Source organism: Myotis daubentonii, chromosome 9 (assembly GCF_963259705.1).
Source record: "Myotis daubentonii chromosome 9, mMyoDau2.1, whole genome shotgun sequence".
NCBI classification, from domain to species: domain Eukaryota; kingdom Metazoa; phylum Chordata; class Mammalia; order Chiroptera; family Vespertilionidae; genus Myotis; species Myotis daubentonii.
This window is the reverse complement of record NC_081848.1, coordinates 47,300,070-47,560,439: the sequence shown is the minus strand read 5'-3', so window position 1 is coordinate 47,560,439 and position 260,370 is coordinate 47,300,070. Positions and strand designations below refer to the sequence as shown.

Genomic DNA, 260,370 nt, shown 5'->3' with positions numbered 1-260,370 from the left:
CTGGCTCCACCCCTACTTCCTGCTATCACTGGCCAGGGCAGAAAAGGCACCTGATTCTCCAATCATAGCTGGGGGGCAGGGCAAAGGCGGCCTTGGGGCCGCCTTTGCCCTGCCCCCCAGCTCTTAGCTCCCCCCTGGGTTTCCGATCACTGTCAGTGGCAGGGGGCTTCTCCCTGCTTTCCCTTTCGCCTCCCTGCATTGTGCCTACATATGCAAATTAACCGCCATCTTGTTGGCAGTTAACTGCCAATCTTAGTTGGCAGTTAACTGCCAATCTTAGTTGGCAGTTAATTTGCATATAGCCCTGATTAGCCAATGAAAAGGGTATCATCGTACGCCAATTACCATTTTTCTCTTTTATTAGATAGGATATTCTGTCTATATAAAGTAACAAATCAGTTACAAAAGGTTAACTAGAAAATACCCATATATTTGGAAATAGACTAAGTCACCGATAGGTCAAAGAAAATTATATAGAAATTAAAAAACAACTGAATGATACATATAAAAACAGACTCATACGGGGAGAAACTGGACTGTCTGGCATTGGTTGGAACTCGAGAGCGGCTTTCTCTCAGAGGTGCTTGCAGCGATTACCAGGACACTGAGACGCGGGGCCTCTTAGGGTAGGACTGAGGAGCTCTAGATACATAAATTCTTTGAGGGAAAATTATACTAGAAATACCAAAAATAAAAATTCCTAAAATTAACAACATTTACATCAATTTTTAATAGGTAGAAAAATCTACACTAATAAAAGAGAAAAATGGTAATTGGCGTATGATGATACCCTTTTCATTGGCTAATCAGGGCTATATGCAAATTAACTGCCAACTATGATTGGCAGTTAACTGCCAACAAGATGGCGGTTAATTTGCATATGTAGGCACAATGCAGGGAGGCGAAAGGGAAAGCAGGAAGAAGCCCCCTGCCACTGACAGTGATCGGAAACCCAGGGGGGAGCTAAGAGCTGGGGGGCAGGGCAAAGGCGGCTCTGGGGCCACCTTTGCCCTGCCCCCCAGCCATGATTGGAGAATCAGGCGCCTTTGCCGCCCTGGCCAGTGATAGCAGGAAGTAGGGGTGGAGCCAGCGATGGGAGCTGGGCACGGTCGAAGCTGGCAGTCCCGGGAGCTAGGGGTCACTTGCCTGGGCCTAAAGCGGAGCCCACGATCGTGGGGCCGCTGCAGCTGTGGGTCCCCGCTGCCCGGGCCGGACGCCTAGGCCAGAGGCGTTAGGCCTGGGCAGGGGCGGAGCCTGCAACCGCGGGGAGCTGGGGGTCCCCTGCCCAGGCCTGACACCTCTGCCGGAGGCCTCAGGCCTGGTCAAGGGGCCGATCCAGTGATTGGTGATCGGAGGGTGATGAGGGTCAACTCCTCTGGCCGAGGCATCAGGCCTGGGCGGGGGGCTGAGCCGGGGATTGGGGGGATATGATGGTCCCCTTGCCCAGGCCTGAAGCCTGGGTCAGAGGCGTCAGGCTTGGGCGGGGGCCGGAGCCAGTGATCGGGGGGAGATGGGGGTCCCCTGTCCAAGCCTGACACCTCTGTCGGAGGCCTCAGGGCTGGTCAAGGGGCCGATCCAGTGAATGGTGATTGGAGGGTGATGAGGGTCAACTCCTCTGGCCGAGGCATCAGGCCTGGGCGTGGGGCTGAGCCGGGGATTGGGGGGATATGATGGTCCCCTTGCCCAGGCCTGAAGCCTGGGTCAGAGGCGTCAGGCTTGGGCGGTGGCTGGAGCCAGTGATCAGGGGGAGATGGGGGTCCCCTGTCCAAGCCTGACACCTCTGGCGGAGGCGTCAGGCCTGGGCAAGGGGCCGATCAGGTGATCAGAGGGTGATGGGGGTCTACGCCTCTGACTGAGGCATCAGGCCTGGGCAAGGGGCAGAGCCAGCAATCGGAGGGGTCTGGGGGTCCCCTGCCCAGGCCTGATGCCTTGGCCAGAGGCATCAGGCCTGGGATGGGGGCAGAACCAGTGATGGGGGGTAATGAGGGTCCCTTGCCCAGGCCTGACGCCTCTGTTACAGGCGTCAGGCCTGGGCAAGGGGCCGATCCTGCGATTGGAGGGTAATGGGGGTCAATGCCTGAGGGCTCCCAGTATGTGAGAGGGGGCAGGCTGGGCTGAGGGACACTCCCCCCGCACACACACCCAGTGTACGAATTTCGTGCACCGGGCCCCTAGTAGTAATATAAAATGCAGGGTTGAAGAAAAAAATTATAAAATTAATAGAAGAAATTAATATAACAAAAATCTAACATATGATGAAGGGGACCAACAATGTCAAAGATTTGTCTTTTTACTGATTTTTACTGAATGTATAATGAAAAATGTTTTTAAAGGAAAGTACAAATAACCAACATAAGAAAGGTAAAGGAAGATGTAATACAGATTTGTGGATATTGATACAACTATAAGAGTAATTATAAATCCCAAAGCAAGTAGGCAAGAAAAGGAAATGAAAGGCACCCAAACCAGAAAGAAACAAGTTGAGCTCTCTCTATTTGCAGATGACATATAATATAAAGAAAACTGAAAGACTCCACCAAAAAAACCCGTTGGTACTGATAAACAAATTCAATAAAGTTGCAAGATACAAAATCAATAAATAAAAGTGAGTTGCATTTGTATACGCTAACAATGAACTAGCAGAAAAAGAAATTTAAAAAACAATTCATGAGTTTGTTTAAGAAACCAAGATGGCGGCATAGGTAAACACCGGAAATTGCTGCCGCTCACAACCAATTCAAAAATACAACTAAAAGACAAAACGGTCATCATCCAGAACCACAGGAAGGTTGGCTGAGTGGAAATTCTACAACTAGGAGGAAAGAGAAAAGCACACTGAGACTCAGAGGAGGTGCGGAAGTAAAGTGCAAAGGTATGGAGGCTCATGTGGAAAGGGGTGGCAACTGAGGACACGGTTGTCTTTTTCAATTGGGAGGGAGTATCAAGCTCCCGACTGCTCTGAACTCCAGTTCCGGGCGAGTCTCTGGAGACCCAGACTCATATGGGGAGAAACTGGACTGTCTGGCATCGGGTGGAACTCGAGGGCGGCTTTCTCTCAGAGGTGCTTGCAGCAATTACCAGGACACTGAGACGCGGGGCCTCTTAGGGTAGGACTGAGGAGCAGCCATAGCTGTTTGCTCTGCTCTGTTGATTCCCTGAGACCCCACCCCACCCAAACTGTGCGCAGAGGCTTTTGCATATGAAAGGCCTGGCCCTTTGCAATCTGAAAATAACCTAACAAACTGCAGCTGGGTCAGAGGGACCCAGAACTTCCAAAAGAAGGCACAAGGCTCCACAGCAGCTTGCATTGCTTCACAGCTGGGCTTCATCTAGGCACCTCCAAACCCCAAACAAAGAAGAGGAATCTGCAGATCTTTCCATAGCTCCTGCAGGGAAGCCTCAGGCAGAGGCTAAATTAGCACCTCCTTAGAGAGCAAAGTGCCAGTGTACCCAGTGGTCAGAGTGGGACCATCCAGATTACAACTCCTCAGATCCATAAGGGACACACTCAGGGGGCAGACTCAATGAGCACCAAAGCCCCACTGAAGCAAGTCTTGCCCCAGAAGGGTGTCTCCAGCAAAGAAGTTTTCCCACTGCAGACACAGCTGATTCTCACAGCCAATTGGCCTGGAGGTCAATTCCTCCCAGTGATACCTACAACAATCAAGGCTTAACTACAACAGGACTGTGCACAAAGCCCATGAAGGGGTGCACCAAGAGTGTCCACCTCAGGTAATTGGGGAGGCTGAGCCACTGGGCCCTATAGGTCACCAAGCACAGAAAGACACTCTATTAACACAGGAAAGCATAAAAAATGTGGAGACAAAGAAACAGGTCACAAATGACAGAAATGGAGGAAAGCAAACTACAGGATATAGAGTTCAAAACCACACTTATAAGGTTTTTCAAGAATTTTCTAGAAACCGCTGACAAATTTAGTGAGACCCTCAAGAAATCTAATGAGACCCTCGAGGATATGAAAAAGGACCAACTAGAAATTAAGCATACACTGACTGAAATAAAGAATATTATACAGAGTTCCAATAGCAGACTAGAGGATCGCAAGAATCAAGTCAAAGAGTTGAAATACAAAGAAGCAAAAAACACCCAACCGGAAAAACAAAAAGAAAAAAGAATCCAAAAATATGAAGATAGTGTAATGAGCCTCTGGGACAACTTCAAGTGTACCAACATCCGAATTATGGGGGTGCCAGAAGAAGAGAGAGAGCAAGATATTGAAAACCTAGTTGAAGAAATAACGACAGAAAACTTCCCCTGCCTGGTGAAAGAAATAGACTTACAAGTCCAGAAAGCGCAGAAAACCCCAAACAAAAGGAATCCAGAGAGGACCACACCAAGACACATCATAATTAAAATGCCAAGAGCAAAAGACAAAGAGAGAATCTTAAAAGCAGCAAGAGAAAGTAACTCAGTTACCTACAAGGGAGTACCCATACAACTGTCAGCTGATTTCTCAACAGAAACTATGCAGGCCAGAAGGGAGTGGCAAGAAATATTCAAAGTGATGAATGCCAAGAACCTACAACCAAGATTACTTTACCCAGCAAAGCTATCATTCAGAACAGAAGGTCAGATAAAGAGCTTCACAGATAAGGAAAAGCTAAAGGAGTTCATCACCACCAAACCAGTATTATATGAAATGCTGAAAGGTATCCTTTAAGAAGAGGAAGAGCTGAAACCGGTTTGGCTCAGTGGATAGAGCATCGGCCTGCGGACTGAAAGGTCCCAGGTTCGATTCCGGTCAAGGGCATGTACATGGGTTGCGGGCACATCCCCAGTGGGGAGTGTGCAGGAGGCAGCTGGTCGATGTTTCTCTCTCATCGATGTTTCTAACTCTCTATCTCTCTCCTTTCCTCTCTGTAAAAACTCAATAAAATATATTTAAAAAAAAAAAAGAAGAGGAAGAAGAAGAAAAAGGTAAAGATACAAATTATGAACAACAAATACACATCTATCAACAGGTGAATCTAAAAATCAAGTGAATAAATAATCCGATGAACAGAATAAACTGGTGATTATAATAGAATCAGGGGCATAGAAAAAGAATGGACTGACTATTCTTGCGGGGGGTGGGGTGGGGAAAGGAGTGTGGGGTGTGCAGGAAGAGACTGGACAAAAATCGTACAGCTATGGATGAGGACAGTCGGGGCCGGGGGCGGGGGGGTAAAGGCAGAGGGTGGAGTGGGAACCGGGTGGAGGGGAGATATGGAGGGAAAAATGAGGAACAACTGTAATAATATGAACAATAAAGATTTAATTTAAAAAGAAAAAAAACAATTCATTTACAATTGCATCAAAAAGAATACAATACCTGGAAATAAATTTAGCCAATTATGGGAAGGATCTACGCTAAAAGCGATGACACTGTTGAAAAAAATTGAAGAAGATACAAATAAATGGAAAGATATTCCATGCGCATGGACTGGAAGAATATTGTTAAACTGTCTGTACATGCAAAACAATCTACAAATTTAATGAAATCCCTATCAAAATTCCAATGGCATTTTTTCACAGTAATAGTACAAACTATCCTAAAACTGTATGAAACCACAAAAGACCCCAAATAGCCAAAGCAATCTTGAGAAAGAAGAAGAAAATTGGAAGTATCATACTTACTGACTTTTAACTATAATATAAAGCTATAGTAAACAGTATGGTATTGACATAAAAACAGACACATAGATAAATGGAACAGAAAAGAGAGTAAAAAATAAACCCATGTATATATGGTCAATTAATTTATGACAAAGGAGGCAAGAATATTCAATGTGGAAAGGACAGTCTCTTTAATAAATGGTGTTGGGAAAATTGGGCAGCCACAGAAAGAATGAAAATAGACCACTATTTTACACCATACACAAAATTAACTAAAAACTTGAAATGTAAAACCTGAAAACACAAAAATCCTATAAGAAACATAGGCAGTTGGCTATTTGACATTGGTCTTGGCAACGATTTTTGAGAGATATGACTCTAAAAGCAAAGGTGACAGAAGAAGAAATAAACAAGTGGGAGTATATCGAACTAAAAAGTTTCTGCACAGCAAAGGAGATTATCAACAAAAGGAAAAGACAACCTAATGAATGGGAGAATATATTTGCAAATAATATATTTGATAAGGGGTTAATGCTCAAAAAGTATAAAAATTCATACAATTCAATAACAAAAACAACTCAGTAACAATTAAGAAATGGGCAGAGGCTCTAAACAGACATTTCCACAAAGAAGACATATAGATGACTAATATGCACATGAAAAGATGCTCAATATCACTGATCATGAGGGAAATGTAAATCAAAACTAAATGAGATATTACCTCAAACCTATTAGAGTGGCTATCATTAAAAAGTCAAGAATTAAAAAGTGTTGGTGAAGATGTGGAGAAAAGGGAACCCTCGTGCACTGTTGGTGAGATTGTAAATTAATGCAGCTACTATGGAAAACATTATAGAGATTCCTTAAAAAAAAAAAAAGGAACTATTCTGTAATTCAGCAATTCCACTTTTGGGTGTTTATCTAAAGAAAACAAAAACACTATTTTAAAATGATATATGAATGCTCAATGCAGCATTATTTACAATAGCCAAGACAAGGAAGCAACTTAAGTGTTCATTAATAGACTAATGATGGATAAGGAAGATGTGGTACCTATACATAATGGAGTATTACTCAGCCATAAAAAATGAAATATTGCCATTATGCAAAAACATGTATGAACCTTGAGGGTATTAAGTCAAATAAGTCAGAGAATGATACATGGTTTCACTTATTTGTGGAATCTGAAAAGCAAAACAAAGGAAAAAAACGACCCCCCCCCAAAAAAAAAAAATCCACCCACAATCCACTCATAGATACATAGAATATTCGTTGGTGGTTTCCAGGGATGAGGAGGGTTGGAAGAGTGAACAAAATAGTGATGGGGCTCCAGAGGTACAGATTTCCAGATATAAAATAAATAAGGCATGAGGATATAATATCTCACAAAGTTCTTGATGAATACCAGCTTGGACAGTGCTGGTACTGAACTCTCAACTTAGAATGGGTGAGAAACAGGCCAATAAAACTATCTATATATATAAAACCCTAATATGCAAATAGACTGAACAGTGGAACAACCAAACAACCGGTCGCTATGATGTGCGCTGACCACCAGGGGGCACGCGTGGAACATGGCAGGTGTCGGCAGCAGGTGGCAGAGCGTGGAATATGGTAGGCATTGGCCGTAGCAGGATGGTGGAGCAGATGAGCGGGGGCACCAGACCAAGGTGGGGCGCCAGTTGCTGTCATCAGGGCAAGCCCCTGGTGGTTACTGAAAATTCTTTGCTCCCGTGCACTGCAGTCCCACCACCAGCCCCAATCACTCAGTGCCATCAGTGGGTGCAAGTGGCGGCTGCTGGCCCTGATTGCCCCTGAGAGCTTCTCCACCTCTCCCGGCTCCCTGAGGGACGATCCGGGGCAGCAGCTGCTGGTCGCATCAACTGATGGTACCGGCCCCGCTTGCATCCGCTGCTGGCACCAACCCCAATCGCTCCACACCGTCAGTGGGTGCGAGCGGGGCCGGTGCCATCAGTGCGTGGAGTGGGGCTGCTGGCAGACAGGGGATGGAGGCCATGGTGGGAGGGGCCCAGTGGGAGTGTGGAGGATGGACAAGACCCGCCCCTGTGCCCACCGCAGCCTCGTGGCCCACAGTTCCTTTCAATGTTCATGAATTCATGCACTGAGCCCCTAGTATAGCTATAAAATGGGATTTTACACCCCTGTAAAAGGAAGGGTGATTAAGAGGATTGAAATATAAGCTCAGAAGGCAGAGCCAAGAGCCACAGAAACGTAATAACAGGAAGCAGAACTAGATCCTGATTTAAAAAAACATGGCAGCATGTGTCTATTTGGATTTTGCGATTTCCATGGGCCAGTGCTGCTAGGTGACTCCCATATTCCTCCTTCATGAAAAGAAGTATTTACTGCAGTTTTTCAACACCTGTATCAATAGTACCTGGTAGATGTGTAGGAGTCATATTCATATGTCTTGTCACATTAGTTCCTAGGTCTTCAAATCAAAGGGAGTTGTGCACAAGGAACCTCACCCTTGCCTGATCTAGATCTCATGATGATAAACTCAATGCCAATGCTGTAATGGCATAAAGTTTTGAGGAAATGTAGGAGGGGATAAATGTATTTTGATATGTGGGAAGTAAATAAGTAATTGTGGTCAGAGGGACTATGATAAATTGGAGATGGTTCCAAAGTCTTTGCTATTCATATGTCACTGAAAGATGTGATCTAATTTCCTTCCCCTTATATCTGGACTGGCTTTAGTAATTTATTTTATTATTATTATTATTATCATTATTATTATTAATTATTATTGCCAATAGAAGACAATGGAAATGATGCTCTGGGTCTCCTCAGGTTAGGTCATAGGAAACAATCCTTTTTATCCTCTTGGGACACTTGCTATTGGAGTGTGAGCCACCAGGTGAGAAATTCAACTACTCTGCTGGTAAGACCTATGGAAAGACTCTAAGACTACGTGGAGAAGGAGAGGATTTCAAGCCATCCTTGCCAAGATGCCAGGCTTCTGAGTATACCTGAATATCACTAATTGACTCCTGTTAATTTCTTGTGGAGGAGAAATGCTGAGACAAGCCCAACCTGAATTTCTGACTCACAAAATAATGGAATACAAAAGAATAATTTTGTTTTAAGCCATAAGTTTTGAGTGACTTGTTATGCAGCAATAGCTAACTGGAAAAATCACTTTTCCTTAACTAATTAATGACATCGCATTCACATCCACTTAGAATAATCAAAGCTAGAAATTTCTGAGGTTTCCTCAAGTTATTAAAAAAATTTTTAACCTCCCATACTAATCCATCAGCAAATCCTTTTGGTCTTTTACTTAAACTATATCTTGAATAGGTTAATTTCTAACTACACTACAACTGACCAGCCCAATGTACCATCATGTCAGATCTTCTTTTTTAAAATATGTTTTTATTGATTTCAGAAAGAGGAAGGGAGAAAGAAAAATGAAACATCAATGATGAGAGAGAATCACTGATTGGCTGCCTCTCTCTCTATATATAGGTATATATATTAGGATATCTATCTATCTGTTTATCTAAACATATATGAAAATTAATGTATGTCACTGGTCTTTGACTCAAATTATTTTCCAATTAGCAAAGCTCAAATTCTCTAGAACAGTAATAGCTGAAATTAGACTGCTCATGGCATCACAGTATAGGTTAAGTGCATGGAACAAGAGGACCTGATTTCTCTAGAATCTCTCAGACAATCTACTGGATCTCCCTAAAACTCAGCATTCTAACCTGTGAATTGAAGAAAATTTATAATACCAGCATCTTGGGATTGCTGTGAAAACAAAATGGAAAAAGTATAGTGGTTTTGAACCCAGACTTTCTGGATTTAAACACTGGATGCACAACCTCCTAGCTGCATGATTTTGGGCAATCTACTTAATGTCTCTATGCCCCAAATGATTTACATGTAAAATAGAAATAATAGTACTACTTCATGTGGTTTTTGTGAAAAATAAACCAATTAATATATGTAATGTGCTTAGAATAGGGCGTGACATACAGTAAATGCAAATTATTGTTTGCTAAATAAATTAAGAAAAAGCACTTGACACCTACAGGTGTTAATAATAGTGATAATTACAGCTACAATAACTGATTTATAAGTGTATAAAATGAGAGTTAGAAGAAGTATGAATTTAAGCAATCGGATAGGCAGTATTTGGTAGATCCTAAGTGCGATACAGGTAAACACAAACATTACAGATCATTTGACAAGGTAAGAATGGGTCCTAAGAACACAATCTGACAGTTGTCTTTCTCAGGGCCTCCTTCACATCTCTGTTCCTCAGACTGTAGATAAGAGGGTTTAACATGGGGATCACCACTGTGTAGAACAGAGACACCACTTTGTTCTGGTCAGTTGAGTAGCTGGATTTGGGCAGGACATAAATGAAGGTAATAGTTCCATAGTAGAGAGTAACTGCGGTGAGGTGGGAGGTACAGGTGGAGAAGGCCTTGTGTCGCCCTTCAGCAGAACGCATCTTCAGGATGGTGATGAGGATACAGATGTAAGAGAGAGATATCACCAACACTGTGACCACAATAATGGACCCAGAAGAGATGGAAGGAATAATTTCAATAATGGAGATATCAGAGCAGGAAATTTTTAACAAAGGGGAGAAATCACAGAAAAAGTGATCTACCTGATTTGGTCCACAGAAAGACACACTCAATAAACAGCCAGTAAATGTCCAAGCATTCACACATCCACCCAAGTAGCACATCCCCACTAAGAGAATGCAGATTCTGGGGGACATGTGGGTAGAGTAGAGCAGTGGGGAGCAGATGGCCACATAGCGGTCATAGGCCATGACAGCCAGCAGAAAGCACTCAGTCGTCCCAAACTTGACCATAGCACAGAGTTGAGCCACACAGCCAGCTACAGAGAGAGAGATTCTTTTCCTCAGGAAGCCCATGAGCATGACAGGTGTGACTGAGGAGGATAACCATATGTCAACAAAGGCCAAATGGCAGAGGAAAAGGTACATTGGGGTATGAAGCTGGGGACTGCTACTGATTAACATGATTATGCTGACATTGCCCATTAAGGTGACAGCATAGATTCCTAGGAATATCACAAAGAAGATGACACTAAGTGTAGATTCTTCCGTTAACCCCAAAAGGATGAACTCTGTCACACTGGTGTGGTTTCCAACCTCCATGTCCTCTGTGAATTATTCCTGTTGAGGGAAATGTGAATATTCATTTTTTTATGCTTCTCCATGTTTTGTCATTGTGTTGTGACAAAGGCAAAGTTCCTCTGTTTGGAGACAGTCCTGCAAAAGCAGGGTTAATGATGAATAATAAGAGAAGACAGTAGTGTAAGACAATCATTTCAGGGCATACTAAACATTCAGTGAAAATTAGAAAAGAAAGATATGCTTATCAGAATGAGAAAATAGAAGTGTGAAAATAATTTTACGGGCCCTGGCTGGTGTGGCTGTTTTGGGAGTGTTATCCCATACACCAAAAGGTGGCAGGTTCAAGTCCTGGTCAGGGCACATACCCAGTGAGGGCTCTATCCTTGGTTGGGGCACATACTGTAGGTAACTGATGGATATTTTTCTCTCACATCAATGTTTCCCTCTCTCTTTTTATCCCCTCCTTCCTCTCTCCTTCTCTCCCTCCCTTCCTCTCTCTAAAATAAATCAATTAATAAAAATGATGATAATTTAAAATATTATAAAATAATTTAATTGGGACTCACTTTATTTACTTGAAAATTTCACTATTTATGCACATCTTATCTTTCCATTAACTTCAGCTAAATAAAAATCCTTGCAGATACATTCTACAGATTTATAAATCCTTTTTGCATACATTTCCCCCCCTCTTCTAATTAACAACTAAAGAAAAAGACTCACCTACAAATCTTTAACAATGCCTCACAATCCATTTGATTTATTATACTTTGGGGGCATAAGTAACCAGTATTTATATATTTGTACTCATATAATAGATTCCATTTTCATGATTTACAATTTCAGTCAATATTATCAATAAAATATAAATTCCAGTTTCCTAAGGAATTTCCATATCTGAAATGCTGGATGGAAAATATGTCAAATGCCTTAGCCTGGTATTCATGAAGCTTAATCTATCTCTGATTACATTTCTAAATGTATCTTCCTATATATGCTTCCTTGCAATTTTTGTGCTTTTGAGGGTCATGAAACTGAGATTTTCTACTCAGTTTGTTGGTTCCAATTTTTAAAGAAACACAATTTTCTGCTAACAACATTATTTCCATTCTTAAAATTCTAAATTCATAAATGGCAAATATAACTACCAGATATCATAAAAATGTCTTATTTCTGAATAAGAAAGCATTTAGTATTTCCAATAATGGGACTTAGTTCTTTGAATGAAGGAATGGTAAGGTTTAATGAACTAATATTTGAGAATCTACAGTTCATTAAAAATGTGTTCTATCTCTTCTTTGACTTCATTAAGTGCATTTAAATTACTCTAGTGACCGTTTGCTGCCATTACTGTTAGCTCTAGCATTAAAATCTGTTTTTCATCTATCAGTCATCTCCTGGAGCTTAATTATACAAACCACCTCTTTCTATAGAAAAACTCTGACATATCTGAATACAGCTAGCTCGCCCCCACTGCCTTTCCTTTCTTAAATTCAAGCATCTATCGTTCCTTTGCCATTTCCACACATTTAAGGTCCCACAGAATGCTCCTTGTCAGGCTCTGAACATACACTGGTCTGAGCAAGGGGCCAAGCACTGAGCAGCATTTGTGGGCCACCCTTGCATCACAGAGCACACGGTGTGAGCCTCAGTCTGTGCTGGCAGAGTCATGGAGATGAAGGCAAAAGAGTTCCTAGGCCGCCCACTGGCCAGCTGTTTTAACTTGCACATGCTAATCTCTGTGACTCTCAGTTTTTTCTTGGGTAAAATGGGAATAATTGTTTCTGTAATGCAGCTTTGTTGTGAGATTAAATGACATATTTATAAAGTTCCCAAAGGTGTTTGGTCATACTGCAGGGCTATTTTTATTAGGTAAAAATGAAGTGTTGGTGGATTTTCTTTGTTAATTTTTTTGATGAGAAAAACTACATAGTTTTTCTTTCAACACATGGCAGGAGATTTTCATCACAAATCAAAATTAAGACAGGAAGTACAATATCCGATGCCTTCATACTTCTGGACTATGCCATTGAGATGCATAATAAGACATCTGATTGCTGCTATTCCTTCTTCTCCACTGGCCACCCAGGGTTCTTTCTTGAGCTCTTCACTTTGCCATCCATTCATGCTCGCCCACCTCGGGTAGGGACTCTAACTCTCAACTACCCCTTCACTCAATGCATGGGCACTAGAAGGCATAGGACTGTGAGTCTCCAACCTGAGTATCTGGTGGTTTCTTCACGATTTCCTTTCAGAGTTTGTCACATAAGCATAGTAGTGGCTCTGGCTGCTGCAGACCATCCACACTGCCCTGCGACACCTGGTTTTGGTGTCCAGAGTAACCAATCTGCTGTGCATCCCTTACTGAGGCAATAGTCTCCACAGAGGTCAAGAGCTAAGCTGATTAGACAGTTTCTTTCATTTTAAATTTCTCATTGAACAAATAAAAATTAAAACAAATTCCACTCACCTTCAGAGCCAGAATGCTTGAGGCTGAGCTCCAAAGAGAATTTTTTATAAGGCAGAAGTTTTACACTTAATTTTATAGGTTGAAGACTAGACCATGTAGACCACTGAAAACTCCCCTTGATCCAGGACCATCGTTACACACATGCTATGAGGATGAGGGTGGTTATCTATGCGTGGGTGGTGGGAGGAAAAGGAAGACTCTAATAGAACATAACAAATCTCCTAGGGCTGTTTTTGCTTGCCCCATTGAGAAAAAAGGTTCTCGTACAGAAAACCTTGTAGAGCCTATTGACTCATTAAGGCCAGGCTGCCCTTCCCAAAGGAGCATCAATACGTCATGGTGTCCTTGGAATTCCTTTTTCCTTAATTAATGAAAGTGAAGGAGAGAGTTCTTGGTCTCCCAGAGCATGGGAAACGTGCAGAACAATAAGCTTACTACTTTGTTAGGGTTAGTAGAATGACGTCAGCGTACTTTCCAATAAAATAACCTTTGGGTCACTATGAAAAGGAACATTATAATTGAAGTAGGGAATAGTAAGGAAGAAAACTATTACTTTGACTTAGTGACTATTTAGCTGTAGAAAAAAATATTAAGACGGTTCTTCCTGAATTTCAGGATACCCAGGATGGTCCCCTATTTAAATGTCTTGGAACTCTTTTCTTCTCACCCCTCAACAGAATAATCCCAGGAACTGTTCTGAGTTACCTAAGCACCCACATTCCCCTGAGCCAGCTGGCAACAGCAGGTACATTAGGTACCCCACCTTCCTTTATATGTCTCTAAAGGTTACCATTAAGATCCATTATTTCTAAGCTCTTTTCACACCAGAGTGGATTGCAAAACCACAAGAAGAAGGAGCAGGTCCCAAATCTTCAAAATGGTGGTTGCCAGTAGATCAGCATCTTACTCAATCCTTCTTGTGCATTAAATTAAATTATTCATCTTTTTGGACAGTGGCAATGGCCAGTACTCCATAAGCCCCAAGAAGTTGAGAGCAAACCATCATTCACTTAATCACTAATGTATTAGTAATCAACCAATCATCCAAGTCAAATTGAGGCCCTGCTATCCAAAACACAAGACAATCAAACAAATGTCAACCCAGATGGAATTTATCACACAGTGTCAGCAGTGGTACAATGAAATCATATAGAAGCTGCTTCAGAAATATAGGAGAAAGAATAATTTACTTTGCATCTAAGGGGCTGGTCAGGGAAGGTGGCATAACTAGGTTAGGTGCTAATGAAGATTAATTTTCAAGGATCCTGATGGAAGCTTTGTCCAGAGACTCGTACAAAGAATTGCTGGAATAGAAATTTGGCTGGAGAGATGGAGACGAGTCGTTCCCACCAGGGCTCTAATTCCATCGCTGTAGACCAAACAGTCCCTTTGCCCTGGCTGGCGTGGCTCAGTTGGTTCATTGTCCTCTCATGCACTGAAAGGATGCCGGTTTGATTCCCGGTCAGCACATGCCCGGGTTGTGGGCTCAATCCCAGTATGGGGTATGCAGGAGGCAGTCAATTGATGGTTCTCTTTCATTCTCTCTCATCGAAGTTTCTCTTTTTCTCCTTCTCCCTTTCTCTCTCTCTAAAATCAATAAAAACATTAAAAAATTATTTATCCATGGATGCTTGGAGGAAAATTGTTCTTCATTTAAACAGTTTGAAAAACTTAGGTGTGACCTTTTAAACCAGGAGACAAGGGTTCGGTTTGAGGTGTATGAGCTCAGGAAAACTGTTTAACCTCTTGGAGACTCAATTTTTGATTTCTAAAATGGGGTTAAATGATTTCTATCTAATAGGCTGGTCAGAAGATTTAAATGGGATAGCATAAACATATAGAAAAGTGAACTGAAGTTATCAATGTGTGTCAAAAATGTGATAAATAGAAGAAAATGCTCAAATGTTTTGAGTTAGATAGATAGCACTCATCAGAATTGGATGAAGCCTATTATCTTTTGCAAATTACTCTATTTCTTCCTCAATGCCACACACTTCCTCCTATGAGATCCATGACACTGCAACTACGGCACCTTCTGTCTGCCAGGCCACATTGATCTCCCTGCCATACCTCATTCCTTGAGGACTTTAGCACCTGCACTAAAATTTTCCTCTCCATCTCTATCTTTGTCATCAGCAAGGACAACTTCTAGCTACTTGCATATCACAACTGATAACCTAACTTAAAATTCCTCCACATTCTTGACTCTACTAGCTTTTATTCATCCATACTCTAACTATGAAACCCTCTATCAGATTCATATCCTAAATATCATAATTTTCAGTTCTGTGCCACTCAATAAATATGTAAAACTGAAAATAAGGTGTTAAAGCCTAACCAACCACAGGCCACCAGAGACAAACATACAATCTTGCTTATTGGAGCAAAAAACAATTCTTTAATTGTAAAATCCATCTGGATTTGGGGGACAATATATGGAATATAGTCTTCCCTTAATGCAGTGCTTCTTATGACTGTAAACGAAATGCTTGCAGGAACCCTGAAACTATATCTGAAGGTTATAAGATATATTGGTCCTAATTATGGTCATAAGACTTCTAAGATAGGGTGGTGCCTCTACCTGTGCTTATGCTGTCTCTTGGGGTCCAGTGTAAAAGCCTGAGCGGATTATGCTCCCCGAAAAGAGATGGCTGGTATAACTGCTGGTATGGTGATATTTTCAGTTATAAAGTTCTATATGGGTGTTTTGCATGCTATTAGGCATTATTTTGTTTTCTGGTACTGTTTCCATTTAAAGTTTTACCTTCATAGCACCAACCTTTCCCAAAGATAATCAGTGTCTACCTCAAACTCAGAGCTCGGACTAGGAAGAGTGCCGAAGTGTACTGTCAGCATGGCCAGCGATTCCTCACATTTCTACTTCCCTTCCTGTACCCACTAGGCTGTCACTGGCTCCTCTGTTGGTAGAGCTGGGGAAGGAACTGGAGGTAACTGACAGCAAAGGCTGTACTTGACCAGAGATGCATCTTTTCAATGTTAATTTTTTTCAGGCATGAGCCAGACACCATTCCCTCACATTCCAGGGCTTACATGCCAAACTCTGAGTGATTCTTAGACACCTTCTTAACTCTCTTGCGATTGGGGATGGGGCATTTATGTCTTAGTTTGAGTTTACTGGAGGCTGAGGCTGAGACAGGCTTTTGCTTCAGGGATTTTATTCAGGAGGTGATCCAAGGAAGCAGGAGTAAGGAGATAGGGAGGGTTAGCAGGCATGTTGGAAAAGCCAATACAAGGTCACTGCTGTAACAACAGTGGCTTGACTCCAATGGGACTTGTGAAAAGTCCAGAGATCGCATGCCAGAACTTTTCAACTGAGGAAGAAGAAGGATGTTTATGCATTGGATTCCATCCTGTGTTGACTGGGGTTTCGCCTGGGGTTTTAACTACTCCTCGGACCTGGACAAAGCAGGTTGCCAGAGACTCCCCAGAAGGTCTTAGGCTTCAGAGAAAGACTCAGACATTAAATGGAGACATTAGTGGTTATCTCTGGAAGCAGGAAACTGGCAATGTAAGTTACAACCACCCACCACATACAATCTTAAAATCATAACTGGGGCAAGAATAAGTGATGTAGGTATCAAAAGTATGCGCTACAATCCTTTGCCCACACCACTTGACCCCACGGCGAGAGAAGGGAAAATGCCACTCCAAGACTTCACTGTATAAATAATTCCATTCTAGAAGTTGTTTTTGGCACTCCCCTAAAGAAATGCCCTAATATGCCCTTGAATTGCATAATTACTTAAATGTTCTTTTTTTATTAATTAAATCTTTATTGTTCAGATTATTACATTTGTTCCTCTTTTTCCCCCCCATAAGTCCCCTCCACCCAGTTTCCACCCCACCCTCCCCTCTCACTTCCCATCCACTGTCCTCATCTATAGGTGCACGATTTTTGTCCAGTCTCTTCCCAATCCCCCTCACCCCTTTTTCCCCCAAGAATAGCCAGTCCACTCCCTTTCTATGCCCGTAATTCTATTATAATCACCAGTTCATTCTGTTCATCAGATTATTCACTTGATTTTCAGATTCACTTGTTGATAGATGTGTATTTGTTGTTCATAATTTGTATTTTTACCTGTTTCTTCTTCTTCCTCTTCTTAAAGGATACCTTTCAGCATTTCATATAATACTGGTTTGGTGGTGATGAACTCCTTTAGCTTTTTCTTATCTGTGAAGCTCTTTATCTGACCTTCAATTCTGAATGATAGCTTTGCTGGGTAAAGTAATCTTGGTTGTAGGTTCTTGGCATTCATCACTTTGAATATTTCTTGCCACTCCCTTCTGGCCTGCATAGTTTCTGTTGAGAAATCAGCTGACAGTTGTATGGGTACTCCCTTGTAGGTAACTGAGTTACTTTCTCTTGCTGCTTTTAAGATTCTCTCTTTGTCTTTTGCTCTTGGCATTTGAATTATGATGTGTCTTGGTGTGGTCCTCTTTAGATTCCTTTTGTTTGGGGTTCTCTGTGCTTCCTGGACTTGTAAGTCGATTTCTTTCACCAGGCAGGGGAAGTTTTCTGTCGTTATTTCTTCAAATAGGTTTTCAATATCTTGCTCTCTCTCTTCTTCTGGCACCCCTATAATTCGGATGTTGGTACACTTGAAGCTGTCCCAGAGGCTCCTTACACTATCTTCATATTCTTTTTTCATTTTGCTTTCTGGTTGGGTGTTTTTTGCTTCTTCATATTTTAAATCATTGACTTGATTCTTGCAATCCTCTAGTCTGCTGTTGGGAGTCTGTATAATATTCTTTATTTCAGTCAGTGTATGCTTAATTTCTAGTTGGTCCTTTATCACAACCTCAAGGGTCTCAGATTTCTTGTAGATCTCATTAAGTTTATCAGCAGTTTCTAGAAAATTCTTGAAAAACCTTAAAAGTGTGGTTTTGAACTCTATATCCAGTAGTTTGCTTTCCTCCATTTCTGTCATTTGTGTCCTTTTTCTTTGTTTCCGCATTTTTTATGCTTCCCTGTGTTGATACAGTGGTTTTCTGTGCTAAGTGTCCTCTAGGGCCCAGTGGTTCAGCCTCCCCAATTACCTGAGGACACTCTTGGTGCACCCCCTTGTGGTCTTTGTGCACAGTCTTGTTGTAGTTAAGTCTTGATTGTTGTAGGTATCACTGGGAGGAATTGACCTGCAGGCCAATTGGCTGTGAGAATCAGCTGTGTCTGCAGTGGGAGAACTTCTGTGCTGGAGACACCCCTCTGGGGCAAGACTTGCTTCAATGGGGCTTTGGTGCTCACTGAGTCTGCCCCCTGAGTGTGTCCTTTATGGTTCCACGGAGCTGCAAACTGGATGGTCCCACTCTATAATTACTTAAATGTTCTTGGACCAATTTTTGATTTTGTCATTTTTGGAGGGTGGTTATGGGTGAAGTCACACTTAGCAAAATTCTGATTTTTGGTCATCTTGGGTTATCAATGTTATCTTAGGTTAGTTTCCCTGGAAGGATATCCTGAGAAGAGGGTTTGTTTTAAAGTGATTTATGTAGAAGCTGCTCCCAGGAGAAACTAGGAAAAGAGTCAGGGAAGCAGGACAGCAAAAAAGAAGAAAAGCAAAGAAGGGTGCAATCTCAAGCCCTGGTTCTCCAGGGAATATAATGTATATAGGCATAATAGCACAATCCTTTAATATTTTGTAGTCAGCATATGAAATTTATAAAAATTTATTCTAATTACAGAACACAGTATCAAGGTAATGTGATTAAAATAAGAACTCAGTGCTGGAAAGATAGTTGAAGAGAAGAATAGATGGGAAGATATCTTTATAATCATAAAATAGGGGTCATTAGATATCTTCTATAGTTGAAGTAAAATAAATGTGAAATGTATATTACATAGAGTTCTAAGGTTTAAAAGAATAGAAAATAAAAAAAAACAATTATTGAAAGCAGTGGAAGTTATATGAGTGTTTGAGTGTACTGACTGATGTGAGCGATGGAGCTGTACACAATGTCAATAAATGAACATATAAAAATTCTAGATGAATTAAAAATGGTATAATCTTTGGAAACACACATTTTATGCTCCAGGTTATTTAATTCAGCTTTGATTAAAATTTAAGTTACAACCAGATGATTATTATAATAGCTAGAAACTTAAAATATGAAAAAACTGATTTTTTTAGGCAATGTAGAATTTGAGATGACAATGAACTAAGCTAGTCATTACACCTTGTTATATAGATATGAATAAAATATTGAAAATAATATATATGATCATTAAAGAAATTGAAAACATGCTATTTTGGGGAGTAAGATTTATTTTATTCTCTACTTAACTTTAATAAATTGGAGTTTATAATACCCTAGCCCAGCGGTTCTCAACCTGTGGGTCGCGACCCCTTTGGGGGTCGAACGACCCTTTCACAGGGGTTGCCTAAATATATCCTGCATGTCAGATATTTACATTAAGATTCATAACAGTAGCAAAATTGCAGTTATGAGGTAGCAACGAAAATAATTTTATGGTTGGGGGTCACCACAACATGAGGAACTGTACTAAAGGGTCGCGGCATTAGGAAGGTTGAGAACCACTGCTAGCCGATAAGATTCTACTTTAGCTCTATGTGTTGAATGCTGTATATCTTTCAAAACATGATACCATCACATTCTAGTTCTTTTTAGCTGTGAGAAATGATTCATTTTTATTTAATCTTTGCAATAGAATATTGAAATAAAATTTATTTTCTTTTTTGATATTTAACATTGATTATTATGACCTTGTTATAATAAAATAAACAAATAATATCGGTAATGATTCTCTAGACTTGGAAAAACTAAGGGTTTCTCCTTGTAGCAATTATGTTCCCAATAAATAAAAAGGAAAACTAGTAGGAGCACAGATAGAAATTCTAAGTTTTCTTTAGTAAAGCATATTATTAATAGATACTGAGTAATCTCAATCATAAAAAAGTTCAAAGAGTCAAGAGTGGCTACCTGTGGGGATTTAAAAGTATATATATATGTTTTTATTGATTTCAGAGAAAGGAAGAGGGAGAGAGAGAAATCAATGATGAGAATCACTGATTGGCTGCCTCCTACTGGGGAATCGAGCCCACAACCCAGGCATGTGCCCTTAACCAGAATCAAACCTGGGACCCTTCAGTCCACAGGCCAACACTCTATCCACCTAGCCAAACCAGCTAGGGCACCTGTGGGGACTTTTAAAGGAAGAGATGATGGACAATTGTTATCTCTTTTGAGCCATTTAAACCAAGTGCATGTAATTGATAGCATTAAAAAAAAGTAATGTTAAATTATTTTAATAAATAACTCACTCGGGCTGTTCTGTGGAAGACCAAATGTACATGTAGGAAAATCAAGTATACCACTTTGCAGAGCTGAGATAAAGTGGCCACATGAAGGAATTGGGAGGTAAGATGAACAGGAGTTGGTCATGGGTAAGCACATCAGAATATGTTCGGATTCTGAGTACTGACCTGGCACTCAAAGCTACAGTGTAGGCCTAGCCAGTTATAGGGAGTTAGGCAGAGTGTTGAGGGTGGGAAGCAAAAACTGTGTAGTGTAGAGGTCAGGAATAGTTGGGAACCAGTGGTCATAACTGACGCACTTAAGTTTTAAAGTTGACAAGATGATAGTAGTGGTGGCGCTCTGCATCTCCTGGCTCTTGTGCTTGGCGCTCACCAAGACCAATACCCTCCCCTCGGCCCCCACAGCCTATGGGTACCTGGCCTGCACAGACACCAAAGGCAAAATCCTGAGCCAAGCACCTTGGTTTCGCTTCCCTTACCCAGGTAATGAGAAGATGGGACCCTTCTGGCTTGGGACACGCTTCCCAGGGCTGCCCGTGGGACCCAGGGCACGAGTATACATGCTAGCATCAGTCTAAGTTGAATTTTAAACCTAGATTGAATTATACCAGTTGATTATACTGGACTAGTATCTTTATGCCTCAGTTCACTTTCTGTAAAATTAGGATATGGGAATACTTAGCTCACCAAATTATTGTGAGGATTACATGAGAGTAAGTAAACATAATGTTAAGCACAGTGTTTGGCAAATATCAGTGGAATTTCCATTGAGTGCTGCATCAGCAGGGTGAGATAGGACTTTCTAAAATAAGGATTAGCAAGAGAATAAGCTTGAATCTTCAGGTTGAAGATAGTTGTTTCTACCATCATCCATCTAGTCAAATAAGCCATTAATCAGTAGTCATCCGTTTGAGGCATGTGAATTAATTCTGATGTGGAAGTCTTCAAGAACTCTTTTTACTTCACAGTTCTTTATAACTTTAAAAATATACATTGTACATGTTTTGCTAGAAAAAAACCAAACACGTTTGAAATAATTGTGTTATTTAAAATTCAACTTTAGGTGGCATTCCACCCAAGGCATCTAAAGGAGTATCATACATATATCATGATAAAACACTTATAAAATACACATTCAACACATGTTGAATGAATGAAACTAAGGTAACCATTTTATAGCTGAAGTTTAATATTACTTAACCTGAAATATCAAAGCACACTTAGAAACAATATTTAGCTATGAAACAATTTATTATTTATACTCCCAATAAATAAAGTGCACCAAAATCTAGACATTAAGAAAAATACTACATATGTAATACCCTTTGTAATACTTTAAGCAATAAAACAAAATAAAATACAATAAAATAAAAATCTCAAGGAAAAGAAAAAGAAAAATACTGATTAGTTCAAAATTGACAGACCTCTTGAAAATTATTTGTATTTGTATTTGTGTTAAGTGAACTGCTCAATACTCACTTGAGAGTGTGATAATGATCCCTAGTGCTTTTGAATTCACATTTGAACTTCTAGATTCTTCAGAGGTTTATTCCCAAAGGCAAACAATAATAAAAACATGCCTACTATATAACAATAATGATTTTGAATTTACTGCTGTAAGAGAATGAATTCCTGTATCAACAGGTAAGATTTTAGCTTTTGTGAAGATCTATGATTTCCATTTATTCTCTAAAGTTGCACTCACAAGGCCTGGTGGAGAAACAAGGCAGATGTAATCCAGCAGTCAGCTAGCAAGTAACCTTAGCTGAATTAACCCAAGTTTCTACAGTCTATTTAGTGGGTATAAACAAATATAATTCAGGGTACCAGGACTCCTCGTTTATCCACCCATAAGACCAGAAATTCACATGATCTTTCCCACTATCTAAACTTGGCACTCAACCAAAATACTAATTAATTCATTGGCTTGAGATGCTTTGGAGACTTACTGTTTGTAAATATTCTGTGGAAAATATCCCTTTGTTCATTTTTTCTCAATTCTTTACCTTATAGGCAACCAGATACTTTTGACCAAGTTGAGAATAAACAGACAAAAACTTGGAGACGGGATTCAGTCTGGCCATGAGCTGGGTGAAACTGGGTAAACTTCTGAACATTTCAGGCTGTAACTTTATTCAGCTGCTTATTATGTTAAAACTAGGTTTATTTCATTCTATAATACTCCAATTATAAAACATTGTTATATCAGGAAGTGATTTGATGTATTTAAATACATTTATACAGTATTGAGGCTCATATTTCAAACTACTTGATATAACAATATTTTAATTGTAAATGTTAAATTTAAATTTATACTAGGTGTCTTTATTTGTAATCTCAATTTGAATTTCTTTCTTATTTATCCTGTTAAGAAAACTGTAATTCTCCATTTTAAACAATATTTTTATTGATTTCAGAGAGGAAGGGAGAGGGAAAGAGAGATAGAAATATAAATGATGAAAAAGAATCATAGATTGGCTGCCTCCTGTACGCCCCACACTGGGGATGGAGCCCACAACCCAGGCATGTACCGATTGGGAATCAAACCATGACCTCCTGGTTCATAGGTTGATGCTCAACCACCAAGCCACACCAGCTGGGTCTGTAATTCTCCTTTTAAAAAGTCTTGTTTTAGTTTTAGGAACTATAAACTTTCTGATTAACTATGCACCTCTTTTATACATTAGCTGTAAAAAGGGTAATTTGTTACCCACACATTTCTGAGAGACTCAAAAGGATAACTTGTTACCCACACACTTCTTCATCATGAGTATTAATTTCACTTATAGTGTAATTACAAAAAAATGGACTGGCTTCAAACTGCCTGAAATTCACAACTTGATTCCACCACTTGCTATGTAAACTTGGTGAGTCATTTTATAATGTCAAATCAGTTTCTTCATCCATAAATGTAAGTCCTCATTATTTCATGAAAATTAAGATAGAACTATATATCTAAAATGTTCACACTGTACCTACCATTTAGTAAACTTTCAATAACTGTTAGCTATTACTCATGTCTTCATTATACATTTATCTTTTCTGTTATGCTGATCATTCCTATTTGCTATTATTACTTAGTATTGTTTTTAATGTTTAAATTCAAAGCCACTTTAAGTATATTTTATAAATTGATAATATAAATAGAAAAAGACCTACATTGTTTGAAGTGGGTTTTCTAGTTGTGGTAAATGTTTCCCTCCACGTCCCATGTGGTTCAGGGTTCAGGATCTGGAAGAGGAGCCGCACAAAATGAAAGAGAAGAGACAAGAGATAATTGGAAATACTGGGGGGCCAGGCGGGCAAGTCCAACTCAAGGGGAAGGACTTCCACTGGTGCTCAGGCCTCACCAAGCTTTTATTGATCTGGGATACACCCATAACATAGCCCTAAGGCAGACAATTTCCAGTAATACACAGACTAGCCCATCAGCAGGCAATTTCCAGTAATAGGCAGACCATCTTATCAATAAGGATTTACATGACTATCTGGTGGGGAAGTTGCTTCAGCTACCATTGTCTGGACTAACTGGGTGCACAGCTCTGACCTTTGCTAGGGCTTCAAGGGTCACCAGCTTTCCCGGATCCTTGTCTATGCTTCTCAGCTAGTGAAGACAATAAGCAGTTTCCCACATCTAGTGTTTCTGCTAAAAACAATTTTTAAAATACACAAGATTCACTGCACATAGCTGTGGACTCTCAAAAAAAGTCTAAACTTAGCTTTAATAATTATTTTGTTTACAATAACTCCTATTTGTTTGAAGAACATAAACCATTGAATTCAAACTTCTTTAACATACTCTTTCATCACTGGTTCCTTTGGTAGCAGCAACATTATCTCATGGATTCCCTGTGGGATGCAAACCACACGGCAGTGACAGGCTTCATTCTACTGGGCTTAACTGATGACCCCATCCTTAAAGTCATCCTCTTCATGATCATCCTGTGTATCTACCTGGTGACTGTATCTGGCAACCTCGGCACAATCATTCTTATCAGAATCTCTTCTCAGCTCCATCATCCTATGTATTTTTTTCTGAGCCACCTGGCTTCTGCAGACATAGCTATTTCAACTACTGTCACACCCAATATGCTTGAAAACTTCCTGGTGGAGGGAATTCCCATCTCCTATCATGGATGTTGCACCCAGCTTGGTTCAGCTGCATTCTTTGGGACAGTGGAGTGCTTCCTTCTAGCTATCATGGCATATGATCGCTTTGTGGCAATCTGCAGCCCACTGCTTTATTCAACCAAAATGACCACACAAGTCTGTGTTCAGTTCCTCATAGTGGCTTACATAGCTGGTTTTGTCAATGCTTGCTCTTTCACTATTTCCGTCTACTTTTTATTCTTCTGTGGACCAAATCGAGTCAATCATTTTTTCTGTGATTTTGCTCCTCTAGTTGAACTCTCCTGTTCTGAGAGCAGTATCCCTGCAGTTGTCCCCTCATTTACATGTGGCTCCGTCATTGTGTTCACAGTGTTTGTCATAATTGTCTCCTACATGTACATCCTCATCACCATTCTGAAGATGCGTTCCAAAGAGGGGCGCCGCAAGGCCTTCTCCACCTGCTCATCCCACCTCACAGCCGTCACCCTGTTCTATGGGACCCTCACATTCACATATGTGATGCCCAAGTCCATTTACTCAACTGAACAGAACAAGGTGGTATCTGTGTTCTACACGGTGGTGATCCCTATGCTGAACCCCATCATCTACAGCCTACGGAACAATGACATTAAGGAGGCTCTGAAGAGAGTGCTTCACAAGATAATATTTTCTTAGTGAAGTCTGTTATTTTATGAGCTTAGATATGATAATATACCATAAATATAATAAAAGGAAATTGAGTGTCTGTAGTAAAAATATATTAATTCGTATGTAATTAGCCACTGTGGAGTTCTTTTTATGAAAATGGGGTGGGGTGTATTTTCTGATATCAAAAAGTATCTGAGGCCCATAGTCAGTCACCTCTAATAAAATTGACCTAAATTTATATTTATAAACACAGCTTTCTTAACATAAAAATACTTCATATACTTAAAATCCCCTCAAATATAATTCATTTTTACAAATACCCTAAAATAAAGGTGGTAATTATAGTTATAACTGAGTACACCTGTCATCCCTCTGTAGAGCCCTACATATTTTCTTCAGAATATTCTGTGCACTTGTAATTGAATATTCAATATTCGTTTTCTCCACAATGTTGGAAGCTTTGTAGAAACAGCAAAAATGTCTTTTTCTCTCCCTATGCATCTATTTTCATAGAAGCATAAATGCCTAGTTGAAATGAATGAAACAATTAATGCATGAATGGATGGCTGAATGAAGCTTTTGCTGTGTCATGAACCACCGGTTCTGCTGGCTTTGAATCCTGGCCACTGATATGTTGAATGTTTACTGTGATTCAAGTGATTGAATGTTTGTGTCAGATCTTGCTACAACTGTGACAGGCCATCACACAAACTCATGCTCATCATAATTAAGACCTTGCCTCCACACTGATTAACTCAGATTGGCAATTAGAACCCCAGCATAGTTATTAAAATATTTGTAAACATGTTATGTTAAAAATGTCTTTTTCATATATTTGCATGGTTAGAGAGTTTGAAAATCTAGAAGTCAAATAGTAAGGGTAGTAGTGGCAGCATTAAGAGTATTAGCAAGAGAAGCTAACAATATGAGATTGTTTACTACATTCCAGGTACTGCTCTCAGAGATCTACAGGTTAAAGCAATTAATTATCAGAATACCACTATGAAGCTTGTTTTTACTGTATTTTATAGAGGATGTAACTGTAACACATAAAGGTTAAACAAAACTCCAAATCACAAATATCCTCTTAATAATTTGTCTTCCTTTAGGTATAGTCTGTCAAGGGACAATATGAGAACCCCTTTGAGAATAAAATAAGACCCATACATATGCTGCCTACAAGAGACCCACTTCAGATTGAAGGACACACACAGACAAAGTAAAGGGATGAAAAAAGCTATTTCATGCAAATGGAAGCAGAAAGAAACTGGGGTACCAATACTTTTTATCAGACAAAATAGACTTTAAAACAAAGGCTATAATAAGATACAAAGAAGGACATTACAATAATGATATATGGAGCAATCCAACAAGATGATATAACCCTTATAAACATTTATGCACCCAATACAGGAGCACCTATATATACATAAAGCAATTTTTGACAGACCTAAAGAGAGAGATCAACAGTAGGAGACTTTAACACCATTGGCATCATTGGGTATATCATCCATACAGGAAAATCAACAAGGAAACAGCAGTCTTAAAAGTCATATTAGTCCAGATGAATTTAATTGACAATTTTAGAACATTTCACCCCAAAGAAGCAGACTATACATTCTTCTCCAGTGCATATAGTATATTCCAGGATAGATCATATGTTAGGCTACAAAACGAGTTTCAATAAATTTAAGGTTAAACTCATAGCATGCACCTTCTTGAATCACAGTGGCATAAAACTAGAAATCAACTTATAAGAAGAAACCTGAAAAATATTCACACAGGTGGAGGATAAGTAACATGCCACTAAACAATGAATGGGTTAACAGTGAGATCAAGGAAGAAATAAAGAAATACCTCGAGGCAAATGAAAATGAAACCTCAATGACCCAAATATCTATGAGACACCTGCAAAGCAATTCTGAGAGGGAAAGTCATAGCAATACAGGTCTGCCTCAAGAAAGAAAAATGTTAAATAAACAATCTAAACTAACATCTAAAGAAACTACAAAAACAACAACAAAGCCCAGATTGAGTGGGAGGAAGGAAATAATAAAGATCAGAGGAAAAAATTTAAAAAATTGGGTTTAAAATAACAATAGAAAAAAATTATTGGAACCAGGAGCTACTTTTCTGGAGAAGTAAAATTGATTTACTTTTAGACAGATTCTTCAACAAAAAGAGAGGCAGGGTCCAAATAAATAAAATCAGATATGACAGAGAAGTGATGACCAACAGATACCATAGAAACACAAAGATTACAAAAAAATACTTCGAACAATTATATCCCCACAAATTGGACAACCTGGAGGAAATGGAGGAAATCCTAGAAACATATAATCCACCAAGGCTGAATCACATAGAACAGTGGTTCTCAACCTTCCTAATGCCACGACCCTTTAATACAGTTCCTCATGTTGTGGTGACCCCCAATCATAAAATTATTTTCACTGCTACTTCATAACTGTAATTTTGCTTCTGTTATGAATCGTAATGTAAATATCTGATATTCAGGATATATTTTCATTGTTACAAATTGAACATAATTAAAGCATAGTGATTAATCACAAAAACAATATGTAATTATATATGTGTTTTCCGATGTTCTTAGGCGACCCATGTGAAAGGGTCGTTCGACCCCCGAAGGGGTCGCGACCCACAGGTTGAGAACCGCTGACATAGAACAATAAAATCTGAAAAGACAAATATCTACTAATAATATCAAATCAGTAATTTAAAAATTCTCAACAAAGGAAATACAAAGAAAAGTCCTAAACCAGATGGCTTCACAGGTACATTTTACCAAACATCCAAAGAAGCATTAATACCTATGCTTTTCAAAGTGTTCCAAAAATTGAAGAGGGTGGATGGCTCCCAAACACATTTTATGAGGCCAGCATTACCCTGATACCAAAATCAGATGAATACATTACATCATAAATAAGCATAATCTCAAGATTAAAACCTTAAATGTAAGTCTCAAAACCATAAATATCCTAGAAAAAAATGTAGACAGTAAGATCTTGGAGATTTCTTATAGCAACATTTTTTTCTGATATATCTCCCCAAGCAAGGTAAACAAAAGAAAAAATAAACAAATGGGAGTGCATCACACTAAAAAGCTTTTGCACAGCAAAGGAATCCATCAACAAAATGAAAAGACAACCCACTGAATGGAAAACATATTTGCCAATGATACATCTGATAGGGGGTTAATATACAAAATTTATAAAGAACTTATACAACTCAACACACACATACACACAAAAAACAAACCAAAAGAAAAAAAAACCCCACACCAAACAATCCAATGAAAAAATGGGCAAAGATATTGAAAACTTATTTGAAGAAATAATGCGAAAATTTCCCCTACCTGGTAAAAGAAATAGACTTATAAATCTAGGAAGCACAGAAAGTCCCAAACAAGATGAACGCAAAGAGGCCTACACCAAGACATATCATAATTACAATACAAAAGGTTAAAGACAGAGAGAGAGAATCTTAAAAGCAGCAAGAGAAAAGCAGTTAGTTACCTCCAACAGAGCACCCATACAACTGTCAGCTGATTTCTCAACAGAAACTTTGCAGGCCAGAAGGAAGTGGCAAGAAATATTCAAAGTGATGACTAGCAAGGAACTATAACTAAGATTACTCTACCCAGCAAAGTTATCATTTAGAATTGGTCAGACAAAGAGCTTTGCAGACAAGAAAAAGCTAAAGGAGTTCATCACCACCAAACCAGTACTACATGAAATGTTGAAGGGTACTCTTTAAGAAGAAAAAAAGAAGAAAAAAAATAAGATTAAAAAATATGAACAATAAAATGGCACTCCATACATACCTATCAACAATTGAATCTAAAAATCCAAATAAATGAACAAGGAATCTAATGAACAAAATAAACTGATGAACAAAATAGGACCAGAAGCATGGAAACATGGAATAGACTGACGAATCTCAGAGAGGGTTGGGGGTGGGAAGAGATTAGCCAAAGAACATGCATACATGCATTACCTATGGACACAAACAATAGGGTGGTGAAGGCCTAGGGTGGGTTGGGAACTGGGTGGGAGGGGAGAGGTAATGGGGGGAAAAATCAGGACATCTGTAATACTCTCGATAATACAGACATATTTTAAAAGACTAGTTTGCAAATACCAAGGGATTAACCAATAACAAATAGAGGAAGTAAACAAAAAATGGGGAAAGGACCTGTATAGACTCTTCTCTAAAGAGGACATATAAAGGTGACTTCAGACATATGAAAAGATGCTCAATGTCACTAATCATCAGAGAAATGCAAATTAAAACCACAACAATATATCACCTTACACTTATCAGAATGACTATCATCCATAAATGAACAAACAATAAATGTTGGTGAGGATGTGGACAAAGGAGAACCCTCAAGCACTGTTGGTGGGAATGAAGGTTAGTGCAGCCACTGTGGAAAACTGACAGACCCATTAAAGAATAGTTGTGCTTGTGTGAAGTGAACTGCTCAATACTCACTTGAGAATGTGATAATGATGCCTGGTGCTTTTGAATTCACATTTGAATCTCCAGAATCTTCAGAGGTTTATTCCCAAAGGCAAACAATAATAAAAACATGCCTACTATATAACATCAGTGAGTTTAATTTATTTCTGTAAGATGAATGAATTCCTATGTCAACAGGTAAGATTTGGCTTTTGTGAGGAATCTATGATTGCCATTTATTCTCTAAAGTTGCACTCACAAGGCCTGGTGGAAAAACAAGGCAGATGTAATCCAGCAGTCAGCTAGCAAGTAGCCTTAGCTGAATTAACCCAAGTTTCTACAGTCTACTTAGTGTAGTGGTTCTCAACCTTCCTAATGCCACGACCCTTTAATACAGTTCCTCATGTTGTGGTGACCCCCAACCATAAAATTATTTTCATTGCTACTTCATAACTGTAATTTTGCTACTGTTATGAATCGTAATGTAAATATCTGATATGCAGGATGTATTTTCATTGTTAAAAATTGAACATAATTAAAGCATAGTGATTAATCACAAAAACAATATGTAATTATATATGTGTTTTCCGATGGTCTTAGATGACTCCTGTGAAAGGGGTCGCGACCCACAGGTTGAGAACCGCTGACTTAGTGGGTATAAAGAAATATAATTTAGGATACTATGACTCCTCATTTATCCACCCATAAGACCAGAAATTCACATGATCTTTCCCACTATCTAAACTTGGCACTCAACCATAATGCTAATTAATTCACTGGCTTTGAGATGCTTTGGAGTCTTAATGTTTGTAAATATCCAAAATCTCCCTTTGTTCATTGTTCTGAATGCTTTAGCTTACAGGCAACCTGATACTTTTGACCAAGTTGAGAATTAACAGACAAAAACTTGGAGAAAGGGTTCAATCTGGCCATGAGCTGGGTGACACTGGGTAAACTTCTGAACATTTTAGGCTGTAACTTTATTCAGCTGCTTACTATTTTGAAACTAAATTTATTTCATTTTGTAATACTCTAATTATAAAACATTGTTATATTAGGAAATGATTTGATTTACTTAAGTAAATTTATACAATATTTAGGTTAATATATTTTTTATTGATTCAGAGAGTAAGGGAGAGGGAGAGAGAGAGATAGAAACATCAATGATAAGAGAGAATCATTGACTGGCTGCCTCCTGCATGTCCCCTACTGGGGATCGAGCCCACAACCAGGCATATGCCCTTGACCAGAATTGAACCCAGGACCCTTCAGTCCACAGGCTGACGCTTTATCCACTGAGCCAAACCAGGTAGGGCTAGGTTGATATTTTAAACTACTTGATATAATAATAGTTTAATTGTAAATGTTAGATATAATAAATTTATAATAGGTATCTTCATTTGTAATCTCATGTGAAATTTCTTTCTATTTCTTCATTGCCCTATTAAAAATTATAATTCTCATTTTAAAAAATGATCTTGTTTTATTGACAGAAACTGTAATCTTTCTGATTAACTCTGCACCTCTTTTACACAGTAGCTGTAAAAAGGGTAATTTGTTACCCACCCATTTCTGAGAGACTCAACTTCATTATGAGTATTAATTTCATTTACAGTGTAGTTATAAAAGAAATGGACTGACTTCAAACTGCCTGAGATTCACAACTTGATTCCATCACTTGCTATATAACTTACTGAGTCACTTTACAATATCAAATCAGTTTCTTCATCTATAAATGTAAGTCCTCAATATTATTTCATGAAAATTAATATAGAACTATATATCTAAAATTTTCACACTGCTTACCATTCAGTAAACCTTCAAAAACAGCTATTATGTTTCCATTATATAAACCTACATTTATATACTTCTCTTTTATACTGACAATTCCTATTTGCTATTCTCATAAGTCTTATGTTTTTAATGTTTAAATTTAAAGCCATTTTAAGTACATTTTATAAACTGATAATATAAAAAGATCTACATTATTTGAAGTGGGTTCTTTAATGCTTCTGCTAAAAACAATCTTAAAAATATGCAAGATTCACTGCACGTAGCTCTGGACTCTTAAAAAACCTCCTAACTTAGCATGGATAATTATTTTGTATCTAATAACTCCCATGTGTATTAATGAAAATATAAACCACTGAATTCAAACTTCTTTAACATACTCTTTCATCACTGGTTCCTTTGGTAGCAGCAACATTATCTCATGGATTCCCTGTGGGATGCAAACCACACGGCAGTGACAGGCTTCATTCTACTGGGCTTAACTGATGACCCCATCCTTAAAGTCATCCTCTTCATGATCATCCTGTGTATCTACCTGGTGACTGTATCTGGCAACCTCGGCACAATCATTCTTATCAGAATCTCTTCTCAGCTCCATCATCCTATGTATTTTTTTCTGAGCCACCTGGCTTTTGCTGACATATGCTTTTCAACTTCTGTCACACCCAATATGCTTGTCAATTTCCTGGTGGAGAGAAATCCCATCTCCTATCATGGATGTTGCACCCAGCTTGGTTCAACTGCATTCTTTGGGACAGTGGAGTGCTTCCTTCTAGCTATCATGGCATATGATCGCTTTGTGGCAATCTGCAGCCCACTGCTTTATTCAACCAAAATGACCACACAAGTCTGTGTCCAGTTCCTCATAGTGGCTTATGTGGGTGGTTTTCTCAATGCTTCCTCCTTTGCTATTTGCTACTATTTTTTATTCTTCTGTGGACCAAATCGAGTCAATCATTTTTTCTGTGATTTTGCTCCGTTAGTTGAACTCTCCTGTTCTGAGAGCAGTATCCCTGCAGTTGTCCCCTCATTTACATCTGGTTCCATCATTGTGTTCACAGTGTTTGTCATAATTGTCTCCTACATGTACATCCTCATCACCATTCTGAAGATGCGCTCCAATGAGGGGCGCCACAAGGCCTTCTCCACCTGCTCATCCCACCTCACAGCCGTCACCTTGTTCTATGGGACCATCACATTCATATATGTGATGCCCAAGTCCATTTACTCAACTGAACAGAACAAGGTGGTATCTGTGTTCTACACGGTGGTGATCCCCATGCTAAATCCCATCATCTACAGCCTCCGGAACAATGACATTAAGGGGGCTCTGAAGAGAGTGCTTCACAAGATAATATTTTCTTAGTGAAGCCTGCTATTTTGTGGCATTTGATATGATAATATGTCATAAATATAATAAAAGGAAGTTGAGTGTCTGTGGTCAAGATATATTCATCCACATGTCATTAGCCAGTGTGGAGCTATTGTGTGAAGACAGGGGGTAGATTTTCTGATATCAAATAGTATTAGAGGCCCATTATCAGTTACTTCTAACAAAATTAGCCTAAATTTATAATTATGAACACAAATTTTTTAACATAAAAATACTTTATACTTAAAATCCTCTTAAATATTATTCATTTTTTCAAAAGTTGTTTTCTGTCGTGATTATTGTACCTCCAAACCTTTAAGACTGTGTCTACTTTCTACAGAAGCTTATCCTAAAATAAACATGATAATTATAGTTATAACTGAGTACATTATGAGTAGAAAAGACCAAGTGCAACCAGACAGTAAAGTTACTGATGACATTCTTCTTGGATGAAGGTTATCAGCTGGGGAAGTGCTCTGTGGAGTCATAAATTGTGACCTGTGTTCCTGATCTCTGGCTCCAGCGTAGTTACAGGGGACCTCATTATAGAACAGGATGAGATGCCCCTGACTACCCTGTGAATTCTTCTGTCAGGTCAAAACAGTGATTCTCTGTGGGAAGGAGCAGGGATCCTGATATTTTCATAGACTGAGTGAACAAAATCCTGGAGTGATTTGTTCATGATTAGATTTGCATCCTGTTAAGGAAGCTTGAGGGAACGCCATTGTATTTTCTGTGAAGCTTAATTTACCTCTATATACGAAATGACTACCACAGGTATTTCTCTTTCCCTGGCTTCTACTCAGTATTTTAGATAAAAGTATTTTTGTCTATTGAATCCTTAGCATTAACTGTCTAAAATCATGTAATTATCTCTTTCCATCCCAACTTATTTTCCTCCAGTGTTTCATATTATCCAATCAATTTACTGATTCTGAAACCTGAGAGTAATTTCTTTCATTCTGAGCCGAATATTTATTTACTATTTCTCTTCATTTTCATTGTCAGCACTTCTACTCCAAGCTACCAGCTTATGCATTTATTTCACAACTAGAGGCAAGGTGCACGAAATTCATGCAGGCTCGGGTCCCTAGGTCTGGCCTCCCCACCTCCTCCTTCCCTCACTCCCTCAGCGTGCCAGCCGCCGCCACCACTGCTGCCTCTGCCAGTGCTGCTGGTTGCCCGCCATGTTCCGAACCACCCCCTGGTGGTCAGTGCCCGTCATAATGAGCGATCAAACTCTTGCTCTCCCAGTCGAACTCCCAAAGCGGACAATCTGCATATTAGCCATATATATATATATATATATATATATATATATATATATATATATATAGTACCCATAGGATAGCTAATTTTATGTGTGAAGTTGGATTTGGCGGGGCTCTGGTGACCAGTTTATTCAAACACCAGTGTAGATTTTGCTGAGTAGGTATTTTGTAGATGTGATTGACATTTAAATCAGTAGACTTTGAATAAAGGAGGCTAATCTCCATAATATGGGTGGCCTTCATCCAATCAGTTGATATGCCAAATACAAACAAACAAACAAACAAACAAAATAACAACAACACAAACAAGGTCCCTGAAAAGGATGGGTTCTGTCTCTCGGTTGCCTTAAAACTCAACACTGCGACATCAATTCTTTCTGAAATTTTATCTGCAGGACTGCCTTTGGATTTTGGAACTGCCAGTTCCACAACTGTCTATGCCAATTCCTTAAAATGTCTATCTCTCAATGGCTCGCTCTATCTATCTATCTATCTATCTATCTATCTATCTATCTATCTATCTCCTATAGGTTTTATTTCTCTAGAGAATACTAATACAAACCTAATTACTTTTTTTCCTTACAGCTCTTATTCTCTTCCCATCATTCCCCATACATCAATTATAACCATAAATCTAAGTAAATTAATTTCTTTGTTTATATCCCCTAAAGATGTTAGAATAAAGACAACAACTCTGAACATGGCCTACAAAGTCTTGAACATGGCCCATGTTTCTTTTTCCCCTCTTAACGCTCTTCCCTTGATCTCCAAACACATATTAGTAAACTCTAGTAATCAACCATTGGCTTCCTGTCAATAATCATGTCTATGTTCTTTACCACATCAGGACCAACTCATATGCAGTCGCTCTATGTGAAATACATTTTTCTCTTCACCTTGTTAATGCCTAATAATGCTATATCATAAGTACCAACCTAAATACTGCTTTCTATCCTTTGGAAACTCTTCTTGAGGTTTCAGTCCACCTGTAAATTAAGTAAACCTGTTATCCCTCTGTAGAACCCTGCATATTTTCTTCAGAATATTCTGTGCACTTGTAATTGAATATTCAATATTCGTTTTCTCCACAATGTTGGAAGCATCATATAGATAGCAAAAATGTCTTTTTCTCTTCCTATGCATCTATTTTCATAGCAGCATAAATGCCTAGTTGAAATGAATGAAGCAATTAATGCATGAGTGGATGGCTGAATGAAGCTTTTGCTGTGTCATGAACCACTGGTTCTGCTGTCTTTGAATCCTGGCCACTGATGTGTTGAATGTTTCACTGTAATTCTGTTTGTGTTAGATCTTGCTACAACTGTGACAGGCCATTACACAAACTCATGCTCACCATAATTAAGACCTTGCATCCACACTGATTAACTCAGATTAGCAATTAGAATCCCAGCATAGTTATTAAAAGATTTGTAAACATGTTATGTTAAATAATGTCTTTCTCATATATTTGCATGGTTAGAGAGTTCGAAAATCTGGGGGTCAAATATTAGTAAGGGTAGTAGTGGCAACATTAAGAGTATTAGCAAGAGAAGCTAACAATGTGAGATTGTTTACTACATTCCAGGTACTGCTGTCAGAGATCTACAAGTATTAAGCCAATTAATTATCAAAATACCACTATGAAGTTTGTTTTTATCTGTATTTTACAGAGGATGTAACTGGGGCACATAAAGGTTAAGCAAAAAATCAGTCACAAATGTCTTCTTAATACTTTTTCTTCTTTTAGATACATAGTCTGTCAAGGGATAGAATGAGGAATTCTCTGAGAATAAAACAAGACCCATACATATGCTGCCTATAAGAGAGTCACTTCAGATCAAAGGGCACACACAAACTTAAAGAGATGAAAAAAGATATTACAAGCAAATGTAACTAACAAAGAAATTGGGGTACCAATACTTATATCAGACAAAATAGACTAAAAAATGCTATAATAAGATACAAAGAAGGTCATTACATAATGATAGATGCAGCAATCCAACAAGATGATATAACCCTTATAAACATTTATGCACCTAATACAGGAGCACTTAAATATATAAAGCAAATTTTGTCGGACATAAAGGGAGAGATCAACAGTAATAACATCACAGTAGGAGACTTTAATACCATTGGCATCAGTGAGCATGTCATCCAGACAGGAAAATCAACAAGGAAACAGCAGTCTTAAATGACACATTAGACTAGATGAATTTAATTGACATTTTTAGAACATTTCACACCAAAGCAGCAGAATATACATTCTTTTCCAGTGCACATGGTATATTTTCTAGGATAGAACATATATGTTAGGCTACAAAATAAGTTTCAATAAATTTAAGATTAAAATCATATCATGCACCTTCTCCAATCACATTGGTATGAAACTAGAAACCACTTACAAGAAGAAACCTGAAAAGTATTCACACAGGTGGAGGATAAGCAACAAGCCACTACCCAATGATGGGTTAACAGTGAGATCAAGGAAGAAATAAAGAAATACCTTGAGACAAGTGAAAATGAAACCACAATGACCCAAACATCTATGAGACACAGGCAAAATAATTCTAAGAAAGAAATTCATAGCAATACAGGTCTACCTCAAGAAAGAAAAAATATTAAATAAACAACCTAAACTTACACTTAAAGGAACTAGAAAAACAACCACAAACAAGACCCAGATTGAGTAGAGGGAAAGAAATAATAAAAGAATAAAAATAAAAAATTTGAATCTGAAATAACAACAGAAACAAGTTACTGTAATCAAGAGCTACTTTTCTGGATAAAATTGCTAAACCTTTTGCCCAGTGGTTCTCAACCTTCTGGACCTTTAAATACAGTTCCTTATGTTGTGACCCAACCATAAAATAATTTTCGTTGCTACTTCATAACTGTAATGTTGCTACTGTTATGAATCGTCATGTAAATATCTGATATGCAGGATGGTCTTAGGCGACCCTTGTGAAAGGATCGTTCGACCGCCAAAGGGGTCGCGGCCCACAGGTTGAGAACCGCTGCTTTAGCCAGACTCTTTCTTCAATAACAAGAGAGACAGGACCCAAATAAATAAAATCAGAAATGACAGAAAAGTGACCGACACCACAGAAACATCCTATATAATAAAGAGGTAATATGCAAATTGACCATCGTGCCTCATACAAGATGGCCACCCCACATGGTCAAAGATGGCCACCCCCATGTGGTCACAAGATAGCCACCACAAGATGGCCGGCAGGGGAGGGCAGTTGGGGGACGGTCAGGCCAGCAGAGGAGGACAGTTAGGGGTGACCTGGCCAGCAGGGGAGGGCAGCTGGGGGTGATCGGGCCAGCAGGAGAGGGCAGTTGGGGGCAATTGGGCCTGCAGGGGAGCAGTTTGGTGTATATCAGGCTGGCAGGGGAGTGGTTAGGGGGTGATCAGGTAGGCAGGCAGGCAAGTGGTTGGGAGCCAGAAGTCCCAGATTGTGAGAGGGATGTCCGACTGCTGGTTTAGGCAGGATCGGGCCTAAACCGGCAGTCGGACATCCCCCTAGGGGTCTCAGATTGGAGAGGGTGCAGGCTGGGCTGAGGGATCCCCCCTCTAATGCACGAATTTTGTGCACCAGGCTTCTAGTACAGATTATATAAAAAAAATACATTGAACAATGATATCCCAACAAATTACACAACCTGGAGAAAATGAAGGAAATCCTAGAAATATATAATTATCCAAGGCTGAATCAGATAGAAAAATAAAATCTGAAAGGACAAATATCAACTAATAATATCAAATCAGTTATTTAAAAATTCCCAACCAACAAAAGACAAAGAAAAGTCCTAAACCAGATGGCTTCACAGGTACATTTTACCAAACATCCAAAGAAGCATTAATACCTATGCTTTTCAAAGTGTTCCAAAAATTGAAGAGGGTGGATGGCTCCCAAGCTCATTTTATGAAGCTAGCTTTACCTTGATACCAAAATCAGACAAATACATTATAAAACATGAAAATAATAGGCCAATATCTTTGATGAATATAGAGACAAAAATCCTCAACAAAATATCTGCATATCAAACTACACTACAAGGCCACAGTAGTGAAAACAGCATGATACTGGCATAAAAACAGGCATACATGGCCCTTTTGGCTCAGTGGATAGAGCATCGGCCTGTGGACTGAAGTGTCTCAGGTGACTCCAGTCAAGGGCATATGCCTGGGTTGTGGGCTGAATCCCTAGTGTTTGTGTGGGGGTGTGTGTGTGTGCAGGAGGCAGCCAATCAATGATTCTCTATCATTGTTGATGTTTCTCCTCTCTCCCTCTCCCTTCTTCTCTGAAATCAATGAAAATACATTTTTTAAAAAGGCATTATACATCAATGGAACAGAATATAGAGTCCAGAAATAAACCCATACCTTTATGGTCAATTAATATTTAACAAAAAAAGACAAGAACATATGATGGGGTAAAGACAATCTATTCAATAAATGGTGTTGGGAAAATTGGAGAGATGCATGCAAAAAATTGAAACTAGACCACCTCCTTATAGCATAAACAAACATAATCTCAAAATGGGTTAAAAACTTAAATTTAAGTCTCTAAATCATAAATATCCTAGAAGAAAATGTAGGCAGTAAGATCGCAGAGATTTCTTGTAGCAATATTTTTTCTGATATATCTCCTTGAGCAAGAAAAACAAATAAAAAATAAACAAATGGGACTACATCACACTAGAAAGCTTTTGCAATGCAAAGGAATCCATCAACAAAATGAAAAGACAACCCACTGAATGGGAGAACATATTCACCAATGATACATCTAATAGGGGGTTAATATCCAAAATTTATAACAAACTTATACAACTCAACACCAAACAATCCAATTAAAAATTTGGCTAAGATACTGAAAACCTATTTGAAGAAATAATGACAGAAAATTTTCCCTACCTGGTGAAACAAATAGACTTACAAGTCCAGGAAGCAAAGAGAGTCCCAAACAAGATGAACCCAAAGAGGCCTACACCAAGACACATCATAATTAAAATGCCAAAGGTTAAAGACAGAGAGAGAATCTTAAAAGCAGCAAGAGAAAAGCAGTTAGTTACCGCCAACGGAGCACCCATACAACTGTCAGCTGATTTCTCAACAGAAACTTTGCAAGGCAAAAGGGAGTAGCAAGAAATATTCAAAGTGATGACTAGCAAGGACCTACAACCAAGATTACTCTACCCAGCAAAGCTATCATTTAGAATTGAAGGTCAGATAAAGAGCTTCACAGACAAGAAAAAGCTAAAGGAGTTCATCACCACCAAACCAGTGCTACATGAATTGTTGAAGGGTACTCTTAAGAAGAAGAAAAAGAAGGGGGAAAAAATCTCTCTATATAAAAGGCTAATATGTAAATTGTCTGCTCTGGAGTTTGACTTCTTGCTATGACGTGCACTGACCACCAGGGGGCGGATTGGAACATGGCGGGCGAACAGCGGTGGCGGCAGGGCACTGAGGGAGCTAGGGAAAGAGGAGGTGGGGAGGCCAGGCCTAGGGACCCTACCCTGAATGAACTTCGTGCACCAGGCCTCTAGTAAGATAATAAAATGGCGGGAGGAAACTAAGATGGCAGCATAGATAAACACTGGGAAATTGCTGCCTCCCACAACAACTTCAAAAAAAACAACATAAAGACAAACGGACATCATCCAGAACTACAGGAAGGCTGGCTGAGTGGAAATTCTACAACTAGAAGGAAAGAAAAGCACGCTGAGAGCCAGAGGAGCTGTGGAAGTAAAGTGCAGAGGTACGGAGGCTCGCGTGCCGGGGTCCAGCCCCAGCAGGTCCAGGGGTTCCCAAAGGCGTAGACGGAGTCGGCGAAGAAGGAAGGGCATGGAGACAGTGTTCAGTTGATCAGCAGCCTATCCAGGATCTCTAGCCAGGATCTCCAGCCAAGTTCTGGTCTGGATCTCCAGAGAGGTTCTGCTTCGGGTCTCCAGCCAGGCTCTGTGTCCATGCTCTCCTGCTAGGCTCTACAGCCAGGCTCTGTAGCCATGATCCCTCGCTAGGTTCTCCAGCCAGGTTCTGTCTGAGATCTCCAGCCAGGTTCAGTCACCAGGTTCTAGTCAGGCTCTCTTGCCAACCTCTGCAGTTAGGTTCAGTCCAGGATCCCTTGCCATGTTCTCTCCAGCGAAGCTCCTCCATCTCCAGGTTCCACGTAGGTTCTGTCTTCTGAATTCTGTCTCCTGAGTTGTTTCTTGTTGTCTTGTTACATCTGTATTTATACCAGTTGATTCAATCCTATCAATCTCTATTACAAAGGTTAGGGCGTTTCTTATCTCCATTCCAGGGAGTAAAGATTATGTAGCTTAAGCATGATTGTTCATAGTTAAAGTGATTAATTACCCGCCTGGCACTTAGTTGAGGGGTTTTATTCCCTCCCTAACTTCAGGGGAAAATCCCTACCTGGGGATTCAACCTTTCTCGGAGAGGTGACCTTGGTTAAAACACAGCGCCAAGAAGGTGAGCAAACATATTAAGAACCGTATGCCATATATGCCAGGTCCCTTGAAACAGCAAGGATGGACCGGCTCCCGGCACTCGCGCACACAGAAAGGCGCTGGCACCTGAGGACGTGGCTGTCTTTTTTAATCAGGAGGGAGTCACAAGCTCCTGACTGCTCTGAACTCCAGTTCCGGGAAGTCTCTGGGGACCCAGGACTCATACGGGGAGAAACTGGACTGTCTGGCAGCGGGCAGAACTCGGAACTTGAGGTCGGCTTTCCCTCAGAGGTGCTTGCAGCAATTACCCGGACACTGAGACGCGGGGCCCCTTAGGGCAGGGCTGAGAATCCGCCATAGCGGCTTGCTCCGCCCTTTGATTCCCTGAGACCCCGCCCCACCCAGGCTGCAGCAGAGGCTTTTGCATATGAATGCCCCGGCCCTTTGCAACCTGAAAATTACCTAACTGCAGCTGGGCCAGACAGACCCAGAACTTCCAAGAGAAGGCCCAAGGCCCCACAGTGGCTTGCATTGCTTCACAGCTGGGCCTCATCAGGGTACCTCCAAACTCCAAAAAAGGAAGGGGGATCTGCAGTTCTCTTTGTAGCTCCTGCTGTGTAACCTCAGGCAGAGGCTAAATTAGCACCTCCTTAGATCCAAGAGCCAGTGTACCCAGTGGTCAGAGGGGAACCATCCAGATTACAACTCCTCAGATCCATAAGGGACACACTCAGGGTGCAGACTCAGTGAGCACCAAAACCCCACTGAAGCAAGTCTTGCCCCAGAAGGGTGTCTTCAGCACAGAAGTTCTCCCACTGCAGACACAGCTGATTCTCACTGCCAATTGGCCTGGAGGTCAATTCCTCCCAGTGATCCTACAACAATCAAGGCATAACTACAATAAGACTGTGCACAAAGCCCACAAGGGGGTGCACCATGAGTGTCCACCTCAGGTAACTGGGGAGGCTGAGCCACTGGGCCCTACAGGACACCTAGCACACAAAACCACTCTACCAACACACAGAAGCATAAAAAATGCGGAGACAAAGAAACAGGTCACAAATGACAGAAATGGAGGAAAGCGAACAACTGGATATAGAGTTCAAGGCCACATTTATAAGGTTTTTCAAGAATTTTATGGAAACCGCCAATAAATTTAGTGAGATCCTCGATAAATCTAGTGAGACTCTTGAGGATATGAAAAAGGACCAACTAGAAATTAAGCATACACTGACTGAAATAAAGAATAATATACAGATTTCCAACAGCAGAAAAGAGGATCTCAAGAATCAAGTCAAAGATTTGAAATACAAAGAAACAAAAAAGACCCAACCGAAAAAGAAAAAAGAAAAAAGATTCCAAAAATATGAAGATAGTGTAAGGAGCCTCTAGGACAACTTCAAGCGTACCAACATCAGAATTATAGGGGTACCAGAAGAAGAGAGAGAGCAAGATATTGAAAACCTTTTTGAAGAAATAATGACAGAAAACTTCCCCTACCTGGTGAAAGAAATGGACTTACAAGTCCAAGAAGCGCAGAGAACCCCAAACAAAAGGAATCCAAAGAGGACCACACCAAGACACATCATAATTAAAATGCCAAGAGCAAAAGATAAAGAGAGAATCTTAAAAGCAGCAAGAGAAAGACAGTCAGTTACCTACAAGGGAGTACCCATACGACTGTCAGCTGATTTCTCAACAGAAACCATGCAAGCCAGAAGAGAGTGGCAAGAAATATTCAAAGTGATGAATACCAAGAACCTACAACCAAGATTACTTTATCCAGCAAAGCTATCATTCAGAATAGAAGGTCAGATAAAGAGCTTCACAGATAAGAAAACGCTAAAGGAGTTCATCACCACCAAACCAGCATTATATGAAATGCTGAAAGGTATTCTTTAAGAAGAGGAAGAAGAAAAAGGAACTCTTACCATTTGTCACAGCATGGATGGAACTGGAGAGCGGATAAATACCACAGGATCTCACTCATTTGTGGAATATAATGAACAACATAAACTGATGAACAAGGACTGATCCAGAGACGGAGAGGCATTGATTGGACTGTCGGGCCTTGGAGGGAAGGTAGGGGAGGGTGGGGGTATGGGGGAAAGACCAACCAAAGGACTTATATGCAAGCATATAGGCCTAACCAATGGACACAGACAACAGGGAGCCGGGGGGGGGGGGGGGTGAGGGCATGAGCGGGGGGTGGGGGGGGGTAGAGGGTAACGTGGGGATAAGGACACATATGTAATATCTTAATCAATAAAAAATATATATATATAAAAAGATAATAAAATGGCAATAAATACATATTTATCAACAATTGAATATAAAAATCCAAATAAATGAAAAAGGAATTTAATGAACAAAACAAACATAAATAAAATAGAACCACAGGCATGAAAACATGTAAAGACTGATGAATCTCAGAGGGAAGTGGGGAGGGAGAGGGGGCGGGAAGAGATTAACCAAAGACCATATGCATATATGCATTGCTTATGGACACAAACAATAGGGTGGTGAAGGCCTGGGGTGGCGTAGGAACTGGGTGGAGGTGGGTAGCGGGGAGAACTGGGGACATCTGTAATACTTTCAACAGTAAAGATTTTTAAAAAAAGATTAAACAGTTTGCAAACACCAAGATGTTAACCAATAAAAACTAGTGGAAGTAAAAAAAAAAAAAAATGGGGAAAGGAGCAGGATAGACACTTCTCCAAAGAGGATATGCAGGTGGCCAACAAATATATGAAAAGATGCTCAATGTCACTAATCATCAGAGAAATGCAAATTAAAACCACAATGAGATATCACCTCACACTTGTCAGAATGACTGTCATCTATAAATGAACAAACGAGTGTTGGTGAGGATGTGGAAAAAAGGGAACCCTCAAGCACTGTTGGTGGGAATGAAGGTTGGTGCAGTGACTGTGGAAAATTGGCAGACCCATTAAGATTACTTGTGTGTGTGTGAAGGGAACTGCTCAATACTCACTTGAGAATGTGATAATGATGCCTGGTGCTTTTGAATTCACATTTGAATCTCCAGAATCTTCAGAGGTTTATTCCCAAAGGCAAACAATAATAAAAACATGCCTACTATATAACATCAGTGAGATTAATTTATTTCTGTAAGATGAATGAATTCCTAAGTCAACAGGTAAGATTTGGCTTTTGTGAGGAATCTATGATTGCCATTTATTCTCTAAAATTGCACTCACAGGGCCTGGTGGAGAAACAAGGCAGATGTAATTCAGCAGTCAGCTAGCAAGTAACCTTAGCTGAATGAATCCAAGTTTCTACAGTCTTTTCAGTGGATATAAACAAATATAATTCAGGGTACCAGGACTCCTCGTTTATCCACCCATAAAACCAGAAATTCACATGATCTTTCCCTCTCTCTAAACTTGACACTCAACCATAATGCTAATTAATTCACTGGCTTTGAGATGCTTTGGAGACTTACTGTTTGTAAATATCCAAAATTTCCATTTATCCATTGTTCTGAATGCTTTAGCTTACAGGCAACTAGAAACTTTTTTTTTTTTTTTGTAGAAGAATGGCTTTAAAGTGTCCATTTAGAGGCCGGGGACCCAAGCCCTGCTCCAATTTCTTGGGGAAGCATCAAGCCCTGTGGCTAGAGTCATCTTGGGCAAGCATGAGGCCCCATTTTTCTCTGCTCAAAGATAAACTTGGAACTTGGTATCAGAAGCCTCAAGCCACTCAATTAAAATGATATGATTGTTTTCTTATCTGATAAGTGCCTTTGTAACCCTAGGAGATAAAAAATGTATAGAAATTATTAATTAAATCAAATATATACTAAAGGTTTAAGGTTACATCTAGGAACCTTTTTGTGTAAATTAATATTCAAGTCCATAAATGTTTAAGAGAATTTGCATATTAAAGTATCCAACAAATTAGACTTGTGAATCTAATATAAAATGTGTTACTTTTAGGCTTATGATTTTAAGTTGAAAATACTTAGATGGAGAAACCAAGATGGCAGCATAGGTAAACACCAGAGTTAGCTGCCTCGAACAACCACTTCAAAAATACAACTAAAAGACAGAACGGACATCACCCAGAACCACAGGAAGACTGGCTGAGGGGAAATTCTTCAACTAGAAGGAAAGAGAACAGCATACTGAGACTAAGAGGAGGTGCAGTGCGGAAAATACAAAGGTGCGGAGGTACGCGTGGAGCGGGCTGGTAGCTGAGGGCGCCGTTGTCGTTTTCAATCGGGAGGGAGTCTCAGATTCTGAGCTCCAGTTCTGGGCGAGTCCCTAGGGACCCAGACTCAAACGGGATAAGCGGGACTGTCTGGCATTGGTTGGAACTCGAGGGCAGCTTTCTCTCTGAGGTTTGCAGCGGTTGTTGGGACTCTGAGAGGCAGCCTCTGGGGATGGGACTGAGAGCAGCCATAACTGCTCCCTCCACCCGCTCTGTTGATCCCGTGCGACCTGCCCCACCCAAGCCCTGCCCAGAGCCATTTGCCGGATAGCCTCAGGCGAACGCTAGATTAGCACCTCCCTAGAGGACAGAAGTTTTCCCACTGCAGACATAGCTGATTCTCACAGCCAATTGGCCTGGAGGTCAAATCCCCCTAGTATTAACTACAACAATCAAGGCTTAACTACAACAAGACTGCGCACAAAGACCACTAGGGGGTGCACCACGAAAGCATAAAAAATGCGGAGACAAAGAAACAGGACAAAACTGTCAATGGAGGATATTGAGTTCAGAACCACACTTTTAAGGTCTCTCAAGAACTGTCTAGAAGCCGCCGATAAAGTTATTGAGATCTACAAGAAATCTAATGAGACCCTCGATGTTATGATAAAGAACCAACTAGAAATTAAGCATGCATAGACTGAAATAATGAATATTATACAGACTCCCAACAGCAGACCAGAGGAGCGCAAGAATCAAGACAAAGATTTGAAATGCGAAGAAGCAAAAAACACCCAACCAGAAAAGCAAAATGAAAAAAGAATCCGAAAATATGAAGATAGTGTAAGGAGCCTCTGGGACAGCTTCAAGCGTACCAACATCAGAATTATAGGGGTGCCAGAAGATGAGAGAGAGCAAGATATTGAAAACCTATTTGAAGAAATAATGACAGAAAACTTCCCCTACCTAGTGAAAGAAATAGACTTACAACTCCAGGAAGCGCAGAGAACCCCAAACAAAAGGAATCCAAAGAGGACCACACCAAGACACATCATAATTAAAATGCCAAGAGCAAAAGATAAAGAGAGAATCTTAAAAGCAGCAAGAGAAAGAAACTCAGTTACTTACAAGGGAATACCCACACGACTGTCAGCGGATTTCTCAACAGAAACTTTGCAGGCCAGAAGGGAGTGGCAAGAAATATTCAAAGTGATGAATGCCAAGAACCTACAACCAAGATTACTTTATCCAGCAAAGCTATCATTCAGAATTGAAGGTCAGATAAAGAGCTTCACAGATAAGGAAAAGCTAAAGGAGTTCATCACCACCAAACCAGTATTATAGGAAATGCTGAAAGGTATCCTTTAAGAGGAAGAAGAAGAAAAAGGTAAAAATACAAATTATGAACAACAAATATGCATCTATCGACAAGTGAATCTAAGAATCAAGTGAATAAATAATCTGATGAACAGAATGAACTGGTGATTATAATAGAATCAGGGACATAGAAAGGGAATGGACTGACTATTCTTGGGGGGGGGAAGGGTTGTGGGAGATGCGGGAAGAGACTGGACAAAAATCGTGCACCTATGGATGAGGACAGTAGGTGGGGAGTGAGGGCGGAGGGAGGGGGGTGGGAACTGGAAGGAGGGGAGTTATGGGGGGGAAAAAGAGGAACAAATGTAATAATCTGAACAATAAAGATTTAATTAAAAAAAAAAAGAGTCTTTCCATATGGTCTTAAAAGCAGAGTAGTTGAATTGCACACAAGGTAGCTCACACTCCAATAGCATCTATTACAAGATATTAAAAAGGAAGCTGCTTTGGTCATCCCTCACTAACGTCCCCTGCCGGCCTGGTCGTAGGCAGCCATCTTGTTAGGGCTGAGGGTTAATTTGCATATCACCTCTTTATTATACAGGATTATTTATAGTTGAAAGTATTAAAAAAGGAAGTGTTTCCTATGATCTAGCCTTAGGAGACCCAGAACATCATTTGCACTGTCTTCTCTTGGTAAACAAATCACTAAAGCCCATTCAGATTCAAAGCAAGGGGAGGGAAATTAGATCACAACTTTCTGTGTGAGAGAGAAGTAGGAAAGACTTTGCAACCATCCCCTTACCATAATCCCTCTGACCACAATTATTTATATACAGGCATACCTTATTTTACTGTGTTTTACCAATTCTATTTTTTACAAATTTAATTATCTGTGGCAATTCTGTGTTGATCACATCTATTGGCACCATTTTCCCAATAGCACTTGCTCACTTCATGTGTGTGTGTGACATTTTGGCAATTCTCACATTTCAAACTGTCTTATTATTAGTATATGATATGGTGATCAGTGGTTTGTGATCTTTGATGTTACTACTGTAATTATTATAGAGCACCATGAACCATGACAATATAAAATGGTGAATTTAATTGATAAATGTGTGTGTTCTACTGATCAGCTTTAAAATCATACTCAGTGGTGAAAATCTTGAAGTTTTCTCTCTAAGATCAGGAACAAGTCAAAGATGCTCACTCTTGCCAACTCTATTTATTTATTTTTCCCTTTTATAAAAAAACTAGAGGCCTGGTGCACGAAATTTGTGCACGGGTGGGGCGATCTTCTCAGCCCAGCCTGCACCCTCTCCAATCCAGGACCCCTCGGGGGATGTCTGACTGGATCGGGCCTAAACCGGCAGTCAGACATTCCTCTCACAATCCTGGACCACTGGCTCCTAATCACTCACCTGCCTGCCTGCCTGGTTGCCCCTAACTGCCCCCCCCACACACACACCAGCCTGATTGCCCCTCACTGCCTCTGCGTGCTGGCCTGATTGCCCCTAACTGCTCCCCCTAACAGCCTGGTCGCCTCTAACTGTCCCCCGCTGCCGGCTAGGTCTCCCCCAACTGCCCCCTCCCTGCCAGCCTGGTCGCTCCTAACTGCCCGTCCCCACTGGCCTTGGTCACCCCTTACTTACTGCCCTCCCGCTGGCCTGGTCACCCCCAACTGCCCCCCTGCCAGACTAATCGCCCCCAACTGACCCCCTGCTGGCCTGGTCACCCCCACTGCACCTCTCACTGGCCTGGTTGCCCCTAACTGCCCCCCCCTGCCGGCCTGGTCACCCCCAACTGCCCCCTCTGCTGGCCTGGTTGCCCCCAACTGCCCCTCCTGCCGGCCTGGTCACCCCTCATGGTCCCCCCGCTGGCCTGGTGGCCACATGCAGCCTGCTTGTTCAGTCATTTGGTCGTCCCTCAATAACCCCCCTGCCAGCCTGGTCACTCCACGCAGCCTGCTTGTTCAGTTGTTTGGTCGTCCCTCACTAACCCCTCCTGCCGGCCTGGTTGTAGGCAGCCATCTTGTGAGGGATGAGGGTTAATTTGCATATCACCTCTTTATTATACAGGATTATTTATAGTTGAAAGTATTATAGATGTCCCCTTCCTCATCCTCTTTATCCCCCTCCTGCCCCTCCCCAGGTCTTCATTGCACTATTGTCTGTGTCCATGGGTCATGCATATATGTATTTGGTTAATTTCTTCCTACCTCCCACCCCTGCCTCCCTCTGAGATTCCTCAGTCTGTTCAATGCTTCTATGTCTCTGGATCTCTTTTGTTCATCAATTCATTTTATCCATTAGATTCCACATATGAATGAGATAATGTGATAGTTATTTTTCTTTGACTGCCTTATTTTGCTTAGCATAATACTCTCCAGTCCTCCCATGCTGTCTCAAAGGGTAAGAGATCCTCTTTTTTTTTTCTTTTTTTTTTTTATTGCTTAAAGTATTACAAAGGATATTACATATGTGTCTTCCCCCCACCCCCCGCCCTTGACGATCCTCCTTTTTTATAGCTGCATAGTAATCCATGGTGTAAATGTACCACAGCTTTTTTTATCCACACATCTGATGATGGGCACTTGGGCTGTTTCCAGACTTTAGCAGTTCTAAATTGTGTTGCTATGAACATAGAAGTGCATATATTCATTCTTATTGGTGTTTCAAGCTTCTTAGGATATATTCCTAAAAGTGGAGTCACTGGTCAAATGGAAGTTCTGTATTTAATTTTTTGGGGAAACTCCACACTATTTTCCATAGTGGTTGTACCAGTCTGCAGTCCCACCAACAGTGTACTACAGTTCCTTTTTCTCCACATGCTCGTCACCACTTGCTGTTTGTTAATTTATTGATAGTAGCCACTCTGGCAGGTATGAGGTGGTACCTCATTGTATTTTAATCTCTCTGATGATCAGTGACTTTGAGCATTTTTTCATATGTCTCTTGGCCATCTATATGTCCTCTTTGGAGAAGTATCTATTCAGGTCCTCTGCCCATTTTTTAATTGGATTATTTGTCTTCCTTTTGTTGAGCTGTATGAGTGCTTTATACATTTTGGAAATTAACCCCTAATCAGATGTATCACTGGCAAATGTTCTCCCATATAGTGGGTTCTCTTTTCATTTTGATGCTGGTTTCTTTTTCTGTGCAGAAGCTTTTTAGTTTGATATAGTCCCATTTGTTTATTTTTTTCTTTTATTTCTTTTGCCATAGGTGAAAATTCTGCTATGTGAGATGTCTGAGATTTTTCTACCTATGTTTTCTTCTAAGATTTTTATGGTTTCACAACTTACATTTAAGTCTTTCATCCATTTTTAGTTTATTTTTGTGTATGGTGTAAGCTGGTGGAATAATTTCAATTTTTTTGTATAATTTTCCCTACATCATTTATTGAAGAGACTGCCTTTATGCTTTAAACTTTTCTTGAAATACTAGAAAAAAATTTTGAGTGTAACTACAGTAAATGGTGACCTCCTCAGGTGACCTGGGGAGGGGCAGGAGGGGGATAAAGAGGATGAAGATTACAGCAGATTTTCCTGTTTAGCAAAAAGAAGAGTCTCTTCATGAGAAAGCAGCCACAACAATCATGACTACATATGTGTTCATATACTTTTCTACTTTTCTTCTGGAAGATTCCCTGGGCAACACCCAGTAGGACAGGCCCTCTCCCTAGCTCTGTATATAAGACAGAAGACCTGTGGGGCATGGCAAATTTTCAGAACTATAAAAAAAAAAAGTATTGAGTAGGAAATAAAATATACCAGAGGGAATCATCCACATTTCAAAATGTACTTGAACAAGTTGAGTTTCAATTACTTGGTTTGTCTTTTCAGACAAATAAGAACAAACTTCACTGAATAATTATGATACTACATCAGAATAAAACAATGTTTTGTGGAGACCACAATGAGTTCTAAGTCCACAGAGGACAATCTTCTTGGTATCTAATGGAGAGGAAGAAGCTCCAAGTGGTGCCAAGGGTAATGGTCTCAGGTGACAAAATTCTCAGTGGAACTCATAGGAAACTTGGCTCCAGACATAAGGAATAGAAAAGATTCTATCCTATCATTATAAGGAACTTTGTAATCTCAGACATAGACTGAGCATATCACAAGGATTCAAGGGGGAAATGGCTTAAAACTCACCCCCAAATAATATTGCAGAAAGAACTGTAGAAAATGGTGCATGAGCAATGAGTTCCTTATGTAAATTAATGTTTTGTCTTTTTAAGAGATTCTCCTTGACATAAAATGGAATTTTATTTTATATTTCTATTTACCATGAACATTGTGCTCCATCCACTAATAACCAAGTTGCTGTGGGTGTTAATCGACAGTTAAAATGTATTGAAAATACCAAGAGTACAGTTAGACTGGAGATAAATGCTATTGTTTCCCTATTCCTGGCATAATTAGCACACAGACAATAGCAACGTGAGGAGGTTAGAAATCTGCAAACTGAGGATAGGACTGCAAACTCTCGACCAAAGCAAAGTGTGCCAAGAGGGGTCGACTTCACAGAGCTGACTAAGCAGAAGAGCTCATACAGTGTTCCAGGCAACTGTGAGCAGGTAAGTACTGCTGGGCACCCATAGGAAAAGTCTATAAACCATGTGAGGTTTTAGCAAATGGGAATAAAACTAGCAGGTTCTGAGCACTTAATATCTGACAGGTCTGTATGCACAGCACTGTAACCTTGCAAGAAAGTATATGTAGAGCCATGTTACACAGGAGAAAAGTGGTTATTATGGAGATTAAATCACTGTATGTAATTTGTATGTAATAGAAGCAGAGCTTGGATTTGAACACAGGCCCCTCTAATGCTGCTCAATTCCCTATTCCATTACAAAATCATTCCTGGTCTAATCTCAAGGTTAATTAAGTGGCTGCATTGTATCACAAGAATTAAGCAGGGAGGAGTAAAGAAAAACATGTATAAAATCCTGCTGCAATTTCCATATTTCACTCATTATTTAATTGTAAAGTTCACTGTAAAATATGAACAGTTTGATTATTTGTGTCCCCTCCACCTGCGTTTTTCCTTTGACCACTCACTATGATTTCAAAATCATGCATCTGTGGTTTATAAAATAACGAGTATTCCTTTGGCGATGGATCTAATATAGCCTCACTGTAAGAACTAAGGAAATAAGTTTATACATATATATGAACTTAGAAATCCATGTATAATCAGAAAAAATATGAGCCTCATAAACCTCTAATATACATATTGTTAATTTTTCTATCAAAATTCATACCTATAACTCAATAAAACATAGTCCTTTATTTTCCCACCCTGTATCAACTGTGATCTGAAAATATTAAGTGGAAAATTCAATATATATAAAATTATTAATAAATTGTGGGCCATTCCGAGTTGCATGATGAAGTCTTGCACTGTCCTACTCTGTCCAGTCCAGGATGTGAAGCATACCCACGCTGTATATGCGCTACTCCTCACCCCAGTTAGTCACTGAGTAGCTGTTTTAGTTATCAATTTGACTGGCACAGTATCACAGTGCTTGTGTTCAAGTAACCCACATATTATTTAATAATGGCCCCAAAGCACAAAATAGTGATGTTAGCAATCTGAATATGCTAAAGAGAAGTCATAAAGCACTTCCTTTATATGAAAAAGTATGTATGTAGAGGGAAAAAACACAATATATACAGGCTTGAGTATTATCCGCAGTTTCAGGCATCCACTAGGGGTCTTGGTACATAATCCCATGGATAAAGGAAGACTACTGTAGCTTCTCTGAAAATTGTAGAAAAGCTGACTCAAAGCTGATGTTCATTCTGATTGGGTTGAAAGAAAGCTGAATGCACTTTTCCAAACACTTGGTGATAAATATTCCCCATTGCTCCACCTTCGAACATTGCTCCATGCCCTGAAATTAAGTGTAGCTGCCAGAAAAAACCCTCCAGTTCAGTCTGGTGGGGAATGATGAATGGCATGATGGTCCCAGGGGTCCCCAGGCTGGCCATGGTTTTGATGTGTCTCCTGGAAGGTAGATTGGTTTACAGTGTCCACTGTTCAGGGTTCTGATGTGGTGACTGGACAAAAGAGTCTGCAAGGTGGCGTAGTATCAAGAAGCAGCCTCAAATTCCTGTAGGTCTCCACTGATATCTCAAAGAAATCAGGCATACTAAGTCCCTAGATCTCTCGGCAAGGGTGGGGCATGACTGAACTGAGTAACAGGGTTGTCAGGGAAAGAAATCAATTACTGACCCTTTCAGTCAACAGAAGTGTATATCCCAATGAGGGTGAATTTATCACAAAATGCTGGGCCAGAAAACATCTCCCTCAAACTCTGTCCCTCAGAAGCAATGGGAATGATGCCATATTAACATATTCTCAATCACTTGTTCCCTTGAGCATTATGAGGAAAGTCGTATTTATTATCAGTACAAATGAAAAAAGGAAGTAACAGAATCACAGTGAGAGTTTCTAAACATGCCGATTTCTCCTGAAGTTTTTCTTTTCTCTTCTTTGAAAGATTAGCCTTGTAATGAGAATATATAACTCTCAAGAAGACTGCCCTGGTGATCCCAATGCGCTCCTTAGTGTAGGAGCAGTTATGGCAACCAGGTAACATTTTATGCTACAGGAAATGTAGCTTATTGTTTAGATCAGAAAATACTAGTTTTGTTTGCTTTGTTCCAAGTATACCACTCTGAGAGTTTACACATTATTCATTAAATTAGTATGTATTAAATGTCAATATGTAGTTATCATATTGGTAGTTGATGTGACTATATCTTAATGGGTATTGAAATGTATTGAAGGAGACAGCTAATAACCTCTAGCACCTGTCTAAGTTAGGTAAAGGCTAAAGAGAGAAAACAACAGAGTTGGGAAGAATTAGTCAGTGCATCTAAGAAAAAACCCAGTGAGGCTTCCTGGGGAAGATGGCATCCCATTTATTTGTTGAACTCTCATGACACAAATGCTTGTATTTACCAGGTTATGCTGCAAGTACATGGACAAACTGGTAAAATAGCCTTCTACTTTGACTAGTAAAGAAGTCAGATGCTAAAAATGTCATCATAATGCAATCAAATATGAACACAGAATTTATCAACAAACTATGACCTTCACAAAATAAGTTCCTAAGCCATCGTTCCCTTATCTCAAGCATGGGCACAATAGTACTATTTCTCTCACAGGGTGTTTAAGATGACACATGAGACAGGTGTTCTGGATACACTGATTGTCTTCATATCCCTTGAACAGGTCAAGCTCATTCCCACTGTGAGATCTTTGCACTAGCTATTTCTTGTGTGTTGTTTCCCCCCTAGGTCTTTCAAAGGTGGGCTGCTTACTGCATTTCAATCACAAAGTAAGGGTAGGTTCCTTAGAAAGGGCTTTCCTGATTCTACAGTTCAAAATAGCCATTTAGTCCCTCACTGTCATATAACGTTCATTTAATTCTCTTGATGGCATTTTTCTCTATCTGAGATAGGAGAGGTTATATGTCTTATCCCATGTTACATTTCCCACACATGTGATTGACTAACACACCATAGACATTAAATAAATATTTGTGGAATTAATGCACTGGCTTTGGGTAGTTAATTAAGTAACCTGTACCCAAGTGTCCATTTCTGTAACATCAGGTTTGAAATGCTTATTATGCAGAGTTTCTGGGAGAAATTTAGCGAGAACATTCTATCAAACACACAGTATATTGACAAGCACATGTCAGATATTGAGTAAACACTGGTTACCTGCCATGCCTCTTTGTGTAAATTTTTCCCAGTAATTCATAAAGAACACACTAACTTTTCAGCTAAAGGTATATTTTCTTTAAGCTTTGTAGATCTTACAAAATACTTCCCAGTGTGTCTCTACCATTTTTTCCTCAACCGTTAACTCCATGCCCATGTCCTCTCACTGTTTTCCTTTCCTTCCTTGACAATAGTGCCTGAAACCAAACCACATATTGTTGGGAAAATCCCTGTCCTTCGTGCTGTCATCTCACTCACAGCAGAATGGATGAACTCATGAAAATGACCAGAGGAACTTAAGCTCTAATAAGAGCTGCACTACAAAGCAGCCCTTCCCACTAATATATCAGTTAGAAAACATCCTGGCAATTCTCCTGAGAGTTCAAGAATTAATCCTGACATCATGAACACAAATGAACCATCTAGGATGGGGATGGTCTCTCCATACCATTTTGCCTTCAAGATCTGCATGAATGAGAGACAGTTATTGAACACCTCTAGCCTTAACTTATTGTCATGGAGAGAAAACCAGTACAAATTTCAACAGTAAATTCATTTATTAGGTCTGTTCATGATGGCCTCCTTGTTAGCCAAGCTGCCACTGCCTCCTGGGGAGCACCTCTGAGGGTAGCACTACTTTCCAAGAATGTTTGGAAGCCATTCAAAAACATTTCCTTACTTCTTAAACTTGCATTGAGTCAACATTGTCAGGTACTTCTGTGTGCCAGGCTATAAAATCACATGCAAACATTTTACACCTGCTACCCCTCTTGTAGGGAGAAAAACAAGTATTTTTCATCTTTCCCTCTTTTGTGCAGATTTTGACTGCAGAGGAGATAAAAGGAGAGATAAATGAGGGGGTTCCCAGGAAAAATTCAGGCATACTTTATGACATTTATACAGAATCTCCTACGAGAATCTTTCTCATCAGTCTGAGGCCTGACCTTGAATTCAGCAAGGAGTATTTAATTCCCATTTCTCAGGATCTCTCATTGAGAGATGTCTTGCCTTTGCCCAGGGATCCTTGATTAAAGTCCAGATGATATCAGTGCTCTTTATGATCTCATCAGAGTCTTGACTCAAGAATATCTGCCTCTGCGGGAGAAAGTTACGGAGCCTCCTAGATGATGGGCAATCGAACCACAGTGAGCACATTCGTCCTGCGGGGGTTTTCCAGTCTCCCAGACCTGCAGGATCTCCTCTTTGTGCTGATCTTCTTCTCCCACATGACTATCCTCGCTGCAAATGTGTCCGTAATGGTGGCCATCAAGCTCAGTCACAACCTTCACACCCCCATGTACTTTTTCCTCTCTGGCCTGTCCTTTTCAGAAACCTGTACCACCATGGTCATCCTCCCCCGAATGCTGGTGGACCTGCTCTCAGACAGCAAGACCATCTCTCTTCCTGAGTGCGCCACACAGATGTTCTTCTTCTTTGGCTTAGCGGGCAATAACTGCTTCATCATGGCCGCCATGTCCTATGACCGTTACACTGCCATTCACAGCCCACTGCACTACCCCATCCTCATGACCCACAGGATCTGCTTGCAGCTCATGATGGCCTCTTCTGTCACTGGGATTGTGGTGTCATTGTGCATTGTCCTCATAGTATTCAACTTGTCTTTTTGTGACGCCAGCACCATCCAGCACTTCTTTTGTGACATCGCACCTGTAGTCTCCCTCGCCTGTGATTACACGTTTTTTCAGAAAACGATCCTTCTTGCGTTCACTGCCTCTGTGTTGGTGGGCAGCTTCATTTTAATTATGATTTCCTATGTCTTCATTGTGTCCACCGTGGTGAAGATGCCTTCTGCAAAGGGGAGGTATAAGGCCTTTTATACTTGCTCCTCTCACCTCACCGTAGTGTGCATACACTATGGATTTGCTGGCTTTGTCTATTTGAGACCCAAGGACAGTGATTCATTTCGTGAAGATATGCTAATGGCAGTGACATATACAGTGCTGACTCCTCTGCTTAATCCCATAGTTTACAGTCTAAGAAATAAAGAAATGCAAATAGCTCTAAGGAAAGTACTAGACAATGTCTGCAGGTTTTTCTCACAGATGGTAAGTAAAAGAATGCTGAACACTTCTTAAAACATTTACAGAGCACTGATAAATAAAAATGGAGAAAGTAGAGTACCTTTAATAAATATCGGCACTTTATGTACAAAGCAATTAAAGTGTGTTCTAATTGCCTGATATGCCCCAATCTTATTCCTTTCCTACTATAAACAGGATGTAGTTTTTAAATACTGTAAAATGTTATTATACATATATGTATATATGTACATATATATGCATATACACATGCACATATGTATGTAGCAAAAATATCTAAGATGCTTTGGAACACTGTATTTTCATAATTTTGGTTGCCTTTGGAGGAGGAGGAAAATTATTCTAAAAAGAAAAAGAAGAATGAAAGAGGTGGACACAGGCTGAGAGAGAAAGAAGGAAAGATCACTAATTCACTGGAAGAAGGAGAAAGCAGAAACACAAATTTAGAGTTGCAATGAGTGAAAGACCACAATACAGAGAAATTTCAAAGAATTTTAAGAAATTATGTTTTTCAACTCTATTCAAAGAAAATTAGAAACTAGATGGGAATGGATGAATATCTGGAAATATAAACTGGTGAAAGTTACTGCAAAAGAAATAGGCATGTCTACGGCCATACCACCCTGAACGCGCCCGATCTCCTCTGATCTCGGAAGAAATAGGCATTTCTAACATAACAAATTCCAAGAAAAATATAGGCCAGTCTGCCAAAGAGCTGCCAAAGGAATAGGCTAGATGGTTTCATAATTAGCTTCTTCAAGACCTCAAAAGGTAATAATTGAAATGCTATTTAAGTTAGAGCATAAAGACAAACAGCTTCTAATTTATGAAAACCACAGAGGTGGAAGGTGCCGTATACAATTGAATCTATTTGAGCGATTGTAGTCAAGTTCACATATGGATTGTGGAAGATAGTCTAGGCACTTGGAGATCACATTGTCTAATGGTAACATCCACACTGTGAAGTTACCATGACCGAGGTGTTGAAATAGTTAAAGAATCAAGAAGCCAGTGGCACAGTCTTTAACAAATGAGGAAAAGAAACTGGGTGGCCAGTAAAGGACTCTGAAACAATAGCATGTTGTTTCATAGCTGGGTAACACTGGTGCCAGTGAGTAAACTGTTTTACCATGAAGACTGCAAACCAACGATTCAGAAATATGGTAAAGAGCTAGGAGAATGTCAACACAATAGTGTCTTAGGAGAGGGGAGTAGGCAACTTCTCTTCAACAGAGCTGAGAAGCATATGTACCCTTCCCAGGCAATCAGGTTTAGTTAAGATAAAGAGATAGAGAATGTACACTGTGGAAAGTTGATGAATGGAAGAGAGAAGATTCCAAAGTGAAAGTAAGACATATTAGGAGAAACCCCAGCAAAGAAAGATGATTCCAAAGACAAGAAGTACAGCATTGTGCGGAGGTGAATCTAGGTGAGGACATCTGCCGCAGGGCCTGCAACTAAGATTCTTATCAGCTTCATTGATTATAGTGGTCAGATCCTACTGAGTCTCCAGGTCCCATTTTTTGTTTAACATTGAATTAAAATTTGACTAGAGGTTCTCTGACCATCCATTCCACAATCTTCACCATTCCATTTTCACAAATATCCCCTGCATAGTGTGAAATTCTCTACCTTCTCATATAATTATCATAAGCTGTTTCATTTCATTAATTAAATCAAAATTGTGATCAAATGGGATTTATCCCTGGGATACATGGTTAGTTTAACATATGCAAATCACTCTATGTGATATACTACATTAACAGAATGAAAGATAAAAATTACATGATCATGGTATATGTACACAATGGAATATTGTCCAGCCATTAAGAAAGATCGAAATCTTGTCATTTGTGACAACATGGATATTTCTGGAGACATTATACTAAGGGAAATAAGTCAGACACAGAAATATACTGTAGGATCTCACTTATATGTGGAATCTAAGACAGTCAAATTCATAGAAGCAGAAAGTAGAATAGTGGTTACCAGGGTTAGGGAGGTAAGGGGAACAGGGAGATGTTGGTCAAAGGGTACAAAGTTGCTGTTTTGTAGGATGATTAAGTTCTAGAGAGCTAATGTACAGCATGATAACTGTAGTTAATAATGTTGTATTTTATACTGAATATTTGCTAAGAAAATAAATTTCAGGTGTTCTCACAATACCATCTCCCTCAAAAAAAGGTAGCTATGAAAAGAGATGGGCCCTAGCCCGTTTGGCTCAATGGATAGAGCGTCGGCCTGTGAACTGAAAGGTCCCAGGTTCAATTCCAGTCAAGGGCACATGCCCAGGTTGTGGGCTTGATCCCCAGTGGGGGATTTGAAAGAGGCAACCAAGCCATGATTCTCTCTCATCACTGATGTTTCTATCTCTCTCTCTCTCCCTCTTCCTTCCTCTCTGAAATCAATAAAAAGAAAAGAGATGGATATGTTAATTAGGGTGATTATATTAATCACTTTACTATATACAGGTGTGTCAAAACATCAACTTGTATGCCTTAAATATATACAGTTTTTGTTAAAAATAAAACATTAATTTTAAAAAAATTTTTTAAAAATTCGGCAACTAGCACTTTATTCATGCCAGCTGAATGGGAACCATTTTTAAAGAAACATTCCTTTGATTATTTTTAACTTCTTGAAAGAAAAGCACATAATATATTAAATTTTGTTTCCTCAGTTAATAACCTAGTGCTAAGAATAAAGGAGACACTAAATAAATATTCATTGAATTAGAGTTAATATTTAACACAAAGATATTTGTTAAATGCTTGTTCTGTACCAGACACAGTACTTTGGTTAAGGATCATTAGTTCAACCTCCCACATCACTACTTTCACCCACCCACCGAAGTTTCTGCAACTGCATTTCCAGCTCTCAGTGACCACTGCACTCCTATTTTCCTCTATGTCTCCATTTAAATGTCATTTCCCCAGTAAACCTTCCTTATGCCTCAAAAATAAATGCATTTGCCAAATGATTTCATGAGGAATAGAGATTGAGCAAAAAGATACAGCGTAAGGCTTTTGGCAGTGTGGTAGGTGAGTACATAGAAGTCTGAGGTCAAAGAAGCCAAGGCAGCTAAGACTTATGAGGCCAAGATCCTGGAAAAGAATAAAACTGTAGCAATACGAGCCTGAAATTCCATGTGTAATTTCTCATTAAGTTACACATGGGCTGGTGAGATATCAAAACGCCGGTGGAAATCAGCCTGTGGGAGGCTGAAGATCTTAGCAGAGACTTGGGGCGTTTTCCGGTTCTGGTTTGATAGAGTTTGTTAGATAGGCCATTTGAGGTAAAGGGGACCCATAATACCCTAGGCTTTTATTTGAGAGTCGTGAGGGACTACAGCCTTGGAGTAATCACTATATCCTAGAAATAAGGTCAAATAACACACAAAGAAATGGGAAGATATGCCGTGTTCAATGATTGGAAGAATTAACATTGCTAAAGTGGCCATATTACATAACTGATATACACATTTGATGCAATCCCCATTAATGTTATTTTTCAGACTTAGAACAAAAATCTTCAAATTTGTATGAAACCATAAAAGTCCTCAAATAGTCAAAGGAAAACTGAGGGGGGAAAAAAAGGTGGAGGTATCACACTCCTTGACTTCAAATTATTCTACAAAGCTACAATAATCAAAACAGTATGATTGGCAGAAAAACAGTCACAGAGACCAATGAAACAGAATTGAGAGCCCAGAAGTAACGAATTTTCAACAAAGGAGCCAAAAACATACAATGGAGAAAGGAAAGCCTCTTCAGTAAATAGTGCTGGGAATATTGGAAAGCCACATGCAAAAGAATGAAACTAGACTATCTGACACTATATAGCAAAAGAAATCATCAAGAAAACAAAATGACAACTAACCAAATGGGAGAAGATATTTGCAATTGGTACTTCTGATAAAGGGCTAATATCCAAAATATATAAAGAACTCATACAACTTAACAACAATAATGGGATACTACCTCACACCTGTTAGAATGGCCATTATCAGTAATATAAGAATTAACAAGTGTTAAAAAGGATGTGGGAAAAAGGAATCCTTGTACTCTGCTAGTGGGAATGTAAATTGGACTAAGTTATATTATCCTGGTGAGCAGTTTCAGAGAACCCTTAAATATGTTTTGCACTTATCATGTCCTCAATTATATAGTTACTGCTGTAAATAATTGCTTACCGTCTTGTTTGTTTGTTTGTTTTGCCTGTGTATGTGTTACATGGCATTGAGTTGGCTCTGACTTTGTTTTAATGATTTAAAATTTTCTATTGGGCAATTTTTAAAATTAAATTTATTGAGGTAAAACTGATTAATAATATATAAGTTTCAGGTGTACAGCATTTGAATTCCATATCTGTATACTCTATTGTGTGCTCACCACCCGAAGTCTAGCTTCCTTTTGTTAACTTTGTTGCCTACTGTCCTTCACCTTCCATGAGGGAGGAATCATGTCTGCCTTGTTCAACACTTAATTCTTAGGGTACTGCAGAGTGCCTAATTCATAGCAGTACCAAACAAATGAATGACTGAGTGAATAAATGACCTACTTTTTTAAAAGTTTGTTTTACTGTGGTAAGAACACTCAGCATTAGCATGAGACTTATCCTCTTAACAAGTTTTTAAGTACGTATATACAATACAGTGCTGTTAACTATAGGTACAGTGTTCTGCAGCAGATCTCTAGAACTTCCTCATCCTGCTTAATTAAAGTTTATGTATATTGATTAGCAACTCCCCATGTCACTCTAACCCCAGCCCCTGGCTACCTTTATTCCATTCTTAAGTTTATGAATTTAACTACTGTAGATGCCTCATAAAGTAGAATCATGCATATTATTCCTGGTACTGGGTTATTTCACTTAGCATAATGTCCTCTAGGTCTATCTGTGTTGTTGCATATTGCAAAATTTCCTTCTTTTTTAAGACTGAGTAATATTCCAATGTATGTATATACCAAATTTTCTTTATCCATTTATCTGTCAATGGACATTTAGATTACTTTCATATTTGGCTCTTGTGAATAGTGCTGCAATGAACATGGGAGTGCTAATTATCTCTTTGAGGTACTGACTTAATTCTTTTAGAGAAAAATACAGAGGTGAAATTACTGAAACATATGGTAGCTGTTTTTAACTACTTGAGGAACCTCTATACCAGTGATGACGAAGCTATGACACGCATGTCAGAGGTGACACGTGAACTCATTTTTTTGGTTGATTTTTCTTTGTTAAATGGCATTTAAATATATAAAATAAATATTAAAAATGTCTTTGTTTTATTATGGTTGCAAATATCAAAAAATTTCTATATGTGACACGGCACCAGAGTTAAGTTAGGGTTTTTCAAAATGCTGACACCCCGAGCTCAAAAGGTTCACCACCACTGCTCTATACTGTTTTCCAAAGCAGCGGTAGGATTGTGCATTCCCAGCAACGATGTATAAGAGTTTCCCTTTTCTCCATATCCTCACCTACACTTATCTCCTGTTTCTTTGAAAACAGCCATCCTGACAAGTGTGAGGTGGTATCTCACTGTAGTTTTGATTTGCATTTATTTCATGATTAGTGATGTTGAGCATATTTTCAGTACCTGTTGGCCATTTTTATGTCTTCTTTGGAGAAGTGTCTACTAATATGTTTAGTCCATTTTTTTAACTGAGTTGTATATTTTGGAAATTAACCCCTTATTAGATATATTTTCTCCAATTTTGTAGTTGCCTATTCACTCGGTTGATTGTTTCCATTGCTGCACTGAGGCTTTTTAGTTTGATGTATTCTCACTTCTCTGTTTTTGTTTTTGTTGCCTATACTTTTGATGTCATATTAAAGAAATTATTGCCAAGACCAACAGCATGAAGCTTTCCCCATATGTTTTAATCTTGGGATTTTTTTCTTACAGTTTTAGGTCTTACATTTAAGTCTTTAATCCATTTTGAGTTGATTTTTGTGAAAGGTGAGTGGCAGTTAGGGCACATGCCTGGGTTGTGGGCTCAATCTCCAGTAGGCGGTGTGAACAAGGCAGCTGCTTAATGATGTTTCTCTCTCAATGATGTTTCTATCTCTCTACTCCTCTCCTTTCCTCTCCAAAAATCAATGAAATCATATATTTTTTAAAACTACATGAAAGTTGATGATAATCAGCAAAATAAGCCGAAGCAAACTGAAAGTGTCTGGAGACAGTTCCAGTCTCCACAACAAAGGGCCTTGTGCTTTAAGAGCTGTGCAGCATTGCAGAGAAGGGTTTGGGACCATGCACGTTGCATGGCTAATTTTAAATTGGTCAGGAGAAACCTCTCTGTGGAGGGCATTTCCAATAAAGCATAAGCGACACCAACCAACCAACCATGCTAAGGTAGAGGGAAGAACATTCTGCAAGCAACCAGTGCAAGGGCCCTGAGAAGTGATGGCTTTGTGCATTTGAAGAAAAGCAAACCAATGTGGATGGATAGAGCAAAAGGAGATTAAGTCAAGAGCTAGGAAGAAGCCATGATGGGAGTATCCTAAGTGCAATGGGAAGACAATGCAAAGTTGTAAACAATGACACAATCTAAATTATATAAAATAGATCTGGCTTTTTACTCTAAGGGGACAAAATTGTAGAGAAGTAAGACAATTAACAGAAAGATGTTAGACTGTTGTAGAGTTTAATCCTGCAATATGGCGCTGGCTTGCATGGCAGTAATAAAGGTTGAGAATAGTGGACAGATTAAGAAAGCATTTGATGTGTTAGAGGGGAATTTGTAGCTGAGTTAAGAGAAATGTGATGACAATATCAACATAAGAGTTTAAAAAAGAGAAGCTCAACTAAACCGCAACAACACATACTTTTGAGGTCAACCCAGAATCTCAGTAAGAGAGAAGCCAGGCCACTGAAAAAGCAAGTACCAAACAATGAAAAGAATCAGTACCATTAAATTAAAAAATATGATCAAATCAAATAATACTTTGGAAATACTGCTATCAAATATCATAAGCCTGCTACTTGAGAGAGAAGAAACGCCATTGTTTTTTAAAGGAATGGCCTCAACTACCTGTGGACTCTGTACTGCCCAATGGAATGTTTGCAACTTTTTAAAGAATGTCAACATTAAAAATGTTTTTACAATATGTACAGGTAAATTACTATCAGAACCGTATCATTCATCACTTTCATTATGAAAAATATTTAGTGGTCATTAAACCAGTGCATTTAATCAGTTGCTGGCTTCATTAATTAGTCCCTAGAATTGCATCAGAGGTTAAAAGACAGAAATCTAGAATAGATCTTGTATTTTTATAAGAAAATATCTACATGAAAGACTCCAATTCAAAATATGATATGAATGCCAGTGTGATTTGAAAAGCACACATACAGTGCTGTAACAAAAGTAAAATAAGATTTCAGACCCCAAAGCTCTGGGGGATAAATTCCACATCTGCCACTTGATAGCTGGGTGATCTAGAAAAGTTACATAACACTCTGAGACTCAGTTTCCTTATTTTAAAAAACAATATAATAATAACATTTACCTTTCAAGGTCACTGTTAAATGAGATGTTATGTTAGAACACCTACTATGGATGTCAATAAATGAATAATCCATAACTGAGAATATACTTCAAATAAGCATCTACATACGCAAAGGACATTCAAAAATCAATAACAAATCCTACCTGCTGGTCAAATGCTATAAGGGGACAGACTCTAGGAATCATCTCTATAAAACAGGGCTTATTTGTGCTGGACCTAGCACCATTTGGAATACAAGACTTTATGTACCTCAGCATCAGATATGCACAGGTTTGCTAACATTCCACTGAAAATCCAATGAGACTGAGAAAATTAGGTGTCTTTACATGTACCTATACCAGTATGCTGCCTGATATACTAATTAAAGTCTCAGGGGCTTCATTTATTCTCTTCATTATTTACATATAAGCACTGCAATGCATAGATATAATTAGTTTTGAGACTTTATTTGGATCAACATAATTAGTGGGGCTATGCTTTGATCATCTGTGTTATTTCTGAGAAGCAGCTATGACCTAGAACAACCATCCTGTGGTTCATATTTAGTCGTTCCTTAGGGAGCTGCAGGAAAACCCATGATGCTGTTGTCTGTCAAAGTGACCCACAATTTAACTCCTTCAGCCTTGGCATTTCCTGCTTTTCATACCTATTCCTACATGGTCATAGATAGCACTGGCCAATCCACTGCTGCTATGTGGTCAATCCACATTGACCATGTGTCACAAACTCAGCCAGGGAAGAAGACTTGCACATAATCAGAGCCACCTCCCATGCCACATCAACTGCATCAGCTGCCAAGGGTAGAAGTGAAGGAGACTTCGTGTTTGCCTCCTGTAAATACAAACAATAGTGAGAGAATGCAGATTCACAAATGCCCCAGTAGACAGTACCCAAAATGAGCCCCGTCACCTGACTTCCTGACTGTGCCACCAAATTATCTTTCCTCTCCTTTTCTAACACATGCTTATAACTATTCATTTGTACTTGGAGAATAAGAGAAAGAAAAATGGCTTAGCATATTCTCATGGGTTGTGTGCAGGGGTGTAGTCCAGTCTATCTTTGCAAACAAGGACAACTTTGATGTCCAACCCTCTTGTAGAAAGCGGTAACTTGTACTAAGAAATAAGTAATGTTTGCAAACCATTACTTAGATACCAACCACTTGGCTAGCCAGATACGCTCTGGGAAGCAACAAGTTGACGCGAATGTAATGGGACATGTAATACTGCTTGAACAAGACCATGCTCTGTGGTTGACTCCCACATCTTACAAAGATCTTTGCAAGAAACCACATTCAGAAACATCATCTGGACATGGTTGAATGCCTCAAGTCTTGGTTAATGAATAACCTCCTTTTAAATGGGCTTACTGCGCGTCTCACAAGGTTTTCTATTTTGATTTTCTCTGGACTCTTTAAAATTTCAGGAAAAAACTCTGAATCTCAAAATGCCTATGAGTAAGAATAAACTGTTTTTACTACTGGGAATGATCTGTTTGCAACAAGGTAAATCTGCAACTCTCTCTCTTTCCAAAGGTAAGTTTCAAAGAAACTATAGTTATCCTTGTCTGAAGGAATAACCTTTACTGTCAATGAGCATCATAACTCCACTCCAGATTCCTTTGGGAAAACCAGAGAAGCAAATATATTTTGGAGCCCTAACTGTCTTTCATGTAATTATTTTGAACTTTTCTCCTGAAATCAGCATATAAAACTGGGAAAAACGTTTATGGAATACAACTTTGACAAGTTGCATTGATCTGGATTGTTCACTTATTTGGTCATGTTACACAACCCCATCCTCATTCATGGAACAAATTCTGGAAATCAGCATAAATTTTGAAGCATCTGTAATTTTTTGTAAAACTGTCTTGCTGGGAAATATGAAGCATGCTCACTGAGAATAGTTCTTGGCCGGCTTCTCCACAGTCAGATTCGTGCCAATCCTGAGAATCATGATGTTTTCTCTCTTTGCTCCAATGAGTTCAGACTATAATACATTTTATTTCTAAGGTACTGATGCTTCATTCAGTTGAAACAGTTAGAAAATAAGCTTCTGATCCAATTTCACGGCTGCAGTGGGTTCGGAATCAAAAGGCTTAGTGTTATATCCATGCTTTGTCATTAATTAGCTGTGCATCTTTTTGATTCGTTGTTTTCCCATCTGTAAAAGGGGTAACAGCACTTGATTCATAGGCATAGAATGGAGGGTTAAATGAGAAGCTATTTGAATGAACTTTGTATATTTTAACATATTAACCTAAATAGCTGTGCTCTGAAGGATACGTTCTCTAGGAAAACCGTATGTTCATCCACCCAACTTTTCTAAGTGTCTACTCTGTGCTAGGAATTGTGCTAAACCTTAGAAATGCAGAGGTGAATAAAGACATAGAGTGTTGTTTTTTTCCTCAAGTAGTTCAGACTCCAATGAGGGAGAGACAAACAATTCACTATCACAATGTTGCATGGCAAAACTACAAAAGGGTAAAGAAAAGAGTGCTACAGAGTAAAGAAGAGAGACACTTAAAACACATCTCGAGGAAATCAAGGAAGACTTCTCAGTTGAGGTGACCTCCAGGCTGAAGATAAGTCTTAGAGGACTCAGCTAGCCAAAGAAGTGTGGTGATTGTGAGGCGGGGCTTTCCAGGCCTTCCTAGAAAACACAGAAAAGAATGATCTGCCATCCCTGGCAGCTGCAAACATCTTTAATCTAATGCCTCTCTTCACTGACAAGTCAAAAAAAATTGAGGCTAATAAGTAAATGCAATGTTTTCAGGGTCAAAATCTTTTCCATAAAGACAAAAAAGTTATTTCTTCCATTATCTGGCAACCCTTCTATCCTAACACCAGTCTGGTGTGTGAATCACGACACAGTCTTCTCCACTCTCCTTGAACAATCTGCTACTTTCTACCCTCAGAGAGAATTAAATCTAATATCGAACTGTGTACCAGGTACCACAACTATGGTCTCACACTCAGTCCCCTGTGAGGGGGAAAAGATGAACACACAATTACAATCAAAGACAGACTATGGCATCATCCACCTACTGAAGGAATTAACTGAGCAACTTTTATATATCAGGAACTGTGTTAGATAATGTTGGATATAGATATCTCTAAGATTAAGTTCATATCTTTGAGGAGCTCACTGTCTAGTTAGCTTGAAAGTCAGACATAACCAGCCCAGCCAGCGTGGCTCAGTGGTTGAGCACTGACCTATGAACCAGGAGGTCAGGGTTCAATCCCTGTCCAGGGCACATGCCCAGGTTGGGGACTCGATCCCCAGTGGGGGTGGGGGGGTGGGGGTGGGGCTGCAAGAGGCAACCGATCAATGATTCTCTCTTATAATTGATGTTTCTATCTCTCTCTCTCCTCCCTTCCTTTCCAATATATATATAATGTAATTTTAAAGTCATAAATAACCATAATGTATGTAATTAATATCATAGAAGTACAGAGTGCTGTGAAGAGCCTCTAAGGCAGGGGTGGGGAACGTCAGGCCCGTGGTCTGGCCCTGCCAAGGCATTAGGGGTGAGTTAATAAATGTTTGATAAAATGCAGCAGGCAAATTTTTAAGTTGATAGTTTTGCATGGCCCACAAATGATGTTATGAATACCCAAATGGCCCCTGGCAGAACAAAGGTTCCCCACCCCTGCTCTAGGGGTCCAGATTACTCATAAGCAAAAAGGGGCTGCATTCCTGCTAACTCAGTGAAGATCTATTTCGAAGGCCCTTAATCTTCATAGAAAATATTTTTTCATGCTACCTATGTTCTATGTGACAAAAGCTGAATAACCCTTCGTACTGCAAACCACAGCAAACCCCACAACTAACTTAAAGCCATTTTGTAGTCTTTCTACATGATCCAGGCCTATAGTTTTTCTTGCTCATAAGACTTTGCTGTGTCTCTCAATCTCAGAAGCTATCTAATAATTTTTTTTGGTCTTTTCATTTCTCCAGCTTCCACTTGTGGGCAGAGTCAAGTGAAGGCACAGCCCTGGAATTACCTGAATGGTTTTAGTCGCATTGTTGGGGGAAGCCAAGTGGTAAAGGGCTCTTACCCATGGCAGGTGAGTCTCAGAGAACATTATCTGGTGGGTAGACTATGAGCTGTTTTGGGATTTGATACTTCAAAATCACCTGCTACTCACCAGTGCACTCCATTCGGCCTAGCTCGTCATCAGAGATCTCATGAGTCTGTACAAGGGTTCAAGTCCCTCATGCCGTAAGACCAGTTATATTACAGAAAAGGTGTGTCCAGAATAGCTACATGCACTATTGGCTTGTTTCCAAAATTGAAAAAGACATCCCAAACTTTCAACTCCTAAAACAAAAATCCCACTTTAAGATGAAAAACTTTTAAATTTACAATTTAAAAAATAATTTTCTGATTCAATGCATAGATTTAAAATATACTTATCTCATTATAGTTAAAGATGACCAGGGAAATCAAAGGTGTCATATCCACAAGTCTACTTTATGTCTGAGGTTTAAGATTTGTACCTATTCCATATGACCTCTCAGGGAATAAACAAGCCTACTATCTTCTTAGTAGCTAATGTCTGAAGAATTCTGTCTCAATCTAATTTCCTGGTCCTCCCCTGTCATAGAAATGTCTTTGTGCTTCTGCCCTTGGCCAATGGTGTTCACATTTATTCTCCTTACAAGTCCCCCACCTTTATGTTTTACCCTGGGAGCCACACTATATTATTGTCATTTACTTTTGCAAGTAGAGTAATAGCTCTTTATTTTTACTTCTCTTAAGCCAGTCATATGAACTTTTAGTCCAGTGGATATTTAGAATGGTTGGTTGATTGAGTTTGTACTCACTAGGTTGATGAATTAACTTGGTTGAAGAGCTGATGGATCAGTTGCTTACTTGGCATTTGGTTAGCTAGTAAATTTAGAAGTCCATATTCAAATCATAGTCAGGGATGAATCACTGACTTTTACTTACTTGCTGTTTATTATATTCTTAGCCTTTTCTCTGTATTAAATATTTTTTTTCAATGGTTCATTGAATAATATTTGGTCAAAAAGGGAACAATTCTAATAAATTGCTTACTTTCTTATTCCAACAATGGAATTAAAAGTATTACTTGTACCCTGTAAGTCATTTTAGAGTCAAATCAAATATCATGAACAAGATAAACCAAAGATGGAGGCAGAGTAAAAAATAGGCTTGAAGAAGTGGTAGAGGTCAAACAGTTAAGAGTCCCAGAAAATTGTAGGTCCAGACTATCTCTCCAAGAGGCTTGGAGGACTTGGAGCACATGTTGTAAGACTCTTTAGCCCTCCCCAATGGCCTTTCTCTCAGACCTGCTCATCTGGATTCTGCTGTATCTTTCTACTCTTTTTCTTTCTCTTCATTTACAGATATTGTTTATATTGTTAGAGTAACAGTATGAATATTATTATAAAAATTAATAAATGCTATCAATGCATAAAAATAAATACTATAGCCAATGATCTGAGATTAACCACCTGGGAACCAGGCTGGCAAGGTTCTGGTTCCAGCACTTCTCTTTTTTCTGAGCTGCAGTGAAATGGGTTTTATACCTTCACAGTCCATGATTGCTAATAGTTATGAAGAGTTTATCTAGGTCTATTTTTCAGAATATGCTCAGTCTCCAGGTTTTGGGGATACCAGGGCATTAACTTGCTCTTATTTAAGGTCTTTGCAATTCAGGTGTCTCTGAAACGAAGGCAGAAACATATCTGTGGTGGAACCATCATCTCTCCACAGTGGGTGATTACGGCTGCTCACTGCATTGCAAACAGGTAGGGGAGGGCCCAGCACATGTATAAAGGGCAGATGACCTCTCTCTTCCCTTAGAATCAGCAACAACAACTCTTTAAAACAGGAACTGTGTGATGTATGCTTTAGTGAGGGAACATCTTAACTGCATAACACAAATGGGGCTCAGTGATGTTGTCAGAGGGTACTCAATCTGGTAGAAAACATAATCTCTTGCAGAAGTAGTTAAATATGAATGGACATTAATAAAGAATAATATCCAAGTGAGAAAAAGCATCACAAAGATATATTTGTGAAAGTTCTCTCCTGGTTTTCCTAAATTTCAGTGAAAAAGAATCATGCAGTTCATTATGCATCTTAAGACGTGTATAAAAGAGAACAAGTAGAGGCCAGTAAAACATAACGAAGGCTCCCACATCTTCTTTCATATTGATCCCGCCTCTATGAGCTTCAATCTAACAACTTCCATCCTTAATCCACTTTCCTGTGTGTTTCAAATGTTCTATTGTTGCCAGTGCTCTCGATGTTCATTAGGCTGAAATCAAGATCATGTCCCCATATTTATCCTATTTCAAATCTGCAAAGATGAGTAAGGCATAATTCCTGCCCCCAGAGAGTTGACAGTCTAAAGAAGAATCACTTAACAATTCCCCTAATGTGTCAGGTGCCCAGGTTAGGGAGTTGCTATGTGTTAGGTTAGGTACTTAATATAGCCAAGAGCCAGGAAAATATATCAAGAGAAAAGTAAGGCCTTTCTGTTTTTGTTTTTGTTTTTAATAAAATCTGGGAGCAAAGGGTCCCAAAAGATGGCAAGCCCAAAGCTCTTAATCCATCTCAATTTATCCCATCCCGTTCCTTTCAGATAAGTTTGCTTCAGGAAGGGAAATAGAATGGTCTTTCCCAGGCCATGCCAGGTCTCTAAACTATAAACATAAAGGAAGTAGGAAGATCCCCACCTCCCATTGTTGTAATCAGTCCGAAGCCCTGAGAGGGCATGCTCTCTGGGACAGCGGAGTTATGGTGCTGTTGTGCCGTTCACAATGTACATTCTGCAGTAGCTCTCTGACAGTAAAGCAACATACTTAGTGGGATCACAAGACACTTGCTGATACTGAGGCCAGGCCAACCACTAGGGTAGCTAAATGAAGTCCACTACAGCTTTAGTCCCCTGAATTACAAAGTATCTACAGCTTTAGACATTTTATAAATGAAATTGCAGAGCACTCGATTTATTACATCATTGACTCCTGAGGCCATTCATTACTACTCCCGAATCAAATTGAAAACCTCTGCATTTTTAGCAAGAATGTGGGAATCATTCTCACCTTCTCTGTCCGGCAGCCTCCTACACCCCTCCCCCCTCATTATCCATCCATGCCATTTTGAAGAGGCGACTTTGTCAACCATTACAATTGTACTCAGAGGCTCAATGAAATCAATTCATTCTACTACTTCCTCTTTAATAGAAATACTGCATCGACTTTGAATGTTACTGCTGGAAAACATGACTTGAGCCATAAAGAGCCAGGAGAGCAAACCCTCACCATTGAAAGCATCATTATACACCCCCAATTCTCCACCAAAAAACCAATGGATTATGACATTGCTCTTTTGAAGATGGCTGGCACCTTCCATTTTGGTAAACATTTCAGGCTCACTCTGAATTATCTATCCCCTGTTCTCCATAAATTCTGTTCTATAGCACATTCCTTATAGTACATGATATGCCCAGCAATTCTGGGTCATGGACTTAGAGACAGGGGTTAGGGGTGGAGGGTCCCCTACCTGAAACATTTTTGCTTATAGCTTCAGATATAGGATTATGTAGAGTGTCTTTCTTTGTCTGACAAGTGACACCTGAAAGTGTCGAGGAGAAACATCACAACTCTTACAAGATCTTGGGGGGGGGGGGGACCACCTAGATGCCAGTGGGTGAGTGCATCTGGTGACCTCCATGCCCTGTCCTTGCTCTTTTTTCAGGCCCGTCTGTGGGGCCCATGTGTCTTCCAGAGCCAGGAGAACAATTTAAGGCTGGATTGATTTGCACGACTGCAGGCTGGGGCCGCCTGACTGAAAGTAAGAACTTCTATGCCTCTACTCTTAATCAGGTGTCAGAACTTTCTGTTGGGCAATCCCAAAATAGAATTTTTAATCTGTTATTTTTTAAGAAAACAATTGTGCAAACACGTTTTAAAAGAGGAAATATAAAAATGTACTTAGAAGTTCAGGTCTTTTCAAAAGACACAAACCTGACTGGAGCAGGCATCTTCGACTCAGAAAGGGTAGAAGGGTGGCCTGCTGGGGCTCGCGTCTCTGTGTGTTCTAGACGGCATCCTCCCGCAAGTCTTGCAAGAAGTGAACCTGCCCATCTTGACCCAGGAAGAGTGTGTGGCAGCTCTGCTAACCCTAAATAAACCCATCAGGGGGCAGACCTTTCTCTGCGCAGGCTTCCTTGATGGAGGCAGAGATGCATGTCAGGTAGGTGGGAGCAGCTAGGCTGATGGGTCCCAGGCAGGGCTTCCCTCAGCTGTAAGAATGGACTCTGAAAAGAAGTGTCGAGAGTGGCAGGAGGGGTTTGAGTCAAAATAAAGAGATAGTCTGAATAACCTGTTTATAGCAGGGAGTGTGAATTCAGAAGAGGTTTTCCACTTTTTCCAAAAGACTAAGTCACAGATAATGCCAATGATGAGCTCAGGGTTCTCCACCTCTGAAGAATGGCTGGCTCTTTCCTATCCAGAAGTTTCAGGTTTATGTATAACAGGAACCTTCCTTTCCTTCCGTCCCTCCTGCTGAGCAAGACCTGCGGTTATTTTTAGTATGGGGCAAGACTTCTTTGAGCCTGCAAGATGAGACGGGAACAGGAAGACAGCCTGATTGTGTGATGAAAGCGTAGGATGCAGAGAAGGAGGTGGAGCTGATAGGCTCTGATGATACCCAAGGGTCTAATGTGAGCTGTGCTTGCCTGTTCTCCCAGGCCCGAGTCCAAATTATTAGAAGCGAAGAAATGTCATTCATCCTCATCTAGCATCTTTATGGGGGGGGGGGGGCGTGAGCACTTTGGGGCGTAGACACTGACCATGATGGTAACAGAGGCTTTTCCCCCTCCAGGGAGATTCAGGAGGTTCCCTCATGTGCCGGAATAAGAAAGGGACTTGGACTCTTGCTGGTGTGACTTCCTGGGGTTCGGGCTGTGGTCGAGGCTGGAGGAACAATGTGCAGAAAGACGATCAAGGATCCCCTGGGATCTTCACAGATCTTAGTAAAGTGCTTCCCTGGATCCGCAAACACATCCACATTGGTAATAAAGCTAGCACCTAAGGTCAAGAAGCTAGGGCCAGAGAGGGCCTCTGCAGAGTCCAGGCAAGTCAGGGCCACTGTGCAGACAGACTCTGCTTCTGTTCTTAGGGCAACACATCAGGACTGTGGTGTTTCTAAGGCTAAAACAAGAGGAAAACATGGTGCGTGGTATAGCATACAAACAGTAATGAAACATGAATGCATCCATCCTAGCCTTTTCAAATTTGCCTTTAATTTAAACTATGTCAGCTGGTGATATCTACTCACCACTTCTCAACTGTGCTAGCAAGATTCAGCATGCAATAGTATATATCAGTGGTCATCGAGCACAGGGGACAATGTCTGGAGACATTTTTGGTTGTCACAACTAGGGGAAGGGGAGGGAGTGACATTAGCATCTAGTGGATAGAGGCCATGGATGCTGCTAAACCTCCTACAATGAACAGGACAGGCCCCGGAAAAAAAGAATAATGCAGACCCAAATGTTAGCAATGACCTGGTTGAAAAGGCCTTATACAGATCTAGGCACCGTAAGTCTGAAAAGGCCTGGGTCTACATATACCTTCTACTAGCCTGACCAGTGAGTTAACTGAAACTTCATTTCTGCCTCCAAATCACCCTTAATTGTTTTCTTAACTGGTGGCTTCCAGCCCCAATAGGGCTTCTGTTTTTCCCCAAAGGGATTAATTCAAATTGATTCAGTAAGAACTTGGTTTTGTTTTCATGTATATGGTCTGGTGGCAGGTACCTGCACTCTCAGTTCAGGTTATACCTATACGGACAATTCTTTTGTGGTTGTGGTGAGTTATTCCATCTCGAGCTTCCCTTCTTATGTAAAACAAGAGGGGTGGGCCAGATGACCTCTTCTTGCTCTGTGTAACATCCAAGCTAATCTGGGCCTGTCTCTTCGTTCCCCTGTTTAATAAACAGAGTGACATCATCTCCTTAAAGCAAAAAGGCCACTTTCTGCTTTTTCAACTTTTCCCTTCTGTTCTTTCCATAGATTACATTCTCATTAGCTGCATATTGACTTGAAAATCTCTGCACTTTTAAGCCAGGGAGTTGCTAACTTCTTGAAATGTTAGGATACCACATTTGTTTAGGATACCACAAACCTTGAATTGCATCTTTCCTTTTCTTCCCTAGGGAAACGGAGAAAGAGCTCCAGAGGTGGGTATTTCTCCAGTCCGCTCCCCCAAAAGCATGACTTATATGTCAGTTCGCTTTATAATCAAACGTCTTCCTCAGCAAGAGCTGTCCTCGCACACTAGGTACAGAGCCACCACTTCGAAATCCCTGCCGGTCAGGTCCCTCACCCAGCTGGAGCCCCAGATTCCCTCCCATTTCCCATCCTGTACATCCAGAGCTCCCTCTCAATTCAGCAAACATTTGCCAGATCCTTGCTTTGCATCAGAGACTTGAAGGAGGAGGATAAGGTGGCGCAGATGTGGTCAAGAAGCAACACACCTTGGCCTGAAAGTGCCTTTACTTATCCAGGGGACTCACCCCGGTGTTACACTGCAACACGGCAATGAATTCACTCTGTGACTTGGGGAAGCTCCTTCCTATTTCTGGACCTAAGTTTCTTCATTCATAAAGAAAAGAGTTTGGACCAGATGGTTTCTAAGGCATCTTGAGCTCAAATCTCTGGTGGTTCTGTGAGTCTGTGGAGCTACCTACAGAGAGCAATGTGAGGAAGAGTACCCTGAGAGCGCAGAGGAGTAAGTGGCTCTTCTGGCAGGGGAAAAAAAAAGGCAGGGAGGCTTTGAAACACAGACATCTTCTCTTCTAAGTTGAATCTTAAAGGACAAAGGTTGAGAAGAATTTTGTCAGGTGGCAATGGGATTCAGGTAAAGAAAAATATTCCAGCTGCCATCCTGGATGGGTACTAAAGGACAGAGATAGGAAAACGTAGGTGGTAATGGAGACCAGTCATCTCAAAGCAGCTGAACTGCAGGATAGGTGACAGGTTAATGAGGGAGATTAGAAAGATAATGTGAGACCACCTTATGGAAATTTGAATGCCAGTCAAAACAGGAAGTTGATTAAATGGATTAGAGCTATAGTTCAGTGGTATAAGAGCTGCACATAGGGAATATATCTATAGGTCAGAGGGGAAAACAATTTGAGGTGGGTTTATGAGATTATACATTAGTTCAAGAGACAAGAAATACAAGCTTGACCTACAGCCGTGGTCAGCAAACTGTAGCTCGTGAGCCACATGCAGCTCTTTGGCCACCTTGTGTGTGGCTCTTTCTAAGCCTTAGGAGTACCCTAATTAAGTTAATAACAATGTACCTACTTATATAGTTTAAGTTTAAAAACTTTGGCTCTCGAAAGAAATTTCAATCGTTGTACTGTTGATATTTGGCTCTGTTGACTAATGAGTTTGCCGACCACTGACCTAGGGCAAGGGCCAGAGGATGAGGAGGGAACAGAAACAAGAAGAATTAGGACTTGTTGGTCACTGAGATGAAGGGTGGAGAGGGGGGAATCAAGGATGCTACCGAAGTTTTAGGCAGGACAGACTAAGAAAGGGGCCGATAAAAATAATCAAAGCCGACGTGGAAGCACTCTTGCATACCCAGACAAATTTCGTTTGTAGCATGTTAAGTTTTAGGGGCGATACCTAGGAGACAATTGAAAAATCAGGTCTAAAGTTTAGAAATGTAGACACGATAGTTGAAACTGAGGGTATGAATGAGACTGGTCAGAGGGCCCAGGCCGAAAGAGATGAAAATTAATGACAGAACTTGGGAACTACCTGTATTTATAGAATGGAGTATGGGGTCAGAGAAAGAAGAGGGAAGGGGAAAATAATCATAGAATCTCAAGGTTAAGCAGGACCTAAAAGGAACAAAAATAAATAAAAGGCATCTGGAACCAAGGCAGGAAAAGGTTTCGTGAAAAAAGGAAGCGTGCATAACGAAGACCCAGGAGGTCCCAGCGTCTGTCTGGGGTCCTGGAAAGGGAGGGCTGCTGTGACTAGCCGTCGTTGTTAGCCTGATCTGTGGCTTCCCTCCCAGCCGCCTGCAGGGAGAAGGATCGTGTGGTCAGGGAGTCGGAGGGGGAGCTGCACTTCCCAGAGAGCCCCTACCTCTATTATGACAGCAAGCAGTGAGTAGCCCGCTCTGCCACTCCTCCCCCAACTCCCACCTCCGGCCTGACTGTGCCCAGTAACCGGGACAGCCACTTTCTGTCTAGAAATAACACCCGCCCGACGTATCTGCCTGCAGACTTTGTGTCTGGACGCTGTTGGTACCCAAGGACATGCATGTGTTACTCAGCTTTTCCCACTTGGATGCAGAGTCTTGTGACCACAATTACCTGTCAATGCATTCTTTAGAAGACAGACTTCTTGGTGAGTGGATTTCCACATTGTCAAATGGACAACAGTGCTCAGAGGGCTTCGTGGGGCCTGGATACAGTATGTCTGGCACTGAGCCATCTGTACCCACCACATTTCCTGTCTCCAACTTTTGAGACTCAGCATGGATGGTGGAAAGGAACTAAATCTGGGGCTGTGTGATTGCTGGGAGGCCACAGTGCATTTTACTCGCTGCATCAGCTCCCCATGGAACCAGGCTTCCGAGCTTGTTTCCGACCTGGAGCCCATCAGGAGTAAAATGTAGGCACCCTGCAGGGCCCCTGCCTCCCAGGCAACATGGGGCTTTTCTAGGCATGAAACCATCTTTCCCTGTCTCGTTCAGCTAAAAGTAAAAATGGATACTCATGAGTAGGAGAGAAAAGTTGCTTATATAAAACACAGAAGTGAAGAGGCGTTTCTGTGGCTCTTAACTGGAGGTGATTTTGCCTCCCAGGAGACGGTTGGCAGTGTCTTAGAAGCTTTTTTGGTGTCACAGCTGCAGGGAGAAGTACGGGCATCTAGAGGTCAGAGGCCAGGAATGTGCAAAACACCCTACAATGCACAGGAGCCTGAACACAAAGAACGTTCCAGTTCAAAATGTCAGTAGTGCCAAGGTTGAGAAACCCCGGGTTAGACGATCCTGCACTATCATGACAAGTTCAGGTCTCCTTCAGTCTTTGAATGGGTGCTGTTTTCTAGACTCTGAACAGAGAATCTTCTTATGTTGCAGGGAAATTCTGTGGAGAAAGCCTCGCTTCATCAGTTCTTGTTGCTTCCAACTCTTTGAGGCTGAAGTTCGTCTCTGATGCCACAGATTACGCCGTTGGTTTTAATCTCACCTACAAAGCTCTTAAGCCAAACTACCTTCCGGGTAAAACCATTTTTCTTTTATCACACACTATCCAGGCCTTTTGTAAAAGCTGAGGCCCCATAGGACTTGGGTGAGGGGCAGGGAGCCCCCTCCCAAGGCCCCCTTGGCTCCAAGGTGGAGAGGAGCACAGGCCTGTGAATCAGCATAGAGCAGGTACAGGGGTGCTGGTGTGAGACGCCAGGCACAGCGCTCCTATGGTGCTGCGATTGCACACCTAAGTGAGCTGAGCATGTCCAGTGAGTTCTGGAAAATCAGTGCATGAACCTCTTCCTTCTTGCTGGCTCAGCCTGCAGATTCAGGTCACGCATCATTTGTGGGAGACAAGAGGAAAAACAAAGGGGTTCCTCTTTGCTTGGCTGATGCCACTGTTTGCATGTTTTCCCTTGTGTTTCAGATTCCGGCTGCAGTTCCTTGGCTGTCCTTTTTGAAGAAGGCCTCATACAGAGTCTTCATTATCCTGAAGATTACACTGACATGGCCAACTGTAACTGGGTATTTCAAGCCCCCAAACACTACCTAATTAAGGTACTGACACTGGCTCCCCTTCCTTTGCCATGGTGCCTCCACAGAATAGCTAACAGAAGCACCACAGGGCAGCTTTTTATCTGATCTATTCACTGCTGTAACCCAAGTCCCTAGTATCTGGCATACAAAGCTCTCAACAAATACTTGTAGAATAACAGACTAGCCTATTTCTCCCTGTAACTGCTCACATTCACCACCAGATGGCAACTGCACACTTTACTTTTCGTTGAAGTGCTGCCTTAGTCTTTGTACCTGGTAAATTGTTTTATCATTCCCTAGTCCCTTCTAGAAACACTCTGTAAGTGATGGTTAACAAAAGGTGATGACAGTGAGGCCCAAATCATCCCTCTTGTGCAGAGGGGACAGGGCAAGCACAGAGGAACCAGCATCGAGCAGGTACATGTGCACTGGTGTGAGCGTCATGACACGTACTGGAAGGTGAAGCTCAGGTCAATGTATGGAGAACCTTGAATGCCTGGATACAGTGTTTACTCAGCACTCGATTAGTGGTGTTTGTGCCCATTTGTTTGTTCATTAAACACTAGTGAGCCATCTGCACAGAGATGCCGCCGTTGGTTGAAGGTGAGACTGCATTCACAGTGAGGTGGAACTAGGCATTTGTTTAGAAGTCTTTCTCTTAAAATGATAATTGAAAGCAAGAGAACATGAAGTTGAGAAAGCAGAGTAGAAAATAAAGGGGGAAGAATAGGGTGAACAATACCGCAAAGTTCTCAGATGTTCAAGAGGCGAAAAGTGATCTGAAACCCAGGAGAAACAAATCAGTGTGATGTTATAACTAGAGAATGGAGCCTTTAACTTAGAACATAAAACAAAATAAACAAAATGATGTGGGCAACACTTTGAATTTACTACACAAAGTCAGAATTTAAAGAGAAGGAGGCCTGAGCACTCATTGTCCAGTCCCCACCTCAGCACCCAATAAAAAGGTAGAATAAATGGACTGGACAACTGAACAACAGAGAGGAGGCAAAAGTGTCTGAAATACCAAATTAAGTCCAGTCTCAGGAGCAGAAACAAGGTCACACAGGTCTTACCAATCAGTGGGAGAAGAAGACACAGAGGAGGTGAGCATAGATCTTTTCCTAAAAGTTCCTGAAACCCAAACACAGGCAGGGCAGGTGTTTCAGGAGGAAGAAGTATTAAGGGGAGATATGTTATTAGTGATGGAGGATAAAAGTTTAAGAATGAGCATTTTCTGGAAGGAGGATGAAGACACATTTAGTTGAAAATCTGAACGTGCCAGAGCCAGAAGTGATTTAAAAACATCTATTCAATAAAAGCCCATGGAGTGCCGAGCATCCATGAAATGAGGCTCTCACACCCCCAGTGACAGGATCACCCCAGGCCTCAGCCAAGACAGTAATTTGGAAATTAGCATGGCAAGTCATAACTGTGTGCTTACCATGACTCAGAGAGAAAAGGGTTTACTTCAAGAAAGCATCCCAGTAAGGGTTTAAGAAATGTTTGAATGAACCCTGTGTCTGACTCGGCTCCTTCTCCCCATGCCTACATTCACCATTAACGACCATTTGCCTCCGCTTTTGTCCTATCCATGCAGTCCTGTGTCTCCGGCTGAGTGTGCAGACTCCATTGAACCCTATCATCTGTATGTTTACAATGTGAACTCCTGCTTCATCAGCCCTTCATCCCACTGCTCTTCTCTTCGCACTCCGCTGGCCAGTGCTATCAAACTGCTCAAATATTGTTCTTTGCTCCTCCTAGGAAAGAGCAAGGGAGCTTAAATATTTGCATATTTTCCCACCCGTACATTTGGATTATATTTGGTCACTTATATGTTTCAGCAGGTTTTGGGAGCCTATGGTATAGCATAGGAAACTAAGTAACTTAACCCACTCATGAACATTCCACTAACTTTCTCGTCTAAGGTGGAACTCCAGAGCAAGTTGCACAATCCACACTTCTCTACCTAATCAAAATCAGGTAATCCGTCCCTATTATTTCCTCTGGATGTAATGTTGAGTCTTCTCAGCTTTCCTTTCAGAATCTGGAAATAGAGGAGAGTGGAGACTGCACTTCCGACTACGTGACAGTGCACAGGGATGTAGAAAGGAAGAAGGAAATAGGTGTGTGTTCCTGGAGCTCAGCTGCCCTGGTTTGTGTTTGGACCCAGTCCTTTTGGGGAATAAAAAGGATCTGGGTCAATGGTCCCTCATTCTCCCCCATTCCTCCCTACGCTCTCACCACCACCCCTTCCTCCTCTCCTACATCAGGGGCAGGAAAAGCAAGAGGGAGAATCACAGGACCGTTTGAACAGAAAATACGGAGAGCCCACATGAGCAAAGGGTCAGAAAGGGAAAGTGCTATGGAAATAGGAGTGTTTGAGAGTTAAACAGAATAGAAATGTTGATGAGATTAAAAACATATTAAAAAGAAGCCAACTAGTGACATCCACCAGGAAAGTTTATTTCCTAACAGTTACCTAAAGGACAATTATTTTTTTTCTTTAATGCAATGTCACGTCTATTTGCTGGCCCTTGGCCGTGACTCGCCTGGGCTTGGCTTGACCCAGCTCGGTTGTGTGGTTTTGCTGCCCCGGCCCCTGTGCTGAGCTCCTCTGGTGTGATGCTCATCAGCTTCCAGTCAGATGAAAATGTGACCTTCAGAGGCTTTCAGGCTACAGTCTCCTTCATCCCTGAATCAGGTAAGAAGGAAGAGGCATCAGGTCCAAATTCTCATCCTCATAACGTGTTAATCAAGTCTCATCATTTGCAGCAGTTCTGTTCTAGAAAGTCGCCATAAACACTGAAATTAGTGAATACTGAACCAGTGCTCCTAGGGAAGATGAGGGGTTAGGCTCCTCTGAGCCTCTGGTTTGATGTCTATTTCTGTTGAACGTCACCTTATTTAATATATATTGTTGATTCATTAACACTGAACTCACAGCCAATACCCTGTAACTCAAACCTGAACAAAGCTTATCTATCACAGGCATCTCCAAAGGCAGTATAGCCTCCTTGCACTTAGGAACACCAGATGGCACTTCAGCACGAAGCTCAGGGCCATTTTAAATAGCAAAATCACCAACAAAACACACAAAAATGCAACCACAACAAAAAACACACCCCACAACAAAACATGGCACTGAAGAGACCATGGCAAGAACACTTAACTGATAGAATGAGAGCTGAAACAAGAAGGCAGAGTGTCACCTCCTTAGGCCTCAGTGAGGGACACCTGCATGTGGTGACTCAAATTCTTCACAAATGTCCACGAATGACCTTGGAAATGACCTTGGAAACACCAGGAATGCTAGCTTTGAGTTACACATAAATGTTAGTGAGTAGGTAAGTTTGCAAATACAGAATCCTCAAAGGATGAGGATCGACTGCATATCTGAATCTTGGCCTATGCTTACTAGATCTGTGACCTCAGAGTCATCTAAGGTTCATTTACTTCAACCTTACAACCGGTGACTAACACATGCCCAGTAAGAATGTAGTGAGGATTAAATCAGATAAGGAATGCTTGGCCAAGAGCAGGTGCGTGACACGTAACAGGGGCTCCAAAATGTGAAATATCTTCACCAACCCCCAGTCTCTAGACACCTGAATTACACAGTTTCCTTCCAAGCCCTCACACCCATGAACACTTTGTCCAAACCTCACAAAGCTTCTCAAGTTGTTCATTCTTGTTAGGGGGTAAGCCGCTAGTTATGGCAAAGCCAGGTTACAGTTAAGATACTACACTTTTTAGTTAAAATACCCGGAGTTCAGCTAACTGAGATGCCCCATAATTACAACAATAATAATGTTCTGCTGCATCCCAAGCACTGGCCTGGTTTGTGTGACCTGAGCATTATATTATGCTTACACCCAGATTTAAACATCTCCAGATCAGAGGATGAATCAATGTTTCTGGAGACATGGAATGTCCTTCCTGAAGAATACAATGAGTCCGGTAAGCTGGTATTTTGTGTGTGTTTCTTTAATCCTCACTGAGGAGTGAGGATATTTTTTCCATTGATTTTTAGAGAGAGTGGAAAGGAAGAGGTAGAAGGGAGGGGGGGAGAAAGAGAGAGAGAGAAACATTGACGTGAAAGAGACACATTGATTGGCTGCCTCTGGCTTGTGCTCTGACCAGAGCCAGGGATTAAACCTGAAACTGAGGTATGTGCCCTTGACTGAGAATTAAACCCAAGACCCTTTGGTCCATGAGTTGGTGCTTTAACCACTGAGCAACCGGCCAGGGCCAGTAAGCTGTTTTGAGAAATGTGACCAAGAGATACACATAGAGAGTTTCAGCCAGCGTTCAATCAGAGAACCCCAAAAGACATGTCAGAGTCCTTACCTCCAGTACCCCAGAAGGTGACCTTATTGGGAGAATCTTTCGAGAGGTAATCAAGTTAAAGTGAGGTCACGTGTGGGGACCCCAATCCAATATGACTGATGTCCTCATAACAGGGGAAATCTGGATGCAGAGAGAGACACACGCACACAGGGAGGACGTCACATGAACACGAAGGCAGACACTGGGGTGATGCAGTGTCTTTAAGCCAAGGAACAAGGAAGTTTGCCACAAACCACCAGAAGCTAGGGGAGAGGCATGGAACAGCGTCTCTCTCACAGCCCTTGGAAGGAACCAACCCTTCCAGCACCTTTATCTCGGACTTCTAGTCTCCAGAACTGTGACACAATAAATTTCTGTTTTCCTAAGACACCAGTTTGTGATGTTTTGTTGCAGCAGGTCTGGCAAGCTAATACACCTGGAACTGGCTTACATGACTGTGGGGCGGACTAAGCAAGTCAGTCCAGAGGTCAGTCATAAGGGAAGCTCACACACAGGACACTGGCATGCACAGGCATGGCTGAAGCCGTTCTCCACAGGCGGAATGTCTCCTCTCCTCTGGGCAAGCCTCAGCTCTGCTTTTAAGGCCTTTCCAACTAATGAAGTCAGGCCCACCCAGCTAGGCCAGGATGCCCTTCCTTCCACAGTCACCTGATTAGGGACTTCCAGAACCTCTGCAAAATCCCTTCCCACGACATCTCACTTACGTTTGATTGAATAACTGGGGGCTGTAGCCTAACCAAGCTGACACCTCAAAAAATCCATCACACAGAGCTCTTTGGGCTGTGGTCATTGTCCCTTTTGCTCAAAGCAACACAAATGACCCAATCACAGACCTTCCTCCAAAAGCATCTCTTAGCTTCAGCTTTGTCAGCTGAAAAATGGAGTGCTTCTTTAAATCTGAAGTCAGGAACTTTTAAGCTTGTGTGACATGACAAATAAAATGTTGTTGTTTTTGTAATGCACTGAGTGTAGCACAGAGTGTCGGGGTTCAGGGGAAGAACATGAGGCTGGATTCAGAAACGTGGGCTTGCGCTGCAGCTTTGCTATTTTCAAGCCATGTGATCACAGACAAGGCACGGACTCTCTCTGAAGTTCTTTCTCCAAAATAAAGTGGTTGTAAAAAGATCACAACAATTTCAGAAGGATATGCTCCATTATGGGAAATGTTTTGTAAACTCTGCAGTTCTATGAAAATAAACCTTTTACAATAATTCTTAGAATGGAGGCGTTAGCCCAGTTTGCTCTATCTTAACTTGTTCACAATTTTAAAAACAGACACTAATTGTCCCCACAAACAAAACTCTGTTTGAAAACCTTCTGCTTTTGTCCCTATAAGAGACAAGGAAGCAGAGGCTGGGCAAGTTAGTGAACAACCAAATTCCTGGTTGTGTTCAAGTAGGAGGGGGGGCCAACTTCCTTCTTGTCCTTCTGTTGGACGCTTTCCCCTTCTCCCTTTCCTGAAGGCTGGCCTTCCTCCTGTTGCAGGTCTGAGGCTCCCGGCCCAGGCTGGCAGCCATTCCCCTGGAAACTGCATGTGCTGCCCCACTTACTTCCTGTTGTCTCCACAGCCCAAGCTGTGAACTCACATTTACCACCTTCTGGAGGCTCTACCCCAGCCCCTGCCATAACAGATGCTGTCTGGGAAGAGTTGAAGCAACTGCTATAAATATTGGTCGGGAGCTACACCAGTGGGTGTAGCTCTGCAGACACAGCTGCTCAGGAAAGATCCTCGGGCTATGGGTGTGGGAGTGATGGCGGGAACAGGACTCTACAAACTGTTCTTCTGACTTTTCTCCAACACAATTTCTGGCAAATTCTGGTCATTCCCAGTGTCTCAAGCCTCTTGCCTTTATACAGTCTTACTCCATCAGGCCCCAGTAAGCCTCCCATTGCCAGGAGCGTGCAAGGTTTTCCACACCATGTTTCTGCTATCCAAGTTGAGGTTGAAGACATTCCAGAAAGGAAAGTGTTACCTTTGCTGTATGACCATCTACAGTGCTGGGGGGCTGGGGGGATCCTGACCAGGTGGCATCAACATACTTTAATTTAAAATCCTTGAAGAGGAAAACCAAGGGACCTCCAATTCAAGAAACAGTCCGCACTGGTCATGGTGTTGGGTGCTTGGAGTGGGTAAGGTGCTCCATCAGTATTGTCTCATAAAGCTCACCCCAGTCAACTAGATTTATCTGCTGACATCCTTTTCTCAGGATGACATTTTTGCACAATGCACAAAGGACAGGCCAGAGCCAGGATGAAGAGGAAGGGATGGAGTGGGTGGCCACTTGTGTGGCCTGGCAGAGACAACAAGCTAAAGACATGACCAGGCAGCAGGACGCTGCTGAGGGAGGCTGTGCACATGAGAAAAGAAACCCATAATTATAGCAATAAGAGCAGAAGAATTAGAGGGCAGGGGCTCCTCCTGGCTCCTCTGGTCCCAATCGCAGGAAATGTTTTTTTTAATAAATCCAAGTAAAAACAAATAACCCTAAGAGACAAAAACAGTCATTCACTTAGTGTACTAGTTACCCATTGCTGCTGTAACAAATTAGCCCACATGTACTGCCTTTAAAAAGCACAAATTTATTCTCTTCCAGTGCTGGAAGCCAGAAGTATAAAATCAGTTTCAATGGGCTAACAAGGGGCTGGTTCCTTCTAAAGGCTCTTAGGGGAAATCTTTTTCTTTGCCTTTTTCAGCTTCTGGTGGCCACTGGCATTCCTTGGCTTGCAGCCCCTTCCTCCAACTTCAAAGTTCATTGCTCCAATTTCTGCTTCTGTCATCACATTGCCTTCTTCTCTGTCTCCTCCTGCATCCCTCTTATAAAGGATATTATGATGTTGGGCCCACCAGACAATCTAAGATAGTCTCCCCATCTCAAGCACTTTAACTTAATCCCAGCTATAAAGTCCCTTTTGCCATGCAAGGTAGCATTCACAGGTTTCTGGGATTAGAATGTGGGTAAATTTAGAGAGCCATTCATTATACCACAATTTAGGCTAAACAGCTAACACCTAGGAGGTGGTCATGTGTTGAGGGGGTAAAATGGAAATAAATACTTTTCAAGGTCAAAAAGCTAATAAAAAGTCCATAACAGCCTGAAAATTGTTTAGAGAGCAAAGGTTCATTAAGCATCAACTTGGTCAGGGTGTCAGTTCCCCCAGGGGAGTTCAGCAGTGAGGGAGACCTGGTACTGCACAGGAGACGCTGTCTTGTGGGGCAGAGTCTCTACATACTTAAACAGGGACAACAGATGGTCCTTCTTTCTTTTTTTCAGCAAGCACTTGCGGAAGGCCTGTTCTTTGCCAGGCCCTATTACCAATCTGGGCATTTAGAGAGTGAGAGGTACTCATGGCAAATTTCAGGGGATTAGTAGAAGAGAAGCTGAAATCCAGGCAGCAGGAGAGCAAGTGAAGGACCCATATGAAAAGTGTGTGTAGGAGTGCTGAGGAGAGGAGGGACTCTCTGCCCTGTCAAAATTACTGGGAGTCCAGATAAGGGCCTGCCTTTTATCCTGCTGTAAGATTGATAAAGGAGGATGTGCCGTCTGCCTCTCTGGTAACATGAAGGACTGTGCAGGGAAAATGAGAAGGGAGAATGGAGGGAAGAGGCAAACTACTAAGAAAGCCACAGGTAAAGGAGAGGCGACTTTTAATTCCAAATGCAAAAATGCTTTTGATTGATCAAAAAAAAAATGACGTTCGTTCTTTCATTCATGTAATAAATATTGATTGAGCATCTACCAATTGCCAGACACTACTCTACCTGGGATACAGCAGGAGCTGAAACAGACAAAGCAAGTCTTGGCCTCATGGAGCTTCCATTATAGTGGAGAAAGGCAGTAAACAAGTAGGTAAGATATGTGTAAGATATGGTGGTAAGTCTTACGGGCCGAGTTAATCAAGGAAGCAACATAGAGTTGTGATGGAAAGGACTGTTCCTTCCTTTAGTATTTATGGAGCATCTACCATGTGCGGGGCAGTGTGCTAAATGCTGCAGGGCAGAGATGAATTTATTCATTCCTGACAGTCACAGTGCTAAACCCTGGGGAAGCCAGGTTTCTGCCCGATAATAGAATTTCCAGGCAAATGTGAGAATCAATTCTTTATCAATTGAATATTCAAGATGTATAATTATAAACTGAAGTAAAAGCTATGACTAGAATGTAATGTATACATCTAATTAAATTGGGGAACAGGAGCAGGCATATCTGAGGAAGTGATAATTGAGCTGAGAACCAATGAACATATGAGTGGATGATATAAATACTTGTTATAAACTATTATAATTAGAACAGGGGTGGGGCAACTAGCTCAATGTAAGAAAATAAAGAAGCTAGAACTAGACTTGTACATATATTAAAAATTATATATGACAGCGATGGCATTGCAGGTTAGTGGCCAGGTACAAGCAATTCAATAAATGTTACCAAGACAACACGTTATCCACATGGCAAAAATTAAATTGGATCCCTGCTTCAAACCATACACAGAAATCAGTTTCAGGTGGTTGAGAGACTTAAATGTAGAAGAAAAACCTTTACATTTTATCAGAGAAAATATAAAATCTCTTTAGAATCTTGGATATAATTAGGCAAGTCACAAAAAGCACTGACCATAAAGACTGAAGATCAAAACATTTAACTACATTGCAATCACCAACTTCTATTCATCAAAATACATCCAGGGAGTGAGAGAAGAGGGAAGAGAGAAGAGAAGAAAAAGAAAGGTAAAATAAGTTGCAAACTGGGAGAAAACATTTGCAAATCATATAACTAACAAATAAGTAGTCTCAATAATATATGACTCCTAAAAACCAGGAAGAAAACATGCTACAACTCAATAGAAAAATGGGTACAAAGCATGAACACAGATTTTCCCCAGAAAAAGAAATTCTGTGGGAAATAAGCACATGAAAGATATTCAACCTCCATAGGCAATGATATTAGGTTCACAGGCCATCACTTTACACTGATTAGATTGCAAAAAAAAAAAAAAAAGTTAAGATATCTGACAATAATATCCTGGCACCTGCAGGTGTTAGGGGAGGTGTCCATTACAAATAGGCCTGTGGTGTGTGTTTGGGGCTAAGGGTAGGTTAATGGGATGGGAATCTATTGCTTGGCTTCTGTCTCATTCATGTCCAGGAGGCAGGAATTTATCTTTGCCACTGGGACAGGTGAACCATGCGGGAGGAGAGTGAGCAAGATTCTCAAATACACTGTGAAGAAACCCCCATAACCGACATGCCTGCCATTCTGCTTCCCATTTATGACTGGGTACCTGTCACCTCTCTCCCCCCAGTAATAAATGAATGAATGAGCACCTTGAACAATGTCTTTTTTAACTGGATCACACGCCTACCTCACCCTTACAAACACCTCGCCCTGGACCAGGCTCAGAGTAGGATGACTGCTAGATAGATGCCCTTAGAATTGCCCTAAATTCCCAGCTCCGTTACCAGCATCCCTTCCCGCCCACTCAGACGCCCACCCTCCCTCCAGCCTCGCCCCAAGTAAACCTGCAGAGGCCAGGGAGCTCCCATCAGGGCAGCTCAGAGCGTGCAGGGGGAGGACCAGGCTGGAGAGGGCGCGTCAGGGATGTTTCACTAGGAACGAGGAAGCCCCTGGATGCCGCCTGGCCCCGGCGCAGGGCAGGTGCGGAGCCCGAGTCACGCGAGAAAGAACCTTCCAACGCCGCGCCTCGGGCCGGGGGCAGGGGTGGGGGGTCACCTGGGAGGGCGCCCGCCGCGAGCCGCCGCCGGTCAGGGCACGCGTTGCCCGGCCCGCCCGCCCCGCCCCTCCCGCCGGCGTCCCTACCTGCCCGCGAGGCTCGGCCGTCGGTCCGGCGGAGCTGCAGGTCGGCGGCCCCCAGTCAGCGGGCCCGCGGGGTGGGGACCGCGCACCAGCCCCACTTCATCATGTTCGGCGACTCATTCCGGGTGGGCTCCCGGGGCAGGGCGGCCGGGCCGGCGGGAGAGGCCGCGGACCGGAGGCGGGCGGGGGCCCGGGAAAGCCCGACGGCGTCACCGGGGTCTTGCGGGGGGACGCGGAGAGGTCGGGCGGCGGACGGCGGCCGCGGGCGGGACGGAGGGGAAGCGGGCGGAGGGGGCGCGCCGCGCTGGACCCAGCGGAGCCGGCGAGGGCGCGGAGCGTGCGGGGCGGGGCATCGGGGCGCCGGCGTGAGAAGTGGGCCGGATCGCCGGGTCTGCACAGAAGCAGGCGGGCTGGGCGGGCCGGGGAGGGGCGGGGCGGGTGGAGTTGGAGGCAGGGCGGAGGTTGGCGGGCTTGGACGGGGGAGTGCTCAGTCTCCTCCTCCCGCCTTGGAGGTGTTGGGGTGACCCGAAAAACTAAGATCTCCCAGCACCCCCGCTCCCAGCCTAAACTGGATGCAGCGAGGGAGGCGAGCCCTCCCCTGCCTACCTCTCAGCCAAGATCACCTCTGGAGGACGCCACACCCAGTCTCCCTCTCCAGTTCTGTCCTTGGGGGCTGTGGCCTTCAGTCCAAATTGTATGTTAGAAGCAATGCCAGCAACCACGCCACCTCCAGGAGGGGACTCCCAGTGATGGCACCCTTGGCTGTAGCGAGGATGGAGGAAGATGGGCAGGGAGGGCCTGGCAACAGTAGCGCTCGCAGGCCATCTGCTTGGCGTGGTTCAGGCAGCCTGAAACATGCCACCGCGTCTGACCTGCAGCTGACCCCGTCCCCACTGGGTGCCCCTAGACTCGGCCTGCTTTCTCTTTTAGGGCCTTCCCCTCTGCCCAGTTTCTTTCAGGCACACCCCAGCGTTTATGCCTCGGGTGTGGAGAAGGCTCCTGTGTGCCTGAGAACGGTCCTGCCAAGGGCAGGCAGGACCTGAGGTGCCCTGCTCGCATTGTGTCTGGCTAGGACCCGTCCCTGCTCCTTGCCGTCGCCGTCATTGGGCTCACGGTGCTTCTGTTGGCCCTGAAGAACATGAACTCAAGGAGGAAACAGCTTGCCGTCACCTTACAGAACCCTGAGACCAAGTATCCGCTGCCCCTGATTGAGAAAGAGGTAATGGGTCAGCCCACGGTCAGCAGGTAAACGAGAGGGGGGTAGAGGGGTGGGGAAGGTGCTGAACTGGGAAGGCGGGGTCCTGGGGCAGACTTACAAGGCTTCCCCACTGCCACTGTGTGTGTGTGTGTGTGTGTGTGTGTGTGCGCACCTGGGAAAGCACCAACTGGGGCTCCTTTCCCAGGCATCTGGCCTCCCCAGCACCCCTTCGAGGAAGCTGACAGAGCCTGCCTTTGTTTTCTGTTTTATCAGCAAATCACCCACAACACCAGGAGGTTCCGCTTTGCACTGCCCTCAACAGAACATGTTTTGGGGCTTCCTATCGGTGAGTGGTGTTTGGTTTCAGGCCTCCTCAAAGATTTTGGTTTATGTTCCTGAAGGTACTGGAAGGACTGGCCCCTCGACGCCCCTTCCCTCCTTTCCCTCCTCCTCCTCCTCCTCCTCCTCCTCCTCCTCCTCCTCCTCCTCCTCCTCATCCCCCTCCTCTCTGTCTCTCTCCCGGTCTCTACCTCTGTCTACATATCCACTCCCTTTCCTGTGTATAGTTTCTACTCCCTCAGACACCCTGGCACAGAGCTGCCTCTGGCTTCTGTCTCTGAGCATCTCTATTGCCACCTCTGCCTTCACCGCTAGTTGCTGAAGCCTCCCTGTTAGATCCAACAGAAATCGGAACAGCCCAGCCCATCATGTGGCCTGGGGTGGAGTTAGGATCCATAGGTCTCTGGCCGCAGCTGGTCCCTTCAGTTCCACCCTGGAGGGGCAGGATTACATGGTTCAAACCTTCACTGCTGCCCCTCAGCAGAAGCCATTGCCCAGGAAGACACAGTGCTCTTTCTAGAACTTCTGGTCCGCGGGTGTCCAAATTCTGGGGCTTCGCATGCCTGTGAGCCCACGCGTTCTCTGTGCCGGGCAACAGGTTACAGCTGAGGGGGCTGCGATTCATTCACTGACCCCAGTAATGCCTCCGGTTTAGGAAATAACTTTGTGATGGCAATGTGTCTTGCTTTAAAAGAGGCACACCCCTTTCTGTAATGTTTAATACTCAGCCTCCAACAATGAGCTCCTCCTGCTCATTTGACACCGTGAGCCCACACTAGCAACAGGTTTCCTGTGAGTGAAGCTGACAACGACACTATGGTGGAGGAGGGCAGGAATATGGTCCCCATTCACAGAGATGCTCAGAGAGATGAAGTGACTTGCCCGGGGTGGCACACGGAGTGACAAGGGCAGGCCTAGCCTTCACACATCTGCATGGGGGCTCCTTCCCTGCTTGGCCCTCCTCCTGAGCACCCTGCCCCACTATGCACCCACCTCCCTGAGGCTCAGTCCTTTAGGGGAGCTCTGAGTCCTACTTAGGCTGGCCACGCCGACTTGCCGTTTGATGCCTTTTTGTAGGTAACTATGTCCATCTCTTGGCCAACATTGATGGTGTCCTGGTGATCAGGGCATACACACCTGTGTCCAGTGATGATGACCAAGGCTTTGTGGACTTCATTATAAAGGTAAACGATGCCCCCCATGTGTAGGTGCCTCACCCTCACACGCCTATTAGGGTGGACAGTGTCATTTAACAGTGAGGCCGTTGACCTGGTGAAATCTCCGGGTTGCTTAGAGCAGTCGTGAGTGCAGGGCATGTTCTGCATGGCTTCCAACAGCAAATGCATAAGTTGCGTGCGGTGGTGGCCTCGGGTCTGAGGCTGTGACAGCCATGCTGCCTTCTTTTTCAGATCTACTTCAAAAATGTGCACCCGAATTATCCAGAGGGAGGGAAGATGTCTCAGTACTTGGACAACATGAAAATTGGGGACACCATTCTTTTTCGAGGGCCAACCGGGCGCCTGTTCTATCATGGGCCAGGTACTGGGGGTTCACCCTGGGCCTCCCATGGGGAGGAAGAAGATTCCTGTGGTAGTTGCATTGTTCTAGAAAACTCTTCATATTTGAGTCACATGGATTTGTTCTTAAAGTCATCACACATTCATTCACTACCATTTCACAAGACTGTAGGCACCATCCACCCAGGGAGTGGTTGGGTGTTTCCTCATCACTGTATCTTCGGCACAACACCTTATGCATAAAAGGTAACCTATTACTATTAAAAACGGATGGATGGAGTCCACACTCGTTCATTTACTCCATATTCATCACTCACTTGCTTGCTGCTGTGGGTGGGAGTGCTGTGTGAGGCTCCTTGCCCACTATCTAGTGGAACCACCCTCCTTCCTCAGAAGAAAAGATCCAGGGATTCCCCGCAGAGGCCAGGACTCTATTCCCACTCTGTGCACGGGTGCACCGGCTGGCCACGGAGGTCGCCCTGGCTTCCTCTCTGGCTTAAAAGGGTGCAGCCACTTCCTCAGGTGGACGTGCCCCTGGGAAATCCCAAGAAAAGGCAGTGCTGTTTTGCAGACTCTCAGGCAAGGACTCCAGAAGTGAGCAGTATCCTCTGTGTTTGCAGGGAGGTTTTCCGTCAAAGCATACAAAACGAGTAAGCCTGAAGAAAAACGAGCCAGTCACCTGGGAATGATCGCTGGGGGCACAGGTAAGAGGCTTCTGAGGGCTTCATCCTAGGTGAGCCCTGAGCCATTTCTGACCTTGAAGTCCTTGGATCCTAGAAGGGAGATGTGAGTGATTCCTTCCCTGGCTGTTTCAGACGGGAATGCGGGTCAGTGATAGGCCCTGGCCCTGACCCTGTGCACCCTGCTCCCCGTCACCAGCACAGCGGGGGAGGCCCAGGAGCCCCAGGGGAGCCTCTAAGGTCAGGCTGGGAACAGGGAAGAGGCTGAGGACCAGGCCAGGCAGGCCCACACATGGTCCCCCAAGGACTCCTAGCTCCAGTTCAAGCCTCACCCCCATCTTTGAAATGAATTTCTGAAAGAAAGGAACAAACATCTAAGGAGACTTACAACTTGCCAGGCACCATCATAGGCACTTTTAAAACTATTCCATTTACTCATCGTGAATTCTGTTTCACAAACGAGGACCCTGAATGGCTCAGACAGGTACTTGAATCACCCTGGTCAGATAGCAAGAGAACTGGGCATGGAACCCAGTTCCCCAACCAAAGCCAATGCTCCTTCCATCTTCCATACGGAAATGAGAAGGGGAAAACCAAAATGAAGGGCAGTTCGTCACTGTGAGTTTTGGGGACCAAAGTGAGAAAAGTAGACCTGGGGTCCAGCTGCTACAAACCAGACACTGTGGGCGGCCGCGAGGGCAAGCTGGCCTGCCCGCAAACTGTGTTCCAGGGATCACGCCCATGCTGCAGCTCATTCGCCACATCACCAAGAACCCCCGTGACAAGACCAGGATATCCCTCATCTTTGCCAACCAGGTCAGTTTTGCTGAGTCAGCCCTGGGCTCGCAGGGGTAGGATGGATGGAATGTTTGCTGAACAGGGCTCTGCATTCTCCCCGCCCCACAGTGAGCCCAGGCCTCTTGGTGCCTGAGCTGTGGGCGGGCCAGTGTGGGCTGCTGGCGGTGGAGAAGCTGAATCCTGGCCTGTTTTCCCATTTGTTGCTCTTTTAAAACTCTTGTCTCCCCAACCAACCTAAGCACTATGCTTTCCTTCCTTTCTTAGTACTTAGTTCTACGTTTATCTGAGTATAAAATCATAGCAGTGCTCCATGCAAATTTTGGAATATACAGAAACATAAATATTTGACTTATTTTTGTCTTTTTTTCTCTACATACTATATATGTATTTACAGTTCCATATATAGAGTTTTGTTTTTTTAGTCAACATTACCATACAGGCATCTTCTTCTCATGAAAGCTCTTTGTAAATATTTTCATTATGGTCTATATCAAGTTGCACCATCATTTACTAAATCTTCTACATTCAGATTGTTTTCAGTTATAAATGATGGTGATGAATAATTGTACCTCCCCTTGGTCACTTTTGGATTATTTTCTTAAACAGAATCTCAGAGGTGGAATTATGAGGACCAGAATGATAACGAGTTTTAGGATTCCAGGTCTCTGTGCAGCATCTCTGAGCCTGTGACAAGTTTCTTTAGGCTTGGGCTCGCTTTTTCCCACATGAGGCTCTAGCCTTTGTTTTGCTCTCCTTTAGCTCTCCAGTGTTGTTATATTATATTATATTATTATATTATATTATATGTATTATATTTATTATATTAATTATATTATACTAGAGGCCCGATGCATGGAATTTGTGTAAGGGACTCGGCCTTTCCAACCACGACAGCTGCCCTCGGCCCCCTGGCTTTGTCTGGAAGATCGTTTGGCTGTCCAGTCTAATTAGCATATTATGCTATTATTATTATATATTATATTATATTAATTATATTAATTATATTTTTATATTATATTAATTACTAGATTATATATTGCTGCCTTAGCCCCTTCCATTCCCTGCAGAAGATCCTGGGCCCACACTAAGCTCGTTTCAGCCGGGTTTGCTGAGCCTGGTGCTCAGTGTGGTTGTGGGAGGTGGGGCTGGGCCTCTGAGGGAAGCCACCCCACTGCTGTGGAGCCACGGCCTTGCAGCTGGAGGCAGTCACCCAACCTCCCAACTCCTGCCCTCACAAGGGAGGGTTTGTTGTGCAGGAGCAGGGTCTGTGGGGAGCACTCCAGCTAGAGTTGCGGCAGCCGGGACAGGAACATGCTAACCCATGGGCTCCATCGGAGGGATAAGCAGGAAGTCCCTGGAGGGGCCGTGCTCAGGCTGCTTCCTTTCTAGACAGAGGACGACATCCTGATGAGAAGTGAGCTCGAAGAAGTTGCCACAACTCACTCGGAGCAGTTCAGCCTGTGGTACACCCTGGACAGGCCTCCTTTTGGTACGAACCCCATTCTCCCCACTGTGGGCCATTGACCCACCTCAGGGCTGAGTCCCTGAGGGTGTGTGTGTGTTTATTAGGACTGGGCTTGGGGGTTGAGGACTTGGGCTCTACCTCCCACGGAAAATTCAGGAATTTGAAGAAGGGAGGGAGGATTTGGGACGACCTGCTTGCAAAGGCAGTCAAGGGAAGGCGTCCGATATCTCAGCAGAACGTCACACATTGCACTGAATATCAGGAGGGACACTGAGGCACTGGGCCACCCTGAACACCTACCTCACCTTGCATTCCACACACATCCCATGGAGGCATCAGATACACTGCCTCTAGTACGGCCTCTGACCCCTTCATCCCTCACTACTCACCTCACAGAAGTCCTCACCTGCTGAGCCCCAGACAGCACCCCGCCACCACTGTACACCCCGCGGCCCACTAGGCCACCACTCCCTGTAGGCTGCCTCTCCCACACTGCAGTCTGTGTCTGCCTTATCATATAGCTCACTGCCCAGCAGAGGGAGCCACCCAACTGAGCCAGTCCACAAACCCCACAACACTGCAACTACAAAGCTCCAGCTTCGGTTCCTGCCACAGCTTGGCACATCCCCCCTCACTGTCCCCTTCTCCGTCCTCAGCAGTGCTCATGGCAGGCAGACTCCAGCCAGAGGCCTCAGAGCCTGGGATCTGGAGTAAACTGAGGCCTGCCTGGGGGCCCCATGTCCTCTACTTCTCTGCTTTCTGCAGAGAACAGTAGTACAAACTTCTGAGTCTTGGGGAGCAGCCTGGCCTCCCTCTCCCTGGCTCTAGGGAGGGACAGCAAGAGGCCTGGGGCCAGGGCCTCTCCCTAGAGCCTCCCCAGCTCTCCTCTGCTTACCCTCAGGCTGGACGTACAGCTCGGGCTTCGTCACCGCCGACATGATCCAGGAGCACCTCCCTGCTCCCGGCAAGTCCACGTTCATCCTGGTGTGCGGCCCACCACCCCTGATCCAGACAGCCGCTCACCCGAACCTGGAGAAGCTGGGCTATACCAAGGACATGATCTTCACCTACTAACACCTCCCTTGCTCTTAGCAAACGCCCCTGGCCCCTTCCATCTGACTCACAGTGAGTTGAGCGTCACCATGTTCAGAAGTGCCTCAGGGCACCCTCGGGCTCACTGGAGCCCCCCTCTTTGGGGTGGGCCTATGCAGGGAGTAAGGGGCTGGAGACAAAGTGGCCTCTGGAGCCTCCTTGCCTGGGGAGGGTCGGAGGGACTGCACCCCGGGACCTTTCCCCTTGGCTCAGGGAAATAAACTTCAGGACAAAGCAGATGGCCCATGGAGTGTGGCTCTGTGGGGGACCCGCGGGGCACTTAGAAGGCCCTGGCCTGCCCTCCACGTACATTGACTGGGTGTCCATGGGAGGGCAGAATTTCGGAAGAATCCAAGTGTGGTCATTTCAACTCCCAGGAATCTGTTTTGATCCCCACCATCCCCACCCACACACACGTTTGTTTTTTATAATCCTTACTCGAGGATATTTTTTCATTGATTTTTAGGGAGAGTGGAAGAGAGAGGGAAAGAGAGAGAAATATCGATGTGAGAGAAATACACTGATTGGTTGCCTCCTGCACGCGCCCTGACCAGGGGAGGAGCCTGCAACCGAGGTACATGCCCTTGACTGGAATCGAACCTGGGACCCTTCGGTCCACAGACCGATGCTCTATTCACTGAGGCAAACTGGCTAGGGCCACAGTGTTTTTTTTTTAAGGTCAGACCTACGACAGGGCTCAGGCACCCTCCATGAGCATTCGCCCTTCTCCTGCGGGAGACCCTTGAAGGAGGAATGGTGTTAAGAACACACATGCCAGGGCAGTAGGTGGGCCCGCAGGGTAGGAGGGCTCCAGGAATCCTAGACTCCCTGCACTTTGCACAACACATGGAGGTAAGGGATGCATTTTCGCTCGTGTCCTCTGAATGCCAGGCCCTGTTCTGGTGCAGTGGGTAGGGGTGGTCACAGACAGAAGCTTCCGAACTTGTAAACAAAAAGAGGTTCCAGAAGCTATTTCTTAAATCCTTCATATCACTAACCCCAAAGGCTACGAGGGCCCACTCTTGCCATCCGATGCTTGTGGCCAGGAGGACATGCTCCTGCTCTGTTGCCTGTGAGGGGGTGGAACTTGATTTTGTATAATTCTCATAACAAGGCACAGAGTCCATGGGGATTTTGTTCTTCAAGTTATAGATGAAAAGGAAACTGAGCCTCAGAGACGTTACTTTCCCCAGGTCATTCAGCCAGTAGGTGGCAGAGCTGGGCTTCAAACCTGGGTCTGCTTAATTCCAAGTCACTCCTCCCTCCCCTTCTCACAAACACTGGAGTAGTAGCAGCATTGCCAGACCTTGGTGTTGCTGGACTTCTTATTCAACACGTATGTGGGTAAGTGACGGGGAGGGGGGCGGGCTACAGGAGAGAGGGGGACACCGCTCTAGGGAACAGCTTTGCAGCACCCACAGGGTGGCCCCACACAGCGTACCTCCGGGCGGGCTGGTGGGAGGCAGCCAGCCCCATTCCTCTGCGTGGTCAGCGTGTCCTCAGTGAATCCCCTCCTCAGAGAGAGGTACTCTGCCGAGCACTGCATGATGAGTAGATCCGACGCTGGGATATTTTTCTTAAGCACAAATGTTACCTTGCTTGTCTCCTGCTTTAACCTCTTACTCGTCCCCACCTGGCCACCTGGGTCTCCAGGATAAATTCCAGGGCCTGGCTTACAAGGCCTTTCCTGATCTGGCTCTAACCGGCTCACCAGATTTCTCTTTCCCTGGGCCCCCACTCTGACCCCCTTCTCTGGCTCAGCGGTTCTCAGCTGGAGGGGAATCTATGCCCCCCCACCCCCACCCCAGGGACCATTTGGCCAGCTTGGGAGACAGTTTTGGCTGTCACAGCGGGAGAAGAGTTGCTATTGGCACCCAGAGGGAAGCCAAGGGCGCGGCTAAACATCCTAGAGCACACAGGACAGACCCCGTGACAGTACCCAGCCCCAAACGCAGCAGTGCGGGGCTGAGACACCTGTCTTCACACGACTGCCCAGCATGTGCTGAGATGCTCAGGTCCGTCTGCCTGGCGTGCCTGTCCCCTTGGCACGGTTGGGGAACCGGCTTCATCTTTCAGAACTCAGTGATCACCTCTTCCTTGGAGCCTTTTTGGTCCGGGCCCCAGCCCGGTCCTCCATTTAAAATGGTAACTTGCTGTTGGGGCTGTAGGAACTGCTCCTGGAGCCCCTGCAGTGTCAGCGCCCTCCTGTTTGAGACTGACCTGTGTGCCCTCTCGGGACCGTCTGCACCCTTAGGCAGGACCTTGGCGTTCATGCCTGTGCCTTTAACCTTCCTCGGTGCAGGACGAAAGGCACTTAGCCTGCACACACGAAAGTGTGTGTGTGGGTAGGGTGGGGGAGGGGGATTAGCAGCATGGATCTCCTGTGCCCTGTGAGGACCAGGGTCGGGCCTCACAATGGGCGCGGAGCCCACCCACAGCAGGTGCGCGGTGAGTTTGTGTTGAGGGCAGGTATGGTAAGGGATAAACACCTGTGAAGGCTTCCTGCAGGAGGCGTGTCTTCAGGGTCTCAGCAGGCAGGATTTGGCCTTGTGACGACGGGGACTGGGAGAAAAATACATCCCACAGTGAGGGGAGAGTGAGACAGTAGCGCAGGCGTGGGCACGGGGTCCTGAAGGCTGGAGATTCCACAGGGCTGGGGCTCTGACAAAGGCTTTTGAGCTCCCATCTGTGGTAATTCTGGAACTGAGGAGTCCTTAGTGCTGTGGGAAGGTCACTGGGGAAGGGGTAGAGGAAGTCTAAAGGGGGCCAAGTAGGAGACCGGCTGTGGAGATCAGATGAGAGGTGGGGCCTGAGCTGGAGCCATCACAGGGGTGTTAGGGGGCCGGTCACCAAGGGCGGAGCCTGGCTGGGAGGAGACTGTGGGGCAGGGGCACGGGCTCTCTCCTGAAGTGGGAGCCCCCTGAGGTTCATGGGCTTCTCTGGCAGATGGAGTTGCTTTGGAAAGGATTTGAGATTCCCAAGGTTCTTCCACTGGGGGGAGCTGTTTGATCAGACAGTTGCATTGGAGGCTGGTGAGGGAAAGGCTGGAGGCTGGGGGGCGGGGGGGGGGGGGGGCGAGGGGCGAGGGAGAGGGTGTGTGCGTGCTCTGCTTGCCCAGCTTCACCCACAACCTGAGACAGGCTTGCTTTGCAGTTGAGGGTAGGTGAGGGCAGCCAGGGCTGGGAGGGAGTCTCGCTGCTCCTTTCCTCTTCTTACCTGGATCCCTCATGGGACCAGATTCCTGTGAGTGGGAACACTGCCTCTGTCTGGCAGCAGCCCAGGGAGGGGCCCTGTTATCCCCGGCCCGGCTCAGTCACCACAGCGCACTCAGAGGGTGGTCTCAGCAGTTTCCCAGCAGAGCCTTTATGCACGCTCGGCCCCGCCCCTTTGGTAGAAGAGCCTCCCGCTGTCACCAGGAACAGCTGCGTCTGCACCCACATCTCACTGCCTCCACACAAAAGTGGTCACAGCCACGTATAAAAGTACAAAAGGTATAAAAGCTGTGGCAAAGGGCACAGCACTGTTGAAAATGTGGGGCGCTGGGGCCACCTCTGGACATCTGTCCCAGCCCCAGTGCCGCCAGCACCCACGTCCGTCCGAGGTGCCCTGCCTGCCTCAGCCTGGCTCTGCTGGCTGTGTGCCAGGTCCCCCCCCCCCCCCCCCCCCGGCAGCAGAGCCCGGGGTCCACACGCGCCTCTCGGGCTCTCCGCCACGAAGTCATCTCCAGTCCTCGGAGTTGGGAGTGGCCGGGTGAGAGTCGTTCAGCATCTGGTCCTGGCTCAGCATGGTCTGAAAGGTCACAGCCGAAGGCGTGGTTGGACGGGGTTTGGGTCAAGGCCACTCTACTGCAGCTATGTGGGAAGCAGGGGGCACTGGGGGTGGTCCCACCTGACACTGTAAGTTCATGGTGTCCCAGGGACCCTGCTGTTGGGTCAGATCAGACAGCATGATCAAGATGGTAAATTGCTCATACCTTAGAGGTAAAGTTGCTATTTTCAAGGCCACCAGAAACCTATTAGAGGTGAGAAGGGCAGAGCTGGGTGGAGTCATTTAGGTGTGTGATCCAAGAAAAAAAAAATTGAATAAAAATGATCCTACTTGGATTCAGGGAGATACCCTCCTCCCCAATCATGCCCTTGAATACAGCCTTCTTAACCTGTCTCTATGGTAACCAACAGGACCTAAAATATATGGGCCCCCCAAAATGTGAACTGGGCTAGCCTTTTCCTGCCTCTTCTAATCTGCCTGTGCACCTTGCAAGGAGGCCAGCTTTAGCCCTGCTTCACAGAAACAGAACCAGGGCTCAGAGAGAGAATGACTTGCCCGACATCCCAGCAGGGGCATGAACCAGGCTAGCCTTGCTCCCGGGGTACTCCTCTCCCCGAGACCAGGCTGCCTGCTGGGCACATCAGTACGTGCTCACATGACTTGATATTCAGGATGTCAGAGGCATGATGGGAAATATGTGGGTCTCATGGGCAAAGAAGGTAGAATAGTGTCCACCAGGCCAGAGGTGAGGCTGGGCATTGGGCTGACTGGGCAGGTGACCATCTCAGTTTCCTCACCAGCTCTGAGCCTGGGAAGAGAGGCCTGGCATGCTTTAGCTGGTTTTTGCTCGAGGTCCAGAACCCTCCCCAGGGCCCAGCAGCAGGCCCGTGGAGAAGGCACGTGCACTCCCTGCTGCCTAAGGGCTGGCTCAGGCTCTGGCCCCAGCAGCCAGCGCCCTCCTTTGTTCTCTCTGCACCCCCACCTCCACCCCACCTCAGAGCTGCTGCTGACACAGGCTCTGGAGTGGGGACAGGGCTGTCCCAGGTCTTGTGCACCACCTCACCAATCTCACAGGGCCGCCCAGCACCTGTCCTCCTGTGGAGAGAGTCAGGGTCCTACCGTGAGGCGGTGAATGTCTTGGGAGAGGAGCCCTATCTGCGTCACTGTGCCTTCCGAAGGTGCCATCTGTAAAATGGGCAGCGGCCCGGTCAGCACACGTGGACTCCCCTCGTGACTCACAGCAATGGCATGCACATCTTCTCCAGCTCGGGCATGCTTCCTCAGGATGCACACAGGAGTGGGCCAGGCCCTGAGAGCACATGCCACCTCTGTCCCTGGGGAAGCAGGGAGCCTCCAGCGCCCCACACTGCCATGCACATGCTCTTCTGGGTCCCTATCCGGCAATGGTTCCAAAGGTAATCCAAGCAGGGCACAGACAGGGCCTGCCAGCAACAGCCCTTTCCTATATGCTCAAGGCTCTATTTCCAGAGCAGAGAGGAAGGCCTGTAGGGTGCTGAATACACTGGCACCCATAGGACGCCAGACCCCGATGCCCGGTACAGGCACAAGGGAGCATCCTTCCTCCTCTGGTAATGCTGGCCCACTCCTCCTCCCTGAAACCTATTTGACCCTGTAAATTTGGAAGCACCCTCTGAGGGCATCACGTCTGACCCCTCATTTCACAGGTGGGAAAATGGGGGCCCACATCGGGATACAGGCCTTGCTTGAGCCCACACAGAGAATTAGTGACGTAATTCCATGCAGTTTGAAAACAGACACATGCAGGGATACCCGCCCCGGGATGTGAAAAGAAATAAGGGATAGCCCAGCTGGTGTGGCTCAGTGGTTGAGCATCAACCCATGAACCAAGAGGTCATGGTTTGATTCCCGGTCAGGGCACGTGCCTGGGGTGTCGGCTTGATCCCCAGTAGCGGGTGTGCAGGAGACAGCTGATCAATGATTCTCTCTCATCATTGATATCTCTATCTCTCCCTCTCCCTTCCTCTCTGAAATTAAAAGAAAAAAGAAAAAGAAAGACATAAGGGTCAAAGCCTGCCCTGAGTATGGTTCTACAACTGTGATACCCAGGGACCAACCTTGAGAAGCACCTGCCACACAAAGTCCCAGGCACGGGCATCAAACAGCAGCCATGCCGGCTGGTGAGCTTGTCCATCTCTCATTGGCCGGAAGTGAGGGGAGACCAGACAGAGGCCATGGCCTGAAGTTACAAGTAGTTTAAGAAGCAAATCTGAGCACTGGCTCCATCTGGGACAGAAAAAGAGTGTCCTCAATGGGGTCATGAGGCCCCAGGACACCAGACGGTCACAATGAGGCTGTTAGGCTTCTGCAGATGAGGCCCCAGGGGACCCAGCAGAGCCAAAAGCTGCCCGGGGCAAGCTAGAATCTCCTGGGCGGGAGCCCAGGCGTGTCTCTCAGGCAGTCCTTGGCCAGACAAAGCCAGTCTGGAAGACCCATTATCAGTTAGTCAGCCTCTAAATCAGGAAGCAGGTCTTTGCAGCCCTGCCAGCACAGGCGGACCAACCCCCACAGTGGCTAGGGGCCCAGCCGGGCCCATAACAGAGAAGCTGGCAAAGCACATGAAAGAGCAGAAAGTCCTTCCAGCAAGGCCGCCTTCTTGTCTCCCCACCACCACCTTCACTGGGTGGCCCACGCCACTGAAACAGAAACCAACTGTGGGGTCTGCACGTGAGATGTGGCCTACAGTCAGGACGTGTGTGAGACATGAGGGGGGTGGAGCCTGAGGCTACAGGGCCACAGGCCTCCTCTGAAGGATGTGGGGTGGGGGTGGGGGTGGGGGTCCTTCCTTGCTCCTCCCCCTCGTCCATGACACTTGGCAGATCCAGAGTGTGCGCAGCGGGGACCCGTCTCCCGTCTGGGTGCCGCTGGCTCTCACGCTGTGCAGGGGGCAGGACTCATCTCCAGATGTGCTCGGCTCTCTTCCCCACCAAGACTAAAGACGTGCTGTACAGTTTGCTTTCCACATAAATATCGTTTTATTACCAGGAGGACGTGACCACCTCTGTAGTAAGGCACAGCACAGTGACACTGTCATGGCGGCAAAAACCCCTGCTGCTGTCCCTTGGATCACAGCCGAGATGGTGGCACAGGCCTAAGGCACTTGAGATTGCCCCTCAACTGAAGCACAGTGGACGGGCCTGAGAGTGAGCCCCTGGCGATGGTCCAAGGTCTCGGGACCTGTGTCCAAGCTTGTATATTTCCATGGGTGCTGAAGATGGGACACTGAGAAGTACCAAAAATGTACAGGCATCTTTTAGTGTCTTTCCCCCTGAGTGAGAGCACCTTTGGCAACCGTTCCCAAAGTCTGGCCCCTCAGCAAAGGTGCGACTCCATGCCCTGGCCACCCTTGGGGTTCGAGAGACAGGCCCAGGGGAACACGATGGCTGAGTGTTCTCGCAAACCATGCACACGCACGGGGGTGAGAGGCAGTTATGTGCTGACACACACGGTGTTACTGTGAGTTCTCAGGGTGCACAGAGAGGACAGGTGACAGGGGCATCAGCTAGTCTGTCCCACCTGGTCCAGCCCATCCACTTCGGGGCCATCGAGTGGGCCGAGGCCCCGGTAGCCGCTGTAGACCCTGTCACCGACACTGTCACTGGGCTCCATCGGGCAGATGTAGTCCGTCGATTCGTCAAACTTCTTTTTCCTTATGTTTCCAAAATGTGAGAATCCCAGTTTCCTTGGCTAAAACACAGCAAATGCAAGATTATGAGATCATCAAGCTGGTGTGCAGGTGTGACTGACAATACCTTACACAGCAGGCCTCTGAGGAAGATGCAAGGCAAACTGCATCTGGAAAAACTCTTAACCAAACAGAGCTCATGTAAGCAATATCCATGCTGGGGAAAGACCAACAGGTAAATGATCTTACGTGGAGTGCTGCTCCCCCAAGACTCGGCTCCTGAGATGCATGCCTGTTGTCCCAGCAGTGATGCTGGCATGGCCTGGGGACAGGGATGCCTAGAGGCCCTGCCTCACCACAGCTGCTGGTGCCACACAGGGGAGCGGCCTGGGTGGCCCTCCTTCCCCTCTCCAGCTACGCTCAGCAGCGTTTCTGCTGCTCCCCCGGACACACTTCCTGTCTTGCTCCCTTGGGGAAGGAGGTCTGGGAAGGACCTGGTCTGAGGACCATGTGGCTCAGGCAGGTCAGATGGGAGTGGTTTTATTCTGAGAGCCCCGGTGAGTGGTGCTGGGACTGGGACAACCTCGGGACTTCTGGATAACTATGTGCCAGCTGCCAAGGGGAACACTCCTGTGGCACAAAACTGGGTTTGACTGCAAGGAACCCAGGCCCGGGAAAGTGAGTCAAGGTAGAGGACAAGCTCCTAGCCTCCCAAGAATAACTGCTTCCTGCAGGCGACGTCCATGTAAAGCAACCTGCACTCTGTGCCTTGGACTCAACAGAGGCCGGGAACTAACACGCTAACAGTGAGACCACAGCAGAGCTGAGAGAGCTCCTCGTCCAGGTGCACGCACTGGGTTGGCTGGGTCACTGCTGTACAGCATGAGGGCAGGAGGAGGGCCGCTGGACCTCCGCAGAAAGTGTCCGCCACTCACCCGGACTTTGGCTGTGGTGGTCAGTGGTGTGTAAGCTGGTGAGGTCATTTTCTCCCGCTTCTCCTGTTCAGCCTCAGGACCAATCAGAGCATTGAATTTGGTAGTTAGGTGGCGTCTGAGGAGCGTCTTTTGTGGGGGAATATTGAGAAGCATAGCCAGGGTGTCCCCAGTGAAGCGTGGCTCCAGGATCTAAAAAGAAACCAGACAAGCCACCCAGTGGTGAGGAAGGGGCTCCAGGTGATGACTAAGAAAGGCGCTTTCTCCACCCACTGCGGGCCTGGGTGCGCCTCCAGGGAAGAGCTGAAGCTCGCACTTGACCTGTGTCCCACGCCCCTCTCTACCTGGCCCAGAGCCTGGCTTTGAGCAGACACTAGCACAACTGCTGACTGATCATCTCCTTTTCACAGACCAGCAGAGAACTGTGACCTCTTAAATAAGGACATCTCCCAGGCTCCACTCTGGTTGACATCCAAGCCACCCCTTCCTCATTTCCCTGCTGGCTTTGCCACTTGACAGATCTGAGTGACGAGAAGGACTGTATCACGGCAAGCAGGAAGCTACATTTTGGTGGCCTCTCAATCCCTTTCCTGGCCCCCATGTTCCTATAGGAGGAGGTAGAGCTGAGGGCTGATTCTCACACAGCCCCTTTCCCTGGAACCCTCTGGCCTGTGGCTAGGGAAGTCCTTCCAGGGGCCGTCTTGCTTCTATGAGGTATATTAATTCTCAACCACAAATTATCAAAACACTTTGAGACTTCAACTTATATAAGGATTTCAGGTGAAATATCAAATATTTTTACTAGGACTTATGTCCAGCCCTTAAGAAAGCAATTTCTGAGTAGCCCAGTGTTCACCGAGGCAGGTGGGCAAGTCCAAAGAGCCACTCACAATGAGACCTCCATGGACGCCGCTCCCACGAAGGTTGGGTGCATACTCCGCCAGGTCCACGGACCGCAGCCACTCCATCACCCTGTGGTTGGACCACTGCACAACTTCTGAAGGAGAAAGGTTACCCTGTGAGGGAGAAGAAGAACGACGAGATTAGGTCTAACAGACCCCACCATGGCGCTCTGTGGAGCAGCCCCTGGGAATGAGCCCACCCCAGCTGCCTCGCCAGCAGACAAGTCCCACACCCCAGTGACTCAGGCGGCAAGACCAGCTGCCCGAGAGCGTTTCCAGTTTCTGAGAAATGGAGCTCTCATGGTATCTTGCAGGATATTCTACACTGAGATATCTGATTCCAGAATCCTGTTATTCCCTAATTCTCTGGTTAACTTTGGAAACAATAGTCTCCAAAGGCATAGAGTCTCAGTGATTCAACATAACTTTAAAGAGGACTGTCAATTATGAGCTGAGTGTTTTATAGACAAAAACATCTCCCTGGTGTGGCCAAATGTTTTAGGAGAGCACACGTTAAGATACTTGTGTCTAAGTGTCTTGTCTCTAGCGTCCTTCTCCCCCCCACCCCCCCACCCCCAAAAAAGATACTTTTGCCTAAGTGCCCTCCAGTGGCAACGGGTCTTTGAAATACCCAGCATGTGCCTGGTATATAGAAAACATATTTGCTGAACAGGGAAAGACTAGGTGATGGAGGGTAGGGGTAGGCGAGTTAATCTTAGAGCAGTTAGACTTAGTTCCCAGGAACATGGAGGACGGGGTGTAGTCACACCCCGTTAGCTTCAGGGCCCACCAGGAACTCTGAGGTTCATGGAACATTATCAAGGACTTCTCCAGAATTTGGGTTGCTGTGTTTAACTACACAATTTCTTCTCTAGAAAAAACCTGCTCACGGATCCCCGGTGCACCTGGGACTGGAGGTCAGTTAATTTCATATCTACTAATAGGGGGATCTAGTCCAAATTGTCTGGTTCCTATGGGCTCCTCGTCTCCTCTCCTCTGCCTCCTTTGACACCCATCTTTCTGTTTTGCCTCGTCCCTCTCTCTCCTTTCACATTTCCTTATCGCTTTTCATTATTATGAGGGCTGTGAAAGACTCGCCGCTCCCGCCCTCTGGCCCACAGCGTGTGTCTCCCCAAGGGAAGGTGGGAACTTGACGATCTGGTGGCTCCTGAGGGGGACGAAGCATGGACCATGGAGTATCTGGGGCACCACAGAGCACTAGCAAAGGAAAGAACCCCCAGCCAGTTCATGATGATGTTACTCTTGCTTTCTTATACCCAATCTTACAGCTGTCCTGGCTCCGAGCTACCCAGACAGGTACCGTCCCACCCTCACCTCATCAGCCGGCCGCCGGTGCAGGCAGTGGGGGTTGAACTTGTTGACGTGCAGCACGTGAATGGCACATTTGATGCTGAGATGATGTAGTTGGCTGGTGACTTTTAAGAAGAGTAGATCATTCTGGAAGAGGAAAGTTTTAGTTGATGAACCAGAGTTTCCAAAGTGACAAAAGACCCCCGAGGTTCCTTCTCAGACCAAACACAGACAAGCCAACCACATCTTGGCAGGTGCACGTGGATACACTAACAGCTTTTCTTAGCACAATGGTTTGGACTTGGCGACTTGGCACCTCTTATGTGACAAACAACATGATTTTCAGACCTTAAGAATGTGAGGGAGGTGGTGGAATCAAGTTTAAAATAGCCACCCCGGGGACACCTGAGCTGAGAGCTCACAGGGACGAGTGAAATATTGAAAGGGAAAACCCTCACCACAGTCAGGTACTGCAGCATGCGTCCATCAACTCTGGATTCATGAAACTGGTCTTTGTACTGGGGTAAGCCAATATCATCAAGCCAACCTGCAGACACAGGAGGAAACAGATGAGGTAGAATTCGAGAGGATGGGAGAATGTGGGTGCCACAGGAAAGGGGGCAGCAGATGCTCGTTTTGGAGTTCTGGCTGGACTCCCCATAAGGTTTAGTAATCCATCTGCCTTCCTCAAAAAGACAGCCGTCTTTGAGACACACATTCCCAGGGAAACCGTCTTCCCAGAGGAGCTGGCAAAAACATAATGCACATAAGCCGGTCCTTACGTGTCACCCAGATGTGGTCTAGGAGTGCAGACTTCTCCTCCTGCTTGGTGTTGATGGCTTTTACTGCTAAAACCAGCTTCTTCCTGTGAAGAGGGTGCTTAATTCCTAGCTCCTGAAATTGAAAGATGAAGACAGATGTGAATTTTCAGCGGGCAGCTAAACCTTCAGAGGACGCTGTGTCTGGGTGGAGATATTCCACCTGGGTGGCAGCAGAATCCTGCACAGCGACAAGGGATCCATTTGCAGCAACAGAGGGAGTCTGGGCCTGCTCTGTCCACTCTGCTGTGTGTGGAGTGGGGAGTGGAAGAGTGGGGGTGCAGGACGATTGGGGAACCTCACCTCCCATGCATCGGTTTGGGGAAAGATGGGAATCTCCTTGCCCAGAGGCTCAGCTCTTACCTTTTCCATGTCCTGAGGGGTAGCGGTCAGTAAAGTGTGGCCAGAAGTCACCCACTGTCTGGCAAAGATCACGTACTGAGCCAGGCCGAAGTCCTCCAGCCACAAGCACACGCGCTCCGTAGGCCACTGGGCGAAGGGGGCATTGGGGTCACTGGGAAGCAGGAAGACAGCATTGCCTGTGAGCGGGGGGCCTGAGGCTCCATCTGTACGTAACTGAGCCTCACAAAGAGGGGGACTATGTTTTAACAAACACTCCCCACCATGGGATCTAGTTGAAAAAAAAACTCCACACACTCATCTGAGGTGGTCTCTAGTTTCCGGTGGCAGCTGGTATGAATTAAAGTCTATAGCTGCTGAGAGCATGGGGCTGTTACACGATCCTTGTGAGGCGTGTTTATATGTGCCATGGTTCAGGCACATGTGCACACGTGCCTCAAGACTAGAGTCCTGCCCCATTAGGATGAAGAGCCACACTGAAGCATGTTTTCCACAGGGTTCAACACCACTTTTAGGAAAAGACTCAGAAAACTAGAAAAAAGGGTCAGTTCTCTAACATTAAAAAACAAACAAACATAAACACTCCAATCAACAACAGCTAATACCTAATGAAATACTAGGGGCATTCACATGGAAGCCAATAAAAAAGCAAGCCCAGCCAGCTTGGTTTAGTGGCTGAGTGTTGACCTATGAACCAAGAGGTCACAGTTCAACTCCAGAGTTGCAGGCTCGATCCCCAGTGTGGGATGTACAGGAGGCAGCCAATAACTGATTCTCTCTCATCATTGATGTTTCTCTCTCTCTCTCTCTCTCTCCCCCCCCTTCATCTCTGAAATCAATAAAAATATATATACATATATTTTTAAAAAGTAATACTTTTTACCAGTGCTAATATCAGCACTAATAACTGAGACCTGTAGACAGTATAGGAAGAGATGAGATAAAGATAAGAAGTATAGCCATTAGAAAGGTAAAAATAAAAGAAAGCCACTCCTTTTAGAAGACTGTCCACCTTGAAAACCCTAGAGAATCAGTAAGGTGGCTAGTTATAAAATACACACACATGTAATATTTGTGACATGCATCAATCCACAATTTTCTATATACCATCAGTGCACAGACACTAACATGTTTTGTTAAAATAATTTAAAAATCCCACTCATAGCAACCAAAATGATAAAATGTCTAGGAGCTGCCTTTTCAAAGAATGTGTGGGTCCTGAGTCACCGCCTGCGGGGATGGGGGGAGGGAGTAATTGTAACATCCAACTGAGCAGCATAAAAAGACATGAATAAATGAAGAGCCAGATCGTGTTTCTAGACAGGATGCCTGGGTATTACAAAGCCGTCAATTCTTAGCGACATAAATTTTTCATGTAAAGTGTGAATATTAATGGCACACTTAAAATCTCCATAGAGTCTTCTTTGGGAGGAGGTGAGAGGAAAGAAATTGACAAAGCAACTTTATATTCATTTTTAAAAATAAATGGTGATTTATGGAATATATAGAAGGCTAGATATTTCAAAAGGTTTCTTCCAAGAAAGTACCCCTAACATGCTGGTTAAAAAAACATTTTTTTTAAATGCCTGGTTGAGTTGTTAAAAAGGAGTGATTTCTTTGAAGGGCCAGAATGACAAAAACAAAAACAAAAACACACAAAAAAACAAAACACAACACCAAACAAAAAACACTCTTGCTTCTTCCTCCATGTGCCTGTGAGCATGAGTGAGGTCCACTCGCATCCAACGGGGAAAGGTTGGGGAGCTCTGCCTTCCACCCCTGGATTCCCTGGGACGTCCGGCCCCGGCCCCGGCCCCGCTCCACCCTGGCCAGGATTTCACACAGTTCTTTGTAGATGGACTAGAGGGAGCCTTACCTTTTCTGACCCTTGGGGTCTCTTGTCCTAGAGAGCCTTGGCCCTGCGGTCGCCCGGAGCCCACCTCGCCGAAACTCCGCCATCCCCGGTACGTCGGTGTTGAAATTTCCTGACTGAGTTCTTCGGATTCTGTGTGAAGAGCATCCATGGAGACTGTCAGGGACAGCCTGGAAGCGTGGCCTTGGCGCACCCCCTCCTACGCAGGCCCACACAAGCCAGGCCCAGGACTCAATGGCACTGCTTCCCGGTGCCTCCCCAGAGGCCAAGGATCATGACCTGTGATAGCTCCTTGGCCAGACCCAAGCCTCAATTCTAACCCTGCCTCTGGGATTTGGGCCCCTCCCTTTGCGAGTAAAAGTGGAGGTTGGTGCTGGTTTCTGCCTCATTTCACAGACTGGGTCAGTTGGGCCAGCAAGTAGTCAGCTTCCTACCTTCAAAGATGTCTTAAGACACAGACTGACCTCTAAAAAGGAAGCAAGTGGTATCATACATGTGTCTCTCCCAAAGCACATGTGGCTGAGCTGCAGAGAATGTGCTCAGGGTGTGTGGAATGGGTGGGCGCCGAGAATGAATAGCATGTAAAATAACTGGCTATATTTAATGGATGTCTTTCACAGTTCTCTTTCTCTGGGCCCTAAAAGAAGTCATTCGAATTCTTGGAGCACTCTATTTTCACTGCTTTTCTAATATTTAATTGCACAGGGGTTTATGTAGACTCTTTGCCCAGTCAAGAAGAATATTAATCCCAAGCAATATAATTGCAATCACCACCAACTTACTTTCCCCAGAATTTCTTGATGCCTTTGGGACTCCGTTTACCATCTGGTGTCAGGGGAGACTGGGGACCCGACTCAGTACCAGATGACGTGGATGAGAAGTCGTTGGCCATAACAGTATCATCCCAACCGCTTTCTGTGTCTCCTGAGATTGAAAGAATGTGATGATGTGTGAATGAGAGGAAGGGCCATGACCTTCAGAAACTTCTCCCCCAGGCCTGGACATCCTCCCGTGGGCCGTGGGCATTGGGAAGAGTCTGCCCAGCTCTGCCTTCAGGGCAGAACTTTACACCAAGACCTCCGTAGGGGGCTCGAGCACACTCCAGGTTTCTCTCGAACGACTTGGGTGTAGGATTCAAATCTGGGTGAGCTAATGCCTTCAAATTCTAAGGGTTTGGGGTCCAAATACTTGCAGGCAACTCCAACAAGGAGGGTGCTTTCTTTTTCCCAAGGGAGATTGGGGAATGCAGGCAGGAGGGGCACCTGGCTGCATGCTCAGAGGGACGGTTAGGGTAGGGAAGCAGGGCATGTCACGCTCCACCTCACCTGGAAGGGTACAGTACCTAATACGGGGGCACTGACACTCCGGCCACGATCTCCAGCCAACCAAGAAGCAGAGAAGCCACATGAGGAAGCAACAGAGGCCCAAGTCCAGCCCACCAGAGTTATAGGGAAGCAAAGAAATAAACAAAAGTCATCGAGCAAGAGAGAAAAACTCAAACAGGAAGAAAAATAATCCCAACGAGGAAGGAAGGGGAGGAATGGTGACTAAGTTCGGCACACAGGGCCAGTGCAGTGAGAGGAGGCTTCAGGCGAGGGGACTGGACACCCCTGGAGCCACTTCCTGGCAGGTGAGGTATCCACAGGTAGGGAGAGGGAGGAAGGGCGGCAGGGCTGAATACACCGGGCCCCACAACACTTGTGCAGGTGCCAGGACTCTGTCAGACTAGAATGTCCGAAGCCACCGCAAGTCCAAGTCTGAGTGTCACCAGGACATACTCACTCAAGGGCTTATCTGGAGCTCCTGCAGCCAGAGGCAGAACTGGCCAAGGACAGACGCCAGTACAAGGGCCGGCACAGGGAATAGCCAGGGATGAGGAGTCAGGGGTGGAGAGCTCGGCCAGGACCTGAATACTCCCTCCCGGGCCCCATGGATATGCAGTGCTGTAGGGGAAAGATGGCCTCTTCTGCATGAAAAGCAGCAGAGACCTCCACGGTTTCGGGTCCTAAGCATCCAACGGATATCTGCACAGTGGCATCCTTGCCCACTGGCCTCTGATTCCATTTCTCTAAGGAAATGCTCTCCCTCGGGAGAGCCCATAATACCATCCTACTGGAAATAGAGAGGCTGCAGAGAGGAAGGAGAGACAGGAAAGGGGAGATCAGGGGGACAGAGGAGGCAGAGCAGGGACAGGAAGGGTGGAGTAGGGAATCTCAGAAGGAGGGAGAGGAGGAATAATGGGAAGGGCAGGGAGGGGTTCAAGAGAGGAGGAATGGGAGAGATAGGGCTGGAGTAATTACAGCTGGAAAGAAAGGGTGGGTGCACACCCTGGTTTTCTGGGCTCTAAGATGTTTACTGAAGGAAACGTTGTGCCCAGACAGGGAGCCAGAGTCTCTGGAAGTGGTCTGACTCGTCCCATTTGCCCACCCGCCTCATTCTCCAGCTGCGGGCTGCTGTGGTGGCATAGGATCTCGTGCACTGACTGGAGGTGCCGAAGCCTGGACACTCACTCAGCCTCCGCAGGTTGTTGCCTGTGGGGTCAAGCTTGGGGGTGGTGGGAGTAGATTTGGTAGCGTCTCCATTGGGCATGGCTCCTGGAAGCTTCCCAGGTAACGTGGGGTATTTGTGCTCTGCCAGGAAAGTGCTGTCCTATTGGAAGGAGAGAGATGTTGAATTAGCCGTTAGTCTCAGACTCAGACCCCACTAGGAAACCCCGGGCTGCAGGGACAACACCCTATTCTCCAGGAGTCAACTTCACTCCAGCGGACTCAGAGACCCCTCAGAGGTCAATCAGTGCAGGCCAGGAGAGGAGACCAGAGTTCCGAGGCCACACAGTGGGACAGGCAGGAGGAAAGCCCAAATGCAGGGCTGACTGAACTGACTAAGCAGGAAGCAGAGGAGAGATGCAAAGGAGGCCTTTCCATTTGGTGTAGTGCTCAGAGGCTCAATGAATTAACAGCTATAAATTACCCTTTGAGCCCTTTGAATAAATAAATCAGAATTATATTAAAAGCTGTTGCTTTATTATATAATAACTAATATATATTACACCTAGTATGATAATATATTACCCCTATATTATATGTTAATATTCTATATTATGAAAATATTAATTTTGAAAATACCAGATTAAGGCAAAGAGAGAAGGTACACGGCACTCAGGGGAGATGACCACAGAAAATGAGCAAGAGGGCTACATGCCAACACAGAGTCCCCTAGGAACTCCGGATCATGGTCTGCATGAGGTTTAGCCCCAGTGCAATGGGCCTGGCCATAGGAAGTGTCCCAAAGAAACAGCTGATTAGGAGGGAAAGAAAAATTGGACTTATTTGGTCAAGAAAGATATAATGGCCCCTAAATTCATAAACATGAGGGAAACATAGTGCAATGCATTTGAGTGAGAATAAAAGAAAAAGAAAAGTTGAAGCAACATGACCAAGGGAGTCAACTGTGAATCACTTAGACTCAGAAGAAAAGTAACATGAAAGACAAAATCGATTTCAAAACGGACGAGTCAGATAAGCAATGGGAAACTTCTGGACTGAGATATCTTTTGAAGTTTCATTTAGTTAACAGCCAAGTGCTCAATACATGTCTGAATTCAGTTTGCTTATAAATCCATGTCCTAGAAATTGTTTGAAATCCAATTCATTCTTTGGACACTGAATACTAATACCCTATAAAGAAGCTCAGAAAGGAGAACTATGAGAAAAGTAAGTGAAATTCTCAAATAATTCTGAAAGAATGGCTGGTGAGGTCAAAATCATCAGAACCTTGAGAGATGGAGACCATGTGGTTTTTAAGTTCACAGTGACCCGTAGGTAGAGCCTGGGCCTGAAAGGAAAGACATGTGCTCAAGCCCAACAGTGTCCAAACGCTGGTCCATGGACTGGCTGCCTCCCCATCACCTGGGGCACGTGTAAAAAACATATAAATCCCCACGTTGCAACCTGGTCCCATGAATCAGCCCCCCTGGGACTGTACCCTGGAAGTCTGTATTTTTTTCTGACTGTGGGAAAGGCAGAATTCAACCAATTTAGAAAACTGAAGCGCCCGACTCCAAGTTCCATAATATACAGGAAATATGGGAGTGGAGGGGGCGGGGGAGTACTCAAAACAGACTTCTGGTTGCGTCAACACTCATGCCCTCCTAAGAAGGGCAGAGGCAACCGAGGCCATTGACGTGGGCTGCTCTAGGAGCTTGCTGAGGAGCTGAGATGTAAAGAGCGCATGGATCTAACCCAAGGGATGGGCTTCCAAGGTGGCCCAGATGAGTGAGAAAGAGCTGAAGGCGATAGAAAGGGCCCTTAGCTCTGTTTAGCCAAGAAAAGCTGGGAAGGAAGGACTCACTGCGAGTGAAGGTTGTGCAAGGTCAGGATGGGACGCAGGGGGAACAGAAATGCTTGAATCGGGTAGCTTCCCTGGTCTCCAAGAAGAATAAGCCTGGTTATGGGGGAATGAACTCCCAGCCAGGGAGCAGCATGTAACTGACTGCCCAGCACAGAGGCAGCACATTGAGTGGGAGGAGCCTGGGTGTTGAGTCAGACCAACCTAGGCAGAGACCTTTCTCTTAGCCTCTCAGAACCTTTGATCATTTCTAAATAGAGAAGAACAGTTCCCGCCTCAGAGCCCGTAAACAGAGGCACTGAAAAGGTCGTGTGCCAGGGCCTGGAGTGACAGCAGTACTACCAGAGCAGTCCCTGGATGGGAGGACATAGGACAGACCCCATGAGGAATGTCATGCTCAGGTGTGGTCCAGGGCACAGCTGGGGGAGACACTGAGGAAACAGTGCTGATCCCAGGAGACTGAACAGGGATGCCAAAGGTTTGTGCTCTGTGCACATGAGAAGAGGATGTTTAGCTCAGAGAGGGCCCGAGGGGCTTATATTCTAGAGCTGTCAGGAGCAGGGCTCCAGAGGGAGAGCCGGGATCAGCGATGGCATTCCAGGGAAGCCCAGCAGACGTATGTCAGAGACAGAGCTAGAAAAGAATACAGTGTGTCTTACAGTGTAATGAGCGCTCAGTCACCAACGTTAGATGCCGCTGTGGCTGAACGGACGCCTGGGTGTTTAACCATGGCATATCAGCACAGAAAGAGTGAAAGCTGTCACCCTCCTCTAGTTGTGTGCTGAGACCATATCCCCTTTCCAGTAATCGCATCTCCGCTGCCTGGTTGAAGATGAATTTCTCTGAGCCTATAAAATGGAGAAGATATAGGAAACCCTACCCCACAGATAATGGAGGTGAAAGCACACAAGGCAGCGGGGTGTAAGTACAAAGAAAATGGGAAATGTTGTCTTTTCTCTCATCCTCTCACCCTTTAGAGTTGACATATTTTAAGGTTACAAAAGCTGTAACTTGCTAAATGAAAACACTCTAGCAAGCAATACAACCACATTCAGGTGAGAGGGACATGCATTTAACGTACCTTGGGTTCTCCCACCAGGGACAGTTTGTTCCCGTTGACACACTATGGAATGACAAGGAGGATTTCAATTACGTGGAGAAAAAGAGACCTGTGTTAGTCACAGATAACTCAGGACCGGCTTGCATCTGCAAGGCTCATCCCCTCCCTCCCTATTGTTATGCCAGGTAACCATCCTCCATGGCAGGAAACAGGAATCACTGACCAACCACATAGACAGATGTCCTGGGCAGCTGCCAACATCTGACCAGGAGAAGCAAGAGGCAGAGGATCATGGGAGCAAAGCTACTGAGTGGGCCTGAGCCTCCTGCCACCTTTACCCTCTATGGTTTTCCACGGCATCACCAGGGAGGCTGGTGCACTGCGGGAGACCACAGGATCCTGGGTGGCGGGGCTCAGGGAAGCTGCTCTATCAGGGTGGGGCCCCTTGGTCTCCAATGTCCTCACTGTGACACTCTCCTCCAGTTCAGGGTTTACCCACACGGTCAAGGGCTACCCTCATAAAGGGCCACAGAGCCCTCCTCATCTTCTCAGACTCTTACAAACACTTTCTCTACAATCTTCTAAATGATCCTGTAGCTCACTCCTGGGGAGTGTCTCCTTTATCCAGATCACTTCATTTAGAATCTCTGCAATACACAGGGTGCCCTGAGGATACCGGGCCAGTAATTCAAGGTCTTCTGGGGTTTGATATACTCCCCATTTCCCAAAACCTGCCTCTGCCCACCTCGGTAATCTTTTCTCATCAACTCCGGGCAGCATTTCCTGGCTTACCTGGCCGCTAGGATGCCTTGGACCACACCTGACTGGTTTTCTCAAGATATTCCCATAATTCCTGCCACCCCATTAACTTTATAAAAGGCCCTACAAGGCGGGGACCTGGACCTCGCCTGTGTCCCAGCACTGTGCTGGGCACAGAGAAGTAGCTCAGGAGTCTTATGGAGAGTCTGATGGCCTCACCTTATCCACAGGTTCACTTCTCAAGTCTTCTAGACTACAGGAGAGTTTTTTCTGAGCCCTGGAAAAACAGGTAAGAAAGAGTTGCTGGAGAAGGAGGTACATAGTATCATTCATGCAGAGAACATTCCAAATGTTTAACCAGTAGTCTGTCTTGGGCTTAGGGTCAAAGTCAGGAAAAAGCCACTCTCTCATCGTAATGATTGCATATAAGATGAGACTGGTCCCATCAGGGATAGTCTGGTGGGACAATGTGTTGGTGAAGGCATGAAAGCATCGCTTAAATCCAAATCAAAAGTCCTTGGCATTCCTCAAAAACATTCCATTCTGTTGTTTCATTGTGAGCTGACTGTTTTGTGGTCATAAAAGACCAAAGTCAACAGACTCAAAGAGAGGGAAGGTGCCAATACTGCCCTGTCTGAGCCTAAGAGTAACCCGGGGGGAAGAATTACTTTAGAGTAGAGATAAGCAAATCAGCCATCCCCACGTCCAAAGCATGATCTGCTAGAGTTTTCCAGTCTGCTCAGAAGAATTTGCTTTTACAGGGGCTACTTTACAGAGAAGGGCACCAATTGGAGAGAGAAGAAGCAACACCACTGTGGTCACCAGGGTTACCTGTGACAAGTCTCTCCCTGGCAGTAGTATTTCTCAGTTCGTATGAAGAAGTCAGCATCTCTTGTACATTGGTCTCTTGTGAGTCTGGTCAGTGTGAGTTACTTTCTCCCGAGTGAACTCATAAACCAAATTTCTTATTCTACTAAACTAAGGACTGGCTGGTTACCCTCTTTGACACCACTGTTTGTTCTGGGGCTAAGAGGCTCAGGGGGAATGGAAAGTGGGTTTCTGAGAGTACAAGCTCTGGAGACTCAGTGCCCATCTGGGGAAGCTTCTATCATGCTTGTGGCCATTGTCTCCAGACACCTTGGCTGACAGACAGCCTGCTCTTGGCAGTGAAGCTCCGTATCTCCATTACTTGGAAACGTGTTCTAAAGAGCTGACATAGAGAGCTAGAAATAGGTTCATTTTAGAGGGAACCAGACAGATGACAGCCAAGTGACCCACAGGCCAGCCGATTATAAGTGCATCGCTATGCAACACTTTGCCAAAGCAATTGGACCAGCTTCCCTGCAGGAGAAATGGCCTTCCCTAGAGAGCATGGCTTGTCATAGGGTTAGAGTCCCCTTGAGAGCGGGAAAGACAGTCCAGGGGGCCTGACAAAAATGACAGGCGCACATCATGGAATGTTCTCTGCTCTGATGAGCCACTGGAGGGCCCAGATGAGGTGCAGCCACCTCTCCTCTGAGGATCTAACCCCTGGCCAGGTCTTTTCTCAGTGACAGTGACCCAGACCCTCAGCCTGGGGGAAAGGAAGCCCCTCTGTGGCCAGGGCTGATAGGTATGGTTTGCAATTCTCCCTGGTGTTGGTCCCATTATGGCCACTGCGAGGGCCTGGATTGCTGTCCTGATGGTGGAAGGGCAGGTGTTCCCAGGACATGGTGGTCATGCCCACAATGCATGGCCAGTCCCCGCCATGTCAGGAGCCCTGGGTGGGGCCTGCGGCCACAGCTTGAGCCTCCTACCTGGTTTCCAGTGATTTCTGTGGAAGTGGAGGTGGCCCCACTACAGGAGAGCTACATCTTGGAGGCATCTGCACCAGAAAGAGATGAGTCATCATAGAGGACAGCTGCTATTTGGAAACCACCCTTTCCCCTTCTTTGATGATTTCTCTTGGGGAGTGACAGTTCTTCCCCTGCATACAGCCATGGTGGCTCCGTCAATTCTGGTGCTTTGCTCTTTCAAGATACCAAGGAGGTGGGTGTAAGAAACAACCCAGGCCAACCTGCCTCTCCTTCCTGGGCCAAAGTTCACATCCTGGGAGCAGAGTCCCGACAACAGAGGCCCGAGACTTGAATCCCAAAGGCTCTTGCTGCTCCTGCCCTTTCGGAGCTTGGTCCTTCAGCTTTTCCTTTCATTCAGTGAGCCCTTTCAAGAACATTCCTTTTAGGCCAAGGTTAGCCAGAGTAGATTTCTGTTGCTTGCAATGAGCAACTCTGCTATTGATAGAGTCACTCAACAAGCGTCGGCCTGTGGACTGAGGAGTCCCAGGTTCGATTCCGGTCAAGGGCATGTACCTCGGCTGTGGGCACATCCCCAGTGGGGGGTGTGCAGGAGGCAGCTGATTGATGTTTCTCGCTCATCGGTGTTTCTAACTCTCTATCCCTCTCCCTTCCTCTCTGTAAAAAAAATCAATAAAATATATTAAAAAAAAGAAAGAAAAAAAAGAACTGAGTGTGGGCTCGCCAAGAGAGGAAAGAGCGTCACAGGTGGCATGGGCATGAGCTAATAATGGTGTATAAGGACAGACTGACTGCAAAGACCACCTCCTTTCTCTAGAGCTCAGTGTCTTTTTGGTCTACTACAGGAAGGACCCTGATATTACAGTACAGTTGGTAAAGCCTGGGCTTTTTGGTCAGATAAACCTGGCTTTAAGTCAAGGTTCTGCCATCTCCTTGCTGTGGAGTAGATGAGGTGAGCCACACACAGCGCTCATCACAGTGACACTCAGAGGTACTGAGCACGTATCAGTTACTGCTGTTTTCTTACCGCCAGCAGTCCGGCACGCTTGCTTTGAATAGGTAACTGGGTCACTGGGTGACACTTTACACTTTCCTTCATTAAAAGCATTGAGCTGGACCGCTAAGATCCTCTTCAGTGTGGTTGTTCTGGAGTTTCTTGAACTTTTTAAGATCCTAGGTTGAAGCCCTTTCTCTACCTGTGTGCTTATTTGTGTTGATCCTAAGTCAACAGAGATTCATATAACAGGGGCAGATTTTAAACAAGGAAAAGAGGAGAAAGAATGTCTCTATGCTGGTTTTTGGGTCCCCAGGGGACGTCTGTGAAGTAGGGATGTAGGACTTCAAAACTGGCAGCTGCCCTTCTAAATGAGCAAGACGCACCCATTCATTCAACAAATACTTGTTGAATTCTACTGGGTGCCAGGCATTGTTGCAGACTCTGGAGAAACAGATGGGTAAATAAAAGCAACAACACTTTTTGTCTATGCTTACACTCCAGAAAGGAAATATAAAAAGACAAGGAACTGAATTTCAAAAAAATTCCTACCCTTGAATGTCCAGTATCCACTGTGCTGTGCCTCCCAAGCAATCACAGGCCTGTGCCTGGGCCCCTGGCTGCCCTCGGGGTTCTCCCCAAGGCCTCTGGGGCTCCACTGATTACAATTTTCACCTGTCAAGATTTACACCTGACAGGTGCCTGCCTAGATCCCCCCTGTGCTCAGGGTACACCCCTGGGAACTGCTGAAACCCCACATTCCAGATGGAAACAGCACCTCTTCGGGGCCTTTGTTTGCAGTGCTCCACTTTCTGAAACTTCCCTCCAGGTCTTCTTCATTGATTGAGAGATTTCTTTCTGTAGGCCCTGGGAGCATCAATGCAGAAAAGATGATCACATAGTGTCCTTTGTTCAGAAATTATAACTGCACCACACAATCCTAACACTTTTTTCCTTCACCAAGAAAGACTAAGAAATATACAGAGGAGGATTAAGGGCATGATTTGGAAGATTCTTCAGGGCATCTGAGCATGGGCTGCCAAGAGGGTCATCTCAAGGTCAAAGCTCCTGTGTGGAACAGAGAGAAGGCACCCCACAGTATCCCTCTCTAACCTTCTCACTCCTTGGCCCAGGCAATCAGATTCTGGGAGTGACTTGACCCAAGGTCTCCAAGGATTACAGAAAACGTAAACAGCAGTGACATATATGTGGAGGTGGGGTGAGGGGGGTGGGCAAGGTGGTAACCAGTCAGCCACAACCCAGTTTGTTCCTAAGATGAAGCAGCAGCTCAGCCGGAATCAGAGATTCCTGAATATGCTCCAAGCAGCCCTCTCCTATGAAACAGCTGCTTCCTTGGGATCTGTGATGGGAGCCCAGGTCAATGGTGTGAACAAAGAGGACAGCCTGACACATGCCCCACTGTGCCCATAAGAACACGAATGCTGCCTGCACGTTGCATTCAGTCTGGGCAGCAAATATGAAATGCAAACAGCTCTCTCTGCCCTGTGACTTCCTGTGGGAACCAAGCCCTGGGCGTCCTCTGGGAGAGTTTCACATTCTCCGGGAGGTGGACAAGCTCTCATCCCCAGTGAGATGATTTCTGATCCAGGTTGCCCTCCCCTCATTGACTCTCCCAGGGGAAACCTGGGGAGATGCAGGAGATCCTCTCAGGGTGGGATTCTCAGGGGCTCAATTTGAAGGCTGCATTTTCTTGGTGATCTGGACAATCCCTGAGAGTTCTGAACTGAGTGCCATTTGACAAAATTTCTGGAAAACTTCACAGCTGCCCATTTCCTGCAATGCAGGACAGTCTAACCGGTTCCATTCTCCAGCGGAGGGTCGTCCCCAAATGAAGATGAAGAATCTTCTGGCGGGACTGCCCCTGGATGTAACCCCACAGCTGGAATGCCTCTGGGAGAAAATGGGGCTCTTACCTTGCGCTGCCAGCACGATCTCCTTCACCCTTCGGTACTGGTTTAACAGCCCCGCGAGCTCCTCAATCCGGCGGTCCTGCAGCAGTGCGAGGGCAGACATGTAAGCGCCAGCACTGGCACCTCGGGAGCTCCTTTCCGGGCCCAGGCTATGTGCTGCGCCCACTGAGAGGAGGTGCCATGGGGAACCTGAGAAGCATCCAACACAGTGTCCAGGCCCCTTCCCAGAGCCGGGTTCTCTGTGGTCTGCCTCCCAGGAGGCTGCAGCCACTCTTGCCTCTCCCTGAAGGCTGAGTCCAATCTCCAACCATAAGACAGACCCTTCTTGACACAGCCTTTGAGGGGCTGAAACAGTTCCAGAAGCAGGAAGTTCTCTGTCCCCCCGCTCTCCTAAGGTAACCATTCAAATCTGCCTCCTGGCCCCAGTGTTGTTCCCTGGAGATACCCCCCGCCTTTCCTCCCCGCCCCCACACGACTAAAATAAAACTGTCTATTTATCCCAATGTCCTTGCCTGTTCCTTAGGAGTCTGAGGTTCCTTACACAACAGAGGACATCCTCAGGGGATTGTTTCTTTCAGCAAAGACCTAGGGACTTCGGAGGCCACACAGGTTCTGCAGTTAAGATGAACTTGGGTATAGGCCACTTGGCCTGGAGGTCAAACCCTCCCTGGAATTAGCTACAACAATCAAGATTTATCTATAAGACTGCGAACAAAGACCACTAGGGGGTGCACCAAGGAAGCATAACAAAATGCGGAGACAAAGAAACAGGACAAAATTGTCAATGGAAGAAATAGAGTTCAGAACCACACTTTTAAGGTCTCTCAAGAACTGTTTAGAAGCTGCCGATAAACTTAATGAGATCTACACGAAAACTAATAAGACCCTCGATCTTATATTGGGGAACCAACTAGAAATTAAGCACACATGGACTGAAATAACGAATATTATACAGACGCCCGACAGCAGACCAGAGGAGCGCAAGAATCAAGTCAATGATTTGAAATGCGAGGAAGCAAAAAACATCCCACCGGAAAAGCAAAATGAAAAAAAAATCCAAAAATGCGAGGATAGTGTAAGGAGCCTCTGGGACAGCTTCAAGCGTACCAACATCAGAATTATAGGGGTGCCAGAAGATGAGAGAGAGCAAGATATTGAAAACCTATTTGAAGAAATAATGACAGAAAACTTCCCCCACCTGGTGAAAGAAATGGACTTACAGGTCCAAGAAGCGCGGAGAACCCCAAACAAAAGGAATCCAAAGAGGACCACACCAAGACACATCGTAATTAAAATGCCAAGAGCAAAAGATAAAGAGAGAATCTTAAAAACAGCAAGAGAAAGAAACTCAGTTACCTACAAGGGAATACCCATACGACTGTCAGCTGATTTCTCAACAGAAACTTTGCAGGCCAGAAGGGAGTGGCAAGAAATATTCAAAGTGATGAATACCAAGAACCTACAACCAAGATTACTTTATCCAGCAAAGCTATCATTCAGAATTGAAGGTCAGATAAAGAGCTTCACAGATAAGGAAAAGCTAAAGGAGTTCATCACCACCAAACCAGGATTATATGAAATGCTGAAAGGTATCCTTTAAGAAGAGGAAGAGGAAGAAAAAGGTAAAGATACAAATTATGAACAACAAATATGCATCTATCAACAAGTGAATCTAAGAATCAAGTGAATAAATAATCTGATGAACAGAATGAACTGTTGATTATAATAGAATCAGGGACATAGAAAGGGAATGGACTGACTATTCTTGGGGGGGAAAGGGGTGTGGGAGATGTGGGAAGAGACTGGACAAAAATCGTGCACCTATGGATGAGGACAGTGTGTGGGGAGTGAGGGTGGAGGGTGGGGCGGGAATTGGGAGGAGGGGAGTTATGGGGGGGGGAAAAAAGGAACAAATGTAATAATCTGAACAATAAAGATTTAATTAAAAAAAAAAAAAAAGAGAGACAAAGATGCTAATAGACCATACCTTCACTATGCCAAAGCCACGCCCACCAGCCAATCAGAGCAACTATATGCAAATTAACCCAACTAAGATGGCGGCTGGCAACCATGGAGCTGGAGCAAGCAGAAGGCTTGGTTGCTCAGGCGATAGAGGAAGCCAAGCTTCCCGCCTGTGCTGAGCTGGCTGTGGCCTCTGCTCATGGCAACAAAGTTTCAATTATAGAAGATAAATAAATCCCAGATACCTGCTTCCAGCCAGCCTCCACTGGGAGCTTGGTTGGCTGGGGGTTGTGGCCAGCCTGCAAACAGTCATCAGCCCCTCACCCAGGATGGCCACACCCTCATGGGGTGAGGGTCCCCGCTGGAGGGCTTAGCCAGCCTGAAAATGGCCCTCAACCCCTCACCCAGACTGGCCAGGCACCCGAGTGGGGACCCTCACACTGAAGGTGCTGTGGCCAGCCTGCAAACAGCCATCAGCCCCTCACCCACGCTTTCCAGGCACCCCAGGGGAACCCCTACCCTGAAGGGGCTGTGGCCAGCCTGCAAACAGCCATCAGCCCCTCACCCAGGCTGGCCAGGCACTCCTATATAATAAAAGCGTAATATGCAAATTGACCCTAACAGGAAAAAAAAAAAAAAAAAAAAAAAAAAAAAAAAAAAAAAACTTGGGTATAAACTCTAGCCCTGCCACCTACTGTTACCTGACCTTGGGCAAAACTAAAGTACTGTGAGTCTGTTTCCTCATCTGTAAAATACAGGAGTGTGATCCTCCAAGCTGAGGTTTGTGCCAGGTTAGAGGTGTTTAATTTATGATTATGCGGGAACTGCACGTGAAGAATATAAGACAGCAGGACAAACAGCACTGCATGCTGCCTAGTGTCTCTCTGTGTTGGGTCAGTCGCTGGATCATGAATGTGGGAGGTGGGTGGATTGATCTGGAGTTTAGCTAGGAGTCTAAGCAACAGCTACGACATTGGCAGTAACCACAGAGGTATTTTTTCTCCACACCAGCATGAATAGGCTTGGCTTTAATCTGCCTTTGGGAGAGTCCATTTAGGCAAAGTTCGCATACATCAAAGCCAAAAACAGGTGGCTGAGGTCTAGTCTCTGAGAAGCACAGCCATTCTCCCAACACATCGCTGAGTCAATGACCTGATGGGTATGGCCATGCCCAAAATATCAGAGACCAGCAGAGATCAATAGAGCCAGGGATGTCAGGAGGGAAAAGATGGCTGCCCAATGACCATCTTACCTTATCTTCATTGGCAATAAGCAAAGTTTCCATCCCAATTTTCAGACGTTGAATTTCTTGGTCTAAAAGAAGAATTTAGATGTGGAAAGAATTATTTCTGTAAATGCAGGCAGCTATCTCCACATGCTAAGATGCTTCTCAAGTGAAAACTTGAGGAGTTTCCATGTGAATAAACTGCCCACGGGCTTCCTTAGTTTTTAAAGAGCCCATAAAGGTGTCTGGCATACACTTCAGTCTCATTAAGTATTTGTCAGGCTAATAAATGAATGAACCTATCATTTTGTCTTCTCTTTATAGACATTTGTGGGGGGGAACAAAATGCCATTTACTCAAAGATGACACAGAGAAAAATCTTTCACAACCAACATCTCACAAGAATATAGACATTTATCTTTTATGAGGCATGTGCCTGGACTGCAGCTAGTTTTAAAGAAAATCATTCAGTCCCATGGATTGTAGCAGAGAATTTAAAATAAGGGGAGAAATGTCTATAGTTGAATGGAGACTGGAAAAGAAAGACTATGTAAAAGAGTTGATTACTTGGCTTAGTTTAAAATGGTATAGTCAGAATTGACGAACATGTTTAGACACATCTTTGCATATATTAAAACAAACTCTACTGTTAAGTAAAACAATCCTATTTCATCATACATCTATAGAGCTTCCCTATGGGCCGAGGGATCTATTTCAGTCTGTGGTGGATAATTCATGGCCTTCTCTCACTTTGGAATCAACAGGGACTCTCTCAACTTCTTCCCAGACTGGTCTGGAGAGCCAGGTCAAATGCCAATGCGTGAAGGAGCTAGAGGTAGTTCTGCCAAATATTTGGAGGGCTAGGAATTGGCACATAGTTAGATTTTTCAAAACAAGGATACACCTGATATAGGGTACTGCAAAGAGAATAGGGATGTCTATATAAGAAAAGTACAGGAGACCAGGGAACCACAGTACAGGCACCCCATTTGCCTTCAGGATGCTTGCTACATCCAACAAGAACAGGAAGAACAGATTTATGGACTTTGTATAAATAGCTGTAGGGATCCATTTTCAGAGCAAAGTATAGAGTGCTTGCCCATTATCTTAGGCTCTTGGCAGCTGAAGATCAGCTCTGCAGCCTGGCATGTGGAGAGAGCAGTGAGTTCCACACGAAGACTGGCAAACCTTGATGCTTTGGGGAGCAAGTGACCGAAGGACCAACTCCAGGAAGCAACTGATGATAGAATGGGGCAGGGCTTGGAAGGCATGGACTGTGGAGTAACATGGGGCTTTGGGGAAAGGCTGCCTGGTCTAGAAGTCATGGACCAGGGAGCTTTCTGTCCTGGTTTAACATCACAGATAATCTAGGTTATCTTAGGCGGATCCAGCCTCTACATTAGGCTTGATGGGTGGGTGACACATACACTTAATGGCTTGGGAAAAGAAAAGCTGAGGAAGGGATTAGCATATTGGTGGCTAATTTTCTCTAGCCTAAGCTACTGTTTCATGGCCACGTGGCTTCACCACCCCAGCAGGGATCTGAGCTAAGCAGTGCTGAGACTGAGATGAGACTAGGTAATAGGATCAATCTACCCGGCTACATGATCTCCCCCAGCATTACTCTGCGACCTGAGCTAAGAGAAAAAGTTGGAAGATGTTGAGCATTTTGTATACAAGGCAAAATAGCCATAAATACTAAGTATGTGTTAAGAGGATTTACCACCAAGACTTGAACTCCTCAGGGACCATTCACCATCCTTTCATTTATGCAATAAATATTACTTAGGAGCCTACCATTGGTATGTGGAAATGTCTTAAAGAAAACTTAGACACAGTCTCTGCCCCAGAGAGAGGACAACAGGTTATACAAAGAGAACCCCCAAAATACAATGCTGACAAGTTATAATAAATGCTATTGGGGGGGGGGAAGAACACTGACTTAGAGAAAAGTAGGATTGGGGGCATCTATATGAGGTAGAGTGGCCAGGAAAGGTTTCTATTGCTTTCTAGAGAGGCTGGAAGGGAGGGAGGAGAGAAACATCAATGTGAGAGAGACACATCAATTGGTTGCCTCCTGCATGCACATCCACCAGGGCTGGGGAACCTGAAACTTACGACCATGCCCTTGACTGGGAATTGAACCTGTGACCCTTTGGTCCACGGGATGACACTATAACCACTTAGCAAAAACTGGCCAGGGCAGGAAAGATCTTTCTGAGAGGTCCCATTTAAGTTGAGATCTAAAGGATGGGCAATAACTAATTTGTTTCTGTAAATTCGGGGCCTTCAACGAATACCAGACAGGAATTCATTAAATGACTGAATGAACTGCTAAAGCCTTCCCTTTGGTGATGACACAAAAACAAGTCTTTTCAATCAAGTGAATGTCTAAAGCTCCAGAGGTGGCCACACAGAGCTGTAATGGTCAGAATGCATGTGAGGAAAGCCTTCGGAGCCGAGTCTTCTGGGCAGGGGAGGGGTTCGTGGCAATGATTCCATGATAGAACTGGGTTTAGAGGCCCAGTCATGCAGACACACACATGCATCCCTTCAGTTGGATATGTTTGTATACATACATGCACATGAGCGCACCTACTCACACAGGCATTTACATACTCATCCATAGACATACATGCCCAGGGGCACAGGACCGAAGGGCAACTGCACTGTCACAGTCAACCAGTTACCTTTCTCTGCATGATCACTGTGGAGAGCTGCAGTCCGGGAGAGCTGGCTGTGTAGACGCTCAATTTCTGCATCTTTCAGGGCCACCTGCTCCTGCAGCTGGGCCACCTCAGCCTGGAAGAGAACAGAGGACCCCTACCAGTTCAGAGGGACTACCAAACCGTAAAGAAGTGCCTCAAGTCAGAGTCCCGAGCCAATGGGTCCCAAGACAGGTTAGGAAATTAGGAGCAGAGGTGAGCTATTAGAGGTGCTCACAGCCCTTTCCACAAGGTGGAGCTCTGACCAATAAACACATTCTTTCTGGTCATTTTGGCCCTACTTGTCTCTGGCTGTCCACCTACTCTTCTCCAGCATCCTCCTACCTGACCAGGCTCTTTCCCTCCCCTGCCCTCTGTGGTCCAAACACCACTGAGCTGGGACTGTGTGCAATGGGAGGCTGCCCTTGGTCCAGAAATGGATATTCTCTTTCTGGATGTGGTCTTCCTTCTCCCAAGATACTCATGCAACAGAACGTAGGTACACCACTGTTACAAGTGCACGCATTTTCATTTTTTTTTTTTTTTTTGCCCCATCTAGGAAATACAGTGGAAATCAAATCACTACTGGTAGACAAAGAGTGAGCCAAGAGTTGCCTTTCTCAAACACTCTCCCACCCTTTGTGCACAGCCACTGACTGCCCAACCTCCAGGCACCTGTGCACGATCATCCACACATACATACGTACAAGAATTCAGGTATGCTAAGCACATTCATATATGTACACACATGGGCAGCTGCACTGGATGGTTCCCATGTCTCTACTACATATAGCATGTTGCACTTCACACCTAACAGTAGTGTGGTTGGGTCCAGGCTTTCCCATCCTCGTTAGAAGATCATAATTGTGTAGGTCCCACCCCAAGAGGCACATTGGCATTGGAGTCAAACAAACTTAGATTCTCTCACTTCCTATTGGGTGACCTTGGGCAAGTGAGTTAACCTTTCTGAGTCTTAGCTCATCTATAAAATGAGGGAAATGGCATTTACCTCTTGAGGCTATAAAGAGGATTAAATAAGATAATGGTTAAGAACAATTTAGCCTCATGCCTAGTAGATGGTAGGTGCTCAATAAATGCTAGTGTTGCTGCTCTCATCTTATTCCTTCCTTAGGAATAACTAGCTAGTTCTTTGAGCAGATTAACTAAGGGGTTGCAAACTGACCCCTGAGCCAGGCAACGAACCACACAGCAAAGATTTCTACTCTGGCTGCACCCCTCCCCATGTGGGAGTCCAGTCACACCCTGCCTTCATTCCTCAAGGTTATGGAATGTGCTGTCTGTTCTCACGGAGGCCCACACTAATCTCTGAACAACTCCAAGTAGCCAAGTGAGCATGGCTCCTGCCAGGGCTCCTCTGCCACACAGGCCTTCCGAGTGGAACCCTTCAGGACACAGGACATACAGAGTGGACCCCTGTGCTAGCCACTTTCTTACATCAAACCTTCCTTAGCTCCACGGGAAACAATGAGAGGAAGCAATGTCCCTGCATGTCACTGGAGAGACAATAGGAGCCATGCAGGATCCAATGGTCAAGTCACAGAGCCAGTTAGTGACCAGGCCAGGGATGCAATCCCCACTTGCTCCAAAGCCAGGGCCCCACGCACCACAGCTGGTCTGCTTCTAAGATAACAGGACAAATGAGAGCCCCTCTTAGACGGCTAGGGCTCCCTGAGACCACCTCGAGGGTTTCAGAATAAACCTTCCCTACCGCCTCCCGTGGCACAGAGGTGACCATATAAGGAAACCAGGTGGCACTGGATGGGGTTCATTTACTGCAGAGTTTTATGGAGCACCATCCCGTGCTCTGGTTTTCACCCAGAGGCCCGAGAGCTGAGCTCCCTGTGCCACACCGCCTGCTGAGACTCGCAGCCAGGCAGCCGCTTTCCATAGCTCACTCAGGGCCTCGGTGCTCAAGGGCTTACGATGGATGGTGACAGCAGCTTCTGAAAAGCTTACCCTTGAGATTCTCAATCCAAATGCCTCTCATTTCTACAAGAGTCAGACTATTCTTGGAAAATATCCTCTAAGCCTCTCCTGTACCTCTCCACGCCCATTTCTCCCTTTCTTTGCAGACAGGGTGAGAGCTGGTTCCTGATGCTTGTCTGTGGGCCCCACAGCAGACATCGGTGGTGTGGACCTGCTGAGGCAAACCCAGGCCACGATGAAGTCTCTTCTCTCAGAGGCCTGCCTCTGGGTGAGGTCATCTGCTTAAATCCCCACAAACAAAGTGGCTGGTCCCAAACTCCCATGTGCCAATTTCCACACAATAGGCCAGAAATGGCAAGTGCTCTGGTATCCTTTGAGTGGTACCTGTCCCTACAGCTGGGGAGTCAACAATAGCCCAGGGGCTCCACTTGACCAGGAGGACCAAGTATGCTACTGCATCAGCCACCCAATCAGGCAGACGTAGGCACTGATCCCAGCAAGTGCAGGGCTTCATTAAACCCTGACCATACCCCACTCAGCTGAACTGGAAGATAAATCACCTTTTGGGACCAAAGATTTACATAGAAAACCAGAACTTTCAAAACCAGTGAAGGCTTTTACTGCAAAGAATCAGGATGGTATAGGAAAGGGAGCATGAGTTTTGAAATGACACAGATCCAGATCCGAACCTCACCTTGGCACCCTGACCCTCAGGTTCCTTACCAGTAAAATGAGGATAACAAATTAATGGACCTCACCAGGCTATTTCATGGATCCAATGAGAAAAGGGGCTTGGTACATTCTGGCACATAGGAGGGGCTCCACACCTGGTAGTTATTAGATAACTCTTGGTATCTTGAAGTCTACATGCCAAGGCAAAGGGCTTGGAAAATGTAAAAAGAAAAGAGCTGTTTGGTTTCATAAGAAAAGGTGGCATGTACAACTTCAAAGGTTTCACCAGGACAGGGCTCGTGGGGGAGCACTGTGATGGAAGATTCTGAGCTACTTGAGAAAACAGCTCCTGCCGCCAGTGAAGCGTGGTGCACACAAGGGTTCGATGAGATAAAAACAGAGCAGTAGCTGAATGGATCTGGATTGCCTAGGGGTGGTACTGACTAACTGTGAGATCTTGGGAAAGTTAATTAACCACTCCACGCCTCAGTGTTCTCATCTGTAAAATGGTTAAGCAGATTATTTTACATTCATACTATACTCATACAATAGAATATTATATAGACTACTGACATCAGCATTGTGTCCAGAGTTTTCTTTTAATAGCATGATATAAAATTGTATATAAATGATCAACACCAGAAATTGAGAGAGCAAGAGAGAGACACCCAATCAGAGAAACGCCTGGAGGAAATATTAATAGTGGTAACTGCTGGGTGGCATAGGAGTGATTTTCGTATTCCTTTATTTATTTATTTTTTTGGTTTAAAAATTCTCTGTAGTGAATATTATTGTTTTTAATAATCATAAAAAGTTAACTTACAGAAAAAGATAAAACAAAGAACAAACTAGACTTTAAGAAAATGCAAGTAAGTAGTAAAAATGAAAATGCCTGCAGGGATCATGCACCAACACCTGTAGGTGGCGCTACAGAGACCGTAGGGAAATGGCAGGTGTGCTCCTCACTTAGAGGCAGCCCTGCCCAGGCTTCTTCAAGCAGGAAAGCTGTTCCAGGGTTGTGAGAGCTTCCTTCCCCACACGCCACCCCCCAGCCCTTCCCCAGGGCAGCCTAACTATTTCAGTGTGCAATTTCTTAATGTTTAAGTGACAATGAATTCGACAACTTTAAATACAATGCTCAGCTGCCTACCCCTACCCCCACGAATGTGTAGGTTGACTCCAACCCACTCATTTTAATCTCTGCATTTCAATTATTTGAGAAAATGAAGGAAGAAATGAAGAGGGAGAGAAAAAAAGTTATTTCACAAAAGAACTTATCCTTGGTGTCCTCTAAGTAGCAAGCTCCCCAGTTCAATAGAAACCTGATTTGGTTTTTTAAAAATAGTCAAGCCTGGCCGGTGTGGCTCAGTAGTTGAGTGTCTACCTATGAACCAGGAGGTCATAGCTCGATTCCCAGTCACGGCACATGCCCAAGTTGCAGGCTCGATCCCCAGTACAGGGCGTGCAGGAAGCAGCCGATTAATGATTCTCTCTCATTGTTGATGTTTTTATCTCCCTCTCCCTTCCTCTCTGAAATCAATAAAACCATATTTTAAAATAATAATAATAATAATTAATAAATATTCAAAGTATACATCATTTTTTAAAGAAATACATTTATTGGTGAAAATAAAGCATGCTGTTTTAAAAAACTGATTATTAGAGGGACTGGCAAAACTTAAACTGATGCAGCCAACATAAGATTGGTGTTCATCTGCCTTAGGACTCACCATTCACTCACTCACTCATTAGCCCTCGCTTGGCCCAATGTCAGCTGATGGTGCTACCAGACACAGCAAGAGGAAGGAGACTCAGTTGCTTCAGCAGCTCATAATCTCACGGGATTTCCCCCATAACAAGGCCCTCTTGGATCCAACCTGTCTGCTGCACAATCTGGCCACTGCTACATGTGCACACAGTAGGGTTAGTTTGCATTTTTCGAGCATGGGGTCCTGTAAACCCAGAGTTTGAACACAGAAGTCCCCCCACCGGGCTCGGTGCCTCCCCTAAGCACCAGAACCGCCTTTTACCTTAGTGGCCTTCAGCTTCCACTCATACTGATTCCGTTCATTTTCCAACTCTTCCACCTTGATTTTGAGGCGCCTGAGCTCTTGCAGTAACTCCTAGGGAGATGAGGGAGAAAGACAAAGGTCTGATGGTTACCAGCAGGATGCTGTTCCCTGATTTACAACCCAGTTAAGCTCGTGCACAGAGGATGTCTGGAAAGGGCAACCACATCATGCTCCACACTGAGGCTCAAATCCTTCAACGTGCGCTGTTTCAGGAACAGCTGTATGGCCCTTTAAAAACAAAGGCGAGGGAGTTCTTGACATAAGAAAGAGAAAACTCTCTGTTTATTTTTAGAACCTGTTCTGCCTGCCCCCCTCTGACACCCACCTTATGCGGGATGTGCCTGCATCAAGCACGTGTGTGGGAGGCAGGGCAGGTGGGGCTTGGGAGCAAGAGGAACAGAGGTATGGAAATGAGGAAGCTTCTCACAGACAAAGAAGCAGGAAGCAGGCTAATTGGGAGCATCTTTTAGTGCAGAGTGAAGTTTGAGGAACCCAGAGGAGGGTGTCAGTGATCCTGAGAGGCTGCACAGAGGAAGGGACAGCCAGCAGGACAGACATCAAACCCTGAGGAATCAAAGGCTAAGTGCCTAATGCAGAAAGCCAGTCTTCCTGTTCCAGTTCACAGGAGGGGGTTGGTTTAAAGAAAGGAGGGAGGGAGAAGGCATGGGTGAAAGGATGGGAGAGGAGGCTGGGAAGGCTTTTGGATGAGACTCTCAGGAATTCTGATGCCACTGCAGGTTGCTGGGCTGGGGGAGTGATATTTAAACAACTTGCTTGTGGTGGAGCTGCAATCCATGCCCACATCTTCTGACTCCAGGGCCCCTGCTCTCTAAACCATCCCTTCAGCAAAGATGACACCACTAAGCAACTTTATCCCAAATCCAGGTTCCTTTAAGGCAGCGGTCGCCAACCTTTCGGACCTCACGGACTACCAGTGGTCCACAGACCACCAGTTGGCAACCACTGCTTTAAGGGACAGTCGGCCCTGCTGACTGGTTCCTAACAGAAAAATGAGCATAAAAGGGACCCCTTTCGCAGACTTTCTGACAGACAAACTCCTCTAACAAACTGTTACCCCCTAGCATCCAGGGGCACAATACCATTTAGACACAAATCTGATCCTGGCACAACCTGCTCCTCAAAGTTCATCAACTTTAACCCATGACCCACACAGCCTGGCCCGAGCCAGCATGCTGCCTGCCTCTCACGTTACCCTGTGCCCTGGTTATGCTCCAGCCACACTGAAAACGTTTTCATTCCTCCTTCTGCCTTGGGGCTTCCCTCTGCCTGGAACTGTTGGCCAGGTTCATTCCTGCCCATCCTTCTGGCCTCCCTGAGCAAAGCCATCCCAACCTCTGCCCTTCACCAGGTCTCCCTGCTATACTCCTGTGGCATCCTGCCTATCACCCTCATCATTTGCAATTAAACATTTACCAGTGTGAATGCCAATGGCTAGTTCTCCTACAATGAACTCTGTGAGATGTTTTGCTAATCTCTGGCACAGGGGTCCTCAAACTTTTTAAACAGGGGGCCAGTTCACTGTCCCTCAGACCGTTGGAGGGCCGGACTATAGTTTAAAAAAAAACTATGAACAAATTCCTATGCACACTGCACATATCTTATTTTGAAGTAAAAAAACAAAACGGGAACAAATACAATATTTGTATTTGCATGTGGCCCGCGGGCCATAGTTTGAGGATCCCTGCTCTGGCACATAGTAGATATGCATTATTTCTTAATGAATGAAGATACAAAATTCAAGTCATTGTCTAACTGACCTGGAGCCCTTTGCATTCGGAGACAATCCAGCAGAAAGTGACATTGCTTACACTTGAGTTTTGTAGGGCAATTTATTAAAAATTTTTTTATAGCTGAAGTGAGCATTTATTGATGCCTTTTAAGAAGAAAATCTTCCATGCTGAGGTTATTGCATCCATGACCTGCAGGAATAGATTTCTAGGCCTGCTGTGACCTGCAGCTGATACAGGATCATTTTCTGAGAACATTTCCAGCCTGCCTAAGGGGGCACCAGGCCTGCAGAACCTGAAGTGTGCAGGTTACTGCCTGAGCGGCTGCCACTATGGGAACACAGAGCATGGTGATCTGGCTCTGGTAACCTCTTTAGCACATTCTCCTCCTTCTAAGCTATCAGTTGTCCATCATCAGCTATAAACACTGAAGCAAATTTTAACTTCCTTCAGAAGTCTTCCCTCAACGTGGGGCATGCCCCAGCATCCTCTCAGGGCTTCTCCATCCAAATCCACACTTACATCTTAACTCTCATTTTCCCCTGAATCCTTGAATATAGGAGGAAATCTTCCCCACTGCACGCCTCCCCTGATGCCTGAGTCTGGGTAGAGATTTTCAACATATTCCATAACTGAGTATGGACCACGGGAACTTCCTACAGAGCTGGGGCAGGCCTTCTGCATTGCTCAGGCTACTGTGACTTTGACTTTCCCCGGGGCTTCCAAGTCAGTGGGCCTTGGGGGTGCAGGCTCATCTCGCACAGCTGCCATCACCAGGCCTCAGCCCCGTCACATCAGCGTGAGGGGCCACGTCCAGAATCCCAGTCAGATACACCCCACAGGGCCCAGAGGTCATGAAATCCCTCTAAAAAGGGAACTTTTTCTGGAAAGTCAGAGGATGACTTAATTATCACAGCAAATAGAAACTTGTGTTCTATTTCCTCACTGGGGATAAACCTCTTTAAAAATAAACTTGAAAGAATTCTTTCATAATGCTTTTCTTTAAAAAAAATCATGGGAGATGAAATGTCATTTATTGCACTTCCTGGAACAGGAATCAATGTCTGAATTGTTCCTGGGACTGGCAATCGTGAGGTTTCATTTCGCACGAACACCCCAGGACTCATTCTGAGCTCTGCAGGAGGTGAGTGTCACCACATGCAAGGGTTGACCTCACCTGCTCAGACCCTGCTCGGGGAGGGTCACAGAGCTCAGCTCCCATCCCGAGGGAGTGTGTCAGTCCCCGACTCTGCCCAGAGGTAACAAAGACCCCTGTTAAGCCACTGCACTCTGTTCCGGTTAGGAAAACCCCCCGCCCCTCCACCAGTGAAACACCCCACACACGCAAGCTCTGATATACTTAAGTGTGGTTCCTACAGGTGACCCCTCCCAACGGGCACAGTCCTGGCTGCAGGCCTGGGGCCCGGCCACACCGTCGCCGTCCGCTACCTCCTCAGGGTGGTCCCTACTGAGCAAGAGGCGTTCTTGAATCTGCCTGTGGATGTCCAGCTGCAGCCTACACATCTGCTCCTGCAGCTCACTGATCACATTCAGAACCGACTGCGGGAAGGAAGAGAAAGGAGAAAAGCACTCAGAGTCAGTCAGCACCCAGACACCGAACTCCTGGAGGGAGCCGCACGGAAGGAAGGAAGGGCATAGAGGTGAGCAGCAGGTGGCACCCAGTGGGCACTGTCTGTGACCACCCGCTCTCTTCACAGGAACCAGGAGACATGGCATTTTCCCGGAGGCCTCTCCCATCCCTGGGTCTGCCTTGCAATTTGAACAAACACCAAGCAGCTCCTTGTGCCAAACTGGGGGCCATCCTTGCATGTCAATATCTGAGGCACAGGGTCTGGGGCACAGTTAAGGCCCATGTGACATTGATTGCTAATAACAAAAGCCCAGTGGCTACGCATACCCTGGCACACGCACCTTACTGGGCACCCTTCACTACTAGACTCTTCTAGTCCTTAGGCCTGCTTTTCTCTCTTATCTGTTTCAAGAACTTCACTGCCTTCTCCCTTCTTTTGTTCCCTCCATCGATAAACCTCTCAAATGAGGACACTGCTGTCCCTGATTTTCATCCCTCATTCCCTGTCTCCACCGTCCCAGGTGCCTGGTTCTTCTGCAGTGCCTTCCTCCCGGTCAAATCCACAAGCTTGTCCTCTGCCCACAAACTGCTTGGTCCCCTCCTGATGTGTGTCATGCCTCGCCTTCAGTGGTTCTGCATTATGTAGGTTCTTCTACCTCTTTTTCTGCCAACATATCTATCACTCCAGGTACCATAGAGTTACCTTTAGAGAAACTCATTTTCAAAGGGGCTTGTACAAAAGACAGAAGGACAAACAAAGTGCCCCTGCATGAACAGACTGAAGGACAATGCTGAGGACAACAGAAAGACTTTTGGTTAGAAATCATGTTCTCAGTAAGGTCAAGAAAAGAATGGGCTTGATTCCACTGACGCCTCTGATAGGTGCAAAGGACTTAAACAGCAGTCCCCAAACTGCTAGAAGTCAATTTTAAGGAATCACAAAAATCAAGCAATTTTGAATTCCCATGTCAACGGATCCATTTAGATTTTCTTGGCTTCCTGTCATCACAACTTCAAGGCCTTCTACATCAGCACCCAAAACATGGACTGAAAATACTCAACAGGCAGAAGGGCTAACATTTACTGTTACCCTCTACAGAAAAATCTTCCAAGAGTCTTTAGGTACTAATGTAGTACGCACAGTGGGGCAAAAGTAGGTTTACAGTTGTGAGTACATGAAACACAGTTTATTCTTATATTATTATTTATTATTTCCCATATGAACAACTGTAAACCTACTTTTGCCCTACCCTGTATATATACATGTAGCCTCATTTGGGTACTAATATACCTATTTTTACACTCATCCTACATTCCTCTCTTATCCACAAGACTGTTCCAAGCAATGTTTTTGCAATGCCTTGCTGAAGTGAGGATTTACCAGGTCTACCACTACTCAGCCAAGCCAAGAAGTGAGACCTAATTCACTCTTAATGGACATGGATTCCTGCTTTGTCTTCCAACCTCTCACAAGCCATCACAGGGTTGACCCCAAACTCAACAGACTAAATTTTATAAAAGCCATCTGACTTTCTTTATCATGTAGAAGAAGGAGGAGGCGATGGTTTGATTTTCGTTTTTAAACAAATCACTTGATTCCTTAAAGTTTGCTTATAGCAAGAAGTTTGGGAATGCTGCCCCAAGTTCCTGGCACCTATCGGCTCATTCTTGGAATCGAACTCATTCTTTCTTTGACCTTATTGAGAACATGGCTTTTAACAAACAGTCTTCCTGTTGTCCTTTTGTTTGGGGCTCACCCTTCCTGGTGCTGTTCATGCAGGTACATTTTTCTTTGTCCTTCTATCTTTTGTACAAGCCCTTTGAAAATGAGTTTCTCTCAAGGTACCTCTAAGCCCTTTCTTTTTATTGGCGTTATTTGTGAGACTGTGCAATGAGAACTTTATTATTTTAAAGTAGTTCAGTGTTTTTTTTGTGTGTGTTTTTTTTTTTTAGTTCAGTGTTCTTGAGTCATCTCCTGTTTTGTCTCGGAACTTTAAGAGTCGTTGGTTTGCAACGTGCATGTCTGTCTAGGCACAGTTTTCTCTCCCTCACCGTCATGAACTCTCAAATGACAATGACCACCCTCTCCTGGCACCCATCACTTTTCCTCATAAACCAGTTTCTCCTTTTGCTTCAACAAGGGAGTGGCAGTTTTCCCAGCTTCTTTCTCTGCCCTCCAGGTGGAAGCTATAGAAAAGGGGAGAAGAGACCAAGAACCAAGTCAAATACCTAGGTGTTCAGCTGGAGGAGATTGTTAGGAGCTCCCTTCCACTGCCCCTCGTCCGCCTGAGTCAGTCTGGGGTCTGTACCAGGAGTGCACTCCCGTCTCTGCTCGGGGTAACCAGGGGGGATGCCCCAGCACTGCTGGGACCCTCTCCTTTAATTCTCCCCATCCATGCAGCGCTGTTTTCCAGCATGTCTATCCTCAGGCTTGGCACTTGCATAAAACGTATTTTTACAATTCCTGTCTACGGGGCCAGCCCATCACCTCTCTTAGCAGGTCTGTTTCTCCCATTCTTAGGTCCCACGTCATGATGTGCAGGTGACATTTACGAGGTTCTAATTGCTGTTCCTGTTGTAATCTCTGCTCATTTACTCCTGCTTTGCCAACCATCAAAGTTCTTTTTTATGGTTCATTTGTATGTGAAACTACTGGGCACCTCCCATAATCAGAGTCTCTCCCACACCATCTTTCCTGTTAAACTTGTTCACAACTTGACTTTTTCTCCCTTTCCCTTCATGCTCAGTTTACTACTTTCTTGGCACTCTTCTACATCACGGGTAAAAATATAACACTATGGTCTATGAGGCGATTTGGAAATATCTGCCAAAATTTCAAGTGCATGTACTCTTGGACCCAGTTCCACTGCTATATATCCTCCCATATGTATGAGCATTTTTATAATAGCGAATACTTAGCAACAACTTAAATGTCCACCAAAAGAGAACTGGGTGAATAAATTAGGTCCCTGGCCAGTGTGGCTCAGCTGATTGAGCATCGGGGTCCCATGTACCAAGGGGTTGCCGGTTCGATTCCTGGTGAGGGCACATGCCCAGGTTGCGGGTTTACTCTGGTTGGGGTGTGTACAGGAGGCATTTCTCTCTCTCTCTCTCTCTCTCCCATTCCCTTTCTCTCTCTCTCTAAAATCAATTTTTAAAATATATTTAAATAAATTAGGGCATAAGCAGATAGTAGAATAACATGCAGACATAAATATAAATGAGGAAGCTTTTTTAATGAGGGAAAAATGTATATGTGTGTATATGTTTATAGATAGATGCAGACAGATCTCCAAATAAATGTGCTTGTCCATGCATAAAATAACTCTGGAAGGTTAAAAAACAAATGGATAGCATTGGTTCCTCACAGCTGGCTGGGGAGCACTTGGAAGGAGACTTTTTGCTATACACACCTTTTTGAACTTTTGCATTTTAAATTATTGGAGAATATTTTCTAAGTTAATGAAAATAAGTAAATAAAACAAAACAGGATAAAAACAAGAATAAAACTCCCCTCACCAGGCCAGCTCTTTGAATAAACACTATTTTCCCAGCCCTTACTGTATATTCCAAGTCCATTATTCTAATTGCTCATTTCAGAAAACAGAATCCCTCCCTTTCAGGGGCCTAACCATAGGGAGAGAGAGGGCATGATCCCACCAACTGGGCTGTAAAACAAGTATGTCAAACTTGCGGCCTGCAGGCCGCATGCCTCGTTTATTTGGCCTGTGTTAGCCTTTGAGTTTGACATGCTTGCTGTAAGACATCCCATCTTCTGCCAGGAAATCCTAAAATTCTTTCTAGTTCTCCTCATGCTTGTGCACATCCCTGATCAACTGGGCTGACTTCACACCCCAGCACGGCTGGCTGGGGCCCTGCTCCCTCTCTACAGGCTGCCCTGGTATTCCTCGCAAAGCCCTTTGGATCCCACCCAGGGGCCCAGCGGCAGGCGTACCCGCACCCCATGCTCAGGGAAGCTAGCCTCCTTCTCAAGGAAGATCCCCCTGCAGGGCGTGGCTCTGACCTGGTGAACCACCAGGGCTCCCTTTGCCTCCCGATCTCTTCCTTTCACGTTCCATCCTCTTAATTCTGATATGTAGTTTCCAGGTCAGTCACCCTTCCTGCAGCCCGCCTTTCAGGAGTAAATCTAACTGGTCCGAACTTAGATTCCCTGAAATGACCCAGAACCATCAGGGAAAGGCTGGTAAGAAAAAAGTCAGAAAATACAGGAAAGCGAGGAATCACCCCTATCTCATTTAGGCCACTGACTCACTCCTGAGCAAGGCTGCACGTCAGGACTCTCTCCATTTGACCAGAAACCTGCCTCTCACAGTCCTCAGACCACCATCCGGAATCGCTTCCACAACTACAGGCAGCAGGATACTGGCTCAGAGTGAGATCAGAACAGACAGAAAGAACAGTCTGCAATTTTCTTGTAAATAACACCCCACCTTTTTTTTTTCTTTTTTCGTGGAAACATAAAATGGAATTTGAGGATAAAGCCTGAGCTACATGGAGGGAGTTTATTACAATCTGGCTACCTCAAAAAAAAAAAAAAAAAAATCCTGCCTTTTCCAAACCACAAGCAATCAGGCCTTAGGCTAAACACTGGAAAAAACAGCAGTGTGCCGAATGGAAAGCAGCATTCCGTTTACTCATGAAACGACAACCTCTGGTAACCTTAGCTAGCTAGATGCCTCGTTCAAAATAAACAGCCCCGTGCCCAAGACAGCAGTGCAGCTCTCCTGCCCTGTGTAAGTCTCTGGCAGTTACAGACTGCAGAGGTCCTGGGCATAGCAGCAAAGGTGATGTTGAATCACAAGAATAAAAAAACGTGTTTCGGGTCATGGGGCTGTCCACTGATCAGCACAGGTTTGAACAGCCTGAACATTCCTCCAGGTGGAAAGCTAGTGTTTGCACTAGCGACTGGGAAGGGCTGCTATCTGATAGGACTGCGGCCAGCAGCTCGGGGTCTATGTTGCTTCAGAAATGAAGAGCCGAATGGAAACCAAAAACCAAAAACTCAGATTGAAAAACAATCCTTCCAAAAAGAAAGAAATAAAGCAAATCGAAAAAGGGCTGCGTTAGCTGTACTTGGCCCAGAAGTGTGAGTTCTCCTTCCTTCCGGATTCCCTAGGAGGGAGCTGAGCTGCCCGGCTTGGTGCTAACTCTTTGTGCTCAGGTGTGCACACACCCTTATGTGGCTGCATGCTCCCTGCGGTGGCTGGTTCAGGGCCAGGCATGTGACCCAAATTGACCTAATAAGGCACAATCCTGGGGCTTCTGCTGGAAGCTTGGAGAAAGAGAATCTCTGTCTGGCAGGCTCCTAGGATCGAGTTGTGGATGGCCATCTCTGCCACCGCATGGGGACAGCCTTTCTGAGAATAAGGCTAAAACAGAACCAAGTGATACACAAAGGCTGGGTTCTGATGACCTTGCCAGGTCACCTGGATCTGGTGCTGTTGGCTTTTTAAATCCTGGACTCTTCAAGTTTTGTGACTTAATAATCCTTCCGCCTTAAAAAAATAAAATGTATGTGATTTCGAGTTGAGTCTCTGCCACCTGGAGCCTTCTCACAGAATCTATTGAATTCTTCCCCCAGAGCTCTAATGTATGTTCACATGTAACCACACATCTTGGAACATTGGTAAAATTAAGTCTGAACCCGGAGAAAATTTAATTGTTTTTTTTGTGAATATTTAAGAAGCAGAGTCTATTCAACTAACACTTTACACAGATGAACTTTCAGTCTGTGTGACCTTTGTCATATATAATAATGTATGTAAGTCTACATTTCCATTTCTAGCATGCTTAACAACACGATCAGTAAATGATGGATAAAACCTGACTGGTTAGCATTTCTTGCAGTGCTGGTTCAATGGGAAGAAAACAAACAAACAAAGGGGACATCTGTAATACTTTCAACAATAAAGATTTTTTTAAAAATCTGGCTGTTACTATGTGTACAGCACTATGCTAAGGACTCTACATATATTATCTCACTTCTTACTCAGAACAGCCCAGGAAATAGGAAGTATGTATTACTATCTCCTTTTTACAGAAGAAACAGAGGTTTGGGTGGTCAAATTACTTGCCTAAGATCACAGTGCTACTGAGTGGCTAAGCTTGGATTACAGCCAGGAGATGTGATTCAGGAGCCTGCACTCTTGATCACTAGGAGATAATGTCCTCAGCTTAAGGGAGAGACCTTCTTTTGGCAACTATACGTCTTCCTAATGAGCATGTTCTCAAAAGCAATGCAAGGAATATGCCCCACATGTTAGGCGTGTCTCAGTTACCCGCGTTCACCCAGTAAACACAGAAATGCGACAGGTGTCAGTGCACAATAACGTTGCCATCTTTGGATTTTGGAGTGGCCTCCATGGAGGGGATGAAGATAAACCAACTACCTACAAAATGGCAGATACTAGAATAGGGACTCAACTTTTGTGATTTTATGTGGACTTCACACAGTTATCTATTTTATAGAGAAAGAAACTGAAGTTCAGAGAGATTAACTTGTTGATGTTCCTAAGGCTGTTAAGCAGTTAGGCCAGTAATGGAGCCGAGGTGTTTCTAAACCTAGAGCCTATCTCCCTTTCACATCTCACGCTGCCAGGGGAGAACACAGGGACTTGTAGGTAGAGGCACACAGGAGATGGTTATCTAGGGTTAAAACAGGCTGTCTCTCTCAAATAAAGTAGCTCCAGCTCTAAAATTCTCTAAATGTTTATCCAAATAAGGAGTCTAGCATGTTCTAGCCAATGGCATATGGAGCCTGGAAAAACAAAACAAAACAAAACAAAAAAAACCAGGAAAACATTCTCTAAGAGAGGCCTGTGCAGGGGCCCACCCATAGGCCCCAGCAGGAGGAAAGAAGCACATAATCTAAGGGTGCCACCTGGGTTAGTGAAGTGGCATCAGACTCCTTGGATACAGTGATTGTGGCCTGTGAGGCAGCTGACTCCATCCCAGCCACATACCATTACCCTGGCGTTCAATGAAGACATCCTGTGTCCCTCATCTTGCCTGATCCTCCCCCAACTACTGCCTCCTCTTCCATCCTTGTCAGCAGCCAGAGGGAGGACAAAGCCTTAGAGCCAAAACTGGGTGGTTTGGGCATTGCTGAAATGTGCAGCCACAGCAAAACCTGATAACTTGGTATTAACAGATAGATCATTGTGTCTCTAGTGCATGGATGTTTCTGGCTCCCAGCGCTGCCAGGCTCGGGAATGATGAGATGGTCTGAGTCCACATGGGGACAGCTTCCCCTGCTCTGAGCTTAGGACAGTACGGGTCCCCCTGGAACTGGGTGTGTTACACTCACCTCTGCTTTTCTCTGTTTCTCCTCCTGCTCTCTCTGCTCCTTCTCCATGCCAACCAGCTTGAGTTTCAGGTCAGACACTTCAGTCATCAGATCGAGCTTCTGAGTCTCAAGAGATGTGCGACTTAGCAGCTCCTACAAGAAAAGACAGATCTTGAAATCCTCCACGGCAACAAGGACAACTCCACTCCATAAGCACATAAGGAAGGCAATCTCTCACTTGTGTGCTGGACAACACAGGGCCGAGACCGCTGCCTATAAGCCACAGCCTAGTAGGGACGGGCTGAGATGATGACCAGTCATTTGGGGATGGCACAGCCCCTGCCACTACCCACTCTGCTATGACAGACATGTGAGCTACTTAAAAAAAAAAATTGCCCATAGAAAACATTATTCATTATTTCCAAGTAGAAAAAAAAAATGAATGCACACTCTTGAAGTACTAAATTTCTCATCTCTAAGGCAAAGCAGCAGGCCCTTTTCCACTAAAACAAACAAAAAACATGCTTATGGCAATATTTTTTTTCAAAACTAAAATATCCCTGTAACCCCCTGAGCTCAATCACTCTTCAGCACAGTCTTTAACACATCAACACATCTCATTGTAAGACCTCACGGCAAAGACTCTAGAACAGTGGTTCTCAACCTTGGCTGCACATTAGAATCACCTGGGAATCTTTTTAAAATCCTGACTTCTGGGCCTCACCCTCCAGAAATTCTGTTTCTTTGTTACTAATGTTGTGGCCCCACCTCATAACAAAGAAACAGAATTTCCGGAGGTTGAGGCCCAGAAATCAGGATTTTAAAAAGATTCCCAGGTGATTCTAATGTGCAGCCAAGGTTGAGAACCACTGCCCTAGAAGGAGCTAGTGCATAAAGGAGATGTTCAATGAGCATTTACTGGATGATTTGATTAGAATCTGATTACGTGAGAGGAACTTTCCTGGGCTGCACCAAAATTACAATTTGCCACCCTGGGACGTAAGTAAGAAGGCTTCTTTCCTCATTGTAAGGACTCCGCAGGGGAGTTCTGCCATCAGTAGAACAGTAGTAGACAACTTGACATTAGTACATACACCTAAAAGCATAAATAAGGCAAAAAACAAAGGTCACGGGCAAAACACCTGCTCAGCATTACTAGGAAGTATGAAGAACCTCAAAAAACAGGAGCATTTCCCAAAGTCCAGGGGCATTTTTCTCTATTGGAAAAAAACAATGTTCTATGTGGCCCAAAATCCAAGCATATGGCAGACATTGAATACACAGGTCCTAGAAGGAGAACATACTATGGCAAGTAGGAGAGCAGCAGGAGAAATGAGCAGACGGTAAAGACACACTACCCCCCATGGTCTGAGCATTCTGTAACACTTTGCACAGCCCAACCCTAGGAAGAGAATGGTGATCCCAACACCATTTCGACCCAACAGCTGTGATTTCACATATTCTGAACTGTTCTTAGATTGTAAAGCAAACCACAGAGGACAAATTTGAACTTGAATACATGATTCCCTAGGCTAAAAGGCCCTCAGGACTGCAGAAAGCCAGGCTACAAACTGTCCATCTGCTAATCTGAGGGGGTGAGTATTTAGAAGTCAAATCAGCAAAATAAGCTCACTGAGCACTGGGCCAATAAGGCGGCTCTTCCTGGGTCAGCCAGACTAGAAGCCGGCCCCCAGAGCCGAGGCAACAGCACAGCCTGCCAGAATGACGGGCCACTTGGTCGTAAGGAGACAGCCTGATAAGTGCGTCCAATGTAACTGGGGGGTGGGCCTGGGGCCTGGATTCACTGCGTGTCTCCTCTGTGCCAAACACTTTTGGGCAGTTTACATACATCCTCTCCATAAACCCTCCCTGGGATTTGGCAGTAAATATTATTATCCCAAGTTTACAGATGGAGGAAATGGGTCCAGAGATTGACCTATCTTGGCCAAGGACACATGCCAATCAACAGCAGAGTTAATTTTCAAACCAAGGTCTGCTGACTCCAAGTTTATTTCTGTCTAATGTACCACATTGTTTCCCAAACAGAGGAAGAAGTTCAAAAATTTTAAGGGAAATAAAAAATACATGCTGGGGAAAAAAGGCAACCAACAAATATTTACTGAGCCCAGGAAATACCACTCAAAATGACAAGATGTTGTTGAGTACGTACTACTCACTAGCGCCTGGTGTTAAGGCCCTAAAGAGTTCTTCTCTGGGTGAAGATGATGGCATTTTCTGGGTCAAGTAACTTAGATGTAATCCTCCCCCACACCTCCCACTCAGCCCAACCTCCTTCTCCTTCGTCCCCACCTCCCTCTCTTCTTCCACCTCCTCATAATTCTCTCTGCCTCCAGCACCTCATAATTCTAGGTTTAGCTCTCTATTCTTTCATCAACCTGCTTATTCAAAAAATTATTTCAGGCAGTTTGCACAAATAGATAATTCAAGTTAAAAAATAAATCGTAAAAACTAAAGAAGGTAGGAAAAGAAATTGAAGCCAGAGTTATCGTTAGTATTTGAGTCATACGTTAAAGTTCTATACACAGCTAGCAATGGACTGTGTAAATGAGCTTCCCAGACACCAATGCCAAGGTTAGAAGGAGAAATTCTACAAATCAAGCTCCATGAGATGATAATAATGTAGCTTTGGAGTGCTGAGAGCAGAAAATATTCTTCCATTAGACTTTAATCATTTATTCAACAAATACATTTTTAAATATTTACCAGATACCAAGGCCTTAGGATATGAGAGTTAAAAACAACTTGCTGAGTGCTTGAATATCCTAAGATGACATTTAAACAGTTTGTCTACTAACCAGCATTCAAACTACTGCCTTGGTGGGATTAAAAAAACACACCCCAGAATGTATCCCTCTTGAAAGCTAAGATTCCAATCTATTTCCATCATTGTCAAAATCCCTCTAGCTAGTTTACTGCCAGACTGTAATTGGTCACACCAGTGTTCCAGCTGATGAAGATAGTATTCTAATTGGTCTCACTAAAGTTCCAATAGCATTCCAATTGGTCATGCCAGTTCTCCCAATTGGTCATGCTAACATTCCAAGTGGACATTCCAGTTGGACACACAAAAGTTTTCATTAGAAACCTGGGGCTGCTTAACTTCATATGCTCTATTAATAACAAAACTTTCATTTACTTTCTCCCAGCTTATGTCTGTTAGCGTGACCTCTACCTTTCATTATCATCACCCATCATCTTTGTCATTAATAAATACTGTCCCACCTGGCCAGTGTTGCTAAATGGTTGAGCATCAACCCATGAATGAAGAGGTCATGGTTGGATTCCTGGTCAGGGTACATGCCTGGGTTGCAGGCTCGAAACCCAGTATGGGGCATGCAGGAGGCAGCCAATCAATGATTCTCTCTCATCATTGATGTTTCTATCTTTCTCTCTCCCTCTCCCTTCCTCTCTGAAATCAATAAAAACATATTTTAAATAAATAAATAAATAAATAAATGAAAACATGCATGCATACATACATACATACATACATACTATCCCTTGCTCTGAACTCAAAATCAGCCTTCAACAGGCTTACCCCTGTCCAGCTCCACTTCTCCATCTCCAGGCCACACATGGCCTTCAGCCACTATTATGTACTGTAACCTCTGTCATATGTGTCTTAATAGGATTTAATCACCCTACAGTCTTAACTGCTCCTTTATGAGCTGATCCTGACTTTCATCCCATATGACACATCCTCCCTAGTCTGTCAGGTGAAGACCATTCCGCTCCAACAGCCCGAGGTACAGAACCCCTTTCTCCCTGGAAGTTTGAGACTACTTCCAGACCACTGTTTGTCCCTATTGATGGTCTAGGTCTGCCCTTCTCTTCTAAGGCAGCGCACTCAGTAATATCACATTCTCCCAAGTACCTAGAACCCAATCTAGTCACCCGGTCACACTGTCTTTTGATCAACAGTTTCTCTACCTACTCTGGGCACATTCCATCTCCTCAGGAGCTTCAACATCCTTGTTTTTGTTTGTCTTCCTTTCAGTACCCACTCTGGCTCAACATTTCTTGGCTTCAGCACCAACAGGCTTTGCTTCCACTTTGCTTCAGTTTCTCAGCAGTAGGGCCACAGCCTGGCCCTCATCTTTGTCCAGAATGTGTTTGCTCTGCTTCTAAAATCTTCAACTCAGAAATTCTTCTGGCCACAATCCTCTAAACTTTCAGCTCTCCCATTTACTCCAGTAATCTTAATTTCTTCCTTGGTGGCTGCTAGTTACTTAATAACCCTCTATTTTCCTAGATTACCAACTTCCTTTAGGCAACATTTGTCTTCTTATCCTCTCTACACCTTTGAGGTTAATCATTGCAATTGTATAATATCAGCAGCAGAACACCCCTCATCTAGCTCATCCCTGAAGCCGCTCAACCTGAGGGGCATTTGCATTACCAGAGCCCAGCCTGTGCTAAGCCCTCTGTCCATGTTTCCACTCTCCATGGCCTGAGGATCGCTGGTAAAAGGCATTTAAGGATTCCAACTGGTTTCCATACAATTTATGCTAGTTAATTACAGCTGCTGCTATTTAATTACAGCTGATCTTCCAATACTGCCTGGCAAAACTTCTATTCATCTCTGGCTGGTTCCTTTCAGAGAACATTCCAAATATTTTCCATTATCCTCAATCCCTAAACCCCACCCTGTCCCCCTCCTCTCCTCAAATAACCTCTCCTCATAGTTACTGGAAATATCTTTTTTTAATTATCTGATCACTCATTGAACTTACATCTTTTCTATTTCGAAGTGTCCCAGAATTGTCGCTCATTCATACATCTTACATCCAGGTCTTAGAGAAAGCCAGCCCATACCTCCTTTCCAAGGTCAGTCTGAGAGAACTGCACAGAGCCAACTCCTCAGTCAGGCTCTTCCACCTTTAGGAACTGTCCCCTGGCCCAGGAAGTTTCCAGGTTGCACATAAAAAGCGCATGTTAAAAAACACAGTGATTGCAGAGTTGGCTCCTGAAGTGCCCCATCAGACCCACCTTCCTGTTGCTGACCACTTCTCAGTCACCCTTCACGCCATCCTCACGCAGCTCGATGAGACTTCAGATTCTGTCCCTGGCCAACCAGTGGCATTTGCCTTTGTTCTCTGAGTTCTGGTCCTGTTCCTCCCTCCAGCTGGTAACTCGGAATGACGCCCGCTCACATGGTCCTTCACCTCTGTGCTGCCTTCCAGGAAGTTCCCAGCAAGTCCGAGCTACTCTAGGGTAGGACCATTAATCATCCACTCTGACAGGCATTTAATCTCTCCCTCACCATCAGCCTCTATTTCTCAGGCTAGAAACATGATCAGGTTTCTGACATTTGAAAGAACCTTCCCTCCTGACCTGGCCTTCCCCTCGAGCAACCACCACCGACTCCTGTGAGCGCTCACCAGGCCAGTGCCTGCTCTGTGTGGTGCATGTGTGAATGCCGTCTCTGTCTGTCTCCTCCCTCCCCAAGCTCTAGAAAGAAAGATCTGCCCTGCTGTCTCTTCTTCCTCACCTGCCTGTCACTTCTCAATAGGATGCCTGCGTGCCTGCCAGCCGCTCCTGCCTCCAGCAGGTAGGACAAGGAAACGGTTCTGCTTCTGGGGACAGTTGTCCAAACTTTCAGATGTAACTTACACATCTCAGCTCCCCACCGACTCTCCCTTCCTCCACTCATCAGTGCAAGCTACTCCTTGCCACTTCCTTCCTTTCGGGTTTTCTGACCTTTCTTTGTTCTTCGCTGTCTCCTTTGATGGTTTCTTTTATTATCTCCCCCTTAAGAAAAAGTCTTGGGTGCCTTAGCTCTCAAGCCCAAGACTGGGATTATCTATCTCTGGATCCAGCCTGGTTGTCTGGAGAACCAAGGCATGGCCTCTGCTCAGACCTGCAGGGCAAGGCCCTGCGGGAATCTCTTGGGGTCATGCAGCCACAGTAATGTGTAGGGAGGGGAGAGGAGAGGAAGGGAAGGGAGGAGAGGGGAGGGGAGGGAAGGGAAGGCTGGAGACTAGGGGGCAGGCTTCATATGCAGCCCTGGCTTCTGCTCTCCCAATTGTTTCAATTGTTTCAACCTGTGTCAATGAGCAAGAAAAGGGATTGGGAGGCGGGTGTTTAGTTTTTCTTACTTTGAAGGACCATAAAACTGGGTAATGAAACTTTAAGAAAAACCAGTGAGCAAAACGATCTCCCCCCCCCCCCCCTTCTCATTTCACCCCTACCAGTAATTTATTCCAGAAGGTCAAATCCATCTCCTTTCTTGGAGATGAAAAAAAGCTGACATCTCAGAGCAAATCGTCACTTCCTGTTTCCAAAAGCTGTTTCTGACTAGAGCTGATAAAAAGAATTTGCCTTTCAACCGGTTCTCTCCTTCAAGGGCTACATCTTGAAACAATTACCTCCACCTTTAAGTGTGGAACACGACCCGGGAGTTACTGACCAGCGACGGCGGACTGGGCCAGACGGGCAATCCGAAACCGGAAGGCCAGGACGGCGTGGAAAGACATGAAAGGGAAAATGTGTCCTTTGCCCTTTGGAATAAGAGGCCCAGGCCCTGCCGGGAGGCATGTGCATGATCAGCACTGTGAACACTGTGCAGAGAGGTGCTTGTCGTTGACCCGAGTTGGATCCTGATCAGTCCCCGCCGGTGAAATCCTCTCTCACAACCTGCGCTCCCCGATCTGTCACAAGGAGCAAAGCACCTACTTCACACTGTGGTCTGGAGAGCCAACGGCAAATGAAAAACTAGAGGAACACAGTTACTTCTGCCTCATAATCTCCTGGGGGATTTTCGGGAATAACTGTCAAAACCCTGTCTTCTTCACTCATGACTCCAGTGTCTCACCTCCCCAGACAGACCTGTGCCACCCAGGACCATGTCCATGGCTCTGTTTAATGTTCTTTTTGAGACAGAAATACCCCGTAAAGGTGCTTTTGGGAAATCGGCCAGCAGGACCTGTGGAGACTTTGCTGGGCTCACACGTCTGGGCACACTGCTCCCTCCGTCGCCTCAAGGGCAGGAGCCCGGCCTGTGTCTCAGGCCCCGTGTCCCCTGCTCAGTGTCTGGACGCACAGACCATTGTGCTCAGTTTTAACAAAACTGGAGTAACCGCACTATGGCTGTAAGAGGCGGGCAACACCGAGTCCATATTGTCACCCCATTCTCTGTAAATAAGAACACAGGTTCATTGGCTTTTCCAGGTTAACAAGTGGTGAACCTACAGAAAGTCATGCCCACTGACTCTCAGTCCCCTAAATCTGTCACTCTCTGTACCTCTCCTAAAAGGCAGCCAAAACAATAAGGCTGCTAGTGCCTGGGGCTCTAGGTCAGGCAGGAGGACTGAGACCAAGCCTGGTGGCCTTCAAGGTTTCCCCAAAGCTGGACTATGTCCTCACAAGGAGGTTTGCCTCCTTTCTTCTCCTCCACTTGGCTTCCCTACTCTCTCTTCTTTTTGACACTGAATATCGTTTCTGCTCTGGACATCGATGACATCATAGATGGCCAGTCTCTGCAAAGTGCTGCGTTCGGCTGCCGGCTCGTCAAAACCTCTTACCCAGTGAAGAGCATCAGCTTCCTTCCTGAGATCATCCCCTCTGGAGAGAGGTCGATGGGGGAGGCAGAGGAGCTTGCTGTGCAGGAACCTTCTGGACTCGAGGGAACCACGGAGGCTGCTTCAGAGAAAGCCGCCAGGGGCCTCAACTACATCAACAGACCACGGGGAATGCTCCCTGTGACACAGAGATTTTGTTGCCAGTGAAGCTGGTCGCAAGGAGGGGGGCACTGGCCCACGCCTGTGTTCCCAGGGTGCTATTTTGGGCCCCGGGCTGGCATAGCCCCGTGTGCAGCACTCAGAGGTGCAGCTGGACAATGCTTTGACCTATTTAAGGAACAGAGGGCAAGGGTCAGCCCCGTGAGTTCTGTACCTAGACCATCCCAGACCTGTGAACCCTGATCCAGGCTGTGGCCCCTTGAAGACCCAGTAGGACATTTCCTGGGAAATGTCTCTTCCTAACGGGGAAGGTTCCCCAGAAAATCCAGATATGCTCCAGTGAGCCTGAGACTATATCTGAGTAGGTGCTTCCTAGTCAGTCCCAAGAGGTGCTGCAGCTGCCTCGTTCCCAGCCTGCATCGGGTTGCAGACAATAATTAGCTTTAACTTGTGTCCATAATCTATGTGTTGCCCATGTGGACCGGCCCCTATGCTGATTCGGTTTGGTCCTGGTTTGCTCATCTAACCCCAAGGTCTTCATGTTCTCTCTTTCTGATTTCTGGAAACTGGATGGATTAATGCAGAAAAGAAAACAGATGGGAATGGAGAGATCAGTGCTTAGCAGGGACTGGGCCAGGCCAGGCTGAGGGGGGCACGGCTCATGAGTTGAGTGGGGAACACTCTTCCTTCCTTCCCCTTGGGCTCCAGGAGGGAGGCTGGTCTTGGTCAGGAGAACAGCTGTGGGGGGAGAGAGCTCAGTGTGGATCTGGAGCCCCTGTAAGCACAGGGCCTGGCCTATGCTGGTTGGGTTTCCTTGAGTCCCCCGAGTGCTATTCCAGCCAGTGGAGAGGACAAAGTCTAGAGCGGAGGTTGCAGATTAGAGGTCTGTGGGCCAGGCTTAGCCACATGTATCATGTGGTTCAAACAGTATTTTTTTTCCATTTAAGTTAGTCATTTTTAAAACAGAAACTTATCTTGAAATCTGGATGTCCAGCTGCTTGTGAGAAATGGGACTATCTAGCAACACTGGGCCCACATGGGCAGTCAGCTAGAGCTGAGTAGCAGCTGCCTCCTTTAGCAGGACACACTGAGTGTGCTGGAACAGCATGCCCCAGGGGAGCAGGTCAACGGCAGTCAGAAGGCCCCAGACCATGACCAGGAAAGAAACTGTTCAGAACCCTGCAGGCCTTGGAGCAGGAGGCCAGGCTGGCTCAGGGCAGGGATGGTTTCTGAGTACTGGAAGAAATGGGCAATTGTTTGCCTCCGTTCTCTGCCTCAGGGCCATGAGTCATTCTTGCTCCTATCACCAGAAGCCAAGTGCCCTGCAGCCCAGGATAACACAGTAAATGAGGCAAGTCTCTCCTGCCCCCAGCTCAGATGACACATGTGTGTACTCCAAGCCACCAATGGCATTGCATCAGCCCCGTGCTGCAAGAATGAAGTGTCTTTTCAGTCAGCACCCAGCAGATTTCGGGAAAGCATGAACACTCAGTTTGGGATTTGGAGCTGGGAACTCAAAGATCTCAAGTTCAGGCACCGCCATGTCCCCCAAACACAGGAGTGAGAGCTGAGGCGCACATGTGTCTTATGACATGAGCCCAAAATTTGCCAAGGAAGGAGTATTCCACACTCCTTTCATTTTACTCCTGAAAGACTGAAAGAATGCAATGAAAGCTATGAGGGGAAGTTAGGGCTAAATTCGGGAAGATCTTTAAATCCTAGAGGTGGTTAATAAGAATTATACTCCAAAGGATACCAAGCCGAAGCGTCCCCCTCATTGGTACATGCAAAGCACATGCCTGTCACCAAACCCACAGCACACAAGAAAGATTCAGAATACACTGGACATACAGGGGACGGAGCTTAAGACTTTTTCAAAAGTCTAAAATCCAGTCTATAGAGACGGACAAGACAGACTCCCTGAGGTGGTGTTGGGAACCAGCCTGACTGCTTGGATGGAGACTCAGAGTAGGAAGCAGAAGTACTGCCACGGAGAGGGATGTAGGGCAGTCCTGGGAGAGCAGCTGGGGCAGCTGCAGAGAACTCAGGGACCTCACACTGCAGCTATGACCTCCGATGCCTGGTTACCTGCCAGGCCCTGCCTTCCTGAAACACCCACCTCCCGACAATTTTATGACAGGTTCCCTTCCACCTCCAAATTTTTTTTCTGTTCTTTTTTTTACTGTCTTTTTTGTTTGTTTGTTGTTGTTTTTTAAGTAATATTCCATAGTCTTCCTGCCTCAGCCCCACACCCAACCACACCTTGTGCAGCCTTGAAAATACAATTTAGTGGGTTGTTCTACGTACTCTGTGAAAATGCTTTTCTGCCATTTGAGATTTTTCTATCAGTCTATTTTCTTTTCTGGGTTTTTATTTTTTAAAATATATTTTTACTGATTTCAGAGAGGAAGGGAGAGGGTTAGAGAGATATGAGGAGAGAGACTCTTTGATCAGCTGCTTCCTGCACGCCCCACACTGGGGGCTGAGCCTGCAACCCGGGCATATGCTACGTCTGGGAATTGAACCATGACCTCCTGGTTTATAGGTCAACGCTCAACCACTGAACCACACCAACCAGGCTTTCCTGGGTTTTTAAAGGAAAAAGTCAAAACTTTTAAAAATAAATAGAAAAAATAAGAAGACTCAACTTCTGTTGCTCCTCAGATTTTCCGGGAGTAGGATGAGCAAGAGAAATGGCACACAATTGAAACAGAAAATCAAACGGATCCAAGAATGTGGTAACTTATTCATCAGCAATGAAAAAATAACAAATTAGTAACAGCCTGTGAGCTGCTGGAACTCATTTTTTTATAAAGCCATTTGACTTTTTAAAAAACGTTTCAAAACACACTCAACGCTAGGAGACACCTGGGAGCCGAGAGGTTTGTCCTGAGAACAAAGGTCAGAGTCAAAGCCTCGGAACAATTTTAATTTTATGCTGATAAAAAAAAACATTAGAGCTCTGGGGGAAAGATTGCCAGCGGTCATCTAATCAAACCCCCTCATAAGAAGGAACTGACTTTCCTTCTTTAGTTAGCAAGCACCTGAGCACCCTTTATATGCCAGCACAATACCAGGAGCTGCAAAGCATGTGCCCATAAACTTTAGTCATGGTTTAGTGCTCAAAGTCACTGAAATTGCAAGAAGGATGTAAGCTAAGGAAACCTATTAAGTAGTTACATTATTACATTTCATAAAGTAAAATTTCTAAATAGCCCCTCAATAGATTCTAAAAAGACTTTTGATAAAAATTCAATGTTCTTCCTAAAAATCGTAGCTCATTATTTACAACAGGTTAAAACTGTTTAAGAGTAGAAAAGTCAATTAATTATGATACTTTCACTTTAAAAATATGTATAAATGACAGTAAAGACAACTCCACAGAAAAATTTAAAAATGGGGGAAAAAACTATGATGTGAAGCATACAAAATCTGAGGACAACACTGTATGGTGCTGAATAGAGCTTTGCAAATTATAGGTACACGTAACAAGAAGGACCAAAAGAAAATAAGGAGAAGACATTTCAGAGATTTATTTGACTGGGAGGAGAGCAGCTAATTTTATTTTTCATTTTGGTGTGTATTAAATTACATTAAAATATTATTTATGTAATACATTTCATCAAAGAAGACTACACAAGAGTGTGAAGGGGAAGAATGAGTGGGAAACGGGCACAAATCAAGCTAACCAATTGGCTTTCTAAAGCCCCACATGCCCTCTGCAGTCAGGCTGGGGTTCACGTGATAGTATGAGGGTGACTTTGCCAACAGAGAGCTCCTTCCCTGAACCAGACCTGGAGAAAGTGCTGCCTGGGAATCTGTCTAACCAGCCCAACAGGTTATTCATGGCCAGCCAGCCCCGCCCCACCCCCTCCCTCGCCCTCCCCACCTCCCTCCTGCTCTGCAATGCTCAATGTTCTGGCTGGTTTCACCTGCTGAATCAACACCACACACTGAGCAGCCAATCCCACCTCCAGGAAGGATGGGAAAGCAGGAGCCTTAACCCTGCACAGAAAGGGGCTTAAACACTGAGGTCCCGTAGAACCCCAGGGCCTCAGCCCCGTCGCCCTTACCTGTTGAAGCATCTCTTCAGCAGCATTGAGTTTCACCTGGTGTCCTTCCAGACACACCTCCAGGTCCCGAATCTTCTCTCCTTGGGCTTCCACTTGGTCTGTGAGGACACTCACCTGGTGGGGGAAATAAAGCAATGGTGGTGGAGGGAGGGGCAGGAATGGCTCCCCACGGGGGGAGGTGAGCCCTGAAGCCACTGATCCTTACACAGGAAGACTGGCTTTTCTGCCTGATGGGTGGCAGGTCGGGGAAGAGTTCTGGACGAAGGAAACTCCCGTTGTTTTCTTACCTGGCCAGGGAGTCTCAGCCGTCTCAACAGCCTTGGTCGCGTTTCCTGCTCTTGACAGGCTCAAGAGAAAAACGCCCAGCGGTCACGGTCACGAGAGCTGCCTCTGGGCTGAACTCTGGCTCTTATTCCTCTTCCAGAGATCCCTCTGGCAGCCCGACCTCAAGGCACAGCAGGCTGGCTTGCCTGGGTTCCTGCCACCTCACGTGGAAGAGCAGTCCAAGCTGTGTGGAGACTAACCAATGACCTCACCTCTCTCATAGGGTGTGAGGGCTGCTCACCTATCAGGGGAGTGTTCTGAAGCAATTAAGGAATGTGGGACACAAAGGGCATGTATTAGCACTGACAAAACTTGGCTCCAGAAAGGTTTTTGTGCTTCACAGGCCAAAACACGACTCTGAAGTCATAAATATACACAAGCCACACTGCACATACAGTGGCAGGGAAACGGGGCATCTTTCTGGAAAACACTGAAAATGTTTACTGGAATTAATTAGAAAAATACAATTTTAATAATAAATTATATAAATTAATACCCTAAATATACACTGAGTGAGCAGATTATGATGACCGGCCAGATTATTATGACCACCCCATCAGTACTTCATTGACACTCCCCAAAATACTGAATATTGAAAACTTCCTAAGCAAATACTTTCAAGGTTTTATTATTATTATTTGCATAACTAATTCACTTCATTGTATGGATGGGGTGGTCATAAGAATCTGGCCACTCAGTGTATACGGAAAGGATTTTTATAGCCTGCTTTTTAGCAAACTGCCTCAGGATCCATTTCTTTTTCTTAATTAGCAGGTGCCTCAGTCCAGGAAGGTGAAGAAATCGAATGGGTGATCTCCCCAAAATAGAGCAATCAATGCCTGGTAAATGGAGACCCGTTAGACCCATTTGGTTCTTCAGTAATGGCTGAGTCATTGCTGTTTACATATAGATCATCCTGAACGGCTTCTCAGCCTGTAAAGGAATAACAGCTGGAGCAAGAAAGAGTTCATGTGAATTCATTTAGGAGTGTTTAAACTTCATGAATGAGAAAGCTGCTCTTACAGAGGAAGGAATCTAAATACGGCTGCTTTAAGCTTTCCATTTTGATGGTCCAGAGTGATTAATGAATTATTGAAACATATTGAGGCATGGTGTGCTAACATTTCAATTATAATCCAAAAATGGGCACCTTCTGTTAACCAGGCTCATTTTAAACATAAACCTTTGTGGGGTTTTTTGTTTTTGAATCTTTACTGCCCAACAGCATCAGCAGTCTGGCCTTTTCAACTATTACCTTTCCTTTCAAAAGGGTAGGATTCCAGGAGGTGGTCTTTGGGCCTGGCTCCCAGAGTTTCTGTTTGGGAAGGATGTGTTCCGGTTAATCTTACTATGAGGATTAACACCTATAGTCTGCAGCACGCCGTGGGCCTTGGGGCCATGAGCTGGTGGTACCCTAAGGAATGACATGCGGTCTGTAGCATTCCGCAGCTCATAGCTCAGCTGCATGTCTGACTCAAGACACACAGGGCTGCAGTGTCCTGAGGAACCTCAATACCTACTCAGAATTATGAATGGAGAGGTGTAGAAAATTAGGACAAGAAATATAAAGATCTTAGAATGTAACCTTTATGTAATAAAAAAAATATATATTTTTGAGACCCTACTACATGCTAGGCATGATTTCAGACACTGGGAGAGAGACAAAGGTAAAAAAAGAAAAGAAAAGCCTTGCCTTCAGAACGTATACTCTAATGAAGAGATAAACGATTTTGGTTTTATTTGTTTTGAACTAATCCTGGAAATAAAGTATTTGATTCTGTGTGATTCCCCTTGTTCTTCTACAAGAAACCCAGGAAAACATGGGCCAAGGGCTTCAAAGAATTCAGTCTAAGCAAGAGGCCTTCCTACGCTGGGGTTTGTCTAATGGACTCCATGGGGCCACTAGGCAGCGGAGATGATGGGCGAGCAACTCTGAAAGTCTGTCCACAAGCTCCAGGCAGAACAGAAATCGCCAGAATCCACTTCTGACTTTTCTAATAAGCAGGTTTCCAATTGTGTTACAATTATTTAAGTAAAGATTATTCAAGAATTTGGAAGTTGTTTTTTTTTTTTTAAACAACTTCCAACAACATGCACATCAAAGAGATGATCACACAGGACTTTTATTAAAATGTAATCTAACAAACAACAAGTGTTGGAGAGGATGTGGAGAAAAAGGAACCCTTTTGCACTGCTGGTGGGAATGCAGACTGGTGCAGCCACTGTGGAGAACAGTATGGAGCTACCTCAGAAGACTAAAAATGGAACTCCCATTTGACCCAGTGATCCCACTACTAGGAATATATCCCAAGAAACCAGAAACGCCAATTAGAAAGGATATATGCACCCCTATGTTCATAGCAGCACAATTCACCATAGCTAAGATTTGGAAACAGCCTAGGTGCCCATCAGCAGATGAGTGGATTAGAAAACTGTGGTACATATACACAATGGAATACTATGCTGCAGTAAAAAAAAAGGAACTCTTGCCTTTTGCAACAGCATGGATGGAACTGGAGAGCATTGTGCTAAGTGAAATAAGCCAGTCAGAGAAAGAGAAATACCACATGATCTCACTCATTTGTGGATTATAGAGAACAACATAGACTGATGAAAAGGGACAGACCCAAAGACTGAGAAACAGCGATCAGGCTATCAATCCCCAGAAGGAAAGTAGGGGAGGGCGGGGGTAAGGGGAAGAGATCAACAGAAGGACTTGTATACATGTATATAAGCCAAACCAATGGACATGGACAACGGGGGGATGGGAGCATGAGTTTGTGTGTGGGGGGGGGGAGGTTGGGGGTTAATGGGGGGGATGAGGACACATTTGTAATACCTTAACTAATAATAAAAAAAATAAAAAAATAAAAAAATAAAAAAAAATAGAAGAAAACAAAACTAAAAAGAGAAACCCTAAAAAATAATAAAGACTAAAGTATGCAAAAAAAAAAAATGTAATCTAACTAGGAATGTGTTATGTCAGCCATGAAGGTTTCTGGTTCAAAAGTTTGCAATTTCATAGTTTTGCTACAATATTTTACACTGGACATTCTTTCCTTAATCATCTCATTGGGATGGCGCTTCAAATTACGCATTCCTCAAAACGTCTGTGCTCTAATGGGCTATCTAATCTGGCCTCTGTACCTTTCTGAAGGCGGTTCCAACAGGCCTCCCTGCAGGTCACCAATTCAAGTCACATGGCTCCTTCTTGTTCAGTCCCACACACTGAGCACACCTCTACCCCAGGGCCTGTGCTGCACCCACCACTTCCGTGGCCTGGAATGTGCTTTTCTCCAGGCACCCAAGTGGCTCTCCCCTAACTCCAGTCAGGTGTCCTCCTGTCAAGGGAGATCTTCCCTGACAACACAGTCCTTATCCTGCTCTATTTCCCTACATAGTATTTATCACCACCTGAAGCATTTTGTGTATTGGTTTACTGTCTACACACACACACAGGCACACACACATGAATGGGAAGCTTGAGCACAGGGCCTGACTTAATCTGTTTCCTTCGCTGCTGCTTCCCCAGCACCTGCAACCAGTGTCTGCCAAGCTGTTAGCACTCAAATAGTCTTTAATGAACCAAATCAATGAAGTGAAGGGGAAAAAACCCGTGTAACTGTATAATTGGTTTGAGCTTAATTATTTAACATAGGGGTAGGACAGGATAAAAAAGGCTGGGATAAAAGGCCAAAACGTTAAATTCTTTATGCTATTCCAAAGTTTCTAAAGTAGTCACGTATTATTCTCACATTCATAAAATGAAGTGAAATGCATAAAAGAAATAAGGTAAAATAAGATTAACAAACAAACATACTGCAGCCTCGTAATTCTAGTGCTAACTCCAGGGCTCTAGGCTTAAGCCCACAGTTGGGGGAGCCAAAGGTGGGGCTCAGAACCCTACCAGCCCCCTCATCCATTCCACTACCAGTCTTGTCCAGCACCCTTTGAGTTTTTTAAAAAACTAAGATTGGGATATTTAATCCTATTATTCTCCAAACGATCAATGCATACCAGCCTTGATGCTTGATCCATGCAGCTGAGAGCTAGCATAGCGGAGAGCCACCGCCACAGCAATAGGCCTCCCAGAAGAACGCTCACCTTTGTGTCCTACCAAGGAATGCATGCTTTCAGAACTGAAAGTGTTCCTTTGACTATCTTTCTCCAGGAAGAGTTTTGGAGTTCCTCTCTTTGAAGCAAGAGAGTCATCAAAGGCTTATTACCCCCATGTTACCATCTAGGGGATTTGGCCTCAAAGTTCAAGTCTAGATCCACCTCCAGATTATTTGGGCCTGATCCCATTAACATGCACCCTTAGGCCCGGATCAGTCATGGCTGTTTCATTAGTGACATGAGGATACAACTTATCATCCTTGCGAGACTTCTGGGCTCCTAGAAGATAAGGCCCAATTAACCAGCCTAGCCACAGAGCTTCCAGCGTATCGAGGTGGGTGCTTGGTAGTCCATGATGAATAAATGAATACATTCACAGTCTCCCAAAGCCAATCCAGAGTGAAATTGTGCCCCCAGTTACTTGCTGCTGTGTTTCAGGAAGTCTTTCTAAAAGCATACACTTTGGTAGCAAAATAAACCCAACAGAAAGAATCCCTGTGCTTCTCCCCCACTAGGGCAGCTGCAGAGTTGGAGGTAATAGGATATGCGATTCCCACCAAAAAGGACCCACCTGTAATATGAGGGATTCCTTGTCTCCTTCTAGACGTGCCAAGCGTTCCTGGTATGTTTCATTACTAGCAGCACCATGGTGATTTACCTGGGACTAGAGAGAAGGGGGAAAAGAAAAAGGATGTACTTAAAAGATTAGAAAAACATCTTACCAACTTCCAAATGAAGTATGCAATTTGTGTGGACAGTTGCACTGATTATATGTGCAAAACCACCCACCTGAACAGGAAACCACAGGATTCCCAAACTACGACAAAGAGAACCTGACCAGATGCTGGTGATAGGTATGTTTTGAAAGTTGGAAAAACCACCCCCTCAGATGACCTCACCCTTGGCCGGGAAGGCCTCATGGAGCTCCAGACCCAGTGGTGCCCAACTTGACTGGATGAGTTGGGTCTGGTCTAACTGGAGGCATAGCCTGCCAGAGGCACCAACAGCAATGTGGTTCTACTCTGTGAGGAGCCCAGGAAGCTGAGACTACTCACAAAGGAACTATGTGGGAAAAACTCCTGCAGAGATCTTGGTATCTCTTAACTCTCATGCCAGGTTCTCCAGAGCCAAGGCACACCCTCCAGCATGGAAGACAGGAGATGCCAACTGCAAGGCCCTTCACCTACTCACATATCTGTTCTAGAGATGGCCAATCCCACTCCTTGATTAGCACTCTGGCAGCCAGGCTGGAACACTGTGTGTGTGTTTTTAACCTATGTTTTTATTGATTTTTAGAAACAGAGGGAGGGAAAGGGATAGAGCAGTGATGATGAACCTTTTGAGCTCGGCGTGTCAGCATTTTGAAAACCCTAACTTAACTCTGGTGCTGTGTCACATATACAAATTTTTTGATATTTGCAACCATAGTAAAAGAAAGATTTATATTTTTGATATTTATTTTATATATTTAAATGCCATTTAACAAAGAAAAATCGCCGAAACCGGTTTGGCTCAGTGGATAGAGCGTTGGCCTGCGGACTGAAGGGTCCTAGGTTCGATTCCGGTCAAGGGCATGTACCTGGGTTGCGGGCACATCCCCAGTAGGAGATGTGCAGGAGGCGGCTGATCGATGTTTCTCTCTCATCGATGTTTCTAACTCTCTATCATTCTCCCTTCCTCTCTGTAAAAAATCAATAAAATATATTTAAAAAAAAAAAAAACAAACAAAGAAAAATCAACCAAAAAAATGAGTTCGTGTGTCACCTCTGACACGCGTGTCATAGGTTCGCCATCACTGGGATAGAGAGATAGAAACATCGATGAGAGAGAAACATCATAGATCGGCTGCCTCCTGCACACCCCTTACTGGGGATTGAGCCACAACCCAGGCATGTGCCCTGACCAGGAATCAAACCAACAACCTCTTGGTTACTTGGTCAACACTCAACCACTGAGCCACACTGACCAGGCCACACTGTGTTTCTACAAAGCTAGAGCGGAGTGAAGCAAGCTAAGATGAAACATCTTGAGGAGAACCTAAATAACCCCGAGGGCTCTCAGAGGAGTAAGCAGAGAAAACACAGTAAATGGAAAGTAGCCAGAAACCATGAAACACAGAGGAAAGGGAGAAGATTAGAAATGGCAGAGGAGAGGCAGTATCTCATAAAATGCCCTGAGCTGGAGATGGAGCTGGAGTGACTTTCAGGGTGTGTCTGACCTGGGTGTGGCGGGGAGGAGTGAGGGAGCTGCTAATGGAACAGACCTGGCCCAATGCCACCAAACACTCCCTCTCCTCTGTGCTGAATGAAAGGCCGAAACCAGAGGCCCACCAGCGGCCATCCAGGGGCCTGACAGTCTGAAAAAGTAGATGTTATTGCTCAATGGGGAAATGACAATCATAATCTGGGCTGCTTCAGAGGAATGGAAGCTCCAATGGTCATGAGACACGTTACCTGTGCCCCAAAGGAAGGTCATGATTGTGCAAAAGGGAGTCAGTGAGGAGCCCAGGCACAGGGGACTGGAGCTGGTTCCCTTCTCCGAAGCCCATTTCCCCACATTCCAACCTTCAGAATGGGCTTTCCAACCCCCCTCCATTAAGAAAGGGCACCTCCTGCCTTCCCTTGCCCCACCCCTTTCCCAGTGTGCTGGGATGGGAGGTGTGGGTGAGGGCAGGTGGCAGAGCCAGGCTGGGCCCTAGGACAGAAACAGGGACCAAGCATTCTGCACTGAAGCAGGAGTCGCCCTGGGAGAGAAGCACTGGCAGACTGGAAGAGGGAGTGGGAGGGCCAGCCCAGGGGCCAGTTCCCAGGGTGGCCGTGCCAGGCTCAGGCTAGACAGGACCCAAGGGCCTGCCACACCACTGCCTTTTGCACCAGCCTCTCTGCAGTCTGCATCTTGTTCATTGTTGTGGAAGCTCTTTCACACCACAGACAAAGGGCCTTCATAATCACAAAGGGCTCCTTTGTGTTGGTGGCAGTTTATTGTTGTTACATTAATTCATATTCCAGTCCTCACATGGTCAAGCTCTCTGACTAGTATTTAAGGATATAATTATAGCCTACGTTTTCTCAGAGTCTTACAAGAAGAGAGAGAAAAATAATTCTCAACAGCAGGTCAAAGGCTCCTCTGTCAGAGAACTGACATGTTGGTGATGTTCAGGGGGTGGGGAGAATAGAAAAGGACCCCAGTACCCATGTGAAGCTCTGCATGTCCAACCCAGCGCCAAAGTCGGCATATGCACGGGGCCACCCAGCATGGACAGCTGCCACTTCTCCAGCAGGAGGTGAAGGAGAGAAGGCCAAAGGGAAAATTCCTGCAAGACTCCAGCAAGTCAGGGCGCCAACCGTGCCTCAGTCCAAAGGGGTGCAGCAGGTTCTTCATCACAACAAAAGGTCAACCCATACACTCACCCAGAGGCAGCTATTTTTACGAGGTGGAAAAAAATGGAAGAGTAAGAAAGATGATTTCAATCGTAGATTCAGTTAATATACAACATGCATGCCATAGAATCTATAGCACATGCTAGACTAGAAGTAGACACAAAAAGTCCAAACCCACCCTAGCAGTCAATGGAAAAAGGGAAGCGTGATGAATAAAAAGAGGCACAGAGCAGTGCAATCAAGTCAAAGTAACTGCCTGGGAGAAGCACAACTATTCCTGAGGAAGGGAGGAACTCCTCTTATTTTCACAGAGATTGTGAAATGGGAAAAACAACATCCATGATAATATCTTCACAGTAAACCAAGTCCAGAACTCACGCTTTCCTGTGATGTCCTCTAAATAGGTTAGGGGTTAATATGGGCCAAAGGCCAAAGCAAGTCTATGGAGACCGATACAATGTGGTCCAAGCACAGTGCTATAAACATATAGCAAGTATGTAGGTACTGTTCACATGTGCCAGGCACTGTTGAGAGCACCTGACATACATGAACTCATTTACTTCTTTCCACAACCCCATGAGATGGGTATTGTTTTTATTCCCATTTTACAGGTAAAGCAACTGAGGCACAAGTGTATGAACAAGGCACATCCCTTCTCAGCCAGCCACATTGGCCCAGATCACAGTGATGCTCATGGCAGAAAGGTCCCTCCCCCAAATCACTGTTCTAGCATCTTCCTCTCATACAGTCTACCCAAGTCACTGCTGTTCCCTAGCAAGCTTTTGAAAGCTATTAAACACCAGTGAACCCGAGATAATGTTCCAGATAGAAGAGGCTTTTGGTGAAAAAAGAGCCATGTCTTCATAATCTAGATGAGACTGACATCTCAACAAAACTGCCATCAACAGCAGAGCGCAGACCAGAATAAAATGCCACCTCCACTTGAAGAAAAACCTGGAAAGCATCTGAGAACAGCGCCAAGAAGATTGTCTCAGAATCATCTTGTTGAATGCTACCAGCCATCAGTCAAAGTGAGGATTTGAGTTGAGGTACATAAATGTATAACTCTTTGTTCCAGTAATTGGGCAACAAGTTCAATCATTTCCTGTTGTCATTTTTGGATTGCAAAACAGATATGTTATCAAGGCATAAAAGGCCACGTGGTAATGTAAATGCCATTCCAATGATTCAGAAATGTGTTTCAAAAGACATGGTTGGAACACAGCTCTGTTTTGCCCTACTTTAAGAAGAACTTGCTTTGTCAGAGGGTATACATGATTTCTTAATTCTATCAGTGGAACTGCAGTAGTAGAATTCTTGGATCAATACTGAGACCATACATCTGGGTCCCTGAGTGATCCTAGGTTTGGGAGTCTCTGAAAAGTCTTGTCCATATTCTCTGTTGGGTAAGTCAGTGATAGAGTGGTTGCCCAGCTCCATGTATGAAGTCAGGTTAAGAGGAGCAAGGCAGCTATCCACAGATGAGAGAAAGTCAAATTGAATTCAGAAGAAAGCTACATGCTAAATTTCCATTCTTTCCCACTCTGAGATGGCAAGTGTATTTAAAGGAGAATTTCTTCCCTGTTCAATGCTCATTCCATTGATGAATATAAATAATAAAAAGGTCATTTTCATTCAACCAATGATGGCAGCCCCTAGGCTAGACCTGTCCATTGGACAATGAATGTACTAAACTGTGTTACTCATCTATTCGATCAAATTTTCTCTTCTGTTTTGATGGTTATGTCTACAAATATGACAGAGGGAAAATGAATCTTCTCATCAAAACTTCCCACGGTCAGAGCTTCTGATTATATAATCCAATTACATATGGATATTGTGAGGGACTAAGAGATCTGTAAAGAGATTGAGAGACACATTTCCATGTCCTTTTGCATTTCGGCTGAAGAAATGCCACAGCGCAACATGCTTCCTCTCTTGTATCACAGAACTGAATCAGGACGGGGAGTTCTCTTTATATGTAGATTGTCAATACCTCAGAAACTTTAGTCAACATTACTGAAGCTAAAATACCTTTGCCTCTATCAAAGCTTTGTTCTCAAGAGGCTGGGCAAAATCTTTTTATTTTTTAAATATACTTTATTGATTTTAGAGAGAGAGGAAGGGAGGTGGAGAGGGAGAGAGAAACATCGATTGGCTGCCTCCTGCACATCCCCCACTGGGGACCAAGCCCACAACCAGGGTATGTGCTCTGACTGGGAATCAAACTGGTGACTTTTTGGTGGATGCAACAGACAATCAACTAAGCCACACCAGCCAGGGCAAGGCTGGAAAAAATCTTGAATGCAAGGAATTCAGCCTCTAAAACCCAGATCTGTTGGAGGCAAATGTAAAACATAGCCAAGAGTTATCAGATCAAAGTCTTCCCCAGGCCTTATAAGTGATGTTGCTGAGACTCCTCAGGAACAGAGACAACACAGTGCCTCAAGGCTTACAGATTATGGGTCTGTTTCTAGAAGACCCAACATGCTATCACTGCTAAGGCTGGGCAGGCCTAATACACAGCTTCAGCAGTCCACAGAGTAAGGTGGGGAATCTATATATTCTTTTAATCCTCACCGGAGGATATTTTTCCTACTTATTTTCAGAAACTGTGAAAGGGAGGTAGGAAGTGGGGGAGAGAGAGGGAGAGACACATTGATTGGTTGCTTCCCACATGCGCCTAGATTGGGGTTGGGGATTGGACCCAAAACCCAGGTATGTGCCCTTGACTGGGAATCGAACCTGTGACCCTTTGGTGCTTGGGTTGCTGCTCCAATCACTGAGCAATACCGGCCAAGACAGGTGGGGCTATTTTTTAAGCCATGTCTAAGTAGAGAAAGAGGCTGCAGATTGCTGTAGCAGCTGCACAGGGTGTTCTTTGGTTGGGGGTCAGGGAGTTGATGATAGCTAATCAGCCTCGGTGACTGGAGAGCAATGAGAGGATGGAGAGTAGACTGACCAATAAGGTTCCAGCATGGGCAGAGTCTCTACATAAAGGGCAATTCGGACTATATAAGGTCACTAGCCTAATCTCAACTGAGTCCTGCCCCCACCTCTCCCATGGGTAAGTGTAAAAGGAGTTTATTCTTAGAAAGTTCCTCCTGTACCGAGAGCTGGATGCTAGCAGACTCAAGAAATAAAGTATGTTTCCATATCTTGAGAAACACTGCATTTTAATTAGAGATGATGTTATTAGAGGATGTCTAAGGCCTCCCAAAAGAAACCTTATCATTAGTTGCAGAGAAGCTCAGACTAGTCAATGTCACCTGTGCTAAAGAAGAGGGATGGAGAAGACCAATGCAGACAGCATTCTTCTGAACACTTCTTTAGTGAAACCTATCTGTCCAGAATAGGCTGGGATCATTACCTTGACTGTGACCACCTGACAGAATTGAGGGCTGTCATCTCTTTAGAGACAATCCTCACCTCCCAGCCACCTGATCCAAGCTTGGCTGGTTGGAATCTTCCCTCTGAATTTTTAAACATGGGAACAGAAAACGGTAGTGAGCGGTGCCAGAAGGTTCTGAGGTTATCGGTAACCATGTCCCCTCCATGTGGAGGCAGCTGGTTTGCAGAAGGAGTCAGCTATGAAGTCATCATGCAGAAAAACAAATGAAAGTCAAGAAAAGATAGAGGATGGTGGCATTATCATCCCTGGTTCACACTGTCTAAAGGCAGAGATATGGCCCTACCCTTCCTGTTAGTCCCTTCTTGGCCTGTACTGGTCCAAGCAGAGTTTCTGTTACTTGCAACCAAAAGTCCAGACTAATGCATTGATCTCAAAGGGAGGCTGATCTGAAATTTACTCCTTTGGAAACAGACATACAAAAAAGGATTCCTACTATTGGGACATAAATTACAAAGGAATTCTGCCCACTGTTGCCTAATTTGCTTGAACTGGCAATTTTGAAGATGGCATTGAGCCAACTGTAGTTAAAACCAGGATTATCATCAAGGGCCAAAGGGGATCTACTTTGTGGCACAGGGTGTGTCTGTGTGGGATGTACTGGGATAAAAAAGGCACCCAGTCTCCTTTGTGTGTGGAATGGATGGCTTCCTATCCACCACCTGTTGGCCTCCATTCTTATTTCCCACATAGAACAAGACATGGAAATGACAAAGTAAAGACAGGGAATGATACAAGATGCAACAGGCCCCTCGGCATCAACTGGGGGTTGGGGGAACTGGAGAAGTCGGGGGTTAAGCCTTCTCTGCAGAACAAGGGCAGCAAGAAATTGCTCTAACCATGTGTAACTCAGGAAGGTCACCTCATCTCAGATGCCCCATCCTTCAAATAGAGAACATTATACCTCACAGAGCGACATAGAGGTTCCGTTAGATCATTACACACAAAAACTCGTGGGAATGAAAGTGCAGCGCGCTCTTTACAGCAGGATGCTCTAATATTTCCTCTGTGTAACATAAACAGTTTCAGAACGATTGTGGAAATACGGAAATCATTAAATTGCCTTTGTTTGAGCCAAAAAGACCAAAGTAGAGTTAGAAACAGTTCATCCCTTGTGCTGACAGTTTTAATTAGCTCTTTTTGTGCAAGAGGACAAAACAAGGCAACGTTTCTGATCAGGATGCCTAGGACTTATCTGTAAAAGTCTGCACAAACAACCCAAGGGGACAACAACCAAAATGCTTTCGGGCTGGAGAAGACAAAAGGCGGCCTGAGTGACAGCGCAGCACCACCGCTGGCTGAGAGCACTGGAACTGTGCCTGTGGCGCAAGCAGCTGAGGACTGAGTGCGTGTTCACTGTCCCTGACCAGATGCCTGTGCTTTGAGTCATACCTACAATGGCCACATTTTTCCCCTCTTTACAAGAATTTTACAACACACTCTAAGTACTACGTGCTACATGCATGTTTAGAATGAGCACAGTGAGACTACCAATAGCTAGTAAGGAACCATCGTAAAACTGGAATTACTATTTGTTACAATCCAGAAGTCAGGTCAAATTTAGGTTAAACATGCTTTCCAGCCAAATTGCCCAGGGCAGCCTCCTCCGAGGCATCGCCCTTGGGCCCGCATGGCTGGTCAGATTCCACGACACTTGCTTGCTCCTGACCTGGCTCCTCCACGGCAGCTTGGCCAAGGGAGAGCCATGTCAGGTCTCTGCAGAGTTCTGGGTGGGATGCCATGGCTGGGGGCCATCTGATCCCCAGCAGCAGGACTCTGTCACAGGCTGGCTGGCCTCTGCCAGGAGAGCATGCCCTGCATGAATGCTCTGTACGCTCTTGCTCTCAGGGATGCTGGGCGAGGGCAATGCTGCAGCATTCCTTGACGGACAGGTCCCGGAGATCGGAGACGTGCTACCAGCACTGTACTTCGCTGACTCTGGGCAAAGAGCTGGCTCAAGAGCGGTCAAGTGGGGCAGACAAGGGTTCACATGAGGGTGTCATCTGGTATGTAAGGTGCAGTGCGGGGGATATCCAAAGCAGTCAGCTCCCCAGTGTGGCAGCTCTCAACATCTGTGTCGTCATTCAGAGCCACAGCTGCTTCTCAGCGCTTCAGCCATGGGATCCTCAAAAATATACCTGCTCTCCTTTTTTTCTGATATCAAAGCCTACAGTCTTCATCAGGTGAAGACTCACTTCCCTTAATGCTTCTAATAAGCTATAGATTCCAGTTCCCTCAGGATCCTGGCCTCACTATGTATGCTGTCCCAACCAGTCAGATCATTTTAAATTACATGATGCCTCCTTGCCCAAAAATACGCTGAGATTTGGGACCTGGATAAGAAGGGATGGTTTTCCCTTCTTTAGTCACTAAATACATAGATGGCATGTGTTTTTAGCTGAATGAGGAAACAACAACAAAAATATGCAGTATTTCAGACTGTCTGTTCAAAGGGATCTAATCAAATTCAGAAAACCAATTTCAAGTAAGCCACAATTGCTGGGCACAGGGGACATGTCCAACGCACTATTCACATTTGGGAACTTGAAAAATGTACACCTTAAAAATAAGGGAACCAAAAAAAAATAAAAAGAATGAGAATAAGTGGGTCATCGCAGCTACAGTCAATTCCCATTAAATGGCTCAGGTTACCCATCACCAAGGGAACCAGGCACTATGAGTGTAGACAGGTGCCTGTAAATAGGAAAACCTCCCCTGGACACTCTGGTTAAGGACTTAAGAGCCATCTAGCAGTTGTTACAAAACCAACGGTTCCCAGACCAGTTCCATTTTTTCTAGGTGAAGAATAATAAAGCCAATGTACTATCTTTGACATAGTCTTAAAAGTTTCTTCCAAATATAGTGTGAATGATGTGCAATCAGATCTTTAGCCACCAGGAGTCCAACAAGAGACATCTTATTCTGACCTTGACCTTCTTATGCCCTTTGCCTCTTGGTTTCAATTATATATAAACTAGTGGCCCAGTGCATGGATTCGTGCACACTGAAAGGAAATTAATTTGAAGAAATATTTCAATATCACTATTCACCTTTTCTCTATAACAGAAGAGTCAACCAAATTCACGATCGACAATGACAGATAGAAACACACATGTGTGATTGGCGCCAGCAAGAGTCTTACATGTATTGTGCATGTGTGAGTCAACTTAGCCTTTTATAGATATAGAATAAACTTGCTTAATTAGACCTGCTTTCTGATTTAGCTAAACTTTTTCCAGCCCAATGAAGCACCCCAACTTCTCTCTCAGGTAATTGTCAGCAACACAGCAGTAAATATCAACACAAAGCAGATTATTATTGTAGATCACGCAGGGAGAACAAAGGGTAAGATATTTAAACTGCAGCAGTGTTTGACTATATTCTGTACAGTGAGAAAACCTGAAGTCATTTTCAAAGTCCACCATTTCTTATTTCTTTTCAGTTGGATCAAGTTCCTAAACTTTCTAAATCTCCGTTTTCCGGGTAATGAAAAGAAAATAGGAATTAACCGAGTCTCCTATCTACCTACTCACATTCATGGAAAAGCAAAGCACAGTTCATAAAGCAAATTAAATAGCTTGGTTAGACCAATGTTCACATAATCGTGTTTTATTCATTTATTTATTGAATGGCTCCAATATTCCTGAACACCTACAAGGCACCACACTCAGTGATCAACAAATGCTTTCATCCCTGCCATCAAAAAGCTCTGTAGTCTTTCGGGCGATGTGGCAAGAACTGCCCTAGAGATGTACCTAAGCCAGCAGCAGTGGCAGAAGGGAGGGATGAGTCAATTACACCTTCCAAGGCCCGGAGAGGCTTTAAGTGGGATTGCCACTTGAATGATCAAGACTTAAAAAGCACAAAGTGACTTTCCCAGGAGAATGGGAGAACAGCTTCTTTAGAGTCTTCCCAATACTGATAGGCTATCCAGGAAGCTACAACTAACACATTCGGGTTTCCAGAACTAACACTGAAAATAAAGGATGCCTTGAGGATAGTCTGTCTAAAAGCTCTCCAACCAAGGAGTTGGTGTGATGCACATGGAGGCTCCTAACTGGTCATCCTGGGAGGGGATCTGGAGTGAGAGTAATGCACTTATTTATCAAAATCTTTTCCAAGTCATAGCCTTGGATAAGCTTAGTTCTTGCTAAAGACTCTTGATCATGGGTGGATGCACTAGGCTGTAGGAGAAGTGGCATCTGTAAGTGAGCTGGTTATTTGAGGAAGGGATGGTAGTAAAGCCAGGTGGAGAGAAACAACAGGAGGCTCTTTGAGTGGTGCTCTTTCCTCATCTCACCAACTCCAATAGACACACTGACTCACTATTATTAACAACATGTCTGGAGACAGAGGGCAGCATCAGGGGCTGGGGTTGGGGTGGAGGTTGTGCTATGACTGTTTTAGCTCTCCTGAGGCATTAGAAGTAAACTGTCCAGTGCCTCTGGGACTGCCTGGACCTTCTATCCCTGGAAAAATGAGCCCTGCTTGGAGCTGCTTTTAGAGGCTCTTTCATGACTATGGAGGTTGGAGCCACTCGTCTCAAAGCAGGGCAGGTGTGAGCTGCTGGTGAGTCAGTCAGGAATGGAACAGCTGAGGGGCAGAGGACCCTCCCTATACTTGTGGCAGGAGATTACGTTGACCTGGACTGTCTGTTGGGGAAGGAGCTGGAGGACCAGCTCTGGTCAGCTTCCACTCAGCAGCCAGAGCCCAGCTGGCCAGAGCCAACAGCCCTGTGGTTTCTCAGAGGGCCAGGTCGCAGCTGCCTTGTGTAGGTTCTCAGCATGCTTTGGTCTGAGACCTTTACCTGGAATGTGAAAAGGGGCTGAGAACTGAAGAAATGAATGGCCTAAGCTGCACGGCTAGGAGAGAACCAAACTGGTCCCATCGGTTCCTCTTTCAATTCCCCCCGCCTGGTAACGGGCAGCAGCAGTTAACTTTCATTGCATGTTTCCTATATTCATCGCACTATGCTAAACATTTTACATACAGTGTCTTACTTGAGCCTCACAAAACCTGTATGTGGCAGGCACTTATCTTCCTTATGCTATAGATGAAGAAATCCCAACTACCTAAGATGATATCCCTGACGAGTGTGGCAAAACCAAAATTCCATCCAGGCCTTTCTTAAAACTGCATTTATTTTGTTAATTTGTTAATCCTCACCCAAGGATATTTTTACTTTGATTTTTACAGAGCATGGAAGGGAGGGGGAGAGACATAGAGAGAGACACATCGCTGTGAGAAAGACACATCGATTGGTTGCCTCCCACACACACCCCAACCAGAGCTGGGATTGAATCTGCAACCGAGGCATGTGCCTTTGACCAGAATCAGACCTGGGACCCTTCAGCCCACAGGCCAATACTCTATCCACTGAGCCAAACCAGCTAGGGCAAAATTGCATAGTCTTTATTTTATTTTATTTTTTTTAATATATTTTATTGATTTTTTACAGAGAGGAAGGGAGAGAGATAGAGAGTTAGAACATCGATGAGAGAGAAACATCGATCAGCTGCCTCCTGCACACCTCCTACTGGGGATGTGCCCGCAACCCAGGTACATGCCCTTGACCGGAATCGAACCTGGGACCTTTCAGTCCGCAAGCCGACGCTCTATCCACTGAGCCAAACCGGTTTCGGCCATAGTCTTTATTTTAATGGTGCACAGTATCCACCCCCCACTCCAAGGCCACTGAACAATGTTTCTTTCCTGAGCAAATACCTCCCCTCTAGGCTCTGTGCCTCCCTGACCACAGGCATCTCCCTCATGGCCCCAACATTCAAACACTCTGTCTTGCTCCCAGGCACTGCCCTCCTGGTCTGGTCAAAGGGCAAGGGCTGCTAGACTGCTCACCAGGTCACACCTCATCCAGGCACCTCTTCTTCTAGAGCCACCCCCTCAGCATGGGAAAATGAAGGAGCCAGTGTTTCCACCTTCAAAACTCTGGGCTAAGAGAAACCTGCTCTCCAAGCCGCCTTGGCTTGAGGAGGGGTGGGTGAGCTGGGCAGGCAGGAAGGACTGAAGACCCACCTCGTGGAGGCATCCACTACGGGGATGAGGTCAGCAAGGGGCTGAGGGAAAGGGGGGGTCTTGAGGGAGTTGGATGAAGAGAAGGAGGGCATTGGGGACAAGCTGGAAAAGGGAGGGAGGATACTTGGGAGCCCACCAGAGTGGATGCAAAACGATGAAACTAAAAAGGTAAGTGAAGGCTGGGCTGTAAAAGGTCTCAAAGGCCAGGCCAGCAGAGGAGCCTGGGCTCTGGGTTCCGGACTGAGGGCAAGTGCTTGGGCCCCAGGAAGAAAAGGGGGATTTTAAAAAGGAGAATCTTGGCAGTAGGTTCTAAGGTGGAGAAAACAAAAGAGACTCTGATGATACTGCCTATTAGATATGTCCAACACATGGAGGCAGAGCTCACAGCCTGGTCTCAGGACAGCAAGGGCATTCTTAGGGGACACCCCATCCAGAATCAGTCCTTCCACAGACAGACCGTCTCCTCAAGGTGCAGCGTCACATCTGCCCAGGGGGTGTGACAGGGCGCCAACCATCCCAGGCCCATGATAGCTGGAAGACCTCCTGGTTAAAAAGCCTCATTTTGGGCTTAGGAAAATAAAGGCTACGTGATGGGAAATGAACTTCTTATCTACCTATTCCCCAACCCCACCCAGGATCTCCCAAATGAGGCTTTTTAAATGCTTAAGACCAGGGGTCCTCAAACTTTTTAAAGAGGGGGCCAGTTCACTGTCCCTCAGACCGTTGGAGAGCAGGACTATAGTTTAAAAAAAGAAAACTATGAACAAATTCCTATGCACACTGCACATATCTTATTTTGAAGTAAAAAAACAAAACGGGAACAAATACAATATTTGTATTTGCATGTGCCCCGCGGGCCGTAGTTTGAGGGCCCCTGCTTAAGACGATGGACACAAACCTTTGCCAGGACGTCTCTTCAGCATGCTCTCTGGTGCCTGCAACGCCCCCGTCGCAAAGCCGAGCAGGGACTGAGCACAACAGGATTTCTGCTGGGTTCTAAACCAATAATTTTCTAAATATTTGGCAGAAGGGATGAGGAAGGAGAACCGGATGGGGAGGCAATGAACAGGGTTCAAGATCAGGCTGCACCACCACTAATAGCTGTAACACTCCTAGCCATGAGGTCCGGCCTCTGGGGCTTGGTTAAATGAGGGGTTTGTGCTGGTTGATAACGGCAGGCCCAGGGGCTCTCTAATTTCATTCATCTGCCTCCCTTTTCGCAACACTGCTTACCATACACCGCATCACAGCTAGAGTCATTTTCTTAAAATACAAACTGGGTCCCCCAGTGTATCCCATGTCACATCTCTGCGACAAGTCCCTTTACACAAACCGCCCGGCCACAGCCCTCACGGCGGCCTGCGCTGTCCTGTGTGATCTGTATCTGCCGGCCTCTCCCCACGGTCACCGAGCTCAGCCACACTGGCTTTCTCGCACCCGAGAAACCCGCCTGACTCTCTCTTGCCTTCTGACATTTGCACATGCTATGCCCTTTGCATGGAATGTTCTTCGTCCTGTTTTTCACCTGACTCACTCCTACTTCTCTCTCAGGTTTCAGTGAGTGTTACTTCCTTAAAGAGGACTCCCTGAAGGCTCCTGCTCCATCTCCAGTAGCCCTCCTGGGCCTCCTGCTCCTCCTCACCACACTGATCAATTAGCAATTGGGGTCTGTTGACAGAGACTGCTTACCCTCCCTCTCCTGCACTAGAGGAAGATCCCCCAGGGCAGACACTGGTTCTACTTTGCTCACCCCTGGACTCCCAGTACCCGGACCTCAAATATTTGCTAAGTGAGCGATGCGGAGGGGGCACGCAAAAGCCAACAGGCACAGCGTTTGGGCGTTTGGGTCGGGGCCTTCTGAGCTGGTTACTTCCCGTCCCTCCGGCTCCTCCCCAGTTATAAGATCAGATCTCTTATCTGTCAGCTGCTTCTGCCCTTCCTGCCTCTGCAAAACATTCCGCCTCAGCGTGAAAATACACGGACACCCTCTCAGCCAGTTATAAGGGGTCACAAACGAGGGAAGAGCCTGAGTTCTGGGAGTACAGGTGCTCTCCAGCACCCAGTGTTCATTCATTCCTCGCTGGCACTGCTCGCTCGCGCTCATCCCCTCAACAAAGGGCAAGAACAACGGGCAGCCCGACCCTGGGGCTCCAGAGCATTCAGCGGAGGACTCCCCAGGGAGCCCGCCTCCGGAAACACCCCGCTTTCCCTGACAGCTCACTCCTCTCCACGCTGGATAACATCGGGGCTGAGGGAAGCTTAACAACCTCCCAATTCAGTGCATTCTAAGGCAGCAGCCTCCAGTCGGTGCCTTCAAACCAAAAAGCAAAAGCGGTGGACACCTCTTCTGGGCACGGTGTTTGGAGCTTCCGACCGTGTGTGAGTGCCAAGGTTCAAGCAGCTAACTTTCCTCACTCCATTCTGGCCTTTGGGACAGAGGCACATTCACCAGAATGTCAGAGGAGAAACAGAGACAGCTGGCTGCTTCTCCCTGGTGTCTATAATTAGATTCTCATGAAGAACTTGGCCACACAGAGCTTTGCAGGATACATCCCTTCCCCCTCAACACACAACCCCCCCCCCCCCCGCCCAAAGGGTCTCTCCCCTCACTCATCTCCACGGAGACCCACACAAAGCAGCCATTCACTTACCCTCTTCAGCCACGCAAAGTGCTTGTACACATCAATGTCCCCATCCATGCTGGGCACCCATGTCAGCAGTTGGACTCCTTGGTTGAAAAACCCTTTTTCTGGCCAGAGACCAAGTTTTCTCCTCCTTCTTGTCTCTGCCCCTCCCCCTCGGGAACGTCAAGCTGTGTTCAAGTTTCCCCACATCCCTGGCCTGCGTCCGCCAGCCTTTGCCTAAACAGTTTCAGATACACAAGGGCTCAGCCCAGGCCGGGCTGCTCCAGATCCTCCCCCGCCGCCCCCACAGACGCACGCGGGCACCGGCGCGGAGATGCAGAGCCCGCGGAGCGCTCAAACCTAACACAAAGGTAGGGGGAGAGACAGACCGTACAGGAGTTACACACACACACACACACACACACACACAGGGAAACATTCTTTTGGTGATAATACCAGAGCCTGCCAGAGGGAAACAGTCCTGAAGAAAATTCCTCGTCTGGCTTCCCCTCTCTGCAGTGGCTGGAACTCATTATGGAGAGACCCTGATTTCCTGTCTCGGCCGCTCTCTGCCTTTACCCGCAGGCTCCCAGCTGCTCTGGGTTTATTTGGGGCCCGGGAGAAGACTATAAATAAGCACTGCGCTTGGAGGAGCTGCTGGTTCCCACACACAGCTGACCCCCACCCCGAAGCCCACGCCTGCCCCTCGTCCTGGCTGTGCCCCGAGGAAAGCCTATCGTTTCCAAAAAAGAGCAGATTCAGAACCAGCTCCCGTCTGGGTTCCCGGCCCTGCTGGGTGTCCGCTGCCGTTGGCACTGGTGACACTGGCCCCTGGAGACCAGCTGCTGTAACCTCAGAGCCCTCTGCCGCTTGGGGGAGTTGGGCTCCTGGCTTCTGCCAGCCACCGCTGGGCTCCCTGGGGTCAAGTTCTGAACCAGGTTGGGGTGGGGGATGGGGGGGGTGGTACAGCTTCTGTCAAGTCCCAGGCCTGCCTCACTGGTCGGTGCCAGTGACTTGCCTCCTCACAGGCCAGGGTGGGAGGAAGGGTAGGGCCCAGGCATGTGAGTCCAGGAGAGGAGAGGAGAGCTCTGGGTAGGAGCCTGGGAAGGAAGGCCAGCCGCCCTGGCAGACAGGGAGCTTCGTCTGTTTTCCTATTGGCAGGTCACATGCTGGCTTTCCAGGGGCCTCTCCACACTCCCCAGACGCTGCCCCCACCACACACTGGTCTCCTTGGAGAGCTCCCCTCCAACAGCTTTCCTCCCTGCCCAGCCCTTGACATGCAACCTCTGCCTATGACTGGTTATGAAAGCGATCTTTGATGTGGGGGCAGCGGGAACTGCGGTTACATGAAAGGGCTCTGAGCTCTGCTGTGCAAATGACTTGCAGAAGGGCATCTTGTGACTGCAGGGGCCTCTGGCGCCCTGCGAGTCACCGGGACTCCCAGCCTGAGGAGAAGGCTTTTCTGGGTGTCAAGGTGCCCCTCAGAGCAGCATCAACATTCACCAGGGCCCGAAAGCAGGGCCTGGGGATGAAGCAGAAATGTATCCTGCAGCCTGATCCCTGAGGCTAGCTCAGCCCACAGATCACAGGGAGGCAGGGGAGCTCTGGCCAGCAGCTGGCACGAAGGGAGGAGTACATTCCTGCAGACACACCCTGAGCCGAGGCCAGAAAGGAAAAGCAGGCTCTGCTGCCCATGCACTGGCTCTCCTCCCTTCTAACCTCTGGCCCAGTTCCAGAGCTCAGCCTGCGCCCCACCCAGGCGAGGTTCCCTGCCCAAAACTGTGATAGGATGTGTTAATGAAGACCATCTCTAAGGCTGCAGGGGTAGGCAGGCCTTCTTTTTTAAAAATATATATATTTTTTTATTTCAGAGAGGAAGGGAGAGGGAGAGAGAGAGAGAGAGAGAAACATCAATGATGAGAGAGAATCACTGATTGGCGGCCTCCTGTATGCTCCACTCTGGGGATCAAGCCTGCAACCTGGCACGTGGCCAGACCAGGAATGGAACCGAGGCCTCCTGGTTCATAGGTTGATGCTCAACTGCTGAGCAACACCGGCCGTGTTAGGCAGGCCTTCTTAACTTTTTTTCTGTCTTAAAGCCTAAGAAAGTCAAACGAAGACCTCACACATTTGCCCAGCATCCAAGGCAAATGAAACTGACTTCCTGCCTGGGAAAATAAGGAATGACACATGGTATGTGGTACAGGTGTTTCTGGGGCTCCGGGGAGGGAGAGGTCTAGGAGTTGATTTGGGGGCGAGACAGAGCGGCGGGGCACAGTCCCAGCCCCTGGCCCCTTGGAGGGAGGCTTGGCGTTCCTCATAGGTTTTGGTATGAGAGGAGGAAAGGGGACGGAGGAAAGAGGTGATCGTGGCAACAACTCCCACCTGCCCCACAGCTGACAGTTTATATATCTGCCCTCTTTACCGGACTGAGGACATGTGTCTGAGCCCTGATTCGCTGCTCTAACTTCCATGCCTAGCACAATTCTTGTTACATGGTAAGAACGAACACGGGTTTTTGGGTTTTTTTTGAATGAAAGAATGAGGCTCAAATGGTAAGACTGGCAAGAAAAGACTAAAGTTCTACTTGGAGAAAACAAGTCTCAAGGTCTGCTGTTCCAGACTAAAGATGCTCGACTCAAAGAGGCCAGTTTCATCTATTAGCTCAACTCCGGTGTGATGAACTGGCTGTGGGGAGGAGACTGGGAAAGGAGCAGTGGGAGGGTGGGGCAGAGGGAGGGATCCAGACAAGTTGCAGCTAAATTCCTGATGTATTTTTTTGGTATCCTCAAGGAGAAATTCTTACCTCAGCTCCCTATTTTTAAAAAACACCAAAGTACATTTTATTTCTTTGTAATTCAACTCAAAAATCCACAAAATAACATTCCAAAAGAGCTAGGCGCAGGGCATGTGTGTGTGTGGCTGGCGGCTGGGATGTGGTGGATGCAGGAGCAGCAGGCTCCTTTGCACACACTATCCCCCAGGTGGCAGCTGGCCCAGATGTGACCCCATCATTGTGCCAACGAGTCAAGCCCTGGTCTCCCCACCTCACTCAGAAGGCCACCTCCCCCCCCCCCCCCCCCGACCCTAGGCACCTCACAGTGGTTCATAGAGGGGCTTTGGGGATCAGATAGGCTACTAGTATTTGTATGTATAAATCATTATGTCTCTGAAAGTAAAGTTTTCATCAGAAAATGATCCATGACTCCCAAAAGATTTGAAGCCTGGGCTTTACTTGGCCGATGTGGTTACTCAGAAAGGTTTAGGCTGCCCCTATGAAGGAGGGGTGGGGTTTCTGCTTCCATTGCGCTGCCTCTTCGAGGTCGAGTCTCAGTCCCTGGACCCATCTTCTAAGAGAGAAATTCTGGGAACCACACAGGCACATAAATAGGGGTCATTGCAGTGAGCCTGACAGCCCTCAGTCCTTCCCCAAAGCAATTCACTCACTGGCATGGACTCCACTCACTATTGCCTGAAACATGAGGCACCAACTGACAGAAACCAGCAGGAGCCTGGGTACCACTCATGGAGCTTCCCCTCCTCCTCACCTCAGGGCCTAGAGGGCACCCCAGGACAGCCACCTACCTAGCTGGAATCCCAGGTATGTGTGGGAATGAGTGGGGGTGGGGTTTGTGAGGTTTTGCTCCTCCTGCTGGCTGCCAGGAGTCAGCAGCATCTAATCAGGCAGAACGTGGACTGAAAGGGATCTTGTGGGTCACCGGCCATTCTGCCGACCTAGCACCTGAATCCTGAGCTCCAGCTCAGCCCTGAGCCTTGTCCTCTGGGCCCTGGTGACAGGGGCCAGGACGCAGGTAAGTCTCTCAGCAGGTGTGCTGCGCAGTGAGCCTGCCGTGCCGAAACAGAGAGGGGAGGAGAGGAGGTTGACAGGGACGAGTTCAGGACCCTGCTCCGTTGGGCTGACAGTCAAGCCCTGCTTGTAAAATAGCATCCTGGCCGCTGCAGCCCAAGGTCCCCAGAGTGCACAGCACGTGGGTCAGGACAAGGGTCGGCACAGTTTCCCTGTAAAGAGCCAGATGGCAAATGTGTTGGACTTTGTGGGCCATATGGTCTCTGTCACACTCAACTGCCAATTGCAGTGCAAAAGCAGCCACAGACAACACGTAGTAAGCCAATGAGCATGGCTGTGTCCCAGTAACATTTTATTCATGGCCCTGAAAATGGAATTTTATATCATTTTTACATCACCATATATTCTCCTTGGGATTTCTCTCAATCACCCAAACATGTAAAAATCATTCTTAGCTCATGGTGTGTAAGGACGAGGCAGCGGGCCGAAGGCAGGCCATAGACTGCAGACCCCTGGGCCAGGACAGTGCTTCCCGCCTGCCATGAACCGCCTGGGCCGGAGGGAGTTCTTGTAAGAGTTCGGATTCTAACCCAGTAGGTTGAGACCGTGCATCACTAACAAGCTCTTAGGTGCTGCGCACACTGCTGGTCTCAGGATCTTAGCTGAGTAGGAAAACCTTTCCAAGTTCCTGGAATCACAGGGTACCGAGGAGTTTGCCTGGAAGCAGGAATTCCCCGGAGCCCGCCCACCCGCCTGCCTGCCAGCGGCGCCTGAGAGGGCAGAAGACCCTGAGGTGTGTGACTCTGGCTGGCCTTCTTGCGGGGCTGAGTGTCTACATGCTCAGACCTCAAGTTATGCTAACCTGGCAACATCCCCCACCAGGCCCCTGGGGTCTGAAGCAGGAAATCGCGTGGGGAAGGATTTATTTGCTCTTTCACCAGTGTTTGCACATTCTTGGTCATTTATAAACATTGGTTCTTAGGGGCTGAAATAGTCTCCTCGAGTCAGGCCTGAAAGGAGCCAGATCTCTAGAATTTAGTAGGGTAGAAATTACTTTGCGGGAGAAGGGGGTGAGGGGGGAGGGCTGGGGAGGGGGGAGGGGGAGCCAAAGTTCACAAAAAATAAAACTGCTAAATTAGCAGTGGCCAAAGGCCCCCCACCTGGGGTGCTGTGCCAGGAAAAGTGTATTCAAAATCCCCCCCAATATTAGAGGCTGCTCCGGGGCAAGGTCTGGCAGCTGTGGGGTCAGGAAGTGCCTCCTGAAAGGAGAGAGCCAGCCTAATAGTGCCCCAGCAAGAGGCACTGAAATTAAGAGGTGTGAACAGGCCTTGTTGCCCTTGACAATGGAAGGTCAGGTCTAAGCTCCCAGGACCAGCCCTCAGCCCTCAGCTCTCCTGTGTCCTCTCCCCAACCACAAACAGCGGGGGCCTCCCAGGCCTGTCCTTTGTCCAAGGAAAATGGGAAAGAACTGCCTTTGCCAGCTGACCCAGGTGCAGTGTCCACCAGCTTCACGAATGAGGTGCCATCTTTCCAATCGGGGGGGGGAAAAAAAAAAAAAAAAAAAAGGTGTTTTTCTTGCACCAAGTCCATCCATACCTTCTTCCTTGGGATTTACACTTTCCAGAATTTGTCCCTGACTCCCATCTAGTGGCTCCTTCCAGTACTGCACAGGCACGAAGAACCCCACCCACAGGCATACCAGCCCCACCCAGAGCTCCCATTCCTTGGGAGCCAAGCACTGAGGAAAGAAAGAGCTGACACTTAGACTTTCTGAGCTCTCACTCAAGTCCACACCTGTCATAGGTGGAGGGCAAGAAACACAGACTGGAAATGGGCTCACCATAGGCTCTGCTTTTTTTTTATTCTTGAAAAATAAGCACCAAATTTCCCCTTCTCTCTTTTAAGATAAAAAGGGTTTCCTATGAAACTTTTGACTAAATTTGCAAAATAAAAATGTTCAATATGCATATATCCTGGCCCATCTTTTGTCCCAGGCCCTGGGTGGAGAAGGAGATACAGAGACAAATGAGAAACCCAAGCTCACAGCTCATGATTAAAACAACAGCCTTTCCTTCCCACCTGTTTTGCAACTCTCTCTGGCTTTTCAATATGGTAAACAGATTTGCTCCTTTGGCCAGAAGGAAAGGTTGCGAGATGAGTCTGGCAGGACCGCCTGGGCTTTGTGTGCGGAGCTGGGAGCTGCAGAAGCTGCCATCTGTGACAAGGTGGTGGAACTGATGAGGGCGGGGGCCATGGGTCCTACTGGGCCTAGGTCTTCTTTGTTTTTCGAAAGATTAGTTATGAAGGTAACTAAAGGTACCTGAACCGACCAGTAGGATGTCAGAGGTGAGCACACATCCTAGATGGGGCCTCACTTCCCCGGACCGGCCAGGCCCAGCAGAGGCTGCCCACTCAGGACATCCTTTCCACTCTTCCCGAGATGCCGGCTCCGCTGAGCCCTGACACTGCGCAGCTCCCTAACCTGTTTTCACCCAGGAAACCGAAGGTCTAAATGCAGGAAGGCAAAGCTGGTGCCTACGGGAAGCCGCTCAATAGAGCCTCTCAACACTGCAGGGCTGGATGCTTGGCCCGTTCCGTTCCTGCAGACAGATTGCCAAACCAGCTGTCCTTACTACCGAGGAAACTGAGTCCCACAGGAGGGACAAGGAGGCTGGCCCAAAGCCACATAAGCAAAGTGGCAGAATACTGGCCTTTTAACGCTTTCCTCACCTGGTTTAGTTTGCTTCCACCTGCCCAAGCACAGTGACCAGGACACCTGCAACCTCGCAGGGGAAAGGCTGGGTTCCCTCTGGGCCACACCTGCTCCATGTACCTCAGAGAGGCCGGGGCGGGGGACAGAGTACAGTCCCTCTGGAGGTTCTCTGCCAACCTTTCTCCCTCCCCTTGGAGCCTGGGCTCTGCCCTGATTTGCCCTCGCTCCTGCTGCTGCTGGGTTTGCCTGCCTTTCCCCACGCTTCATCTCTGTCACCTGAAGCCGCGGGTCTTCACCGAGGACCCCCCAGACCCACATCAAATGCCATTAGACAGCAGGACAGACTGGTGCCTGCGGGAGATGGGAAGTGTATGTTACAGCTATTGGAGAAGCACCCAGAGTGGCTCCATCTGGAAACTTTACTGGCTCTGGAATCTCTTGGGCATCTCCCAGGACCTAGGTCACTAGTTACCACTGTGCACGGGCTGGGTCCACCACCCCCTCACCAGAGAGGTGTCCCCAGCCCTGCAGGGCCCACTGGAAGCTGCCTGACTGTAGCCCCTGTGTGAGCTCAACCACCCATGCTGGCCCTGGATCCACCCACCCAGCCTCCCCCCAGCCACGCCAAGCAGATGTGGAAGAACAGTGACACTCCTTCCAGAGTCAAGGTAAAGCCAGATTCCTGGGGGTGGTCATAGCGGAACTGGCCCCTTCTTGCCTATGGCACATGTCAGTGTCTCTGACAAGCACCGCTCTCCTTTCTCAGCTTCAGGACTGCCTGGTGGGGCTCAGAGGCTCCTGACCAGAAATGGCCATATTCCCCCTCGGGCACCATCGCACACCTCACCGCAGGCCTAGGAGGTGGCTGCAGGGAGGGGAAGGAGGCTGCCCCTTTCTGGAACTCGGCTCTGTTCCCATCACAGCAGAGAAGCCTCAGCTTTCCGGCCTGGGCCTCAGCTTCCTCCTCTGTGCCCCTCTATGACCCTGAGGGTCACTGTGGTGCCGCACCACAGCACAGGGCGGCCTCCTATGCTTCTCTGCAGGCCGCGCCCAGCTCTCTCGGACTGCAGGAAACTCCTTACACTACAGCCTAACACGGAGCTTCCTGGTGCTCTCCCAGCTCTCCCGGACAGACCCAGAATTCAGAAAGAGATACTGCTCCTAGAACAAGCGAATCCGGGCCCTGTGTTGCTTTCCTCACAGAAGCCCCAGAGGATGTTCCCAGCTCAGAGAGCCCGTCACGTACCTTCCAGGCCAGAAGCCTGCCTTTCCTCCTCCTATTGGCTGTGAGGAAGGGAGGGCCCTGTTTCAGGTCCCAAAGCTCTGGAAACTCACTCAGAGCCCAGGAACACTGAGTCCTGGGCAGGTCTGCTCCCCTTGGTCTTTAGGATGAGTCCAACTTTCTTATAATTAGCTCCCCAGAGAGTACTTGCAACTGCCAACCACTCTGTGTCCAGCCCTGCCAACCCAACATGCAGTAGAAGAGGCCCCCCCGCCCCCCGCCCCCATACAGATGGTGGTCCAGGGCTAGTCTGTCTGCTGTTTATTTCATTCTAACCACCAACCACTGCCTCTTCAGCAGCCCCGTTTTCCTTGGGTACTACATATGCCAATACCTGTGCCTGAGGACCCACGATCCCTGATGTATAGCAACAAGAGGAAACCACATTTCCTACCATTTCATCTTTCTCCTCTGGCCACAGCTGATTGGCTCTTGGGTGGAAACCTGACCCAAGGGGAGCTAATCCAAAAAGCCTTTAATTTCAGTTTTTGTTTGTATGTTGTTGTTTTTTTGCAGTTAACATTTCTTTGTAGGCCCGGGGGACTTAGCTCAAAAATTATGAGCTAAGCCAATCTGATTCTCTCCTTCAGGAATTTGAGTTCACACACACTCACGGGGAGAAAACATAAAAAGAACTTGTCAGTCAACAAGAATAAAATCAAACCTTAAGGACGTGCGGCAGTTGCTCTGCGCTGTCTTCCTAAGGGCCATTCATTTCCCCCACTTCATCCTGGTTCCTTCCTGACAGAGGCCACCCCCACTCTGGTGGATGAAAGTACCAATACTGTTTCCCAGCTTTCCTTGCAGCTAGGGTATGCACATGTGAAAAATGCTGACCACTGGGACCACAGAGAAGTCTGCAGGAGGGTTTCAGAGGACTTCCCTGCCTAATTAGAGAAAAATTAAAAAAGACATGTCCTACCTCTGAACATGGCTGTGTCTGTGTGAGGCTGATTTGCCTGGTGCTGCAGTAGCCATCCAGCAACTGCCAGGGGACACGTCTGAGGGAAACCAACACCCCGAAGACCGTGAGGCAGAAAGATGGGAAGAGCCAGAGCCCTTGAGGTCATTACAGAGCCACTGATTTAACCCTGGGACCACCCTCCTCCCATCCTCTGGACATATTAGTGACATGTCAACCCCCTTATTGTCTATGGCACTCTATTGGAGAAAGAATCCAATGACAGAGAAGTCACGAGGCAGAGCGGGACCATGCCAGGCCAATGTAGCACGAAGCCGTCACTGAGGCTGTCTAACGAGAATATTGCAAACATTCCAGGGGGGCACAGATATCGTGGATGAAAAGGGACAAGGCTGCCTGCCTGATCCCTCAGGCTGCCTTACTAGTTCCAATTCCAGTTCTAAGCCACATGCGATTTATTTTTTAAATGATTCAAGTGAGTCTCTGGTTTGAGGCAGTGCTTCTCCAACTTTAATGTCCGTAAGAATCACCTGGCGATGGTTCAGTGGGTCTAGGGTAGGGGGTCCATATTCTGCACTTTTTTTCTTACAAGCTACCAGGGGATGCCAAAGCTTCTGGTCCACAGACCACACCTGAGTAGCAAGGGCTTCTAACTAAAAGTGCCAATCTAAAAAGTTCCAGTGGCCATAGCCAGTTTGGCTCAGTGGATAGAGCGTCAGCCTGCGGACTGAAAGGTCCCAGGTTTGATACCTTGGTTGCGGGCACATCCCCAGCTGGGGGTGTGCGGGGGGCAGCTGATCGATGTGTCTCTCTCATTGATGTTTCTAACTATCTATCCCTCTTCTTTCCTCTCTGCAAAAATTAATAAAATATATTTTAAAAAATAAGAAGTTCCAGTGGATCTGTAATACTATAAAAAAGAAAAAAAGAAAAAAGTACCAGTGATTCATGGATTTAGATGTTATTTCCATACAGATAAGACCACTATGGAATGTGAGTGCACCCGGATTGTAAAAGGACTCTAGGTCTGCAAGACCTAAAATACAGACAGGCTGTCTCTGTGCAAAATCAAAACATTAACATCCAGCCCTGGTCTTATGGAATGTTTATATGAACTTTTGACCCCTGAAAAGTATACTATTCATAGGTTGTTGATGGCCATAATTACTCTAAAAGATTTATGAATGCAACAATTTTTAGGAAAATCGCCCCAAAGGGAAGGCATTTCTCCAACCATTGTAAATAACCCCAAAAGAGATCTACAAATCTGAACACTAGCTGTTTTTGCAATAAAGCCTGCAAAAACCAATAACTCTATCAACTGCCTTTGAATTAAAAAAAAAAAGATTTTTTTTAAGCTTTTTGGGTAAATTACAGACGTTAGATCCATATGTCACACGACACACTAAAAAACACTGCAGATGAATTAGAGTGAACCGTAAGCTAATCATCAAACCATAAACCTACTGGAGGAAGATAAAGGTATTACTTGACCCGAGTGTGGGAAAGGCCTTTCTAAAGATAAAAAGGAAACCAGAAAACCCAAACAGGAAAGACTGATAGAGTTTACTATGACAATCCTTTTAAATTCCATGTCTCAAAAAGCCCCATAAAGGACATTTGAAAGCAACATTAGGAAAAGAAATGCTGCAAATAAAGCAAAGGGCCAATCACAGAGGTCACTTAAATACTTAAGAAAAGCACCAAAATTCTAATAGAAAAAAAAAAAAGCATAGAATATGAGAAGACCAGGGTAGGGCACACACACTCAGGGACTCAAAGTGATCTCTAGGGTGTGTCCAAAGAAAATATTGGGACTATTTTTTAGCCTGTGCTTTAAAAATCTCTACTTTGGGAACTGTTTTATAATTTACATACATAAGGATGTTACTGCTTAGGTGAATATGAATATATGGAGAATGAAACTTTTTTCAGATGGGGTAAGATCAACAGTTTGGGAAACCATTCAGAACAACAAATACTAAACTAATGAAAAAAAATGCTTAACTTTCCTACTAAACAAAGCAATGCAACAATGATAAAAGGAAAGCATATTCCCTATGAAATTAGTAAAGTTGTGTGTGTGTTTTTTTAATTTTAGGTATTATTATTGATCAGGATGCACAAAAGCCCCACTAATGAAAATATAAATGAGCACAATCTTTCTAAAAAGTGGTTTGGAAAAATGTGTCAAAGATATTAATACCTTAGGATTAGAGCAGCCAGATTTAGCAAGCTGCATGGGACATACTTATTAAAGACTAGAGGCCCGGTGCACAAAAATTTGTGCACTCGGGGGTGGGGGGGGAGGGGTCCCTCAGCCGAGCCTGTGCACTCTCCCAGTCTGGGACCCCTTGGGGGATGACCACCTGCTGGCTTAGGCCTGCTCCTCGGGGGGATTGGGCCTAAGCTGGCAATCAGACATCCCTCTGGCAGCCCGGCAGCCCTCGGGGGATGTCCACTTGCCAGCGGGGAGCAGACCTAAGCTGCAGTCAGACATCCTTAGCGCTGCTGAGGAGGCAGGAAAGGCTCCCACCACCACCGCTGTACTGGCAGCCATCAGCCTGGCTTGTGGCTGAGCAGAGCTCCTCCCATGTGAGAGCACCTGACCACTAGAGGGCAGCTCCTGCATTGAGCATCTGCCCCCTGGTGGTCAGTGTGTGTCATAGTGACCAGTCATTCCCAGTCTTTCTGCTGTTAGGGTCAGTTTGCATATTACCCTTTTACTATATAGGATAGAGGCCTGGTGCATGGGTGGGGGCCGGCTGGTTTGCCCTGAAGGGTGTCCCGGATGAGGGTGGGGGTCCCCACTTGGGTGCCTGGCCAGCCTGGGTGAGGGACTGATGGCTGTTTGCAGCTGGTCACACCCCCTTCAGGGTGGGGGTCCCCACTGGGGTGCCTGGCCAGCCTGGATGAGGGGCTGAGAGCCATTTTCAGGCTGCCCACACCCCCTTTAGGGTGGGGGTCCCCACTGGGGTGCCTGGCCAGTCTGGGTGAGGGGCTGAAGGCTATTTTCAGGCTGGCCAAGCCAGCAAAGGAAGCTCCCAGCCTCTCCTGTTTTTCTTTTTTTTTTTATTCTGGGATTTATTTACCTTCTATAATTGAAACTTTGTTGCCGCTCCTGAGGAGCAGGTTTTCAAACCTAACCTATAACAAGCCCACGTGAAACCCAACCAGCAACCTTCTCCACTGTCCTCTCCAAGCAGTGTCTGGCTGTATTAGTTTCCTATTGCTGTAGTAATAAATTACCACAAACCACGTGGCTTATAGCAACACACATGTATTATCTTACAGTTCTGGGAGCCAGAAGTCTGAAATGGGTCTCACTGGGCTAAAATCAAGGTGTTGGTAGGGCAAAGTTCTCTCCGGAGGCTTTAGGGGAGAGTCCACTTTCCCAGCTCCTAGCAGCTGCCTACATTCCTTGGCTCCAGGCCCCCTTTCCATCATTAAAACCAACAGATGATGTGTTGAGTCCTCGAATCACATCACCCTGACACTGACTCTGCATCCTCCTTCCACTTATGACTCCGGTGTTTATGTTGGGCCCACTTGGATAATCCAGGCTACCTGCCCTATTTAAAACTCAGCTGATTAGCAACCTCAATTACACCTGCTACCTTCTGCTTTGCCATGTAATATCCCATATTCACAGGTTCTGGCAATGAGTATGTAGACATCTTTGGGAGGTCATCATTCTCCCCACCACACTGGCATAGATATATTCAGAATACCAGGCAGACAGCCTATATACTGAAAATACTGAATAACACATATATTGTTCAGTGTTCTGAGGAAGGCATGGGGATGAGACTACTGACAGAGGCCTCTTGAACAGAAAGCAGGCTAGGACTCCTGGGATGTAACCTGTAACAAACGGTATGGCCTCTAGACCAGGGCGTCTCAACTTCCTGGGTCTGTGATTTCCAACATCAAGTCCCCCCTCCTAATTCAGTGTTCCTGTTCCTGCCTTCCTCACTCTATGCATACTTTCCAATTTTGATTCAAGTTTGCAGAACTACAGCTTTAGAAGAAGACTGCATCCTGGCTTTCATCCTCCAGTTCAGCTTAGGTAATCAAGTGCTTCCTCAGCTCCCCAGGTTCCTCCCTCCAGCCCTGGAATAACTGCATTCCAGGTCAATCCCTCAGTGGGCTCACTCCTCACCTGACCCATTTCCAGATGTGACTAGTGTCTTAATGCTGACCAACTGGTCTCCACAGGGAGGCAGACAAGTAACCAAAGCCACATACTCATCAGCTTCGGTTACTCATCTGCTGCCCTTGGAGACTAGCAGGTGTGCGGGCTTGATCCAGAAAGAGCAGGAGGAGGAGAGTAAGGAAGCCTGCATTTACTCCAGGGACAAGAAGCATTTCTAGGGTAAGAAGGTCTGAGGAGTAGGGGCAGCAGTAAAGGAATGAAGGAGGTGACAAGATTCTAGTCTTTTGTAAGGAACAAGGAGTGGGGGATCCAGCTGGGAATAGACCCCCTAATTCAGTAAGTGGTCCATGTAATCCTGGGGAGGAACCTTCCATGTTTGTTGTTCTCTGGCCTGGATTCCCTTTCTCAGATGAGGAGCGGGAGTGCATGGGCAGGCTGACTGTGGTGCTTTAGTCATTTGGCTAGGTTCTACCCTCCTCCTGGGCAGGACCACCCTGTGGGGGTTGACTGAAGCTGGATTGGAAGCAAGGAAAGACTGGAAGGTGGACAGATGAAGTAACATCCCCAGGCGGTGGTGGCATTCCTTGGACTCTGTGATGATGTCCCCCAGTGGTTCCCCAAACAGGCTCTGGGCCTACTCACCAAGCTCTCCTCGAACCACTCCTTTATGTAGGCGGCTGTGGGGCCCGGGATCTGGCTCAGGAGCGCCGCTCTCTCCTGAGGACGCTCCAGCGTCTGCAGGGCCAGCCTCAGGTCCTCCACGAGATGGAGCACTGGTAAGGGGCTCAAGTAGGAGGCCGGGGAGGCCAGTCCAGGCTCGCAGGTACCGTCACCAGTATCTGCACCCGTTTTCGTGCCTAAAACAAGAGAGGCGGGAACCCTGGTAAGAAGGGCGGACGCCTTGGGCAGGGAACTTGTAAAGAGGGAAGGGAGTGGAAGGAGAGGGGGAAGGGCAGAAAAGAGCCCAGAAGACCACTTCTGCCTCAGCAGAGTCACTCAAAAGTAAACTCAGCAGAACCCATCTTCAACCCTGGGCTGGGCTGGGCTGGGCTGGGCGTGACAGGAAGAGGCCTGTCAGAGGCCATGGCTGTGCCCATGGGGGCTAACGTATGGACTCTCACACCATTAGTCAATGGGAAAACACAGCCAGCCCTCACCACTGACCCAAAACATGCTTGCCAAAACATGAGATGCCATTCGTCAACTTTCAGATTAATACTCTTGTTTTTCTTTAAATTAACATGGTAGTCTGCACATATGACCACCAAGAGTTCCTCCTACCATGGCATGTGCATTCTGGTCCCTTATCCCAGGGTGGTGCCTGACTGGCCAGTGACCTGCTGTCATCAACAGATGCAGCGGGAGGGACGCCACATTGGGGCTGGCGAGGGATTAGTGAATTGAGCTTCTTCCTGAATGTCCCCAATTGGAAAAACTCTCTATCTGCTGGCGCCCTTGCACTTTTAACCTGTATTACTTTATTCTGTGTATCCACATCTCATCTCCTCCTCGTGGTCCTGAAGTCTCTGAGGGCAGAGTCCCTGTCAATTTGACTGAGTTCCTAGCACAGTGCTCCTGCCCAGTGGATGTGGAAGGGGAATCGGACTACATGCCTGCACATGTGCTTGGATGAATAGCTAAGGGGACACGTGCTTAGACTTCCTTAGAGATCTGGGCTATTGACTCAGCTCTTTCTAATTCGATGTGTCCTGAATAGGACTGTTTTTGCCTTTCTAAACCCCGTCATTTAACTTTTTTTTAAGTCTTTTTTGCTTAAATACATTGATGTATTTTTCAAACCCAAACTGGAGCGACACAGTCTACTAAAGGATTTCTGTGCTGCTTTAAGAAACACTTTAGGAAATATGGTTTAGTCAGTGGTTCTCAGCCTGGGCTGCACATTAGAATCACCTGGGAATCTTTTTAAAATCCTGATTTCTGGGCCTCAACCTCCAGAAATTCTGTTTCTTTGTTACTAATGTTGTGGCCCCCACGCCATAACCAAGAAAGAGAATTTCCAGAGGATGAGGCTCAGAAATTAGGATTTTAAAAAGATTCCCAGGTGATTCTAATGTGCAGCCAAGGTTGAGAACCACTGGTTTAGATGGTGGAGTTTCTAGGGCATCTGGACTGATTACAAGGCCAACAGGATAACTTATTTGAAATCAGGCCCCGGATGGAAAATGTGGCCTGTAGGGCCACCACATCCACTGCTATACTGCAGGCCTGACGTCTAATTCCAGGGCCCTTTACTCTTCTAAGAGCCAGCTTCCTACTTACCAAGGCAGCCTCTGGAATGAGAAATCCACACAGAAGGAAACAATTACCATTTGATTACCGGTTTGCTTTCTGAAAGTGCAGGATAGAGAGAACCATGGGTCAAAACCCACAAACAAGTCCGTGGCTCTGGGGAGCTAGGGAACTGTCTGCCCCCCACACTCCTGTGTGCACTCAGCGTTCTCTGGCTCCTACAGATCCAACTTAGAGTTGATGAGGAGGCCCCAACCTAAGTTCAGGCCAGAAAACAGACAGAAGCAGAGCAAGACCCCCAATCTGCATACAATTACTGAGTAACCCCTCTCTGTCTTGGACACACTCCAGTACACACACACACACACACACACACACACACCTTTATAAATGTAGGATGAGTCAGGCCAAAAGTAGTTGGGAAGACTGAGACTTTCATTAACTTTCGATCACTCTGTGGTCTTGGACAACAGAAAACAAAAGTAAACACACACATACCTTTATACCAGTAATTATAATAATTATAAGTGCATTGAACTCACTCATTTAAACTCAAAAATGTGAATAATGGAATAAAAGAAATCCAGTTCTTTAATTATGACACTGAATGATTGAACTATAAAGTGTTCAAAAGATAGAGCTAAATTACTCCACACAATGGAGTAGGTATATTGATTAAACTGTTAAAAACAGCTACACGCATGCACGCACATACACACACACACACACACACAATCACTGAATAAAATGATAAAAATAAATTTAAAAAGCATCTAAATAGTCCTATAAAAATGGAACCATAATTTTTTTTAAATTTATTTTTTGGTTAATTCTCACCTGATGATATTTTTTCCATTGATTTTTAGAGAGAGTGGAAGGGAAGGGGAGAGATAGAGAGACACATAGATTGGTTACCTCAGACACCCTGACCAGGGCTGAGGATTGAGCCCACAACCGAGGTACAGGCCCTTGACCGGAATCTAACCTGGGACTCTTCTGTCTGTGGGCTGATGCTCTATCCAGTCCGCAGGCCGATGCTCTATCCAAAGCCAAACATGCTAGGGCTAGAGCCATAATTTAAAAAATTTTCCACAGAGGAAATATCAGGCCACATGCTTTTACAAGTGAGTTCTATCAAGCCTTCAGGAAGTGAATAATCTAACTGTCTTGTTCAGGACAGAAAAGGAGGGAATGCTCCCAGCTCACACCCTCAGGAGCACCTGCCAGTGCAGTTTGTGGATCAGCATGTGAACGGTGCCCTGGGGCTGGGCACCTGAGTGGTCCTCAGCACCACAAAGGGAAATCACAGACCTTCCCATGATGACCTGGGGTAAACAGACCCTAAACACGCATTTCAAAACCCAAAAAAGCAGGTAAAAAGGATAACACACTGTGACCATTCCCCTTGGGAAATGACAGATCCAGTAAACCCAAAAAGAAAATAAAAAATAAAGGAGTGATATAGCTAAACAACAAAGGACGAATAGCGAATTATGTGCAAACAACTAGAGATGGCACGTGATGTTCAAGCACATAGAAAGCAGCTTTTCAAAACTGACCACAGACAGCAATGAGGAACTGCTGTGAGGGGGACCTATTACTATTTCCACATGTCCCTGGGAAGGGAGGGTGGTTTCCACTAAGGCCACATTTGTGGCGCCTCCCCGGTGTCCCCTCACTCAATTTTCCTCAAAGGAGGAATGGCTCCTCTGATGAGAGAGCTGAAAGAAGGAATTCTCTTCGAAGCCACCTGACCCTAGGTGCGAGCACTCTCCTCAGGAAGGCTTCCTGAAGCTAGTTCTGCCCCAGCGAAGGTGGAAGTCTGGAGTCTGGAATTAAGTTCAATTTTGGGGGGGGGGGTGCGCAGGTAGGATGGGAGGTATTTGAAGTCCTAACGGTGGCTTTAAGTCAAGCTAACCTTCCTAATAAATAAAACTAATGATAAAGCTGATATTTTGGTCTCCCTTTCTCTTTGTCTATACCTTAATTGGTTTAAAACTAAGGAGGGGAATAAATGGACATTGTTTATTGATCATTGTGCTAGCCAGAATAATGACACCCCCCCCCCCAAAGATGTCCATAACCTAATTCCTAGAGCCTATAAATGTATTACCTAACATGCCAAAAGGGGTTTTACAGATGTGATTAAGAGTCATGAGATCGGGAGATTATCCTGGATTATTAGTCACATGAGCTTTTAAATAGGACATGGAGGCAGAACATTGAGTCAGAAATGAAAGGTGAGGACTTGAAGATGGAGGAAGGAGGCCATAAGCCAAGGAAGGTGACAGCATTATAGCAGCAACAGGGCAGGCAGTGGCAGATGAGTTGTACAGAGAAAACCCTCCAAAGACACACACACTTTTTAAAGTAACCAAACCATCAAAGCTCAGAACCTCAGGGTAAGAGCATGTGAGCAGTGTTCTCCCTGTAGGCCACTGCCAATTCCCTGATGTCCTATTACCTGGGCTTCCATGGGCCACTTGAGGGGGACAGGAGACAGCTTAGGGCTTGAGCAAAGGAAGAGACTGGATGGGGGGACGTCTGTATAATGCCAGGATTCAAAAGGGCAATACCCTCAGTAAATCAATGAGAAAAAAAGAGAATGATGGTGTTGAACAGTGCTTGCTGCTGTGGGTCATGGCCACCTCTCACACAAAGCGAAGTCTCTGACATCTGAGCCCGCTAGATAACCCCAAACTTCCACTCTGACTCTCTTCAGTTCAAAGTCACAGCAGAACACTCTCCACCTGAACCCTGAACGGGAATCAGGTGACTCCGTTACTGATGACTGCTGTGCACCGACCTACTTCTGAGAGGGCGTAGACAAGACCAATTACCTGTGCTGAGCATGGACTTGTCGTGTGACCTTCAACATCACAGTAAAATCATTATGGGCCAAGGTAAATAATCTGTCTTGATCAGAACTTTTTCTACCCTCAATCTTTAAATCTTAAGAAAAAAATCCAGACAAACAAAAACCCAACCCCGATACTAACTAGAACTGGCAGAAAGGCCCAGACAGAGCAAGCTCTTTTATTACGGTCATAAAACAGGCTCCTTTTAACTATTCCTCGTTCATGGGTACAGCTTGCAAATAATCGCATGAATAACCTCTTGCCACAGTCAGTGAGGGGAATAAGTGGCCCTCTGTGTCCTCGCTGCAGGGTTCTCTGGTCCCTATTACAGAAGTGGCCTCACTGAGCAGCCACTGAACCCGTAAGCCACAAACTAAATCCTATGCAACATTAGCATATGGGGCAGTTGCTCTGGGCCATCCAGAGGGATGTAATTAAGCCATGCAGAGTTCAATTTTAATTGTCAACACTGTAATTCAATTATAGTATTATTTGCAGGTGCATCAAAGGGACCCATTGGAGGAAGATCAGATCGAAAGTTAACAGGTACTAGAAGCTACAACAATAGTCTTTTGTACTAGAAACACATCATTTTTACAGAGGCCCTGGAGTCTTTCACAGTCACCTTTCCCCAGTTTTCTGGCATAAAATTCCAGGGTTCCAATCAAGTAGTCACACCTAGGATATACTGATTTAGGCTTTAACGATTCGACTGTACAGAAAGTTTCATTTAATGGTCCTATTTGTGCTTGCACAGCATTTCATTTTCATACAGCCCCAGAGCCCCCAGAGTGCCTCGAGATGAGGGTTGCCACATGATGGCTCAGGATGGGGGTACTTGGATGTGAGCATCAGGACGTCCTCAGAATATTCCTGGCCGTGTTCATGGGAGCGATGATCTCCTGCATCGTCTTCACTGATTAGAGGAGCAGGACACTTTCATTTATAGTAAATGCTTAATCACATAAACATATCCTAAATGTTACTCTTTTTGGAAAGAGGTTTGGGAAGTGAACAGTCACCTATCAGGCTATAGAGTAATTTATAAAGGGAAATCCCTTATGTAGAGTTATGATTATGAATGATCATTATTGAAGGCATTGTGTCTGTTTTAGGAGGAATCCATGCTGTTTGTGCACAAACGGTTGCTATTTGGGGTGTGCTATTTGGGAAGTCCATAACATTTTCCTCCATTGAAATAAGTGATGACTGTGTTTTCATAAAGTGAGAGAATACAGCCCCTTGGGTACTCACTTAAGTACTTTAACAGGCAAAAGCAATGGTGTTTTGGTAGTGTCGGCACTACTTGATATCATCTGACTGCAATTAATAAGAGAATTGAAATAAGAAAGGAAGGTTTAAAGGAGTGGTTCTCAACCTTGGCTGCACATTAGAATCAACTGGGAATCTTTTTAAAATCCTGATTTCTGGGCCTCATCCTCCGGAAATTCTGTTTCTTTGTTATGGGATGGGGCCACAACATTAGTAACAAAGAAACAGAATTTCCGGGGGATGAGGCCCAGCAATCAGGATTTTAAAAAGATTCCCAGGTGATTCTAATGTGCAGCCAAGGTTGAGAGCCACTGGTTTAAAGGTTCACATGAAGATGTCATATCTGCGGGATCTGTGGTGTCATGATGTGGGAGGTGAACAGTCACCTATCAGGCTATAGAGTAATTTATAAAGGGAAATTCCTTATGTAGAGTTATGATTGTGAATGAAACTGTCTTATAACTGTGCCACTCTATAAGCAAAGGGACCCGTACTTTAAAGTCTCATGTGTAAGAGAGAGATGAGAGCAAAGTCACTCTCTAGCTAAGGGACCAGCAGCAAAACAGAAGTGGACCCTGCTCCCAATGAACTCTCTTCTCCTATAGACAGGCCTCCAGAACCCCCGGGGTCCTACTATACACCATCATAGAACTAACCTAGGAATAAAAGGAGCCCAGAAGAGACTCAGATAGGCCTGGACTCAAACCTTAGTTCTGCAATTTACTAGCACTATGACTTTGGGTGGTAAAAACAGTAATGTCAATATTAACATCCACAAAATAAGTAGTAACACACCAATTGAGCACTTACCAAATGCCGTATTTGCATTAATTTAATCATCCCAATAATGAGCTAGGGATTATCATTACCACTTTTATCTATAAGGAAACAGAGGCTCAGAGAAATTAAGCAATTTGCCCAAAGATTCCCACAGCCAGAGTAAGTGGCTGAGCTGGGATGCTAACCTTGCCAGTACAACTCCATAGTCTACATCAATAACCATAAAATTCCCAAGCTCTGTGGTCCAGTTCAGCCCAACCATCTTGAAAATGAGGATGATCTAACAATCTTGAGGCAAAGTGTCCAGCACAAAGGCATTCAATAATTATCATTCTTTTGATCACAAACAGCATAGAACATATGCCCTCCAGACACTCACTAATAACCTCCGTGTTGAATTATCTGTCAAATAGTGTTTATCAAACCCTGCGTGAGCCAATTACTCTAGAGATGGTTCACAGGCCATGCCAACCACCGAGTCTTCAAAAAAATTAGTGATTTGTTATTCCAAAAGAATCAGCCCAAAAGGTACGATCAGGGAAAAAAAAGAATGAAGTTCAGGGTGCAGCCAGAGAGAGGATACGTGCAGAAACCACTAACTGCCTTCTAGCCAATGAAAAGGAGAGCCTGGTCTCAGAAATAAGTAACACATACATGTAACACAAGTGTATGAAAGAAATGTTTATGTGCTGCAGACCAATTGAGGCACCAGAGATGGCAGCACAGCCTCGGTCCTCATGGAACTTACATTCCAGTGCAGGAGGCACATGACACACAAAGAGACAAAAACGAATGTCAAAGGTCAGGGGGTGATAAGTGCTATAAAGAAATAGCAACAGGACACGAGGACAGAGAGTGATGTGGGGGAGCACAACGAGGGGTCTCCAGGTTCCACACAAGCCACATCCAGGCCACTCCTTCCACACCCATCCCAGACCCTCACCTGCAGATCCTGGACCAAGACGAGGCCCTGAGGATCCAGCCACAGAATCCCCTGAGACAGAGGGACTGTACCGAGGCTTTGTCATTCTAGGAATGCCTGTGCAGAGCAGGTAGGAGGCAGGGTCTGACCCACACAGGCTGCTTGTTCAGGGGGTGGCTCATTCATCCCTCACAGCCATCCAAGGTTCTATGCTCTGCCAGGGTCTCCTCCCTGGTCCTGGGTTGAGGGCTCAGGAGTGCCAACAGCCTGAGCCCATCTGAGGGTCTGACCCTGTGGCTCTGAGCTCAAAGCACATGAGCCCCTGGGAGCTTCCAGATGAGACTCTGAAAAGTTTGTTAGGAAATCCACACCCTTGACTGTTTCCTCTCAGTAGGGTTTCGGGGGCCCTAATCTAGAACAGGATTTCCCAATCTGCGGAGTCTCCGGAAAGTGGGACATTGTCACACGCAAGGGCCCCTGCGCTCCCTGAGAAGTTAAGTGCCTGACAGGCAACAGCTAGAACATGTTACAGTGCCACCCATAACAGGAAGAAGCTTCGACACACAGACAGCCCCCATTCCCACAGGCAAACACCTAGAACCCTCAGTAAGTCAGATGTGTCTCTGCAGCATGGCAGGAAAAGCACACACCTGAGAGGGGACAGTTCAGGTACCTGTGCACGTGCTGGGCTCCAGCCCAAACCTTCCTCCTCCAGCCATAGCTCACACCAGGAGCAAAGCCCCAAAGAAGCACCCAGTCAGCAGACAAGGCCACTGACCTGCATCAGGTAAGGACAGAGAGGAGGCCTGGGCCCGCTGGGAAAGGTTTTCAACAAGCTTGTTCCAACCAACATGGGCTGGGTTGCCACAATCAAGGAATTAATCGTCCAAACAGCCCACTGGCAGCCTTTTCAAAACCAGTTTTGCTACATCTTTCCTAGAGTTGCAATGGATAAAAAAACAATACGGCATAAAGAACATTCTCTGGGGGATGAGGTGAAACAGTACGAAGCCGCCTCCTGACTCCCAAAAACACTGGAGGCTGGCTGGGAGGTGAGCAACGCCTGCATTAAGTGGCAAAGTCGGCTAGACTCCGAGTTTCAGCTTGGCTGTGAGAAGCCATGGGAGGTGCCCTGAAGGATTTACAGTAAAATCAATCTCACTGCACCCAGGCTGACTTGCAGCCAGGATCCAAACTGTGGCAGTTATATGCACGCTAACATACGTTACATCCGCCCTGTCTCAACAGAGACCTAACACACATACCAAATATCAGAGTTCTAGAAGTCTGTACTCTTCAAAAAGAGATGGGATGCATAATAAAAAAAAAAATTAAATTAAATTTAAAAAAATCCAACCAGGGACTTCTCTCTGCACCAAAAAGAAAGTAAAATGAGAGAACCAAGATGGCGGCATAGGTAAATACCGGAGAATGCTGCCTCGAACAACCACTTCAAAAATACAACTAAAAGACGGAACGGACATCACCCAGAGTCACAGGAAAGCTGGCTGAGGGGAAATTCTTCAACTAGAAGGAAAGAGAACAGCATACCGAGACTCAGAGGAGGCACAGTGTGGAAAATACAAAGGTGCGGAGGTGCGCACGGAGCAGGCTGGTGGCTGAGGGCGCGGTTGTCGTTTTCAATTGGGAGGGAGGCTCAGGCCCTGAACTCCAGTTCCAGGCGAGTCTCTAGGGACCCAGACTCAAACGGGAGAAGCGGTACTGTCTGGCATCGGTTGGAACGCAAGGGCAGCTTTCTCTCTGAGGTTTGCAGTGGTTGCTGGGACTCTGAGAGGCAGAGCCTCTGGGGACGGAACTGAGAGCAGCCATAACTGCTCCCTCCACCCGCTCTGTTGATCCCGTGCGACCCGCCCTGCCCAACCCCTGCCGAGAGCCATTTGCCGGATAGCCTCAGGCAAAGGCTAGATTAGCACCTCCCTAGAGGACAGAAGTTTTCCCACTGCAGACACAGCTGACTCTCACAGCCAGTTGGCCTGGAGGTCAAATCCCCCCAGTATTAACTACAACAATCAAGGCTTAACTACAACAAGACTGCACACAAAGACCACTCGGGGGTGCACCAAGAAAGCATAAAAAAATGCGGAGACAAAAAAACAGGACAAAATTGTCAATGGAAGATATAGAGTTCAGAACCACACTTTTAAGGTCTCTCAAGAACTGTCTAGAAGCCGCCGATAAACTTAATGAGATCTACAAGAAATCTAATGAGACCCTCGATGTTATGATAAAGAACCAACTAGAAATTAAGCATACACTGACTGAAATAAAGAATACTATACAGACTCCCAACAGCAGACCAGAGGAATGCAAGAATCAAGTCAAAGATTTGAAATGCGAAGAAGCAAAAAACACCCAACCAGAAAAGCAAAATGAAAAAAGAATCTGAAAATACGAAGATAGTGTAAGGAGCCTCTGGGACAGCTTCAAGCGTACCAACATCAGAATTATAGGGGTGCCAGAAGAAGAGAGAGACCAAGATATTGAAAACCTATTTGAAGAAATAATGACAGAAAATTTCCCCTACCTGGTGAAAGAAATAGACTTACAAGTCCAGGAAGCGCAGAGAACCCCAAACAAAAGGAATCCAAAGAGGACCACACCAAGACACATCATAATTAAAATGCCAAGAGCAAAAGACAAAGAGAGAATCTTAAAAGCAGCAAGAGAAAGAAACTCAGTTACCTACAAGGGAATACCCATACGAATGTCAGCTGATTTCTCAACAGAAACTTTGCAGGCCAGAAGGGAGTGGCAAGAAATATTCAAAGTGATGAATGCCAAGAACCTACAACCAAGATTACTTTATCCAGCAAAGCTCTCATTCAGAATTGAAGGTCAGATAAAGAGCTTCACAGATAAGGAAAAGCTAAAGGAGTTCATCACCACCAAACCAGTATTATAGGAAATGCTGAAAGGTATCCTTTAAGAAGAGGAAGAAGAAGAAAAAGGTAAAGATACAAATTATGAACAACAAATATGCATCTATTGACAAGTGAATCTAAGAATCAAGTGAATAAATAATCTGATGAACAGAATGAACTGTTGATTATAATAGAATCAGGGACATAGAAAGGGAATGGACTGACTATTCTTGGTGGGGGGGGAAGGGGTGTGGGAGATGCGGGAAGAGACTGGACAAAAATCGTGCACCTATGGATGAGGACAGTGGGTGGGGAGTGAGGGCGGAGGTGGGGTGGGAACTGGGAGGAGGGGAGTTATGGGGGGGGGAAGAGGAACAAATGTAATAATCTGAACAATAAAGATTTAATTAAAAAAAAAAAGAAAAAAATTTAAAAAAGAAAGTAAAATGAGAGAAAATGGTTTCTCAGGTGTGGGGCATGAGCCGCCAGTCACTTGCCGTACCTGCAATGATCCCGTCCATCTGCTCCAGGGCAGCTGCCAGCGCGTGGCTGGCCTCAGAAGCCATGACTCCTTCTCCCTGCTCAGCGTCCTCCTCCTCCTCCTACTGAAAATTCAAAGACAGAACAAAGGAAAAATTACAGAGAGTCCACAATATGCGTACAAGATCCAAAGCCCTTTACTCCCTCATCGTACTAGTACAGTGCGCTCTCATGAGCATCCTGGTAGCTGGCCTGTGGGTTCTGCCACCTCTATGGCCTCTCCCTGCTGGTATAAGCGCTCTTTTTCCATGAATCCTTAGCACATGATCCCATTTGCTTCTGCAATGAAAAGCCACTAGGAGTCACCTGTAGCAGGAGGCAGTGATGGCCGCTGCTCGCCATCAGTACAGTCCCAGGCTCCAAGAGCTCCTGCCACACTGGGGAAGGCTCCCCAGAGAGCGAGGACTCTGTCAGGACGAGCCCTGCAGCAGTGGGTCACAGCAGGCATTTAGCTGTTTTGTAGCTGCATTTGTCCCACACCTGCAACACTTCCCTTGGGCAGGTGTGATCCAGACTGGGAGGCCTCAACTGCCACTTTCACTTTTCGATTGGCTCCATGTCCGCACCTAGGAAGGCTGTGGGCGCACCATCACGGCGAGAGTACTGTCCCAGGAACCAGGTGTCTCCTACACTTTTAGCTCTATGCTACCCGGCACCATTCCAGGGGCAGAATCCAGGCCCTGGCCAGGTGCTCAGTTGGTTAAAGCATCATCCCAATCCCAGGTCAGGGCACATACAAGAATCAACCAATAAATGCATAAATACTTGGAACAACAATTTGAGTTTCTCTCAACTCAATTTTAAAAAAAAAAGGTACAGAATCCCATCTTCTCAGGGCTGGAGAACTCCTCCAAGGATACACTGTCTAGCCCAGCCAGCCGTGGGCAAACTACGGCCCGCGGGCTGGCTGGCCCGTTTGAAATGAATAAAACTAAAAAAAAAAAAAAAAGACCGTTCCCTTTTATGTGATGATGTTTACTTTGAATTTATATTAGTTCACACAAACACTCCATCCATGCTTTTGTTCCGGCCCTCCGGTCCAGTTTAAGAACCCATTGTGGCCCTCGAGTCAAAAAGTTTGCCCACCCCTGGTAGCCACTCCCTAATCCCTTCTAATGGGAGAAGTATCTATTGGTTCCTTCTCTAGACCCCTCTGCCTCTAAGAAAAGTCTTTAAACTAAACTGTCTTCCTACAGCCTCTTTCATTTTCCTTGCATCCCCCACTCCTTGACTGGCAGCATTGCTATTCTAAGAAGAGACTTAGGTAGGAGTTGTTTATTTGCTCATTCAGCAAATCCTGTGTGTGTGCCCAATGGGCACAAGTGCTGTGGAGAACAGAGACACAGCTCCCATACCCAAGGATGGTACAGGTCAGGAAACAGAAGGTCCGGGAGGGCGGGTGGGGGGGTGGGGGGAGTGTCTCTGCTGTGAGTGACATCGGGCCTTTGGAGTAAAGAGAGGTCAGTGAGCAGACACAGAAAAGTGCCTTTGGAGATGGTGTGGATAAGAATGTTAGAAGCACAAAGAACCAGACTGGGCTATACCAGTCATTAGCAGTGAAATAGCCAGACTTGGAACCCAGCTCTGTCATCTACTGTGTTACCTCTGAGCCCTGGTATCCTTATCTGTAAAATGGGGATAACAACAGCACCTGACTCATAGGGTTGATGTCACAATTAAGTGAGGAATTAATATTTCATAGAAAACGCTTAGTACAATCCCTTGCCCATAGTAAGGGCTCCATATATATGAGATTTGTTTTTTGTGTTTTTTTAGTGAGGAGATAACCTGAGGATGTATTTGTACTAGCATTACTCTGGGGATGAGAGACTTTAAAGTAAACTCAAGGAGGGAGAAGCCAGATAACCTAAGAGTCGGTTCCTTTGGAGGAGGAAGGCATGACAAAGGAAGATAAGCAACCACGTGTGTGGAGGGCGAGGCAGTGGGTCAGGTGCGGAGCCAGGAAGGCTCAGAGACAGGCCCTGAGCCCTGCAGTCCTGGAGGCACCCGGCTCAGGGGAATGAAAATGTCAGAACCTCACTGGCGCCTCAGCGCCCGGACAGGAGGCAGCCAAAGCTACAGGGAGCAGGGCTGGTCCACAGTAAGTATAGCAGCCCAGACGGCTGCAGAGCAAAAACAGTGTGCAAATCTCGGGGGCCTGAATGGAAGCAAGCTTGGATGGGGATGAAATAAGAGGCAGCAGGGAAAGGGACGCAACAGAAGCAGGCAATATTCAGCACATTCACACCTGTTCAGCCACCTGGGATAGTAAAAGTTTTAAAACCTTCCCTTGGAGGACTTCCCACTGCTCCCAGGGAAAAATCCAAATTCCTTCCTGTGATCTACCAAAGGGGCGTGGCCGGATTGCTCCTCACGCTTCAGTCTCCTGTCCAAGTTTACACCTGCCAGCGCTCAGCAATCTGAACGGCTGATTTATTCTCATCCTTCAGGTCTCAGCAGAACTAATAAGTGACCAAATGCAGTGGGAAAACGAAAACTCTATGTGAATGTGCCTTCAAAGAAAAGGTGAAGAGGCCTTCCTTGCACACCTCCATCTAAAGCAGCTCCTTGAAAGCACAGCAGTTACAGAGCATCTCGTCCATACATTTGTTTCCTTGCTCACTGGCCTTGCTAACCTGCTCCATGGAGGCAGGGGGATCTTCTCTGCCTTGTTCACCCCTATGTGTCCAGTGCCCGGAGAGTGCCTGATACAAGGACGTTCATGAGTAAATACTAGTGAATAAATGGGTGGATCCATGCAGCCAGCCTGCCCTGAACCCACTGTGAGGGGCACTAAAGGATACTAATAAATCAGGCCTAGTCTTTGTCCCGATGGGCCACATGATCTAGAGCAGAAGACGAAACTATGAACAGATAATTATGAACCGGGGGAGGCACGCTGGAAGAGGCAGGTATGCAGTGTCCCCGGGTCTTGAAGGGAGTAGGAGCTTTCTCAGAAGATAAGGGGAAGAATGTGGTTCTAGGCAGGGATGTGGTAAGCAAAAGGTAGAGAAGCATGTAAAGGCAGGATGTAGTTGGCAAATGTCAAAATGATTGACAAGATTATACAGGCGCATCCAGTTGCTTAAGATGAGTCAAACCTTCCACGGATTCACATAGCCTGACAAGGGCAATTAACGAGAGGAGCTTGGCAATCACACTCACTACTTCAATGGCCTGGATACCAGTGAGCAACGAATCAAGTGACCTCAGATATAAATCCAACAGAGATTTCAGAAAGAAAGGTCTCATCGTTCAGTAGACTGGCCCCACATGAGGCCTCATTACCAGGGTGAGTTAGGGAGCAGTTGGAAGCCACCAAGCCCAGAGGGGCCAGGCTATAGCCCAGCAACAAAAGGGCCATAAAAAATGACCCTTGGAAACAGAAAATAAACAAACAAAAAAAGACCCTCGGGCCTCTGCCCAGGGATGACTTTGCACCTGGCAAACAGCAAGCTGGGTGGACCCGTGGGAGCTGGCATGAAGCGAAACATGAGTCAAGGGTGTATCATATTTACAATCCGGGAGCCCGGGACTGGCAGATTGGGAGCACTCAGGAGTGGGAACCGGTTGAGGGCAGCCAACGAGCTCAGTGTGAGGCAGGGAGAGACAGCTGGGCAAGACCGGGCCCTCCCAGCCTCTGTCACAGGGTGGCTGTGGGGTGCCAGTGGGGTACGGAAGAGACCCTGACGGGAAAACCATGCAATGGGAGTGACGCCTCCAGCCCCCATCTATGAACATGGGCACTCTTATTGGAACAGGGAAGCCATGAGGCCATGAACCATTCTTATCTGGCAACCATAGCCATTTTCATCCCTCACCACTGTCAGGTTTGAGCTCCCATCAGTAACACATAGTAGGACAATCCCTGCCCTCCAGAACATGGGGTCTCAGAGGCAAACGTGTCATCCGGCAGCACCCAGTGCGTCTGGTGTCTGCTGTGTCTGTTCATGCCCTCAGAGACACATCACCTCTGCTGGGAGCCCAGGTTCCCCAAGGACCTGGGGCCTGAGTGCAGGAAGCTCCATGCCAGAGGGCCTCCTGAGAGGAGCGCGGCGAAGGGGCCGGAGAGCGCAACTGAGGAGCAATAACCTGAAGGGGCTGGGAAAGAGCACACTCCAAAGTTACAGGGGGATCAGGGCAACCCCAAGGCAGGCGGTGGCCAGCGGAACTGCAGTCATGTTTTCTGCCAGTGGGAGGGGAGCTAGGGCAGCCGCCCAGGGGCTGACATGGAGTAGAAGACAGAGGGGTGGGCACTGCCCAGGGGACTCCAAGGCGAGGCACCGCACCAGCCCGGGAAGGAGAGGAGCAGGCAGAGGAGGACACTGCTCTCAAATACTCAGTACAGTGATGGTTGTCGTATTGACCAAAAGCGTTTTCCTGCTCTCTGACACCTGGACGATTAACCAAGCCCTGCATTGGACCTTGATGAGCAGACAGGCCTCTGATATCAAGAGAAATCTTGTCTAAGAAAAGGTGCAACCCATTCATCATTCCTTCCCTTCACCCACAGGCCTCTCTCCGTGCTGTCATCTTCCTATGCAGTGTCTGAAGCTGGGGCTCCCCTAATATAGGACTCTCCTTCCTCTTGGCTACCAGCCAGGGAGCAAACAGCTGTAAGACCAGCCAGCCGGGAGAGAACAACCATGTTTTAGAACAACAGTGTCTGGGGGCAGATGCCAAGGCCACTGAACTGCACCTCACAAAGGCGGTGTGGCCCCTGAGAGCTGATTCAGGTGCAGGATGTGTGTGTTCTGAAATTTAGAGAGTGGCCACAATTCATTGCCCATCATCTGGTGTGCGCTGAGGCACGCAGTGATTTAGACTCTGTACGAACCACTTTCGAGTTCAGCCTAGGAGAACCAGAAGTAGGCAGAAGTCATTAAGACGAGTCTCATGCAAGCAAACCTGGACATATCCCACCCGTACTGAATTGCAAGCTTCCACTTCATGTGATGAACGACTTTTCTCTCAGTGAAAGGGGTTGGGGTTGCAGGTGTTCGAGGCAGGCTCACACCGCCCTGGATGGGGAAGGAAGCAGGAACAGATCTAGAGTCCCCGGTGCCCCTGCTCCTCCAGGGTCTCCTGTGCCTGCGCTGGATCCTGACTCCCCAGTAGCTGCATCCAGACGGGGGCCCAACTCCCCAAGTAGAAGGCAAGGCCTGGGGAAGGAACTCCCAGCCAAGAACCCCCACCACCAAACATCTCATGCCTCTCCCCTCCCTGAGTGGCCAACAGGTGGCCAAGTGTCACCATATCACAACAAACCAAAGTCTTCCTTAGAATTTGCAGGTCACCAATAAATCACAGCTGCTCTTAAATGGTCATTTTAAGAAATAAGAAGTACCTCTTGCTAGATCCTTACACTTGGGAGACAGCCTCTTAAATGATACAGAAAGCCTATCTCTTGGGGATAGTAGAGCAAGAACCATTAACAGCATTTTAAAAAGGAAGAAGCAGCAGCAGAGGATGGAGGAAGATACACTAGCAAGTTGATGGCAGTGCATAAATTCTAAGTCACACCCCTTGTCAACCAGTAACAACTTTATAGCCAGACAGTCTTGAGTTGAAGCCTGGGCCCTGCTGCTAATGGCTGTAGGTCCTCAGACAAGTTGTTTAATCTCTCTAAGCCTCAATGGTCTCATCTATAAAATCAATATAAGCCTATCTCATTGTTATAACCAAGAGTAAACAAGACAGACCTCAAGTAAATACAGCAGATTGACGCCAAACATCTAAGTTAGCTACCCACTAAAACAATAGTAGTGGAATTTATTCTGAAAGACATAAACCCACAAGGACATAGTGAATATGTAGGAGACAGGGGGATCAGGCAACAGCTCTGCAACAAGTGTGAAGGGGTAACTGGTCCAGATTGGGGTGCTACCAAAAGCTCTGGGAGAGATTTCCTCAGTAAAATGAAATTAACAGAACACCTAATGCATCTGGATAGCTTTAAACACTTATATCATTGGTGAAGAATTTGTTTAATTCAATGATAAGAAAATAGAAAACCATGCCCAGCCTGTGTGGCTCAATGGTTGAGTGTCAACCCATGAACCAGGAGGTCACAGTTCTATTCCTAGTCAGAGCACATATCAGGTTGCAGGTTTGATCCCCCGTAGAGGGTGTGCAGAAGGCAATCAATCAATGATTCTCATTGCATCTCTCTCTCCCTTCTTCTCTGAAATTAATTTTTAAAAAAATGTTTTAAAAAAATAGAAAACCAAGCAAATGACAAAAGAACTTCATGAAAACAAAAGCAAAAGTAATCGTAGTCCTTACCATGAAACACCACATACTGCTCTCACTGGAACACATTAGCAGGATGGGGGTGAAAAGAGCGTGTGAGGAATGAGGGTATGATTGGGAAAAAAGCTAACTCCTCACGTCTAGAGTGGAAACTCAGAAGTCACCAGATAAGGACAACTGAAAAAATAATAAAGTAGCAGAACAAGTATTTTTAGTGATATGGATTTAAAAAAAGAATTTTAAGTGGCTACATCTGAGGAAGAGCAATGGAGGGGGTGGGAGGGGAGATAGCTGTGCTAACAAGTCATTTATAATTATTTGACTTTCTAAATTGTGTAGATATATAATAGTGATAAAAATAAAAAACAATAAAAAAAAACATTTTAAAAGATGTATGTGATGTGCCTGGCACAGAGCGGAGACTTAAAGTGTGCCCCTTTCTCCTCCTGGGCAGGTGTCTGCTAGTTACTTGCTTGAGTTTAACCAACATTATGTCACTTAATCCCCACTCACCAGTTAGGAATCATTCTGCCCCTTTTCCAGATGAGCAAACAGATTAGGCAACTTGCCTGAGGATGCACACGCTCTTCCTGTTCTTCCACTTTGCCTCTCAGACAGGAGCCCAGGGGAGGGTTTTGAGCACAGGAGGACCTAGCTTACCTTCTAAAAGGAACACTTTGCATGGGAACAATCTAAGTGTTCCATCGCTGTAAGAATTGGTAAACATGATGTGAGATATATATATCTATATATATCTCAGCCATAAAAAAGGAAATCTTACCATTTGCAACAACATGGATGGACTGTAAGGGTGTTATTCTAAGTGAAATAAGTCAGACAGAGAAAGACAAATAATACCATATTATTTCATATGTGGAATCTAAAAAAAATAAACAAACAAAACAAACTCATAGATACAGAGAACAGATTGGTGGTTGCCAGAGTGGAAGGGGGTTAGGGGAGGGTAGAATGGGTGAAGGGGATCAACTGCATGTGATGGGTGGTAACTAGACTTACGGTGGTATCACCATGTAGTGTATACAAATATTGAATTATAATGTTGTACACCTGGAATATATATAATATTGTACATCAATTTTACACAACAAAAAATGTTAAGTAAATGAAAATAAAAGAAACATGGACTGAGGGCAGGGGTTGGGGTGCTGCAGCAGTGAGCACAGGGAAACCAGGAAAGAATGACGGTGATAAATAGTCTAATCCTTGACAAATGTTGAGGACAAAGCCTACTGATAGATTGGACATGGGCATGAGAGGGAGGAGTCAAACATGACGATAAGACAAGGTTTTCACCCTGAGCCTCTGGGAGAGTAGGGAGGACTTCAGGAGCCACAATGTGTGTGGGGGGGTGGGGGGGGGTGGGGAAGGGGGATAATGAATCAGGAAATTGTGTTTGAAAATGTTTAAGATATCTAAGGACACCTAGGAAGACATGCTGAGAAGGCATTTAAAAACCCAAGTCTGATGTTCAGAGAGAGGTTTGGGCTGCAGATAATTATTTGGGAGTCATCTGCATAAAGATGGTATGTAAAACTGCACGAAATAACTTAAGTAGTGTAGACACAAAAAAGATGAAGGAAGAGGAAGAGGAGAAGGACCAGTACAGAGACTGAGAGCATCAGCCAGAACTGAGAAAGTGGTGCCCTAGAAGCCCAAAGGAGGGTTCAGGGTGGAGGATGCAATCAGGGGAGCCAACTGCTGCTGAGTCAGACTAGAGATCATCCTCTCTCCAAACTCCTGCTGCTGGTGATCTCATCTCATCTGCGCCCACAGGCTCACCTGTGCCTGCATGACCTCATCCTAGCCTCCAAGCAGCCTCTCCATTCACCTGAGGTAAAGATTCCCCTAACTTAGTAGTCTTCAGACTTTGGTGTTTATATCAGAATCACAAGCACAGAGGCCAAACTCATTTAAGTAGCAGAGGGCCTGACCTTCGTATGCTGACCTAGCTCCTCAGGTGATTCTAAAATCGACCTAAATGATCAGAAGAATGGCTGATCGAATGCAGACACAGCTCCCAACCACTCACTCTTCTGCTTAGAAAGTATCTGGGTAGAATGCATGCCTTTTACCATATGGCCGCAAACTCCTTGGCTGCATCTTTAACTTCCATCATACCCCTTCATGAACCTCCGCCCTGTCCCTCCAAATGCCTTCCCTTCCCTGGGCAGATTCTGGTTAGTTCATTGAGGCACCTGCTTTCCTGCTTCATGCCCAGGGATGAAAGCAGCTGTGCACAGCCTTATCCTCTGCAAGCCTTGCATGCATTCAGGCCCCTGGGGGCATCCCCCATTCTGTAAGCCCTGAAGAAACTATTCCTTATCAGTGGGCAGCTGAGGAGGCCTGGAAGACAATGAAGGCTGGGAGGAGGGAGGTGGCCCCACATCCTTCCCCATGTTCTCACACTCCGTGGGCCCCAACAGATGGTCGTCCTCAGCAGATGGTGCTGCCCATCCCACCTCCGTGATGCCACCACAGTCACCAAGCCAGAAACCTGGGAGTCATCCCTGGCCTTCCCTTCTGTCGCCCACACCCAGTTGGTCACCATGTCTGGTAAAGTCTCTTCCTCACCCCTTCTCAGAACTGAGAACTGTCCCCTCATCTTCATCTGCCCGGCCTCAGGCCACATCATTTCCCATCAGAATGACTGCAAGGCTTCCAGACCGGTTTTCCTCCTGCAGCCTCACCCCCACACACCTCATCTTCCACATTGCTGCCAGGAGGATGGGTCTATTTCAAAATCCCATCAAGGCACCTCAGCGCTTGCGCAGCTCTTCCCCAGCTTCCTGTCACCTGAGAGGAAGTTAAGGACCCAAAAGATAGTCAACACCCTGCGCTCTGTAGTCAGGCTTGCATTTGGACCCACATTCTCCCCATCAGGGGCTTTGCCCTTGGACAAGTTCCTCCATGTCACTGGGCTTCATGTTCCCTGACTATAAAATGTGGGTGAAAATGTACACATTGTGGGATTGTGGGGATTCAGTGAAATAATGCATGCAGAAGTCCTTTTCACATAACTGGAAGGGTGTGTGCAACCACAGCAGTGATAATTCTCTCAGTCCTATCTGGCCCCCACCTTGAGCACCAACCATTACAACAGCCAAGCTATCCGCACTCTGCCTGCTTTCATACTGAGGCTTCCTCACTATGCCATGTTTTACCCCAAGACCCCCAATCCAGCTGCTCAATTCCCACTCCTCTTCCAAGGCCCAATTCCAGCATCATGACTCCAGAGATCTTCTCCGTTCTACACATAGAAGTGACGGCTCCTGACTCAGTCCTCCTCTCCACCTCACAACAGGCTTCCCTCAGCATCTGGAATGCACCAGAACAAGGGCCACTTCTGTGTGCAACTCCTTTGTCTGAATGGTAAGCTTCTAGTGGGCAGGGCCATGTTTCTGAGCCCAGAGCTCAGCTGAGACCTGGCACAGAGCAGGTGGTCAGATTCCATCTGCTGGGGAAGACAATCTGTTGGAGAAGACCATCTACTGGGGAAGACCATCTGTTGGGGCCCTTATCTGCCTGAGGGAGGCAGTGGAGACTGACCAGGGCCAAAATTCCTCTCTACCTGTAGATCTGTGAAATAAGTTATCTGCTTCCGATATACAACAGGACAGGTAATAGAGGATTGACATTCCCATTCCAAAGGGGGAGGGGGAGAGGGAAAGAGCTAAGTGGCTCCCAAGGGTGGCAGGCCACCTCTGTCCGGACCACAAGCCGCACCTGGAGCCCGGAGGCCTGACCAAAGTCCTGTCCAGTCCCGAGGTCTTTGGCTTCACAGGCTTGACAGCACACCTGGCCTCAGAGCAGGGCACAGAGACACTCACTCCGGATCAGGACCAAAGGACAAGCCACAGGTACTAACTTTCCATCAGGAGAGAGGAAAAACAGATATCCAGGCAGGACATAGGGGAGTTGGAGCAGGGCCAAGGGACCAGGATGCTGAGAAAGCTGCTATCAGAACTGTTGGGTGGCCCCAGCCGGTTTGGCTCAGTGGAGTGTTGGCCTGGGGACTAAGGGTCCCTGGTTCGATTCCGGTCAAGGGCACGTACCTCACCTCAGTTGCAGGCTCACCATGTGTGTGAAGGCAAACAATCAATGTGTCTCTCTCACAACGATGTTTCTCTCTGTCTCTCCCCCTCCCTCCCACTCTCTCTAAAAAAATCAATGGAAAAATATCCTCAGGTAAGGATTAAAAAAAAAAAGAGCTGTGGATGCCTTCAGTGACTATCTGAGCCTAACAAAGAGAACAGGTGGAGTTGATGTCTTTGTCAGTGAATAGACACTTAGGGAGCCCAAGAAAAGCTACACAGGAGAAGAAGGAAGAATGTTGCTGAAGGTGAACGAGCATGCTTAGCTTGTCCCCATCTAACCACGGCATCAGTGACTCCTAATAACAGACATTTGTTTAAAGCTTTCATCTTCGGAAATTATTTTCACACGCCAGGCCTCTCATTCCCATCTAAGCACCCCAGACCAGGCTGTTCTGACCTGCCAGCCAGTTAAGCTGAGACCAGACCAGTGAGGCCCAAGATCTTTCCAAACTGATGAAAGGGCCTCAGCCTAGGAGCAGGCTGGCAGTGCCGGGTGGCGGCGGGGGACAGATGTGATATTTCTTGCTTAGCATCTTTTTCCCGTTGTGCCAGATTAGTGGGCTGTATGCACTGGGCATTCCCAGCCACTCCCTGCTGGGCGAGGTCCAAAGATCCCTAAGAACATTTGTGCTGGAGCCCAGCTCTCCAGAACCCACTGGCTGCTTTCTGGCCCTTCCATTTAGAGCCCAGCCCAGCTCCTGTCACATGTCACTGCTCCACCACCAACTTCCTTTGGCACATCCGCACTCAGATGCTTCCACTTAAACACTTACCCCAAAAGTTCAGGCCCTTCTCACCAAACCACAGCCCTTTAAACAGATCCCAGACAGCTCTTTCATCAACATGTAATAATAGCAGGAGACTCGGTCGCACAGCTGAACCCCCACCCTACCCCACTCAAGAATGCAAGGAATAGCAGCATCAGGCCCTGACACCTCACCTCCAGGGCCCAGGAGGCCAGACTGCCTCCCAGCTCAGTGTCCCCCGCACTCAGGAGCACGAGCAGCATCCTGCCTCCTACTGGAAATGACAAGCTTCTTAAGAGAAACACCACCCAAAGCCATGAGCAGGGATACCCCGAGCCCAGCCCACAGGAGGAGCATGGGCCCTGGCCAGGAAACGGGTGCCATGGCTCACACCCAACCAGCCCTTCTGACCTGGGCTTACGGAACACTGAGGAGCTGATGTGGAGTTTCCCTCGATGTCTTTGCTTAGTACTTTCAAACACTTGCTTCACCTTCCTCTGACTATGCTCACCTTCCATTTCTGCTCTTGACATTCTGCCCCAAGCTGGTCCTTTTCCCTAACTCAGGGGATTATTGTAGTAAAGAGGCCATGACAATCTCAGTGACCAAGGCCATGCGCCTTAACTCAGGCCTGTGGAGGAATGGTTTGGGCAGATCTCAAAAGACAACAGATGCAGGTGCTCCAGCAGAGACAGGGATGGGAGATGAGGCTAATAGGAAAGAATCTGTGGCCTCTGGAAAGAGTGAGAGGGAAGCCAGACAGTGTCCATGTGGACCCTGCCCACTGCCAACCCCCTTCGACTCTTTTACAAGATAGTATTTTACTGGAAATGAGATGCATGGAACAGAAAAGAATTGTCATAAAAATGCATGATCCACAAGTATCAATCTATTATTATTGTTAGATGTTTGGCCATTTAATAAATACTATTTGCCCCCTATTATCAGTAAAAACCATTGCTAGTAGATGCTATGAGGGAATAAAAAAAGAATGTTAAAACTAAGTTATTTATCCACCAAGGGCCAAAAATCTTTCATCTCTCATCCATGTCAAGTAGAACATGAAGGTTGCATGTAGAATTGGATCTCTATCTGGGATCCATGAGCCAAAACCAACAAACTTTGGCTTTTTCCAATTTAGACTTCAGAAATTCATAAATTAATTAATGATCTAATTCTAAAGCAGTCATGGTATCCCTTTGTGAGAAGAAAAACATCATTTCCCTGAAATTCCCATCCTCTCTAAAATTAAGCTCAGATGGCACTTAGCTGCTAATATTTCTACATTGTCACTAGCTCATTGAGCAAGTAACATGTAAAACATCACATAAAGTTAGTTTCAAAGACAAGCTGAGTTTCAAAAATTGACCATTTGCCAATCATTTCATGGATGATACGGCTCACCTCATCATCCTCTCATCCAAGATAATGAATATTCTAGGGTAAGAGTGTGAGTGACAGGCACCATAGAGGTCCTGTGATCCTGAGGGAGAAGGACACATACATGGCTGTATGCCCGGGAGAGGGAAGCTCAGGGCAGGGCAGCAGGAGGAAGGAACGGCAGTGCAGTGTGGGCAACCTAGAAGGCTTCACGTTGCGAGAGAGACTTCTTCAGCTCGACAGCAGGCAGAAATGCATTGCAGGAGGAGCTGGGAGGGGATAACATACTGTATAGCTCTGTGTGGTCAGAGAACTTGAAAAGAATGGCACCAAATGAGGCTGGGACCAGCTTGTGAAGGGTCCCTCACCTCATCTCACCCCTAGAACTTGACCTTTATCCATTGGGCAATAGGGAACCACTGAAAGGAGCTATCTGGAAGATGCCCTTCTTCTCCAGCAATAACGAAAAGGAGTCCAGCTGGCATGGCTCAGTGGATGAGCATCAACCTATGAACCAGGATCATAGTTCAACTCCAACTCAGGGCACTTGCTGGGGTTGTAGGCTCGATCCCCGGGGGCGGGGGGGGGGGGGGGCGGTGTGCAGAAGGCAGCCAATCAATGATTCTCTCTCATCATTGATGTTTCTATCTCTCTCCCTCCTTCTTCCTTCCTCTCTGAAATCAATAACATATAGTAAAATAACATAGAAGGATGCAAGGACCCAAGGGAAGGGTCCTCCTCAGAGGAGCTCGCAGGGCTCTCAGAACTCCCCTTCTCTGAGTGTAACAGGCTAACGGCAGCCTGTCGCCTCCACCTGCCGACCTCAGGAACCCTGCGGCACCCTCCCACTTCTCTTTCACCACCCCCTCTTTCTGGATAGCGAGGATGGGGCTTCTCTCCTTCAGCCCCATCAGCTCTGTGCACGTCAGCAAGCCGCTGTCAGCATGCAGGATCATCCCCTGAAACTCTGCCTGCCTCTCTCCATCCACTTCCCCAGCTCTCACTGCACCTGCTCCCCTGCTCCCTCTGCCTCTCTGGCCACAACTTGCCCTGACTCTCCCCCTGCCTGGCAGGCCGGCTCGGGCGTCTTCTTCCTTCTGCTCCAAGACGCTTACCAATGCACACAGCTCCGCCAGACACTGTGCACCCAGACCTCTAATCTCCTGTTTCCTTCTCATCAGACTCCTCCTCGGCAGCCAACTACCGTGTATCTTTCTTTGGCAAGAAATGGACTCCTGTAATTCCCTTTCTCTTCACCCCAAATTTCCTCTCCGCTCTCCGATCCCCTAATCTCTGATCGCGGAGGTCCGACGTCTTAATTGTTCCCTCTCTAAGCTAAATATGCATCTCCCCCTCTCCTGCTCCTTCCTCTCAACCCACAAATATTAAAGCCTCAGCTATCCCAAAACCCTTCCTTCGGCCCTATATCCCTTATCCTTTCATGTTTCAGCTCCCTGCCCTGACACCTTGTGTGATATTTCCACCCACGCACGCTGCCGCTCCTCTCTCGTCTACTGAGCTACTTCAGCTCTTATTCCGTGAGAGGCAGTCTAGCGGGGGCTTAAAGCTGGAGGCAGGCTGCCTGGGTGAGACGTTTCTGACATCACTCGCAATGTGTCCTGGGGCAAGACTCTTACTCTCTGTGCCTCAGCTGCCTCACCTATAACATGAGCAGAATCAAAGTACCCACCCAGAGGAGGTGGTGAAGGTCAAAGGAGTTAATGCGAGTGAAGCAGTGGGCGGCCAGTGCCTGCTGCGGTTGCTCTCCGTGGCATCTCATTAGTGCGAAACCCCGAGACACTCTCTTTCCTTGGCATTTCGGACAAGGTGCTCTCTGGGTTCCTCCTCAGCTTCCACTCTTGTTCCAGGTAGATTCTGTGCTAGGTCTCTTCTTCTTTCCTTCTATAGTCTCGCCCTGGACAATCCATATTTCATCTCCATGTTCACGATTCATAAAACTATACTGCTTTGGTGAGCTCTAGGCCAAAATATCCAAATACTCATCAGCTCACTGACTACTTCCTAGCAGCCCCCGAGATGCAGCATTCTCAGAAACTTCGGCATGGTCCTGCCCTGGCTTGATAGCTCCTATGGCCTCGAACTGTGCCCTGCATCCCCTGTGACCCCTCCCTCACCTTCCGACAGCTGACAAGTCCCTGTGAATGGCTCCTGCAAGGACACTCTTCTCCATCTCACTCTCTCCACTCCAGCTGCCCAGCCTCAGTTCAAGTATTCAGAGCCTAGGCATTGAGGCCTCCCCTCACCTGAGCAACACCTGGACCCTCCCACTGCAGTCCAGGCTCATGGTGTGGCATTCAAGGCATCTCTTAACTAAATGGACTGTCCCCAACTGTCCTGGACTCACGGTGGTAATAACAGCGGCTGTCGCTTATTAAGCACTCTCCCTGCACCGAGTCACGTGTTTATATGTATCTCACAGGCCAATATTCTTAACTGATATTTTACAGACAAATTTTACAGACAAGGAAACTGAAGCTTGGAGATATTAAGTAACTTAGTCAAATCACACATCCGGGAAGAAGTAGAGATGGGATTTGAATCCAGACTGTCTGGCTCTAAGGTCATGTTCTTAATCACTACGCAGCACTTTCTCACCAAGCCTGGCTACCTCCAACCATGTTCTTCTGAGTTTCTGCTACGCCAACCACAGGAGTGCATTCTCATTTTGCTGTGCTTTCTTCATGCTGCCTCCTCAAGCTAAAGGTCTCTTCTCTGGTCTCCATCCATCAGAACTAATTTTTTCAAGGCCCAGATGATTCTCCTTCCTCTATGACAGCATCCCCACCCTACCTGTCCAAGAGAACTGCTGAGACCCATGACCCGTGCTCATACCTCCATTTCATTTGTTTCGTGGTGCCCTGGGGACACCCATGGGAGGACACTGACCTCTTCTCTGTGCAGGACCTCCTCACCTAGGGGCAGCTAAGTATCTGATTGGTGGGCATGAGAGAAGGAACTGAGCATGTGCAGCCCAGCCATCCTTCTCTCTCTTTCTCCAGAGCTGCCTTGCCAGGAGGAGGCCTGAATTCACCCAGGTCCCGGATAGAGGTGGGTATGCTAACTCAGCGAAGAGATGCATTGGGAACCCTACTGGCCATGTTCTCGAACACCTCTATAGCCCTAGAACAGATATTTTGGTCTCTGACTCCCGGTCTTCTTTTTTTTCTTTTTCATTTTACTTTTTTCTTTCTTTATTGATTAAGATATTACATATGTGTTCTTCTCCCCGCCCCCGGTATTATTTTTTAATTGGTGCCAAACTCAGAGGGCGTTGAAGGGGTATAAATAATTACCACATCCCCCACCAAATCTGTGTCACTATCAGTAAAAGAAGAAGTGGTTGCCCTAGCCAGTTTGGCTCAATGGATAGAGCATCGGCCTGCAGACCAAAGGGTCCAGAGTTCAATTCCTGTCAATGGCACGTGCCTTGGTTGCAGGCTCCTCCCCAGCCCAGGTCCTGGTCAGGGCGTGTGCAGGAGGCTACCAATTGATGTGGCTCTCTCACATGGATGTTTCTCTCTGTCTTTCCCTCTCTTCCACTCTCTCTAAAAAGATCAACAGAAAAATATCCTCGAGTGAGGATAAACAAAGAAGGAGAAGAAGAAGAAGAAGAAGAAGAAGAAGAAGAAGAAGAAGAAGAAGAAGAAGAAGAAGAAGAAGGAGGAGGAGGAGGAGGAGGAGGAGGAGGAGGAGGAGGAGGAGGAGGAGGAGGAGGAGGAGGAGGAGGAGGAGGAGGGAGAGGAGGAGGAGGAGGAGGGAGAGGAGGAGGGGGAGAGGAGGAGGAGGAGGAGGAGGAGGGAGAGGAGGAGGGGGAGAGGAGGAGGAGGAGGAGGAGGAGGAGGAGGAGGAGGAGAACTGGTCACTGTTGCTCTATTTGGCACACTGATGACCAAGAAGGAATCTCTGGGAGTCAATTCCTGATCACTAGCAAGGAGGCCCCCACAGCATCCTGAGTGACAGCCCTGCCCAGCCATGCGGCGCCTATGTCTGGGAGCCCGGCTCCCCAGCAACCTGCACATGACCCTGTAATTCACTTTCCCAGGTAGGGTAATGCCAGGAAGGAGGTCTGGGAGGGCAGGCGTTTGTGTTGTGGCCACTGGACAACGCCTGCCAAAGTGAATTAGTCCACTGGTGCCTGGTTTATAGATTAGCCTTGTCGGTTTGGTCAACATGAATCAGGCTCTCAGGCCACAAGTACATGTCAATGAATAGATAAGGAGGAGAGTCTCTGATCCTGCAAACCACCCTCCCAAGCAGTCTTTACCTCTATTCTCTGCTGTCCACACCCGCAGGCCCACGGCAGAGAGAACCTACCCCCTGACAGGAGCCTGCCGCAGTGTGTCTCACAACCCCTTCAAAGAAAGAACACACCCTTCAAAGAAAGCTCCCACCATCCTCCTCTCTCTCTCTCTCTCTCTCTCTCTCTCTCTCTCTCTCTCTCACACACACACACACACACACACACACACAGATTTACCTCCAGGGAGGAACAAATGGACATCGAATCATTTCACTGCCTCAAACTGAAGATAGACAAAACTGCATTCAAGGAGCCAAGAGCCCTGAGCCCAGCACTCTTCTCTTCAAGCCAAGTCAACAACTCCAGTGTATGCTGGGGGAGGGAGGAGCGGGCAGGGCTGGGCCCCTACCCTCAGCTCACCAGTCATAAGACACTTGCCACCTGGGATCACTTCCCTCCCCTAAGAGCACTTAGGCCAGAGTGAGGTTGAGGGACTTTCCCAGGAAAAGTGACCCAGGAATCCCCCGTTTGTACACAAACTCCTGCAGATCAAAGAGAGGCTGGCTGAGTGATTACACTGCTCCAGGTCTCCCCTCCCTGAGGGGCCCAGAGCTCTTGCTCCTGGAAGTCTGTCAGCCTGACCCCAGAGGATGAAAACCTCTGCCGAATCTCCTGGGGGCCTCTCTCCCTTTTCTCACCTCTTTTTGTCCATAAAGCTGGGCCATTATTTTCCCATAGGAGAACTCCCATAGTTCCTCACACTCCAAGTGAAAGGTGGAGACATCTGTGTGATTCAAAAGAGCCACAGGAGGGGAAGGCAGTACTGATACCAGAGTCCCCACACCCAGCCCAGTCCACCCCAAGCCTTCTGCGATTCCTTTCTCATTCAGTCCCCTGCAGGAGAGGAGCAGGATGCAGAAAGAGTCCAAGCTTTGGAGTCAGACCGACTTGGGTCTAAATCCTGGCTCTACTACTTGGAGCTGGGTTAGTGTTTGACCTTGGATAATACATATTAACCTCTCAGGTTACTATGTAATGGAGATAAGAGCACCTGCCCCACACAGGGCTGGTCAGAAGGATAGGAGAGAGATGACAGTCAAGGACTCACTCAGGGCCTGGCCAGTAAATAAGCAACATGGGCCCCTCCTCTCTCGGAGGATAGGGCCCTCACTGCACTATTCCAGAAGGTGGGTTTAGCCAAGACCAAGACCCCTTATCAGGACCTAAATGTTGAGATCCGGGGAAAATATATGATTTTGAGAAGTTGCCAAATCCCTTGCAGCTGGCTTCCCAATTAGGTAGATCTGGGGGGACAACCACTGTGCACAAGCTCTGAGCTTCCTATCTCTCTCTAGCAGAGTGAGACACCGTCTCTCTCTAGTGTCTTCCAGGAAGGCTGGGCACCAGGCTCTTACAGCCTGCTCCTCAGTCATCCTGCCAGTCTCCCCAGGCACTCAGCTTAGGGACAGTGAGCAGAGTTCATGATGATCAAGGCCCGACCGAGCACAGGCCCCTGGCAGAGAAATCATAGCTGGGAAGGTGACTGGAGAGACTCCAAAGGTGGAGGATGTAGCTGAGACTGGGCTCTAGGGGCTGGGGAGAGGCAGGCCAGATCCTGACATGTGTGAAAGGCTGCAGCCTGGAGCAGGAGGTGTCTGGCCCCGGGCACTGGCCTCAGGAGGCCTACTGAACTCAGAGGTGGCCTGGAGAGACGACAGCCTGACAGCCTTATTGTACTTGTGACTCAGAGAAGCCCAATTGCTCCTAGTGGGCATCACACATACAGAACACCCGGAGTTACTGAGGGAAGGTTTCCACACTCGGTGTGTAACCGAGATGCCGTGAGATGTGTGTCTCCAGCAGGGTCTTTCCCATGAACACCATTCGTCATTCAACTGGCACTAGGTTCATTTAAAATTCTCTTTCAATTATACTTAATCACGACATTTGAGGACTGGATTTGTGACCCTGAAGTAGCTCTTGAGTTTCCAAAGTGCTCATGATTAGTAGGCAGGACATGGAGGTAGAGCTTTGTCCCATCTGAAGTCCCCTGAGTCACTGCAGCCCAAATACTAACTAGGGAGCCTCTCCCCGCAGCTTCCCAGGATGGTCTTAGGCTTGCTCTCTGGGCTGAGGGAAACTTTCCCAGGAGGAAGCCTGGGGCACCCAGGGCCACCCTGAGGACAGAAGCAAGGGCTGGGTCTGGGTTGAGCTCCAGGAGGGCTGGACAGAGGACGGGGCCCTGGGTAGACCTGTTCAACAATAAGAATGGGCTGGCTCTCTAAGGGCACAGGATCAGAAAGAACCCCAACTTCAGCAGGCGGCCACCACCAGTACCCACTTGCTCAGAGCCTAAACATGTCCCTGTAAAAACAATACTTTCCTTTCACACAGGTATCTCATCACCCACTCCACATCCCTGCATTGGCAGGCTCCCATTGCATTGGCAAACGCTTGGGGAACTGTGCCGACCGCTCCTCTCCACCCCCACAGCCCCGCCTGGGTCACTGCCCAGGTTACTCTGACTCCCATCCCTCACCTCACCCTTCCCACCCACTCCACGGTACCATCTTGCTTACCATCCCTCCATGGCTGACACCCTAGGGTCCCCAACAGGTGAGATGGGTTGTAACTTGTTACTAATGATGAAGTAGCTAAAGCCAAGACTCTTTTTGTATAAATTAGAGAAGAACTCCCTATTATCTTTCCCCATTCTAATATACTTTCTTGAATGGGAAAGAAAATAGAGGAATTCCGCCAGGAAATCAGCAATTGCCTACAGTGCTCAGAGAGTAACAGTTTCCATGATGCCATGAACAACAATGCAACTTCCTACTAAATTCAAGATTTACGTTCTAAGCACACATATGTGTGTATACATATATATTTATTGGGGCTGGGTGTGCATTATAACAGTCTGGCCATGTCCACCAAATGCTTCTCCAAGATTAATGTTGTCTGACACGTGCACACCAACCATCTTCCTTTCTCCACATGAAGAGCCGATCTTCACAGCAAACTTAAAACTAAATAATCTGGACTCCCAGCATGTGGCTACACAGGGTGGAAAGAATGAGGGTTAGGGACCAGGTAGACTGTGCAAAAATTATCACCAAATAAGAAACCATGGGAAAGTCACTTATCCAGAGTCAGTTTCCTCCTCAGTTAAAGCCCTAAGAGGCTCTGTGCTCAGTGCTTGATGCATGGGGAGCACTTAATAGATGAACACTTCAATCCCTGGCTCCCTAAGTGACCTCACTTACTCCTCAGTTCCAGCCAAACCAAACCACTGGCTGTTTTCCACACATGCCCCATAATTTACCACCCCCACGCCTTTCCCTGGGCATCGCTGCTCCTCTGCTAGAAATGCCCTTCACCCCCATAGAAAGGGATGTCTCTGGTCCTGTCTTTCCTTCAAGATACATATCAAAAGCCACCTGATGCCCCAGTATTTGCTGTGTTTTCTCTGCAGTTATTACTGCCTGTTTTGAGTAAGGGGTACAGTCCTTAAATTTCATCCAGGCAGGGGACATGTTTCATTCCTCTCATGTTCCCACCATCACAGTATTCAGCACAGAGGATGATCAAAAATCATTTGGTGACTGAAATAATAAACAAGGTCACAAATCTATTGACTTTAGAGTACCTCTGCTCCTAAAAGGGTGAGCATTTCCCTAGATGCAGTGGGCCTATTCTGACCTTGGGGCTTCCATAGCCTTCCTTCCCACTGCCTTCCCTGGCTCCCTTCCCTGCCACCCAGGCCAGGATAGCCTGCCCCTCAGACATCCACGTTGCTTAACCACAGCACTCTGCATCCTCCATCCATGCACCCCACCCAAAACCTCAGCCCATGTGAATAAGGCCCTGCTGCCCACAGCCCTTCCCACCTCCTCTTGGTGTGGGAAGCTTGCTCTGTGGCCCGGGCTGCAGACAGTCGGAATTCCCAGGGTCTTGGATGCTGTGAGCCCGGTGGCCCCAGACCACATGGCCCTAGTTCTCTGGGTACCAGGATGCGGTGCTCTCAAAATCTTCAAGGTGGGGGAGTCTGTAAGAACCTTCATGCCCCAGTCAGGTGGTTGGATGAAGGTGCATATCAGCAGAGAAGACACGCATACAATCACTTGTTTGGGATCACAGCCTGTTTCAGCCCACAGAGAGCCTTTCCTCTCTCCCAACCCCTGCTCCCAAGTGGGGACTAAGCCTGTGACTCAAGACAGAGCAGCTTCTGCACAGCTTTATGGCTTCCCTTCCCCTGCCTCCCACCCTCATTCTGCCCTACAGTTGCTGCAAGTCATCTCTGCTCAGAAGCCATCAATTACAACCTCCCCCCCTCCCCCTCACCCAAATCCTGCAGCACTTTAACCTTTCAGCAAACTCTGCCTCCCCTGGCATTTCACAAATTTCCCTCTAGTCAATACTGCTTAAGGCAGCTGCCTGGCCCTAGGGATAAGCTTGAGTTATTCGGAATTTCTTACATCATCTCAAACCTACTTCCTCTTTTATACCCTTGACCATCACCACCACGGACCTTCAACTCTGCCCTCTGAGCAACACAGAACATGGTAGTTCCCTGACCCACCTGAATGAAATTGCAGTCATAGCCTGGTGTCTTCCTGTCTGTCCCCAGGTCCTTCCCAAGCTTACAGGGCAGGGACTCCAGCATTTAAGGTCCCTCCCCCACCTGCTCCCAAAGTGTGCTGTCCAGGGTACTACCTCCAGGTGTGGCCAGTCTGGGCCAGTGCAGGGAAAGGGATGAGACCCTAGCAAGGTATAAACCCAGGACTTCCAGTAACGCAGCCAGGCTGAGCCAGTTTACATGGGCTTTTCCACATGGTCAGGTAGGATACTCACACCAACTGATTCTGGAGCCTAAAGGCAGGACTTTGCACTTACCCCTGCCACATCTCATCGAGCTGGCGCGGGCTCTGAACTCTGTTTGCTGCCCTTGCGCTGAACTTTGGTGACCGGCCATGTGAAACCAAGCTGTTCCCCACCCTGCCGTGCACTATTGCCTCCTGGATTTCCTGCTCATGCCCACCATGGCTATCCTTTGAGTCACACCTGGGGGCCCAGAGAATGCTACTCCCCCCTGAAACCTCAGTTATAAGCTTAGGTCTGGATGATATAAATCATTCCTCTTGACAAAGCATTTTTCCCAGGCTTCCTGAGAATAGCCTGATAATGATAATAATACCACTTATTGACTATTTAAGACATGCCAAGCACGGTAGCCAACGTTTTCTGTGCATTATCTCATTTAATCGTCACCAAACAAAATAAAATAGGCCTGTTCCCATTGGACAGATGAGGAACTTAAAGCTCAGAGAGGTAGAGACGTGCTCAAAGTAGCAACAGCAAGTATGTGTAGAGTTGGGATTTAAACGGAGGCCTCTCTGATTCGAAGTCCATGCTCTAGAGCAGCGGTAGGAATGTCAGGCCCATGGGTCATATAAGGCCCTCGAAATCATTTCGTCTGGCCCTGACAAGGCAACCACAGGCTGGACTGGAAATTCAATAAATCTAGGAACTTTTTCATAGCAGCATAAATTTATATTAAGTGAATTATATTAAGTGAATGATGTTATAAATATCCAAATAGCCCTTGGCAGAAAAATAGTTCCCGCCCTAGCTGGTTTGGCTCAGTGGATAGAACGTTAGCCTGTGGAGTGAAGGGTCCTGAGTTCAATTCCAGTCAAGGGCACATGCCCGGGCTGTGGGCTTGATCCCCAGTGAGGGACGTGTAGGAGGCAGCCGATCAATGGTTCTCTCTCATCATTGATGTTTCTGTCTCTCTCCCTTTCCCTTCCTCTCTGAAATCAATAAATATATATTTTAAAAAAGAAATAAAGAAAGCCGAAACCGGTTTGTCTCAGTGGATAGAGCGTCGGCCTATGGACTGAAAGGTCCCAGGTTCGATTCCGGTCAAGGGCATGTGCCTGGGTTGCGGGCACATCCCCAGTAGGAGATGTGCAGGAGGCAGCTGATCGATGTTTCTCTCTCATCGATGTTTCTAACTATCTCTCTCCCTTCCTCTCTGTAAAAAATCAATAAAATATATATATATAAAAAAAAAGAAATAAAGAAAAAAGGTTCCCACCCCTGGTCTAGAGCTATCATGGTTCTCAGAGACTAGGAAGGCCAAGTCCTCATGGTGGAGAAAAGCTGCTGCCTGCCACACTGGAAGTGGGGGTGTGGGGGGACAGGAGGAGTCAGATTCCTTCTCTCCAGAGCAGGACAATAATCCCAGCTGAGGCAATGTGAGTTCCAATGAGCCGGCCCAGAGAAAACCTAGATGGACATGCAGGGTGGCGGTTGTTGTTACCGGGTGAACAGCCTCGCATCACAGAACCAGATGTCTTGGCTGGTCAAGGAAGAACTTATGTAATAAAACTTTTTCATGACATCTACCCAAGGTCAGGTGTCAGAGCCAAGAACTATTCCTTTGCTTTAGCAAACTGTTATATTAGAAGAATCTGCCTTACCCACCCGAATTCAAGTTCTAACTTCACCCCTCCCCCTACTGCCATCCATTCTCACCAGTCCGACCTCCCCTACCTGTCCTGGTTCCTCACTGAATGTGGAGTTTGATACCACACGTTCCAGTGTGCCTGGGACACTCCTGTCATTCCAGGATCCCATCCAATTCAGTATATGTCCACCTCCTTTCACTCTCAAAAGCGTCCCTGATTGGACAATAAATTAAGTCTAACATTCTGGGACCTTAAAAAAATGACTTTACTTCCCTGACACCTGTTTTCCTTCCATACAATAGGAATCACACTACTATCTCATGAGGCAAACCCTTTGTAAAGTCCACCAAAGCCCAAGCCCCACCCCATCCTTCCCTCTGGAGGCAGCTTTCCGAGGGGCCTGTCTGCACCTCTGTTGTCTCCATGGAGCAGTCCAGCTGGAGCTAGCTATTCATGCGAAAACCTCTCCGATTCAGGGGAAAGGAGGTCTTGTGTTGGGGGAAGGAAATTTGCCCCTGAAGAGAAAGGCGTTGCCACATATGCATGCAGGGAATAAAAGTAACCCATTTGCAGTCTTCCTAGAATGAGCTGCGGCTTAATACCTACAACACACCACTTGGCTCCTACATAACACACACACACACACACACACACACACACACACACACACACACACACACAGGTTGTCAAACCAAGACTCCTTCTGGCAGGGCTCCCTGGACCTATCTGCCAGAAGCAGGTAGGAGGATTTTGCTAAGACCTCTTGGAACACCCCAGAACAGTCACAGGAGTGGCTCCCCAGGCCACATTATTGCCTGCCCAGCTGAGAGGCCCACTACATCTGACTGGCACATTCCATCCGTGCTCACAAGTCACTATAGATTTATGCCTTTACTCAGGAGTCAGAGCAGGAGTTCTGACTACGCTACTAAAGCACACTCCCGGCGGCCAGCAGGCACTGGCACTCTCCAAGCAGGCACAGCCACCTGAGATTTGGAGCTCCTCCTTCCCTATGCCTGTCCTCAAGCAGGAAACAGACACAGGTGGGTTTGGTTCCAAGCCATCACAATGGAGTATCGCACTAAAGCTAGTCGTAACCTTTTTGGTGGCGAAGGGTCTGCCTTCAAAAACACAACATCTGTGAAGCACAACAAAGCAAAGCTCAATAAAACCAGGTGTGCCTGTGTACCCAAATCAGAGCCACCTGGGAACATCGAAGCAGCTGGAGGCCAAGGGGGAGGCCAGGATCCGGTCAATTCCCCGTAGCTTCACCTGGGTTAACGAATTCTTCCTGTAGACTTGTTAGTCGCCCCTCCATCCACTCTCCTCTGCATAAGTCCTTCCTGAGCCATGGGCAACCGAGATCTCAAGTCTGTACTCTATGGCTATCCCTGATACTTTAGTAAGGGTGAGCAGGCTCGTGAGATACATTCTGGTCTTAATAAAAAAATTTTTAAAAAACACAAGAAAGAAAGAAAAAAGAAAAACTCAAAACAAGATGAAGCGGAAACTTGCCAGACCTAGTTACATAGTTGAAAAGAGAACAAGTTTTTGCTCAAAGTCAAATCCCAGCATTTATCGCGTCTTTGTTTTTATTTGGCAATCACCACATGTCCAGTAATAATCTAAATGTTTTCATCTAAATGCATTAATCCACCTCTGCCTTATCAAACCAAGGTGAACACGGTGCCCTGGCAAAGGCAGGGCTTTATCCTAGGATGCTGGGCAGAGAGGTGTGGAAGGGAGGGGTAAGCGGGGAGGAAATCCAGCCTCAGGCCACTGAGTCTCTGGGCAGCAGGACAGATTCTAGATAAGGTCCTCTCCTCATCTGACAGCCTTGGCCCTCCACCAGTCATCTGGATCCCTGATCCTGGCCCTACACCAGGCCCCTGCGTAGAGGAGGTCCTCAGGGCTGGTTGCCTTTCCCCAGATAGGCTCCCCCCTGCCATGGACCCCACTCCAACACTACACAGGCAACTTCTCATGACTGACTGGATGTGTCCCTAAAGTTTGTCTAGAAAAAAAGAAAAAGGTGTTTGGATCTTGGAATACATTTTTCCATAGAAGTGATAGATTTGTGGACGAAAGGAGCCGCATGCTAACCTGACAAGCTCAGGGCAGGCCTGCATGGCAGTCTTGCAAACTCAGAGACCTAAAGTAACCACAAAAGACGATCTGAAAATTAAATATTTAACTACAAACAGGTTATAGTGGGTAGTCATGTCCTAAGCCGATATCTTCACTGACAAGGTCAACCTTTACCTTAACTGAGCCTATCTGTCTTTTTGCATCTATGATAACATACCCTTGAAATGTCTGGGTAACTTGTAACTTCCCTTTTTCTGGAGCCCCTGGGGCACAACCAAATGTGCTGGGCCCCAGGACAAATACTACAAATTCCTTCACTATCATGTTAATTGATTTCATGTAACTCACCTATGTCCCTCCTTTGATTGCAATGTATAAATACAAATGAAACCCCGCCATTCTCCGGAGCACTATCTCAATTCGGAGCACTATCTCAATTCCTTGAGGTTCTGCTTCCTGGCATATGTCCACAGTTTGGCTCAAATAAACTCACAAAAATTCTTTACAGGTTTCAATGGTTTTTTTTACGTTAACAGATTGGTGGGTGCAGTCCCAGAAAAACGATTTAGTACTCATGCTTCCACACTGAGCACTAACAGGTATGAGTGCTGATCCCATAAAAGCTCTCCCCACTTCCCATCAGCCCACGTACAGCCAGGCCACAGGACAGAAAGGAGGACTCATGAGCCTTCACACCCACCCTGGCACTGGCTGCCAGCAGACACTTCCCCTCCGAGTCCTTGGCCTATAAGACTCCAGCCTTAGCTGTCCTGAAGGCTGAATTCACCCAAACTTGGTCTTTCCCGTTTTTCATTGCTTAATGGAATCTCCATGTGGACCTTCTGGCAACTTCTCTCTGGCCAAACCCACTGTGCTCCAAAGGCAAGAGCCCAAGGCCAGAGGACCAGGAGGCCCGGGTTCTGTCACCAGCAGCCGAGCCTTCTTCTGGGCTTCGCCATTCTCCAGAGTAAAAATATAAGGGGCAATGCAAGAAACTACCCAGGGCTCCCTCCTGATTCCAGAGACACAGCCACTCTCATTTGCCTTTCCTCTTCTATGTCCCTCCAAGCTCTCATGCTGCTAACAATTGCCTCCTTCTTTTCCCAGCAAACTAGCACAAAATGTCAGTGTCCAATTTGACTCTTTTCTCCCTCCCTCAAATCCAATCAGTCACCAAATCCTGCAGGATTTCTTGGCAAGCTCACCCACTTCTGTTTCCTCTTCTCCATCTCTACTGCTGTTCCCTTGATTTAGGTCTTAATCTACTTCAGCGGGCTAGTCCAACAGTGCATTCTACAAGAAGTTCCCCTCTCTCTCCAATCTGCCCTTCCCCACCCTGAATCCTTCTCAAAGCACAGCTTTCACATGCCTTTTCCTTATTCAAAGGCCTTCAATGTCATTGGGATAAAATTTAAATTCACTTGCTTCAACTTTCAAGGCCTTCTATGATCTATCCACAGCCTCAGGCTATAGCCCCACCTCTCCTGATGTCCCCTCTCCACCTCACCCTGTGACTCTAGCCATGTGGGCCACTCCTCATTGGGCTTGTCCCAGTCTTTCATGTTCTGGTCTTATTCCCTCCCTCACCTCCTACACAAAATAACCTGCCCTTAACCCTTTACTGAGGCAAACATTGCAAAACCAGCTAGCTCAAGGCTCCCGTCTGTCACCAACTCTTCCTGAACATCTGCCATGTGTAGGCTGCACAGCAGAGCTGATGCAGCCCTAGAGCAGCTCTGAGTTTGCAGGGTGTGTGGCTAGAGATATGCAAATGAGGTGCCTAAGTACTGCAACAGAGATCTGCATTTGACGCTATACATATGCAGTATTAGAGAGCAGAGTAAACATGACGTGGGGGTGGGGGAAGGAGAGGTGTTTCAAGAGTTTGATCTACATTAATATGAAGGATTAATAAGAGTTAGTTCATCTGGCAGAGCAGAGACCAAAGGGCCTTCCAGGAAGAGGAAGTAATATTTGCAAAGGCAGAGAGGCACAAAGGATAGATGGGGGACAGTGGAGATGCAGCTGGGGAGCTAAATTATCATCAGCCTCTGCAGAGCCCTGAATGCCATACAAAGATGTTATACTTTCTCCTTTCAACGAGGCAATCTTATTCCATCTGTGTCTAGACTTTCTTTCTACAGGTGTGTTACAGAGGCCAAGATTACCATACAACAGGAAACATGGTGATTCAAAGCATCGTGCACAACGAATGCTCAGTTATCAGTGTGCAGAACAGTGTATGCGACAGAGAGAGGAAATGAAAGTAAGAATTACCAAGGAGCACCAAAGTAAGAATTACCTAGAAGCACGAAGCAGGTATCACACATTTCCTGAAGACAAAGCTGAGCGTTAGCAGCCCCCTGGAACTCTTAGGGCCAGCTGGGTCTAAAGCTAAACAGATGCTCTTGGACAGCACCTCCCAGAAGATTATTTACCTGGTGCCTGAGAGACAAGAAGGGATCTCCTGAAGATCCACAAGGTCGAACCAGACCTGGCTTTCAGGGTACCATCAAGTATTGAAGCCCAAGAATGATGCCAGGAAACACAAAGTGGAACTGTTCTGAAGAAGGAGGAAGCAGGAAAAAATAGTGACTCAGGAAAACACAAAGCTGCCAAATGTTTCAGCCTGGTTGTGCACACACCAAGTGGTGACAGTGTCACTTTACTTTTCCCCCCGAGTGTCACCTCTTGAATGGGGGTGCCCCATCTGGGAGCTTAATAAATGCTTAAATGCCTCCTAGTGTGTTCACATTAGTCCTTCCTTCTCATATTTTGCAATAGGGACTCCACCAGAGGATTTTAAGCAGAGAAGTGTCATGAGCAGATTTGTATTTCAGGAAAACAGTTTTCTGATGGCCCGGTAAAAAAATAACTTCAACTCTTACCCCAAATGTTATAGTCCTAAGTGCATGCCATCCCTCCTCCAAAGCTGGATTCTCTCTCTTTTATAAAAAAAAGATTTTTTTTTTTTATTGATTTCAGAGAGGAAGGGAAAGGGAGAGATAGAAGCATCAATGATGAAAGAGAATCATTGATTAGCTGCCTCCTGCACGCCCCCCACAGGGGACCAAGCCCACCCCTGGGCATGTGCCCTGACCAGAAATCAAACTGTGACCTCCTTGTTCATAGGTCAACGCTCAACCACTGAGCTACACGGGTCTGGCCAAAGCTGAATTCTTTCAGAATCGCTCTTCCCTCCTCCCTTGGCCTGTGCAGTCAGTTCAAGAGACTAACAGGGCTTACTCCCTAGCCCCCTGTCTTATAGATTCTCTCTCTAGAGCAGCGGTTCTCAACCTGTGAGTCGCGACCCCTTTGGTGGTCGAACGACCCTTTCACAGGGGTCGCCTAAGACCATCGGAAAACACATATATAATTACATATTGTTTTTGTGATTAATCACTATGCTTTAATTATGTTCAATTTGTAACAATGAAATTAGGGGTCACCACAACATGAGGAACTGTATTAAAGGGTCGCGGCATTAGGAAGGTTGAGAACCACTGCTCTAGAGTCCCTCCTGCCTCCGTGTCCCACTATCTCACACCAAATATAGGACCTCATCACTTCTATCCTAATTGACTTTCCAGGGTCCTATCTGGGGCCTCCACCCCCAGTGTCTTTGCCCCCTAGTCACTGCTTCCCACCGCATCACCAAGAGCCCACTACAGCCGGTCCCACCCAGCCTTCACCTGGGGAAATCAGCATCACCTGGAGAAACTTGGTTAAAAATATCCCAAACATACTTAATAGGAATAGTTTAAAAGCTCCCCAAGGCGATTCTGAGGCATAGCCAGGCTTGCAAACTACAGCTCTAAATCCTGGTTATAGATAGTGAAGGGCTCTCACAACGTAGGAACAGGTTAGAAATGCGGAATGTCAGGCCACACCCTTGACCTAGAGATCAGAATCGGCATTTGAACAAGATCCCCAGGCGATCCTTAAGCTTGTTACAGTTGAAGAGCACTGCTCTCAAGTGTGGCCTGGCCACTCATCCCACAATACCAACATTTACTGGGTTTTCTCCACATCAGATTAGGGTTTGGGAAGCTGGGAGGGTCTAGGGCAAAGGTCCCTGACTGTAAGCTCACAGAAACATCCATCCTTCCCCTGCTTCAGGCCCATTATTGGCTTCCATGCTTTCAGACAAAGTCCAGACCTCACCACCTGCTGGGACCATGTTTTTCATCGTTGTCAGCTTTACTGCCTACCACCCCATAGGGGCCCAGCTGGACAACTTGCCACTTCTCAGGGCTAGCTGGTGCTTGCCTGCTACACAGCTCCCACAGCCCAGGTCACACACTGCCCACCTCTGCCTGGAGAGACTCAGGAAACATTCTTCGAGGTCTATTACATGACACCCCTTTCTTGACATTATCCCAGATTTTCCCTGCTCAGATGAAAGACAGGAATTCCCACCACTCTTTGCTCATACCTCACGCACTGGCTAAGTAATCTGGGAGGTTAGCACACTTGCTACAGCGACCCCAGTAAAGCAGTGACCATGGTACTGTTTGTCGCCCCAGGAGCAATAAGCTAGCAACTGGCACATCCTCAAATCTCAAAGAAATAATAATAATAATGTGTTAAATTATCACCCACTTCAAAGTCATTTAAAGATGAATTTAAGCAGAATACAAATGGACTGCCTCTCTTAAGCCCCAAAGAGAAACATAATCTCTAAATCAAACAACATTCTGTGTTTTCCATATACAAATAATAACCAAAGACTGGACACGCTGAAGGTGAATTCATTATTTTTACAGCCAATTACCTTTCTGTCGTTGGGCATTTTACTTCACAAAATGCAATAACATTTGGAGACACTTCGGGTTTGTATTATAATCAATTCAGGAACTGGGAGAGGAAGGAGAGAGATGAAGAGAAAGACAGAAGTAGACCCAAACTGGAAAGGGAGACGGATCTATACCAAATACTCAGCTGCTGTAAATGTAAAAATATAATACTCTGCATTTATTTTATTTTTAATAATTAAAAAACGACCAGAATGCCTGTTTCGATCCCACCCAAACTTTGAAAAGTTCTGGCCTTAGCTATATAACTTTATTTTTATCTGAGGGGAAATTGGGGTCTGGAGTGGGGATGTCAGGAGGGGGGGGTGGAGGAGCCCACTTTCAAGTAGGACCACCCCCTTCCCGCTGTCTAGTGGGAGGCAGTGGCTCGAGCGGTTCAAAAGCCTGTTGCATTCTTGCAATTACAGTATAGAGCTGGTCTCGGCCAAGGCTTAGCATCCGGACACACGCTCTGTCACACACAGATTTACTTGGGCAAACAGACCGTAAACTTCCCGACCACCCTGGGCTCTCTAGGTTACGCTGCTGCTCCAGCGGACCGAGCAGAGCTGACGTACCACACAGCCCTGAAGGGGCGACCACCCAGCGCACCTCCAGGGACATCCCAGCACCTGCAGGGGCGCAGACTGTCCCTAGTCCCGGGCAGAGCAGGGTGCAGGTTCGGAGCAAATCCACCGGAGTTGTACCGTCCTCCCAGCCTTCCGGCCAGAGAGGGGGAAGAGGGTCCCCGTCCTCGCGCTGGGGACACGCTCTGACGCCATCCTGCCCCTGGCCTCCACTCCGCGGGTGGTTCTAGGATCTGGGGACCCAGGGTCCCAGGCAATGCCCCTGCGGGGTCTGCAGCGGGCCTGGGGGCGTGGAGAGAGCCCACTGACCTGGGTGCGGGACTCCTCTCCGGGCGGCTCAGGTGTGCGGGCCGCTCCCGTGTCCTTCCCACCTCCGAACATGAGAGCTGAGGGCCGAGCTGCAGGTCACTGACCCACCGACCAACTGACCGACCCACCAGCGGACTGGCCGGCAGCGGCCGGGTCTGGAGCCCACGTGACGGGGGCGGGGAGCCACGGAGGCTCATCCCGAGGCGCCCGCTTCCCCCGCCTTTCTTCCCCGGGGACCGCCCTCCGGCCACTCCCCCGCCCTCTCCCGCACCGCTGCGAACCGAAGGACCTTCCTCCAGGTTCGGGTTCCCTAGGGACCGGCCTGGTCACCCCGCCCCTTCGAACCTGCCCCAGCCCAGGTCCTCCCAGCCCCGGCCCCGCCCCCGGCCGCGCTCCAGGTTTCCCAAGCCCCGCCTCTCCCCGAAGGCCACGCCCCTCGCGGGCCCCGCCCCGCCCTGTCACCTTCCCATCCCCGCACCCTTCCCGCCCCGGGAGGCCGCCGGACGGTTCCCGGCTCTCAGTTCTGGGCTTCTCCGGCCCTTCAGCACCATCCCCCGGCGGAAAGAGAGGAAAACGGGGAAGCAGAGAGGGAATTCGTGCCGCGAATTGCCGGGAAAGAAGCCATAGAAAAACCGATTAGAGGCACACACAGCGCTACTACCCTTTGGATGGCCGGACCCCCCGGGCCGGCGCGAGTCTGTCCCAATTGAGGTTGGCCAGAGGGAAGCCTCTCATTCCCTGTCTCCCCGTCCAACCCCAGCCCGCCCCTCACTATGGAAGACCCTGAGGCACCCGAGGGTCCCCATGCACTTGAGCCCCTGGACTTGGGGTGGAGGTCCTTCTAGTGGTCAGCGCCATCTAGAGGCACTGGTGCCCTGCCTTGTGAACAGCTGAGGACAAGAAGCAGCTGGGGTGCCCAGCACCAAGGCTGGGGTCCACAGGCCCAAGAAAAGCGTTGACGGTCTGACCACAGGAACGGATTCTAGAATCTGGGCAGGACCGGGCCCTGAAGACCCGTCCAAAGCCTTCCCCTAGTGCAGTGATGGCGAACCTTTTGAGCTCAGCGTGTCAGCATTTTGAAAAACCCTAACTTAACTCTGGTGCCGTGTCACATATAGAAATTTTTTGATATTTGCAACCATAGTAAAACAAAGACTTATATTTTTGATATTTATTTTATATATTTAAATGCCATTTAACAAAGAAAAATCAACCAAAAAAATGAGTTCGCCATCACTGCCCAGTGCATGGCCCGAATCCCCTTTGGTTGTACTGCTAGGTTGTTGCCCTGCCTAGGCCTCCACGCATTAGTTGCTCGGTTCAGCTGATTAAAATCCCTGTGTGGGCCTCAGATGGCAGCGACACCAGGGACTCTGGCATAGTCCCCAGCTCTGGCAGGAGTCACCACAGCCCTGGCCTCAGTTGTTTTTTTCTTCTCTACGTTTCTACAGGCTGGAGTGTTGACAAATGCCACAGACACATCTTTTTTCACATTACCCCGGTGGTCTGAAATTACCAGTGTGCCCAGAAGATGTATATATGAACAGGACTTAAGCCAGCCTGGCAAATATGAGACTCCGGCCACTGCAGGAACCCGGCCAGAAGCAGACTAAGGGCAAAGCCAGCAGAGGAAGGCTGGGGCCCACAAGAGTTGTGTTACAACAGGACACCCTCCAGTTCTCTTTCACTTCCTTAAAATAGCAGCAGGCAGGCTTCTGTGGAGGAGGCTGCCGCAGTTCAGAGTTCATGGGTGTTCCCAAGTCCCACATGTCATTGCCCCAGGGGCCCACTGCCCAGCCCCCAACCCCCAGCCCCCAGAAGATGCCAGTCTGTTCTCAGAACTATGCCATTGCTTTAAAAAATCACTTTAAAGAATGGTGTCAGTCACTGGCTCTCAAGCGCATTTGCACTGTGGAACCACTTTGGAGGAGGGGACTCAAAAATGTATCTGAGTCCCACCTCCAGAAGTTCCGATTTGATGGGTTGGGGGTTTGGCCTGGCATTAGGATTTTTAAAAGCTCCTCAAGTGCTTACATGCAGTAAAGTTTAAGAACCATTAGTACAGGTCATAGGGACTTTAATCTGGACTAAAATCCAACAAAAACCCCAGAGCTAAAAGGCGATTTACCTGGAAGAAGCCCAAAGTGTACAGAAGTGGCACATTACTAGGGGCTTCCTGGGGAAAATGCCTTGACGTAAAAGAGTGATTCTAGCTGCAGGAATTTCAGGCACCATGTGGGTGGTTAGTCAAAAGTGCACCCTGCAAAACTATCAATTCAAAAAAACAAAGCAGGTCACAAATGAAAGTCACCCTCTCCTCTGTGCTTCCAAAGGAACCATGTGCCCAGGACTCGCACGTAGCTCCACTCGCTAATAACTCTACTCTCCCCTCCTCTGAGAGACAGCTCACATCCCTTCTCCCTGTGAAATGGGTAATCTTCTTTTACCCGTAGGGTAGGGAATGTCCCCAAACCCATGGACCGGGTAATATCATCATGTTCATGCATACCTGCCTCATTCCACGATGGATTTGAGCTTTCTGCATCACTCTATTAGAATGGTGGGTAATTGCAATGTATCCATGGGGTGAGTAATCCCATTCTGCCAACGATCCACTCAAATGCTACAGAGAAGAAAACCTCTCTTCATTGCCTATGGCCCCGCCTGAGCTTGGCAGAGTCTGGAAAACAGCTGCAAGTATACAAAGCAAACCCTCTCATGTGACCAACCTGGGAACACAGGGGCCTCCGCACATGACACGGACTGGCACCAGAGCCTGCACTTGTGACCCAAACCTGGCTGAATTGGACTAAGGCGTGGGAAAGATTTTGAAGAAGCCCCTCTGGCCAGGCACAGCTGCCCTCTGTCCCCTGTGCCACATGGCATGCCTGCTGTGGCAGGGAGTCACTTGCAGGCTATTTGGCTTCCATCCAGATTCCAGAATATTTACCAAGGCCCTCAGTGTATTGAGGCTTGTTCACTGTAAACCCAGGCCTGAAACTGCTTTGCTTGAGGGCATGTAGGCAAATTAACCTGATGAAGTGTGTTTGCTTAGTGTCAGCTTTATTGTATTTCAAGCAAGAAGAGAGATGCTGGGGAATAAAGACCAGATGAGGCTAGAGGTCGGGTCCTCATCCGCAGACTGGTTTTCTGGAGGAAGTAGCTTCTGAAAGGCCTATAGGAAGGTCTTGTGTGAACATGAAAAGTGGTTAAAGGGAAGACCATTATTTTTGGTATGAAATGATGAACGTATTGCTTATAAAGATTGGGTGGACAAACATACATATCGAGTGTCCCCCCAAAAATGTACACACACACTTTGAATAATTATAAAAGCAGTGTTTATTAAAATACATTTCATTTTCAAAATTGAGCTGCCGGCTGTTAAAGGGTGCATACATTTTTTGGAGACACACTGTATTTGGTGCTTCCTTGGGCAATGACAAAACTATGGGACTTGCAGTATTTTATTGCTCTGCCTTTCATTTTGTAACTATGTTATTTTCAATGGCTCACCTAAGCTCTTCTCATCTCTAAAATGGCAACTTTAAAAATTTGTTCTGCATACAACCCCATGATAAGAATTAAATGTGTAACAAAGGTGCAAACACTTTGCACCTGGAAGGTGGTATTCAAATGCTAATGTGTTTACCTTATTATTATATCTGCCTAGCTTGGTAAAGAGGCGGAGCTAGGGGAAATCCAGATTAAACATCAGTAAAAAAAAAGCGTACTTTAGTTAGGCAGTAAATACCGAAGAATATCAAAAGGCATTTGTGAAAGAGGAAAGCATCTGGGCAAAGGCCAGAGGAGGGAAAAGCCAGCAGTATCAGAGGATGGCCTGCATGTCCGACTGCTTGGAGGGATGGGGTAGGTAGAGTTAGAGTCAATGCTAGCAAAAGAAAAGGCTGGAAGCAAACTGGATCAGAATGTGGAGGGCCTTGATGGCAAGACGTTTGGACGGGTAATGCAAGTTGTTGAAAATTTCTGAATGCCAGACTCTCCTTTAAGCTCTTGGAAGATCTCTAAGGCAGCAACATCTGGGAGGAGGCACATGCATTCCGACTTCTAGACCCTCTCACTGTGTGTGATTGGAGGGAGACAGTATTGCAGGGGGGCTGTGGCCTCAGTGTCCTGGAGAGCAGTTTCCAAGGCCAGGGCGCTCTCCCTCTGGCTGTAATGCGTTACTTCACAGGCTGCTTTCTCTTTGTCTGGAGTTTGTAAATGATCTGGCTTCCATCATTCCAGGCATAGAGCTGCTTATCTCTGGCGTTGTAATGGATCATGGAATGACTTCTCGGCCGCCTGGGAAAGAACAAGTTGGGCAGATCCTCCTCACTGATAGTGCCCCGTGGGTCATAGACACAAGTGATGCGATGCGGGCCGTGGCCACCAGAACGATAGACCACGTAGAGGACCCCGCACAAGAGGAACCCAGCTTCAGCATCCTGGCTGCTGCATGGAGTGTCCCATGAGTGTTCCACTCCGAGCGTGCCAGGCTCAATTTTTGTGAGAACCAAATGGCCATGGAGGCCTGGCCCTGTGTGGATGGCCCAGAGCCCGTGCTCATCCACGGCCAGGTCAATGTAAGTTGAAGGGGAGTGCTGGTAGACCAGGGCTCGGCCTGCCCCTCCTGGGAGCAGCATCCGATCCTCCACGGTCCTCTTCTGCAGATTGTATTTGACTATCTCATTGGGAGTCCCTTGGTTATGAAAAAATAGGAAACCTTTGTAGACCACTTGGCCTGTTCCCTGCCAGGAATGTGGTAAGACCAGCTTCCGGGGGCCTGGCTTGGTGCTATCTTCCAGGAGTGCCTGCATGTTTGCAAATTCCCGAACGGTGTTATTTCTGGATCCGATTAAGAAATAAACCTTTGGAGAGTTGCTGGCAGCATCTTTCATCCAAGAGCCATCTGTGTCCAGAGTCTTCTTCACTATTTTCAGAGACTTTATGCCCATCAGCATGTTGTCACAGCCTGGTCAAACAGGAGAAAAAGGGAAGGTTACTTTATAAACATGAAATATCTGCTTTCCTCAAAGATGGCTTTCCCCCCCTTCATTGTCTAGAATGAAGTTATCACATAGATCAATGACAATTTATGGTATGATTAAATGAATCAAATAATTAAATGAGTAAATGGGCCTCTGCTAAGGGAGTTGCTGTCCAGTTAGAAGAGTCAGCATTTCATTCAAGTCAGGATACAAACAGCCATTGGCTGTCAAAAGCCCTGTTCACTCTCTAGAGCACTTGGGGGTTGAGACAGGGAGAATGACCTAGGTGTGAAGCTGCCTAATTCAATTCCATTTGCCAAGGTTTTATTGGGTATCTGCTGTGTTCTTAGCATATAATACTCCCAGAATAGTGCTAAATATTAAGGGTAAAGAAGTCTATTTCTGACATTGCCATGAAAACAAAACAAAACAAAACATGCCTTAGCTAAGATAAGAGACACTTGGAGTAGAACCAAATCACCCCAGTTCAACCCAGCCTAGATCAACAAACCCTAATTCAATCACAGACCATGAGAACAAGTGATTGTTGTTTTAAGTTATTCAGTTTTGGTTTTGGTTTGTTCCACAGTATTTTTGAAGCAATAGATCTCTTTTCTACTGTATAATCTCTCTCTCTCTCTCTCTCTCTCTCTCTCTCTCTCTCTCTATATATATATATATATATATATATATATATATATATATACATACATATATATACACACACATATGTATAGGTTTCCTATTTTTTCTTGTATTATTATTTATTAACTATTGTATTATTTTCCATACAAACAACTGTAAACCTACTTTTGCCCCAACACACACACACACATAAAATCAACACTAGATCATCATCTAGTGAAGGACTCTGGCCCTAAACTACTAGAACATCATAAGAGCTCTATTCACCCAATCATTTATTTATTCATGAACTCATGCATGCATCTAGTCAGCAGACATTGGACACCTACAAAGGCAAGATACTGACCTGGGTGTTATGAGCTGGGGGTGCCATGGGCTGAGATGCAATGATAAATCAGGAGTAGTTCTTGCTTAATACATATTTGACTAACTAGGATATAAAGCTTAATGTGAATTTTTTTTTTTTTTACAAAAGAAGAACAGGGAATAAGATGTCATTTGAGGAGGTGGAGGCTAATCTGCATTTGAATTGGCTCTTGAAGAATGACATCCTAAGATAGGTGGGAAGAACATTCCTGACAGTTAACAAAACAGTATTTGGGAAAATCCTCCAAGATTAGTGTTAACAACATAGTATCAAATTTAAAGCAATTTGAGGCATCAAATTTATGCCTCAAAGTAGATGCATAAAACAAAGTAGTAGATTGAAACCAGATTTATGCTTGGATCCTTGAGGGTGGGGCTAAGGAAGGTGGATTTTATTCTACAGGCAGATAGGGAGCTACTGCAGATTTTGAGCAAGGGTGAGCAATGATCAAGCTGTTCAACAAGATTAATTAGCTGGCAGTCATGTGTATAATAGATACTTGGGAAAGAGGCCAAAATCAGGGAAACCAATTAGAATATTTCTATAATTCAAACAGGATGATAAGGATATAAACTAGGTGGAGGAAAATAAAATGAAAAGAGGGGTTTACATTTTTCTAGCTCCTCATTGCCACTTCAGACTATTATAATTCCACTTTTGTGCAAACAACAACAACAACAACAACAACAACAAACCCAACCCTTCCTTTGTAGCTTATACTGCCAACTCCTAGTCTAAGTAACTGAGTATTGTCCAGGATGCTACCCCAAATGCATCAAGAGCCTGAGCTCTGCAACCTCTTCCACTCCACAGCACCTTACTTTCAAGTCACTTTAGCAATGCCCTCCCATGGCCATACTCTGGATCCCCTCTCCCTTTAAAACTGTTCCCTACCATAAATCTAAATCTCTAATATCCTACCTTCACCACCACCAACATCTTATTCTTCATTTCTCACTCCTTTGCTCTGACCCCCTCCGTTCTTCCATTTCCTCACGCTGTCCAGTCCCTCCACCTCTGCTTTCTCCCAGCCATCAGCCTTTTCTTGGCCTCACTTCCTTTCCTGTCCATCCTAGATCACTGTAATAGCTCTCTGACCAGCACCTTCACCCATCAATCTCTCGTTACTTCACAATATTCCACTCTACAAAAATCCGTTCACACATCTGTCTCTGCCCTGGAGAGTGCACTGGTGGAGAAAATCTCACAATGGTGCATCCTGGTGCCACCACACATCAGGGGTCTCCAACCTCAGCTGAGCCCTAAATACAATACTGCTTTTCATGGTTAGCCTCACATCTTCCACATATAGCAGCTATTATACACCCTCCACAATTATCCCACCATTCCCTTCAGAACAATAGATCAACCATTTGAAAAATGGACACCATTAGACATGAACTCCCTTCACTTCCTTTCCCTCACTTACAAACTTTTCTTCAGTTGTTCCTGCCCTTGTTACCCTCTCACACATTTTAGAAGAGGCCATGCCATTCCTCCTGTCCAAGGCTAACACATTCACTGTGCTCTGGCCTCATCCTTTCCTGGCTTCTTCTAGACCTCCTTGATGAGTTATCACCTTTCTGTTATCTTGACTTTCTCCTTCACTATGAGTTCTTTAGCTTGTAAACATCTTGCCTGCATTAAAAAAAAAATCTCTCTCAGTAGACACCCTTTTCTAGTTACTTCATTAGATTCTCCTACAGAATAGTCTACTTCCTCATCTCCCATTCTTTCAGATCATTATAACTTCACAGAAACTACTCTTCATAATGTTACCAGGAAAAAATCAGACCTTTTATGTCCATATCTTCCTTGGCCTTTCTGTAGCATGACATCATTGATCAATTCCTCCTTCTTGAAGATTTCTCTTTCCTTGATCTCTGTGTCACCACTGTCTCTGTGTGCCTACTTGTTTTTACCTCTGACTGCTTATGGCAAAGACAATGTCTGTGTTCATCAAATGCCATTTCATTTTCCTCATCCCTAGTTACACATTCATAGCCTCCTTTGAAGTTAGGCTGCAGCCAGTGACCTACGATCTGTCCAGTGGGAAATGGACTGAACTGGTGTAATCCATTTCCACCTTGCCATTTAATATGCTATTTTCAGAAATAGCACCTTAGAGTCTTAGAATTTTGGGTCAAGATGATATTAGTTCTACTAGTCATTTCAGGGGTTATCAGTTCTAATTGAGGACTTGTTGGGCCTGCTCTGTTAGTCAGTCTATTGTGAGGTGAGTGGTATCATGGGGCAGAAAGTATGAAAAACTCTGTGGGTCTCCCTCAAATACTGATGAGGTCTGTATCATGGGTAGGAGAGGATGTTCTTAATAAGAGCATGGAACTCTATGGTCCTCCCTCACTGACTGGAGGGTGAGGTGGTGAAATGATACACACGTGTATAATAGTCTCTCGAGGAGAACTGGGCACTCTGAGGGACTCCTTAAATCCTTCCAAAGACTTTGGTACAAGAAGCTGATGTGCCAGTGGGTTGTCATTTTCTGCTTAATAAATGTTTGGGTTCTGTGGGTCAACTGGAGGTCATCTAGAGTTAGAGGACAAGAAATAGGGTGATGGGAGAGAAACTGGACACAAGAAAGAAAGGTGCACAGTCAGAGAAGTCTCACAGGTTCTGAGGTAAGTAAGCATTTTTTTTTTTAATCAAACTGCTTGTTACTCCAGATGTTTGGGTAGAAATTCTACTGTAGATCCTTAATCAATTTGTCACTCACCATTATCATACCTTCTCTTTCCTCAAGCCTCCATCATGCCCTCCTCACTCTCCTATGAAGATCTTGCCTCTTATTTCACTGAGAAAATAGGAAAAACCTGAGAACTACATCTCCTCCCTGGATTACTGTGACAGTCTCCTACTTGGTGACCATACCTCTGTCCTTGACTCCCACAGTCCATTCCCAGCCAAAGGGGTCATTTTATTTTTATTTTTATTTTTTAAAATATATTTTATTGATTTTTTACAGAGAGGAAGGGAGAGGGACAGATAGTTAGAAACATCGATGGGAGAGAAACATCGATCAGCTGCCTCCTGCACACCTCCCACTGGGGATGTGCCCACAACCAAGGTACATGCCCTTGACTGGAATCGAACCTGGGACCCTTCAGTCCACAGGCTGACGCTCTATCCACTGAGCCAAACCAGCTAGGGCCAAAGGGGTCATTTTAAAATGTAAGTCAGATCATGTCACATGTCTGCTCAAAACTCAGGAGTGACTTTCCAGCTCAGTGAGAGTAAAACTCGCGTCTGCCTTCCAGAGCATATGTGAGCTCCCCCTACTGCCTCTCTGGCCTTGTCTCCTACAACTTTCCTACCTTGTTCATTTTGTTCAGCTTCACTGGTCTCCTTGCTGTTCCTCAAATTATGCCAAGCATTATCCTGCTCCAGAAATTGGACACTCTTTGTTTCTTTTGCTTGCAACCCAACTATCTTCCCCAAGATTTCCCCATGGCTTCCTCCCTCACTTCCTTTAGGTCTGTTCTCAAATGTTCCCTGATCATTAAAGCCTTTTCTGACAACCTGATAAAAAATGGCAACCTCTTCTCCAGCTCTCTATAATCCTTTTCTCTCATTCATTTTCCTCTGAAGTGCTTCCTATTTTCTATCTGACCTATCGTAAACTCATCTGTTAACATATAGTGCTTGACTTCCTTCAATAGAATGTAAACTCCATGAGGGCATGAGCTCTGTCTTATCTGTTTCACTCACTGCTGCATGTCTTTCCCCTAGGATGGCAACTAGCACACAGGCCAGTATTTGCTGAATGAATGAATGAATGAATGAGTTTTCTAACCACCAAATCTACCAATTGCACCTAAACCCATACCCTCTGCCTTCTCTCCTGCTCTGCTTTTTCAGTGGATCTAATCCCCTCCCACTACTCAAGGATATAGCACATGAAATTATCTCTCCTCTCCTGCCTCAATAGTCTCTCCCTTCCTATTGGATTATTCCCCAAAGTAAAAAGAACTTTCTAGTGGGGCTCCATTTCTCTGTTTCACTTTACAATAAAACCCCTTAAAAGAGGACTTCCCTCACCTCCAAATACCCCCCAAGCTACTCCAATCAGCTCCAGTTCTCCACTGGTCTAAATTCCCTTGCCCCTCCACTAAATCAGTTCTTGTCAAGGTCTCTGACAAGCTTCATATTTATAAATCCCAGGGTCCATTCTTAATCTTCAACCTACTCAACCCCTCAAAACTTTTTCTTCTCTTTTTTTTGGACCACCCCTCCCATCTTTCTGGCTTTCTTTCTTGGCATCCATTGCTGGTTCCTTCTCATCATCTACCTTTCAGTGCTCTGTCCTCATACTTCTTCTTTTCTCTACAATCACTTTCCAAGTCACCTAATTCTACCACATGGCTCTGAATCCCATATAAATTCTAAATGATGAATTCCAAATTTATATCTAGAATGTCTTATCTTGATATACCTACTTAATTCCAAACTAATTTATCCAATTGCCAACTCAATGTCCCTGCTTAGATATCTTCTAACTTAACCCGTCTAAAGCAGAACTCCTGCTTTTATCCCCCAAACTCTCTTTAATCCTACTCTTCCCATTTTTGGTAAGAACCATCCAACAAATTTATTTTCTGGAAGTCCTGCCTGATTCTTTTCCCTTCATTTCTCCCACACCAGCAAGTTATGATAGTAAAACTTACTTTTAAATTATGATATTATACTTAAATTAAAATGTTTAAATGCATCTCTCTCCCTCTCTTCCTACCACCTCTTCCTTTGTACTCCTTGAATCTTCTCCTCTTGCCTAGACCATAACAATAGTCTCTAATTTCTCTCCCTTTTTTACTCTTGCTGATATACAGTATCTTCTCCACAAAGCAGTAAGAGTAAATTATGTGACTAACCTGCTAAATCCTTTCTACTATCACTCTTGGAATAAAATCCTAACCCCCTACCCCAGTGATGGCGAACCTATGACACACATGTCAGAGGTGACACGCGAACTCATTTTTTTGGTTGATTTTTTCTTTGTTAAATGGCATTTAAATATATAAAATAAATATCAAAAATATACGTCTTTGTTTTACTATGGTTGCAAATATCAAAAAATTTCTATATGTGACACGGCACCAGAGTTAAGTTAGGATTTTTCAAAATGCTGATACGCCGAGCTCAAAAGGTTCGCCATCACTGCCCTACCCTGTCCTAAAGGACCTACATGATATGGCTGCTGCCTATTTCTGGGACTTTATCCTCTCCCCTCCACTCCCTTGCTCACTGCCTTGTGACTACCTTGGCTTTCCTGCTATTCTGGGAGCAAGTCAAGTTTGTTTCTGCCTCAGGGCTTTTGCACTTGCAATTCTTTCTGCCTGGGGTGATCATTTTCTTGATCTTTCCACAGTCTGCTCCTACTCATCTTTCAAATCACAGTTGCAATATCATCTCTTTAAGAATCATCTTGAGACTACTGCACCTAAATTTAAAATGATGTCCTATAGCCCACAGCATCTTTTCCTATTTCCTCGCTATCACTTATCACATTCTGTAATTATGTTATCTGCTTACTTCTTTGCTTACTGGCCTCCCCCCCACCACACTGTGAGCTCCACAACAGCAGGGCCTTTGTCTTCATGTTTGCTTCTGGACCCTCTGCCCAACTCAGTGCTCAGTGGGTTCAATAACCACCTATTGCATTAATGAGGAAAACAGCTTCATTCAAGTAGATGTCTTTCTAGAGCAGGGGTGGGCAAACTTTTTGACTCGAGGGCCACAATGGGTTCTTAAACTGGACCGGAGGGCCGGAACAAAAGCATGGATGGAGTGTTTGTGTGAACTAATATAAATTCAAAGTAAACATCATTACATAAAAGGGTACGGTCTTTTTTTTCAATAGTTTTATTCATTTCAAACAGGCCGGATCCGCGGCCGTAGTTTGCCCACGGCTGTTCTAGGGCCTAAATAGTGCTGCATATCCGGAGTTGTGATCACAGTCCTAAGTAAATACTATCTGTAAAGTACTTTAAAGCTTGTAAGATACTTTCAAATCCGTTACTTCATTTAAAAATCGGACACAAGGTTCTCGTCAAGGGAACACATGGCAGGATTGGGGTAAGGACCAACCTTAGGTGGGAGAAGCTGAGTCCCAAGAAGGTCAGTCCTTTCAGTGGTCATGTTGTCACTGTCAGTTCCCAGAAGCTCACAGAACTCGCCTGTCCCCCAGCGTGGCCAGAGCCAGACGTTGGGATGAGATGTAGAAGTCTCTCAGCCATCAGCTGCCACCCTGTCCCCTGATGCTATGCTTTGCCAGCCTGAGGGATTACTTCCTTGTGGCCTCTGGGTCACCTTTGTTCTGATTGACCTGCATTATAGAAAGTCAACCCCCGGGGAAGGCAGAGGAGCCTGGGCCAGCTGGGAACCTATGCACTGCAGGAGGAGCTAACAGAGGATCCCCGGCCACAGTGAGCCTTGGGCGGTGGCATGGAAGGAGCAGTGGGCTTCCCTGTTTACCAAGGCCCGTCTCTGCTAGGGCCCAGGATACCTTTTTTCAGTTTCACACGCTCAAGCTGTCTCGTGTAAATGCTCTGCTCCTCCCATATTCTCTGGTGATCACAGAGGGTGAATGCATGCAAGTTTAAGCTTCTAAGTCATAGGTTCTCAACCTGTGGGTCGCGACCCCTTTGGGGGTTGAACGACCCTTTCACAGGGGCCGCCTAAGACCATCGGAAAACACATATATAATTACATATTGTTTTGTGATTAATCACTATGCTTTCATTATGTTCAATTTGTAACAATGAAATTGGGGGTCACCACACATGAGGAACTGTATTAAAGGGTTGCGGCATTAGGAAGGTTGAGAACCACTGTAGTGATCACAGATACCTTTAATGGTGAGGAGAAGGGATATTAGAGAATCTTAGAAACAGTTCCCTATCGCTATCAAAAAACAAGCACAAAGGCTTGAGAAGTTATAATCTGCTTGGTACTGTGATAGGTATTTAGATTAATTTATCTAATTCTTAGAATAAGCCTACATGGTATATATTTTAATCTCCACTTCCCAAGTGAAAAAAAGAGTAAAGGCTTGGATAAGTTACTTGGATAGGTCACAGAGCTGTGTCCTTGGAGCTCAGTGTGAGCCTGGAGGCAGGGCCAGCCAGGACACCTCCAGCCAGCCCCAGGGACATGTTGGAGGGGTGTGTATGGGTGTGGTGAAAAGAGGTGAAGAGTGGGTGAGTCTGGGTGTGCCTACACAGGCGCGGGTGAGGGCAATGAACTCCTTGGGACCTAACCGCAGGGTGATACGATATATGCCTTAACAAGGAAGCCTCCCACCTGCCCGACCTTCTAGGAGGGAAGCCAGCAGGCTTGCAGCCTAGCTGGGAGGGATTATGTCTAAGAACAGGCACGTTCAATATGTCACCCCTAAGAAAATGTTCATTTAAACTGGAGAAGTACACGTTGGCAGTTACAAAATAGTCACGGGAATGTAAAGTATAGCACAGGGAATATAGCCAATAATATAACAGCTATATATAATGTCAGGTGGGTACTAGGCTCATCAGGGGGGAGGTGGGGGATCACTTTGTAAGGTATATAAATGTCTAGCCACTATGCTGTACACCTGAAACTAATATAATATTGAATGCCAGCTGTAATTGAAAAATTAAAAAAATAAAGTAAATTACAGTAGAAACTAACACATAAAAATTCTTTCTCCTTCTATCCCTCCATTCTAATGCAGAGTCCTTGGAGAAACAGCAAAACGAAGAGGTGTTGATAGATGGTCTATATCAGGAAACAGTTCTCGGGGGAAAGGAACAGAATTTCCCCCATGTGCTCCCTTCTGCTTCTCCTATCCCTCCCTGGTGGATGGAACCTGGGACGGAGAGTCAGAGCCCTGAGGGGTCTGGATTCCATCTCTGGTTCTCTCTGTGTCTCCCTAAGAGTCCCTTTGTCAATCTGGCCTTAGCTTAGCTTCCTCCACCATAAAACAAGGGGTTTAGGCTGGATAGCTTTTAAGGGCATATATTTTATAATTTTTATACATTCCTTTTTTGGAATTTGGGGAGGATAGACTTCCAGTGCTTGAGTATAAGGGTAAGTTGAGACTCCCTGCTGTGCTTCTCTTGAGAAGAGATAATTAGCAGGAGGAAAGGAAGGATAGGAAATAAGTGTAAAACCTTTGAGGCCAGCCAAGATGCAAATTATTGGCTCAAATAAACTCTTACAAATAATCTCAAAGAAAGGTGCAAATTACTTAACAGAGACAGTGGCATTCAAGGTTCCACCTGCAAACCAAAGAACGGAAACCTGTGCTTTCCCCTCAGGCAGAATTGCAGACAAGCAATTAGGACAGAATTTGGCCCAAGGCTGCAGCACAGTGAATTCGTACACAAAAATCACTTATTTGAATTAAAAAAAATACTTTCCTCCTTATTTAATAACCACACTCTCCAACCCGGTGAGACTTATCCTTCTGTAGGAAGGACTCAGTAGGACTATGTTTTAGAACATCAGTCTGGATGTTGGTAGAGAATGAACTGGAGGGGGGCAGAGTGGGAGAGGGACAAGAGAGGCACAGAGAGACAAGTAGAGTGTCTGTAAGTATAATCCAATATGGATTCAAGGAACAAAAAGAGAGGTCAGGCCCTAACTGGTTTGGCTCAGTGGATAGAGCGTCAGCCTGAGGACTCAAGGGTCCCAGGTTCGATTCCGGTAAAGGGCATGTACCTTAGTTGCGGGCACATCCCCAGTAGGGAGTGTGCAGGAGGCAGCTGATCGATGTTTCTCTCTCATCGATGTTTCTAACTCTCTATCCCTCTCCCTTCCTCTCTGTAAAAAATCAATAAAATATATTAAAAAAAAAAAAAGAGAGAGAGAGAGGTCAGGTCTTAGTAATCAATTACAGGAAGCTGGGTAACAAACCAGATTCAAGAATGGGATGACCGGACACATGAGATAGTGACAGAAAAGAGAGGGCAGGTTTGCTTGGGAAGAAGAATGTCAAATTCATTAAAGAGAAGAGAATTCCCAGAAAACCATGAATGTTTTGACTGTCTCTTAAAATTCTGTTATGAACTTGACTTTTTCAAACACCTGAATTGTATTCATGTTAATAAACAGTTACAAATACCTATCAAGTGACAGGTATGATGTTAGACACCAGGATGACGAAGATGACAGCTCTCAGATGAGTAGTCAATTACATCCCTTCAAGCTATTACAATAACATTGTCAACGTGAACTTAATTTTCTAGAAATTAGGGTCATGTCATTCTGTTCACGCATGGAATGAGTTTCAGATATCTAGCGTGGCACTCAAGGTCCTTCCTCTGATTTCCTCTTTTGTCACTCTCCCGCCACACTAGACTGGTTACAGTCACCAACCATGCCATGGCCTCTCAGAAGTTTCAGGAATTGCCCATACTTCCCCTTAGCTCACCTTCACTAACTTGGGATACATCTGCTTGTCTTTCAAAACAAAATCTCTGAGTCCAGCAGAGCAGTGGAGGGGGGTGGGGGGTCGGGGGATGGTTGCTCCTCCTGCATCTGAAGCATTCTGTGCATCTCTCTCTTAGGGCACTTCTCGTGCTGAACTGGAATTGCTTATTCACTGTTTCCTTGCCATCACTTCAAACAGAAACCGTGTCTTATTTGTCTTTTTATCCACAGTGCCTGGGACACAGTACCTATTCCCTCCTATTGAATCTTCTACTTACTGTCCAAACTCAGGAATCAGTTCAATTCAGATAATGCAGTATTAGTCAGTGTCCAAACCTGCTATCCCAACTCATGCTATGCCAACTTAAACATCAAATTGATTTGAATAGCAAGGGGTACGTGTGGACATGAGCAGGTGCTATTTCAGTGTCTGAGTGCCTGGGCGGATGGACGGCAGGAAGGAAGGCAGGCCGGCTTCTATGAAATGGTACCCAGTGCACCCTCAGAGGTGGCTTTGCGGGGCTGTGACTCCAGGGCTTAAACAGGGCCTGGAACACAATAAATGCTCTAGATGCTGATTTTGGTGAGTTAGAAAGAACTCTGCTAAATCCATGTCACAGGTTGTTCTAGGCTCCCAGCACTAAATTCAAAGTATTCCATGGCACCCAGTACAGAGCCCTGACAGTTTTCCCTTTTTTGGTGATTAGCAATAGATTGTGAGAAAGAAGACAGACTTGATCTGTGGCTGGTTGCTTCATGGGGGTACACGGGAGCTGAAAGCTGTGTGTGTCCAGTCTGCTTGCACAATGAGGTCCCACAGCTGGAGTCCTACACAGCCAAACTCCTTCAGGTGCTCCTGCCGGAGGCGGCCAGCTCTCCATATCTTATTCGATTTTCCTCCATAGTATTTATTATTTTCTATCTGACATGTTATGTTTATCTTTTAACATATTCACTGTTTGACTCCTCTCAATTGAATGTAAACCTTAGGAGGGCAGGGCTTTGTCAAATCTGTATATTCACTGCTATATGTCTTATCCTAGAAAACCAACTAGCACACGTTACAATTTCTATATTTTAAATATGAATAAGGTAAATATCAATAGATGTAACTTACATAACTCATTGGGGTCCCAAATAATTTTTAAAAGTGTAAAGGGTTCCTGAGACTAAAGTTTGAGAATGCTGTCCTAGAGGATCCAGGCTGGTCAACACTGATGGGAAAGAAATGCCCAAAGTGGGCCATCCTCCGGGAATTTCTGATCAAACCGCTCTACTACTCTGTATCCATTATCGGACTGTTGCAACACTTAAGCATTCCAAGGTTGTAATTATGAACTTCATGCTTTTATTTATTTTTCATTGAAAAACAGAGCTGGCTTTTGTTTGTCTGGGGGTTACTTGGGGTGTAGTGTTTTCCCCCCTGTAATATTCTTACTGAACTAAAAAGAATAGAAATGTTCTTTTCCATTTCTAGGTGTGGTACTGCCATTCTCCCATTTGTGTAGTTAGAAACAAAGTCATTTTGACATTTCGCCATGGATTTTCCCTGTGAGATAAACTCATTTCATTTTGTTCTTGTCCTCCTTTCTCAAATTCTAGGGCCTGTTATCCTGAACTTGAACTTTGCAGCGCTCTTCTCAATGGCTCTACTATCTCATCTCAAAACTATCAAGCACACTAATGCCCGATTCACTGTTCTCATATAGAAAATTGCAAACTTAAAAACTGATCCTGAATACTGCCTGTTTCCAGGGGGTCAAGACCAAATGCCTTGTTAGGGTGGGCTCTGGAGCCAGACTTGGAACTTGCTTTGGCCAAAAGAATTCGGTAAAAGTGACCAGATCTTGGTGTGCTTGTGTCCTCTCTCTCAGACCTCTGCCTCCACCAGGTTCACCTTCTGAAAGATCAGAGGTCACATGGAGGAGATCCAAGTCTCCCCAGCTGAAGCCATTGCCAGCCATCCCCGGGCAATGTGCCACTAGGGAACCCAGACAAGAGGGGCCAAGGTTGGCCCAGCCCAACACAACTGCCCAGCTCTCCTGTAGAAATAACCAGTGATTGTTGTTTCAACTGCTCACTTTCGGAGTGGTTTGTTATGTGGCATTATTGTAGCAACAGATAACTGACACGGGTAGAGGTGAGGGGGTGGGGAGCAGAGATGAAGGCTGAGATGAATCCTGTGTGTCTCGGGGTGATGCGTCCTCTGGATGTAGCAGGAATGTGGGAGGAAGTCAGGCTGCGTGAAACACCCTGAGCCCCAGCTCCTTCATCTGAAAATAAGTCATCATGGTGTCTACCTAGCAGAGTTGTCATGGACAAGATAACAGATAAAAAGTGCTTAATGCAATCTTTGTCTAACAAACTACTCCTCAAGGTCAGAAAATATTGATTTCTACTCTGTTCCAGGCACTGTGACAGAAGGTGGGGGAAGAAAATTGACCCTTCTCTGCCAGGATTTAAAAGGATTTAAACCAAACTGTTTATGGTAGGAATCACCATCAAATAGCACCCAAGAGAACTGACGTGGTCTTCATATGTGTTCCACAATAAGATCAGAAGCACTGTGAGAAACAAGGCATGAATAATGCAGGGATGCATGAAGTATATTTTTGTTTTCAGAATAGCAGATCAGACACAATGTAGAGCATCAGGTGAATCGAGATAGGCAGTAGTGGCACAGGACAAAGCTGAGAAATGTTCCAAGTTGCTGTGGTCAACTGTTGACTGTTATCTACTTTCATAGTAAAAGTAAATCCAATAACTATAGTACATATATTATTCACAGTTTTTATTCACTCAGCAGGTATTACTTTCATAGAGAATAACACAATAAATTATTTAAAGAAAGCTAGATTAGGGTCAGGTTGTAAGGGCTTTCTTTATGCTATTTTATGGGGTTTGCTTTAGCCTGTAGGTTGTGGTTGCCATCAACGTTGATAAAGCAATGATAAAGTAACTCTAGCAAGATGACCCCGATGACAGCAGTATACAAGAAAGCCCTGGTACCGCAAGCGAGTGGCAGCCTGAAGATCAGTTAGGAGGCTCTTATAATCAAGACCAGGGATGATCAGAGTGGTGCAGATGGAAAGAATACATTTTAGAGATACTCAGAAGGAAGAATCTACGGGTTGTGGTGCCGGTCAGATGAGGGCCCAAGAGATGCCCTGAGATTGCTAGCACAGGGAAGTGTGTGTGCAGCTCTTCTGTGAACTGAGGGAACCAGAGGGAAGCGGAGGAGTTTTGTAGTTTAAGAGTAAGTGAAGAAAAGTCAGGAATTAAAAATCTAGAAGGTGGGGGAAGAAAATTGACCCTTCATGGCCAAAATTTAAAAGGATTTAAACCCAACTGTTTATGGTAGGAATCACCATCAAATAGCAACCAAGAAAATTGACATGGTCTTCACGTGCATCCCACAATAAGATCAGAAGCAGCGGAGCCTTGCAGGCACAGGCATCTAGTCTCAGAACAGAGGGCTCCCACTTTGAGTGCCTGTGTGACAGGCCTGGAGATGACCTCCCTGCCTCAGTCTCACCCACCTATGCCCACTCAGCCTCCCCTACTGCAGTCCCTTCTGTACACTGTGACCAGCATGACCTTCCTAAAACCTCCGTTTGAGCCCGGACACTCCCACGCTTACCACTATCCAGCAGCATAGCACACACAGTGGGAGAGGTGTAGGGTGGGAGCCAGCCTGCCTTCGTTTGAATCCCAGTTCTGGCGCCAATTAGCTCTGAGTCCTTGGAGAGTTGCTTATCATCTCAGTGCCTTGATTTCCTGACCCATAAGTGGGGGATGATTGTAACCCTATCTCATAGGTTGTTGTGAGAATTAGATGACATGATCCAATATATAAAATGCTTAAAGATGACCTGCTACATAACAGGCACTCAATAAATACTAGCTACTCTTGTTCACATGACTGTCATTTCCCACAGCGTGAAAGTGTGACCTGGCTTAGCACAAAGGAGCTTAGCTCTCGTCTGGTTCTTTAATCTCCTCTCCAAGACTCCCCCCTCACCTGAGATCTACTGAACGCTAAGCCCGATCAGGCCATTGTGCCTCCACACACTGTTCCATTCGCTCAAAGTGCCCTTTATTCTCCATTTGATCCGTTCTTTTCATTATTAAAACTCAGCTTGAGGGTTACTTTCTAGATTCCAGTCTCCCCCATCTCCAAGGCAGCCCTGACCTTGCTTAACTGCTTAGTGCCAGCCCCTTCTGCTCCTGTGACACCTCCACCGGACAGTCTCACTCTGGCTGTTATCCTCTTCGCTTACGTGCTTCCCCACGTGGCTATAAGCTTTTTCAGGACAAGATGCTATACCAGTCAGTGTTCCATCTCTAATGCCTGGCACAATGCCAGCATTAATCTGGAATTCAGTTAGACATTTGTTGAATGAATGAATAAACGAGTGAGCTAAAGAGAGAATAAATGGATGTTCACTCCACCTAGAGCCCAAAGGCAGCAGCTGAAACAACTTTGGGACCTTCTGTTAGTATCTGCAGTGATGGGACTGGAGGTATCCTCCTAGGCCACAGGCCTTCCGGATGGATGGACAAGAGACGTACTGAGCACAAGGGCCTTTCTGGACCCAGCACAGTGACCCTGAATTCTCTAGGTCTGTGGTCAGCAAACGGCAGCTCTTGAGCCACATGCGGCTCTTTGGCCCCTTGAGTGTGGCTCTTCCTAAGCCTTAGGAGTACCCTAATTAAGTTCATAACAATGTACCTACCTATATAGTTTAAGTTCAAAAAATTTGGCTTTCAAAAGAAATTTCAATCGTTGTCCTGTTGACTAATGAGTTTACCGACCACTGCTCGAGGAGGCAGCACAGGATGAGCTGCACACACACCCCCCCAGCGTTGCTGGCCCCATGCATGCAGCAACTTCTGGGCGAAGAACCTGTGTGTGTAAGAGTGTGTGTGCACGTATGTGTGCACATGTGTGCGCACTCAAGCACTCTCCTGGGCTCACACTTGTGTGTATACCTTCACTCTCCTCCTTCATGGAAATATATCTGCTTTAAATTAGAGTTACACATCTCTTTTTTTTTTTTTTTAAATATATTTTATTGATTTTTTACAGAGAGGAAGGGAGAGAGATAGAGAGTTAGAAACATCGATGAGAGAGAAACACCGATCAGCTGCCTCCTGCACATCTCCTACTGGGGATATGCCCGCAACCCAGGTACATGCCCTTGACCGGAATCGAACCTGGGACCTTTCAGTCCGCAGGCCGACGCTCTATCCACTGAGCCAAACCGGTTTCGGCAGAGTTACACATCTCTTAATGTTCGGCTGCACTTACCACAAACTAACAGACCCTGGGGCTTGGCTCACAGGTATGTTTTAGTTGGCTTCCAGAGGGTTTTTGTTTGCTTACTTGTCTTGTTTTTTATTTTATTTTGTTTTTAATGGCTTTGAGTATGAGGCTAACACATTTACACTACCTGAATGGATCCCACAGGCATTTAAATTTGCAGCAACAGACTTTCTTCTTTCAAACATGATCTAACAAAAGACATGAGTTATTTAATTTAGCAGGAAGAGGGTTACTTGAGGTAACCTGTGCGCACCCTTGTAATAAAAGGAGCTGGACTGAAACAGGAAATAAAATCTCTCACAATGCCTCGTTTTGACTGCCTTGAGAATTTCTTTGTAAGTGATTTACAAGTTAAAAAGAGGTTAATACTCTTATCCACACAAGAATGCAAGCGTGTGGGATTGGCCGAAGAGTTCTGTTGGGTAAGTTCTCCATCTGGGTATCTGAGGCAATGGTGTTTTGCCATAAATTGTCAAGTGCAATGCAAAATTTCTTTATACTAATAAAAGCTAAAGAATCAAAGACTTGGAAAGATTTTAAAATATAAGTTAGATTGTATTCCAGTAACTTTCACTCACTGCATTCTAAAGTGTGTGTGTGTACCTGCTCTCCCTTTATCACTGGAAGAGAAGGAAGAAGAGAGAGAGGGGTTGAGGAGAAAGCGAGTGTTTATGTTTGTTAGAGTTAAAATTCTAAAAATTTACTTGCCCCCCAAACATCCCTGGGACTGTGGCTCTCATGGGAACATCTTTGGGGATCTTCTCAAAATAAAGCTTGAAGACTTGGGAACAGCTCTCTAGGGAATGGTTTAATTACAGAGCAACTCCATCATATTAATTATCCCCAGAACCTGGTCCTTCATAGTTACCCAAGAAATAGTTCTTGAATAAATAAGCACCACTTAGACTAATGTTAGAATTTTCTGGAAATCTCTTGAGACACAAGGTTGAATTTTCCCAAGGAAGTCATATTATCCTCTCCCTTTAGATTTTCTGTAAAACACACACACGCACATGCGCGCACATACACACATGAAACAAACCCCCATCCTAAGCTCTCAGGGCCTCCTGCTCTTAGTGTCCTTTCTATAGACAATTTTTACAGCTTCCTTCATGGGATGCCCTGATCCAGACTCTGGGAATACAGAAAAAAAGATGTAATAGCTCCTGATCTCGTGATCTGGTTTAGGAGTCAGTTACACACACGCACACACACATAGTTAAAAATATGAGAGCTCCCTTGGAGGACTGAATGAGGTGCTACAGGCCAAACTGCTGGAGCCCCCCTCCCAACCTCCCTCACCCCCAGAAGTCTTTCCACAGAATCCACAGCTTTTTGAATCATAATAGGTGGGTAGAGAAAACAATATTTGTATTTTTAATTGCAACTGCATTGGGTAAGTCACAGAAACCTAAGAAGCTGGAGATGAGTTTGTGCCACTTTGTGAGGGGCCTTCTCTATACAAAAGGCTAAGAGATTCTAATGGATTTTTTGTTGTTGCTCATAACTGGTGGTGAATGACAAAAAAACAAAACAAAACAAAACAAAACAAAACAAAACAAAAACCACTCAGAGGAGTAATGTGATTCATTTGGAGTTGTGGGAAGGCCTGCATGATAGCAGATAGCCTATAGGAGCGAGACCAGAGGGAAAGAAGCTGTAAAAGGGCTAGCGCAGGATGTAGCACGTCCTACTCACTCCTCTGTCCCTACTGTGTATGTAGCACAGGGCCCATCCAAGAGTTGGGACAAAAGTGGTTGTTAATCATAAACCAAATCACCAAATGAGGGCCCCAGAGGCCCCAGGCATGGAAGGAGCAATCTCCAGAAAGCTGACAGGGAACTCACCATGGGGAGGGAAATTTTCAGACCTCTAGTGCACGAGGGATGAGGCAGAGGATGAGAGTTAAATAAGTAGGAAGACCAGACTATGCTGGTCTTAAGTTGGAATGGAAAGGGGCACTTCAAATCCTGAGGGGCTCAGGGTATTCAAGGACAAGGAGCAGCTCAGGGATCCACTAACTGTTCACTAACTGTTTAGGCTTGGGGTCCTGCCTGACTCCTGGCACAAAAGTTCAGGCACATTCTAGCTCAGGCCACATTAGCACCCAATCTTACACACTGGTTTTTTTGGGCAGCTTCTGTCCCATCCCCTGTGAGCTCATCCTTACCTTTACCCCTCCCCTCACCCCGTGCTGATCCCCAGTTGTTCCTTTTCAGAGGATGGCTCATCTCAATACCATGTCAGGGCCAAAAAGGATTACTCACTTGACCAACTTGATCAACTGCTTCCTATAATAGATAAGGCACCCTCCTCTCTGTCTTCTGACTCAGAGATAAGATGTTCCCTGTTCTTTCCAAACCGTATAGCCCCTCTCTCTGTGCTGACAATCCTTCTACATTCATTCATTTTCTCACTTAGTTATTCACTGACAAAGATTTGTTGAACATAAACACTATTTTAGGCACTGGGACACACACAGCATTGAATATGAAATGCAGGATCTAGGCTCCTATAGAGCTGACATTTTAGATCCAAGCAGTGACCAAATAAATGAGCTAGAAGACTTCAAAGTAATAAGTGATAAAAAAAAAAAAGTAGAGTAATAAGAGCTCCAAAAATCCTCTTGGGTTTCCTATCTCAACATATTTCAGATTAACCACCCAATGACCTAAGCCAAATCCCTGGGAAGCATCTTGAATGCATCCTTCACACTCACTTTTCACTCTTAATTATCAGTCACCAAGTCATGTGGATTCCAAGTCTCAGTGGCTCTCAAATCCATCTGTTCTCCATCTCAATGACACAATGTAGGCACCATCACTGTTGCCCAAATTACTGCAGTATTCCCCTGACTGGTCTTTGCTCTCTAAAACTGTCCTCTTCCTTCATGTCATGCCCCTGCTTAAAACTGCTCAGTGGTTCTCTATAGTTTCTCAAGTCAAGTGCAAACCCATTAGCATGCAAGGTCTTTCATTACCTGGATCCTGCTGAACTCTTCAGTCCTGCTTCCCTACACTCACTTGCCCCATACAGGTCCACTCAGCCATATCTGCAGATCTGCATGCCCAAGTATACACACCCTCATATCTTTGACATGCTGTTCCCTCTGCACACACTTCTCTAATTTCTTTGTTCAAAACTCATCTCAAGTGTCATCTCATTTGGGAAGAACCACGCAGTTCTTATGAGGGTTACATTGAGAAGGGATGATGGCACCATGATGGCATTCAGCTATGTCTTATTTCCCTAATGGAGTGTCTCACATATGGAGCGCACATAATTAGCCTATAAATAAAGTTTTCCCATTTGCAATAAACCATTTCAGAATACAGGCTTGGATGGGGGGAAGGGGAGGGAATTGTCTCGTCATTATTTTCACAAAATGGACTCATGCATAGGGCATTTTCCTTCTCATTTATGTTTTTGTTGCTGGCTACCTGTTTTAATTTGAGCTCCTAAACATTATTCTTAATGGCTTGGAAGTGATTCTGATGGGTCACAAGATAGGAGACAAATCCCCGAGATCCCACCATTGGGACAGTGTGCACAATAATAATTCACTGCAGACCCTGACCCTGAGCGTTGCCTGGCACACTGACCCTGAGCGTTGCCTGGCACAGGGCCCTGGGAGAATCCACCAACCTGTCACTCTCCTGGAAAGATCTGCAACTACACACCTCCGCCAAACCAAGGTCTATCAGGAGATGCTCTTCCTAGCTGACCTTTGACACTGTAGCCCTGACTTTCTATGGGCCCTTAGGAATGCCATGTGAAATGAAAAGCTGCTTTCTAAGAATGGATTCTCCTCTGGACACCAGTTCCCCGCTAAGGTTGCCTCCACACGGGCACATAAGAGGGTACATCCAGCTATTACTGTCATACTAGGTCAGCACCCCTGTACTGTCTGTGTCTCTGAGTGACAGTCCCCAGCATGATATACAAGACCCAGCTCTCTTACTTGCATTCAGCAGAGTCTGGATCTTCTTCTCTTCTTCGGCTTCTTGGAGTAGCTTTTCTGCCAGCGTCTTGTCCTCTGATTCCACGCACATGTCTGCTTCCCGAAGGTACTCTAGGTAGTCAATCTCCCGCTGGGCGCGCTCCACCCTCAGTGCCAGGTTGTTCACTGCGCTCTTGTACTCGCTTGTGTAGGTGTGGCACTGCCCCAGCATCACGGATATGTTTTTTGAGAACTCGCGGAAGTCTTGAATGTATGCCTTCGTTGCTTGGGCACATATTTGCAGTCTTTGCTTTAGTCAGAAAATAAATTCCCAAATTACTGCTAGTTATTGAAGTTAACCAAGTAATATAAATAGCTATCATTCATTGAAAAGATTTAAAAAATACAAATAATTAAAAAGGGGGAAAATAAAAATCACCCTTAATTTCTTACTTTAAAGTGCTATGGATACTTCAATGTATCAATTTTTAAGTTTTCCCATGCATTTAGTCCTATATATTTTTCAATGTGGGCAAGTTGGTGCTAAATGTCGTGGTTGAGTATAACTCCGGCACTTTTAAGGAGGTCGGACAGGGGAGGAGGGGTCTGAGGAGGGAGCGAGTGAAGAAGCAGCAAGAGGCCACAGGCCTGGGAACATCTCATTTACCGCCTCCAGCCTCAGTCCGTTGGCCGGACAACATTGGGCCTGCTCTGCGGAATGATTTTGCCCTGACTGTAACTAGATCACCAAATAATTTGGACTTTTAAGACTTTTCAGGAAAGTATTGAAAATAAATATTGGAGATAAGAATGTCTTTGAAAGAAGATAATTTATCAAAATTTAACTTGTACAAAAGCAAGATGATTAAGCATGAGCTAGTCAATGTCAACACCAGGGTTGTGTCAAAGGCCAAGTAGGGCAGAAGGTCACATTTGTCCCTGGGATCCTGTTCATGCTACAAAAATGTTGCGTTTTGCAAAGTTCAATGAAATGGTAGCTGCAGTGTATGGAGAAGAGGCCCAGGCTCTTTCTCCGTTTAGCATTGCTGAAATCTGCTCACTTCTAAATCCAAGTCCAGTTTGGCAAAAGAAGCTAGGCCGGCTTCTTGGCACAACAATATCATGACTTTTTACAGTGACCTAACGGTTTATCCTAAGAAGACAAAAAGCAAAGCTAAAATTACCTCTCATCCTGCTATAGTGAAAATGAAGAAAAAGTGACCCTAAATTTTAATTTTCAGATTTTAGAAGTTGAACCATCACATAATAACAGTTTTGGACATTTACCAGTATGCCAGGCACTGTTCTAACTATGGAGTAATATTAAATCTTCAGAATAGCTTTAGGAGGTAAATTCTATGAACATCCCCATTTTACAGATGAGAAAAACTGCAGAGGGAAGCCCTGATCAAGGTCTAGGAGGTGCACAGTCTGGACTCTGGTGCTCTGAACCGCTAGATCATAAAAATTTCAAGTGTAACCATAGCAATGCATCCAAGTAGATAGGGAAGCATGGGTAAGAGAAGCATGTTCCTGTATCAGGTGCACCGATGCCACCTACCTCCAAGACTTGAAAGCGCTGGTAGATGTAGTGTACCATGCCTGGGTCCTGAGCACACTGTGGCGGGGGCACAAAGGCGGAGAGGAACAGAACCAGGACAGCAGAAGCTCGCTGAAGGGCCAGCATCGTCCTGCAAAACACCCAGGGGTGGAATCTTCTATGCTGGGCCCCTCGAAGAAGACTCAAGGGTCCAGGTGGTGGTCTCCTGGTTTCCAGCCGCTGCTGTGAAAATCCTCTAAAAACAGCCGGAAAGCAAAGTTTGCCTGTTATTCCACCAGATGCATGACCTCACTTTGCAAGCTGGTGATCAAATCCAGCTGTTGGCAAGCCGGTCTCTGGAGGCCTAGCGGGCTGACTTGAGGAAGAGAGCTTCCTGGGTCCAGCATCTGTTGGCATCACCCTGACACACATATGGACCCTCCCCAGGCGAGTGCTGCACCCTGCTTCTGGGCCTGGGTGAACGTGCATTGGGGTGGATGCAGGAAGGGCTTCTCCCCTCTCCCCAACTCTTTTACTTTTGCTTTCCTCCCCCCAGTGGACTCTGCAGTCCAATCACAGCCCTGACCTAACACACACCACTCCCAACTTCTCAGAGCTGCAATCTCAGCTTTGTTTCTGGCAAAAATTCCCAGGATCCTTTTCCCAGAAGTCCTGTTGGGAGACCCCACCCCTCCTCCAGACTCTCTTTGCATTCCTGTAGCTCTTAAAGGCACAGCAAGGGGAAGAAAAGCTTGGATATACACAGGGCTGATTGCCCCCTGGAGAGAGATACAATGGGCTGCAGGCCTAGCCACCCAGGCTGATAGCTAAAAAATCTAAGGATTGAGAGCAGAAGAGTTTTATTAAAATGCACAACAACAATTAGTGATGCTCCTGAGTCTAAATCATCAGGAAATGGAACTCCTACAAGGAAGCCCTTGATTTTTCTGAGTTCCTAGTGGCAGAAGTCCCTTCACCTGTAGCTGCAGGCCAGCAATACATAGAACTCAATTCCTACAGGCCCCAGTGCTGTTGAAGATAAATCACATCCTTAGGACAAAATCTTCTAGTTTTTGCCTTTGTTGTAGGCCTTTACTTACCTCAACCTCTCCTTCCATGGATGGGTCCAAGATACCCATCGTTCTTTCTCAATCACCTACCAACATAGGGAAGGTTGGGGCAACTCTGGGATGTGGAAGGAACCCCGGCCAGGAGTCAGAAGACCTGGGTTCCCAAGAGATGCTAACAGACCGAGAATTTCCAGTGTGGCCCTTGCCTGTCCCTGCCCCCCTTAGATGTTCCTTTCTACCTCTCTTCCAGGTGACCTTAGCCCCTAACTGTGCCTCCCCACGCCCTTGGCAAAATCACAAACAATGACTCCTCATCCTCAGGAACAATTCCTCCTATTTATGAGAACCATCTTTGAACTATTCTCCAAACTAGCTGAACTCCAGCTGGTCCTTCCTCGTAAATCTTTATTAAAAATACTGCTCGATTCAGCCTCCTTGCCCAAGCGAGAAGGCTCTTTAGAAAACATCTCATGCCAGGCATTTTGGAATCAAGTCGTCCCCTAAAGGTGCTCTGGTTGATTTTCTTCCAGGAGCGCCTCGCATCCTAACGTTGAGACTGTGAACTAAGGTGGTTAAAGTCGAGTGGGGGCAATCAATAATTGCATCACAATTAACGTTGGGGGACAGCGTTGTGGATAAACTCGTTGTTGGTTTTCTATAGCATGCTTACATTGCTTTTACAATGACATATACCTTCGGTATTAATGAGTCTAAAGAATTACCGGAGAGTTGGTGAGAACGCGGGGGGAGGCTTGGGGCTGCTGTTGCCCCGTCGTGGATGGGATGTGCTCCAAAGAGCTTGGCCTCAGAGTCCAGGCCGGCAGTTTCTCCCTCTGCCTGCCAGTGACTCAGGCCCCACACCGATCTCCCTTCGGTCGCCAGCCTCATAGGGACAAGCTTAGTCTCTCTGCTCCAACTGCACCCACATGGTCTTGGAGGGTTTCACTCTTCTGGATCCCAGAGATTGCAAAGCCCCACAGGTGGCTCCCCTGAGCCTTAGGAGTGGTGAGCCATGGGGCAGACCCAGAGTGGAAACCCTCGTGATCTCGTGACCAGAGGTTTCATAAAGGAAACATAAACTCACCTTGGAGGTAGTCACAGCGTTGACTGACAGACAGTAGCCAACTCTGACCATCTTCATTCAGAGCAAGCCTTACCAATGGACAGGAAAAGATGGCTGGCGCAGTCTGCGGTGGGGATAAGATTACTCACTTGGTTCTTTTGCCTTCCTTACCTTTGACCTCTGGCCTTGACCACTGCTGTAGCTCAGTAGTGAGGACAGTGACTGAGCATAGTGACTCCCTTTACTCCTCTGCGAGGGCCCGATCCTTCTGCTCTCCTGCCGCAGCGTCCTGAGAGAGGAAAGGAATCTTGGCAGCCACCACTATGTCCTCCATGTGGTTGGATCTAGGTCACTAGGCCTTATCTGTAAGCCCAGTCCTGATTGGCTGTTTTCCCTAAATGACCAATCAGAACTGGACAAATTGACACCCAGCCAACCAGCCCACCGAGGCTGATCTCGTCCAGCTTCCCAGGTGCTCTTGGGGTTCTTTGCCACCTTCGCCACTGGTGGTCATTTCCTGCTGTGCCGCCATAGGAACTGAGGCCCTGATTTCCAGAGCCTCCTGTGCCCCCAGGATCCTCCGTGTTACTGAGCGGTGCTGACCGACTCTGGAAAGTGTGAAGAGGAGACTGTCTTCTTGAGGAGGCAGAGCCTTGCTCACAGAATCCCATCTGGGATTCTAGAATTCATCACTCAGTTCTGAACAAGATGTTTCATCTTTTTGTCTTCCCTTCTCTTTCTTCTCAGCTTTTCTCTTTATCTTTCATTCACCACTCAGGCCTCTACCCCCATCCTAATAGCTCTTTGCTTTAACATCATCCTCCAATGCTCCAACCTTTTACAAGTAATTACATTTTTTTTTTTTCTGCCTGAGCGATGGGAGCAGCCTCTAATTCCCTGTTTATGTTTCTAGATAAAGCACTGGCTGAGTTTATGCCAAAAGGAAAGCCCTTGACAATAATCTCAGCCAACCCCTCTTGCTTCAGCTCTTACCATCTCCCACCTTCCACCTCCAGAACACCCTCATCTAATCATCTCCAAACTCCCTAGGACATATGACATCATAGTGTCTCTGCTTATGTGGGTCCCTCAGCCTAGAATGTTCCCCTTTTTGGAACCAGTGAATTGTTATTCATTCTTCGTGTCTTCCTACCACTTCCTCACCTCCATCCCCGGCAGAATAACCCCTTCTTTCATCTGTTTTCATAACACATTGGAGTATGAATCTTGGAGATCTTGACATGGGCTCATCTGGACATTGGTGCTGTGGGTAGAGAGGTGAGGGCGGGGGGCGGATTGAACCTCCTGGTGCATAGGTTGACATTCAACCACTGAACCACTCTGGCCAGGCGTTATGTTTAATCAGTCATGAAAACTTATTAATTTTAGCACCTAAATATATATAAAATATGCCCTCTTCTCTCTTACCCTTTTACCCTGCTGCCACTTCCTTACTTAGGGCTTCTTTGTGTCCCTCTTTTAATTCATTTAACAACTATTTGGGCCTACCTATTGTGCTCCACATCTTGTACCATGCACTAGCATGTAATTACGGACAGGATAGACACATTCCTTGCCCTCGCAGAGGATATAGTCCAGAAGGGGAGGCAATCACATGGATGCTTAAGTCAATTATGCAGTGACAGAGCCAGCACTGAATGCAGTGACAGCGTGGGGGTGGAGCCTCTGAGCTCAGTGAATCAGGGGAGACTTTCCAAAGGAGGTGACATCTAAGCTGGGACTTGAAGGATGAATAGGAGTTAGGCCTACAAAGTGGACAGCAGGGAGGAGAGAAGGGGAAGGCTCTAGGCAGAAGCAATAGCAGGTACAGAGACACATGAATCAGAGAGAGCTTAGTGGACATGAGGGACTGATCAAAGTTCCCTGTGAACTTTCAATGACTGGGTGATGGGGCTGGAAGAGTATTGTAGGTCAGGTTCCCTGGAATCAGACTGAGACCAACTTGCATGTAAGACATCTGAGGGGGTGGTTTTCTCTGGAACAATACCTGTTGGGAGTGAGTGAAGCATGAATGGGCACAGAGAGAAGCTGCAATGCAGTTGCAACATGGGCCTCAACCAATCTCACAGGAGCTCTGGAACCAGGAGGGCCCCTCACATATGTCCCCAATTAAGGCCAGGGGACCCTGCCTTGGCACCCGTGCATCAGGCAGTCATTGCTGAGGGCTGGGAGGGTGTATAATCATGAACAAGGCAGAATCCTCTCGAGTGGCATTGTTCTTGCCTGAGGAGAGACAGGAGCCTGGCCCTATCTCTTCGCAGCCCCCAGCATGGACAGCTGCCTGCCCAGCATTCACGTGGTGGAACGGTCACAGCCTCCCTCTGCTCTTTGAAATAAAAACCATGTACACCAGTTCCCCAGAGCTCCCCAAACCTCATTGTGATCATTCTGGTTTGACATCTGAAACCCACCTGGATAGTTTCCTATGAGATGATTGTCCCTGGAGGCTGTGTGTCTGGTCCTAAGGGGCACTTGTCACTTGCCAGGTGGGCTGGCTGAGCTCAGGTGGCCTATTTGGAGTCTCTGTTCCTGCAGCACCTGGGAGCCATGTCTCTGCCAGGACCTTCTGAAGTCTCGCTGCCATGAACTCAGCTGGGGATGGCTCCAGAATGGAGGAGGCAGACGCGACGAGAGGTACCAATGGGGACTGGATGTGACCTGTGACTTCTGGGAGTAGGAAAGGTGTGGCTGCAGCTAGAGAACACCTGCTGGCCAGGAAATGATGTCATACTACCATACTCACCTGCATAGAGCTCCTTCCCAAGGAGGCCCCAGGGCCAGGGCTGGTCAGGGTAAGTTGGAAGCTGGGTCTTCTAAAAAAATTTTTTTTATTGATTTTGGAGAGAAAGAGGGAGATAGAAACATCAATGATGAGAGGATCATTGATCAGCTGCCTCCTGCACACCCCACACTAGGGATCGAGCCAGCAACCCGGGCATCTGCCCTGACCGGGAATTGAGCCATGACCTCCTGGTTCATAGGTCGACTCTCAACCACTGAACCACACCGGCCAGTGGGAAGCCTGGTCTTACGCAGGCTCTGTGGCTTCCCCAGCACAGGACCACCCTTGGTCTCTGCTGCACCGGTTCCCAAGTAAGTGAGGCCTCTGGGGACCTATGACCATTTAGTCCACTGGGAACAGACCCCAGGACTTAAAGCTGAAGGGCTAACCCCTCTCCCCAGAGAGTACCTGCTTGGGTGATCGCAGTTCAGTGTTCCAGCCCAAATATTGTCAATTTTGTGCAAAATATTTGTTTGAGTCTTTAGCCACTAGAGGGCAGAGACTTTTCAGGTGTTACCTGCCTATGGCTGCGGTCATGGTCTGGTCATAGTCTGTTTCCTTTTGAGATTTGAATGGAAATAAAAAAACTCTCCTCCAGAGTCTGCACTGGGTTCTCAGCAACAGGAGCCCAGGACTACACAGGCCCACCCCAGCCACACGGCTTCCCCCCGATAGGCATGGCAGTTCCTTAGACTCAGAGACACACAGACACCAGAGGTGGATGAGCACAGAACACACTGGGCCCATCCTCCTCACGTGAGAAGCAGCAGGAGCCACGGGTGGTCTCAGCGGCACAGGCAGGAGCAGAGCTCCGGGCCAGCCCCAGTCCATGGCTCTCTCCACCGGTTATACTGTTTCTGGGTCTTTGCTCAGTGTTTCTCAGGCTAACAAGCCCATTGCAAATGCTATATATGAACGGCAACTTTTCATCAGAAACAGCAATCCTGACAAACCCTTTACCTGGTCTGACATGATCCTTTCCTGAACCCACAGATCATGGCCCTAGAGTGGTGAGGACACACCTAGTGACACCTTTCCTGGCTGCAGACCAGGTAATAGAGGTGAGCGTCATGTAGAATCTTCCATAAAATGAGAGGTGAGAGCTGCCATGACTGAGGGTCATAGGTATCGAAGGAGACAGAAAGAAGCGTCCGAGAGAAATAGGCTCCTTAGCCAGGTGGGCAGGTACACTCAGGAAGCCTTGCCCTATGCCTGGCATTCCCATGCAGCGATTTCCCTAAGACCCTTAGAGCTCCTTGCTGCAAAGGGATACACAAGGTCAAGTCTCCCAGCTCAGAATGAGGCCTTGCCCTCCTCAATCATTTTCCTTTGCCTCGAAAGGAAGGGACATGAAGCCCTGCACCGGCCTCCGGCTTCGTCCGAGCTGCCCTTACACAGTGATTGCATGTATGTGTGTGTGTGTGCCTGTGCACAGTGACCGGGAATACCAAGCAACATTAAGTGAAGATCACTGAGAGGCTGGGCAAGGGAGGAGGTTCAGGCAGGGGCAGCCTGCTCCACACTTGGTTTGTGTGTTGAGCCCTATGGCGATTGCCAGAGTCCCTTTAAGCCCAGAAGGGTGGAAGCCAAGTACAGAACTGCTGTTCTCCCTAGGGTATGTTCGTGATCTGGTTGCACCAGGGACTGACAAGGGCCTGGGCAGGGACCCCTAAGGGCCGGGAGAATAGTAGGAAGATAAGGCCTGAAGGTCACAGGGCTGGTCGGGGGCAGAGCAGATCCTCAGCCCACCACGGGCCGGCTGTTTCCCACCACACTCTGCTTGGAGCGAACTGGTTTGAGTTCCTTCTGCATCTTCTCGGGCCAGCTGGTCTCTCCCACTGCTTCCATCTACCAGAATAAGGCAAACGTTTTACGATGAGAGCCCAAAGCAGTG

General features: G+C 45.8%; 8 protein-coding genes across 17 annotated transcripts; 5 read left to right on the top strand and 3 right to left on the bottom strand.

Moving 5' to 3' along the window:
• Nucleotides 1-9,853: 9,853 nt before the first annotated feature.
• LOC132242202 (olfactory receptor 5P1-like) lies at nucleotides 9,854-10,830 on the bottom strand. Its single transcript, XM_059711113.1, has one exon. The coding sequence runs from the start codon at nucleotides 10,784-10,786 to the stop codon at nucleotides 9,854-9,856; it is 933 nt and encodes a 310-aa protein (XP_059567096.1). The 5' UTR covers nucleotides 10,787-10,830.
• A 13,537-nt stretch (nucleotides 10,831-24,367) lies between these two features.
• Nucleotides 24,368-25,312, top strand: LOC132242201 (olfactory receptor 5P76-like). The gene has a single exon (XM_059711112.1). The coding sequence runs from the start codon at nucleotides 24,368-24,370 to the stop codon at nucleotides 25,310-25,312; it is 945 nt and encodes a 314-aa protein (XP_059567095.1).
• A 6,664-nt stretch (nucleotides 25,313-31,976) lies between these two features.
• Nucleotides 31,977-32,921, top strand: LOC132242200 (olfactory receptor 5P76-like). Its single transcript, XM_059711111.1, has one exon. The coding sequence runs from the start codon at nucleotides 31,977-31,979 to the stop codon at nucleotides 32,919-32,921; it is 945 nt and encodes a 314-aa protein (XP_059567094.1).
• Nucleotides 32,922-54,872: 21,951 nt separating this feature from the next.
• Nucleotides 54,873-55,990, top strand: LOC132241896 (olfactory receptor 10T2-like). The gene has a single exon (XM_059710852.1). It carries the CDS (start codon nucleotides 55,019-55,021, stop codon nucleotides 55,988-55,990), a length of 972 nt encoding a protein of 323 aa, XP_059566835.1. The 5' UTR covers nucleotides 54,873-55,018.
• Nucleotides 55,991-64,921: 8,931 nt separating this feature from the next.
• On the top strand, nucleotides 64,922-72,645 carry OVCH2 (ovochymase 2). Its single transcript, XM_059711110.1, has 7 exons — nucleotides 64,922-65,009; nucleotides 67,435-67,544; nucleotides 69,164-69,255; nucleotides 70,699-70,871; nucleotides 71,213-71,308; nucleotides 71,559-71,710; nucleotides 72,341-72,645. Exons 1-7 carry the CDS (start codon nucleotides 64,922-64,924, stop codon nucleotides 72,548-72,550), a joined length of 921 nt encoding a protein of 306 aa, XP_059567093.1. The 3' UTR covers nucleotides 72,551-72,645.
• Nucleotides 72,646-87,283: 14,638 nt separating this feature from the next.
• LOC132240949 (NADH-cytochrome b5 reductase 2) lies at nucleotides 87,284-94,755 on the top strand. 2 transcript variants are annotated; one of them, XM_059708852.1, is made up of 9 exons: nucleotides 87,284-87,474; nucleotides 88,504-88,650; nucleotides 88,903-88,975; nucleotides 90,046-90,152; nucleotides 90,378-90,507; nucleotides 91,106-91,189; nucleotides 91,896-91,981; nucleotides 93,353-93,452; nucleotides 94,330-94,755. In XM_059708852.1, the coding sequence occupies exons 2-9, from the start codon at nucleotides 88,570-88,572 to the stop codon at nucleotides 94,500-94,502; spliced, it is 834 nt and encodes a 277-aa protein (XP_059564835.1). In that variant the 5' UTR covers nucleotides 87,284-87,474; nucleotides 88,504-88,569; the 3' UTR covers nucleotides 94,503-94,755. The 2 variants fall into 2 exon arrangements, with proteins under 2 accessions (XP_059564835.1, XP_059564834.1); XM_059708851.1 differs by having other exon boundaries at nucleotides 87,412-87,556.
• A 2,876-nt stretch (nucleotides 94,756-97,631) lies between these two features.
• On the bottom strand, nucleotides 97,632-227,505 carry PPFIBP2 (PPFIA binding protein 2). 9 transcript variants are annotated; one of them, XM_059708782.1, is made up of 30 exons: nucleotides 227,306-227,441; nucleotides 226,391-226,473; nucleotides 224,055-224,179; nucleotides 196,267-196,369; nucleotides 185,443-185,657; nucleotides 157,045-157,137; nucleotides 152,034-152,147; nucleotides 140,282-140,413; nucleotides 132,741-132,923; nucleotides 129,574-129,666; nucleotides 124,910-125,021; nucleotides 122,247-122,308; nucleotides 119,036-119,111; nucleotides 117,880-117,968; nucleotides 116,111-116,178; nucleotides 114,534-114,591; nucleotides 113,577-113,618; nucleotides 110,659-110,797; nucleotides 109,491-109,523; nucleotides 108,931-109,072; nucleotides 108,152-108,280; nucleotides 106,279-106,429; nucleotides 105,880-105,991; nucleotides 105,556-105,644; nucleotides 105,122-105,244; nucleotides 103,775-103,900; nucleotides 102,888-103,076; nucleotides 101,844-102,014; nucleotides 99,408-99,473; nucleotides 97,632-98,309 (listed from the first exon to the last, which is right to left on the bottom strand). In XM_059708782.1, exons 4-30 carry the CDS (start codon nucleotides 196,328-196,330, stop codon nucleotides 98,238-98,240), a joined length of 2,943 nt encoding a protein of 980 aa, XP_059564765.1. In that variant the 5' UTR covers nucleotides 196,331-196,369; nucleotides 224,055-224,179; nucleotides 226,391-226,473; nucleotides 227,306-227,441; the 3' UTR covers nucleotides 97,632-98,237. The 9 variants fall into 9 exon arrangements, with proteins under 9 accessions (XP_059564765.1, XP_059564766.1, XP_059564764.1 ...); XM_059708783.1 differs by lacking the exon at nucleotides 224,055-224,179; XM_059708781.1 differs by lacking the exons at nucleotides 224,055-224,179; nucleotides 226,391-226,473 and having other exon boundaries at nucleotides 196,267-196,366; nucleotides 227,306-227,505.
• Nucleotides 227,506-230,629: 3,124 nt separating this feature from the next.
• Nucleotides 230,630-254,151, bottom strand: OLFML1 (olfactomedin like 1). The gene is made up of 3 exons (XM_059708780.1): nucleotides 253,562-254,151; nucleotides 252,022-252,310; nucleotides 230,630-232,280 (listed from the first exon to the last, which is right to left on the bottom strand). Exons 1-3 carry the CDS (start codon nucleotides 253,685-253,687, stop codon nucleotides 231,490-231,492), a joined length of 1,206 nt encoding a protein of 401 aa, XP_059564763.1. The 5' UTR covers nucleotides 253,688-254,151; the 3' UTR covers nucleotides 230,630-231,489.
• Nucleotides 254,152-260,370: the final 6,219 nt, after the last annotated feature.

Bases quoted from the DNA above. Each gene is read 5' to 3' on its own strand.
- OLFML1 (XM_059708780.1), bottom strand. From the start codon at position 253,687: ATGCTGGCCCTTCAGCGAGCTTCTGCTGTCCTGGTTCTGTTCCTCTCC. The intron at 252,311-253,561 runs GTAGGTGGCATC...TTCTGACTAAAG, and splicing joins AGCGCTTTCAAGTCTTGGAG to CAAAGACTGCAAATATGTGC. The intron at 232,281-252,021 runs GTAAGAGAGCTG...CTGTTTGACCAG, and splicing joins CCAGACTCTGCTGAATGCAA to GCTGTGACAACATGCTGATG.
- OVCH2 (XM_059711110.1), top strand. From the start codon at position 64,922: ATGCCTATGAGTAAGAATAAACTGTTTTTACTACTGGGAATGATCTGT. The intron at 71,309-71,558 runs GTAAGAACTTCT...TGTGTGTTCTAG, and splicing joins CTGGGGCCGCCTGACTGAAA to ACGGCATCCTCCCGCAAGTC. The intron at 71,711-72,340 runs GTAGGTGGGAGC...TTCCCCCTCCAG, and splicing joins GAGGCAGAGATGCATGTCAG to GGAGATTCAGGAGGTTCCCT.
- LOC132242200 (XM_059711111.1), top strand. From the start codon at position 31,977: ATGGATTCCCTGTGGGATGCAAACCACACGGCAGTGACAGGCTTCATT.
- LOC132242201 (XM_059711112.1), top strand. From the start codon at position 24,368: ATGGATTCCCTGTGGGATGCAAACCACACGGCAGTGACAGGCTTCATT.
- LOC132240949 (XM_059708851.1), top strand. From the start codon at position 87,536: ATGTTCGGCGACTCATTCCGG. The intron at 87,557-88,503 runs GTGGGCTCCCGG...GTGTCTGGCTAG, and splicing joins TGTTCGGCGACTCATTCCGG to GACCCGTCCCTGCTCCTTGC. The intron at 88,651-88,902 runs GTAATGGGTCAG...CTGTTTTATCAG, and splicing joins TGCCCCTGATTGAGAAAGAG to CAAATCACCCACAACACCAG.
- LOC132241896 (XM_059710852.1), top strand. From the start codon at position 55,019: ATGATGGGCAATCGAACCACAGTGAGCACATTCGTCCTGCGGGGGTTT.
- PPFIBP2 (XM_059708781.1), bottom strand. From the start codon at position 227,377: ATGTTCGGAGGTGGGAAGGACACGGGAGCGGCCCGCACACCTGAGCCG. The intron at 132,924-140,281 runs GTGAGTGTAACA...TCCTTCCCGCAG, and splicing joins AGAAACAGAGAAAAGCAGAG to TCGGTTCTGAATGTGATCAG. The intron at 125,022-129,573 runs GTAAAAGGCGGT...GTTCTCTTCCAG, and splicing joins GGAAGCTGAAGGCCACTAAG to GCTGAGGTGGCCCAGCTGCA.
- LOC132242202 (XM_059711113.1), bottom strand. From the start codon at position 10,786: ATGGAGGTTGGAAACCACACCAGTGTGACAGAGTTCATCCTTTTGGGG.